The sequence below is a fragment of the Saimiri boliviensis genome, chromosome 13 (assembly GCF_048565385.1).
Source record: "Saimiri boliviensis isolate mSaiBol1 chromosome 13, mSaiBol1.pri, whole genome shotgun sequence".
In the NCBI taxonomy this organism is placed as follows: domain Eukaryota; kingdom Metazoa; phylum Chordata; class Mammalia; order Primates; family Cebidae; genus Saimiri; species Saimiri boliviensis.
Genome location: NC_133461.1, coordinates 85,328,562 through 85,613,801, shown reverse-complemented (window position 1 = coordinate 85,613,801; position 285,240 = coordinate 85,328,562). Strand labels below are relative to the sequence as shown.

General features: G+C 42.3%; 1 protein-coding gene, 1 long non-coding RNA gene, 1 other non-coding gene and 1 pseudogene across 8 annotated transcripts; 1 reads left to right on the top strand and 3 right to left on the bottom strand.

Moving 5' to 3' along the window:
* Positions 1-81,233: 81,233 nt before the first annotated feature.
* Positions 81,234-83,479, bottom strand: LOC141580907 (large ribosomal subunit protein eL38 pseudogene; annotated as a pseudogene).
* Positions 83,480-94,265: 10,786 nt separating this feature from the next.
* Positions 94,266-283,808, top strand: RBPMS (RNA binding protein, mRNA processing factor). Of its 6 annotated transcripts, none has more exons than XM_074383903.1 (8): positions 94,272-95,027; positions 189,637-189,714; positions 192,521-192,559; positions 193,791-193,853; positions 220,410-220,560; positions 263,167-263,297; positions 276,383-276,452; positions 283,725-283,808. In XM_074383903.1, the coding sequence occupies exons 1-7, from the start codon at positions 94,962-94,964 to the stop codon at positions 276,443-276,445; spliced, it is 591 nt and encodes a 196-aa protein (XP_074240004.1). In that variant the 5' UTR covers positions 94,272-94,961; the 3' UTR covers positions 276,446-276,452; positions 283,725-283,808. The 6 variants fall into 6 exon arrangements, with proteins under 6 accessions (XP_010346976.1, XP_003938139.1, XP_074240004.1 ...); XM_074383905.1 differs by having other exon boundaries at positions 281,888-283,740; XM_074383904.1 differs by having other exon boundaries at positions 278,690-283,740.
* Positions 196,062-196,168, bottom strand: LOC120361557 (U6 spliceosomal RNA). Its single transcript, XR_005577734.1, has one exon. It is a non-coding gene; the product is annotated as a U6 spliceosomal RNA (small nuclear RNA).
* On the bottom strand, positions 254,961-278,722 carry LOC104652893 (uncharacterized). Its single transcript, XR_012513215.1, has 2 exons — positions 274,267-278,722; positions 254,961-273,089 (listed from the first exon to the last, which is right to left on the bottom strand). It is a non-coding gene; the product is annotated as an uncharacterized LOC104652893 (long non-coding RNA).
* Positions 283,809-285,240: the final 1,432 nt, after the last annotated feature.

Here is a 285,240-nt window from a genome sequence, read left to right as displayed (position 1 = left end):
TGCAGTGAGCCGAGATTGCACCACTACACGCCAGCCTGGGTAATAGAGGGAGACTGTGTCTCAAAAAAAAACCTAAGTCTATGAAAGTTGCTGGCAGTTTTCTTGTGACCACAAAGAGGCCAACCTTACAATACAGTAGGCAGCATGGAAAGCAGAGAAAGAGACGAAAGTAAACTGTATCATTGTCGAAATTATTGAGAAACGTTTATCTGGACTTCTCAGTTTTAGGAACCAGTAACCCCTTTATTGTGTGAGGTAGTTGGGTTGCACTCTTGTTACTTTCAACCAGAAGAATCCTAACTAATTTAACTGAGGTATAGACAGTATGATCAATAATGACTCCTTTCAAGTTTTTTTTTTTTTTTTCCTCGAGAGAGTTTTGCTCTCACCCAGGCTAGAGTACAATGGTGTGATCTTGGATCACTGCAACCTCTGCCTCCCAGACTCAAGCGCTTCTCCTGCCTTACCTCCAGAATAGCTGGGACGACAGGTGCATACCACCATATCCGGCTAATTTGTATATTTTTAGTAGAGATAGGGGTTTCACCGTGTTGGCCAGGCTGGTCTCGATTTTGTACCCTAAGGTGATCTGCCCCCGCTTGGCATCGTGAAGTACTGGGATTACAGGGTGAAACACCACGCTGGCCCATTTCAGCTTTTAACATTCAACGATTCTATTAAGAACTCCAGTTCAAGACCAGCCTGGGCAACACAGGAGACCATCTCTCTACAAAAAAAAAAATTAAGAATTAGCTAGGCATGGTGGCACATGCCCGTAGACCCAGCTAATCAGGAGACTGAGGTGGGAGAATCACTTAAGACCAGGAGATCAAGTCTGCAGTGAGCTGTGATCATGTCTCTGCACTCCAGCCTGGGAAACAGAGAGAGACCCTGTCAAAAAAGAAAAAAAAAAAAAAAAAAACTCCAACAAAAAGTATAATACTTCTAATATGAAACGTGAGAAGTCAGTATTAACCATGTTGCAACAATACCTACATCAAGAGAGCTGATCATATACTCAACCTTGAGACCCCAGAGAAATTCTCCAGAGCCACAGGATACATCCCTTCCTTCTCTCCAGCTACAAATGTCCCTCAAAGTTGCCCATTTTCCACAGGAGTCCAGGTCCATGTTTTCCCCATTGCCCTATGAGGGTCCTTAAACTCAGAAGTTCCCCTAACCAGGGAGTCTTTACAGAAAGAAAATGTATCTTGTTGCTCTTTGTATATTCAGCACTTTGAACAGTGCCTGTCACAGAGAGGCACCTAATAAGTATGAATAAACGTTGGAGTTATGCAGCAAGTACTAAACACCTGTTGTGTGCCAGGTTCTGAAGAAGGTGCTGGAATACAGCAATGCACAAAGTAAAGTCACTGCTGGGGGTGGGTGGCACAAAGAGGCTTCTGGGTGCTGGTAATATCTCACTCCATATTGCCAGGTGCTGATTCTGTGGGTGTGTTTACATTGCAAACATGCCTCAAGCCATTCTCTCATGATTTGTGCAGTCACTGCGTCTTTGCTTTACTTTGGTAAAAATGTTTCTAGAAACAAAACAAGTGCTTACTCTCAGGATGTTTATAACTCCAGTCAGAGGAGGCAGACAATACAAATATATACTATGTTGGGAGGTAGCAAGTGCTGTTAAAATATGGATGTAAGAAGAAAGAATGAATTCAGTGAACACCAAGATGAGACAGAATGAGTATCCTTTGCTACATTGCCCTAAGTACAGGGTACCCACACTCCGGATCATCTATCCCAGAGGGCTCGGATCCCAGCCCACTTTCTGAAGCCAGGCTCACACCCTCCTCCATGCTGCTACTGAACTCAACTAGGAGGTCGTTCCAGGGACGGATGTGGGAGTGCGTAGGGATGGCTGAACTTAGATTTACAACCTGACTCACGGAATAGCCCCAGGAAATCTGTCTTCGGCTCTGATTTTTCCACCCACTGGAAACACTGGATCAGAACTTAAGCAACCATTCTTTTTACTTGAGGATATTGAATGAGAAAGGTTTCGATTACAAAGATGGAAAAGACTATTTTCCCCAAGCCCAGCAGGTAGTTTTGGAGACTCTGTTGGGTGCTCAAGCACAGTGGAGATCCAATTCTAATTAAAAGGAGCTTAGCATTTTGATAAGTAACAAGACCCATGTAAAACAATTACGGAATATTGTAAGAATTCTTAAAACTAAACTTGATGGGCTTACATGCTACCATTCGTCTCTCCTTTACAGCATTTTCATATTCCTCATTTTATTATTTTTATGTATGTACGCATGTATATATGTATGTATTTTAGTGATAGAGTCTTACCATGTTGCCCAGGCTGGTTACAAACTCCGGCCTCAAGTAATCCTCCTGCCTCAGTCTCCCTAGTAGCTGGATTACAAGTGCGAGTCACAGCATCCAGCTTGCAGTTTATTTATTTATTTAATTTATTTGAGATAGGGTCTTCTTACTTTGTCTCAAATAAATTAGTTTGGAGTGCAGTGGTGCAATCACGGCTCACTGCAGCCTCAACCTCCTGGACTCAGGGAATCCTCCCACCTCAGCCTCCTGAGTAGCTGGTACTGCAGGCATGTGTCACCATGCCTGGCTAGTTTTTCGATATTTTGTAGAGCTGGGGTCTCCCTTTGTTGCCCAGACTGGTCTGAAACTTCTGGGCTCAAGCAATCCACCTGCCTTGACCTCCCAAAGTGCTGGGATTATAGGCATGCCACAGTGCCCTGCCTCAGCTTGCATTGTATGTTTACACGTGTGAGAGTTTGATTCAATGTCTGTGTCATTCACCGTGTGCCAGGCATCATACGAGTCAGGCCCACCCATAATCTCCTAGTTTTTGTGGTCATGGGGCAAGAGGACAAATGGAGACTCTGGCCTGTGGCCCATTTTCCTTCACATCTCCCACAACCCTGCCCTCTGCTTTATCCTATACCAGGAGGGGCCCTGTGCAAACTGTGTGGACCTCCCCAGCTCACCCTAAGCTCTGTCCATACTCCTTGGCTAAAGGCTAAGAGGTGGGTGGACCTGAGGAAGTGGCCTATGAGACCCTGAGGTTGGCTTGGGGCCATTTGTGCAAGTAAGTGCAAGGACTGGGTTCCCGGGGGATCGTCCGGAGTGGGGAGTAGGGGCTCCTGTGGCACAGCCACTTGGCCACATAAAGTTCTCAGCTGGAGAGATGGGGCAGTGGCAGGTGAGGGCCAGAAGGGGCCCCTAAAGCTTGACTGGATGCAAAGGCAGTACTAAGTCTAGCTGCTGAGAATACAGGAAGGAAATGTACAAACTTCTCCACTTTCATGGTGCTTACTTTCCAGGGCATGGAGCCAGACTACAAATAAGTACATGGGGCGCTATATAAATAATCTAATATACAGTGTGTTTAGCAGTAATAAGTACTCTGGAGAAGCAGTGGGAAACAGAGGATATGATTTCAATAGTACCAGTCAAGGAAGGTGTCTTGGTTGCCTGGGGCTGCTGTGACCAAGTACCACAAACCAAGTGGCTTAAACAACAGAAATGTATTGTGTTCACAGCAGTACCTAATCAGGCTTTTGGCAGGTTTGCTCCTTCTGAGGGTGTGAGGGAGAATCGGTCCCCTGTCTCACCTAGCTCCTGGCAGCCTCAGGCTCTCTTTGGCTTGTAGAGGAGAGGTGTCCTTCTGTGTCTTCACGTGGTCTTCCCTCTGTCCATGTCTGTCTCTGTGTCGAAATCTTCCCTTCTCCTTCCCCTTCCCTGACAGTCTCCCTCTGTTGCCCAGGCTGGAGTGCAGTGGCACCATCTAGGCTCGCTGCAAACTCTGCCACCCCCCAGGTTCAAGCAGTTCCCGTGCCTCAGCCTCCCAAGTAGTTGGGACTACAGGCATGTGCACCACATCTAGCTTTTTTTTTTTTTTTTTTTTTTTCCCAGAGACGGGGTTTCATCATGTTGCCCAGGCTGGTCTTGAACTCCAAAACTGAGGCAATATGCCCACCTTGGCCTCCTAAAGTGCTGGGATTACAGGTGTGAGTCACCGTACCTGGCCCAAATTTCCCACCCTATAACTGGTTCTATAAAGATACAAGTCATATTGGATTAGAGTTTACCCTAATAACTTCATCTTAGCATTATGACCTGCAAAGGTCATCAAATAAGGTCATTTTCACAGGTACTGGGAGTGAGATGGTTTGGCTTTGTGTCTCTGCCCAAATCTCATGTCCAGTTGGAGGAGGGGCTTAGTGGGAGGTGATTGGATCATGGGGGTGATTTCCCTTACACCGTTCTCCTGATAGTGAGTTCTTATGAGACCTGATGATTTAAAAGTGTGTGGCACTTTCCCCTTTGCTCTTTCTGTCTCGTTGCTGTGAAAAGACATGCTCGCTTCCCCTTTGCCTTCCGCCATGACGGAAAGTTTCCTGAGGTCTCCTAGTCATGCTTCCTATACAGCCCGCGGAAGTGTGAGTCAATGAAATCTGTTTTCTTCATAAACTATCCAGTCTCAGGTAGTTCTTTACAGCAGTGTGAGAATAGACGTACACAGTAAGTTAGAAACTGAAAGTATCTTTCGAGTGGACATAATGCAACCCATCATGGAAGGCGTCACTGTGAAGATGACATTTGAGCAAAAGCCTTAGGCGTGGGAATGGAGCTGAGCCGTGCCAGGATCTGCAGAAGGGCACTGCAGCGGAGCAAACGGCAAGCACAGAGACCCTGCCGGCTCCATCCAGAACGTTTCAGTGAGTTAGGAGAGTGGCGTAGCTAAGTGTGGTGGTGCACATCTGCAGCCTCAGCTATTTGGGAGGCTGAGGATCGAGGGGATTGCCTGAGCCCAGGAGTTCAAGACCAGCCTGGGCAACATAATAAGACCTTGTCTCTTAAAAAAAAAAAAAAAAAAAAAGTGGCCTGAAGGTGCACTAAGCTCAGAAACCACTTCCCTCTCAAGCATTTTATTTTATTTTACTTTTTATTATTATTATGTTTCTAGACATAGTCTTGCTCTGTCGCCCAGGCTGGAGTGCAATGGCACAATCTCAGCTCACTGCAACCTCCACCTCCTGGACTCAAGCAATTCTCCTGCCTCAGCCTCCTAAGTAGCTGCGATTACAGGTGTCCACTACCACGCCTGGCTAATTTTTGTACGTTTAGTAGAGATGTGGTTTCACCATGTTCACCAGGCTGGTCTCCAACTCCTGACCTCAGGTGACCCACCCGCTTTGGCCTCCCAAAGTGCTGGGTTTACAGGTGTGAGCTACCACGCCCGGCCTCAAGCATTTTAAATTGTGTTTATTCTTCGTGTCCTCTATAACATCAAGATCTATCCATGTAAAATACCAATCCCCGAGAATACCACAGAACAAGGTCATGAAAAGCAGGAGCTGAGTTTCCTACCTCTTTCTGTCTTCATGGTGGACAGTTGTCATTTTAAGACGGGGTCCTGCCCTGTCGCCCAGGCTGCAGTGCAGTAGCACAAATGCAGTTCACTGCAGCTTGAACTCCCTGATTCAAGCAATCCTCCCACCTCAGCCTCTCGAGTAGCTGGGACTACAGGTATGTACCACCAAGCCCAGCTAATTTTTTTTTGTTTGTTTTTTGTTTTTTGTTTTTTGTTTTTTTTGAGACGGAGTTTCACTCTTGTTGCCCAGGCTGGAGTGCAATGGTGCGATCTCGGCTCACTGCAACCTCCGCCTCCTGGGTTCAGGCAATTCTCCTGCCTCAACCTCCTGAGTAGCTGGGATTACAGGCATGCGCCACCATGCCCAGCTAATGTTTTGTATTTTTAGTAGAGACAGAGTTTCACCATGTTGACCAGGATGGTCTCGATCTCTTGACCTTGTGATCCACCCGCCTCAGCCTCCCAAAGTGCTGGGATTACAGGCTTGAGCCACCGCACCCGGTCCAGCTAATTTTTTAACTTTTTTGTAGAGATAGGGTCTTGCCTTGTTGCCCAAGCTGGTCTTGAAATCCTGGCATCAAGTGATCCTCCAACTCAAAAGACCTCACAAAGTGCTGAGATTACAGGCATGAGCCACCGGGCTCAGCCCACCAGTAATGTTTGTGGCTGATGCTAAAGGTATATTTGCCACCATCCTGCATCTCCACTTTAAGAAATGGCTTGTACCTACAAGCTCAAAAAAAACTCATGGAACAAAAAGGAATTTGGCTGGAGGCAGGTCACGTTACAAAGACAAGGGAGTCGGGTTTATCACTAAGAGGTGCCTGTGGAATTTTGTTTTGTCATCTGCGGCTATGATCCTATCGCGATCAGCCCCAGTAACATAACTGTCAGCTAACCGAAGAAGGTTATTAGTAGTTTCAACAGGATTTTTTTAGTTTTAAAACCTCTATCTGCTCATGAAAATAAGAGAAGTAAAAAAGAATACAGAATGAGGCCAGGTGAAATGGCTCACACCTGTATTCCCAAGCGCTTTGGGAGGCCGAGGCGGGCGGATCACTGGAGGTCAGGAGTTAGTGACCAGCCTGGCCAACAGGGTGAAACCTTGTCTCTACTAAAAATACAAAAATTAGCTAGGCATGGTGGCGGTTCCTGTAATCCCAGCTACTTAGGAGGCTGAGGCAGGAGAATCACTTGAACCTGGGAGGCTGAGGTTGCAGTGAGTCGAGATCACACCACTGTACTCCAGGCTGGGTGACAGAGTGAGACTCCATTTCAAAAGAAAAAAAAAGAATACAGAATGAATTTCTATAATTAAAATTTGCATAAAAGGATCTTCCTTTAATGAAAACCTGGCAGCAACTGATGTACTTCAGCATTACGAAAGGACTTTACGTGGCCTCAAGAGTTCTCTATAATTTCTCATGTTAATTCCCCTCAGGAGACAAATAAGCAGTTCTTTGGAGTTCTGCGAAATCATCCCTGACCTTCTGCCTCCACTTATCTCCATGCTGGAGTGCTCTCTGCGCTGTCAGCCATCACCGCCACCCCAAACACCACCCCCGTCCCTCCATCCTGCTCTGGCCTCCGAGAACAATCATGTTCCAACAGACTTTGTTCCCGCCACATTCAAAATGATTCCGAGTAAAAACTGACCATGTGCATTTATGCAGCCAACAAACATATGAAAAAAAAGCTCATCACTGGTCATTAGAGAAACGCACATCAAAACCACATTGAGATACCATCTCATGCCAGTTAGAATGGCGAGCATTAAGAAATCAGGAGACAACAGATGCTGGAGAGGATGTGGAGAAATAGGAATGCTTTTACACTGTTGGTGGGAGTGTAAATTAGTTCAACCATTGTGGAAGACAGTATGGCAATTCCTCAAGGATCTGGAACTAGAAATACCATTTGACCCAGCAATCCCATTACTGGGTATGTACCCGAAGGATTATAAAACATTAAATTATAAAGACACATGCACACATAAAGACACATGCATACATGTTTATTGTGGCACTGTTTACAATAGCAAAGACTTGGAACCAACCCAAATGCCCATCAGTGATAGACTGGATAAAGAAAATGTGGCCTATATACACCATGGAATATTATGCAGCCATAAAAAAGGATGAGTTCATGTCCTTTGCAGGGACATGGATGAAGCTAGAAACCATCATTCTCAGCAAACTGACCCAAGAACAGAAAACCAAACACCGCATGTTCTCACTTATAAGTGGGTGTTGAACAGTGAGAACACATGGACACAGGAAGGGGAACATCACACACTGGGGCCTGGAGTATGGGGGACTAGGGAGGGATAGCAGAGAGTGGGGGGACTGGGGAGGGCTAACATTAGGAGAAATACCTAATGTAGATGATGGGGGGATGGATGCAGCAAACCACCAAGGCATGTGTATACCTATGTAACAAACCTCCACATTCTGCACATGTACCCCAGAACTTAAAGTATAATAATAAAAAGAAATATGAAGTTTACCAAGTATTACCTGATTTGAATTGTTTCTTACAGTTTTCAATTCCACGTCCAATGATTTGAGAGTCAGTTTGCTTTTTCACTCCAGCTTGTGTTCAATATTGCTCTTCCATTATTTTTAAATTTTCTGTACCTTTTTCATACTTTTCAGGCTTTCTTTTTTCTTCTTGTTGTAAGATAAATCTGTTTTTAAATATACTTATCTTAAAATCCTTTAAAAACACTCATATGCCTGTTTATTATCCTAATAAAGTGCCCATGTTCCTGAAAACAGACAAACAAAAAAACCTGACTGTGTATAAGAAGCAAGGCCATCCTGGGTGCCCTGGAAAACCAGTCCCACCAGTAGGCAATGTTCCCATGAAACGAACAAGCACATGTACCTCCTGAATCTAAAATAAAATTTAACAGAAATTTTGAAAGCAGCAGCAAAACCCCTTCGTTCCATTCCATTCGACTTCCTTTCACCTCCACACCTCACTCTTAGCTGGAGGGACCCGGCTGCTTTCCCTCCTGACTCCTCCAGTTCTGCTTGACTTGGCCAGGCTTGTTGTGAGACTCAGTCCCTTGTTCCCACCCTCCCTGAGGCTCTGGGTATCCCTGCTCGCTGCCCCGATGCCTGCAACAGTCTCTTCCTTGTCTGTCCGAGCCTATTCCGTATCCAAATCCTTGTGTAAGACTCTGGCCCCTGCAGCTATTTTCTGGTGACATGCACCCTTGGCTTCTCCCTTGGGACAGGATGCCCAGAAACAGACTCGAGGAACAGCAAAGAGAGAAAAGCCACAAACGCCAGCCCGCTTCAGAGCCGGGTATCTTCTGGGAGTTTCACTGGAGAAGTGTTTGCTACAGCTTCCTTTCATTCTTTTTTTTTTTTTTTTAGTGAGTCTCACTCCGTCACCCAGACTGGAGGGCAGTGGTGGATCTCGGCTCACTGCAACCTCCGCCTCCTGGGTTCAAGCGATTCTCCTGCCTCAGCTTTCTGAGTAGCTGGAACCGTAGGTATGTGCCACCATGCCTAGCCTGGCTAATTTTGTATTTTTGGTAGAGCCATGGTTTCACCATGTTGACCAGGCTGCTCTGGAACTCCTGACCTCAAATGATCTGCTCACCTCGGCCTCCCAAAGTGCTGGGATTACAGGCCTGAGCCACCATACCCAGCCTTCAGCTTGCTTTCTAGAGCTCCATTCTCTTCTCCGAAATAAAGGATATTGATGGTAAGAAATGGGCCGCCCTAGGCCTGGTTGGTTGTTGCAGCAGGAATCGCTGGATGATAAAGGGAAAAGGATGAACAAAGGGCCTTGTGTGTGCCAGGCAAAGTCTCCTGGGAAGGAGACGCACCCAAACATGCTTAAAGTGCTCAGAAACCAATGCGCGGTGAGCCCTGCACGTTCATATTCCTGTATTGTTTTATTTCTCACCACGAAACCCACTGCGGAGTAGGTTTTATTTTCCTCATTCTATAGATGCAAAAACTGATTTTCCAGGCTAAGACCCTAGCCTGGTGACAGTGTTAGTAAGAGGTAGAGCCTGGACTGAATTCAGTTCTGAGTCCAAAGTCTGTGCACTTTTGTTTCCTTTTACTTAAAAATAAATGTTGTTGTTCCAAACATCTAAGTAATACATGTTCTTTTCAAAAAATGTAGAAATGACAGCATAAAATAGAAAAGCCACCTAGGCTGGGCACAGTGGCTCATGCCTGTAATCCCAGCACTTTGGGAGGCTGCGGCAGGTGGATCACGAGGTCAGGAGATCGAGACATCCTGGCTAACATGGTGAAACCCCGTCTCTACTAAAAAGTACAAAAAATCAGCCAGGCGTGGTAGCACGCACATGTAGTCCTAGCTACTTGGGAGTTTAAGGCAGGAGAATCTCTTGAATCCGGGAGTCGGAGGTTGCAGCGAACTGAGATTGCCCCACTGCACTCCAGCCTGGATGACAGAGTGAGACTCCATCTCAAGAAATAAATTAATTAAAATCCACCTATAATTCCACCATCTAGAAATAGTGACCATTAACATTTTAGTACAGTTGTCCTCATTTTCTGCAGGGGATTAGTTCCCGAACCCCCATGGATACCAAAATCCAGATGCTAAAGTACCTTGTATAAATTGGTGCAGTATTTCCACGTAAACTATATACATCTTTCTGTATCCTTTAAATCATCTCTAGATTATTTCTGTTATATAATGTAAATACCATGTAAATATTGCTATACTGTATTATTTAGGTTATCATGACAGGTAAAAAAAATCTGTCCATGTTCAGTACAAACACAATTATTTTTCTAAATATTTTCAATCTGAGGTTGGTTGAATCCATGAATGCATATGACCTCCTTTTTGTTCTTGCTTTGGTTATTTGTTTTTATTTTATTTTCATTTATTTATTTATTTGTGACAGAGTCTCACTCTGTCACCCAGGCTGTAGTGCAGTGGTGCGATCTCAGCTCACCACAACCTCCACCTCCTGGGCTCAAGTGATCCTCCCACCTCAGCCTCCCAAGTAGCTGGAACTACAGGTGCGTGCCACCACACCCAGCTAATTTTTGTATTTTTTGGTAGAGACAGTTTAGCCATGTTGCCTGCCTGTTCTCAAAGTCCTGGGCTCAAGCAATCAGCCCGCCTTGGGCTCCCTAAGTGCTGGGATTATGGGCATGAGCCACCGTGGCCCAGCCTGTTTGTTGTAAATAGTTTTCTTTTTTAGAGCAGCTTTAGGTTCACAGCAAATTGAGAGGAAGCTGCCGAGGATTCTAATACATCCATTCCCCCTGTACATACATAGCTTCCCCTATTATCAACATTCCCAAACCAGTGTTGAAAAGGAGTGGTGAGATATTCTTTCCTTGTTCCTGATCTTAGTAGGAAAGCTTTTAGTTTCTCATAATTAAATATGATATTAGCTGTAGGGTTGGTTTTTTTTTTTTTTTTTTTTTTTTTTGAGACGGAATTTCGCTCTTGTTACCCAGGCTGGAGTGCAATGATTTCGGCTCACCGCAACCTCCACGCCTCCTGGGTTCAGGCAATTCTCCTGCCTCAGCTTCCTGAGTAGCTGGGATTACAGGCACGTGCCACCATGCCCAGCTAATTTTTTGTATTTTTAGTAGAGACGGGGTTTCACCATGTTGACCAGGATGGTCTCGATCTCTTGACCTCGTGATCCACCCACCTGGGCCTCCCAAAGTGCTGGGATTACAGGCTTGAGCCACCGCACCCGGCTGGCTGTAGGGTTTTTATACATATCCATTATCAAGCTGAGAAAGTTCCCTCCCTATTCTTTGTTTGCTGAAAGTTTTTATCATGAATGGGTATTGGATTTTGTCAATAAACTTACACTGACACATGGTATCACTAAAAGTCCATAGCTGCATTAGGGTTTACTCCTGGTATTGTGCATTTTATAGATTTTCACAAATGTATATTGCCACATATCCACTATCATGGTAACAAACCAAGAAGTTTCCGAAATCCTCTATGCTCCATCTATTCAGCGTTTCCTCCTCCCGGACTCCTGGCAGCCACTGAACTTTTTACTGTCTCTGTAGCTTTGCCTTTTCCAAATGTCATATAGCTGGAATCATATAGTATGCAGCGTTTTCAGACTGGCTTCTGAAATGGATTTCAGTTTCCTCCATGTCTTTTCATAGCTTGATAGCCCATTTGTTTTTAGCACTGAATAATATTCCATTGTCTGGATGCATCACAATTTATTTATCCATTTACCTACTGAAGGACAACTTGGCTGCCTCCAAGGTTTAGCAATTATGAGTAAAGCTGCTATGAACATACATGTACAGGTTTTTGGGTGGACATAAATTTTCAACTCATTTGGGTAAATACCAAGGAGTGCAGTTCCTGAATGGCATGGTAAGAGTATGTCTAGTTTTGTGAGGGACTGCCACAATGTCTTTCAAAGTGGCTGGACCATTTTGCATTCCCTCCAGCAATGAATGACAGTTCCTAGTGTCCCACATCCTCACCAGCATTTAGAGTTGTCAGTGTTCTGGATTTTGGCCATTCTAACAGGTGTGTAGTAGTATCTGATTGCTGTTCTAATTTACTTTTTCCTGGTGACATACGGCGTGGAGCATATTTTCATATGCTTATTTTCCATCTGTATATCTCGGTGAGGTGTCTGTTAAGGTCTTTGGCCCATTTTTTAAATTGGGTTGTTTTCTTATTCAGTTTAAAGAGTTTTTTGTACATTTTCGATAACAGTCCTTTATCATATATGCCTTTTGCAAATCTTTTCTCCCAGTCTGAGGCTTTTCTCCTCGATCTCTTGACAGTGGCTTTCACAGAGCAGAAATTGTTAATTTTAATGATGTTCAACATATAAATTCTTTCTTTTATGGATCATGTGTTTGATGCTTTATCTAAAAAGCCATTGCCAAACCCAAGGTCATATAGATTTTTCCCCTCTTGCCTTCTAGGAGTTTTATAGTTTTGTGTTTTATATCTATGTCTGTGATCCATTTTGAGTTCATTGTTGCAAAGGATGTGCGGTCTATGTTTAGATTCATTTTTTTGCATGTGAATGTTCAGTTGTCCCAGCACCATTTATTGAAAGGGCTATCTTTGCTTCATTGTCAAAGATCAGTTGGACACAGTTACATTAGCAGATTTATGGTCCCTCTCTTCTGCTTCATTGGTCTGTTTGTCTGTTTTTCACCAGTCCTATGCAGCCTTGATTATGAAATTGGGTAGTGTCAGTGTTTAAATTTGTTCTTCTTCATCAATATTATGTTGGCTATTCTGGGTCTTTTCCCTCTCCATATATACTTTAGAATCAGTTTGTCAATATCCACAAAATAACCTGCTAGGGATTTTTACTGGGATTGCATTCAATCTATGGATCAAGTTGGGAAGCACTGACATCTTGGCAATATTGATTCTTTCTATCAGAGTTTTATGGAGATATATATAGAGAGAGAAAGAGAAAGAGGGAGAGAGTCTTGTGTGTGTGTGTGTGTGTGTGTGTGTGTGTATACATATATAGAGTCTATATATATGGCAAATATATATAAATGTATTACATATATCATATTTATGTATAATATATATATTTTGTTAGATTTATACCTGAATATAAATATGGTGCTAATGTAAATGTAGTAATCTTTTTTTCTTTTTATTTATTATTTTTCCTTCTTTCTCTTAATGGCAAAGAACTCAACAGAATGGAGTTATCTTTTTAATTTCAAATTCCACTTGTTCATTGCTGGTATATAGGAAAGTGGTTTATTTTCGTATATTGATGTTGTATCCTTCAACCTTGCTGTAGTTACTAATTCCAGGAGTTTGTCAACTCTTTGGATTTTCTACATCAATGGTCTTATCATCTGCAAACAAAAATGATTTTCTTTCTTTTCAATCAGTATACCTTTTATTTCCCTTTCGTGTCTTACGGCATTACTAGTAATTCCAGTACAGTATTGAAAATGAGTGGTGAGATACTCTTTCCTTGTTCCTGATCTTAGTAGGAAAGCTTTTAGTTTCTCATCATTAAATATGATATTAGCTGTAGATCTTTTATACATATCCATTATCAAGTTGAGAAAGTTCCCTCTCTATTCTTTGTTTGCTGAAAGGTTTTTTTTTTTCTATCGTGAATGAGTGTTGGATTTTGTCAAATACTTTTTAATGTATCTATTGATATGATTATGTGCTTCCCTTCTTTAGCCTGTTGATGCGATGGATTATATTCACTGATTTTCAAATGTTGAACCAGCCTTGCATACCTGGGGTAAATCCCACTTAGTTGTAGTATGTAATTCTTTTTATACATTGTTAGATTCAATTTGCTAATATTTTGCTGAAGATTTTTACATCTACATTCATGAAGGATATTAGTTAATAGTTTTCCTTCTCGTTTTGGTAGGAGGGGAATGCTGACTTCGTATAATGAGTTCAGAAGCATTCCTTAGGGTTTTATCTTCTGGATGAGGTTGTAGAGAATTGGTATAATTTCTCCCTTAAATATTTGGTAGAATTCACTAGTGGACCCATTTGGGCCAGGTAATTTCTGTTTTGGAAGGTTTTTAGTTATAGACTTAATTTATTTAATAAATTTAAACCTGTTCAAATTGTCTATTAATTTTTGTGTAAGTTTTGGCAGATTGTGAATTTCAAGGAATTGGTTCATTTCAACTATGTTATCAAATTTGTGGGCATAGAGTTGATCACTGTATTCCTTTGTTATACTTTTAATGTCTGTAGGATCTCTCCTGATGTCCTCTCTTTCATTGCTGACATTCGTAACTTGTATCTTTTCTCTCTCTTTTTTTTTTTTTTTTTTTGGAGACGGAGTTTCGCTCTTGTTACCCAGGCTGGAGTGCAATGGCACGATCTCGGCTCACCGCAACCTCCGCCTCCTGGGTTCAGGCAATTCTCCTGCCTCAGCCTCCTGAGTAGCTGGGATTACAGGCACGTGCCACCATGTCCAGCTAATTTTTTGTATTTTTAGTAGAGACGGGGTTTCACCATGTTGACCAGGATGGTCTCGATCTCTTGACCTCGTGATCCACCCGCCTCGGCCTCCCAAAGTGCTGGGATTACAGGCTTGAGCCACCACGCCCGGCCTTCTCTCTTTTTTTTAAGCCTAGTTAGAGGAATACCAATTTTACCAACTGTGCCAAAGAATCAGCTTTTGGTTTTGTTGATTTTCTCTATCAATTTCCTGGATTTCTGCTCCAATTTTTCTTTTCCTGCTTACTTTGTATTTAATTTCCACTTTTTTTTTCTAATTTTGTAAGGTGAAAGCTTAGATTATTTTTAACCTTTCTTCTTTTTTAATGTATGCATTTAATGTGATAACAGTTCCTCAGAGAGCTGATTTTCCTGTATCTTACATACTTTAATAAGATGTATTTTCATTTTCACTTAGTTCAAAATATTTTAAAATTTCTCTTGAGATATCCTTTTTGAACTATGTGTTATTTAGAGGAATGCTGCTTAATCTCAAAGTATTATTAGATTTTTAAAGCTATATTTATGTTGTAAGTTTCTGTTTTAATTCCATTGTGGTCTGAGAGCAGTATATTATTTCTATTCTTTTAAATTTTTAAGGTGAGTTTTGTGACTTAGAATGTAATCTGTCTTGCTGAATGGTTTATATCAACTTGAATGTGTATTCTGCTGTCTATCAATGTCAATTATATTCAGTTGATTGATGGTGCTGTTGACTTCAACTGGGCCTTTACTAATTTCATATCTGCTGGGTCTGTTCCTTTCTAATAGAGGGGTTTTGAAGTCTCCAACTATAATAGTGAAGGTATCTATTTCTCGTTGCAGTTCTATCAGTTTTGCTTCATTTTGACACTGTTGTTATGTACATACACATTAAAGACTGTTATTTCTTCTAAGTTACCTCTTAAGTCTAAGCTTATGTTATGTTGTACAATTTTACACTCTCCTTTTTTTCTCACTAAAATATGATTTTTAATAGGCACAGGCTGTTTTTACTCTACAAGTCCAATATTTCTTAACTTGATTCAGACCGATTTGTGATGATTCCAGTTACCACTGCAGGAAGATGCCATTTATGTGCTCCAGGGAGTGGTAGGATGAGCCCCAGGACATCGGGTAGAGAACAGGTTGTGAAGGAGCCCTAGACAGGTGGCAGCCGTCATCACAAAGAAAGATGACAGAAAAACAAGTGGAAGCTTCAGCTGGGATTGGGTGAGAGAACAGGTTGGCACTGGCAGACTGGACCAGCAACGCTTCTTCCGTTGGAACACCTGATTCTATTTCAAAAAATTAGGACCAGGAATCCAAGATGAAAGGAAGTTGAGTGCTTCTTAAGAGATGAGCTAGGCCGGGCATGGTGGTTCACGCCTGTAATCCCAGCACTTTGGGAGGCCGAGGCGGGTGGATCACGAGGTCAAGAGATAGAGACCATCCTGGTCACCATGGTGAAACCCCGTCTCTACTAAAAATACAAAAAATTAGCTGGGCATGGTGGCGCGTGCCTGTAATCCCAGCTACTCAGGAGGCTGAGGCAGGAGAATTGCCTGAACCCAGGAGGCGGAGGTTGCAGTGAGCCGAGATTGTGCCATTGCACTCCAGCCTGGGTAACAAGAGCGAAACTCCGTCTCAAAAAAAAAAAAAAAAAAAAAGAGATGAGCTAAGGACCTGGGCAAAAGGCGATCCCAGGTTCAGAGTCCACTCAGACCAGACATCCAGGCTGAGCATCCAGCATGTCTGACCAGTGGGACCTCCAGCCTCTATTCTGAAACTCAGGGGCTTTATCTCTCTGTGCTTTAACTTCCTCACCTGCCAGCCTGGAGTGTGTATATAACCTCATGTGTCCTGAGCTGCTGAACCACAGTTTGAAAGTGAGTCATGGTAAATGCTTCTGGAAATTGCTTCAGTTACTGCCCGACTCTGTTTGCCTGGCTGTGGGCCAAGGTTTCCCCTCTCTTTGGGAAACCTGGCTCTGATTGGCCTTGTCTCTGCTTAGAATGGAAAAGCAAAAAGGGACTCTGGTATGATTTGGCTCTGTGTCCCCACCCAAACCTCATCTTGAATTGTAATCTCCATGTGTTGAGGGAGGGACTTATGGGCAGGTGATTGGATCATGGGGGTGGTTTCCCCCATGCTGTTCTCCTGATAGTGAGAAAGTTCTCACAAGAGTTGATGGTTTAAAAGTGGCATATTTCCCCCTTTGCACGCTCTCTCCTGTGCCATGTAAGACGTGCCTTGCTTCCCCTTTGCCTTCCACCCTGATAGTAAGTTTCCTGAGGCCTCCCCAGCCATGTGGAACTGTGAGTCAGTTAATCCTCCTGATATGGTTTGGCCGTGTTCTCACCCAAATCTGAACTTGAATTGTAGCTCCCAGAATTCCCAAGTGTTATGGGAGGAACCCATGCGGAGGTAATTGAATCATGGGGCCCAGTGTTTCCCATGCTATTCTCATAGCAGTGAATAAGTCTAACAAGGTCTGATGAGTTTATCAGGGGTTTCTACTTTTGCTTCTTCCTCATTTTTCTCTGGCTGCTGCCACGTAAGAAGTACTTTTTGCCTCCCGCCATGATTCAGACACCTCCCCAGCCATGTGGAACTGTTAGTCCAATTAAATCTCTTTTTGTTCCCAGTTTCATGTATGTTTTCATCAGCAGCATGAAAATGAACTAATACACCCCCTTTCTTTATAAATTACCCAGTCTCACATAATATCTTTATAGCAGTGTGAGAAAGGACTAATAGAGGCTCTAAAGAAAGGATCAATCATCATTAAATAAGCAGATGGATAGGCCAGGGGCAATGGCTCATGCCTGTAATCCCAGCACTTTGGGAGGTTGAGGTGAGCGGATCACCTGAGGCTAGGAGTTTGAGACCAGCCTGACTAACATGGTGAAACCCCAACTCTACTAAAAATACAAAACATTAACTGGGCATGGTGTCAGATACCTCTAATCCCAGCTAGTCGGGAGGCTGAGGCAGGAGAATTGCTTGAACCCAGGAGGTGGAGGTTGTAGTGAGCTGCACTCCAGTCTGGGCAACAGACTGAGACTCTTTCTCAAAAGAAAGAGGTTGGGTGAGGAGTGGAATTAACGGTAATGCTTTTGATACTACTGAATCAGCTGGGTTTCAGACCATTCTTCAGTCCCAAGATCGCCAAGGCCTGCTCACAGTGTGGTCCTGCTTTGGGCTTCAGGACCTCCAGCCTCCTTACACGATAGTATCCCTGAGCATGCTTTCAGCATCAACAAACTCATTGGCTCCAAAGGCAAGGGTGGGCCTTATCTTGTCCTCTGATTGGAGCTGTGGCATCTTTTGTGGACTAAAATTTCTCTTGAGCCATCTTTTGTTTTCACTGGAATACAGTTGCTGCTTTTCCATAATTGGTTAGTAGAGAATGCCCTGTGACTGCAGTAGGATCCTCCAAAAAGCGTGGCCTTGAAGCAAGGAGACATTGGTGTAGTAGAATTCAGAGGAGGACTTTTTCAGCACAAACATATGAAGCATCGAACTTTGAATTAATATGCGACTAAGTGCAGGGAGGGATCAGTGAGAGCATGGAAGGAGCAACAGGAGTACAGTGATTTGGCAGGACGCAGAGGCAGATACCCCTCGGTTCCTCCCTGCTTTGTTACTGTCCAGACTTGTGTTCATTTTTTACTCAGAGCTTCTGTTTCTTCTGCACAGATTCCCAGCGTGGCCTCTCAGGGAGGGGTTGCTTATTCAGCAACTGTTTATTGAGCAGCTACTATGAAGAATGAGCCTCTGTAAAGCAGAGGCATATGTTCATCTTGTACCTAAGATGCCTAGCACTGTATCTGGCATGTCTTAAACATCAAACCAATGCTTATGGAATGAGTAAATAAATGCATGGGTGGGAAAAAAAAATGAGTGAATGAAGAGGACGAATTGAATCAATTTAGAAGCACTAAGATTTGAAAATCTTCTTGGAAGAGTTGAGGTCATGATGAAGTTTTAGGTTTTTGTTTTTTATTTTACTTATTTATTTATCTTGAGATGGAGTCTCTGTTGCCCAGGCTGGAGTGCAGGGCGTGATCTTGGCTCACTGAAACCTCTGGCTCCGAGGTTCGAGCGATCCTCCTTTCTCAGCCTCCCAAGTAGCTGGGACTACGAGGCTGTGCCATCATATTCAGCTAATTTTTATGTTTTTAATAGAGACAGGGTTTCACTATGTTAGCCAGGCTGTTCTTGAACTCCTGACCTCAGGTAATCTGCCCGCCTTGGCCTTTCAAAGTGCTGGGATTACAGGCATGAGCCACCAAGCCTGGCTTGTTTTTTTATTTTTTGAGACAGGGCCTCGTGTTGCCCAGGATCACACCAGAAGTGGTGTGATCATGGCTCACTACTGCACTGGGCTCAACAATCCTCCTGCTTCAGCCTCCTGAGTAGCTAAGACTACAGGCATGTGCCACCACACTCAGATAATTTTTTAATTTTTCGTAGAGACGAGGTCTTGCTTTATTACCCAGACTGGTCTCAAACTCTTGGCTTTAAGCAGCTCTCCCACCTCGGCCTCCTAAAGTGCTAGGATTACAGGCATGAGCCACTATACCCGGGCAGGTTTTGATGTCTCTAGCAGCCACTAGCACATCCATGGAAGTAAATGAGAATAAAATACACAGGAGAGAGACACAAGGTCACTAGGGAAGCAATGAGAGTGCAGACGTTAACCAGCCCCACTGTGTAAGGAGCAGTGTGGCCCAAGGAGACCAATTTTGTTAATGCCCATAATGATTAGTTTCCTAGTTAATAATTGACACATCATAACAAAGAAAGCAGAAAACTGATAAGTCAGTTATTTCATCATTTTGGATTCTTCTATATGTCTGCGTCCTAGTAATAGTCACCGGGTGATACCTGAAAACATTAGCGAGGGAAGGCACATTTTTAACCTTCTGGTATAGTTAACTAAAATTCAAATAAATTTAAATGCAATTTCCTTGCTTACCTGAAGAGTAATAAGGGCTGTCAAGATGTACTAGGCCGGGTGTGGTGGCTCACACCTGTAATCCTAGGACTTTGGGAGGAAGAAGTGGGTGGATCACTTGAGGCCAGGAGTTCAAGACCAGCCTAGCCAACATGGTAAAACCCCATCTCTACAAAACACACACATACACACACAAATTAGCTAAGCATAGTCGCAGGTACCTGTAATCTCAGCTTCTTGGGAGCTGAGGCAGGAGAATAGCTTGAACCTGGAAGGCAGAGGTGGTAGTGAGCTGAGATTGAACCACTGCACTCCAGCCTGGGTGACAGGGCAAGACTCCATCTCAAAAAAAAAAAAAAAAAGGTGTATTAACTGCCCTAAAAATCTGGGTGCTCTAAACAAATCCTCAAAGTTTAGGATGTGAGCCTCTCAGGACAGTGCTGCCACAAAACAGAGCCGCCCCACACATAACTGCAGAGCCCACTTTAACAAGTAAAGCTCTAGGGATTTTTGCATCACCATTTCCTCTTAAAATACGACAGAAAAATCCATTTAGCTAGGATTCTGGAACTCTGCCAGCTCTTCCTGCCCTATCTGACTGTAAAATTCAACAAGGGATCATAAATAATAGACTCTAGTCCAAAAATACATTTGGGGGATCCTGTCCAATAGAATCACTGACGTCAATGACTTCTGCATGGCCTCTGATATTTAGTTCAAACAATAAGAAGAGCGATCACAATTCCCAGTGTTGGTTCCGCTAAGCAGAGCTGAGTGACGGAAAGGGACCCCACTAGAGACTCTGCACGGCCTAGGTAGCCCTGGTGTTTGGTTATCTTTTGCTGTGTAATCAATGGCCCAGAACCTAGTGGGTTAAATCAACAACATTGTAGCTCACGACTTTGTGAGTCAAGAATTCCAGAGTTCAACCGGATAATTTTTCTGCTGTGCCTGGTATCAGCTGAGGTCAGGCAGTGCTGGTCAACAAGCCAATTGCCTCCTCCACAGCATCCAGCCTGGCTCCGCTCACATCTCTATAGCCTCAGTGGGGCTGGTTGGAACCACTGTCCAGAGCATGTTCCCAGGGCCACTATGCCATGGCAGTCCCAGGGGAGTCTAGGTGGCTTAGACTGGTGTCCTGGGGCTCCCAGAAAAGGCATTGTAAGAGACCTGGGTGGAAGCTGCAAAGTTTCTTTATGCCCTCACCTCAGAGGCCCTAGAATGCCACTTCTGTAGCATTTGACTGGTCTAGGAAGTCACTAAGAACAGCCCAGCTCCAACATCAGGAGCATCAGTTACCACTTCTCACTGAGAAGCAGTATGAAACTGTGGCCACCCCGGGCGCGGTGGCTCAAGCCTGTAATCCCAGCACTTTGGGAGGCCGAGGTGGGTGGATCACGAGGTCAAGAGATCGAGACCATCCTGGTCAACATGGTGAAACCCCGTCTCTACTAAAAATACAAAAAATTAGCGGGGCATGGTGGCGCGTGCCTGTAATCCCAGCTACTCAGGAAGCTGAGGCTGGAGAATTGCTTGAACCCAGGAGGCGGAGGTTGCGGTGAGCCGAGATCGCGCCATTGCACTTCAGCCTAGGTAACAAGAGCGAAACTCCGTCTCAAAAAAAAAAAAAAAAAAAAAAGAAAGAAAGAAAGAAACTGTGGCCACCATTAGCCTGAAACGTTGCAGAGCAGGAGTTTTCCTTAGGAGAAGTGGACCACCTGCACACACATCCTTTCTCTTCTCCAGCTCCTCCTTCTGCAGCAGGAAGGAGACAAGAGAGATGCCAGGCAGGTTTTGAACACATCCTCCCAAGCCCTCTTAGAGACTGGGGGACGCTGCAAACATCCCTGGAGATCTGGAGACCCAGGGCCTTCTGGGAACAGCTTTCTCGGTAATGAACCACTTTCTCCCATCTGTCACCCTAAGCTTTTAGTCCATCACTTCTGCAACCTTTTATACCTTTGGAGGTCTTGAAAACTGGAGCTAGAGCTGCTCTTCTATCAGCAACAGATTAGGCTTGGACCTGGCACACTTCGCCAACATTCAACTTTTTTCTTTGCCTTTTTTTTTTTTTTTTTTTTTGAGATGGAGTTTCGTTCTTATTGTCTAAGTTTTGCTCAGGCTGGAGTGCAATGGCACGATCTCGGCTCACCACAACCTCCACCTCCTGGGTTCAAGCAATTCTCCTGCCTCAGCTTCTCAGGTAGCTAGGATTACAGGCATGAGACACCATACGCCCAGCTAATTTTGTATTTTTAGTAGAGATGGGATTTCTCCATGTTGCTCAGGTTGGTCACCTGCCTCGGCCTCCCAAAGTGCTGGAATTACAGGTGTGACCACCATGCCCAGCTTCTTTTTTTTTTTCCCCACAGGCTCTGTCACCCAACTGGAGTGCAGTGGCACCATCATAGCTCACTGCTGCCTCGACGGGCTGGGCTCAAATGATCCTTCTGCCTAAGCCTCTTGGGTAGCTGAGACTACAGGTGTGCCCCACTGTGCCCAGCTAATTTAAAAAAAATTTCGTGGGTGTGGTGATGAGGTTTCGCCATGTTTCCCAGGCTGGTCTCAAATTCCTGGGCTCAAGTAATCCTCCTGCCTTGGCCTCCCAGAGTGCTGGGATTACAGGTGTGAGCCATGCTTCTGGCCCAGAAACTTTTCTGTTTTTCTAATTCCTAAACACTGAAGCAAGATCATCGGTATAGACAATCCATTTAGTCCACAGCAGACATTTATTGCCCCCAAGCATGGGGCAGCACAGAGCTGGATGCTGGCAGTACAAAGGAGAAGGAAGAAACACATAGTCAGCCCCCATACACTGAGTGGCTCACAGGTAACAGTAATAGTGCAATAGGCAACAATAATATCGCAGCACTACCTAACCTCATTTGCAGATAAGGAATCAGGCTCAGAGAGATTAGTTAATTTGCTTAAGGGCACACAGCGAGGAGGTGGCAAATCTGGGCTTAGGACCCAGGTCAGGCCATGTAACTCCCTCTCAGAGATAAAAATCTTCTCATGAGGCCGGGCGCGGTGGCTCAAGCCTGTAATCCCAGCATTTTGGGAGGCCGAGGTGGGTGGATCACGAGGTCAAGAGATCGAGACCATCCTAGTCAACATGGTGAAACCCCGTCTCTACTAAAAATACAAAAAAATTAGCTGGGCATGGTGGCACGTGCCTGTAGTCCCAGCTACTCAGGAGGCTGAGGCAGGAGAATTGCCTGAACCCAGGAGGCGGAGGTTGCGGTGAGCCGAGATTGCGCCATTGCACTCCAGCCTGGGTAACAAGAGCAAAACTCTGTCTCAAAAAATAAAAAAAATAAAAATCCTCTCATGAAAAGGAAGCATTTCTGGGTATTTCTAGAGAGGTTTACTGAGGGTGCTGGTTTTCTCCTACCCATGTGGATCACTGGAGCTAACAATAGAAAACTCAGGATCACTTAGAAGGGACCCAATACCACACACACAGGCCCAGATTTTCCAGTTAAACTACAACTTCTACGGGCCCACATTTTCTTATTTTGTGCTCTCAAAAAGTATCCATCCCCTCAAGATCGGTCTGGCAATATATGAATAGAGCTATAAAATTGTTCCTATCCTTTGACCCAGCCGTCTTGCTTTTGGAGTATACCCCAAGGAAACATGCAGAAGAGAAAAGAAAGCAAACAGCACACAGATGTTTACGGTAACGCTGCTGGTAACAGTGGAAATACGGGACTTGACCCAATGCCCAAAACTGGGAAGAGGTTATGCAAATGATGATACTATAAGACAATGGAATGTTATGCTGCTGCTAAAGGGAAGTAAGTTTACAAATTCTGTGAATAGATTGAAGTGCATACATAAGATAATGTTAAAAGAAGAATGCAAAAAAAGTATGCTTGAACTACAAATATAAATCAGTCGGCATGCTCATTGATAAGGATCAGAAATGAACATGGCACTGCAAATAGCTGCTACTCTAGATTTTTAGCATTCTGTTTTTCTTCTAAAGTTCACAGTACCATGAAAATATTAACTTTTGGTGTGGGGCAAGACAGTGGAAAAAAAAAATCCATCATCCCCATTTGCTCATGGTGACAGGAGAGGGGATTTCCTCATCTGAAAAGTCAGTGTGCATCTGCAACATAATGTGTCTGCAAGAACAGCCCACTCTGTCTTCATCTATGTAATAGAAACGTAGCATTTGGGAGGCCAAGGTGGGAGGATGGCTGGAGCCCAGGAGTTTGAGGCTCCAGTGAGTTATGATCGCATCACTGCACTCCATCCTGGACGACAGAAGTAGACACTGTCTAAAAATAAATACAGGCCGGGCGCAGTGGCTCAAGCCTGTAATCCCAGCACTTTGGGAGGCTGAGGCGGGTGGATCACGAGGTCAAGAGATTGAGACCATCCTGGTCAACATGGTGAAACCCTGTCTCTACTAAAAATACAAAACATTAGCTGGGCATGGTGGCGCGCGCCTGTAGTCCCAGCTATTCAGGAGGTTGAGGCAGGAGAATTGCTTGAACCCAGGAGGCGGAGATTGCGGTGAGCCGAGATTGCACCATTGCACTCCAGCCTGGGTAACAAGAGTGAAACTCCGTCTCAAAAACAAACAAACAAACAAACAAAACAAAAAAAAACATTCAAGACAAGGTTCGAGACACCTGTCCTACACCCACCAGGCCACATCTCGAAAAGTACATCTAGCTGTAGATACCACATTTCAGGGAAGACTGACAAACTAGAGCTCATTTTGAGGAGGATAGTGACTACAGACCATGAAAAAATCTTGAAAACCTTTGAGGATGTCTGGCCTGCAGCAAAAAAATCTCTCAGAGACTCAAGAAGCTTCTCTTTAGCCCTTGGGAAGGATTCATGTGAAACGTTAGGCTTCTTTGGGGGCACCAAGACTTGTGTACAGAAGTTATGGAGAAGCAGAGGTTAAGTCAAGATGAGGATCAGGGTTATTCAGAAGAGGCCATGGGATCCACACTACTAGAAGTGTGTAAGCAAAGCACGTGAGATTCCATCACATGAACAACTAATGATCTCTTTTTCTGTGAACCTCCAATTTGACTTCCACCAACTTAAACAGGTTTATGCTTCTACCAGGGGACAAAGTTTTCCTGATTGATGAGGCTCTGAGGGAAAAGCATATGGTAAGAATGGAATTATCTGCTTATCAGATGCTAAGATAGTTCTACTGACCCACTGTGCATGGGAATTCCATTTTGAGCTGCTTTCCCAGGACTGGTCAGAAGTGTTTACAGAGTGATGTGGTGATGAACTACAGATAATTAAAGGTGCAACCTATTGATTTCTTTTTTTTTTTTTTAATGAAAATTTAACTGTCTGGCATTGAGCAGCATCTTTGATCTTTGACCTCATTAATAAAGCAAACAAACATCAGCTATTTGTGTTTTCCAGTAGTTACGCTACGCCCTCTGAGAAATCTAAAATCTAAGCCATAATCTCAGACTTCAACAAACTTATATGGCACCAGCCACGATGATTCACGCCTGTAATTCGAGTGCTTTGGGAGGCGGAGGTGAGAGGATCCTTTTAGCCGAGGAGTTCAAGACCAGCCTTGGCAAAGTAGTGAGACCTCATCTGTACAAAAAAAGAAACTTACATTAACATGATGTTCTTGATCTAGTAGTTTCCACACTTAAGAAGTCTGATCACTAAAAAAAAAAATTTGAGCATGAACTCCCACCCAATCTATGTTAAATGTACAATTATACATGAATGACTTTCAAAACATATTTATATGTCAACTACTGTCAAAATATTAAATATTCATTCAACTGAATTTATTTCTTTTTGTAGAAAAAAGTATATAAACAGATATTCTGATAGGTTTTCCCCAAACTCCTTGGAGTGTTTCTGGCTGTGAATTCTCACTCTAAAGACCGGAGCTCTTACCAACTGAGAGGCAAGTCCAATAATACTGGACAAGCAGGGGGATGGATGCAGCAAGCCACTGCAGCACGTGTGTATCTACGTGACCTGCACCTTCTGCACATGTACCCAGAACCTAAAGTATAATAATAAAATATTGGACAAGCTGCTGTTGGAGTAGATACATCAGGGTTTAAGGGAATGGATACCTAATAAATACCACCACTTCTGAGAAGTGTCAGGTCTATTGGTAGATATTGAAGTTGAGATGTTAGCAGTTTTTTCCAAGCCAGTTTAAAAGTAAAACCAGTCGGGCATGCGTGGTGGCTCACATCTGTAATCCCAGCACTTTGGGAGGCTGAGGCTGGCAGATCACGATGTCAAGAGATCGAGACCATCCTGGCCAACATAGTGAAATCCCATCTCTACTAAAATACAAAAAATGAGCTGGGTGTGGTGGTGTGCGACTGTAGTCCCCGCTACTTGGGAGGCGGAGGCAGGAGAATTGCTTGAATCTGGGAGGTGGAGGTTGCAGTGGGCCGAGATTACACCACTGCACTCCAGCTTGGTGCCTGGCAACAGAGCAAGACTCTGTCTCAAAAAGAAAGAAAGAAAGAAAGAAAGAAAGAAAACCAGTAAGGGCTGGGCCTGGGGGCTCATGCTTATAGTCCTAGCACTTTGGGAGGCTAAGGCAAGAGGATCACTTGAGGCCAGGAGTTCCAGACAAGCCCGGGCAACATAGTGAGATCCCATCTCTACAAAAAAAAAAAAAAGAAAGAAAGAAAAATTAGCCAGGTGTGGTGGCAGGCACTTGTAGTTACACCTACTCAGGAGGCTGAGGCAGGAGGGTTGCTTGAGCCCAGGAGTTGGAGGCTTTAGTGAGCTATGATCGTACCACTGCACTCCAGACCGGGTGACAGAGTGAGATCTCTGTCTCTAAAAAAATACAAATAAAAGTACCGACCAATAAAATCTTACAATAAAATTAATGCAAACTTATAATGAATAAACAGGGAGCATTAAAAGAAATAAGAGCTCTCACCATTATATTTCAATAGTAGTAGCACTTAATGATTGATTCATTTATTCAATATTGATTGAAAACCTATGTACCAATTAAGCACTATGTGCTAGGCTTTGGAGATACGGTAAAAAAAAAAAAAAGGAGGAGGAGGAAAAGAACAAAAAGACAGAGGATCCCTGAACTTGTGGAGCTAATAAACAAGTGCATGAGACAGCAAATACACATGCAAGCAAACAATTATCTAATTGCAAATTGCAATTCATGCTATGAAGTAAATAACCAAGCCAATGTAATCGAGGGGAAAGGAGGAGGGAGGTGACTTGTTTCAGGTGCTCAGAGCAGGCCTCTCAGGGCAGTGGTATTGATCCCAAAAGCTAAAGATGGAGGAGAGACTGCCACCCAGAAGATGGGAAAGAGAGAAACAGTATACAGCCAGACACAAAGCACAACACCAAAAGTCCTCTAAAGAGCAAACTTTAACTCATCTTTCAGATGCCCTTGGATCCCTGGAGCTTATTGTGTCTATTTGAAATGCTCCCTACAGAGTCTACAGCAGAGCTTTACTCATTTTAGATGCACAGTACACTGAACAGGCAAGTGTCTCCGAGAATAGCTTTCTTACTGTCGGGCAATTGATACCTCATGCAATGCGGCATGTACAAGCTCCTCTCCTTGGTCACGGCTTCCTGGGAACTCTTATGGATGACACAAGAAGCTGGGCACAGTGGCTCACTTTGGGAGTCCGAGGGGGGCAGATCACATGAGGTCAGGAGTTTGAGACCAGCCTGGCCAACATGGCAAAACTGCATCTCTATGAAAAACACAAAAACATTAGCCAGGTGTGGTGGCAGGCACCTGTAATCCCAGCTACTAGGGGGTGCTGAGGCACGAACCTGGGAGCAGAGGTTGCTGTCAGCCCAGTTGGCATCACTGCACTCCAGCCTAGGTGACATCAATGGTGAGCCTTCCTGGTTAAGCAGGGTTACCAAAACCCACAACTGCACGTTACGAAGAAAACTGTACATCTATCTGCTCAAAGTTGTTCAAATTCCCAGCAAGAGCACCTGCTCTATCTCAAAATATAAGACTCTGGAATGTGCACTTTGTAGGTTTCAGGTCCACTGCAGACATTAACATATGGGGGTGGGTTGAATTTATGATCAGCATCATCTGGGAATTACATTCTGTCCATTAGGTCGAGCTAAGCGCTGTCAGGAATCTGAGGAAGAAGTCTGCTGAGTGAGGGAGTGGATAAGTGGTTATGACGTTTTAAGTGACTCCAGATGGCCCCGCAGGTAATGCGGTGGCAGCTCCACACAGGGCACAGAGGCTGAGCAGTCTGCAAACTCACTTAACCCTCAGAAGTTTGGAATCCAAAACACTTGCCGTTTGCTGTTTATTTTCACTTGCTTTTTATATACACTAAGATGACAAGAAAGCTTGAAGAGAAATCACTCGGTACACATTTTAGATTGAACATGAGAACTATAAATCCGCCCTTGAAAGTTAAACTTGCCTCACATTCTAGAGTCTTGCGGAAGACCACGTACCACAAGCACAGCTCCCGGGAGCGTAGTTAACAATCATAACTTTCAGTTCTGAGTATCATTTCTGTTCTGAATATCTCCGATGGAAAAAAAGTGAGGACAAAAGTCCCTTGACTTTGTTTACAGAGCAATAATTCTGAAGCCAGTCAAAATTGGACATTAAAACCATAAACACAAAAAAAATTGAGAAAGATATCTTTCTAATGGGACCAGGAGTAGCAGAGACACTTCCAATAATTTTAAAGTAACATGAAATACATCCTACATTACTATATAAATGTAATTTGAGCCATTTTCATAATTGCTTATGAAATTAAACCAGGTAGCAATCAAATGTGACAACATTCAAGGGAAGAGGAATGAATATATTCCAGAAAATAATTCTTTTGATTTTGTTTGATTCTGATCACCAGCAAGTCACCAAAATTGACAAATAACAGATGGTAAGTGAGCACTAAAAAAAGGAACAAGTGCAAGATACATCCAAACCAACTTCAGTTACATTTTTTAAATGAATAATTAAAATAAAACAGGGGAAGCCTGTGTACCATGGTTTGTGATAGACATCTAACAAAATCTCCTGTGGTCTCCCTTGGTCTGAAAGAGGACTGCAGCCTCCACAGAGGTAATAGTTTCCATAGTTGATAAAACAGCTAAACTGGGCTCTTGGCCCCATACAAGCCTGCAGAGAGATCCCAGAGGCCTGTAAAGTGTCTGTTCTTAGTCCTGTCCATTTTGATCATGTTGTCAACCTTCTAAATGGAAACAAAGACGAGCTTATCAGGTTTATGACTGACCCCATGCTAAACAACTGCTGACATACCGAAAAGTGCCACATAGGGGTCCACTCACCCATTCACCAGCTGCAGGACCTTCTCTGGGCTTCCGTTTCCTTCTCTGAGTCTTGGTCAAATGAGAATACCTGACAGAGGCTTTGTGAGAATTAAACTACACGACGGAAGTAAAATACCAAGAGAGCCTCAATGAATGTTGACTGTCTTCTAGTTCAGAAACTGCTAGGATTCAATTATCATCTCAATAACTGAGACTGATAGATTAAAAATCCAAAGTGAAATATAATAGGACAAATACACATCTTATGTTAAAGTATGCCAAAGGAGGCTGGGCGCAGTGGCTCACGCCTGTAATCCCATCACTTTGGGAGGTCGAGGCAGGTGGATCACTCGAGGTCAGGAATTCAAAACCAGCCTGGCCAACCTGGTGAAACCCCATCTCTACTAAAAATTTAAAAAATTAGCTGAGCGTGGTAGCAGGTGCCTGTAATTTCAGCTACTCAGGAGACTGAGGCAGGAGAATCACTTTAACCCCGGAGATGGTGGTTGCAGTGAGCAGAGATCGCACCATTGCACTGCAGCCTGGGCAACAGAGCGAGACTCCCCCTAACAAAAGTAAATTAATAATTTTTTTAAAAAAATAAAGAATGCAAAGGTAGCCTAGGGGAGAATTAACCTAATATCAACTGTGATTTCAGAAAAACAACTCAGGGAATTTTTCAATGGGCTACAAATTTAGCGTAAAGAGTATTTTTTGTTTTTGTTGTTGTTCTTGTTTTTAAAGACATAGACAATCTGAAAATACAGTGCTAATGATGTGGTATGGAACAGAGCTAATGGCTGAATGTTGTAACCTGGCACAATTTGCTCAAAAAAATGATACCTTAAGCCATGCTGAGTTGATAAGAAGTACACAGTTATCATGGTCTGTGCTTATGATATAGAAGTCCTATATTTGACATCACTGTGCTAGTCATCAGTTCAAGCGTTGTATACTTATTAAAGGGTAAACCTAATTACCTCAGTAATGAAGTGTTCTGTAATTCAGATTTTACAATTTAAATGACTATTTTCTTTTTCTCTGTTAATCAAAAGTATTGTGAAGATTTATAACCTAATCCATCCCACAAATGCATCTCAAAGAAGGACAATTGTCATATATATGACAAACATATATATGACAAATGATACTAAATATGCAAGAATTCTTCCCTTGAATTTTGTCACATTTGGTTGCTACCTGGCTTAAGTTCATAAACAATTACTGAAAATGATGAAAATTACAATTTCTTAGTACAGTGTCTGTAACGTATTTCATGCTACTTCGAAGTTATTTAAAGTGACAACATGTTTATATTGGAAGCGTCTCTGCTATTCCTGATTCCATTAGAAAGACATCTTCTCTATTTTTTCTGTTTGTGGTTTTAATGCCCTTTTTTTTCTTTAAACTGGCTTCAGAGTTGATAAAATATAAGTGGAACCTAGTTTTTTGATATTCATATTGACTCAGATGGCATACTTTTCAAATGTTGTTTACAGAAACAAGGCTTCAGTGAGTCATGTTTACAATGAAGGAGAGGAGAGGAACATTTAAACAAAAATAGCAGACTCTACCGAGTCTATGCAGAAAGACATTATGAAAACTTTCACAAATAGAGAAACTCAAAATCTGCTTTCTTTAAATAAGGCTTTGCTCCTTATCTAGGACCAAATTTAGCGCATACCAAAGTGATTAAAAACAAAGCCATTTTTTAGTTCTGAGTATAAAAGTGTATCTGCTGTTTTTTTCTGACAAAAAAAAAAAAAAAGATTTTCATCATTTTTAACATGGTCAAAAAGAACCAAATGGATTTTTAGGGTGTTTTCCAAAAGTGAAAGAAAAGGGGAAGTGAGCTGATACTAAATATGCAAGTATGTGGATAACTGAATGAATTTAGTCCAAATATTATACATAAAAATTCAGTTTAGCAAAAATCAAAATACAGTATGTCTCATGGGTTCAGAATTGCTGCTGAAACATAGTTATACATACATCAGTTGCTATCCATTTTATATTGTTATAAATGCAATAGTCATGTGAATCTGCTAAGGCATATTAAGAGTATAAGCCTCCTCAGGCCGGGCACGGTGGCTCAAGCCTGTAATCCCAGCACTTTGGGAGGCCGAGGTGGGTGGATCACCTGAGGTCAGGAGTTCAAGACCAGCCTGGCCATCATGGTGAAACCCCATCTTTATTAATTTAAAAAAAAAAAAAAAAAAGAGTATAAGGCTTCTCAGGCTGGGTGCGGTGGCTAAAGCCTGTAATCCCAGCACTTTGGGAGGCTGAGGCGGGTGGATCACGAGGTCAAGAGATCGAGACCATCCTGGTCAACATGGTGAAACCCCGTCTCTACTAAAAATACAAAAAATTAGCTGGGCATGGTGGCGTGTGCCTGTAATCCCAACTACTCAGGAGGTTGAGGCAGGAGAATTGCCTGAACCCAGGAGGCGGAGGTTGCGGTGAGCCGAGATCACGCCATTGCACTCTAGCCTGGGTAATAGGAATGAAACTCTGTCTCAAAAAAAAAAAAAAAAAAAAAAAAAGAGTATAAGCCTTCTCACACCTATAATCCCAGCACTTTGGAGGCCAAGGCAGGTGGATCACCTGAAGTCAGGAGTTCAAGACCAGTTTGGCCAACATGGTGAAACTCCATCTCTACTAAAAATACAAAAATTAGCCAGCCAGGCATGGTGGTACATGCCTGTAATCACAGCTATTCAGGAAGCTGGGGCAGGAGAATTGCTTAAACCCGGGAGATGGAGGTTGCAGTGAGCAGAGATCACGCCAACTGCATTGCAGCCTGGGTGACAAGAGCAAAACTCCATCTCAAATAAAAAAGGAGTATAAGCCTTGCAGGCTGAGTGCAGTGGCTCACACTTATAATCCCAGTACTTTGAGAGGCCGAGGCAGGAGGATCACTTGAGCCCAGGAGTTCAAGACCAGCCTGGGCAAAAGAGTGAGATCCAGTCTCTACTTAAAAGAAAGAAAAAAAGAAAAAATCAGAAAGCACTGGATCTTAAAAAAAAAAAAAAAAAGCCTTGTAAGCCAAGTACAGTATATTGCATTTTTCTATTGTTGGACGTTGTTATCAGTAATTTCATATCTCACTCCTTCTCTTGTCACACTTTACACTAAGCAGAGCTTCCCAGTTAAGAAAACATTCAAAGCACCTTCTTTAGTTGCCTTGAATGTGAGACACCTTGAATGAATTAAACCTGTTTAGTGCTACTGACAGTCATATTTCTACTGGCTGGTAGTACTGACCGCAGGGTTCAGGAAGGTGGAAAGATACCCAAATTCCCTCCAAAAATAACCAACATGTTTGTAGAGGCAGTCACTGTCTTCACCACCTTCCTCTTTTTTCAGTTCAAGTCATTTCCTGTATGGGAAATTATCTGTGAACGAATCTATCTTCTAGCCTACAAGGCTGCCTTTTCCTCGAAATTCTGTTTACTTGGGATTCTTCTCTAATCTCTCCACTAAACAGATTGCCTTTAGTTCATCTCCTTCTCTGGTTAGCGCTGTGGTTAAAAATGTTAATACTGAATTTAACCTGACTTCTCTGTGCTGTTTGGAAGGGTTCTTGGAGCAAAATATCCCCTGACCATAAAGAGGCAGGATAAGGTAATACAAGGAATTAACCTAGCTGTAGATATGTCTATTGCTATGAGTGTAAATAAATACCTGAGAGGTGTGATTTAAGTTGTAAAGGGGTCTACTAAAACACAACTGTATTTTATTTTAAAAATCCAGAAGGGCCAAGTGCAGTGGCTCAACGCCTATAATCCCATCACATTGGGAGATCAAGGTATGAGGATCACTTGAGGCCAGGGGTTCAAGACAAGCCTAGACAACATAGTAAGACCCCCAACTCTATGAAAAAATAAAGACTTAAAATTATCATGGCCGGGTGCGGTGGCTCAAGCCTATAATCCCAGCACTTTGGGAGGCCAAGGCGGGTGGATCATGAGGTCAAGAGATCGAGACCATCCTGGTCAACATGGTGAAACCCCATCTCTACTAAAATACAAAAAAAATTAGCTGGGCATGGTGGCGTGTGCCTGTAATCCCAGCTACTCAGGAGGCTGAGGCAGGAGAATTGCTTGATCCCAGGAGGCGGAGGTTGCGGTGAGCCGAGATCGCACCATTGCACTCCAGCCTGGGTAACAAGAGCGAAACTCCATCTCAAAAAAAAAAAAAAAAAAAAAAAAATTATCTGAGCATGGTGGCATGTGCCTGTAGTCCCAGCTACTTGGGAGGCTGAGGTGGGAGGATCACTTGAGCCCAAGAGTTCAAGGCTGCCATGAGCTATAATTACAGCACTGCACTCCAGCCTAGGCAACAGACTGAGACCTTGTTTCCAAAAAAATGAAACAAGACAAAATCAATAAAGAAGAACAGCTTCAAATTACTCATTTATGTTCCATTGTATTCATAAGCCATGCATTTTACTGGGGTCCAGTTTCAAATTTGCAGTGCTTGCCTACACTCCACGGCAGATATCTCCATTTCCAAAAGCCCTTTGGCTCTCTCTATTTAAATAAATGACACTGGGAATGGTGGTTCACGCCTGTAATCCCAGCACTTTGGGAGACTGAGGCAGGTGGATCACCTGAGGTCAGGAGTTTGAGACCAGCTGGCCAACATGGTGAAACCTCGATTCTACTAAAAATACAAAAATTAGCCGGGTGTGGTGGTGCACACCTGTAATCCCAGCTACTCAGGAGGCTGAGGTATGAGAATTGCTTGAACCCAGGAGGTAGAGGTTGCAGTGAGCCAAGATCAAGCCATTGCACTCCAGCCTGGGTGACAGAGAGAGACTCTGTCTCAATCAATCAATCAATCAGTGGGATAGTTTTTTTTTCCCCTCAAAAAAAAGAAAAGAAAAGAAAATCACACTGTAGATCAAACCGAGGACATACATTAAACATTTGAGAAAAGGGATGAAATAGCAATAGAAATCAATGTGAATGCTCCAGCTTCGAAGCCCCGGCAGTTGGGGAAATTAATGAGTTCAAGTGAGAGGACAGGTTTTATCATCTGCAAAGTGCTACAACCATGTCCGTGATTGGTATAGGTACAGGAACATAGAGAGGAAAAACTAGGAAAGGTGGATGTCCTTATCAACAAGAGCAATGAGTTCAGGTGGGAACCCCCCATCTTGAAGAGTGAGCTGTTTTAGCAGAAGTGTACCAGACACAGTTAAAGATTTCCACTAGGAAATTGAGTAAGATAGCTTACCTGGAGACAGATTTAGGAGTCACCACATAGGTGTGATGTTTGAATCTTTGAGCAAACAAGGGAATGTGGATGGGAAACATCATTAATGACGACAACCCCTTTGAGTTTCACAATATAAATCTTTCCATTGCCTTTTTCTCCAGTACATAGTCAGTTGTTGAGGTCTTGTCTATATCTGCCTTTTCTCTATCTTTAGCTTACTCACTCCCAAGAAGTAAGAATGTGTCTGTTTAACTCACTTTGAACAGTAGAGAACTCGGTATCACTGACACATAGGCTTTACAAGAGCAAAGTTCTTACTTACCCCAACATGAGTTGGTTTGGCCTAGGCTTGGAGATGAAGGGTCTGGCTCCAGGATTCAAAGCATGGAGGGAAGGGTGAGTGCAGAGGCAAGGCTTCAAGAAAAACCCTGCTCAGGCTGGGTGCAGTGGCTCATGCCTGTAATCCCAGCACTTTGGGAGGCTAAGGCGAGCAGATCATGAGGTCAGGAGTTTGAGACCAGCCTAACCCACGTGGTGATACCCCATCTCTACTAAAAACACAAAAATTAGCCAGGCGTGGTAGCACACACCTGTAATCCCAGCTACTCAAGAGAGGCTGAGGCAGGAGAATTGCTTGAACCTGGGGGTGGAGCTTGCAGTGAGCTGAGATTGTGCCACTGCACTCCAGCCTGGGAAACGGAGTGGGACTCTGTCTCAAAAAAAAAAAAAAGAAAGAAAGAAACCCCTGCTCAGAAGGCAACCCCTGTGAAGGTAGGTGGTTGCCTGGTGGACTCCAGGTGGAAAGCACAAGAGAGCAAATGGAATGGGTTAGACAGGGAGGGCAGCAGGTCTAGTGAATAAGGGGAAAGGTATAACACATGATGGCTTCCCTAACCTCTAGCCCTCCTGTTCCACATTCCTGTCTTAGCAAAGTTCTGACACAGTCTCTTTGTAGTTCACTCTGTACTGTAGGCTTTGGAATATGCCTCAGGGCATGTGTGTTCCCATGTGTCTCAGTCCATTTTGTGCTGCTATAACAGGATACCACAGACTTGGTAACTTATAATGAACATACATTTATTGGCTTACGGTTCTGGAGTCTGGGAAGTCCAGTGTCAAGGGGTTGACATCTTGTGAGGACCTTCTTGCTGCATCATAACATGGCAGAAGGTATCACGTGATGGAAGGGCAAAAAGAGAGGGCATGGGAGAGGCAAGCCCACTCCACAATAACAAACCCACTCCCACAATAACAAACCCACTCCCTCAATAACAAACCCACTCCCACAATAACAAACCCACTCCCTCAATAACAAACCCACTCCCACAATAACAAACCCACTCCCACAATAACAAACCCACTCCCTCAATAACAAACCCACTCCCACAATAACAAACCCACTCCCACAATAACAAACCCACTCCCACAATAACAAACCCACTCCCATAATAACAAACCTACTCCCTCGATAACAACATTAGTCCATTCTTGAGGTGGGGCCCTTGTGATCTAAACACCTCTTAGAGGTCCCACCTCCCAATACCATCACAATGCTAATTAAATTTCAACATGAGCTTTGAATGGGGACAAACATTCAAACCACAGCACTATGTGTACTTTAGCATTTTTTTTTTAAGTCAGTTGTGGTTTTGGCTGTCTGTGGATAATCAGACTGTAAGCCTCTCAAAGGCAGGGGTAAAGCAGAAGCCCACTGTTTATGGTCTGTCCTGGAACACTGGGAACTCCAGCTTTTCTGCTACCTGGGTCTGAATTAAGGATGTCCCAAATTTAAGAACTTGGTTTACTACATCACAAGGGCCTTGCCCTTGCTGCACTTTGTTCCTGACACCATTCTCTTCATCCCACCGGGCAACCACCTTGCTCTCCATCCACAGTTACTTGCTTTCCTTATGCCTCACGTCCAGTATCTTCTGGTGTCCTTAGGCAATGTCTGCATCTATCTTCTTTGACTCAGCAATCTCAGAAAACTATACTTTAGAGCACATACTTAACCCAGCCCTAGGATCGCTGAACTTTCACTGCAAACAGGCCCTGCCTAATGTGTCCCAGAAAGAGATCTGGTCATTCTAGTGTTTACCTATACCCTCTTTTCTAGCCTATGAATTCCACATCTTCGACAATCTTACCCTCCTATCTTCCGCTATGAAGATGAGTGAAAAGTTGTGGGTTGAATCAGTTCCAGTTATGATTAGAATGTATGTGGTCATTAGCAAACAAAATATAAAACTCAAACAAATAAAGGAAAAGGGGTTCACGTTCTGTGGTTATTCAGCTTTTTGGTTATAGTTGCCTGTTTTTGCATAAAATCAGAACTAGTTTGCTGTGTTTACAGAAAAGGCTTGGCTTGGCTTTGCCAAGCAAATTGGCAGAGAAAATATTCTTGCAATAAAAGGACACAACATTCTAATATCCTCTCCTAGTTCTACCCCATAAAACGCAGTCTCTGTTGCATTCCCAAGCATCAGGGAATTATAACTTCCCCCCATTACCACCAACACTACTACAAACCAAAAAAGAAAAGCCAACATCTTTATTATTCTTTGAATAAATTGTTATTGTGCGCACATCAAGTGCTGGGAGCTGGGTTAGGCATTGTGAGAGTTATAGTCACGTGGAAACCATGATTCCCGGCCCACAGCTACTCACAGTCTAGCTGGGGAGATAAGACGTGGCTATCAGACGCCATCAGGCAGTTGCCACAAATGCCATGTATGTGAGTGGTGGAATCTCAAGTGCTGTAGGATTTCAGAGGCGCGGGGAAGATGTCTGGGTTAACTGAGAAAGTTCGGGTCAGTTGGCCTTTTGTTTTCTCAATAAATATTTATTGGGCGTCTCTGAGGCCTGGACTGAATTCCGTGCCAATTGCTAAGGAGCGTAAGAGTGGGCAAAACAGACATCGTCTGAGAACCTATCAGGTTCTGACTTATTTTATCTTATTTTATTTTTTTCTCAAGATGGGGAAAAAATGTTGCCCAGGCTGGTCTTAAACTCTTGGACTCAGGCAATCCTCCTGCCTCGGCCTCTCAAAGTGCTGGGATTACAGGCATGAGCCACTACACCCGGCCAAAAATATGCCCTTGTTATTCAAGCTTGCGTTGATGTAATGTGGGGAAGGGCTTTCCGCTGCAGAGCAGACAGAAGCCACCAGGAGCCCAGCAGGGTGTTCCTGCTTCCCCAGTCACAGAAACCCAGATGAATATTTTGATGGAAATGGAAGGAAAGGCCAAGAGTGGTGGCTCATGCCCTTAATCCTAGCACTTTGGGAGGCCAAGGCAGGTGGTTCGACACCAGCCTGGCCAAGATGGTGAAACCCCGTCTCTACTAAAAATACAAAAATAGCTAGGCATGGTGGCAGGTGCCTGTAATTCCAGCTACTCTGGAGGCCACGGCAGGAGAATCATTTGAACCAAGGAGCTGGAGGTTGCACTGAGCCGAGATTGTGCCACTGCACTCTATCCTGGACGACAGAGCAAGACGTCGTCTGAAAAAAAGAAAAAGAAAAAGAAATGGAAGGAAAGACAGTACAGTTGTGGGGACAACATAAGTAAAGAAGCAAGATGGCAGAAAAGCATACAAGTAATGACTGTGGAAAACTGAATGAACCAATCCAACTAGAGCTGAAGATCTGTGTGAGGAAGTTAAAGCAGGGCTGGACAGATGCTTGGATTCAGGTTATGGAAGGTCCAGAGGCCCATGCCAGAGTCTACGGATTTTATCCTATAAGCAAAGGAAAGTTACTGTAAGCTTTTCAAGCAGGCAGCGTGAGCTAAACAATTTGTGGTGTATACAGAAGCCAATTATTACAAGGTCCTGAACTGATGTGACAACGATAATGAAGGAAAAAAATGTAGACATGTGAAGGAAGAATTGACAGGTGTTTCCCAGAAGATCAGAGATAATGAATGAGGGACAAGAAGAATCCAAGACAGCTCCAGGGTTTGTGGTCTTGAGGCCTGGGGCATGGGAGTGGCATACGAACATCAGGAGGAAGATGATGAATTTGGCCTTAGGCACACTAAACTTGGAATGGAAGAGGGCTATCCAGGTGGAAATGTCCAGTAAGTTTTTGGGCATGAAAAAGATGTGGATTTACAATTGTAGGGAAACGGTCCCTTACCCTATGGGGAAGAAGAGGAAAACCCCTCTGTAATGTTCCCTTTCCCATCTGAATTCCCAGTGCTTAATGTGCATCAGGAACTCTATCATGCTTTTGAATTATTAAATGAAGAATGAAGGTCCTGTTCTCCACTTTGGCTTGAGATGAAGTCTTCCCAGGGCAATGGGTGACTGAGATTTCTAAAGAAGACACTGGGCCAGTCGCAGTGGCTCACACCTGTAATCCCAGCACTTTGGGAGGCTGAGGTGGGTGGATCACCTGAGGTCAGGAGTTCAAGACCAGCTTGTCCAACATGGTGAAACTTGGTCTCTAATAAAAACACAAAAATTAGCCTGCTGTGGTGGTGAGCGCCTGTAATCCCAGCTACTTGGGAGGCTAAGGCAGGAGAATCACTTGAATCCGGGCAGCGGAGGTTGCAGTGAGCTTAGATTGCGCCACTGCCCTCCAGCCTGGGAGTCAGAGGGAGAATCGGTCTCAAAAAAATAAAAATTAAAAAATTAAAAGAAGACACTGATATCTGTGACCAGAAAGGGGTCAGTGACGGGGGACAGAAGACAAAGTGAGGGACAGACAAGTGGGTGTCTCAGCATGTGGAGCTGACACCGAATGCCAGTCTGGCAGGACATGGCTCCAACATAACTTTCTCTTACAGCTACAGTGTAACTTCACTGGGTAGGGACTAAAGAGACTCTTGTTAGGCCGGGCGCGGTGGCTCACGCCTGTGATCCCAGCACTTTGGGAGGCTGAGGCGGGTGGATCACGAGGTCAAGAGATCGAGACCATCCTGGTCAACATGGTGAAACCCCGTCTCTACTAAAAATACAAAAAATTAGCTGGGCATGGTGGCACGTGCCTGTAATCCCAGCTACTCAGGAGGCTGAGGCAGGAGAATTGCTTGAACCCAGGAGGCAGAGGTTGAGGTGAGCCGAGATCGCGCCATTGCACTCCAGCCTGGGTAACAAGAGCGAAACTCCGTCTCAAAAAAAAAAAAAAGAGAGACTCTTGTTGTGGGTGGCTTCAGGCATCTAGACGCTTAGTATACCTTCTAAGAGCAGGAGATAAGAAGACCGAAGAAGATGGTTTTCTCATCCAGACACAGGAACACATTTTACTCAATAGGTTAAACCAGGAGTCCCCAGACTTTTTACACAGGGGGCCAGTTCACTGTCCCTCAGACCGTTGGAGGGCCGCCACATACTGTGCTCCTCTCACCACCAATGAAAGAGGTACCCCTTCCTGAAGTGCGACGGGGGGCCGGATAAATGGCCTCAGGGGGCCGCATGCAGCCGTAGTTTGGGGACGCCTGGTAAACACTTTAAAAGTCAAGGATGTAAAAACCATTCAGTAAGGAAAGAACAGTCTTTTAAACAAATGGTGCTGGCAAAATTGGATATCTACATCCAAAAGAATGAAGTTGGATGCTTTACCTTATACCATATACAAAAAAAGAAGTCAAAGACTTAAATTTAAGAGCTAAAAACTCCATAATTCTTAGAAGAAAACATAGAGGCGAGTCTTCATGACCTTGGATTTAGCAAGAGTTTCTTATATGTCATGCCAAAAGCACTGGCAACAACATAAAAACAGATAAATTAGACTTCATTAAAATTAAAAACAAAATTAAATTTAAAACCTGTATGCATCCAAGGACATTATCAAGAGAGTAAAAAGATGACGCACAGAATGGAAAAATATTTGCAAAGCTCATACCTAATAAGTGTTTAATATCCAGAGTATACATAAAAAAATGTCTTATAATGCAACAATAGGAAGATATGCAACCCAATTTAAAAGCGAGGAAAGCAGCCAGGCACAGTGGCTCACACCTGTAATCCCAGGACTTTGGGAGGCTGAAGGGGGTGAATCACCTGAGGTCAGGAGTTAACAATCTGGCCAACATGATGAAACCCCATCTCTATAAAAAAATACAAAACTTAGCTGGGCATGGTGGCACGCACCTGTAATCGCAGCTACTCAAAAGACTGAGGCAGGAGAATCGCTTGAACCCAGGAGACAGAGGTTGCAGTGAGCCGAGATCGTGTCACTGCACTTCAGTCTGTGCAACAGAGCGAGACTCCATCTCAAAAAATAAAAATAAAAAATAAATATGAGGAAAGCACTTGACCAGACACTTCTCCGAAGAAGATCTGCAAATTGCCAAAAAGCACACGAAAACATGGTCATCATCATCAGGCATTAGGAAAATGCAAACTGAAACCACAATGAGATACCATTTCACACCTAGTAGGGTGGCTATAATTTTTTTTTTAATTGAAAATCGCCAAGCATTGGGGATCATTTGGAGAATCTGGAGCCCTTGCAGCATTGGGGGTGGGAATGTAAAATAGCATATCCACTGTGAAACACAGCCTGGCAGTTCCTCCAAAAGTAGAACACAGAATTGCCATATGATATAGTAATTCCATTCTGTTAGTCAGCTCTGGCTGCCATAAACTAGGTGGCTTAAACAACAAACATTCATTTCATTCATTCATTCATTCATTTATTCTTGAGACAGGGTCTCACTCTTGTCGTTCAGGTTGTAGTGCAGTGACATGATCTCGGCTCACTGCAACATTCACCTCCCGGGTTCAAGCAATTCTCCTGCCTCAGCCTCCCGAGTAACTGGACTACAGGTGCCCGCCACCACACCTGGCTAATTTTTTGTATTTTTAGTAGAGACAGGGTTTCACCAGGTTGGCCAGGCTGGTCTTGAACTCCTGACCTTCAGTGGTCCACCAGCCTCAGCCTCCCAAAGTGCTGGGATTACAGACATGAGCCAACACACCTAGCCACAGATATTTATTTCTCCCACTTCTGGAGGCTGGAAGTCTGAGATCAAGGCACTGGCAGTTCAGAGTCTGGTGAAGGCCACTTCCTGATTCATAAAGGGCAGTCTTCTGGCTGTGTCCTCACATGGCAGAGAAGGGGCACAAGCTCTCTTGAGACTCTTGTAAGGACACTAATCCCATTCGTAAAGGCTCCACTGTCCTGAGCGCATCTAATGCTAATTACCCTAATTACTTGCCAAGGACCCCATCTCCTTACAAAATCCATATGCGGAAATCCCACCCCATCACATTATGGAGTGGGTTACAGGCATATGGATTTTGAGAGGACACAAGCATTCAGTTCTGTATTATATTCTTTGGTATATACCCCTAAATAATTGAAAGCAGGGACTCACAGATTTTTGTACACCAATGTTTACAGCAGCGTTTTTCACAATAGGCAAAGGCAGAAGCAGCCCAAGTATCCATCAACAGTCGAATGGATTTTTAAAATGTATTATCGACATACAATGGAATATTACTCAGCCTTAAAAAGGAATGGAGTCTTGAAACATGCTACAACATGGATAAATCTTGACGACATCAATGAAATAAGTCAGATATTAGCCAGGTGTGGTGCCACACACCTGTAGTCCCAGCTACTTAGGAGGCTGAGGCTGGAGGATCCCTTGAGCCCAGGAGTTCATGGCTGCAGTGCGCTGTGACTGTGGCACTCCACTCCAGCCTGCGGAACAAAGTAAGACAGAAGGAAAAAAGAGGTGGATGTGGTGGCTCACACCTTTAATCCCAGCACTTTGGGAAGCTGAGGCAGGTGGATCACATTAGGTCAGAAGTTTGAGACCAGCCTGGCCAACCTGGTGAAACCCCTTCTGTGCTAAAAATACAAAAATTAGCCAGGGATGGTGGTGCATGCCTTAATCTCAGCTACTCAAGAGGCTGAGGCATGAGAAATGCTTGAACCCGGGAGGCAGAGGTTGCAGTGAGCTGAGATCACACCACTGCGCTCCAGCCTGGGTGACAGAGCAAGACTCCTTCTAAACAACAACAACAAAAATTGCAAATATTTTACCACAATAAAATCAATAAGATTCTTTTCACTATTAGGTAATTAAACACAGTAATTATAACTACCATTTATCAAGTGCTTTCTACATGCTAGGAGTTTTACCAGGATTATTTTATTTATCCTCAAGAATGCTATAAGGGATGCGTATTATTAGCCTTATGTTCTATATGAGGAAACTGAGGCTTACTGAAGTTAAATAATTTTCCCAAGGTCACAAAGCTGGTAAACAGTTAGTTCAACATTAAAATGATTTCAAGTGACTTAGTTGGAAGTTAAAGGGATTACTTTTAATTTATTTTTGGTTGAAGTTAGTGTTGTATCCAAAAGTAATATTTTTTTAAGAAAGTAGTAACAGGGGCCGGGCGCGGTGGCTCAAGCCTATAATCCCAGCACTTTGGGAGGCCGAGGCAGGTGGATCAAGAGGTCAAGAGATCGAGACCATCCTGGTCCACATGGTGAAACCCTGTCTCTACTAAAAATACAAAAAATTAGCTGGGCATGGTGGCGCATGCCTGTAATCCCAGCTACTCAGGAGGCTGAGGCAGGAGAATTGCCTGAACCCAGGAGGCGGAGGTTGCGGTGAGCCGAGATCGAGCCATTGCACTCCAGCCTGGTAACAAGAGCAAAACTCTGTCTCAAAAAAAAAAAAAGAAAGTAGTAACAGGACTAATGATCATGTGGTTTTCGAACAACACTGAAATACCAGTTTTTGTCTTCGGAATTATAAAATGTTAAAATTATAAAATTTTAAAAATATATGACAAGCAATGTTTTTCAGGATTAATGAATTAGAAACTTTTGAAGAGCAATTTGACAATTTAAATTGGTACAATCCAGGCTGCTCGTGGTGGCTCACGTCTATAATCCCAGCACTTTGGGAGGCTGAGGTGGGTGCGAAGGGCAGGGGGAGTATCACCTGAAGTCAGGAGTTCAAGACCAGCCTTCCCAACATGGTGAAACCCCGTTTCTACTAATAATACAAAAGGATTAACTTGTCGTGGTGGCACACACCTGTGATCGCAGCTATTCAGGAGGCTGAGGTAGGAGAATCGCTTGAATCTGGGAGATGGAGGTTGCAACAAGCAGAGATCTTGCCACTGCACTCCAGCCTGGAAGACGAGCAAAACTCCATCTCAAATAAATAAATCGATACAGTCCTTTAAGAAAGATGTTTGGCAATATATACCAGATTATTAAACATTCATTTTCAAAGTAGTTCTAATTCTGGAAATGGGGCCTACACTAGATTGATTCTAGGGAAAGGAAGACATTTTTATGCAAAGGTGTTAATTGAAGTATTACTTATAAAATGGCAAAAAAAAATTGTCAATTTTTGAATGCTTATGAAAATTATATATTTATTCAATAAAATATTTAAAATATTTAATTATATAATATGGGAAAGTACTTTTTCCAATGTTAAGTTTTAAAAACTAGATACAAAATTGAGTGTCCAGTATAATTCAGTAAAAATATACAGAAGAAAAAAATCACTTTAAATGGAAAATGTAAATATGACATTATTTTCGTGTAGTGGAATTCTACCTGCTTGTTCTTTCCCCTTTCATCTACTTCTCAAATATCCTAAAATGAGTGTGCATCACTTTATAGTTGTGGAATAAAAAATTGTTTTTTAAAAGAAAGGTATGGTTTGGCTGGGTGCAGTGGCTCACGCCTGTAATCCCAGTACTTTGGGAGGATGAGGCAGGTGGATCACTTGAGTTGGGAGTTTGAGTGAGACTAGCCTGATCAACATGGAAAAACCCTGTCTCTAGTTAAAAAAAGAAAAATACAAAGTTAGCCGGGTTCGGTGGCACATGCCTATAATCCCAGCTACTGATGAAGCTGAGGCAAGAGAATCCCTTGAACCTGGGAGGTGGAGGTTGCCGTGAGCCAAAATCGTGCCATTGCACTCCAGCCTGGGCAACAAGAGTGAAACTCCGTCTGAAAATAAATAAATAATAAATAAAGATATGGTTTAAAAAGACAAAATTTGACCACGTGCAATGACTCACACGTGTAATCCTACCACTTTGAGAGGCTGAGGTGGGAGGATTGCTTGAGGCCAAGAGTTCAAGACCAACCTGGCCAACACAGCAAGACCCCTGTCTCTACTAAAAAAGAATAATAAATAATGAAAATAAAAATGCCAAGTTCATATTCCTCTTTTGAATTAGGGAGTAAAATAAAAGATTTTCTTTTTCCACTTTCAAAGATAGTATGTTCTTTTTATTATGTCTTGAGGATATTGGAGTGATTAAAAAGACTGATAAATGACCAAGAATTCATGAGTCATCCAGTGTAGCTCCCTGACGTATCAGAAGAAAATCTCAGGCCTTGAGATTGATGGCAAAATACCATTTAAAAAGTCACATAAATCTACCCAAACTGAATATTCGGTGCCTCATTTACTGTTTTGTAAAGACACACTCAATACATCAGTGCTGTGAAACTGAAACAAGTTTCAGTTACTGACAGCGAAAGAGGCTTCACTAAGTTCATCAGAGACCCAGCCAGAAAGAATTTGAAATGATTAACATAGCATGAAGGTCCGAGTGCAGTGGCTGACGTGGTAATCCCAGCAGGATGGGAGGATAGCTTGAGGCCAGAAACTGGAGACCAGCTTGGGCAACAGTTCAAACTCCGTCTCTAAAAAAATTGTTTTAGTTAGGCAGGCATGGTGGCACAAGTCTACAGTTCCAGCTACTGGGGAGACTGAGGTGGGAGGATCACTCTAGTTCAGGAGTCTGAGGCTGCAGGGAGGTGTAACGGTGTCATGCACTCCAGCCTGGGCTACAGAATGAGGCTCTGTCGCAAATAAAATAAAGTAAAAATCAGAAAGAGCTGAAGACAAAATTGGTGCAGGAAGCCCATGACTGATTTAAGCGTCTGGATCACTCTGTCTTCAGTTTGGGGCCTGTGACTCACTCAGGTGACCCTGGGAAAAAGCTGGCTGAGTGACAGGGAGCTGTTGACTCAATCAAGCTGAGACTCCGGTATAATTAGGTGAAGCTTTATACCAAATGGACATCACACACATCTGTGATTTGATCTGCAAGAGATTTTATTTCCTTACCTCGGACTCTGCCCTACATCAAAATTTACCGATTGTTTTCACAAATCCCATGACAATTTTACATGGGTCCAAATAATGCCTCTTACTTTTTAATATCCTTATTTAGCCATTAGATTTTGATGGATTGGTTTTAATTTTTAATAATGAATAGATTCTATATTTTAGACCAGGGAACATGAAGCCATTATGCAGTTAATGAGTTTCATTGTTATTTACAATATAATAAACAATGTGTTTATTTAAATTGGGCATACATTAACATAAATACACAGAACCTTTTTTTAAAATCCTCTCTACACTATTTATGGCACATGGCAGAGTTTAATGGTAGATGGGAAGAAAGAAGAGTGAGAAATGAGACCCTTGGGTAGCCAAAAGGATCAAGGTAGGGCTGAGTTGGTTTCATTAGGGGGCAGCGGTTTGAGAAGGGCTCGGTGTACACCCGCAGATTGGCAGATTGCACCGAGGTGCTATAGTCTGAGGCTGTGATAAACAGACTTCCCAGCCCCTACAGATCTTTCCTGTAGATTTATCACAGTGCCTGGGGTTCTGCCATTAAGAATTTTCCCTAGAGTCTTGAAGGCTAATCAAGTTTACAGTTCTACTTTGAAGATTGCAAAGCACCTCTGGGAACAGTTCTAACTAATCCCTTGGGGCAGGGGCTCTAACCGGTTGATCAAGGTGGACTGGAGAATCTTTCCTGAAGAGGCAGCAGTAGTGTTAAGAGGTTGGGCTTTAGAGATTAAATCCTGCCTCTGCGAGAGAGTGACTTGGGGCAAGTTATCTTCCCTAAGCCTGGGTTTCTTCATCTATAAAGTAAGGATAATGATATTTACCTTGAAGGGCAGTTGTAAAGGAAACAAAAAAGTACGTGGAAAATGCTTAACCACAACTGACGGTCCCTATTTAAAGACAATCAGGTGGGTTGAAAGGCAGCTGTTAGCTTCTCACTGAGTATGTGCACCTCCCTCAGCTCAGGTGCATCCCAGCAGGTGGGCTGGTCAGAGTGTTTCCAGCTGCTGGGGATCATACTTCCCTGCCAACTGTGAGCTGCAGGGAAGGGGTGCCTCCTGAGACCAGGTCAGCACCTCCTCTAACATCCAACTTCACCCCCATGAAATCAACACCCTCATGATCTTGGTATCATGGGAGACTGGAGAGGGGTCCTAAATGGGAGGGTTCCCAGAAAAAACATTACTAGCTAGAGAATTCCACTTAGGGAAGAGGGGTTTGTGTGTGTGTAAGAGATGTGTGTGTGTGTTTTGAGATGGAGTCTCATTCTGAGTGCAGTGGAAAAGGGGTGTGTGTGTGTAAGAGATGTGTGTGTGTGTGTGTTTTGAGATGGAGTCTCATTCTGAGTGCAGTGGAAAAGCGGGGTGTGTGTGTTGAGATGGAGTCCCGCTCTGTTGCCCAGGCTGGAGTACAGTGGCACTGTCTCAACTCTCTGTAACCTCCCCCTCTGGGGTTCAAGCAATTCTCATGCCTCAGCCTTCCCTGGCTAACTTTTTGTGTTTTTAGTAGAGATGGTATTTCACTGTGTTGGCTAGGCTGGTCTTGAACTCCTGAGCTCAAGTAATCCTCCCTCCTTGGCCTCTCAAAGTGCTAGAATTACAGGCATGCACCACCACACCTGGCCTGTTTGTTTTTTAGAGAGAGTCTCACTCTGTTGCCCAGACTGGAGTGCAGTGATGCAGTCGTAACTCACTGCAGCCTTAAACTCCTGGGCTCAAGCAATTCTCCCACCTCAGTCTCCCAAGTAGTGGGACTACCGACATACACTACTACACCCTTAACTTTTTTGTAGAAACGAGGTCTCATTATGTGGTTTCAAGCAATCTTCCTGCCTAGGTCTCCCAAAGTGCTGGGATTACAGGTGTGGGCCACTGCGCCCAGCCTTAGGGGAGAGATTTTAATGTTCGTTTTCTAGCTCCAGAAAGGATTGGTGTCCATGAGTCGTCAGGGGTCTTGGCCATTTTTGTCTGCACAGTGGGTCTGAAGTTGCCAGGGACAGCTGAAAGTGCAGCAAATTGGAGAGAGTGGGGACAGCCCGCGGCAACAAGACCCTACCGAGAAAGAGCTGTTTCTTCTAGAAAGCCTGAAGACATTTCCTGGCATATGTAAGTGTCCACCTTAGCCACTTACACTTCTTTTCCTGTCTCTAATACATTATCACTACCTCATTTTCAGAATGGTTTTTAACCTAGAGGTCCAAAACCAGGCAGTCCATCATCTGCGCAGATTTGTTTGTTTTCTAAAATAAGAGATTCTCAGACCCCAACTCCTTAGAGATTCAGATTCAGGAAGTATGAAAGGCTTAGGGGCCGAGAGTATAAATTCTGGAGACGGATTGCCTTGGTTTCAATCCCAGCTCCCCGGCTTGCTACGTGTGCATGTGAGCAAGTTACTTCTCATCTCTATGCTTCAGTTTCTTCATCTATGAGATAAGGATAATAACAGTAACCTACCTGGCAGAGGGGCTAACAGGGTGAAATGAATTATTCTTATTAAGCGAGGCATAGGGCCTAGTGTTTGGTATGTATTTTTTGAAAGGCTGTTGATCATGAGACACAGACCAGCTGAGGAATCACTTTGATACAAAACTATTTCTAATTAGCGTCCAAAAATTGGTCTTTAGTGTAATTTCAGAAGTGGAAACAGGAGATTCAGGGACATCAAAGAATAATTTTTGGCAAGTTCCTGACCACTGACAAGAAAGATGAAAATTAGGAGGCATTACTTTGTGATCACTCCTTATATGGATACATTTGTGAAACACTGGACGATTTTCAAGGTAAATCATTGAACGTCGGGAAGCGCAAAATCAAGGGAGAAGCAAAACCTAAAGTTACAGGATTTCACATGACAAATCAAAAGTAAATTCATCATTTTTCCACCAACCTTCATCACGGGGGAAAAAAATTAATCATTGTCAGAAATGTTTAAAACTGCTTGAGTTCTTCCCGAAAGTTCCAGGGAATGAGATATATACATCATCAGATGAAGAATTCCATCAGATTTGATCCAGTGCATTTAGAGCAGCAAACCTGTATACGACGACTAGACCAGCTTCTCTAACAGTCAGAAATTGAATGCAGACAATATACGAAGGGGAATTTTAGTACTTTTAGCTGCTTAGTATGTCATCCATACTTCCAAACTTCAGCTGCCTTGTCAGGCATTTTTCACAGCTTCTCCCTTCCCTGTTTTGCTTTTTATTCTTTTTTCTTTTTATCTTTGAGATGGGGTCTTGCTCTGTTGCCCAGGCTGGAGTGCAATGGTATAATCATAGCTCACTGCAGCCTCCAACTTCTGGGCACAAGCAATCCTCCTGCCTTAACCTCATAAGTAGCTGGAGCTACAGGCATGTACCACCATGTCTGGCTAAGTTTTTTATTTTTTTGTGGAGATGGTATCTTGCTATGTTGCCCAGTCTGGACTCCAACTCCAGGCCTCAATCGATCCTCCCTCCTCAGCCTCCCAATGTCCTGAGATTACAGGCATGAGCCATGGCACTGGCCACCTTCTTTGTTTTTTTGTTTTGTTTTGTTTTTTGTTTGTTTGTTTTTGAGATGGAATCTTACCCTGTCACTCAGGTTGGAGTGCAGTGGCGTGATCTCAGCTCACTGCAACCTCCACCTCCCGGGTTCAAGCAATTCTCCTGCCTCAGCCTCCTAAGTAGATGGGATTATAGGCATCTGCCACCATACTGGCTAATTTTTTTGTATTTTTAGTAGAGGTGGGGTTTCGCCATGTTGGCCAGGCTGGTCTCGAACTCCTGGCCTCAAGTGATCTACCTCCCTTGCCCTCCCACAGCACTGAGATTACAGGCACCAGCTACTGAGCCCAGTGGGATTTTTCTTAATCACCTTCTCCAAATTCCTTTCTCCTCCTTTTGAATACTGTCATTTACTCTTCTAAGCTATTGCAAAACAATAAGCTATTGCAAAAGCTAAGTTTTTCATTTTTATTTTTGTAGAGATGAGGTTTTGCTATGTTGCCCAGGCTGGTCTCCACCTCTTGGCCTCAAGCAATCCTCCCTCCTCGGCCTCCCAATGTCCTGGGATTATAGGTATGAGCCACTGCACTGGCCACCTTTCTTGTTTTTCTTAATCACCTTCTCCAAATTCCCTTCTCCTCCTTTGAATACTGTCTAAGCTATTGCAAAACCATCTCTGTTACTATTGAGCATGGCATGTAGGTATTTACACTTTTTTTTTTTTTTTTTTTTTGAGATGGAGTCTCGCTCTGTCACCCAGACTGGAGTGCAGTGGTGTGATCTTGGCTCACGGCAACCTCCACCTCCTAGGTTCAAGCAATTCTCCTGCCTCAGCTTCCCAAGTAGTTGGGATTACAGGCACATACTACTATGCCCAGTTATTTTGTATTTTTTGTAGAGATTAGGTTTCACATCTTGGCCAGGATGGTCTCGAACTCCTAACCTCGGGTGATCCACCTGCCTCAGCCTCCCAAATTGCTGGGATTACAGGCATGAGCTACCAGGCCTGGCCAGGGTTACACATTTTTAATTATAATTTTTATTCAGATAATTGTAGATATATATACAGTGGTAAGAGGCCATAGAAAGATCCTTACATTTTTCCCAGTTTCCCCCAAAGGGAATGTTTTGAAAAACTATAGTAATGAGGCCAGGCTCAGTGACTCATCCCTGTAATCCCAGCACTGTGGGAGGCCAAAGCAGGCAGATTCACTTCAACCCAGGAGTTCGAGACCAGCCTCAGCAACATGGCAAAATCCTGTTTCTGCAAAAATAATAATAATAAAGTTAGCTGGGCATGATGGCATGCACCTGTAGTCCCAGCTGCTTGGGAGGCTGAGGTGTGAGGTTCGCTTGAGCCCAGGAGGCAGAGGTTGCAGTGAACCTAGATCACACCACTGCTCTCCATCCTGAACAACAGAGTGAGACAAAAAAGAAAAAAGAAAAGGAAGGAAGGGAGGAAGGGAAAGGGAAAGAAAGGAAGAAAGGAAAGGAGAAAAAAGAAAAAGAAGGAAGGAAGGAAAGAAGAAAAGAAAGAAAAGAAAAAGGAAGGAAGGGAGAGAGAGAGAGAGAGAAAGGTATGATCCATTTAAAATTAATTTTCATTTAAGGTGTAATGTTTAGGTCATGGTTTATGTTTTTGCCTGTGGTTGTCCAATTTGTCTGTGATTGTCCAGTACCATTTGTTGAAAAGATTATCCTTGTCAAAAATCAATTAAGCGTATTTCAATGGGTCTGTTTCTGGAAACTACTCTGTTCCACTGATCTGTGTCTGTCGTTCTGCCAATACCATACTATGTTAATTGTGATAGCCGTATAGTAAACCTTAATATTGGATAGAGTGATTCCTCTCACTTTATTATTTATCAAGATGATTCTAGCTATTCCAGAGCCCATTCCTTTCCACATAAATTTCAGAATAAGTTTGTCCATGTATACAGAAACACTTTCTGGGGTTGTAATAGAAATTGTATTAAATCTGTAGATTAATTTGGAAGAATACCTTTATTATGTTGAATCTTCCAATCTACAACCACAGTAGGTGTCTCTATTAATTTCAGTTTCGTTTGATTTATTTCATCAGGATTTTGTAATTTTCAGCACATATATTAAATAAAGTATATTTAGAAATATATCTAGGCCAAGTGCAGTGGCTCATACATGTAATCCCACCACTTTGGGAGGCCGAGGTGGGTGAGTCACTTGAGCCCAGGGGTTGAAGATGAGCCTGGGCAACATGGCAAAACCCCATCTCTACAAAAAAAAAAATATAGAAAAATTTGCCAGGCCTGATGACCCACATCTGTAGTCCCAGCTCTAAGATGTGAAGACTGCCTGAGCTCAAGAGGTCAAGCCTACAGTGAGCAACGATCTTGCAACTGCACTCCATTTTGGGCAATAGAGCAAGACCCTGTCTCAAAAAAAAAAAAATGCCAAACATGGTGGCTCATATCTGTAATCCCAGCACTTTGGGAGGCCGAGGCAGGCAGATCACAAGGTCAAGAGATTCAGACCATGCTGGCCAACATGGTAAAACCCCATCTCTACTAAAATACAAAAAAAGAAAAAAAAACTTAGCTGGGCGTGGTGGCGTGCACCTGCAATCCCAGCTACTCAGGAGGCTGAAGCAGGAGAATCGCTTGAACCCAGGAGGCAGAGGTTGCAGTGAGCCGAGCCTGCACCACTGCACTCCAGCCTAGGTGACAGAGCAAGATTTCATCTCAAAAAAAAAAAGAAAGAAAAAGAAAAAAGAAATCTATCTAAATATTTCATTTTGACAGTGTCATATGGAAATGCAAAAGGCTTTTTCTGCTTTCATCTTGTATTCTAAATCGTCACTAAACTCATTTATTAGTTCTAAGAGATTCTTTGTAGACTTCTTGGGATTTTCTACATAGGCAATCATACTATCTGCAAACAGAGCTAATTTTATTTTCTCCTTTTTTTTTTTTTTTTAAAGAAGAGGAAGAAAGAGAAAGAGGAAGAGGGAGAGAGGATGGGGGTATTGCTTTATTGCCCGGGCTAGAATGCAGTCTAAATATGGGTATGCCTATAATTGTCCTTAATAATGGAGACATAAAAGAAAATGAGGGAAGAGAATAACAAACAAGGAGCCAACCAAGATTTCTTTTGAACTTCTAAGCTGATATGATGTGGTATTGATAAGAGTGTATATTTTGTATATTTAAAGTGGAGAGTTCTATAAATGTTAATTACATTTACTTGTTCAAGATCTGAGTTCAAGTCCTGAATATCGTTGTTAATTTTCTGTCTCATTGATCTGTCTAATATTAATGTTGAAGTCTCCCACTATTATTGTGTGGGAGTCTAAGTCTCTTTATAAGTCTTGTATGTCTGCGTATTCCTGTATTGGGTGCATATATATTTAGGATCTTTAGCTCTTCTTGTTGTTGCATTGATCCTTTTATCATTATATAATGTCCTTCTTTGCTTCTTTTGATCTTTGTTGCTTAATTGTAACTTCTGCTTTTTATTTATTTATTTTAGCTCTCTGTTTGGTTGGTAAATCTTTCTCCATCCCTTGTTTGGAGTCTTTGTGTATCCTTGAATGTGAGATGGGTCTGGATGCAGCATACTGATGGGTTTTAGTTTTTTATTCAAATTGCCTGTCTTTGGATTGAGGGATTTAGTAAATTTAAATTTAGAATTAATAATAATATATGTGAGTTTAATACTGCCATTAGCTGGCTATTTTGTCCATTAGTTGATGTAAATTCTTCATTATATTGATGCTCTTTTTGATAATTTTTTTAGAAGGGCTGATACTGTTTGTTCCTTTCTATGTGTAGTAGTTCTTTCAGAAGCTCTTGTAAAGCAGGCCTGGTGGTGATGAAATCTCTGAGTGCTTGCTTATTCACAAAAAACTTTATTTTTCCTTCACTTGTGAAGCTTAGTTTGGCTGGATGTGAAATTCTGGGTTGAAAGTTCTTTTCTTTAAGGATGTTGAATATTGGTCCCCACTCTCTTCTGGCTTGTAGGGTTTCTGCTGAGAGATCTGCTGTAAGTCTGATAGGCTTCCCTTTGTGGGTAACCTGACCTTTCTCTCTGGCTGCCCTTAGTATTTTCTCCTTCATTTCAACCCTGGTGAATCTGACGATTATGTGCCTTGGGGTTGCTCTTCTTGAGGAATATCTCTGTGGTGTTCTCTGTATTACCTGGAGTTGAATATTATCCTGCCTTACTAGGCTGGGAAAATTTTCCTGAATAATGTCCTGAAGCATATTTTCCAGCTTGGATTCATTCTCTTCGTCACATTCAGGTACACCTATCAAGCGTAGATTAGGTCTTTTCACATAGTCCCATATTTCTTGGAGACTTTGCTCGTTCCTTTTTATCCTTTTTTCTCTAATCTTGTCTTCTCGTTTTATTTCATTGAGTTGGTCTTCGACCTCTGATATCCTTTCTTCTGCTTGATCAATTCGGCTGTTAAAACTTGTGCATACTTCATGAAGTTCTCCTATTGTGTTTTTCAGCTCCATCAATTCACTTATATTCCTCTCTAAATTGTGTATTCTTGTTAAAATTTCGTCAAATCTTTTTTCAAAGTTCTTACTTTAGATTGGGTTAAAACAAGTTCTTTTAATTCACAGAAGTTTCTCATTATCCACATTTTGAAGCCTGCTTCTGTAATTGGAACACACTCATTCTCCATCAAGCCTTGTTCCGTTGCTGATGAGGAACTATGATCCCCCGCTGAGGGAGAGGCGTTCTGATCTTGGGCATTCTCAGCCTTTTTTGGCCGTTTTCCTCCCTTCGTTATAAATTTATCCATCTGTGGTCTTTGTATTCACCGTCTTTGTAATTAGGTTTCTGAGTGGACGTCCAACTTACTGATTCTCAGCGCCGAAATCTGAGCAACCCACTGCACCAACCAAATCAGTGGCGTTAAGATTGATGGTGCTTTTCTGACTCTGCACCAAGAACCATCGCTCCAAGGCGCTGGCAAAACCGCCTCGCCGGTCACAAGAGTCGCGCTGGCGACCCACCCGTGGGGCTCCTCCGCTGGGAATCTCCTGGTGCCTGAGCAACAAGAATTCATGTGACGGTGTGGCGTCCTCTCATTCTTTGCACTTTCACTGGGAGCTACAATCCCGAGCTGCTAGTGATCAGCCATCTTGGATCTCTCTCCCTTTTTTTTTTTTTAATTATTTTCTCCTTTCTTTTTTTTTTTTTGAGACGGAGTTTCGCTCTTGTTAACCCAGGCTGGAGTGCAATGGCACGATCTCGGCTCACCGCAACCTCCGCCTCCTGGGTTCAGGCAATTCTCCTGCCTCAGCCTCCTGAGTAGCTGGGATTACAGGCACACGCCACCATGCCCAGCTAATGTTTTGTATTTTTAGTAGAGACGGGGTTTCACCATGTTGACCAGGCTGGTCTCGATCTCTTGACTTTGTGATCCACCCGCCTCGGCCTCCCAAAGTGCTGGGATTACAGGCTTGAGCCACCGCACCCGGCCTATTTTCTCCTTTCTAATCTGTATACTTTCATTTCTTTTTCTTGTCTAGTGCAATAACTTCCAGGACCGTGTTGAAGTGGTGAAAGCAGACTTCCTTGCCTTTCTGTCATGATCTTAGTGGAAAAACATTAATTATTTCATCATTAAATATGATGCTAGCTCACGGCCGGGCATGGTGGCTTACGCCTATAATCCCAACACTTTGGGAGACTGAGGCAGGCAGATCATGAGGTCAGGAGTTCAAGACCAGACTGGCCAACATGGTAAAACCCCGTCTCTACTAAAAAATACAAAAATTTGCTGGTCTTGGTGGCTCGTGCCTGTAATCCCAGCTACTTGGGAGGCTGAGGTAGGAGAATTGCTTGAACCGGGACCCAGGAGGTGGAGGTTGCAGTGAGCCAAGATTTCACCACTGCACTCCAGCCTGGGCTACAGACCAAGACTCTGTCTCAAAAACAAAATAAATGATGCTAGCTCTAGATTTTAGTTTTGGTTTTTGCAGATACTATTTATCAAGTTTAGGTATTTCCCTTCTATTCCTAGCTTGCAGAGATTTTTTTAATGAACCGATGTTGGATTTTACCAAACTTTTTTGTTTGTGAGATGAAGTCTCACTCCGTCACCCATGCTGGAGTGCAATGGCACACTCTCAGCTCACTACAACCTTCACTTCTTGGGCTCAATTGATCCTCCCACCTTGGCCTCCCAAATAGCTGGCACTACAGCTACATGCCTGGCTAATATTTTTGTACTTTTTGTAGAGACGAGGTTTCTCCATGTTGCCCAAGCTGATCTTAAATACCTGGACTCATACAATCTGCCTGCCTTGGCCTCTGAAAGTGCTGGGATTATAGGAGTGAGCCACCGTGCCCAGCCAAATATTTTTTCTACATCAAATTGATATGGTTGTATGATTTTTCTTCTTCAGCTTATTAATATGATGAATTACATTGATTGATTTTCCAATATCGAACCACCCTTAAATGCCTGGAAGAACTGTCACATGGTTTTGGTACATAATTCTTTTTTTCTTTTCTTTCCTTTGTTTTTTTTGAGATGGAGTTTCGCTCTTGTTACCCAGGCTGGAGTGCAATGGCGCGATCTCAGCTCACCACAGCCTCCACCTCCTGGGTTCAGGCAATTCTCCTGCCTCAGCCTCCTGATTACAGGCACACACCACCATGCCCAGCTAATTTTTTGTATTTTAGTAGAGACGGGGGTTTTACCATGTTGACCTGGATGGTCTCGATCTCTTGACCTCGTGATCCACCCGCCTCGGCCTCCCAAAGTGCTGGGATTACAGGCTTGAGCCACAGCGCCCGGCCACATAATTCTTTTTATACGTTGGTGGATGCAGTTTGCTAATGTCTAGTTAAGATTTTTGGATTTTAATTCAAAAGAAATATTGGTCTGTAGTCTTTTTTTGCACTGTCTTTGGTTTGTGTATCAGGGTAATACTGGTACCACAAAATGGGCTGGGAAGTGTTTGCTTCTCTTCTATTTCCTGGAGGAGATGGTGTAAAATTTGTGCTGATTATTCTTTAAGTGTTTGGTAGAATTCTCCAATGAAACCATCTAAGCCTGATTTTTTTTTTTTTCTGGTGGGGATTTAGAGGAAGTAATTTTTTGAGATGAAGTAAAAAAAAAAAAAAGAAAAGAAAAAGAAAATAAGGCAATATTATCGTAATTGCCTTATTATCTTTCTTCGGGAGATAAAAAAGCCTCCTTTGGGAGGCTGAGGTTTGTGGATCACCTGAGCTCACAAGTTCAAGGCCTGGGCAACATGGTGAAACCCTATCACTACTAAAAATGTAGAAAATTTGCCAGGCGTGGTGATGCATGCTTGTAGTCCCAGCTACTCGGGAGGCTGAGGCACAAGAATCACTTGAGCCTGGGAGGCAGAGGTTTCGGTGAGCCAAGATCACACCTCGCACTCCAGCCTGCGTGACAAAGCGAGACTCCATCTCAAAAAAAAAAAAAAGATACATACTGTCAACATGATTCATCACTCTTGATTTTGACCTTGATGACCTGGCGAGGTAATGTTTGTCAGGTTTCTCCACTATAAGTTTACTCTCCCTCCTCCCCACTTCCGTACTCTGAAAAGAAGTCACTCTGTGTGGCCCACGCTTCAATTCAATTCAATACCACTTTATTTTGTTGCGCAAAGTGTTCTAGCTTGGACATTGGGAGCTTTTTAAGCTAGTTCTCGTGTCTTTTGACATATCCCTATTAACCTAGGCTTTTGGGTTTTTGAGAGTGCTATGGGAGAGCTTTTAAATTATGAATTAAATTTATGTAATGGTTATATGGCTATTCAGATTATCTATTTCACCTTGGTTGAGTTTTGGTAGTTTATGATCTTCAAGAAAATGGTCCATAGCTTCTAAGTTATCGCATTTATGAGAGTCAAGTTCACAGTATTGCCTTATTATCTTTTAATGGCTGTTGGATCTGTAGTAATATCTTCTTCCACTTAATTCCTGATATTAGTGATTTGTGTTTTCTCTTTTTTTGTTTTTAATCAGTTTGCTAAAGTTTTATTAATCTTTGTTATTTCAGAAAACTAGCTTTTGTTTCATTAATTTTCTCTGTTTTTCTGTTTTTAGTTTTATTGATTTCTGCTCTTTTTTTTTTTACAAAGAACAAGAGATCTTTATTATCTAGTCATTACTTCAGAATTTGATATTTTGCTTTTTTATGAGATGAAGACATATATGTCAATGATTTTGTGTTTTTCTTTTAAACGGTCCATAGTACTTTTTTTTTCTTTTTTATTGCATTTTAGGTTTTGGGGTACTTGTGAAAAACATGCAAGATTGTTGCATAGGTACACACATGGCAGTGTGATGTGCTGCCTTCCACCCCATCACCTATAGCATTTTCCCCCATGCTATCTCTCCCCAACTCACCACCCCCTGCTGTCCCTCCCCTATTTCCCCCCAACAGACCCCAGTGTGTAGTGCTCCCCTCCCTGTGTCCATGTGTTCTCATTGTTCAACACCCGCCTATGAGTGAGAACATATGGTGTTTGATTTTCTGTTCTTGTGTTAGTTTGCTGAGAATGATGGTTTCCAGGTTCATCCATGTCCCTACAAAGGACACAAACTCATCATTTTTGATGGCTGCATACTATTCCATGGTGTATATATGCCACATTTTCCCTGTCCAGTCTATCATCGATGGGCATTTGGGTTGGTTCCAGGTCTTTGCTATTGAAAACAGTGCTTGGCCGGGCGCGGTGGCTCAAGCCTGTAATCCCAGCACTTTGGGAGGCTGAGGCGGGTGGATCACAAGGTCAAGAGATCGAGACCATCCTGGTCCACATGGTGAAACCTCATCTCTACTAAAAATACAAAACATTAGCTGGGCATGGTGGCACGTGCCTGTAATCCCAGCTACACAGGAGGTTGAGGCAGGAGAATTGCCTGAACCCAGGAGGCGGAGGTTGCGGTGAGCCGAGATTGCGCCATTGCACACCAGCCTGGGTAACAAGAGTGAAACTCCATCTCAAAACAAAACAAAACAACAACAATGAAAAAACAAAACAGTGCTACAACGAACATTCATGTGCATGTGTCCTTATAGTAGAACAATTTATACTCCTTTGGATATATACCCAGTAATGGGATTGCTGGGTCAAATGGAATTTCTATTTCTAGGTCCTTGAGGAATCGTCACACTGTCTTCCACAATGGTTGAACTAATTTACATTCCCACCAACAGTGTAAAAGTGTTCTTATTTCTCCACATCCTCTTCAGCATCTGTGGTCTCCAGATTTTTTAATGATCACCATTCTAACTGGCGTGAGATGGTATCTCAATGTAGTTTTGATTTGCATTTCTCTAATGACCAGTGATGATGAGCATTTTTTCATATGTTTGTTGGCCTCATGTATGTCTTCTTTTGTAAAGTGTCTGTTCATAGCCTTCGCCCACTATTGAATGGGATTGTTTGTTTTTTTTTCTTGTAAATCTCTTTTAGTTCTTTGTAATTCTGGGTATCAGCCCTTTGTCAGATGGGTAGACTGCAAAAATTTTTTCCCATTCTGTTGGTTGCTGATTCACTCTAATGACTGTTTCTTTTGCTGTGCAGAAGCTGTGGATGCTCATTTCTTTACATTTCCGATTTGCTTCTTTTTGCTTGCTTTGGGTTTATTTGGCTCTTCTTTATCTAGTTTCTTGAGGTAGAATCTTTGGTTATTGATCTGAAGCCTTTCCTCATTTCTAATAAGAGAATTTAGTGCTACAAATTCACCTCTCAGCACTGCATCAGCTGCATTTACATATTTTGATATATTCTGTTTTCACTTGTGTTCAGTTCTATGTATTTTTTAGTTCCTTTGAATCTTCATCTTTGACCCATGGATTATTTAAAAGTGTATTGTTTAATTTCCATATGTTTAGAGATTTTCCTGTCATCTTTTTTTATTGATTTATAGTTTGATTCCTTTATTGCCAGAGAACACACTCTGTATTATTTCAGTTCTTTTAAATTTATTGACATTTGTTTTATGGCCCAGAATGTGATATAACTTGGTGAATTTTCCATGGGTATTTGAAAAAAAGTGTGTATTCTATTGTTGCTGGGTGAAGCGCTCTAAAGATGTCAATTCAGTCCTCTTGATTGATTGGGCCATTCAGGTCTTCTGTATTCCTGCTGATTTTCTACCAGCCTGATTGCCAGTTGCTGACAGGGCATTACTGAAGTGCCTAACTATAATTGTGCATTTATCTGTTTCTCCTTTCAGCTCTACCAGTTTTTGCTTCATGTATTTTAAGACTCTCTTGTTTGATTCATAAACATTTAGGAGAGTTATGCCTTCCTTGGGGACTGATCCTTTTACCATTATGTAATGTCTCAGGAAATTTCTTTTGTCTGAAGTCTATGTTGTCAGATAATGGAACCACTCCTGCGTATTTTGGCTAATGTTGGTATGATACATCTTTTTCTGTCGTTTTACTTTTGATCTATTTATACTGTTGAATTTGAAGTGAGTTTCTTTTAAGCAGCATATAGTTGTGTCATGCTTGTTAATCTGTTCTGCCAACTTCTGTCTTTTGGGTTTTTGTGTGAGATTTGTTTGTTTGATTTTGGTTTTTGTTTGTTCATTTGTTTGTTTGTTTGAGACAGAGGCTATAATCCCAGCCTCCCAAAGTGCTGGGATTACAGGTGTGAACCACCACGCTCTGTCACCCAGGCTGGAGTGCAGTAGCACAATCTCAGCTCACTGCAACCTGTGCCTCCTGGGTTCAAGTGATTCTTCTGCCTCAGCCTCCTGAGAAGCTGGGATTACAGGCGAGTGCTACCATGCCTGGCTAATTTTTGTATTTTTAGTAGAGACAGGGTTTCACCACGTTGGTCAGGCTGGTCTTGAACTCCTAACCTCAGCTCTGAGAGGCCTTCATATTCTGAAAATAGTCTCCCTGTTGCAAAACCACAGTTAAATTTGGTGCAACTGACTGACTGTGCAACAGGAATCAAACACTATGGTTTGACTTGACAAGCATCAGTGTTCAGAGTTTAGCCTGGCAGGAGATGGCCTTGTGCTCAGCCCTGCTTCACTGTCCTTAGTGATGTTTCTTGGCTATGCCTCTTCCTTTCCATCCCCATCACTACCATTGTTATGAAGTCATTATGTTCTCATGCCTAGACCATCTAAATGATCTCCTTATGGTATCAGAGCTTCCCATCTCTGTCTGAAAAATTCACCATACATCCTGCAGTCAGGGTTATCTGAGAATTGTAGGTTTATTGAAGGTTACATTGAATAAGACCTTACAAAACAGCATCTCCTGGATTTCCCACACCATGTTCTTTAAAAGCTGCTGTACACCGGTTGTGGTGGCTCACACCTGTAATCCCAACACTTTGGGAGGCTAAGGCAAGCAGATCACCTGAGGTCAGGAGTTCAAGACCAGCCCGGCCAACATGGTGATACCCCATCTCTACTAAAAATACAAAATTTGGGAGGCCGGGCGCGGTGGCTCAAGCCTGTAATCCCAGCACTTTGGGAGGCCGAGGCGGGTGGATCACGAGGTCAAAAGATCGAGACCATCCTGGTCAACATGGTGAAACCCCGTCTCTACTAAAAATACAAAAAATTAGCTGGGCATGGTGGTGCGTGCCTGTAATCCCAGCTACTCAGGAGGCTGAGGCAGGAGAATTGCCTGAACCCGGGAGGCGGAGGTTGCGGTGAGCCGAGATCACACCATTGCACTCCAGCCTGGGTAACAAGAGCGAAACTCCATCTCAAAAAAAAAAAAAAATTTGGCTGGGCGTGGTGGAGGGTGCCTGTAATCCCAGCTATTTAGGAGGCTGAGGCACAAGAATTGCTTATATCCCAGAGGCAGAGGTTGTAATGAGCTGAGATCAGGCCACTGCACTCCAGCCTGGGCAACACAGCAAGGCTCTGTGTCAAAAAACAAAACACAAAACACACCCCCAACACACACACACACACACACACACACACACACACACACACACACAGAGAGAGAGAGAGAGAGAAAGAGAAAGAGAGAGAGAGAGAGAGACATGATTCTGTGGTGCAAACTAACTTTTGAAAATTCTATATTTCTCTCTTGGAGATTCACAACTCACAATTGTATATTCAAGGCTCTGAGAAGTCCTGTTATAAGGAAACACTCTTATCATTGCTTAATCTGGAGTTCCTCAGATCACCATACTTTCTTTGATGGCCACAAAGTATCTATTAACATACTTTAGAACTAGGCTTCTGGCCGGGCGCAGTGGCTCAAACTTGTAATCCCAGCACTTTGGGAGGCTGAGGCGGGTGGATCACGAGGTCAAGAGATCGAGACCATCCTGGTCAACATGGTGAAACCCCGTCTCTACTAAAAACACAAAAAATTAGCTGGGCATGGTGGCGCATGCCTGTAGTCTCAGCTACTCAGGAGGCTGAGGCAGGAGAATTGCCTGAACCCAGGAGGCGGAGGTTGCGGTGAGCCGAGATCACACCATTGCACTCCAGCCTGGGTAACAAGAACGAAACTCCGTCTCAAAAAAAAAAAAGAACTAGGCTTCTGAAGAACATAGTTGGAAAATGTGGATTTGCTCATTTTCTAGATGAGGGAACTTGTATCAAGCGAGTTAAGTGATTTGTGCCGTTACAGGACTACTTAGTGCTACAACCGGGTTCAAAACCCAGGTTTCCCAAATTCCTGATGGTCCAGTATTTTTGCATCGTACCACATCGTCACCTATGAACCAGGTACTAAGGCTGCTGGAAAACAATAGAAAATGGCTTTTAAAAGTAATTTTATTGGCTGGGTGTAATGGCTCATCCCTCTTATCCCAGCACTTTGGGAGGCCAAATTGGGAGGATCACTTGAGCTCACGAGTTTGAGACCAGCCTGGGCAACATGGTGAAGCCCTGTCTCTACAAAAAGTACAAAAATTAGCCAGGCGTGGTGGTATGTGCCTGTAGTCCCAGCTACTCAAGAAGCTGAGGTGGCAGGATCACTTGAGCCTGGGAGATTGAGGCTGCAGTAAGCCATGATCATGCCACTGCACTCCAACCTGGGTGACAGAGTGAGACCCTATCTCAAAAACAACAACAACAAAATTTTGTTATAAAATATTTCTGGCCAGCTGCAGCAACTCACGTCTGTAAACCCAGCACTTTGGGGGACCAAGGCAGGTGGATCACCTGAGGTCAGGAGTTCGAGACCAGCCTGACCAACATGGAGAAACCCTGTCTCTACTAAGAATATAAAATTAGCCAGACTAATCCCAGCTACTCAGGAGGCTGAGGCAGGAGAATAGCTTGAACCAGGGAGGCAGAGTTTGTGGTGAGCTGAGATCACACCATTGCCCTTCAGCAATAAGAGCAAAACAGCATCTCAAAAAACAAAAATATATATATATATATATATATATATATATATATATATGTATATATATATGTTGTTTATGACATGTTATATGTTTGGCATAAAGCATATGGCTTAAAACAATATTAAGACAAACATGTGTGTATCATCACCCAGCTTAAGAAGGAAAATATTATCAGAAACTTGGAAGCACTTTGGGGTCCCCTCCCCAGTCACACCACCCTGTGTTGATCATTGTGCTTCTTATACGTTTGCTCTTCTTTATAGTTTAACTACATATACAAATCCCTAAAATGCATTATTCTGTTGTACACATTTTGAACCTTTAATTAATGCTATTACTGTAGTATCTTTCTGCAACTTGCGAAACTTTTGCTCATTAATTTTGTGAGATTCATCCACATTGCTAAGTATAGCTGTATCTCATTCATTGCTACACAGACTATCATTGGGTGAATACATCACAATTTATTTATTCATTCTTCTGTCAATCGATCTTTGAGATGTCAGTCCATGGCTGCAAAAAAATACCTGAGACTGAGTAATTTATAAAGAACAGAAATTTATTTCTCACAGTCTGGAGGCTGTGAAGTCTAGAGCAAGGTTCCAGCAGGATCCTTGTCTGGTGAGAGCTGCCTTCTGCTTCCAAGGTGGTACCTTGATGTTGCATTTTCCAGAAGGAGGAACACTGGGTTCTCACATGGTTGAAGGAAGGAGAGGAGGGTGAAAATGGCTAAACTCCCACCATCAATTCCTTTCTTAATGGCTTCAATCTATTCATGATGGCAGAACCCACATGATCCACATATCTTTCAAAAGATCCCACCTCCCAGCACTGTGGCATTGGGTATTAAGTCTCCAACACGTGAATTTGTGAGGACATATTCAGACTATAGCACCTTCTGTTTTTCTTTTGGTTTATTATAAACCAAGTCTGAAGTGTTTTACCTGTAGACATGTATAAGCACACCTGCTAGTACTCAGGTAGGTTATAACCTCAGAGAAATTGTGGAGTTACAGCATCCATCTTCAGTTTTATTAGAGAATATAAAATCGTCATTCAATTTACAATTGATATTGTCGCCAGCAGTTTATGAGTGTTTCCGTTGTTGTATCCTTAGCAACATTATCTCAACAGACTTTAAAAAAAAAACTTTTATTATGGAAAATTTCCCAAATGTACATGAATTATAAACTATCCCTTGGCTTCAACGTTTGCCAACTCATGGCCAATCTACCATGAGCTATTTTGGAATATTTGAAAGCTAATCTCAGACATCTGAGATTCCTTCATCTGTAAACATTTCATAATGTATCCCTAAAAAATAAAGACTCTGCCTTTTAAAATTTGAGGGAAGATATACAGTAGAGTACACAAATCTTTTTTTTTTTTTTTTTTTTTTGAGACAGGATCTCTGTCACCCAGGCTGGAATGCAGTGGCGCTATCTCAGCTCACTGCAACCCCCACCTCCCAGGCACAAGCAATTCTCCTACCCCAGCCTCCTGAGTAGCTGGGATTACAGGCCTGTGCCACCACCACCCAGCTAATTTTTGTATTTTTAGCAGACAGGGTTTCACCATGTTGGCCAGGCTGGTCTTGAACTCCTGACGTCAAGTGATCCACCCACCTTGGCCTCCCAAAGGGCTTAGATTACAGGCATGGGCCACCAACACCTGACCCTGTACACCAGTCTTAATAGTACAACTTAGTGAATGGTGATTTTTTTTTTTTTTTACATGTACACAGCTGTGAAACCACCACCCCACTCAAGATCTAGACTATTTCCAGCTCCTCCAGAAGGTTCCTTTGTAGCACTCTTTAAAAACATAAGAACAATACCACTATCACAACTAAAATATTGTAATAATTCTCTTAATATCATGAAATATCCATTAAACGATCTATTTCAATTGCCACAATTTTTTTATTTTTTATTTTTTCCTTTTTTTGTATTTGTTTATTAATTGTCACATTTAAAAATATTTGTTTGCTTGTTTTATTGTCACTCAAATCAGGTTTCAAATAGAAACCATCCTTGTCCCCTTTTTTGCAATTTATATGGTGAACAAACCAGGTGGTATGTTCTGCACATTCCCAGTCTGGGTTTTGTTTAATGCAGTCACACGGGGCTGTTTAACATGTTCCTCTGTTCCCTGTATTTCCAGCAGTGTATTTGTTAGATCCAAAGGGTTGATCAAATTTCCAATAAGAACACTTTTTAAGTGGTGGTGTATTCTTCCATTAGGCACATAACATTTTGTTATGTCCATTTTGTGTGTTAAGGCAGCAATTATTGATAATCACTGCTTAGTTCATTATTTCATTTGGAGATTACGAAACTGAGATTCTATCATTCCTTTTTTATAGACTATTTATCTGAAGAGAAATTTTTCATTATCAATTACTTGGTTGCCATGAGGTGTATCTTGTACAGGAAACTCCCAGACTTTAAATTTTCAATCAGTATAAAATATAAAATGATGTGATTTTAATTTTGTTTCCCTGATTTACTAATGAAATCATTATATATTCCATGATCTGTGAATTGCCTATTCTTATCCTTTGTCCATTTCTTCCCTTAGATTGTAGGTCTTCTTACTAGTTTTTAAGAATTGTTCACATATATGGCCGGGCGCGGTGGCTCAAGCCTGTAATCCCAGCACTTTGGGAGGCCGAGGCGGGTGGATCACGAGGTCAAGAGATCGAGACCATCCTGGTCAACATGGTGAAACCCCGTCTCTACTAAAAATACAAAAAATTAGCTGGGCATGGTGGTGCGTTCCTGTAATCCCAGCTACTCAGGAGGCTGAGGCAGGAGAATTGCCTGAACCCAGGAGGCGGAGGTTGCGGTGAGCCGAGATTGTGCCATTGCACTCCAGCCTGGGTAACAAGAGCAAAACTCCGTCTTAAAAAAAAAAAAATTGTTCACATATTCTGGATATGAATTATTTGTTGATTGTAAATATCTTCTCCCAGTTTGTGGTTTTCAACTTTTGGCCTCTGAGTTTGTTACCAGTTTGGACATACGTTTTAAAAGATGAACCAAGAACAGTGGCTCATACCTGTAATCCCAGAACTTTGGGAAGCTGAGGTAGGAGGATCACTTGAGGCCAGGAGTTCAAGACCAGCCTGGGAAAAATAGTGAGAACCCATCTCTACAAAAACATTTTTTAATTAAAAAATTAGCCAGGCATGGTGGTTCACACCTGTAGTCCCAGCTACTTGGGAGGCTGAGGCAAGAGGATTGTTTGAGCCCAGGAATTTGAGGCTGCCATGATCATTCCACTGCACTCCAGCCTAGGTGACAGAGCAAGACCCTGCGTCTAAAAATAAAAAATAAAAATAAAATAAAAACATGTTTATCTTGCCATGCAAAGGACACAGATATGCACACCACTAGCACACCACCATGTGGTGTAAATGTAAGGTGAAATTTATTGGGAAACTTACAGGCAGAACAGCAGAGTACATGGGTCCCACATCAACTTGCCGTCCTGTGGATCGGTGTGCTTGTACTAGGTACCTATAACTGACTTAGAAATTAGGCTATAACAATAGGAGCTTCCTGGTCAATGAAACTAGTTTGTTCTAAAGGAAGAGCCTCTGGAGCTCAGCCACCAGCAAAGCTGTTCTTCTGCTGAGCAAACACAGACCTGCTGAGGCAGCTTCTTGTTAAGTGTGAGAGAGAAAATGACCCTACAGTGCCATCTGGATTTGTGTCTCCTTGTATCTGAGGTGTTCTGTAATGGGATCTTTTTTTCGGGCTATCTAGCCAGCCATTTTACCAGAAATGGAAGTCCTCTAAAGAATGTTTTAAGGTCATCAGAGTGCTTGCCATGCCATTAGACTGTGCATAGAATAACATAAACCAAGCTACACGTTGCTGCTAGATCAATCTTCTTGACATTTTCACCTAGTTCATGTTAGTCTGTGGCTGAAAAGCTTTCAGTCATACCTTAATTCCTATTTATTAATGTCCTCAGCTAAACATTCAAGGCCTTCAGCAATCCTTGTCCCAGTCTAGTTCTCCAATCTCACTTTTATACAAATCTCCATCCGACTAAATTGAACTCATTCGTGTCCTTTAAGAGCACCAAGGAATTCTACCAAGGAGGCCTACCCTCTTCCCTCCAATTATCTAAGCCAAAAATCTCCTCTAAGATATGAGACAAATTATCCCTTCTCTCTGAAGTATCCTCTGACCATTCCTGTCCCTTGGTCCCTTGTGAACAATTTCATTATGGAGCAGCCCTTTTTTTTTTTTTTTTTTTTTTTGAGACAGGATCTTGCTCTGTGGCAGAGGTTGGAGTGCACTGGCCTGGTGCAATCTCAGCTCACTACAACCTCTGCATCCCGGGCTCAGGTGATCCTCCTGCCTTAGCTTCCTGAGTAGCTGAGACTGCAGGCATGCACCACCACACCTGGCTAAATTTTGTATTTTTAGTAGAGACAGGGTTCGCCATGCTGAATGGGCTGGTCTCGAACTCCTGGATTCAAGTGATCCAACAATCTCAGCCTCCCAAAGTGCTGGAATTACAGGCATGAGCCGCTGTAATGATGACTTTTGGCAGTTAGTGCTCACCAAATTCGGATGTGCTCCCCACATCTCCCAGCACCCTTTGCAGTTGGGTTGGGACTGTGAGACTAGTTCTAGTCAGGAGACCACAAAGAAGTGACATGTGGCACTTCTGGGCCCAAGGCACTTACCAGTTAGTTATCTTTCCTCTATTATTTCACTACGGTAGCAACCTCATGTTCTAGATGGCATTACAATATTGAGGAGAACCATCCTGCCCATGTTGAATGTTACGTGAATGAGAAACCATGGAACTTTGAGAATTATGTCTGCAGCACTGACTAACCTGTCCTTCATGCAGATCTCCTTTCATTTGAACAATATAGAAGTATTTTGTCTTGACTCTGACATGGTTTTTCTTTCTCTTACTCATTTTTTTTGCCTGCCAGACATTGCCACCCCATCCTCTGAAAAAAGACTCCTTATTCCAGAGGCATGATCTTTGTGGGATTGGTTATGTTCTTTTCCTTCTTCTTTTTTTTTTTTTGAGATGGAGTCTCGCTGTGCTGCCAGGCTGGAGTGCAGTGGTGTGATCTCGGTTCACTGCAATCTCCGCCTCCCAGGTTCAAGCGATTCTCCTGCCTCAGACTCCTGAGTAGTAGGATTCCAGGCGCCCGCTACCTCACCCAGCTAAATTTTGTATTTTTGGTAGAGACGGGGTTTTACCATGTTAGCCAAGATGGTCTTCATCTTTTGACCTCATGATCCACCCTTGGCCTCCCACAGTGCTGTGATTACAGGTGTGCACCACCACGCCCAGCCGGGATTGGTTATGTTCTTATATGCCAAAATTGACCAGTGCAGGGATCTGACCCAAATCCTCCCCATGATTTTTGACTTGGAAACAAGAGACTCAACTCAGACTTTTTATTTTTCTTTCCTTTTTTTTTTTTTTCAGACAGAGCCTTGCTCTGTTACCCAGGCTGGAGTGCAATGGCACAATCTCAGCTCACTGTAACCTTTGTCCCCTGGGTTCAAGCGATTCTCCTGCTTCAGCCTCCCAAGTAGCTGGGATTACAGGTGCCCACCACTATGCCTGACTAATTTTTGTATTTTTAGTAGAGACGGCATTTCACCATGTTAGTCAGGCTTGTCTCAAACTCCTGACTTCAGGTGATCTACCCACCTTGGCCTCCCAAAATGCTGAGATTACAGGCATGAGCCACCCACCTGGCCCAGCTTAGACTTTTCTAGTGATGGAGCTCTAGGATATAAAGCCAGCAGCTGTCAACAGCCATGCCCTGACCTGTGGAGAAGGCAGGTCTGCAAGGGGATTAAGTTGACACAGGATTCAGAAACACTTAAGACCCTACTTCTGATTCTTTCTGAGGCCTACACATTTCTTAAACCTTTTTCATCTTAATGTACCAAACCTTTCTTGGACTTCTAGAGGCAATAAACCCAGCTGGAGTCGGGTGCCCTGGGCTGTCTGTTACCCAGGGTCTGTCAGCTATAACCTAGCAAGTCCCACTGACTATGGATTACTAACCATGGATTAATAAACTACTTGGACCCAAATTCTGGTCTCAGGAACTGTTTCACAGAAACTCAAATGAACACATGATAATAATGATGATGGTATAATGTAGATGTAGTAACAGTCACCTTTTTTAGAGTATAGTTCCATGAGTTTTGATTAGCGGTTGTGTAAATACTACCACCTATCTATCCCTGGACTGGTCAGTTTTGGCATATAAGAACATAACCAATCCCGGCTGGGCGTGGTGGTGCACACCTGTAATCCCAGCACTGTGGGAGGCCAAGGCGGGTGGATCATGAGGTCAGAAGATGAAGACCATCTTGGCTAACATGGTGAAACCCCGTCTCTACCAAAAATACAAAATTTAGCTGGGTGAGGTAGCGGGCACCTGGAATCCGATTTTTCTTTCTAATTAGAAAAGTAGTGTGTTCTAATTTTTAAAAATCAGCAGCAGATAAAAAGCTAGAGAAAGTGAAAACAAATTAGAGAACTTTACCACCAAGAGACAGAGACCCATCAAAAGCGGATCATTGTACTGACAATGCTAAGAACCTTTCCAACATAACCCACACTGCTTCCATCCCTCTGCTATAGGTGGGGTTTTCTCCTACACATGGGACCTTCAAGCTGGTGTGGCCCACGTGATCTGAGGGGCAGACGCAGACCCCCTGCCACGTTCTGCTAGTATGGCCAAGTCTCTATTTCTAGATGAGGCCGGGTGCGGTGGCTCAAGCCTGTAATCCCAGCACTTTGGGAGGCCGAGGCGGGTGGATCACGAGGTCAAGAGATCGAGACCATCCTGGTCAACATGGTGAAACCCCGTCTCTACTAAAAATACAAAAAATTAGCTGGGCATGGTGGCGTGTGCCTGTAATCCCAGCTACTCAGGAGGCTGAGGCAGGAGAATTGCCTGAACCCAGGAGGCGGAGGTTGCGGTGAGCCGAGATCGTGCCATTGCACTCCAGCCTGGGTAACAAGAGCGAAACTCCGTCTCAAAAAAAAAAAAAAAAAAAAAAAAAAAAAAGATGAGGATGTGGGCCAGGCGTGGTGGCTCACGCCTGTAATCCCAAAACTTTCAGAGGCCGAGGCAGGCAAATCACTTGAGATTAGGAGTTCAAGATCAGCCTGGCCAACATGGTGCAACCCGGTCTCTACTAAAAGTACAAAAATTAGCCAGGCGTAGTGGTGGGTACCTATAATCCCAGCTACTCAGGAGTCTGAGGCAGGAGACTCTCTTGAACCCAGGAGGTGGAGGTTGCAGTGAGCTGGTATCGCACAACTGCAGTCCAGCCTGGGTGACAGAGAGAGACTTGTCTCAATTAAAAAAAAAAAAAAAAGATGAGGATGTGGTCTGTACACTTTTACTACCTTTTCTCAGGTAGAAACTAGCAAACACTATTTTCTTAGCTCATATAAGGCTGTGAAATGGTGAAATCCAATTATAGCTTTGTTATCTAATACAGATACCAAATGGAGAATCATTCTTTGTTCTGTAATAAAACTATTTACTACTAATATCAGGCAACCACTCTTTCTTTATAAAGAACTTGTCACAGAATTCTACAAATGTCACACATTCTTTCCTTGTTATGTGTCTGTGTATTTATATATTCCCTAGCTCTGTCCACTATTAGGGCCCATAGCAATGAGCATACCTAATGCTCAGACTTGGTATCTGAGTATAATTCTCTACCAAAAGGGCTCCTTGTAGATATGGCTAGTTCCAGGTCTGGGGTGTGAAAAATCACAAGACGAGTTTGCAACATCTTGTACCAAATAAGTAGGTGCTCATAGGCCCATATCAAAAGGACCCAAAAATCAGCTTGAATGGAATTTCCTTTGGCCAAATCTGGGACAATTTGAGCATCAAAATAAATAATGATAGCACCATATGACATCCCATTGAATACAATAGAAATCCACAAATCCACACTTATATAAATAGATAAATAAGTAGAAGGAAAGAAGACAAAACCCTTCCTTGGAGTCGAATGCCAGCTAGTAAGTGTAAAGGAGTGATGGAATTAGAAAATTGCCACTTGTTAGTCATTATAGTAATAATTTACACGTGAAACATCAACTGATGCTAAAACTGGAAGGTGAAAGTTGGACAACAAACAGGGTATTTACACAGCCTGAAAGTTCCTCCCCATGAAGTAAATATTCATTATAAAATGCAAAAGAGTAGCTTTGGCTGGGCATAGTGGCTTACTCCTGTATTCCCAACATTTTGGGAGGCCAAGGTGGGAGGATCACTTGAGATCAGGAGTTCAAGACCAGCCTAGCCAACATGGTGAAACCTCATCTTCACTCAAAATACAGAAATTAGCCAGGTGTGGTGGCAGGTGCCTGTAGTCGCAGCTACTTGGGAGGCTGAGGCAGGAGAATCACTTGAGCCTGGGAGGGGGAGGTTGCAGTGAGCCAAGACCATGGCATCACATTCCAGCGTGGTCAACAAGAGCAAAACTCTGTCTCAAAAAAAAAAAGTGGCTTTGCTATCAGACACGATTAATCTCATTTTGGGACAGACTAACATCATGTACTACCTAAGGGGAATGCGGTGAGAAAAACTCTTACCATGACTGTGATATCCTTGCCAAAAATGCATAGCCTTGTCTGGATGTGATGGCTCACACCTATAATCCCAACAGTTTGGGAGGCCAAGGAAGGAGGATTGCTTGAGGCCAGGAGCTCAAGACCAGCCTGGGAAACACAGTGAGACCCCATCTCTACACAAAAGAACTTTTTAAATATTAGCTGGTCATGGTGGTATAGAACCTCTTGTTCCAGTTGCCTAGGAGGCTGAAGCAGGAGAATGCTTGAGCCCAAGAGTTCAAGGCTGCAGTGAGCTATGATCATGCCACTGCACCCCAACCTGACAGAGTTGGTGACAGAGTGAGATCCTGTCTGTGAAGAAAAAAAACCAGAACAGAGGCCGGGCGCGGTGGCTCAAGCTTGTAATCTCAGTACTTTGGGAGGCCGAGGCGGGCGGATCACGAGGTCGAGAGATCTAGACCATCCTGGTCAACATGGTGAAACCCCGTCTCTACTAAAAATACAAAAAATGAGCTGGGCATGGTGGTGCGTGCCTGTAATCCCAGCTACTCAGGAGGCTGAGGCAGGAGAATTGCCTGAACCCAGGAGGCGGAGGTTGCGGTGAGCCGAGATCGCGCCATTGCACTCCAGCCTGGGTAACAAGAGCAAAACTCCGTCTCAAAAAAAAAAAAAAAAAAAAAACCAGAACAGAAAAGATTTAAAAATGCATAGTCTTAATCCAATCATGAGGAAGGAAGCATGAGACAAACCCAACTGAGAGATAGTCTACAAAATAACTGAGCAACTACTCTGGATGGAAGAAAACTATAGAGACGTAACAACTAAGTACAATGTGTGGCCCTGGATTGGATCCTTTTGCTATGAAAGACAGTATCGACTGGGCGCAGTGGCTCACGCCTGTAATCCCTGCACTTTGGGAGGCTGAGACAGGTGGATCATGAGGTCAGAAAGTCGAGACCAACCTGGCCAACATGTGAAACCCTATCTCTACTAAAAATACAAAAAAAAAAAAGAAAAAGACAGTATCAAGATAGCAAAACTTGATGTCTAGACAAACAGGAAATGGGAGTTCCCTGAACTATGCTTGCAATTTTTCTGTAAATTTGAAATTATATCGGGCCGGGCGCGGTGGCTCACACCTATAATCCCAGCACTTTGGGAGGCCGAGGCGGGTAGATCACGAGGTCGAGAGATCGAGACCATCCTGGTCAACATGGTGAAACCCCGTCTCTACTAAAAAAATACAAAAATTAGCTGGGCATGGTGGCATGTGCCTGTAATCCCAGCTACTCAGGAGGCTGAGGCAGGAGAATTGCTTGAACCCAGGAGGCAGAGGTTGCAGTGAGCCAAGATCGTGCCATTGCACTCCAGCCTGGGTAACAAGAGTGAAACTCCATCTCAAAAAAAAAAAAAAAAAAGAATGGGGTTTAGTACCTATATTTAACCATATGGCACTTTTTTTTCTTAAGAATCATCCTACTCAACTTTTTCAAATAAAAGATATGCTTTGTAATAGGAACTGTGTCTCATCATAAAGATAGAAGAAAGCATGCTATGCCCTTAGCTGAGTTACTCTGGAGAGAAACACTCTATTTAATCATTGCACAGTATACTCTGGAGACACTGCTATGGTAAGTTTATTTCATGTGGCCAGTCATGTGCAAACATATCAATCAAGGACAATGTATGGCTTACAAACAGACAATGTATGGCTGGGCATGTTTGCTAATGCTCATAATCCCAGCACTATGGGAGGCTGAGGCAGGCAAATCACCTGAGGTCAGAAGTTCAAGGCCAGCCTGGCCAAAACTCTATCTCTACTAAAAATTTAAAAAATCAAAATTAGCTGGGCATGGTGGCTCAAGCCTGTGATCCCAGCTACTTGGGAGGCTGAGGCAGGACAATTGCTTGAATCCAGGAGGTGGAGATTGCAGTAAACCGAGATTGCACCATTGCACTCCAGCCTGGGTGACAAGAGTGAAACTCTGTCTCAAAAAGAAAAAATTGACGGGCCGGGCAAGGTGGCTCACGCCTGTAATCCCAGCACTTTGGGAGGCCAACGTGAGTGGATCACCTGAGATCAAGAGTTCAAGACGAGCCTGGCCAATGGTGAAACCCCGTCTTTACAAAAAAACACAAAAATTAGCCGGGTTTGGTGGTGCACGCCTGTAATCCTAGTTACTCGGTGGGACTGAGGCAGGAGAATCGCTTGAACCTGGTAGGTGGAGGTTGCAGTGAGCCACGATTGTGCCATTGCACTCCAGCCCAGGCAACAAGAGCAAAACTCCATCTCAAAAAAAAAAAAAAAAAGAAAAAGAAAAAATTGACAATATATGTACTAATTCAAGATTGGACAATAGTATTCCCTTATCAGGGGTGTTGCTACCCGTGGTTTCAGTTACCTGTAGTCAACCACAGTTGTAAAATAGGTAAGTATAATATAATATTTTGAGAACGAGACCACAGTCACATTACTTTTATTACCATATATTATTATAATTGTCCTATTTTATTTTTAGTTATTGTTAACCTCTTGTGCCTAATTTATAAATTAAACTTTATCATAGGTATGTATGTATAAGGAAAAACATACGATATATAGGATTTAGTACTATATCCAAGGTTTCAAGCTACTAGATACTTGGGGTCTTGGCACATATCTCCCACGGATAGGGACGACTTCTGTAACTCTGTTAAAAATAACATGCGTCCTCTCTCATATGGTCTTGATAGCAGCTCAGAGAGGTAAGAGCTATAATCACTAGTACAATTTTACAAATAAGGAAACCACATCTAAGGTGGAATGCCCTTCCCAAAGGCGAAACTTACAAATGGCAGAACGTAGATTCAACACGAATATCCTATCTCTAAATTCCCTCCAATTTCCCTGACTCCAGGCTCACTCGAAAGAACCACTATCAGACATTAATCTGTAACTCCATCATCTCAAACAATTGTTCATATCTTATCATGTATGGCACAAAAACGCATTCATTAAATAATTGCTAGCATAAACTGCTCATAAGTAACTCTTTTCTAAAACATTTAACTTTTATTTGAAATATCAACAAGTGCTTAGGTCAGGCTTGGTGACATGCCTGTAATCCCAGCACTTTGGAAGGCTGAGGTGGGTGGATCACTTGAGTTCAGAAATTCAAGACCAGCCTGATCAACTTAGTGGAACCCCTTCTCTACTAAAAATACAAAAAAAATTAGCCAGGCATGGTGGCAGGTGCCTGTAATCCCAGCTACTCGGGATACTGAGGCAGGAGAATCGCCTGAGCCCAGGAGGCAGAGGTTACAGTGAGCAGAGATCACACCAATGCACTCCAGCCTAGGCAACAAAGCGAGACTCCATCTTAAAAAAAAGAAAAAGAAAAAAAAAAAAAAAGCAAGGCCAGCTGCAGCAGCTCACGCCTATAATCCCAACACTTTGGGAGGTCGAGGTGGGTCTTGAGTGGGCCAGGCTGGCCAGGTTCAAAACCAGCCTGACCAACATGGCGAAACCCTGTCACTACTAAAAAATGTAAAAATTAGCTGGGCATGGTGGTGGGCGCCTATAATCCAGCTACTCAGGAGGCTGAGGCAGGAGAACTGCTTGAACCCAGAAGCCAGAGGTTGCAGTGAGCTGAGATCTTGCCACTGAGCTCCAGTCTGGGCAACAGAGCAAAACTCCATCTCAAAAATTAAGAAAAAATTAAAAAACAAAACAGGTGCTTAAAATGTTTGTTATTGGGCAGATGTGGTGGCTCACACACATCATTCCAGAACTTTCGGAGGCCGAGGTGGGTGGATTGCTTGAGCCCAGGGGTTCAAGACCAGCCTCGGCAACATGGAGAAACCTTGTCTCTACTAAAAATACAAAAATTAGCGGGGCATAGTGGTGTGTACCTGTAGTTTCAATTACTTGGGAGGCTGACATGGGAGGATCAATGCCTGGGAGATCAAGGCTGCAGTGAGCTGAGATCATGTCACTGCCCTCCAGTCTAGGCAACAGAGACTCTGTCTCAAAAAAAAAAAAAAAAGTTTGTTATTGATTATGTTACATGAGCTGAAGCACAAATCTTCTTCCATAATCTCCACATATACACTCACCAACATTTGTTGACTGGCTGCAGTTGAGTTTAGACTGACATTTAGGATGCAAGGAAAAGTGGTGAGATCAGTGCAAGTTATAGCCCAGAATGTGTGACAGCAAGTCTGATTATCTCTGGTCAGCTACAAGTCCAAATCAGCACTCTAAAAATAAGTTCCAGACAGCTTCAGAACAAATAACGTGTTTTCAGAAAACATTTTCTAGGATGCTTAACTGATGTGGCCATCGAACTTGAAAAATTCAGTGGATTTGCATCATGGTTTAAAAAAAAAAAGGATCATTTAGCCAAGTCTGCCTGCCATGGTTTTCACATGTTTTTAATATGGCACAAGTAGACATAATGGGAGTGTCTGATGTGACTGTGACACTTTTTGGTCTTTAAAAGTGAATGATATGAATTGGAGACTTATTTATTTAAAAGCTATTCATTCTACAAAAATTTACCAATAAAGTCTTAGGCAAGGCACACATTTAAGTGACTGTATCATTATTTATGTTAATAATGGAAATTAAGTAAGTCTTGGTTAGCATACCAGTGGCAATACCAAGCATATCTGAGCAACCTTATAACCCAAAATATTATTTGTTTTAGGACATTTTGACATGTTAAAAAATCAAGTCAGGCACTTTCTAAAGTATTTAGGGCAGCCTGGGCGCTGGGTTTCATGCCTGTAATTCCAGCACTTTGGGAGGCCAAGATGGGCGGATCATGAGGTCAGAAGTTCAAGACCAGTCTGGCCAACATAGTGAAACTTTGTCTTTACTAAAAATACCAAAAATTAGCCAGGTATGGTAGTGTATGCCTGTAATCCTAGCTACTCAGGAGGCTGAGGCAGGAGAATGGTGTGAACCTGGGAGGCAGAGGTTGCAGTGAGCCAAGATCATGCCATTGCACTCCAGCCCGGATGACGGTGTGACTCCATCTCAAAAAAAGAAAAAAAAAGAAAAAAAGAAAACACCACAAAAATTAGATGGGAGGCCAAGGTGGGCAGATCACCTGAGGTAAGGAATTCAAGACCAGCCTGGCCAACATGGTGAAACCTCATCTCCATTAAAAATACAAAAATTAGCTGGGTGTAGTGCCGCGTGCCTATGGTCCCAGATGCTCAGGAGGCTGAGGCAGGAGAATTGGTTGAAACCAAGAGGGAGAGGTTGTAGTGAGCTGAGATTGTGCCATTGCACTCCAGCCTGAGTGACAGAGAGAGACTCCATCACACACACACACACACACACACACACACACATACACACACACACACAGAACCAGGCATGGTGGCTCATGCCTGTAATCCCAGCTACTTAGGAGGCTGAAGTATAAAGATTGCTTGAGTCCAGAGTTCAAAACCAACCTAGGTAACATAGCAAGACCTCTTCTCTTTAAAATAATTTTTTTTTCAAAAGGTGGGAGAACTAGGTGGAAAAGTGGTCGTTGAGACTAGAGGAAGGAGGTGATGGAGAGTAATGTGAAAGGAAGAAGACCTGGAAGAATACAGAATTAAATATAAGCTTGATCACATCATTTGTTTGCTCAAAACTTTCTAAATGCAGAGAACAACACTGTTGGTTTCCTACCCTAAGGTTACCCCTCTTCCCTGCAGATGGAAGTGCCTCCCACCACAGAGGATGGAATGCCAGATGCTCACCTTCCCAGCAGTCAGGGCAGCTTCGGCCCCGTGATCAGGTTCTGGCCAATGAGAGATAGAGAATTCTTATAGAAGCTTCTAGAAAAGACTTTCTTCTTTAACAGAGACTGCCTATTTTTTCCAAACCACTGAACATAATTGTGTGAGGGTGTGATGCTTAGAATCGCTGCAGCTATTGTGAGACTGTAAGGGGAGAGATACCACAGAACAAGAAAAAGAGGTATCATACAACTGAGAATGGCAGAATGAAAAGATGAACCAATCCAGGCACCACACTTCTCATTATGTAAAAATTTTCAGAGTTCTGCTTGTTTAAGTTACTATTAGTCAAAAATTGATTTTGTCTTCACTTGCAGCTGAAAGCATTTTTTAAATTTATTTTTTATTTTATTTATTTATTTATTTATTTATTTTAGACAGAGTCTTACTCTGTCACCTAAGCTGGAGTACAGTGGCACAATCTTGGCTCATTACAACCTCTGCCTCCCGGGTTCAAGCGATTCTTGTGCCTCAGCCTCCTGAGTAGGACTGTAAGTGTGCGCCACTGTGCCTGACTAATGTTTTGTATTTTTCGTAGTGACGTGGTTTCACCACATTGGCCAGGCTTGTCTCAAACTCCTGACCTCAAGTGATTCATCCCCCTTGACCTCCCAAAGTGCTAGATTACAGGTGTGAGCCGTCACTCCCAGCTTCATTCTTTTTTTTCCTTTGAGATGAGGTCTTGCTCTGTCACCCAGGCTGGAGCACAGTGGTGCAAGTTCACTGCAGCCTCAAACTCCTGGCTTGAGTGATCCTCCTGCCTTGACCTCCCGAAATGCTGGGATTACAGGTATAAGCCGTATACCTGGCCCCTTAAACTCTTAATAATCTGCCCCTTCTTTACTTATCCAAGCTCATCTCCCACCACTTTTCCATTTTGCACTCCAGTGTTTTCAATTCACCAGTCAAAAGTCCCCTCTAATCCCTTTAGCCCTGTTTCTGACTGCAACCTCTTGGCTCCTACCACTCCTATTTTAACTGGCTACTATGGTCATCCTTTAGGACTCAGTGAAATGTCACTTCCTCCTGGAAGTCTCTACTGACCTCCCAGAGTGTGTATTTGCCACATTTCGGAAATCTCTAGAATTCCGAACATCCATAGGTGTAGCACCTATCCCATGTTGTTGTAACTCCTTACCAATTTGCCTAGCCCATGAAAGTAGGGTCTGTGACTCTATTGCTCATCATTTTATTCTAAAAACCTATCATGGCACCATGTCTGTGACACACATAAACAAGTTGTAGGACATTGGGAGCAAAATAATTTCAAAGATCAATTAGAAAAAGGCAAACAATATATTTCAAAACATGTTGCACATGATAAATATGTACAATGTTTGTCAATTTAAAAATTAAAAAGGCAAATATCCCACTCGAAAAATGCATAAAGACACAATAGGCAATTTCCGAATGGTCATAAACTGAGGAAAAGATGGTCAGTCCTGCTAATAATCAAGAAATACAATTGGGCCGGGCGCGGTGGCTCATGCCTGTAATCCCAGCACTTTGGGAGGCCAAGGCGGGTGGATCACGAGGTCAAGAGATACAGACCATCCTGGTCAACATGGTGAAACCCCGTCTCTACTAAAATTACAAAAAATTAGCTGGGCATGGTGGCACGTGCCTGTAATCCCAGCTACTCAGGAGGCTGAGGCAGGAGAATTGCCTGAACCCAGGAGGCGGAGGTTGCGGTGAGCTGAGATGGCGCCATTGCACTCCAGCCTGGGTAACAAGAGCGAAACTCCGTCTCAAAAAAAAGAAATACCATTAAAAGAATGACATTTTATCATTTTTCACCACTAATTGGTAAAATGAAGATTTTTCCAGTGTTGAGATTGTTGTAATGAAATAGACATTCTCATATAATGTAGGAGCAAATGCAAATTCTATCAACTTTCTAAGCACAAACGTCAATGCATAAAATATGCTTAACATTTAACCTAGTAACTTCTTTAGAATGTATTCCAAAGAAATAAACAGGCAATGTACAAAGATGTTTGCACAAAAATAGTCATCAAACATCAAAGCATTGTTAAATATTAAAAAACTGTAAACAACCTAAATGTCCATCCATACCAGACTTCTACACACACAGTAGGATTTTACAAAGCTTTTAAAAAGGATGTCATTGGAAAAATCCAAGTGACTTCATATGGATACATGTCTATAATACATATTATTTATTTATTATTATTATTTTTGAGAAGGTATCTTGTTCTGTCATCCAGGCTGGAGTACAGTGGTGCCATCTGGACTTACTGCAGCCTTTGCCTGCCAGGCTCAAGTGATCCTCTCACCTCAGACTTCTGAGTGAGGAGCTGGGACCACAGGTTTGCACCACCACACCTGGCTATTTTTTGTATTTTTTTTTGTAGAGATGGGGTTTTACCATGTTGCCTAGGCTGGTCTCAAACTACTGGACTGAAGCAATGTGCCCACCCTGGCCTCCCAAAGTGCTGGGATTATACACCTGGTCCATATATATATATATTTTTTTTAAAGAGACAGAGTCTCATTCTGTCATCCAGGTTGGAGTGCAATGACATGATCTTGGCTCACTGCACCCTCCGCCTTCTGGGTTCTAGCAATTCTCCTGCCTCAGCCTCCTGAGTAACTGGGACTACAGGCACACGCCACCACACCCTGCTAATTTTTTGTATTTTAGTAGAGACAGGATTTCACTGTGTTGCCCAGACTGGTCTTAACTCCAGAGCTCAGGCAATCCATCCGCCTTGGCCTCCCAAAGTGTGAGGATTACAGGCATGAGCCACCGCACCAGCCAATATATTTTTAATAGAAAAGTATGGAGCATACTTCTGGAATCTTTACAGAAATATAAAAATTTTTTTTAAAAAGTGTGGAGTATTAGTATACAATGATGTCATTTAAAAATATGTTAAAGACTGATAGAAACCAAATTTAAAACGATTCAGCAAATTAATAAATTGGTTGAATTAAGCTGTTCAAAGAACATATTAGACTTAGATTAGTATATTATAAAGCCATTAGTTTTGTTTCGTTTTGTAATATAGGGAGTTCATAGATGACCATATTAATTACATTTTACCTGTGTTACATTGAATTATAGAATATTCACTTTTTAAAATTTATTTTTTCTTTTATTATTATGATTTTTTGAGACAGAGTCTCTCTCTGTCACCCAGGTTGGAGTGCAGTGGTGTGATCTCGGCTCACCGCAACCTCCACCTCCCAGGTTCAAGCGACTTTCCTGCCTCAGCCTCCCAAGTAGCTCGGACTACAGGCACGTACCACCATGCCTGGCTAATTTTTTGTATCTTTAGTAGAGACGGGGTTTCACCGTGTTAGCCATGATGGTTTCAATCTCCTGACCTCATAATCTGCCTGCCTTGGCCTCCCAAAGTGCTGGCATTACAGGCATGAGCCACCGCACCTGGCCGAGTTTGATATTTTTAGATTTTACATATAAATGAGATCATATAGTATTCGTCTTTCTGAGCCTGGCATATTTCACTTTGCATAATATCCTCCAGATTCATCAATGTTTTCACAAATGACACGATTTCCTTCTTTTTTAAGGTTGAAGAGTATTTCATGGTGTATCTCTACCACATATTCTTCATCTATTCATCTATTGATGGATAAAGAAAATGTGGCATTGATACGCCATATCTTGGCTATTGTGAATAATGATCAAATGAATGTGGGAGTAAGATATGGTACTGACATACTAACTTGATCTCCTGCCGATATGTACTCAGTAGCAAGCCTGCTAGATCAGTTCTACTGTTAATTTTCTGAGGAACCGCCATACTGTTTGCCATAACATCTGGTCATTAGTTTGTTTGTTTGTTTGTTTGAGACAGAGTCTTGTTCTGGGGCTAGGCGCCAGGCTGGAGTACAGTGGCACAATCTCGGCTCACTGCAATCTCCACCTCCTGGGTTCAAGCAATTCTCCTACCTCAGCCTCCCGAGTAGCTGGGACTACAGATGCATGCCACCACGCCCAGCTATTTTTTGTATTCTTCAGTAGAAACGGGGTTTCACCATGTTGGCCAGGATGGTCTTGATCTCATGACCTCATGTTCCGCCCGCCTCGGCCTCCCAAAGTGCTGGGATTACAGGCATAGCCACTATGCCCAGCTAGTCATTAGTTTTAAACCTTTTCAGTCTGTGAATGTCCAGTTTATATTTACAATGGTTACTCAATAAAGGCACACAGTTTAAAGTGGTTCACTTACAGTGAAAATTACAGTAATACTTACGATTACTGAAAGCCTGAATTTACACACACAAACACACACACACCTGATTTTCCAATTTTCAGCCATTGATGCTTACTTTACCTCATTAGTCATGTTTTTTGCCTTTAAAATTTTTATATATTTATTTTATAGTTAAGCTGACTTGATAAAACAGTTTTCATCTGAAGAGAAATAAACTTCTAAAAAAAATGAAGATATGCCTGTTTTTATTTTTCCATTTAGATATTCCCAAAAAGAAAAGAGATATTTAAAATGTTAATTTCGGCTGGGTGTGGTGGCTCAGGCCTGTAATCCCAGGACTTTGCGAGGCCGAGGTGGATGAATCACTTGCCATCAGGAGTTTGAGACCAGCCTGACCAACATACAGAAACCCTATCTCTGCAAAAAATACAAAAATTCCTGTAATTCCAGCACTTTTGGAGGCCAAGGCAGGCAGATCATGAGGTCAGGAGATCAAGACCATCCTGGCTAACATGATGAAACCCCATCTCTACTAAAAATACAAAAACATTAGCTGGGTGCAGTGGCACATGCCTGTAATCCCAGCTTCTCAGGAGGCTTAGGCATGAGAATGACTTAAGCCAAGTAGATGGAGTTTGCAGTGAGCTGAGATCGTACCACTGCCCTCCAGCCTGAGTGACAGAGCAAGACTCTGTCTCATAAAAAAAAGTTAATTTCACAATAAAATGCGAAACAAAAGAGGAATCTAGGAATGCATTGCTTTCCTTTTGATAATCCTCCTGGTTACAGCCCCATGTTCACTCTCACTTCTGAGGCACCAGCTACTGCCCAGGCTTGAGTCTTTTGGGGATTCTGCCTCTTCTCAATTTTTTGCCATCTAGCTTAGGATTTAGTTTTCTTAATATTAATCTGTCTCACAGCTTCTCAAATTTTATTACTGTTGCTTTCTTTCATCCTGTCTGTTTTTTTCTTTTTTTTTTTTTTTTTTTGAGACAGAGTCTTGCTCTGTCACTCAGGCTGGAGTGCAGGGACACAATCTTGGCTCACTGCAGCCTCCCCCTCTCAGGTTCAAGCGATTCTCCTGCCTCAGCCTCCTGAGTAGCTGGGATTACTGGCATGTGCCACCACGCCCAGCTATTTTCTTTCTTTTTTTAAGAGATGGGGCCTCACTCTGTCACTCAGGCTGGAGTACAGTGGTGCAATCATAGCTCACTGCAGCCTCAAACTCCTAGGCTCAAGTAATCCTTCTGCCACAGCTGCTCAAATAGCTGGGACTACAGGTGTGTGTCACCATACCTAGCTAATTTTTTTTTCTTTTGGTAGAGATATGGTAGTCTCAAACTTCTGGCCTCAAGTGATCCTTGTGCTTTGGCCTCCCAAAGTGCTAGGATTAGAGGTGTAAGGCATGGGGCTAGCTTTCTTTCACTCTCTTTATCCTTGTTAGTTTATGCTTTAAAATAATGTTGATGACAACAAATCTTTTTTTGAATTGTTATTAGAGGTTTGAGGAGAGGGATGGAAATACTTATGTTTAACTTGACGTCTTCAACGATAAAATGGGACAGTCCATGTAAAGGTTGTACATGGCCTCCTGTTCAGTGCTATTGTCCCTCCAAATTCACGTTTTTCTCACATGAAAAATACATTCTTTCCATCTCAACTGCCCCCAAAGTCTTAACTCATTTGAACATCAACTTTAAAGTCTTATCTGATATCATCTAGAGCAGATAAGGTGGGGACTTGAGGTACAATTCATCTTGAGGCAAAATTCATCTCTAGCTGTGAATCTGTAAAACCTGATAAGCTACATGCTTCCAAAATACAACGGTGGGACCGGCAGAGTATACACATTCCCATTCCAACAGGAAGAAACTGGAAGAAAGGGGTGATGGGTCCCAAGTAAGTCCAAAACCTAACAGAGCAAATACCATGAGTTTGTTTTGTTTTGTTTTGTTTTGTTTGATTTTTAGTATTTTAATACAGTTCAGATCAGTGTGTGTGGTTCATTTCAGTTCCTTCACTGCCAAACCAGGGGGGCAGGGACTACTTCCATTTCTCTGGCTTCTCTTTGTCAGTGATGACCAGGGTATAAAGGTATCTGCTGCATCAAACGTTAAACTTCACATTGTCCTTATTTTTCTTGATCTTGACAGACGTGGCATCCTTTCATCACGCTGTGAGCAGAAAATCTTTGATTTCCTCCATTTTCCAAGGTATGGCGATGAGGCGTGCTGTGGGTGGGCACAGACTAGGACCTGCATATCACCCTAGAGACACTCACAGAGCAAGATTTTAAGGCTCAAAAATAACACTCTGTCAGGTGTGGTGGCTCATGCCTGTAATCCCAACACTGGGAAGCTGAGGCAGGAGGATTGCTTGAGGCCAAGAGTCTGAGCCCCGCCAGGGCAATACAGTGAGACCTCATCGCTAAAAATAATTTTAAAATTAGCTAGATGTGGACGCGCACACCTGCAGTCACTGCTACCTGGGGGGCTGAGGCAGGTGGGTCACTTGGGGCCAAGAGCTCAGTGTGTTGCAGTGGACTATGATTATGCCACTGCATTCCAGCCTGGGGTGCATAGTGAGACCTTGTATACCTAAAAAAAGAAAGAAATAATAATTGTCGGCTGGGTGTGATGGCTCACACCTGTAATCCTAGCACTTTGGGAGGCTGAGGCGGGTGGATCACCTGAGGTCAGAAGTTCGAGACTGGCCTGGTCAACATGGTGTAACCCTGTCTCAACTAAAAATACAAACTTAGCCAGGAGTGGTGGCGCATGCCTGTAATTCCATCTACTCGGAAGGCTGAGGTAGGAGACTCACTTGAACCCGGGAGGCGGAGGTCACAGTGAGCCAAGATTGCGCCATTGCACTCCAGGCTGCCCTACAAGAGTGAAACTCTGTCTCAAAAAAAGAAAAAAAAAAAGAATTGTCTTTGGTTCAATGCTGTGCCTGACTGATCCACTGGGGCGCAGCTCTGCAAGCAGTATGCCCCTTCGGGCTTTATGGAGTATTACCCAAGTGGCTCTCTGAAGGGCCTTCCCACCAGCTCTGCTGGACGTCATGCCCACCAGAAGCAGAGACAGCCTTTTTAGCCTGTACACTCTGGGCCTTTGGTGGGAGACGCAGCTCTGCTGATCTCTGAACCACCTTTGGGGTCCTTCTTCCCTTTTCTTGAAGGATAGTGCATGTCTCTAGCCTTCCTTCATTCCGTCCTGTTTTCTGTTTCCTTTAATCCCAGTTGGCAGGGTCTCTGCTGGTACAATCCCGTGGCTTCCGTTGAGATGGCTGATTAGGTCTGTGGTTTGCTCCCACACCAATCTCTTTATCGAATGGTCAGTTAGCCACACCCTTGGTGTTCTTTTCTGAATATCCTTTCTCATTTTTTACAAATGGACAGGCAGATAATGTTCCAATCTTGAAGCTGTGTTTCCTTTTTACTTAATAATTCCTTCTTCAATTTATTTCTCACGTCTCAAATTTTACTTTAAAGTGGTCAGGAGGCATCAAGCCACTGCTTGAATTCTACTTAGAAATATCTACAGCTGCCGGGCGCGGTGGCTCAAGCCTGTAATCCCAGCACTTTGGGAGGCCGAGGCGGGTGGATCACGAAGTCAAGAGATCGAGACCATCCTAGTCAACATGGTGAAACCCCGTCTCTACTAAAAATACAAAAAAATTTAGCTGGACATGGTGGCACGTGCCTGTAATCCCAGCTACTCAGGAGGCTGAGGCAGGAGAATTGCCTGAACCCAGGAGGTGGAGGTTGCGGTGAGCTGAGATCGCACCATTGCACTCTAGCCTGGGTAACAAGAACGAAACTCCATCTCAAAATAAAAAAAAAAGAAAGAAAGAAAAAGAAAAAGAAAAGAAATGTCTACTGCTGAAATTAGCAGGGTGTGGTGGCCCACGCCTGTAATCCCAGCTACTCAGGAGGCTGAGGCGGGAGAATCACTTGAACCCAGGAGGTAGAGGTTGCAGTGAGCCAAGATTGTGCCACTGCACTCCAGCCTGGGTAACAAGAGTGAAACTCTGTCTCAAAAAAATATATATATCTACAGCTAAATATTCCACTTCATTTCTTGCAAGGCCCATCTTCCACAAAACGCTAGAGCATGAATACAATTTAGTAAAGTTCTTTGCCACTTTATAATAAGGATGGCCTTTCCTCCGGTTTCTTTTCTTTCTTTTTTCGTTTTCTGAGACAGAATCTCACTCTGTCACCCAGGCTGGAGACAGTGGTGCAATCTCAGCTCATGGCAACCTCTGCCTACCGGGTTCAAGCGATTCTCCGGTCTCAGCCTCCCGAGTAGCTGGGATTACAGGGACCTGCTATCACACCCCACTGATTTTTATGATTTTAGTAGAGATGGGTTTCACCATGTTGGCCAGGCTGGTCTCAGACTCCTGACCTCAACCAATCCACCCACCTCAGCCTCCCAAAGTACTGGGATTACAGGCGCGAGCCACTGCACCCAGCCACTTTTCCTCCCATTTCTAACAGCATACTCCTCATTTCCACCTGAGACTGTAATGACCGTTACCATCTATATTTCTACCAACATCTCGTACATGATTATGTATTCTCTAGAAGAGGCAAGTTTTCTTTACAGCTCCCCTTTTCTTTCTGAGCCCTCTCCAGCATCACCTTTAATGGTCCCTTGACAGCAATCTAGGCTTTTTCTAGCATGTTCTTCAAAACTCTTCCAGCCGCAGGTGGGGCATGGTGGCTCATGCCTGTAATCCAAGTACTTTGGGAGAATAAGGCAGGAGGATCATTAGAGACCAGGCTGGCCCACAAAGTGAGACCTTATCTTTTTTTTTTTTTTTTTTTTTGAGGCACAGTCTTGCTCTGTCTCCAGGCTGGAGGGCAGTGGCATGATCTTGGCCCACTACAACCTCCATCTCCTGGGTTCAAGTGATTCTCCTGCCTCAGCCTTCTGAGTAGCTGTGACTACAGGTGCTCGCTACCATGCCCAGCTAATTTTTGTATATTTAGTAGAGATGGAGTTTTGCCATGTTGGCCAGGATGGTCTCTATATCTTGACCTCGTGATCTGCCTGCCTTGGCCTCCCAAAGTGCTGGGATTATAGGCATGAGCCACCATGCCCAGCTGAGACCACATCTTTTTTTTTTAAAAAAAAAAAAAAAAAAGCTAAGCATGGTGGTATGCACCTGTAATCCCTGTAATCCCAGCTACTCGGCAGGCTGAGGTAGAAGGATCCCAGGAATTCGAGGCTGCAGTGAGCTCTGATTGCACTACTGCACTCCAGCCTGGGTGACGAGCAAGACCTTGTCTCTAAAAACAAAACTCTTCCAGCTTCTACCCACTACTCAGTTCCAAAGCTGCTTCCACACTTTCAGTTATTGGTTACAGCAGCAAACCACTTCTTGGTATTAATTAGTCAGCTGAGCCTGTCACAACAAAATACCACAGGCTGGGTGGCCAAAACAACAGACATTTATTTCTCACAGTTTTGCAGGCTGGAAAGTCCAGCATCAAGATGCCAGCCAATTCATCTCCTCATGAGAACCCTCTTCCTGGCTTCAGTCAGCCACCTTCTCACTGTGTCCTCATGGCAGGAAGAGAGGGAGCTCTGGTTCTCTTCCTCCTTAAAAAAAAAAAAAAAAATAGCAGACAAGGTTTTGCTCTGTCCCCCAGGCTGGAGTACAGTGGTGCAATTATACTCCACTGTAACCTTGAACTCCTAGGCACAAATGATACTCATTCCTCAGCCTTAAGAGTAGTAGTTGAGACTACAGATTCACGCCAATATGCCTGGCTAATTTTATTGTAGAGACAGGGTCCCTCTATGTTGCTCGGGCTGATCTTGAACTCCTGATCTCAAGGAAATCTCCTGCCTTGGCCTCCCAAAATGTTGGGTTGACAGGTGTGAGCCATTGTGCCTTGCTAATTTATTTATTCATAGAAACAGGGGTCTCACCATGTTGTCCAGGCTGGTCTCAAACTCTTGGCCTCAAGCAATCTTCCTTGCCTTGGCCTCCCAAAGTGTTGGGATTCCAGGCATCATCCACCACACCCACCCTCTTTCTTCTCTTATAAGGGCACCAACCCCATCATGGGGGCTCCACCCTCGTGACCTCATCTAAACCTAATTATCTCGCAAATGCCTTACCTAATACTATCACAATGGAGGTTAGAATTTTATCATGTGAATTTCAGAGGGACACTAACATTCAGTCCATAATAGGTTTCATCTAAAGGCTCCACTTAGGAAAAATCTATTTCCAGGTCTATTCACACAGTAGTTGGCAGGATTCAGCTCCTTGCCGGTTGTTGGACTGAAATCCGGTTACTTGATGACTCTTGGCTAGAGACCTTCATTCCTTGCCCCATGAGCATCTCCATAGGGCACTCAAAGGCAGCAAGTGAGAGAACAAGTGAGGGCATAGTAAGACATGAGCCATCATCTCTTTTTAAATCTAATGTTGGGGATGCTATCCATCACTTTTGCCATGCTGTATTCTTTAAGAGCAAGTTACAAAGTCCAGCCCACACTCAGGAAGGAATTACAGAAGGTTTGAATACCAGGAGGTAGGAATCATCATTGGGGCCCACTGTAGAGGCTGCCTATCCAGTGTCTTCTAGCTACATCCTTGTCATTTTTTTTTTTTTTTTTTTTAAATCAGGTTCTTGCTCTGTTGACCAGGCTGTAGTGTATTGGCATGCTGATAGTTTACTGTAACCTCAAACTCCAGGACTCAAGCGATCTTCCTACCTCTGCCTTCTAAATAGCTGGGATTCCAGGCATGTGCCACTATGTTTGGCTAATTTTTAAATTTTTCTGCAGAGGCTGGGCGTGGCAGCTCATGCCTGTAATCCCAGCACTTTGGGAGGCTGAGGTAGGCAGATTACTTAAGGCCAGGAGTTCAAGACCAGCCTGGCTAACATGGTGAAACCCCGTCTTTACTAAAAATACAAAGATTAGCCTAGCATGGTGGCACACACCTATAATCCCAGCTACCTGGGAGGCTGAGGCATGAGAATCTCTTGAACCCAGGAGACAGAGGTTTTAGTGAGCCATGATCATGCCGCTGCATTCCAGCCTGGTGACAGAACGAGACCCTGTCTCAAATTATTATTATTATTATTATTATTATTATTTTGCAGAGAAGAAGTCTTGCTATGTTGCCCAAATTAATCTCAAACTCTTGGCCTCAAGTGATCCTCCCACCTTGGCCTCCCAAAGCACTGGGATTACAGGTGTCAGCAGCCGCACCTGTCCTTGTCGTGAACTTTACTTATGACTATGTTTTTCTGATAATACCTGGGATTTGACTTTTACCCCAGGCCATTTCTTATTTTGAGAGTTTTGTCCTCTGGAGAACTAGGAATGAAAAGCAGTTTTATTTCAAATCCTGCAAGTCCTGGCTTCTTTATTGCTTCTTCATATCCTGATGAAAAATGGAACAGTTTCTTTTTTAGCTCACTGCACTTCTCTGGTACTGTATCATAAGTGTGCAAAAGAAACCATTCGACCCTTTCACCATTCTATCCAGAAATCTCCATAGCCAGATTCACATGTTCTCTAGGCACCTTCTCTAGCTTTCATGTAACTGCAGATTAGTTTAGCTAATTGTTCTTCCAATACCTAAACCAATCCCTCTTTTCTCCAGCCTGCAGTAACAGTATCCTCGCTGTTCTTTATTTTATTTTATTTATTTATTTTGAGACTCGGTCTCTCTCTGTCATCCAGGCTGGAGTGCAGTGGCACGATCTCGGCTCACTGCAACCTCTGCCTTCTGGGTTCAAGCGATTCTCCTGCCTTAGCCTCCCCAGTAGCTAGGTTACACGTGTGTGTCACCACACCTGGCTAATTTTTGTATTTTTAGTAAAGACAGGGCTTCACGGTGTTGCCCAGGTTGGTCTCGAATTCCTGACCTCAGGTAATCCGTCCACCTTGGACCCCCAAAGTGCCGGGATTACAGACGTGAGCCACTACGCCCAGCCCCCTCACTGTTCTTTAATATTGTTCTTCAGACTCCTCAAGGCTCTTCCAGCTTCCATCCTCCACCTGATCCCAAAGCCCCTGCCACGTGTTTTAGGTTTGTATTACAGTAGGAACCACCCTGTTGATTTCTATTACCCACTTCTAAGTATATAATTACGTTTTAGTTATATATTGCTGTATTACAAACCACACTGAAACGTAGTGACTTAAAACAACAGCATTCTCTTTTTTTACTAACAATTTTGCAATTTGGGCAGGGTTTGCTGCAGAAAGCTCATCTTGCTTTCAGATAGTATCAGCCGTGGTTTCTCAACTAGGGCTGCAGCAACCACTCTCAAGATAGTTCACTAAGAAGCCTGGCAAATTGATACTGGTTGTCTGCAGAGCTCAGCTGGGGCCGTAAGCCAAGCACCTGGATTCTCCTTCATGTGGGCCTCTGGTCGTGATCAGAGGAAGTGAGTGAACCTCCAAATTCTTTAGGAGGTGAAAATCAGGGGGCAGTTGCACAACCATGTGAGTATACTTAACACGACACTTAAAAATGGTTCAAATGGAAGGCTTAGGTGAAATGGTTTATGCCTATAATCTCAGTACTTTGGGAGGCTGAGGCAGGAGGATTGATTGAAGTCAGGAGTTTGACATAAGCCTGGGAAAAATTTTTTTAAAATTAGCTGGGTGTGGTGGCAAGCGTCTGCAGTCCCAGCTACTCAGGAGCCTGAGGCAGGAGAATTGCTTAGGCCCAGGAGTTCGAGGCTGCAGTGAGTTATAGTCATGCCACTGCACTCCAGCCTGGGCAATGGAAGGAAATCTCGAAAAACAAACAAGTAGATTGGGTGCAGTGGCTCATACCTGTAATCTTAGCACTTTGGGAGGCTGAAGTGGGAGGATCACTTGAACCCAGGAGTCTAAGACCAGCCTGGGCAACACAGTGAAATCCCATCTCTAAAAAAAAGCCAGGCACAGTGGTTCATGCCTATAATCCCAGCACTTTGGGAGGCCGAGGTGGCGGATCACGAGGTCAGGAATTCAAGACCAGCTTGGGCAATATGGTGAAACCTCATCTCTACTTAAAAAAAAAAAAAAAGAAAAAAATACAAAAATTAGCTGGGCGTGGTGGTGGGTGCCTGTAGTCCCAGCTAGGCAGGAGAATCACTTGAACTCAGGAGGTGGAGGTTGCAGTGAGCTGAGATTGTGCCGTTGCACTCCAGCCTGGAAGACAGAGTGAGACTCCCACTCAAAAAACAAACGAAAAAAACATACCAAAAAAAAAAAAAAAAAACCAAAGTGGTTATGGTAAATTTTATGTTATATGTTTTTTGCCGTAATGATAAATTAATTTTAAAAATCAGGGGAAGATGGCAATGACCTGGAGGTGAGTAGGCACAAGGTTAAGGAGAGAGTTATCAAGGATGACAAAACCCAATAAAACACAGCCCCTCTGGCCTCGAGAACTTTTTGGCTCAGCCGAAGGGTTAATAGACAATCACAACACACAGGGTAGATACTGTGGCTTTCTGCTGCAAAGCTAACACAGATACAAAGCCCATGTCCTGCAAATCACCTCAAAATAGACCTTTAATGTCTACAGTCCCCAAAGGCAAACATTTAAGACATAATTATAGGTTTGGCAATCCTCGAAATGAGCACTGCCAGAGAAACATCAGTGAGTAATAAAAAACTACAGGTGTATGCAATATGCAATATTCCCCTTTCAAGGCAACCTCGAAAGTCAGGCAATACTGTGGGTTAAGAGTGTTAGGCCAGGGAGAAAGCAGATTTTTCTGGTCTTCAGCACAACGATTCCAGGATATAAAATCCCCTTGTTGTCTTATAATTCTCAGGATGCCTGAGAACTATTGCTCCTGAGATCTTACTTTGGAATCTAAAGTCGTAAACAAGTTGTAATGATCCTTTATACCCCGATTGAAGGTATATTTTCCTCCCTCACACAAACTCAAACTCTTTTCCTTCAATCGCAAAATTTTATAAATTGCAAAAGTCTGTTTATAGATTTTCCTTCAGTCTTGTTGGTAAAACATTACTGCTCTTTCAAATAGCTCGACTATTCTTCATGGAAAGGACAAAAAACGGGAATTGCTCTTTTCCTGACGTATTATCCCAACCCCATGTTTTTCTGAAAACACCCTGAATGTCACCCTCACCACTGCCTATGTAATATAGCCATCCCTGGTTCAGTGTTGATTTTATTGTCTGATATGTCAAATTCAACGGTGTGATTTTATCTTTTACTGTTTGAAACCTTATCAGTTGCTCCATTCTGTACAAGTTCTCTATCTACAGTCCCCCCTGCAAAATCACGAATAAAGACCACTGCCAGGCTGGTGGCTCACGCCTGTAATCCCAGCAATTTGGAAGCCAAGGCAGGTGGATCACTTGAGTTCAGGAGTTCAAGACCAGCCTGGCCAACATGGGGAAACCCCATTTATACTAAAGATACAAAAAAAAAAAAAAAATTAGCTGGGTGTGCTGGCTTGTGCTTGTGGTCCCAGCTACTCAGGAGGCTGAGGCAGGAGAATCACTTGAACCCAGAAGGAGGAGGTTGCAGTGAGTTAACATTGTGCAGTGCACTCTAGCCTGGTGACAGAGCAAGACTCTGCATCAAACAACAACAAACAAAAACATTAGCTGGGTGTGGTTGTGTGCACCTGTAGTCCCACCTACTGGGGAGGCTGAGGTGGAAGAATCGATTGAACCAGAGAGGTGGAGGTTGCAGTGAGCCGAGATGACACCACTGCACTCAAGCCTGGGTGACAGAGCGAGAATCTGTCTCAAAAATCAAAACCAAAATCAAAAACTACTGCCAAGACCTTGCCTAGTGCCATTGCAGTGACTATCTGTTCTAAGACACCTCCATTTATTTAGTCCTTCCTAATGGATCTTGGAAAAATCCGATAATAACATTCAGGCCTGAGAATCAATAACTGATCAAACTTAAAATGAAACTTCATTCATTCAAAAATAACAGTGCCTCTTATGTGTTTGACACTGCCTAAATGTTGGGAATACAACAGTGAATAAGACAGACAAGGATCCTTTCCTGGAACTTTTCATTTCTTTTTTGAGATGGAGTTTAGCTTTTGTTGCCCAGGCTGAAGTGCAATGGCGCTATCTTGGCTCACTGCAACCTCCACCTCCTGGGTTCAAGTGATTCTTTCGCCTCAGCCTCCTGAGTAGCTGGGATTACAGGTGTGCATCAACGAGCCTGGCTAATTTTTTTTTTTTTTTTTTTTTTTTGAGACAGTCTCCCACTGTTGCCCAGGCTATAGTGCAGTGGCGCCACCTTGGCTCACTTCAATCTCTGCCTCCTGGTTCAAGTAATTCTCCTGCCTCAGCCTCCTGAGTAGCTGGGACTACAGGCGTGCGGTACCACGCCCAGCTAATTTTTTTTTTTTTTTGTATTTTTTTAGTAGAGATGGGGTTTCACCATGTTGGCCAGGATGGTCTCGATCTCCTGACCTTTGTCATCTGCCCACTTCGGCCTCTCAAAGTGCTGGGATTACAGGTGTGAGCCACTGTGCCCAGCCAATTTTTTGTATTTTTAGTATAAACAGGGTTTCACCATATTAGCCAGACTGGTCTCGAACTCCTGACCTCAGGTGATCTGCCCACCTCCCAAAGTGTTGGGATTACAGGCGTGAGCCCCCACGCCCAGCCTGAAATTTATTTTTGTTGCTTATCCCAGAGATTTTTGACTTTTAACAATGGACAAAGTCCCGGTTTGGCTTAAAGACAAAGAGAATCAGGTTCTTTGGAATTAAGCCACGCTTCCTTGGGTGGGAACAGGAGAGGTTCTCCGGGCATCCTGAAATCATACAACAGAGTCCACCTGTTCCTAAGTGGGGTCTCAGTGGAACTATGGACTACATTGTCATTTATGTTGGGCAAATGCCAGGCTCCAACAAGACCATGCCCTTCTGTGGAGTATACTCCATGCCAGGCAAGAATGGCCAAGGACACAGTGGGCCACCATGGGGGTCCTAAGACCACCCCTCAGCTGTTGCTCGGGAAGACATTGCCCCCTCGTGGTTCCTCATGTAATTGAGGGAGGAGCAGGCAGTGCAAAGGGCTCCCAGTTAAGGTAATCAATACAACCAAACACCTGCGAAGTTTCCAGATTAACTGTAGCCTTGTCTCTTCTGAATGTCTTGGGTTGCACTTTCAACAGACTGGGTTTATTTTCATCCAGGATACATGTTTGCTCTCCTTAGAGAGGAATCACATTATGACAGCAATTAAAAAACATTTTTTCCCTGTGGAAATCTTCCTGTTTCAAAATCTCCAAACCCCCAGATAAACCCAGTCTGAAAAATCCAAGTATCACTACTGTATTTCTCTTCAAAATAACCTTACAGCAAATATTTTCCTTGCTTTTTATAATTGGAAAGAAGACTCTGAGAGCATCTTGGTTCATACCACTTCTTTTTGTCTTTCTTTTCCCCTCTTTGTGGAGAACAGGGTGTCGCTCGGTTGCTCAGGCAGTTCTTGAACTCCTGGGCTCAAGCAATTCTCTTGCCTCTATCTCCTTAAGTGCTGAGATTGCAAGTGTGAGCCACCATACCACTTTAAACTCCCTTCAGGCAGGGACCTTATCTGCATCTCCCACAGCCTCCCCCACCCCATCCCCAGCAGCACTTAAACGAGTATAAAGAATGTCTGGAGGGGGGTGGGGAGAAACAGTTAAGCAAATACTGTAGTTAGAAACTGTGACTGGTGCAGGACAGGAACAGCAGGCTGGGGCAGAGAATTCCGAGAAGTGGGGCAGAATCCACTGATGCGTGTAGTTCCACATTTATTCATTTACAGCAGTCAAATCTAAGGGTTTAACACGGTGGCTCCAGGCTGTAATCCCACCCGTCTGGGAGGCCAAAAGCGGGAGGATCACTTGAGGCCAGGAGTTCGAGATCAGGCTGGACAACAAAGTGAGACCCTCATTTTTACAAAACAACAACAACAACAACAAAACCCCAGAAGTTTAAATGATGGAGTATTGGAAAAGTTTCCTAAGGCCCGGGAAAAAAATGGAAGTTTCCTTAGTAATAATGTTAGCTTCCATGTATTGTAAACCTAAACGAAGAATGAATGCTGGGTGCTGCATATAGCTCTAAAACCTGCAGTCTCCTCCAAAACTCTGGAGGATATATTCAACTGTTCCCATTTCACGGATGAGGAAACAAGCTATGCAACCCCTCTGAAGCTGGTGCACAGCCCAGGCCCCCCTTTCTTTTTCAAGCATGATTCCAGCCTCTCAAGTTCCTCTATAAGGACCCCCAGCTCCGCTAGCAATGAGGAGTATTCACTTGGCCAACAAATATTTGAGTGCCTACTACCATATACCCGGTAGCCCGTTTAAATAGCCGTGGGATTAAAAAGATAAATAGGGAAGGGTTTAGGTTTTTTTCTTTCTTCCAGGAAGGAGCTCTCCGAAGGGTGTGGGAGAGGCTAGGTAAACAATCCCAGAAGGGTCTGATGAGAGTTGGGAGAGGAGTCGGGGGTCACGGGAAGACCAGGAAGCGAAGCCGGTGCGGGGGAAGGCTCGGTGCGCGTCGCAGGACCCCCGCTGGAGTTGGGTTTGAAACCCCGTCCTGAAAAAGCCGGCCCGGAGTGGGCTGCCCTGGTGTCCTTCGAGTTCTCATCCTGTCATTAAAGCAGCAGAGGAAGAACCAGGTCTGCCCCGGGAAGGGTGGGCTTAGGGCTAGGGGTGCAAATCCCTCGGTAAAAGCCGGCAAACAAAAGTCGCACATCCCAGCTCCGGGTCCCGGCCCCGGTGGGGCAGGGTTCCCGAAGTCCCGGGGCGCGCAGACGCCGGGGCCCCCGGGAGCGGAGGGAACCGCGGCCCCCGACCTCCCTGCCCTCGGCCTCCCGGGCCCTCGCCCTCCGACCCGCCGCCGAGTCGGGGGCTGGGGTCGCCTCTTCCGCCCGCGGCCCGCGGCCCCTCCCCGGCGCGCGCCATCCGGCCGCCGGCCCCTCCTCCCGCTGGGGGCTCAGTCCCGCGCCCCGTCCCTCCCGGTTGCAGCCGGCAGCCCACGTCCAGGGAGAGGGAGGGCGGAGGGAGGAGAAGAGGCGCGGAGAGGAGGGGGGAGGGAGGAAGGCGAGAGAAAGGGAGCTGCTTCCATCCCGGACTTTCCAGAGCCTGCCTGGAGCGCGCACTCAGCGGCTCTCGGGTCCCAGCGTCCCAGCGCGGCCCGCGCCCCTCAGCCGGACTCCTCCTCCTCCTCCTCTTCCTCCTTCTCCTCTCTGGGTACCCCCGTCCCCTCCTTCCAGCAGCTGCAGCCCCCTGTCCCAACTCGGCCTCATCCCCAACTCTCCGCACTCACTCCTGGGACGCGCGTCCGCGCCCCATCCTTCGCTTCCTTCCTTCCTTCTTCCTTCCTCCCCAGGCGCCCGCCCTCCCTCTCCAGGTCGCCCTCCCGGGGCCCAATTGTCTCGGTGCCCCGCTCCCGGCCCGCTCCCTGCCCCGTCTCTCCCTCGCATTTCCTGAGTCGCCCGCCGCCGCCGCCGCAGTCTCGCCGCGGGATCCCCAGCCCAAGCCCGACAGCCACTGCCCCGGCTTCAGCCCCGCAGTCCGCGGCGCCCGCCCGAGGGAGCCCCGGCGCCCGGGGAAGGCAACAGTGGGCGAGCGCGCCCTCGCCCAGCCCGGCGCCCCAGCCCTGCCCGGCCCGGCGAGGAAGGACCGGGAAGATGAACAACGGCGGCAAAGCCGAGAAGGAGAACACCCCGAGCGAGGCCAACCTTCAGGAGGAGGAGGTACGGGGTGGCTCTGTGCGGTGGCGGGGGCGACCCGGGACCCAGTGCGGGCGGCCGAAGGGGCGCGGGCCCGGAGCGCGGCGGTGGAAGGTTAGGGCAGGGCTCGTGCCCCGGACGCAGCCCCGAAGTGTGGCCCCGGGAGGGTGGATCTCGGGAGCGTGCGTTTTTGTGTCCACGCGCGTCTGCGTGCCCCAAATTGCGTAACTCCAAGGACTTTTCGGAGACTTTTGTAAGTATAATGCTTAGCTTTGTTTGCCCGGGATTTAAAAAGTGGAACCGAGAGCTGACTCCTGGGTGAACTTGGATGATTGGGACTCGGAGGGTCAGGACTTCGGGCTGGGGCTGGAAATTGTGTGTGGATTGCGGGGGCGGTGGGGGGCGGGGTGCAGTTTAAGGAAGAAACTCGGGAAAAAGTTCTCCTTAAAAGATACCTCTGTTCCTGTCCCCTCCCTTTCCGTGTTAAAAGTTCTTGGTGAAATATCTTTCTAGCCAAGGTTTTTTGGATTAATAGATAACTCATCAGCCACATTCTTCTCCGCTGAGTCAAAGACCTCGAACCTTGTGAATTTAGGGGCCGTGGAGATGGGGGGAGCAGAATAAGAGGGTTAAAAATGCAACAATTCACCAAAATGCTCGAAGGTGTTTTCATAGGACTTTGACTTCTGAGCACGCATTGTAGGTGGTACGTCCGTAATCACGGTGAAAGTTTTGCGGCTGCGGAGCGTTCCTTCGGTGGAAACAAAATTCAGTAGATTGGGCAGAAGGGGACTCGGACTCAGGAACAAGCGTTTCAGAATTCTGTAATAGGATATTTGTGGTCTCCTACCAAATGACTCCCTTTCTGCAGGTACATTATCTGAAGTCCAGGAACTTATTTTTGGTGTAGTTTTTAAACATCCCACACAGTTGAGTTCTTAAGAGTTTAGAGGAACTTGAGAGTGTGTGTGCAGATGCAGCAAAGTGCACGTCTTAATATAACCCGAAAAGATTCACAGGTATTGCATCCTGATATAGGTGAACACAGAGGGTAAACCGATTCTAAAGCATTAGGATGTTGAGATCATTGTTAAAACACTGTGTTGTGTGCAAACTTCAACTCTGATAGTGAAACCAAAATTGCAGAGGAATTCATTAATACATGCAAGTTCTCTGCACATTGTCCACTTGGAAAATGGAAACTTTTACGTGGAGAAGGTAGAGGAGCGACACTGTGCCAAACAATGCAAAATAAACAAGAGATTTTACTCTTCACCCACCTGTACGGTAGTGAAAACCTAAGCGACTTGCAGTCAGCCAAAATTGCTTTCTCATCCGAGGATATTTTCTATTTTATTATAAAATGCTATTTGAAGAGTTGTTTACTTGCACGTTTTCTAATTACAAGTATAGGAATGCTACTGACATTTCTTTTTTCAAATAGATGGAGAGTTGAATGGCATGTTCTGCCTTTTTCTTGAACCTTACTGGCTGCTTTACTATTTATTTCCCTACCACTTAAAAAATTTTAAAAATAATGACAAGTTTGCTTTTTAAGGAATTAACTATATTGTACTAATTCACTTACCATATCAAGATAATCATTGCTTCAGAAATCTTTCTTATTTCAGCTAGATGTGCAATCTGGTTGCTTCTCGGGGTTAGAATATTATAGGAAACCATCTTTCTTCATTCACCCAGTTGAGAAAACTTTTGTTTTTTCCTTTTAGTAGGTAGCAAAAGAGGTTCAATGTCCTAAAAATCATACCCACTTAAAGTTAAGTATAGAAAAGTCACATTTTTCCACCTGACCCATATCTTAACTGCTGCCAGGACTGAGGGATTGCCTGCCTGGTTCTTGGGCTGTCCTCAGTCCTTGTGAGGTTGTGTATGATAATTGCTATATAATCACCGGCCATTGCTGTCCAGTTGCTGCCTCTAATTTATCCTGTTACCCTGACAGTATTCCTTTTCAGGTAGGAATGGCATGTGGCTCTAGAAAGTATCGATATTTTTTAGCAAAACATTTGTTATTTAAAAAATAAGGGGACAGGCAGGAAGATTTCAGAATCCAAGTTGTCCAAGAGATGTCATGTACCAAACAGATAAGACCATGAAGAGAGGGGGTTTATAATGTCAGAAATTCAGGAAAAGAAACTAAAGTGGCCTGAATGATCCAGGTAATTTTGCCTAATTTCCTATTTTTGGTTTATATTTTGTTCTTGAAAAACTCTTAACCCCTCTTTTTTTTTTTTTTTTCTTTCTAACCCTGAAAGCCACAAGTAAAATAAATAGGGCATTTGGCGAATGCCATTAATGTGCCCAGCATTACACAAAACCACCACACTAACCCTTTCCCTGTCCACCCATCGTATCAGCAGCTTGCTCTTAAGCACGTTTAAAAACCTTGGCAGTGGACTCTGGTAAACAGAACACACACATACAACATACATATACACATAATGACAAGAGAGGAAAAATGTGTTTTGTTGTAATTTCTGGTGGCCGTAGAACTGACATGGAAAAATGAGTCCAATCATCATTAAGGGAAAATAGTTTATTTCATAGATCATGAGGGTGGTTTGGGCTTTCTTCCACATTGCAGAATCCAAGTTTTTTGTTTTTTTGTTTTGAAATGAATTCCTTTTATCAACCAGTGTATTTTAGCTGCTTTTGAGAGTTTAGAATGCTTACCCCTGAAATAATTGTGCTGAGATGCTTCTTTGGTTCTAATTGTACAGAATGAACAATTCAGGATCTAGGAGATTTTTTGCAGCTTTTTAGGGTTGGAAGTTTTTGAGAACTTGAGCAGAACATGTATTAATTTTTCTACTTTGGATGGCATTGAAAACTTTGAGGAAAAATAATTTTAGGAGTTGGCTAGCCAGTTGTGTAAGAGAGATGGTGCATTTAGCTTTCTGATTTTTAATGTGTTAAGCGTTTGCGTTCCCTAAGCAAGTTGTCCTATAAAGACTAACCAATTGTCAAAATCTTACCGAGATTTACAAGATTTGTTTGTATATATTTAGAGTATCATATCATTTCCTGTATTTTACAATTGAGAAAATAATTCCTAAAATTTCTCTAATTTTACAGAGTTTATAAAAATTAATATATGCCCAATAGACCTGTAATTATTTGTCTCATCAGTTATAATTTATGAGTTTAAAGTATTTTTAAATATATCAAGACCATTTTTGTCTTACAGGTAGAAATAACTTGTTGGTCACTGAATTTTCAAAATAGATAATTTAGATTAAATATGTGATTTAGTTTTATTTCCACTTTTATCCATGTCATTGAGTACTTTTCAGGCTTATTATAAAACATCTTTAGAGGACTTTTTATTATATGGAAGTACTGTTGTTAATTTCTCCCTAAATTGCTTTGAATCAACTTGTACTTACAGTAAAACTAAAAAAGCAAAAAACTTGGAAGTGTTGGAATATTAATCAAAAAGACATGCAGAAATCCTATCAAGTCAGTTCTTCAGAGGTTAATACACATCTTTATTTTGCATTCCTTCTTTTAAAGTGCTTACTAGTTTTGCCAAAATACTGGGGTTGTAAAGAAAATTATTTCTTATAGTTGGCACAGAGAGGGTAATGTCAGTTTGATGTGGCAACCTCAGATTTTCATTGAGCATTTAAAATCAGTCTACATTATGACTTCAGGAAGGTACACCATGGTTTTATACAATTTAACCAAGATTGGAGGTCTCTGTTATTCCAAGTCCAATCCATTGCAGTAAATGTATATTTCAATCATAGAACAGGATTTGGTGATAACTGATACTTCAAGACCCCTGCCAATACGGCGTGCACTTGTGAGTTATTTTTCCAATGCAGTTTCAACATTTCTCTGATAAACCATTGTGTGCATCTGCAGTCTTCTTTTTTTCCAGTGGCATTTAGTTTTAAGATGGGCAGTTTGGAAGGGGTGCAAGTTGTTTTCTGGAGATACTTTCATATAATTTTCGTAGGTTCATACTACTTTCTGCTTTGAGGATAAAAGTGTTCAGTGCTGGTGATAAGGCAATAATGTGGGTACTTTGTGCATGGCAGTGGTGATGTAAATTAGTGTAGCTTTTCAGAACGGACTGACACCGTCAAAATGTGTTCAGGCCCTTTGATTTAGTACCTTTATTTTTAGAAATTTGCCCTAAGGAAATGGTATAATAAAGAGTTATATATAGGAATGATTATTGCAGAGTGTGACAATGTTATTGTCATGACAGTGACAATTCAGAGACATTCTGTATCTAACATGGGAAATTGCTAACTAAATCATTGCGTAAGTCTGGAAGGGGAATATTATGCAGCCACTAAAGGCTCCATTTTTAAAGAGAAAAATACATGTATTGTAAAATAGGTATTATATGTAAATACATATTTATTATTATACATATGTAGTTATATACTATTCTCTGTGTCCTGGAGGTCAGACACCTGAAATCAAGGTGTTGGCAGGGCTACCATGCTCTCTAAAGGCTGTAGAGGAGAATCTGTCTCCACCTCTTGCAGCGTCCGTGGCACCAGACATTCTGAAGATTATATTTTTATTCTCATGTTGTGATATTAAGTGAAAAGAACTGATTTTAAAGTTGTATACAATGTGATGCCTGTAGTCAAATACATGTTTATAAAACTAAACATCAATAAACTGTATCTGATTGGTGGATTACAGATCATTGCTATTGACTTTGTGGTGCTTTTTGGTGTTTTAAGTTTTCTAAAACGACCATGTCAACAAAGAATTAAATGTCTTTTTGCTTTGAAGCTTTCCTTGAATTGTGATATTCACAAAACTGGGGTTGGTCATATTTGATTTTGCTCACAAGCCTAGCGGCAAGAACTCATAATAGTCTTTTCTTAGTACTATTAATATTTCTCTTACTTTGGGAGGCCTAGGTGGGCGGGTCATGAGGTCAAGAGATCGAGACCATCCTGGTCAACATGGTGAAACCCCATCTCTACTAAAAATACAAAAAATGAGCTGGGCGTGGTGGCGCGTGCCTGTAATCCCAGCTACTCAGGAGGCTGAGGCAGGAGAATCGCCTGAACCCGGGAGGCGGAGGTTGCGGTGAGCCGAGATTGCGCCATTGCACTCCAGCCTGGGTAACAAGAGCGAAACTCCATCTCAAAAAAAAAAAAAAAAAAAAAAAAATTCTCTCTCTAATTTCCTTATCTCCCTTATCCTGATTGTATTAGTGATCTTCAGTTGCTCTCCTGTTCTGATGCCCTTCTGTAGTCCATCCTTACAACATACTGCTGGGCCCTCCGATGCCCCAAATCCTTCAGTGCTGTCGGTACTCCACAAAGTCAGGTGCAGACATGGTGTTCAGGATTGCCCTCACCTACCTGTATACTTCCATCCATTTGCTTCAGCCATGGTCTTCCTCTTCTCTTGATCTAGTCTGAGCTGCTTTCAAGGCAGGATTCAAGTTTTTCGGCTTCCATTTTTGCAAGATCCCGTCCCCTAACGTTCCATCCCATAGAGATGATTTTTCTTTAGAATTCCAGTAAAAGTTACTTTCTGCCATGTCCGTTTTGACTCCTGGATGATCACCTTTTTTCAAGGGTTTATTTTGTACAGATCTACGCCATTCAGTGTTCCCAGTGTTGACCTGCCCCAGCGCCAGGTAAATCCCCTCTGTGCACACCGGCATTTACATATATACACATGTATGATTCTTTGTAGAGACATATGAAATAGCGAGGTTGGCGATTATGAGTTTGCATAAGCAGTCTGTTAAGCAGCAGCCACTTGTTTAATATTGAGGATTCCTTCCACACTCTTCACTGGGGAATTAGAGAAGGCATGGTTGGATCGGCCAGAAAATTACTTCTTCCCTTAGTCATCAGGAACCTTCATTTGTGAGCACAGATGCGCCTGCCTGGTCCATCAGATAGCCACTGTCGGTGTTGGACTGCTTGTCCTAAGGTGCAATTGGGTTTTCACCATTAGAATTTGGTTTCTGCTGTGGAATTCCATTTGACCTTTTGGACGAGGGCTTCCAGAAGCCTTGGTTAGGTGGAAGAGCACGGAGCTCCCTGTGTTCCCAAACAAGCCTGCTCTGTGTGACAGCCACTTTGGAATGTTTGTGTTCAGTTTCATTTGGCACCTTAGTGTCTGCCTGGGGGTAGGGGAAAGGGAATGCAAATGTTCCTCTTGAACAGTGCTTGCTTTGGTCAAAGAAAAAAACTTATGAAGGAATGAGGAGAATGAACCTTAATAGCTGGTGCAGAAGTGGCCGCACAGCTCAGTGGGCCTGAGGCCATCTGGGACCAGGTATTTAAATGGATGCTATGTTGCTATGAAGCTGTCAGTTCCATGCCCCTGGTGGGGATGAGCTTCCAGGGGGTGAGCTTATTTGACATACAGGGATAACTCCTCACACTCACATCACTATCTTTAAAGTGTACCAGAAGAATATATATGTATTTTTCATTTTTTCTCATTTGCCCGGGCTGGAGTGCAGTGGTGCCATCCTGGCTCACTGCAACCCGCCTCCCCGGTTCAAGCGATTCTTCTGCCTCAGCCTCTCGAGTAGCTGGGATTACAGGCATGCACCACTACACCCAGCTAATTTTTGTATTTTTAGTAGAGACAGGGTTTCACCACATTGGTCGGGTGCCTCTCAAATTCCTGACCATGTGATCCACCTGCCTCGGGCTCCCAAAGTGCTGGGATTACAGGTGTGAGCCACCGTGCCCAGCACCAGGAGAATATTTTAAACAATTTTAGTGCACTGTGTTGTGTAGGTTTGGGGGTGGAGGTGGGAGGTCCTTGATATTACCTGAAACATGAAGCAGAGTAAAGGGGATATGTTTGTGGTTATCAGAAGAAAGCTGACAACACTAGGTTGTCAGTGTTGCTGATAGCAGGAAAAATGAAATACCAAAATCTTTAGTCTACAGAATTTTCAGAAATCTTTTTATCTATTCACCAAATAGAAAATTATCTAACTTGTATTGAGTATTTACTATATGCTGAGCACTCTTCTTATGTTACCTTATTTCAGCCTTACAACAAGCTGATGAAAGGTTTATGATGTTTGTGCTCCTTTGGGGAAGTGGCTGAAGCACTGAGAAGCAATGGAGCTGGGATCTTCATGTGCAGATTCTAGGGATGCCAAGAGCGGAGAGAGGCAGTTTCTGCCTGAAAGTGCTCACAGGTTAATGGTGATGGCCCTGTGTAAACAAACAGGTATAATCAAGCCCGGGGTTAAAGTAGTAGTAGTTGTTTGAGTTGAGCACAGCCAACCCTGCAAGGAAGGGATGGAGCTGTGTCATAGAAAGCAAAAATCTCTTCTTTAAAGAAGACATACGAGCTAAATCTGAGTTAAGATTTTGGCTCCTGAGAAAAGGATTCAGACAGTGGGGAAAAGATGCGCTAGGCAAGGAATTCGCTCTGTGAATGAACACATAGAGGCTTCAAAAGACCCTTTTGGGGAAGAGCAAGCAAGGCTTGGCTGGAGAGAAGGGGGAGGAAGAATGAAACTGGGAAGGGGGCATTGGTCCAGAGCGGGTGGAGGAGCCGCTTTCTGCGCTAGGGAATTGGACTCTGTCTTCTGATGGGGCACCGCAGTGAATGCGCCCCAGCAGGTAGCATTCTAGAACACCCCAGTGGGCAGGGGGATGTGGCCAATTTTGGAAAAGTTCTTGAACCATTCTTGCAGTGAGGTTTTTGCTGGAAGAGTCGTAGTCTCAAAGTAAGGCCGCAGCCTGGCCGAGGCAGCTAAGGCAGAGATGCCAGGTGTTCAGGGCCTTTGTACCTGTCAGATGTGTGGGAGAGAAGGTGAGGAGACAGCCTAGCAGCCTCTTGGGTTCTCCTTTGGATGACTAGCTAAGTGGTGGTTGTATTTGTAGGAATTGAAAACAGATGTAGAAAGGGTAAGAACAAAAGGTACCTAGGAGATGAAGATGTTACTGAGTCTGGGGTGCAGAGGAGAGGTCTGATCTTGAAATGAGATTTTCAGAACAATTCAAGAACATGGAGCTGGTAATTGAAAATATGGATGATGGGAGTGAGTACCCAGAAAATGGAATTCCTGCTTCCTAGGAGACCTTCTGAGGGTGAGTGAGGAAAGAGGTACAAAATTTAGTGACAATTTAGAGTCATGTTAAAAAGTGTTTGGGAAAGGGAGAGAACTGAAAATAATCAGGACAAATGGAAACTTAAAAAAGAATTAATTTAGGAACATAAAAATGTATTACATAGAAATTACTTATTTCTAAAGGATTTGGTGTACTTAGCCATTGGAAAGCCTGAGAGCGGGAGCTTCGAAAAATCTGGTCTATGGTATTTCTCATATGCTTTTTTTTTCTTTGATCAAAACTCAGGAACTTGTTTATCTCTAAAATTTGCCATTAACTCCCAGCCTTTTTTACTTCTCCAGCTTTTAATTTGCCAACCCTGAACCTGAAAGGAAAGATCAAGCTGCCATAAAATCTAGAGAGGCATGAGTTTTTTCTCAGGACAAAATGTTGCTTTTATCTTTTTTTATTTTATTGGGAGGAAAAAGAAGAGCAGGATGAGCCTTTGGCCAGCAGCACAAAGACATCTAATCTGTGGGTCATATTTTTATTTTTTTTTATTTTTGAGATGGAGTCTTTGTCTGTTACCCAAGCTAGAGTGCAGTGGTGCGATCTTGGCTAACTGCAACCTCTGCCGCCTGGGTTCAAGCAATTCTCCTGTCTCAACCTCCCAAGTTACTGGGACTGTAGGCGCCCACCACCATGCCTGGCTAATTTTTGTATTTTTAGTAGAGATGGAATTTCAGCATATTGGTCAGGCTGGTCTCGAACTCCTGATCCACCTGCCTTGGCCTCTGAAAGTGTTGGGATTACAGGTATGAGCAACTGCGCCGGACCATATTTTCATTTTATTCAATTTATACTTTAAAAGTGTGCTGCCTTTTTTAGCCCAGCTAAGTGTCAGCTGTAAGTAGTCTAGAAACTTAAAAAGAAAGCAACTTGCATTTGTATTTCTCTTAGGTTTTAACTCTACTGCACCTATTATGGTGCATATTGTGTAAATACTAAAGAGAAAAAGGAAATGGCAGTAATAAATGCTAATCGCACCAGGAAGATGGATTCAAATTCCAGGTTGTAATACAGTATTGTCACACAAATTTAAATTGCAAAGGGAACGTTTAGGCAGCCGAGTTCCATTCTGTCAGCCTTTAGAATTTTGCAGAGGTATGAGACATCTGAGAATCTTCCAGATTGAGGCCTGGCTCACCAACCTCTGCAAGTAAGTAATAGGAAAACTTTACTTTTAATTAACCTTTATTGGTCATGAGTTGTTTTTTTTGTGATGTTCCTCTGATTTTCCCAGATCCTTATGTCACCAGGGTAGATAGGCCCGTAGTGGCCAACAGTATTGGAAGAGAAATCCTAAAGATTACCCAATTTTTTTTTTTTTCTTGAATCCGCGGGAACCTGTTTTGTGAAAATTCCTCTTACGCCCACCTATAGGATAGACAGTGGAGGCCCCCTGGGAAAAAGTGTACACAGAAAGTGCTATCTAATTACAGAAGGAGCAGAATTTCCTTTGTGCTCAGAGGGGAAGTGCTACAAAAGTGTAATTACTTTACCCAGCATGTGTGATTTACGGGACTTAAAATGTGTGAGTTTCCAAAGAGGCATCTGTTTTTAAATACAGTATCCCTCGCAGCCAGGCAGGATGTGTTTGAGGAGGTGGGACTGAGGACATGCACTTCCGTCCTGTGCCTGCTGCAGGATGCCTGGTGACAGCGGACTGGAACCGCTAGCACTTGCTGCCCCTCAGGGTCTTGCTTATATCGGAGTAGAAGGAAGAAAATAAGCAAAGGGCTGGAATCTAGTCAGCTGCTCTGCTCTTACCTGCCCAAGCTGAATTCTTTTTCCAGGACCTCTAGGACTTTTCCGAGTAATGAACAAAAGAATTGTTAGAGTGAACCCTGAGACCATTTAAAAAAAAAATCTTTTTATTTATTTTTTCTTTTCTTTTTTATTTTTTAACCTGTTTTTATTTGAAAAGGAGTCTTGTGGTGTTGCCCAGGCTGGTCTTAAGCTCCTAGGTTCAAACGATCCTCCCACCTTCCACCTCCCAAAGTGCTAGGATTATAGACAAGACCATTTTTGTTGCACAGATTTTCTTTTGAATCTTACTTTTCCTAATATGCGTAAGAAAATCAGTGAGGGAACTGAAGATCACGTGTAGTAGCTGGGCAGGGTGGTTCACACTGAGCACTCCATGAGGCTAGCACTTCAGGAGGCTGAGGCAGGCCGATCAGTTGAGCTCAGGAGATCGAGACCGGCCTGGGCACCATGGCAAAACCCCTTCTCTACAAAAAATACAAAAAGTTAGCCAGGCATGGTGGCATGTGTCTGTAGTCCCAGCTACTTAGGAGCTGAGGTGGGAGGATTGCCTGAGCTTAGGGAGTCGAGGCTGCGGTGAGCCATGATCGCATCACTGCACTCCAGCCCTGGACAGTGAGACCCTGTCTCCAAAAAAACAAACAAAAAACAACAGGTACATACCCAGATGTAATCAAACCTGTAAAATGTAAAAGCACTTAATTGATTTTGCATATTAATGGATTCATTCAACATTTATGGACTTGGTGTCTACTCTGCTTTTAACATTGCTCTTTAACAAACCCGTATGAAGTTTTACCTTTCCATGTTTTGGGATAAGAAAGCTGAGGCTCTAAGAGATTAAGTAATTGGTCTGAGGTTTTACAGCTGGTGGATAGCAGCTTAAAATTCTCCAGTGGCATATGAGGTTCATGTGATCTGGGCCCTGCTGGTTTCTCTGACCTCATCTGCCAAGAATCACAGCCTCATTCATTATGCTGCAGCTGCCTGGGTTTTCGCTAGGTATCTCCAACTTACCAAACTTCTTCGTGCCTCAGGGCCTTTGTGCAAGCCGTTCTGTATGCCTGGAAAGCCCTACGCTCAGATGTTATCAGACAGCCTCATCCTTGCCTTTCATTCAGATCTCAGTTCAGATGTCACCCCAGAGAGAACTTTGACCTCCAGGTTTAAAGTAGCCCTGTATTCCCAACCCTTTTATTTTCCAAAGAAAACTTCTTACGTCCTGACATGGCCTTAAATGCGTATTATACTTATCTGGTACCCTTGGAATGTAACTCCCTGGCAGCAGAGACTGGCTGCCTTGTTTAACGCTGTACAAACCTCATATGCCTACCCCAGACAATGCCCAGAACTGTCCAATAAGTCTTTTTTTTTTTCTTTTTTCTTTTTATTTTTTTTTGGTGAATTGACTGGAATGCAAATCTCCTTGACAAACGCCAAAGCCTGTCTGATGCACTGTATCATCATAAACCTTTTCCAGCAGTTTTCAGCTTAAACTTTATATTTCTGCCTTGAAGATGATCATTTCTGGTCCCCATCCCCACTTTTTTACACGCAAAACCGCAGTTGTCACCTCACACCCTTTTAAGCAAGAAATGTTGTTCAGACGGTTAAGTGATAGAGCCATTGTGCGGGTATGTGGCAGTGTTTCACACATCAAGGAGTCCTTCTCTTTTGTCCACTTAGAATGGGAAACCTACTACAAATTCCCCAGAACCAGGAGAGGAATGTGGGCCTGGCCTGTAGGGAATGTGTAAGTACAAGTTGGGCAAGGTAATTTGATTACTGTTTTGCAGATGTGACTATTAGGTGGTTAGGGTTAAAGTTAATAACCCAGGTGGAATTGATTTGGAGATAGACTTACCACTTCTGATCCTTTGATTGGGTCTAGCCTCCAGCTCCATATACGTTCCTCAGTTTGCCTACAAGAGGAAAAAGGTCTGTAACTCAGCATAATGCTGGCTTTAGCCAGAAGAATCCAGCCTTTAAGCCACCTGTATTTGCAGCCGTGAAGGACCTTCTAATCTGTGCCTTGTGAGCCACCTCGTAGCCACAATTTATGCCCACATGTCAGCCTCACAGACTCAGGAACGGTTTCTGTTCATTGTAAAGCAGACCAGATGATATTTCAGGATAAAAGAAATGTAAGTCATCATCACGTAGGGTATCAGGCTAACAAGCCACCTGTTAGTTGAGCGGACTAGTTAGTGCACTCATGAAAATGCAGACCATTGGATTATCCTTATTTACAGCATTTGTCAGACCTGACCTTCAACAAACTTTACCATTATCTGATAGTCTTAGAACCAATGGTATATAAATCCTTATAGAGGTCAGTCTTTGACCGATCAATTCATAAGTATTCTTTTCTCTCTCTCATTATCTCATTATCTCTTTGTTTCTGAGCGACCTGGGACAAGCCACTGAAGCTGCTTCTTTGACAAGTCATTTTAACCTGTTTCCTTAACTAAAAGGTGGGGACTGTACAGACAACGCCTGTTGTGCATTGAAACAGCCATAAATCTCATTTTTTCCACTTTCATTCCACTTTCCATTTCCCCATTGTGATGCAGAAAGCTGCCCTGGCGTGCCAAGACACATCCAGGGTGGGCTGTGTGGGGGGAATGGTTTTAATTTTAAGCCTTTTAAGTGAAAACCCTTAGACCTTGCCTCTGTTTTGTTAAATTACAATTCTAACAAAATAAGGAAAAATTAGTGAAGCACTAGACTTTGGAAACTCTTTGCTGTACATTTGAAAAGATTTTTTAAGACGGCTTTTCTTACCTGAAATTGTTTTGCTTTTTTTCCTAAGCAAATGAGTGCCTCTCCTTGAGAACTGGGTGGGAGTCTCTGGGTGTGAGAGAACGGCAGGAAATGACCCTTTCTAAACAAAAGGACTCTTTAAGGCCTATCCTGAGTCTTTGTGTTTCGAGGAGGGGTTATGCAGAAAACCAGAGCTAGGAAATGAATCTCTGCATTAGCCATTCTAATGGGGGAAGGGAGAATGGAGAACATTCTGTCCCTGCACGCGCCCCCACCCCACCCCACCCCACCCCCAGCGTCTAATGCCTGGAGACGCTTACTGTGATGGCCAAAGAAGTGCTAGAAAGGCCCGGGCGCGGTGGCTCACGCCGGTAACTCCAGCACTTTGAGAGGCCGATGGGGTTGGATCACCTGAGGTCAGGAGTTCGAGACCAGCCTGACTAAAATGGAGAAACCCCCGTCTCTACTGAAAATACAAAATAAGCCGGGCATGGTGGCACATGCCTGTCATCCCAGCTACTCGGGAGGCTGAGGCAGGAGAATCGCTTGTACCTGGGAGGTAGAGGTTGTGGTGAGCTGAGATTGCACCATTGCACTGCAGCCTGGGCAACAAGAGTGAAACTCCGTCTTAAAAAAAAAAAAAAGGAAAAAAGAAAAAAAGAGAAGTACAAGAAGGACCCTGGGAGCTAAGTTGGTTCTTCAGGAGCGTGGCTTCAAGTCGCATAGAGAGGAAAGAAGGAACCAGGTTGAGCAGAATGATACCCAATGTGATGTTCAGCTTTAACCTGGGCTTTCAGAATTTTCTTAAAAAACTCATGAATGCAGAACTAAATACAAAATGAGGAAAGTATGGGAGGGGTTTTATAGGATCTATTTGTCATATCTATCTTTTTTTTTTTTCCTCTTGAGAATGAGTCTCGCTCTGTCATCCAGGCTCATGAATGCAGAACTAAATACAAAATGAGGAAAGTATGGGAGGGGTTTTATAGGATCTATTTGTCATATCTATCTTTTTTTTTTTTCCTCTTGAGAATGAGTCTCGCTCTGTCATCCAGGCTGGAGTGCAGTGGTGTGGTGTGAGTTCCCCGCAACTTCTGCCTCCCTTGTTCAAGCAGTTCTCCTGACTCAGCCTCCCAAGCAGCTGGAATTACAGGCACCTGCCACCACATCTGGCTAATTTTTGTATTTTTAGTTGAGACGGGGTTTCATTGTGTTGGCTAGGCTGGTCCCAGACTCTTCTCATCTCAAGTGACCCACCCACCTCAGGATTACAGGCATGAGCCACTGCGCCCAGGCCCATCCGTTATATATCTTTATGTTATATATCTTTATGATCGATTTATCAGATGATCTGTTTATCTATAAGTAGAAGTTAGAGTGTTATGGTTTGCTAATAAATACCCAGTAAATACATCAAAGATTTAAATTACTATGTTAATGAGAAAATAAAAGAACTTTTATCTAAGGAATGCAAGTGCTTTTAAATGATCAGGTCCAGAAGGACTTTAAAGTGAGACCAGGGTCACATCCTGCTCCATCCTTGAGCTATGTATTCCGCTGGTCTGTATTCACTGCTTGCTGTTGCGACAAATAGCTATAAATTAACCTAATAATGCTGCACTGGACACTGTAACTCACACCCTATTGTTTAACAATGTATACCCAATCACTAATCAGTACAATTTGTGTAAACCAATGAGAATTCCTGGTAAACAACTTAGTATCAGCCCACTCCCTTGTTCCTCCCTCCACTTTTTTTTTTTTTTTTTTTTTTGCCTTTAAAAAGCCACTTGTAAGTGCTTTTTAATGGGAGTGTATATTCAGGGCACCCATGCTCCTGCATTGCAATCCTCAAGCTTGGCTGAAATAAACTCTACTTACATTAATTTTGCCTCACCTTTTATGTTGCTGTCAACTGCTGTGTTTTTCTAAATCTCCGCTGAAGAGGGAATTAGTAATCATTACTGTGCAGGGTAGTGGGCCTGTGATGAAGGAAAGTCAGGCCTTGCCCTGCTGTGGAATGTTCCCTCCTCTCCTCACTTCAAAGTGACCATTCGATTGTATCAGTATTTGCGGAATGAGATCCCGAAATTTAAATCACTAGCAAAGGGGTTAGGTCTTACCAAAATTATTGCTGTCTTGGAGCAGTGAATTTCTCTGCTCTTCCAGAGACACTGCTTTTTTTTTTCTTCAAGAAGTATAAATCTCACTAATAATTAGAAACACACGTCTTGTTGAAAATGGTTTTATGGTTTACTTCATTTTCAGAACACTTGAAAACGACAAACATCTTTTCTAAGAAAAGGCATTGGTTGTTACACTGTAGGCTTTTCATTGTAACTATATTTTTAGAAAGGTTGGTGCTTGTGTTTGGTGAGGACCCTGTGTTGAGGGTAGGGGGCTGGTTTATTTACTTCACTGCACTAGATGCTTTACGGAGTTGGAGATAAGATTAAAGTTGCCACTCAGATCTCATAATGAAAGGGTTTTGTTTATATATTAAAGGCTAAAAGACTCTTTATCTTAAATATTAAGCTACCAGTGCAGTCCTTTAAGTTCCACAGTTGATAGGGAAAAATTATTTTCACTGAAAATCCCAGTGTCTGAAGTATTGGTAGGTTTTCTTCATTTTCTTTCCTTTTTTTTGAAATGGAGTCTTGGCAGTATTGCCCAGGCTGGAGTACAGTGATGCAATCTCCGCTTACTGCACCCTCCGCCTCCAGGGTTCAAGCATTCTCCTGCTGCAGCCTCCCAAGTAGTTGTGATTACAGGCACACACCACACCTGGCTAATCTTTTTTTGTATTTTTAGTAGGAACGGGGTTTCACCATGTTGGCCAAGCTTGTCTTGAACTCTTAAGCTCAAGTGATATGCCCACCTCAGCGTCTGAAAGTGCTGGGATTACAGGCATGAGGCACAGTGCCCGGCCCTCATTTTTTTTTTAAAGGTGAGGTTTCAGCATGATGGCCAGGCTGGTCTTGAACTCCTGACCTCAGGTGATCCACCCACCTCGGCCTCCTGAAGTGCGAGGATTACTGGCCCCTTATTTTTTTAATACATTGTTTAAACTCCTAATTTGAGAAAGGTTAATTTATAACAGTGAGATACGAACTTACAAATATGGAAATATATATATATTAACTTAGATTCATTTAGATGAGCTTGCATATGGCATACAAGTGGCACAGATTTTTCATCTTTTTTTTTTTTTTTTTGAGACGGAGTCTTGCTCCGTTGCCCAGGCACATGGCGCAATCTCGGCTCACTGCAACCTCTGCCTCCGAGGTTCAAGCGATTCTCCTGACTCAGCCTTCTGAGTAGCTGGGATTACAGGTGTGCCCCACCACGCCGGCTAATTTTTTATATTTTTAGTAGAGACGGGTTTCACCATGTTGGTCAGGCTGGTCTCGAATGCCTGACCTTTTGATCCATCCACCTCAGCCTCCTACATTGCTGGGATTACAGGTGTGAGCCACGGTGCCTGGCCATGTTTTTCATTCTTACAGTATCTGTTATTTTCCTATTATTAGTTACAGTAATATTGCTTGTATTTAAAAAAATGTAATCCATTCTGTAAGCTGTTTGTCACCATGCAATCTTGAGAGTTAGAAGAATGGCTCTCGGATCCTTTGCATTAAGAACGTTTGTGTATCACCCTTCTAAGCTTGCCGAATAAGAAAACATACACAGCAGAGACACGTTTCCCGGGATCAATTGTGGTTGAGATGGATTCAGGAATGTAGTGTGTCTGATTTTATTGGGTGCAGGAACTGCTTTTTTCTATAGCTCTTCATATTCATGTAATTGATGGTTAACCTTAAAGTGAAAATGTCCTGAGCAGGCATGTTTGTCCATTCTCTCCATGTTCTTAGATCATCACAGGGAAGTGTCTTGCCCTCTGCAAGACCAGCATCTGTTGCCATTTGGTCATAGTGCACCCATCTGCTGACTCTGTATCTTGAAAACAAAAACAAAAGCTAGTAGGGGGAGAAAGATTCAAAAGTGCTTTGAAATACTGTGAGTTTCTGATTTTGGTAAATGTACATCCAAGATGTTTTAACCATTAACTGTCCCCTCTTCTACAGTCTGTTAAATCCCACTGGCCTTTAATCAACATGAAGAATTTCTCTCATAGTATCATGGATCATGATTACACCGACAGGAGTCCTGTTGGTATGAGTTTACCTTGAAGTCAGTGGAAAGTGTTGCTTTTCCATCTACTGGTACCAAAGTCAGCCCAGGCAAAGCCTGGGTGCTGCTCAGTGCAGGAGACCCAGGCATGGAAATGCAGCAGATTGACCTGGGTCCCTCCTCCTTTAATCCAGTACTGTGAAATCTCACCATGTTACTAACAAGCCCTGTACTTTGCAATCTGACATTGCAATCATAGTCTTTAGAACTCTTGCTGTAAATGCCTTTCCTCCCTCCCCATACCTAATGGATCAATTTTTAGTCTTACACATAGACAATTTTTTATATGGGGCTGAGATGAAGAATAAGCACTATTGTTCATGTAAAGCCCTGAGATAGTTTGCCTCAATTCTTTTGTTGTATTAGAAATGTGCAGACCTACTCTTTCTTTCTACCCCAGGTGGTCTGCAGCAAAGCTTCTGTGTGGAGCAGAAAGTTTTCTCCTGGGATATTTTTGCCTATTTTAAGCCCTGTCTTATGCTTGTTTCTCTTGGTTATTTCTCTCAGCATTTCTCAAAGGAAAGATAGTAATCTATTGCTTCTATTTCAGGGATTAAAATAATGATAGCTGTATTGGATTTTTAATTCATTTTATATTTTAAATTGAAACTACCAAGATTCATAAGCTATTTGTTCATCTAATTGGATTACGTGGTGTTTAACTTTCTTTTCACTGTTTTTGTTTTTTAAAATACAGTTTAATTACTCTTTCTCCTCACCCTCCGTTAGAAAACACAAGCAAAAAAAAAAAAAAAAGATTAAAAAAGGAAACAATTCTATAACTCCACCACAACCGCTGTTAATACCTCACTATATATCTTTTACATGTTCTTTTCTCTGTGTACACATGTGCGTCTATCATCTATTTTAATAAAAATGAGATTATAATAGGTTTACTACTTATTTCTCTTAACATTATGTTATGAACATGTTTACATGTCATTGGACACATTTCTCTCTCTCTATCTCTCTCTCTCTGTTTTTTGACTCCTGGTCTTGCTCTGTCCTCCAGGCTGGAGAGCAGTGGCACAGGGCGATCATAGCTCACTGCACTGAACTTCTAGCCTTAGGCGATCCTCACACCTCACCCTCCCAAGTGACTGGGCCTATTTTTTCTGTAGAGATGGGGTCTCTTTATGTTGCCTTGGCTGGTCTCGAACTCTTTGCCTCAGGTGATCCTCCACCTCAGCCTTCCAAAGTGTTGAGATTACAGGTGTGAATCATTGCATCTGGCCAATTGGATACATTTCTGCAGCCAAATTTTAAAGTCTTCCTATTGTGCTATAGTATGGATGTGCCTTGATGCATTTGACCCAACCCAATTATTGGGCTTATTATTGAACTTATTTCCAACTTAAGTTATATAAGCGGTGCTGTACATCCTCCTAGCTAAATCTTTGTATACACCCTTAGTGATTTCCTTAGCTTAAACTCTTAGAAGTAGAATTTCTGGGTCAAAGGGCATATATTTTTTTTCAAAGATATTTGATGTTTGTTGCCAAATTTTCTCTAGAACACTACCACTCCCTTTAAGAGAAAGAGCAGGCCCATACCCTGCATCCCCTGCCCCTGCCATTTAAAAATGTCCAAAGATTGTTTCCTCGCTATGGAGTTTTTCATATTTGTATCCCATCCATGATTCAGAATTAATATTCCAGCCTCATCTGTATAACACCTGGACGTTACATAGTGACTGCTTTTTTTAACCCCATTTGAAGACATACTCCAGTCGTGTTTCTTGTATTTCAGTGGGTACTCAAATGCTTAGCAGATAATTGCTGGGGGTATCATTCTTGCGTTTATTGGACACCATGAAAGTGTTGATTTTTGTGATCACGTGTGTTAGGCGCTTGCTGTATTTTTCTGGCTATTAATGTCTGCCGCTGAGGCCAGTATTTTCGTGTTTTGAGTGTATATACAGAATTTGAGTTAGCTCTAATATTTGTCAGGTAGAGTAATAACACTGCCAACAAAAACTTTATTGTAAGATGCATCCTCATTTCATAGATGTTACAGCATAAAAACATGTCTCAGAATCGGTGGATATATTATTCTCTTACCCACTTTTCTGGTCATGTGGTTGGTTTGCTCTTGAGGTGAGAACAAAGACACTTTGGTCAGTTTGACATAAGTTTTGGTGGACAGTGAGTCAAGTACATCCTTGGAAGGAATTTTATAATTACAGGTAAATTCAACAATGCCCCCCCCCCCCCCGCCTTTTTTTGTTTGAGACAGGGTCTCTCTGTCACCCAGGGTGGAGTGCAGTAACATGATGATAGGTCACTATAACTTCAACCTCCTGGGCTCAAGTGATCCTCCCACCTCAACTTCCTGAGTAGCTGGGACCACAGGGCTGTGTCACCACACCCTGTTAATTTTTTTTTTTTTTAAAGACAGTTTCGCTGTTGTCATCCAGGCTGAATCTTGGCTCACTGCAACCGCCACTTCCTGGGTTGAAATGATTCTCCTGCCTCAAGCCTCCTGAGTAGCTGGGATTACAGGGGACTGCCACCATGCCTGGCTAATTTGTCTATTTTTAGGTGAGATGAGATTTCACCATGTTGGCCAGGCTAATCTCGAACTGCTAACCTCAGGTGATCCATCTGCCTCAGCCTCCCAAAGTGCTGGGATTACAGACATGAGCCACCACACTTGGCTCACCATGCTAATTTTTGATTTTTTTTGTAGAGATGGGATCACACTGCATTTCCCAGACTTTTTTTCTAACTCCTGGCCTCAAGCAGTCCTCCTGCCTTGGCGTCCCAAAGTGTTGAGTCTTAAAGGCATGCGCTACCACGCTTTTCCCAACAATGCCTTTTATCAGGCACAGACGGTGGCATATATCTTCTTGTGAAAATGATCCTTTTCCTCCCTTTTCAAATTGAGGATGCTGCCTTGGAGCTCCAGAATGTTGCAGCTGCTTTTTCTCAGGATAAAGGAGGGACTATTCAGGGCAATTTCATCTTCCCCGGAGGGGCCGTTTTCACTGTGGATACCCATAACATACCAAGAGCCAAATCCTGTCTGAGGAGTGCAGCTCGGGTCTCCCTATGTGGGCATGGCAGTCACCATTAACCCCAGCCCACAGGCCTCCTTAATTGTTAACAGACATTCTGAGAAGTGCACGCCCTCCACAAAGCCTACACACATGTGTTCGAGTGTGACTCTAGGAAATAAGCAGATGTAATGGAAACCTCAGTATTGACTCATCTCGATTGTTATATATGAGTGGAATTCGCATCTCATTTAGTGTTTATTTCAGTAGATTCCAACTGAGGTCATGGAGTGCTAAATTTATATGCATCCTAGCACCTTTCTCAAAGGAATTGGGAGCTCTTTTGCAAAATAAAAGATGCCTTCTTTTTCTTTAGCCCTGGGTTTTGTTTGGCAGATGGTGTAGGTGAAGAGAACATTAATTAGTTGTGGAAGAGGTATGTATGACTCCCTAGGGTACAGTCATTGGTATTTGTTAAAGACAGGCTGAGAATCTGTTGTCTTGGCCTTTCTGGAGGATGAAGAAATCAGGGGATGGAGAAATCCTTACTGAGAAGCAGTTTTCCTGCCTCCTTGGAAAGGCTTCAGTCAACACGGGAAACAATGGGAGAATAACATTTGATCCTACCTAAATGGACAACTTTGTGGAATACGGGCAGAGAGGGCTTAGAAATTCAGAAAGAGATCAGTGTGGACCAGAATAAAAGGCTTTGAGAAAGAAAGATGGACCTCGAGAAACTGGTAATATTTAAATAGGAATGGGTACTGGGTTAGGAGAGTTTCACTGTCATAAAAGTTTGGGGCCTGGCGTGGTGGCCCATGTCTGCAATTCCAGCACTTTGGGAGGTGGGGGCTAGGAGGCAAAGGTGGGAGGATTGCTTGAGACTAGGAGTTCGGGACCAGCCTGGGCAACATAATGAGACTCTGCCTCTACAAAAAGTAGGGAAGAAAAAAAACAAAACAGGTATGGTGATGTTTGCCTGTAGTCCCATCTACTTGGGAGGCTGAGGTAGGAAGATCGCTTGAGCCCAGATGGTCGAAGCTGCAGTGAGCTGTGGTCTTGTCATTGCACTCCAGCCTAGACAACAGAGCGGGACCCTATCTCTATCTCTTAAAAAAAAAAAAAAAAAAAGGTGGGGTGGGGGGTGGCTCAGAAGTAGGAATTAATGTAGCACATTTACAAGAGCAGGGAGAAGTGCATCTATTACTTTTTAATGAATGAATTGTATCTATTTCGGAGTATTTTAAAGAATTTTTAGGCTGGGCACAGCCCTCATGCTTATAATTTCAGCACTTTGGGAGACCAGGTGGAAGGATTGCTTGAGCCCAGGAGTTCGAGACCAGCCTGGGCAACATGGTAAAACCCTGTCTCTACAAAAAATATAAAAATTAACCAGGTGTGGTGGCGTGCATCTGTAGTCCCAGCTATCAGGAGGCGTAGGTGGGAGGATCAGGATCACTTGAGCCCAGGAGGTCAAAGCTGCAGCGAGCCACGATTGTGCCACCACACTCAGTCTGAGCTGCAGAACAGGACCCTGGCTCAAAAAAGTTATTTTTGTCACTGGTTTTCCAATCAGGCTTGTTCCACAGGTGATTAATATACAACCTGGTAAGAAGTCAGACACTTGCAGAACCCAATGCCAGTTGACTAAGCTTTTTTTTTTTTAAAGACCTCGGAGTTTCACTCTTGTTACCCAGGCTGGAGTGCAATGGCGCAATCTCGGCTACCCACAACCTCCGCCTCCTGGGTTCAGGCAATTCTCCTGCCTCAGCCTCCTGAGTAGCTGGGATTATAGGCTTGAGCCACCACACCCGGCCGTTTTTTTTTTTTTTTTTTTTTTAAGTCATTTTGGGTCCTAGGGGTATGCAAGACCATGCAAGCTGTTCAGATTACCATACTGGAAAAATAAGGAATTTTTTTCTTTGGTTATTCTTCCTTAACTTTCTTTTTTATTTAAGCAGGGTCAGGCTCTGTCACCCAGGCTGGAGTTGCAGTGGCTTACTGCAACCTCTGCCTCCTAGGCTTAAGCAATTTTTCCACCTCAGCCTCCCGAATAGCTGGGACTACAGGCATGCACCACCATACCCAGCTAATTTTTGCGTTTTTGTTGCAATGGGGTTTCATTATGTTGCTCAGGGCTGGTCTTGAACTCCTGAGCTCAAGTGATCCTCCCCCCCCTCAGCCTCCCAAAGTACTGAGATTACGAGTGTCAGCCACCTCACCTGGCTGTAACTTTCTGGATGAACCCATTTACTCCATAATTTTGCTTTTTTTTCCTTTTTTTTTTTTTTGTTTTGGTTTCTTCATTCTGCCTCTTCAGAACAGCATGGCTGTTTGCTGAATGTGTAATTCCTAGATGATCTAGTTATTTCAAAGGTATTAAACTCCTACTTGAATTGGGCCCTGTTGGTGCAATGAGCAGCAAGCAGACATTGTCCTTGACCATCCTGGAATTTACAGTGTAGTTGGAAATTTGTGTTAAACAGTTAAGCACAGGTGTGAACTCAGTCGTCTTCACTGTGCTGTGGGGTAGTGATCCACCACCCCTCTTCCCCAAAGAGGAGGAACTGAGGCTCAGTGAGTTGAATAACTTGCTCTGGGTCACAGCTAATAAATAACAGAGCCTGGATTTGAATCTGGGCAGTTAGTTCAAAATCCGTCACCTTTCACTAGACCTCACTGCCAGTTTAGAGTACTAGAGAAGTTTACTTCAAGGGAACAAGAGATCTCTTCCTTAGGCCCTTTTCTCTCAGGATCCTGCCTCCCCAGAGAGAAGAGAATGCAACACAGGACTTGGGTAAGCTCTCAGTGATGAGTAATGTGGAAACTAATCTCTTCAAGGAGATGACCAATTACAGGATTCCTAGTTTAAGAAAATCTAGGGCCTGGAGGAGTGGCTCCCAGCACTTTGGGAAGCAAAGGTGGGTGGATCACGAGGTCAGGAGTTTGAGAACAGCCTGGCCAACACACTGAAACCCACCTCTATTAAAAATACAAAAATTAGCTGGGTGTCATGGCAGGTGCCTGTAATCCCAGTTACTCAGGAGGCTGAGGCAGGAGAATTGCTTGAACCCAGGAGGTGGAGGTTGCAGTATACTGAGATTGCGCCACTACACTTCAGCCTGGGTGACAGAGCTAGACTCCGTCTCAAAAAAAAAAAAAAAGAAAAATCCAAATGGCCTTGGGCTTCCTCTTGCCAAAATCTAGTCTTTCCTACTTCTTCCATCCTACCTGCCTAGACCCTTAAGTTAGACCCCCAGAACCTCATTTGACTCTCCCATCCTTAGTCCATCTAACAGAAATGGCAGATTCCTTTTCCAAGGGTGCTACTCTGACTAGGCACAATAGCTCACACCTGTAGTGCAGCACTGTGGGAGACTGAGGCGAGTGGATCACCTGAGGTCAGGAGTTCAAGACCAGCCTGGCCAACATGGTGAAACCCTGTCTCTACTAAAAATACAAAAATTAGCCAGGCATGGTGGCAGGCACCCGAGGCAGCAGAATCGCTTGAATCCAGGAGGCTGGGGTTGCAGTGAGCCGAGATTGTAACACTGCACTCCATCCCGGGCGACAGAGCAAGACTGTCTCAAAAACAAAACGAACAAAAAACGAAGGCGCTATTCCATAAATCAGTTGCACCAGAAAACATTTGGAGGCGCCTTGATCAAAGATGTGATGTATGTGAAAATGTTCTGAAGACAGTAGAGTGCTGTACAATTGCACACCACCATGCTTTAGTGATGATAAGATCCAGTTTTGAGAAGTAATTCTCTCATCTCTTAAAAATTTAAATTAAATGTATAATTGACTAGTTCTTAGAATATTCAGAGCAGTGGAACCATCACAACTGTCTAATTTTAGAACATTTTGTTAACCCTGAAAAAAATCCCAAATCCATCGACCAGTAAGTTAGCATTTCCTCCTCTCCCTAACCAAAGCAGCTGCTAATCTGCTTTTTTTCCTCTATGGATTTGCCTGTTTTGGACATGTCATGCAAATGGAATGATACACAAGATAGGGCTTTTGGTTTTTGTCACTTAATACCATGTTTTCAAGGTTCATCCATCTTACAGGATGAATTGGTACCTTTCCCATTATTTGAGTGATATTCCCATTGTATGGACATGCCACGTCTTGTTTGTCTGTTTGTCTGTTGATGAATATTTGGGTTATTGACACCCTTCAGGTGTCAACCTGTTCTTACAAAGGCTTTTCACCTCCAGGTTCCTCATTTTCTAGTGCCTAGAGTGTTTTCTCCGATCTCTCCTGCTACTTCCATTTTTCCTGTCCAAGCTTACCCTTTGGGGCTTTCCTGCACTAGGGACTGTTGAGTCCCTTACTGACTTAGCACAGTGAATATGCTTCTTGGTATTTTTACTTACCTTTTTTTTTTTTTTTTTTTTTTTAAGACGGGGTTTCACCATGTTGGTCAGGCTGATCTTGAACTCCCGACCTAAGGTGATCCGCCCGCCTTGGCCTCCAAAGTGCTTGGATTAAAGGTGTGAGCCACCATGCCCAGCCTTTACTTACATTCTTTTATGTGTCTACATGTATTCATTTGAATGTTGAGCTCAGTTTTTTAAAAAGACAAGTCATCCAACAAGTATATATTAAATAACTACTATGTGCCTGGCAACTAGTTGGCAGTTGGAATAAATCTGTGAACAAAGCTAACAGCCCTGCCCTTGTGGGACTGAAACATTTTAACAAAGCTTACATTCTGGGTCACATACACACACACACACACCCCCACCCACCCACCCATATTTAACTGCTACTCATATTTTTGGGTGACTTTAAAATGTGTGTGTGTAATTAACTGCTACTCTTTTGTATTTCCAGCACCTGACCACAAAATGTCATATGGTATAGAAGGCCAATAAACATTATTTGGTAACTCACATTGAAATTTTTGAAATTTTCTTTACCTTTTTTCCTTCTCCCCCGCACCCTCCCTGCTTTTTTTTGAGACAAGGTCTTGCTCTGTCAGCCAGGCTGGAGTGCAGTGGTTCGACTGATCATAGATCATTGCAAGCCTCTAATGCCTAAGCTCAAGCCATCTTCCCACCTTAACCTTCTGGAAAGCTAGGACTACAGGTGCATACAGCCATGCCAGGCGAATTTAAAGAAAATTTATTAAGAGATGGGGGCTTGCTATGTTGCTCAGGCTGGTATTGAGCTCCTGGGCTCAAACCATCATTCTGCCCTGGCTTTGCAAGACACTGGGATTACAGGTGAGAGCCACTGTGCCTGGCCATGAAATTTTCTTAATAATTTTTGTTGAAGCCATTTAATCCTCTCCAGACTGTAAAGTTCTCTGTCTTATTGCATACTGGCACTGTAATCATAGTTGCCGTGTCCTCTTGGTGAATAGAAGCAAACTTGGGAGAAGCACATCTCCGCTTCCTCCTGTATGTGTCTTTACTCCAGATCCTGGCCTGTGTTTTGCTGCTCCTGGAGGTTGTTAGGTAGGAGTCTTAATTATTCTTGTGTGTTTTCTTTCTTTCTTTCTTTTTTTTTTTTGTTTTTTTTGAGAAAGAGTCTCACTCTGTCACCAGGCTGGAGTGCAGTGGCACCATTTCATCTCACTGCAACCTCTGTCTCCCGGGTTAAAGCAATTCTCCTGCATCAGCCTCCTGCGTAGCTGGCGCACGCCCAGCTAATTTTTTGTATTTTTAGTAGAGATCAGCTTTTACCATGTTGGCTAGGATGGTCTCTTGATTCTGTGATCCCCCCGCTTCGGCCTCCCAAAGTGCTGGAATTAAAGATGTGAGCCACTGCACCCGGCCTTTAGTCTTAACTACTTTGAGGATTGGAATCTTCTGGAGATCCTGTGGGAGACGGAGGAGGGAGGGTGGAATGTGTTTCTTACCTACGGTCAAAATTGAGAAATTTTCCTCCTGCCGGGGAGTGGTGGCTCATGCCTATAATCCCAGCACATTGGGGGGTGGAAGGGGGCAGATCACTTGAGCTCAGGAGTTCGAGACCAGCCTGGGCAACATCTTGAAAATCCATCTCTACAAAAAATTTAAAAATCAGCTGGGAGTGGTGGCGAGCCTATAATCTCAGCTACTTGGGAGGCTGAGGTGAGAGGATTGAGCCTGGGAGGCGGAGGCTGCAGTGAGCCGTGATTGTGCCATTGCATTCCAGCCTGCGTGAAAGAGCAAGACCCTGTCTTAAAAAAAAAAAAAGAGGGAGGGAGGAAGGGAGGGAGGAAGGAAGGGAGGGAGAAAGTGAGAGGGGGAGAGAGAGAAAAGAAAAAAATGTTTCTCTGGAGGAAGGGAGGGAGGAAGGAAGGGAGAAAAAAAGAGAAAAGAAATGTTTCTCCTTCCTGTCCTATAGTAGGCAAGTGTTTATTCAGTTACTGACAAAATCGAGGCTTATCTGGTGGTGAACCTGGTGCCTACCAGGAAGGGTTGCCAGCTCCTTACACACCCTGCTATAATTAGTTGTAATTAGTCAGGCATCTTTCTTCCCCAGGGTCTTTTGGAAGTGGTAGTAGCATGGCTTTCGCAGAACACTGAGAATTAATGAGTTAATGTTTGCAGAGGCCTCTGGAAATGTTAAGTGCTTGGTGTTCTTATCTTCTTTCTGAGCTCGGTTGCCTTATAAGGCTGTCCACCGAGGCTGAGGGACCTCTGTGGGGAATGGGGCCAGCCCTGAGCCCAGATGACTGGCAGTCCATGATGGTGTTCCCAGAATGGGCTCAGATTTCTTATTTTAATAGGAATGACACTACTTTTTTTTTTTTTTTTTGTAATTATTAGTGTCAGTCTTGCACATACATGCCCCCCAGCTTTACTACATCTATTTTTAGTACCCCATTACCATGGTTCTTGCCCTCTCAAAACCAATTATAGTAAAATCCATTTGAACAGAGATACTCCAGTCCAAATTAGGTTCTTAAACTTTTTTTCCTGAAAAGATAGGCTGCATATCCCAAGAATTATTTGAAGTTAGTTCATTCATTCTTAAGTGCTATATTGAGGAGGAGAAAAAAATGGTAGATATAATATTCCAATAGTACTTCATTTCTTTAAATCAATGAATTAAAATGCACAAATAATCAATAGAGAGGTCTATAAAAGTTTAACTTCTCATGTAACAGACATTTCTTTTCCAACAATGGTATGTAAACATGGACATTTACATATTTAAAAGCCACTTTCAAAGATTTTTTCCTCCTACCCTGGTTGTCAGTGTGACATCAATGTAGGCTATTATAGGCTTTTTGAGCTAGAAGGTCACCTAAGAATAAGAATCGTGGTTGGCCAGCACCCTCATGTAAAGAACATATTCTAGTTTTTAAAGCAGGCCGGGCTGTTCTAATTGCCATTGTTTTTTCCGACAGAGCCTCGCTCTGTTGCCCAGACTGGAGTGCAGTGGCACTGTCTCGGCTCACTGCAGCCTCTGCCTCGCAGGTTCAGGCTGTTCTCCTGCCTCAGCCTCCCAAATAACTGAGACTACAGGCGTGTACCACTATGCCCAGCTCATTTTTGTATTTTTTAGTAGAAATGGGTTTTCACCATGTTGGCCAGGCTGGTTTCAAACTCCTGGCCTCAAGTGATCCTTCCACCTCGGCCTCCCAAAGTGCTGGGATTATATGCATGAGCCACCGTGCCTGGCCAGCATTGTTCTAATTGATCCCTATTTCTCTCTCTGCAAGAAGCGTTGGTATCTCTTTCCAGATCCCTTGACGTCAAGTAAAATAACTCCTATACTTTTTAAATTTTAAAGTAGAGAGAATGGTAGCTACGCTCAGCCTACTCCAAGAAGAGTGCTGTCACGGGTGAATGCTGTAAGAGAAATATTTAGTGCAGTGGGGAGCACCAAGAAAGTGGCACGAAGTTAGAATGTCAGAATGTTATTTCTTTTTTTTGAGACAGAATCTCACTCTGTCGCTGGGCTCACTGCAACCTCCGCCTCCCAGATTCAAGCAATTCTCCTGCCTCAGCCTCCTGAGTAGCTGGGACTACAGGCATGCTCCACCACACCCAGCTAATTTTGTATTTTAGTGGAGATGTGGTTTTGCCACATTGGCCAGACTGGTCTCGAACTCCTGACCTCAGGTGATCTGCCCACCTCAGCCTCCCAAAGTGCTAGGATTACAGGTGTGAGCCACTGAGCCCGGCCAGAATGTTACTTCTTTTCTTTTTTTGAGATAGGGTTTCTCTCTATTCTCCCAGGCTGGAGTGCAGTGGCGCTATCTTGGCTCCAACCTCTGCCTCCCAGGTTCAAGTGATTCTCCTGCCTCAGCCTCCCAAGTAGCTGGGACTACGGGTGCATACTACCACACATGGCTAATTTTTTTTTTTTTTTTTTTTTTTGTATTTTAGTAGAGATGAGGTTTCACCATGTTGGCCAGGATGGTTTCTGTCTCCTGACCTTGTGATCCACCTGTCTCAGCCTCCAAAGTGTTGGGATTACAAGTGTGAGCCATTGTGCCTGGCCCAGAATGTTTTTTCTTAAATTCTTGTTGACCTTAGAAATATTTATTTTGGTCGTGCCCCCTCCCCACCCCCTCTCCCGTTTTTCATGTCATCAGAACAACAGGCATTGGGTCATTGATTGCTATCTCTGCTGGCTCAGTGGCTACTGTCGTTTTTATTAATGATACACTTCTGTTCGCCAGGGCAGATAGCTTGTAAGTAAACATAAATCCTATTTAGAAACAACGAACAAATATTTTTGGTCAGCCTTGGACCTCCTGTATCTGTGGATGTTTATAGGCAATCTGTTGTTTATAGGAAATGGTACAGAGTTGAGGAACTTTGGCCCCAGTAGTGGTGGGAAGTGGGACAAAGTAGGCTGGGTCTGTTGCTGGTTAGCTCACTTGATGAGAACAGTACGCTAATGAACCCAAGGTCACTGGGCCATCTGTGTATGGGTCAGCCAGCTCTGCTCTGCTGGGATCGCAGACCTTGGCCAGGAGGCTGGGCAATGTGTATCATTGGTCATGAGGCTGGAGCAGAGAGAAAGATCAGCACTAATCCATCCCCAGACCCAGAAAACAAACTCAAAACACATGCCCTGTGGCTAGTTTGCTATCTGTGTCTCTTTAATTTATGAGGGTATCATAACAGATTTTTGTAATTTTCTTAAACAGATATTTTTTTTCTGATTGATAACAAAATGCATGTTACTGAGGATACTGGGAAAATAAAATATGAGGAAAGAAACAAAATTCACTATTTTATCCAAGGACTGACGGAGGTTACATTTTGGATTTTTCCATCCTTCATGGCCCCTTCCCTTGGCTTCCATGACACCACACTTGGTTGACTTTCCTCTTCCTCCCGACCCCACCCCTACATTCTCCTCTTTCCCTTTCCCCCTGGATTTGGTTTGTAAATGATAAGTGTTCCTTGGCACTGTGTCCTGCCTCTTTATTTCTCATTGTCTTGCATTTCCATGGATAGTGTCCTTTGTCCCAACTTCTGTCCTGAACCCCCCAGATTCAGATATCCAAGTGTCTACACCACTTCGAGCTGGTTGTTAACGTGTCCGGTAAATGATTCCATCATCCCCACCATCTAACCTACACCTCTGTGTTCCCCCTCTCTAGGAGTCACAGCCTTCACCTAGGTTCCCAACTGTCGGGGACCGTCCGGGATGGGTAGGCACGTCTGCCGGGGGTCTCTCAACCTGCAGGAGGGTCCCAATACCTGGAAGAGAGTGCGCTTGAGCGGGGATCTGGAGGGCTGATAGGCTGTGCATAAACAGCAAATTTTATTTTTCAAAGGCCAGGAATAAATAACACTTTCTTGGCTCTGGTTTACGTCATTGCAAGAGGAAGTGCAAATCTATACCTTACATGGCCTATACAGTAGAGAAGTCAGATACACAATGGTTGCAAGAGGAAATGCAAATGTATACCTTACATGGCCTATACAATTGAAAAGTCAGATACACAATCAGTGGTTGTAAAAAGTAACAGAATTGCCCAGCGCGGTGGCTCAAGCCTGTAATCCCAGCACTTTGGGAGGCCGAGGTGGGTGGATCACGAGGTCAAGAGATCGAGACCATCCTGGTCAACATGGTGAAACCCCGTCTCTACTAAAAATAGAAAAAAAATTAGCTGGGCATGGCGGCATGTGCCTGTAATCCCAGTTACTTGGGAGGCTTTGGCAGGAGAATTGCCTGAACCCAGGAGGCAGAGGTTGCGGTGAGCCGAGATCGCGCCATTGCACTCCAGCCTGGGTAACAAGAGTGAAACTCCGTCTCAAAAAGAAAAAAAAAAAAAAAGTAACAGAATTTCCTGTGATCACAAAGCTTGTTTACATCCAGACATTATTCCTCCTGGCTGCAGGTATCTCTGGTTTGATCTTGTTTTAGAACTGAGATGTGAAAAGGTTTTCTGGTTTTGCTCATCAGAATATCTTTTAACTGGATTCTCCTTTGTCTGCTCCTGACTCAGCTTATCTCAACTTCCCCATTCAGGAGTCTTTGAGTCAGGAATCAAAGCCATCCCTTATGGTGACATTTGCTTTGCAAATATCTCGACAGTTAAACCATTATGTAGGGTACAAGGCAGTCAGGTAAGTAAAGAAAAGGTTAAAACTTATTCTTAAAGAGTCATAAAAAAGTTAAAAGCAGAAACCGGTTGCTGGCAGGGGGTCACTCGGTCTAGCAGCACTGCATAGTTTTAGGCCCAAACGATATTGTGGTTGATATTAGAAACTGATCATTCATCTTTAAGTTCCTTTTTCCGGATGGCTTGACTGCCTCCAGTAGGAAACTGTGTTTGGGATCAAACTCAACGTGTAGTGAGACTCACGCCTTTTGGGGGTCTCACACGGGAATGTTCCCCACACCCAACCCTTCCTCTCCTTTCCCTAACTAATCTGTCACCAAATTCAACAATTCTACCTTCCAAATATCTCTGATATCTGTTGACTTACCTGTACCCTGCTGCTGTCCTTTTTCAGGCCACTGGCAAAGCTTCTGCGCAGCCATTTCAGCCTTAAGCCACTTTCCTGTCTCCAGCCTTGCCTGCCTTTCAGTCCTTGCTCTCTTCTGGAGAGCCTAGTAACCTTTTACGGAATGGACGTAAACTCTGCCATTCTGCTTAAAACCTTTAACTGTGTCCCCTTGCTCAGATGGTCTCATCTACAACTTTTCTCCTGCAGACCCTGTGCTTTAGTCATACTGAGATTCATTCAATTTTGATAATGCCTCCTCTCTTTCATCTCTCCTGTTAGCATTTTTATGGATAATCAATTGTCAGACACCAGGTTCTGGGAGGGTGCTTCAAGAACTCAAGAGTCTTGGATGGGGAGTTGCCAAGACAGACCTGGAAAGGCTGTCTTGACTCTGGCTTTGGGAAAACCTAGAATAAGACTGCTTGGTGTACTAGAAGGCAGTGTGCAGACATACTCTGCCTTGTGCAGTGTTTGGCAGCTTTTCCTCTGGTCTTTGAAAAGGATCACTCCTTGGGAGGATTATTCCAGGACCGAGTTGCATAGAAGGAAAGACATCCGGATGTCTTCGTCTAAGAGAAGTGCTGCTGAAGTTGGTCGGTTGGTTTTTGTGTTAGCCTTGTACTTAAAATTACTGTGTATGGGGCTGCATTTTAACGTAACACAATGAATCCCTTTTGTAACATTCCAAGTGATATGTCCCGTTGCAATATGGGATTTTCAGAATTGGGAAATCCCTGAGATCCAGGATGTAGAACGTTGTTTCCCGATACAGTAGTGGTTTATGAGTGGGGAGAATTGTGTATATCCTAGCCATGACCCTTGTTTCTTCTTGGGTTCGTTTTGCATCCCCCTTGCCAGATAAACTAAACAAAATGATAAAGAGTAGAAAAGGCTGTCCATTAGTGGAGTTAATGTTTATATAGATGTTAATCCATAGGAAATACAGCGTTGCTTTCCAGTCTAACAGAATCTTTGGCCCCTTATCCTACCCTCTTGGTTCTGTTTTGTTTTGTTTTGTTTTGCTTGAGACAGAGTCTCCCTCTGTTGCCAAGGCTAGAATGCAGTGGTGTGATCTTTGCCCACTGCAACCTCTGCATACCAGGTTCAAGTGATTATTGTGCCTCAGCCTCCCTAATAGTTGGGATTACAGGCGCCCGCCACCATGCATGGCTAATTTTTCTTTTTTCTTTTTTTTAGACAGAGTATCCCTGAGTCACCCAGGCTGGAGTACACTGGTGCAGTCTCAACTCACTGCAACTTCCACCTCTTGGGTTCAAGCAAGTCTCCTGCCTCAGGCTCCCAAGTAGCTGGGTTTATAGGCATGTGCCACTACGCCTAGCTGATTTTTGTATTTTTAGTAGAGACGGGGTTTTGCCTTGTTGGCCAGGCTGGTCTCGAACTCCTCAACTCCTGACCTCAAGTGATTAGCCCACCTTGGCTTCCCAAAGTGCTGGGATTATAGATGTGAATCACCGATCCTGGCCTTGTTTTGTTTTTTGGTTGAGGGAGTTTGTTCTTCCAAGAGGCAGACCTTTCTTTTTCTTTTTTTGGTTGTTTTTTAGCTAGTTTAATAATACAGTAAAATCTTTTGATTGTGTTTGTGAACACTGGAAAGTTTGTTACAATGTTCAACTATTTTACTTATGTCGAAACAAAACCAAGTATGTCACAATGACTGGGTATTTACACTTTTGCCAGAATGTTTGGAATTGTCAGATGTCCTCTGGTTTTTCTTACTGCCTTCACGGTACTGATTCACAGTGAACCTTCACTACTTAGTGCCAGATAACTGATTATCAGTGGCTGAAATCAACATATATTTCAGAAAACATTTTTCAGAAATTTCTAGAAAGTTGCAAAAAAAAAAATGGATGTCATGTCACCTCATTTTTTTTATTTGAAAAATTATAAAGTTTTAAGTAATTGTGGCTTTAAAACATGTAAAAGCATAGTACCTCCAGTAAACAGTATAAATTCCACCTCAGTTTCCTAACACCATCCTTACCTTGCTGTTCCAGAAGTGTGACCACAGTTAACAGTTTAACGTGCATCTTTTTATGTACTTAACGTGTCTGTAAAAATGTCTGTTTTCTCTTTTTTGCTCCCTTTTAAAGTTTTAACTTGACAATAAAGTTTAGATCTTCCATCTTAGTTTTTACAGCTGTAACACATTCTTTTTTTAGTAGCCACATACAGTGTTTCTACATATGGATGTTCCAGAATACATTAACCATTTCCTGTTGCAACATTTTAACTTTTTAGAATTCAACTAGGTGTACTTATGTAATTAAAAATGTAAGTATCATTTTGCCTGTGTGTTCTTCATGATATATGTACACTAGTAAATTATGGTTTATATTGATATGTGTCACCATATGTATTTGAATAAACTACATACACATTTGAACAACTTATGTGCTATTTAAAGATTTATTTTTATTTTTATTTTTTTTAAGGCTGAGTTTTGCTCTTGTTGCCCAGGCTGGAGTGCAATGGTGCAATCTCAGCTTATAACAACATCTGCCTTCCGGGTTCAAGTGATTCTCCTGCCTCAGCCTCCTGAGTAGCTGGGATTACAGGCATGCACCACCACGCCTGGCTAATTTTTGTATTTTTAGTAGACACAGGGTTTCTCCATGTTGGCCAGGCTGGTCTTGAACTCCTGACCACGTGATCCACCCACCTCAGCCTCCCAAAGTGCTGGGATTACAGGCGTGAGCCACTGCACCCGGCCTTAAAGATGTTTTTTAACCATATGCCATTTTATAATATAATTTACTCTTTAATTCCAGAACTTGTTTAATATTGAGATTCCTAGAAATGGAATTTCTGGATGAGAGTGATGTGCATTTAACTTTTAAGTAGATAATGCCGAATTGCCCTCTGCAATGACATCAATTTGTTGTCCCATCTAGCTTGTCCATTTCTCAATACCCCTTCTAATGTTTGAGATTATCTTTCTTTTTCTTTTTTTAAGAGATGGGATCTTGCTATGTTGCTCAGGCTAGCTTCAGACTCCTGGGCTCAAGGGGTCCTCCCGCCTCAGCCTCCCCAGTAGCTGCGACTCAGGTACATACTGCCTTGCCTGGCTTAGAGGTTGTCTTTCTTTCTTTGTACTCATTGGCTAGAAGAGGGCATTTCATTGTTTTATTTTGTATTTTTATTGTTAATGAAGTGTATCATTTTCAAGTGTTCACTGGTTCAGTTTTTCCACAACTTGGTTATTTATGTTTTGTCTATTTTTCTGTTAGATTGTCTTTTTGATTTTGTAGGCACTCTTTATTACTATCATTATTTTTTTTTTTTTTCTGAGATGGAGTCTCGCTCCGTCGCCCAGGCTGGAATGCAGTGGCGTGATCTTGGCTCACTGCAACGTCCATCTCCTGGGTTCAAGTGATTCTCTTGCCCCAGCCTCCTGAGTAGCTGGGGCTACAGTCTTGTGCCACCACATCTGGCTAATTTTTTATTTTTAGTTGAGATAGGATTTCACCATGTTGGCTAGGCTGGTCTCAAATTCCTGACCTCAAGTGATTCACCCACTTCGGGCTCCCAGTCGCTGGGATTACAGGCGTGAGCTACCTCCCTGGGGCTTGGCCCTTTTTATATGTTGCAAACCTTGATTGTTTTTGTCTTTAATATATCTTAGAAATATTTTCTCTAGTCTTTTTGCTTGTCCTTTTAAAGATGGACGCCATCATCATTTGCTGCAAATGTCATCGTCTCCTTGAAAATCCAAGATTATCAGTTGAAAAAGAAAAAGAACAGAACAAATAAACTTCGGTAAGACAGCCAGACAAGATAAACAGAAGAATCACAGGGTTTCAATTTTATTGAAAAAACTATGGCTGGGTGCAGTGGCTCATGCTTGTAATCCCAGCACTTTGGGAGACAGTGGCGGGTGGATCACCTTAGGTCAGGAGTTTGAGTCCAGCCAGGTCAACATGGTGAAAACCCATTTCTACCAAAAATACAAAAATTAGCCAGGCATAGTGGCACCTGCCTGTAGTTCCAGCTGCTCAGGAGGCTGAGGCAGGAGAATCGCTTGAAACTGGGAGGTGGAGGTAGCAGTGAGCCAAGATTGTGCCCTACACTCCAGTCTGGGGGACAGAGTGAGACTCTATCTCAAAAAAACAAAACAACAAATATATATATATATATATATATATATATATATATATATATATATATATATATATATCAGCACAGGAAAGTAGTACATATTGAGCGCATTTCTAATCTCTAATCTCTAAATTCAAAACCCAAAATGCCCTACAGTCTGACGCTTTTTGAGCACTGACGTACCATAAGTAGAAAATTCCACACCTGACTTCATGTGACAGGTTGCAGTCAAAACTTGGTTTTCATGCACACAATTATTTAAAACATTTTATAAAACTACCTTCAGGCTATATGTATATGAAACAAATGAATTTTGTGTTTAGACTTAGGTCCCATCCCCAGCATATCTCGTTACTTACAAAATATGCAAGTATTCCAAAATCTGAAACACTTTGGGTCCCAAGCATTTCAGATAAGGAATTCTCAACCCATACTGATCAATTAGAAAACAAATTTAAAAAGATACGTTCTTGATGGCAATGAAAAACAATACGTTTGCAAGAACAACTGGAAGTATACTGCATTCTGAAGAACAGAATAGATCTGGTGCAGTGGCTCACGACTGTGATCCCAGCACTTTGGGAGGCCAACATGCGTGGATTGCTTGAGGCCAGGAGTTCGAGACCAGCCTGGGCAACATGGTGAGACCCTGGCTCAACATAAAATACCCAGAGAATTAACTGGGCATGGTGATATGTGCCTGAAGTTCCAGTTTTTCTAGAGGCTGAGGTGGGAGGATCACTTGAGCCTGGGAGGTCAAGGCTGCAGTGGGCTGTGATCACACCACTATACTTCAGTCTGGGCAATAGAGCAAGAACCTGTTTAAAAAAAGAAAGAAAGAAAAGACCTGAGTAAATGGAGATACTGACTGTATTCCTGTGGATGGATATTGTAAGGTTGTCTCTTTTTTTCAGATTTGTTTAAACATTAAATGAAATTCTGATAAAAATTCCCAAATACTTTAAACAGAATTTGACAAGTTATTCTCTAAGTTATAATTCAGCTGGACTTATACATAAAGCCAATAAAAATCGGAAAAGAACTATGTGGGGGACTTTCCATGACGGATATCAAAACCCATTTTGAAATGTTGTGGTTAAAAGAGACAAATCACCAGTTAAACTGATGTCCACAGAGGTGAAGTTACTGGTTTAAGGCCACAGAGCTAGAGTGGGCATTTTTCATGCAGGTCAGTGGAAGTGTTTCTCAGTGTCTGGACTGATTGCATGTGATTCTAACTTTTAGCAATGTTGTAGATTTCTACAGGCTTCTTGAGGCTTCTTGATTTCCCAATTAGAAAGATAATATCTTTTGGGAAAATCACTTATGCAAGGAATCAACCTACTAGACATTTGCAGAACTTGAGAAGAGTGAGAAAAGGAAAATGTGAATGCAAATCTGACAAGCCTTGGTGTTTCATGTTGTAGCGTTTTTCCTGTAAATGCTTCCTCTGTTGTAGCAGGGTAGTTCAGAGGTGAAGGGTCAGTCGGGGCGGAAGATGAAGACAGTCCCGGTCTAGCTAGGAACAGTAGTTAGGAATGGTTTAGAAACTTGGAATCAATTGACAGGCCTAGTTAGTATTTTAGTGACATTATCAGCTAAAATTTTAAAATACTTATCTAGTTGAAGTCCCCAAAATAGCTAATTTTGATTTATTTTCCTCTCATGCTTTAAATTTATTTGTGCTAGGCCGGACGCAGTGGCTCAAGCCTGTAATCCCAGCACTTTGGGAGGCCGAGGCGGGTGGATCACGAGGTCGAGAGATCGAGACCATCCTGGTCAACATGGTGAAACCCTGTCTCTACTAAAAATACAAAAAAAAATTAGCTGGGCATGGTGGCACGTGCCTGTAATCCCAGCTACTCAGGAGGCTGAGACAGGAGAATTGCTTGAACCCAGGAGGCAGAGGTTGCGGTGGAGAGATGAGATTGCGCCATTGCACTCCAGCCTGGGTAACAAGAGCGAAACTCCGTCTCAGGGAAAAAAAAAAATGTGTTTGTGCTGAATTGCAATGATGAGTTTAAAGGAACAGGGATTAGAGATTGAGAATGTGTGTGTAATTACTCTTGTGAAAATTTGTTTTCTTAGGGAGGTGTGTGTGTGTGTGTGAGAGAGAGAGAGAGAGAACGCGTGCGCGCGCGCGAGAGAGCTTGAGCACTGGTCAGCTGGAGAATCTTCTGGTTAGCAAACCTGATAGCATCTAGGGTGTAGCTAAGGGGGAAACATGTTTAATCACATACTCACCAGCTTCCTGGCACTAAGAAAATTATCACCAGACAGCAGCCACCAGGCTAATTTAACTTTTGTTTTGGACAGGCAAATGTGCAACAATAATTTTAAAGTAAATTTCTTAAAGAATATGTAGGAATTACTTGATTTATTTGTAGTGATGTTTCCATAAATCTTCTGTAGTGTTTCCGTCGTGTTTGTGTTTCTTATTAAAAATTTTTAAAGTACAAACATTATTTTCAAGTGTCATATTTAGTATTCCTACATCTGAAAGCTAAATATCACATCAATGATTTTTTACAAATTTGCTAGGTACCTACTATGTGCCAAGTATAATGTCATATCCTCACATGCTTATGGGTTAGGTGGGAAGTATTACAGACAAGGTTTAAAAGGCTGATGGCTATGATGGAGATAAGGTAATGAACAGGTGGGAAATTGAGGAAAAGTTCTTAAAAGCAGCAGGGGATTGGGATGGGTAGGATTATCTACCGTTGTCTTTCTTTCTCTTTTAAAATTTTCTTTTCTTTCTTTCTTTCTTTTCTTTTTTTTTTTTTTTTTGAGACGGAGTTTCACTTTTGTTACCCAGGCTGGAGTGCAATGGCGCGATCTCGGCTCACCGCAACCTCCGCCTCCTGGGTTCAGGCAATTCTCCTGCCTCAGCCTCCTGAGTAGCTGAGATTACAAGCACGCGCCACCATGCCCAGCTAATTTTTTGTGGTTTTAGTAGAGACGGGGTTTCACCATGTTGACCAGGATGGTCTCGATCTCTTGACCTCATGATGTTCCACCCGCCTCGGCCTCCCAAAGTGCTGGGATTACAGGCTTGAGCCACCGCGCTCGGCCTCTTTCTTTTTTTTTAAACAGAGTCTCATTGTATCACCCAGGCTGGAGTGCAGTGGCACGATCTTGGCTCACTGCAACCTCTGCATCCTGTCTCAGCCTCCTGAGTAACTGGAATGACAGGCACCGTCCACCACACCTGGCTAATTATTGTATTTTTAGTAGAGACAGCATTTTGCCATGTTGGCTAGGCTAGTCTTGAACTCTTGACCTCAGGTGGTCTGCCTGCCTCAGCCTCTCAAAGTGCTGGGATTACACGCTCAGCCGAAATTTTCTTAATAATAGAGAGGAGGTTTTGCTATTACCCAGGCTTGTCTTGAACTCTTGGGCTTAAGCGGTCTTCCCGCCTCAGCCTCCCAGTGTGCTGAGATTACAGGTGTGAGCCACCTCACCTGGCCTACTGTTATTTTACATAGAAATCTGTGCTTCATTTAGGCATGAGAGTGTTCCATAGCACCTCCTTTGTAGGAACCTAATGTACATCTGAAACCCAAATGCAGGTAACACACCCAAGAAAAGTCATAGGAAAAATACATAACAAATGCACCTTTAAAAAAGAAAAGAAAAGAAAAGAAAATATCCCAAGTTTATAATTTATGAAGATGAATCGATGTGTTTTACTGAGACATAGTTGCCTTTTCAATAAACATTTCTTTTTTTTTGAGACGGAGTTTCGCTCGCAATGGCGCGATCTCGGCTCACCGCAACCTCCGCCTCCTGGGTTCAGGCAATTCTCCTGCCTCAGCCTCCTGAGTAGCTGGGATTACAGGCACGCGCCACCACGCCCAGCTAGTTTTTTGTATTTTTAGTGGAGACGGGGTTTCACCATGTTGACCAGGATGGTCTCGATCTCTTGACCTCGTGATCCACCCGCCTCGGCCTCCCAAAGTGCTGGGATTACAGGCTTGAGCCACCGCGCCCGGCCTCTTTTTTTTTTTTTTTGAGACCGAGTTTCACTCTTGTTGCTCAGGCTAGAGTGCAATGGCATGATCTTGGCTCACCACAACCTACGCCTCCCGGGTTCAAGTGATTCTCCTGCCTCAGCCTCCCAAGTAGCTGAGATTACTGGTGCCCCCTACCACCACGCCCTGTTAATTTTTGTATTTTTAGTAGAGATGGGGCTTCATTATGTTGGCCAGGCTGGTATCGAACTCTTGACCCTGTGATCCACCTGACCAATATTTCTGTCTGTCTGCTACATGTGCTGGGCAAATCGGTGAAGCAAGGAATTCTATGATTGCAGTAAGTCCCTTTCTGATGTAGGTTTGTTTTGTAGCCATCATTCATGTTCATTGCAGCTATCCCAAGTAGAGTTGAGACCCAGGACCTGGCCCCAGGTCTCCAAAAGCAATTGAAATGTACTCTGCAAAGTCTATGCCTTATGTAGGAGAGCTGCTAAGCCTGGCTTCCAGCCTGTTTACTCTGGGTTCTGAATCGCCATGGGCTTGGTTATCTGGTTTTCCAGCCTCGCCTCCCAGTTCTCTGTCTACCAGTGTCTCACCAGGGCTCTTTTAACTCTTATTCCGACTGGAGATACAGACTCTCAAACATCTGTAATATCTGTCCCTTATCTCTTTGTCCATGTGTTCCGGCACCTTGTGGATATTTATAGGTCACCAGCTCTGCTTTCATTTGAAGACCTGTCTGGCAGGGCTTGGCACCTCTTTCCTCTTTGTGTATGCAAGGCCTGGTTGCCTAGCTACCTCTGAGGGGACAGTGAGGGCTGGGCTGGGAAGGGAAAGGCCTGGCAAAGCCTGAGTTAGGACTGCACTTGCTCTCTCTTGGGGCGTGGTGGGGGGGGTACTTCCGGGGCTTCAGGGGCAATCTCTTAACAGCCACTTCCCATCCATTTCTTCTTTCCTCTCTTTTAGTTCTTTATTCCTGCTTGTGTCTCAGGACTGAACAATCTGCAGGATGAATTGGTAGGGAGGAAGTTGAGGGCTGGGGGTGGAAAGGGGAGGATCTCATGGAAATAGGAAATCTTAGTTTAGTTTTTAAGAGACAGGTAGTCCCGTGAGTCCCTTGTGAAAAGAGAAGGACTCTGAGGAAGAAAGGAAGGGTTGTGCAGAGGTTTAAACTGGCTTTGTATTCCAAAATTTTAGACAGTCTTTTTTTTTTTCTTTTTCTTTTTGAGACAGTATTTCCCTCTGCCGCCCAAGGTGAAATGCAGTGGCGTGATCTCGGCTCACTGCAACCTTCACCTCCTGGGTTCAAGGGATTCTTGTGCCTCAACCTCCTAAGTAGCTGGGACTACATATGTGTGCCACCACACCTGGCTAATTTTTTGTAGAGATGGGGTTTCACCATGTTGGCCAGGCTGGTCTGTAACTCCTGACCTCAAGCAGTCTGCCCACCTTGGTCTTCCAAAGTGCTGGGAACAACTGCGCCCAGCCTTGGATGGGCTTTATGTCTAGTGCATGGGCTTTGGGTCAGCCAGTGTTAAGTTTGACATCCTGGTCTCCTAAGCTGGCTCTTATTAGCTGTGCTGTCTTGGGCAAGTTATTTACTTTCTTTGAAGCTAGTTCTTCTTGAGTAAATTGGGAATAACAAAATCTACAACACAGAGTTGCATATGGATGGTAGTGATAATTAGAGATCATGCCTCAATAGAATGTAAGTAGGTGCTCAACAGTTAGAAAGTTGCTGTCAGTATTATTACTAGTTGAAAGGGGGTATCATTGAGACATGAAATGAGGATAGGTTATGGAGCAATTGGTCAATAGGCCCAGCTTCTGTGACATTGGAGATTTAATTATAAATCAGTTACTAAGGGTGTGTGGTTATATTGGATTCAAAACTAGGTTTGTACTCTGTTCCATTTGTCTGGCAGGGTGACCTTTAACCTCTCTAGACCTTAGTTTTTTCATCTGTTTGTAAGAAGAGAATGAGGATAATAATGCCTTCTTCGTGGAGTTGCGAGAATTAAAGGAGATAGGATATATAAAATGTGACATGGTGTCTGGTACAGAATTTGATCTGGAAAGAAGGCTCTTATTATTACACCTAGTAACCTTTAAAGCACGGTAAAAGCAGTGCTCAGTGACAATTACGTTTTTGTGCTCCAGTCCTTCGAAACATGGCTGTTATATTTCCAAGGTTTTTGACACCCCTGTATTTTATTTTCTTGGATACACACACACACACACACACACACACACACACACACACACACACAATTAGTATTAGCCCATTATTAAATAATCACTTTTTATTCCATTTATTTATTTAGAGACAGGGTTTCACTCTGCCATCCACCCAGGCTGGAGTGCAATGGCACTGTTTCAGCTCACCACAGCCTCAGCCTCCCAGACTCAAGCAGTCTTCTCACCTCAGCCTGTCAAGTAGCTGGGTCTACAGGTGTGCACCACCACACCTGGCTAATTTTCTATATTTTTTGTAGAGACAAAGTCTCACTATATTGCCCAGGCTGGTCTTAAACTCCTAGACTAAAGTGACCCACCTGCCCTTGGCCTCTGAAAGTGCTGAGATTATAGTCATTTATTCTATTATTGCTACTTTTATAGAACGCTAAGGCTAGGTTCCTTAATATATTGAAATGTATACAGCATGAGTACTCTCTGCCTATTCTCTGTATCTATGACTTAAGTATGTATTTTATATGTGTGTATTTGAAATGTAGAATAATTTTAATTTCTTTTCTTTTTTCTTTTCTTTTTTTTTTTTGAGATGGAGTTTTGCTTTTGTTGCCCAGGCTGGAGTGCAGAGGCATGATCTTGGCTCACCGTAACCTCCGCCTCCCGGGTTCAAGTGATTCTCCTGCCTCAGCCTCAGGCATGTGCTACCACGCCTGGCTAATTTTTGTATTTTTAGTAGAGATGGGATTTCTCCATGTTGGTCAGGCTGGTCTCAAACTCCCAATTAGGTGATCTGCTTGCCTTGGGACTACAGGCGTGAGCCACTGTGCCTGGCCGATGGTGGTGTTCTTTTTTTATTTTTTTTAATTGCATTTTAGGTTTTGGGGTACATGTGAAGAACATGCAAGATTGTTGCATAGGTACACACATGGCAGTGTGGTTTGCTGCCTTCCTTCCCCTCACCTGTATCTGTCATTTCTCCCCATGCTATCTCTTCCCACCCCCCCGTCCTTCCCCCATTTCCCCCCAACGGACCCCAGTGTGTAGTGCTCCCCTCCCTGTGTCCATGTGTTCTCACTGTTCAACACCCGCCTATGAGTGAGAACATGCGGTGTTTGATTTTCTGCTCTTGTGTCAGTTTGCTGAGAATGATGGTTTCCAGGTTCATCCATGTCCCTACAAAGGACACAAACTCATCGTTTTTGATGGCTGCGTAATATTCCATGGTGTATATGTAGGTGGTGTTCTTTTTTTTTTTTTTTTTTTTTTTTTTGGGGAGATGGAGTTTCAGTTTTGTTACCCAGACTGGAGTGCAATGGCGCGATCTCGGCTCACCGCAACCTCCGCCTCCTGGGTTCAGGCAATTCTCCTGCCTCAGCCTCCTGAGTAGCTGGGATTACAGGCACGCGCCAACATGCCCAGCTAATGTTTTGTATTTTTAGTAGAGACAGGGTTTCACCATGTTGACCAGGTTGGTCTCGATCTCTTGACCTCATGATCCACCCGCCTCGGCCTCCCAAAGTGCTGGGATTACAGGCTTGAGCCACCGCGCCCGGCTTAGGTGGTGTTCTTAATCACCAGTCTGTGCTGCTTCCCACTGTGCCTAGAGAGGGCCTGAAGGCTTCTCTATTTCCTGAAAAGTTACTTACAGTCCCTTGATTTGTTCTCTGCTTTAAAGGCGCAGTGTGGAGTTCACTGCCGGTGCGGAAAGATGTGAGGATGTTGACAGATGCTGGTCCAATGTTCATGTCCCACCAGGGGGCCAAATTGCCCGTCTGTAAATAAGGTTTCTTGTCTTCAGACTCCGTGGTGATTATTTTCTTCCTCAGGGGCCAGTCATCCTTTTAATCTTGTGGTAGAAAATTAAAGTGAGTTTCACTGAAGTGTGGTTGCATTTTTAAGGTTTCTTTTAAATATTAGTTTAGAGAAGTTAATTAAGTACCTGACCTGTGGATCCAGGTTCCTGCATTTTCCTACTGTTTTTACTATTTAGACAGGGGGCTTTTCTAAGGAGAGTTAGATTACAAATTGAAGGGTGAATGAATACCTTATCGGCAGATCATGAATATTTGGGGTCCTGAATAGGTAGTAGGCTTGCGTAATAGCACCTGAATAAAGTTAGGAAAACATGATTATCTCTGATCTTAAAGGCTTTGAACAGTCTGAGGTTAAAGTGTTTGTCATAGTTTCTGAAAGTCAAGGGAGCAAGCGAGGGAGGGAGTTTACTTTCTCGGTTTTCTTGCAGTGATTTTTTTTTTTTTTTTCTTACTGTGTGATAGGGTTTCTCCAGGTGTTAGAGGTTGCTTGGAGGTCTGGCTCCCAGCTTGCTTGAAAGCAGTGATTGTTAATGTTTTGGGAGACCGTTGATCCCTTTGAGAGTCTGCTAAAGCCTATATGGGTACCCCCCCACCCCCAGAAAACAAACACACTCTCTCTCTCTCTCTCTCTCTCTCTCTCTCTCTCTCTCTCTCTCTCTCTCTCGTTTTTGAGATGGCTCTGTAGCCCAGGCTAGAAGTGCAGTGTCTCTATCAGCTCACTGCAACCTCTGCCTCCCAGGACCCAGTTCAAGCAATTCTCCTGCCTCAGCCTCCTGAGTAGCTGGGATTACAGGCACATACCACCATGCCCAGCTAATTTTTGGTTTTTTTTTTAGTAGAGATGGGGTTTCACCATGTTAGCCAGGCTGATCTTGAACTCCTGACCTTGTGATCCGCCCACCTTGGCCTCCTAAAGTGCTGGGATTACAGGCATGTGCCACTGCACCCGGCCACAATGTTTTGTTAATGGTTCTTTAAGAGCCACTCACCTAGCGTTAGAGTATATGGCAATTCAACATCAGAACTTGTTTACTGCCCCTCCCCTTCTTTTTTTATATTTTGAGAATCGGTCTTGCTTTGTTGCCCAGGCTGGTCTCAAACTCCCAGGGCTCAAGTGATCCTCCTGTTTTGACCTCCCAAAGTGCTGGGATTATAGGCATGAGCCACCACACCTGATTGACCTCCCCTTCTGTGTGCTGTCCTCAGCCTGGGGTCCTGGCTTGAAAATTCAGCTAATAGGTGAATTCAGCTATTGTTCTTAGGGTCTTGTTTGTAGCCCAGAATCATTTGCATCGGAAAGACTTTAGATCTCCGTACCCGCTGCAGCTCCATCAGATGCGATCACTTCAGGAGCTAAGTGTAAAGGCCTGCGTTCCTGGCCACACTTAGCTAATGGGTATTGGTGTAGAAAGGGGTCCAGGTAGCTAGCCTGTCACATCTTCGCAGTGCTGTCCCTTCCCCGTCTCTCCTGTTGCCATGCTGAATTCCCCGAGTTCATTCACTTTTAGGTACCTCGGCACATCTTGTTCTTTACCTGGAATGGCCTTCCATTCTTCCTCCACCCCAGGAATGCCTGCTAGTCTTTCAGTACCCAGATCAAGTGGAAGCCTCGCTGAACTCCCCTGGCAAACTCTTGTTCTTCCTGTTTCTATGGTAATTTTTCAAGGTCTCTGTTACAGCATACATTATCATGTTGTAATTATTTTTTATGTGTTTGGCACCTGTAAATCAAGTGCTTGTCATAATCATCTTTGATCACCCAGCATGGTGTCATGGGCTAGATAGGTTTGCCATCCAGAGTTGATACAAATGAGTTGTGGGGTTAGAACACAGGCTTTGTGACTTCATCTCTTTGTGCCTGTGTTTCTTCAGGTGTGGCTTGTGGTGATGGTGGGGGTCTAAGTAAAGTGGAATAGTACCTAGCAACTGGGTCAGGTGCCATGGCTTATGTATGTGATCCCAGCAGTTTGGGAGACTGAGGCAGGAGGATCACATGAAGTCAGAAGTTTGAGACCAGCCTTGGCAACAAGGTGAGACCCCATCTTTTTTTTTTTTTTTTTTTTAAGACAGAGGCTTGTTGTGCCGCCAGGCTGGAGTGCAGTGGCACTTTGTCGGCTCACTGTGACCTCTGCCTCCCAGGTTCAAGCAATTCTCCTGCCTCAGCCTCCCGAGTAGCTGGGACTACAGGCATGCGTCACCATGCCCAGCTTATTTTTGTGTTTTTACTAGAGATGGGATTTCACCATGTTGGCCAGGATGAGCTCGATCTCTTGAACTTGTGGACTGCCCACCTCGGCCTCCCAAAGTGCTGGAATTACAGGTGTGAGCCACTGCACCCGGCCATGGTTCCATCTTTACAAAAAAATTTTTTTAATTAGTTGGGCGTGGTGGTGTGTGCCTGTAGTCTCAGATACTCCGGAGACAGAGGTGAGGATCGCTTGAGCCAAGGAGTTGGAGGCTGCAGTAAGTTGTGATCATGCCACTGCACTCCAGCCTGGGCAATAGATCAGGACCTTGTCTTCAAAAAAAGTCAGCAATTGTTAACCGTTGTGATATTTGATCCTAACATTAAGCATGTTATTGAGTGAATGAGAAACTCTTAAAAATAACCCAGCATAATTGGAGAAAACATTATTTAGATATACAGAAATTGAGTTAATTCTGCATTCTCCAAGTTTAATCTCAGCATAGATCAAATACAGAAATCTAAATGTATAGGGCTCCCAGAGAGGCTTGGTTAGGACCCTCTGTAATCTACTATTCATTTATTTATATTAAAGTTAACTGTCATCTGTGTGAGGACCTTAAGTCATTTACAAGTAGATACTGTGGAAATACAAGGCTTTTCTTGGTAAATGGTAGAAAAACTAATGTACACTATTTTCTTTTTTTTAAGACAGAGTCTTGCTGTGTCGCCAGGTGCCAGGCTGGAGTGCAGTGTCGAAATCTCGGCTCACTTCAACCCCTGCCTGCTGGGTTCAAACAATTCTCCTGCCTCAGCCTTCCAAGAAGCTGGGAGTACAGGCACGTGCCACCACACCCAGCTAATTTTTGTATTTTAGTAGAGACGGGGTTTCACTATGTTGGCCAGGATGGTCTTGATCTCTTGACCTCATCATCTGCCCACTTTGGCCTCCTAAAGTGCTGAGATTACAGGCATGATCCATGGCGCCCAGCCCATGTACACTATTTTAATATTAGGATTTAAATATGTTCAGAAACCTTGTGTTTTTCAAATCCCTTTTCAGAGTAGCCCCAGTAAGCTTTGGGAGTATGTGTGTAGTGGTGTCGCCATTTGTAGTTCCACTGCAGCGTGCAAAGCCCATGGGAATCCATGAGAAAGAATCATAGAAGAATCTGCTTCTGCTTCTAAGACACATCAAAGGTGGTGAGCAAAAAAGGTGTCACTGAAGGAGCTCTTTCCTTAGTGTATTTTATTTGTGGGCAAGATAGAAATATCCTGCTAAAGTCATAGAATAGAATAGTATTTTAAAATTGGAAAGAACTTGGCTAGTCCAGCTCCTCTCGCTTTACAGATGAGGAAACTGAGGTTCAAAAATGTGGAGTGATGTCACGTTGTGCTGGGATGTGGAGAGGGTTGTGTGCTGTGAGTCATCCCGTGGATGACTGTGTGGCTGGCTGGGGGCCCTCAGAGGGGACCTTGTATTCCCTCTCTATACAGGAGCCCCTGTCTGTCTTCAAGCACTTGGCTTGCTTCTAGAAAACTTTCCTGGACTCCCCAGGCAGTATTTCCTTTGTGCATTTTTAACTAAATTTTCCTAAATTAAAAGCAGTGAAATCCAGGCCTCCTGGAAGGGTATTTAGTTTTCCTTTTTAGCAGAACAATTAAGTTAATGACAGTGTTGGAAGCCTCAACCACCCCATCCAGTGATTGATATACATGCCCCCAAAGTTTTGTAGTGAAATATAAAACAGTAATCTTGATTTTGTAATCAAGGTTTAACCAATTATAGTAAGTCTCAAAAAGTCCTTAGCAATTGAGTTGTTAAGTCACCCACCAAAATCCCTGCCATTGACTTCCTTGGAGCCATTTCCTTTCATGTTTTGGCTTCTTGGTGTCTACATAGTTTCTAAGATCAGCAGCCCAATAAATTGTGCTATTATCTCCAGGTTTCCATGTCTTACATATGATATACATTTGCTGTTGTCTCCTTTTTCAAAATGTAGTTCAATTTGTGACTCTTTAATTTTTCAAGTGAAAGAGGGAGAATGTTTTAGAAGTTAAATAATTTGAAAATTAGATGCCCATTGATTTATGGAAAAATACTTGTGGTTATAGCCATACAGTTATCGAATTTATGCAGAAACTAGGCAAATTTTAAAAATCTGAGATCTGGCCTGGCACAGTGGCTTATACCTGTAATCCCAGCACTTTGGGAAGCTAAAGCAGGCAGATTGCTTGAATCCAGGAGTTTGGGACCAGCCTGAGAACATGGTGAAACCCCATCTCTACAAAAATACAGAAATTAGCGAGGCGTGATGGCACGCACCTGTAGTCCCAGCTACTTGCGATCATGCCACTGCGCTCCATCCTGAGTGAGACCCTGTCTTAAATGGATGGGTGGACAGACAGACACAGACAGTAGGCAGGCAGGTAGGTAGGTAGGAAGGAAGGTAGGCGGGCAGGCAGGTAAGTAGGTAGATGAATAAATTAAAAATCTGAAATCGTATAAGTCCCGATAGATAGATAAAAAAATCTGTAAGTCCCCCTGTTGTCAACAGAGAAGAGAATCACACTACTCTTATACCCGTAGCATCTCTGGAGGAGAACCAAGTTGTATGTCTTGGTTCTAGTCTGTAATATGGAACCAAGGCATTTGCTAGCAGACAGCAAAGAAGAGGCTTCGTTGTGCACATTCCTACACTGTATTTTTTGGTACATTTTTCAGATCTTATAAATAAAACAAATCTTGTACTGAGTTGTTTAATAACTTTTGATCCATTTCCCAATGTACAGTACAAATAACGAAGAACAAAAATGCAATAATTAAAAAAGCACTACAATTTAAATTCTGTATGAAGAGAGTAGTGTTTAAGTTCCCAGTAGCTATCTCACTTACTTGTTGGCTGTGATACAGTAATCATTGCAGCAATCCTTTTATATATGTTTGAGTTACACATATAGCTTTGAGGTAAAGGTACTAACACCATATTTAGTAGTTTCTCCTAAAGGCCAAAATTATAGCCTCATGTTCATTTACTTAGAAATGCTATTTTAAAAATACCTATGTCTTACAGTGCATTTATTTGAAAAAGATATATTAAATGCCTATGCATGTGGTAGGCAGTATACAAGTTACTAAAATTTAAAGACAAATAAAACAAGAGCTTCTTATTTGATGAGGTTGATGAAAAGTGAAGCAGTTAATTAAAATGCAGTAGCATAATTATTTGTGAGTGTAATTTATTTTTAATGTATAAAGTGGTTTTCAGATGTATACTTATTAGTCTCAATCACTTGCATTTCCTTGAATGGGAGAGGAGGAAGATGGGGGATTGCAGCGGGTTCACTGGGATTCATGTGTTATTCGGCATATATCAGGGAACACATAGTATATCTGGCAGAGTGTATCCAGGGGGAGAAATAGCATGTTGGTTCTTGATTTTATTGTTTGGCGTAGGGTTGTCACATAGGAAGTGGACAACTCAAATTTCATAGGAAAGATTGCCTGACTTGGCTTTCCCCTGCATCTTTTTTTTTTCCCTTCCTTCCCTCCCTCTCTCCGTCCCTCCCTTCCTTCCTTCCTTCCTTTTTCAGATTTTAAAAATTTGTCTAGTTTCTTTTTTTTTTTTGAGACGGAGTTTCACTCTTGTTACCCAGGCTGGAGTACAATGGCGCGATCTCGGCTCACCGCAACCTCCGCCTCCTGGGTTCAGGCAATTCTCCTGCCTCAGCCTCCTGAGTAGCTGGGATTACAGGCACACGCCACCATGCCCAGCTAATTTTTTTTGTATTTTTAGTAGAGACGGGGTTTCACCATGTTGACCAGGATGGTCTCGATCTCTTGACCTTGTGATCCACCCGCCTCGGCCTCCCAAAGTGCTGGGATTACAGGCTTGAGCCACCGCGCCCGGCAAATTTGTCTAGTTTCTACATAGATGCTTGCTTGCTTGCTTGCTTGCTTGAGATGGAGTCTCACTCTGTTGCCCAGGCTGGAGTACAGTGGCACGTTCTGGCTCTGCCTCCCAAGGTTCAAAGGATTGTCCTGCCTCAGCCTCCTGAGTAGCTGGGGCTATAGGCGCGCACTACAACACCCAACTAATTTTTTGCATTTTTAGGTAGAGACCAGATTTTGCTATGCTAGAAAGGTTGGTCTCAAACTCCTGAGCCCAGGCAATCCATCCACCTAGCCAGGTTGGTCTCAAACTCCTGAGCTCAGGCAATCCACCCACCTCAGCCTCCCAACATGCTGGGATTACAGGCATGAGCCACCGCGCCCAGCCTCTTTTTTTTTTTTTTTTTTTTTTTTTTTTTTTTTTAATATGATAGGAGTCTCACTCTGTCACCCAGGCGGGAGTACAGTGGTGCAATCTCAGCTCATTGCAACCTCTGCCTCCTAGGTTCAAGCAATTCTCCTGAACTTCTAGAGTTGCTGGGACTACAGGTATGCACTACCACACTGGGCTAATTGTTGTATTTTTAGTAGAGATGGGGTTTCTCCATGTTGGCCAGGCTGGTCTCAAACTCCAGACGTCAGGTGATCCACCCGTTGCGTCCTACCAAAGTGTTGGGATGACAGGCATGAGCCACTGCGCCTGGCCGTTACTTTCAATAATAGTACTTATCAATATATTTATTACTGATTATACAAGTCTGGTATATCAAGTACAAGTTTAAAATATGTGGACCTGGCATTGTGTCTCACACCTGTAATACCAGAACTTTGGGAGGCCAAGGTGGGAGGATTGCTTGAGCCTAAGAGTTGGAGACCAGTCTGGGCAACCTAGGGAGAACCTGTCTCTACAAAAAGGAACAAACAAAAATGTTAGCTAGGCATGATGGCATGTGTCTGAGATCCCAGCTACTTGGGAAGCTGAGATGGGAGGATCTCTTGAGCCCAGGAGATCAAGGCTGCAGTAAGCCATGATCACACTGCTGCACTCCAGCCTGAGCCACAGAAAGTGAGACTCTGTCTCAAAAAAGAATCAAAACCAAATTTTAATTTGACATTCAAAAGACTTTTTTCTTTTGAACCAGTCTCCTGTTAACAAAGTTTGAAGTGATCCCACAGTTGTTTAAATAAACTGAGTCTCCCACTATAAAGTAACTATTTTCCATCCTATTGTCTGATGAGGTGGTCTGAGTCTTTGATCAGATGGAAGACTGCAGACAAGTTAAAGTTAGCCCTGTATCTCAGTTACATAATATTTTTGACTCTTTTTTTTCTTTTTTTTTTCTTTTGAGAGGGAGTCCCACTCTCCAGGCAGTAGTACAGTGGCGCCATCTTGACTCACTGCAGCCTTTACCTCCCGGGTTCAAGCGATTCTCCTGCCTCAGCCTCCTAAGTAGCTGGGACTACAGGCACACGCCACCACGTCCAGCTCATTTTTGTATATTTAGTAGAGATGGGATTTCACTATGTTGGCCAGGATGGTCTTGATGTCTTGACCTCAGGATCCTTCTGCTTTGGCCTTCCAAAAACGCTGGGATTACAGACATTTGCTACTGTGCCCGGCCCCATATTTTTTACTCTTAAGCAAGAAATCTTCACCAGGTCCTCTTATAATCTGGCACTGACCCAGAACCATGACCACAGAGGTGCCCATGAGTTCTTTCAATGTCCCTTGAGGATGTTAGTGCCAAAGCTACTTAAATCCTTCCTGAGGGGAATGATTTCCTCTTTGGGGAATTATTGTTTTAATTTGTGTCATTTACCTGTTTTGCTTTCCTATCACAACTAACTCCATGAAAGTAGTTATATTGAAAAAAGATGCTTATATTAAAATCAGATAGGCTTCATTAATAAAATGTAGTGTGCAGGTTTCTATGACTAATAAACAGTTTAAAGCCAGGGTTATAGCTAGTGTAATGAAATCAAATAAAGTTTCTGGCTCGTTCGTAACTTTGCAATAGTTTAAATTTATTCTTTGTTATTATTCACCACTCTGTTCTTGTTAGAACAAGGCAGGGAATAATAAATAAAAAATGGAAAAAATGATTCCACATTATTTTCTGTTTGCCTAAATTGCAACATAAGGAAGCAACAAAAGAAAGATCCCTTTTGCTTCAACATTCCGTTGACCCAAGAAAAATCACACAAGGTCTGGAAGCAACTTTTATTTGGAGAACTAGACTTGAATACGTTCAACTGAAAGCCTGTGCAAGCTTCTGCTCCTCTAAAATGATGTCTTTTGCCTAAGAATAGACCCTTTTTTCAGTCTAAAATCCAGATAAGCTGTCTTACACTGATCCAAATAGCCAGCGGCCTCATTCCCCCCAAACTTGACTAACAACACAGCAATATAATTTTACCGTTTAAAACTTGGCTGACCCAAACATGAACTTTCAAAGAAAACAAGAGCCATTACTAAAAGAGATTCCATTTCTTTCTGGGCCCTAAGTTAAGATGACTTTCCAGAACTTTGAGAAAACTTACTCTTCCAATGGCCACTTAATTGTGTAACAAAATAAACATTCACAAGGAAGGCAACCTATAACGTTCCCTATGTTTTAGATTTTTCAAATGTCTTTTTTTTCAGGGGTGGATTTTCTTTCTAGGATTTTCATAGGCAGTTTAATTTACAGGGTTCTACCTAAAGTTGTATCATGATCAAGGATCGCTTGAGCCCATGAGTTTGAGACCAGGTTGGGTACCATGGCGAATCCCCGTCTCTACTAACACTGCAAAAAGTTAGCTGGGTGTGGTGGTGCATGCCTGTGGTCCCAGCTACTCTGAAGGTTGTGGTGGGAGGTTCTCTTGAGCCCATGAGACAGAGGTTGCAGTAAGCTGTTTTCACAGCCATAGCACTTTAGCCTGGATGACAGAGCGAGATCCTGCCTAAAAAAAGAGAGTGAATTCTACCTACCTGTCAGGGGCATTGGGATAATTGCATGAACATGGGATCTGATTTACCACCCAGTACATTGTAGGAATTCATGAAATTGTAGTTGCTCTTCTTATAATTATTAATTTGACCTGGAACTTCCGTGTCCTGATTCTTAGTTCTCACATGGTTATACACGTTATCTAATTGATGATTTTCAAATATGAGCTATTTCAACAATTAAATGGCTGAACAGTCATTAATTTCAGGTGGTCCTAAACCCAAAGCAGCGAATTTTATGAGGTGGATAAGCCTACATTTCATTTGTAGTTTAAAAAGAAAAAGTGAAAAGTTAGAGTCCTGGGTCAATAAGTGACTTTATCCTTCTAAGCTATAAAATGAAGGAGCTGCACTAGATAGTCTCTAAGGAAACTTCAGACTCTGAAATTCTGTGATTGATATTAGGCCTGATATCAATCTGTGCATCTTTTAATTTCTACAACTTCTAAGAAATGAGGAGTATCAAAGATTGTGACGCTAGAGTGGGTGTAGGGAAGTTATTATCAGTGGTCTTTTGTGAACAAGACCAAAACAAGAACAAAAGAAAAAAGAACAGCAGGCCCGGCACAGTGGCCCACACCTCACACCTTTAATCCCAGCACTTCGGGAGGCCAGGGCAGGCCCATCACTTGAGGTCAGGAGTTTGAGACCAGCTTGGCCAAAGTGGGGAAACCTCATCTCCACTCAAAATAACAAAAATTAGCTGGGTATGGTGGCGGGCTCTTGTAATCTCAGCTACACGGGAGGCTGAGGCAGGAGAGTCACTTGAACTGGGGAGGCTGCAGGGAGCGGAGATGGCACCCCACTGCACTCCAGCCTGGGAGACAGAGTGAGACTCTGCCTCAAAAAAAAAAGGTGGGGGGCAACAAAAAGCAGTCAGTCCAGATTTGCAGAAATAACAGGAGTTACTCCCACATAACATACATACATATTTAGTTCTCAATTATAGTTTTCCCTATCAACAAAGATTTTATGGAATTCCATTCAACCAGCAACTAAGGGTTTTGTGGGACAAAGAAAGGAAGACATCAGTGTCCTCAAGGAATTTATGATCTGTGCTCAACAGAAAGAGACAAAACAGAAGGGTTCTAAACCATGTGTCTGAAGGATGGACTTCCAAAGAAGACATCCATCCATCCATCCGATCCAAATGCTTACAGATGAAGCATCCCTCATCTGAAAGTCTGAAATTGTCCAAAACCGGAAACTGAGCACTGACTTGATGCTTCACATCTCACCCTATGTGTCAGTCAAACACAGTCAAACCTTCACAGGCAAAACACAGTCAAAAGTTTGTTTCATGAACACAATTATTTAAAATATTGTATAAAATTACCTTCAGGCTACATGTATGAGGTGTATGTATAACATAAGTGAGTTTGATGTTTAGACTTGGGTCCCATCTGCAAGGTATCTCATTATGTATATGCAAATCTTCCAAAATCTGAAATTGAAAACACTTCTGGTTCCAAGCGTTTAGATAAGGGATGCTCAGCCTACACTAACTACTTGTGGAGGTGCTAAGCTATAACAGGTACTCTCTGGAGGCTTCTTGGGACATGTTGCCCTTTGATTTGGTTAATTCTCTTTCATAAATCACAGATCTATATAATCTAATGGTAGCAGTATTTTATGATACATGACATAGGTTCAAAACCTTTTGCTACAATTTTTGTGTTTTTTTTTTTTTTTTTTTTTTTTTTGAGATGGAGTCTCGCTCTGTTGTCCAGGCTGGAGTGCATTGGTGGATCTAGGCTCACTACAACCTCTGCCTCCTGCGTTTTAAGTGATTCTCCTGCCTCAGCCTCCTGAGTATCCGGGACTACAGGCTCCTGCCACCACGCCTGGCTAATTTTTATATTTTTAGTAGAGACAGGGTCTCACCATGTTGGCTAGGCTGGTCTCGAACTCCTTACCTTGTGATCTGCCCACCTTGGCGTCCCAAAATGCTGGGATTACAGGTGTCAGCCACTGCACCTGGCCGCCTTTTGCTACAACTTTAAGATTCCATTCATATCAATAATCCTGTAGGTCAGAGGACACAGTGTTGGTAATCTACACAGGTAACGAACTTGTGGGAGCTTAGAAAATAGAGACAGCAGCTGATGGGAATGTGCACACAAGCCTTTGTGAGGGTGGATGGGTCAAAGGAATGATGAGTTAGGGAAGACTCCACATCAAGAATACTCTTGAAGAGTCTTCAAAGATAAATCAGTGACTGGAAGGAAAAGAAACAACATTTGGTTAGATTATTATTATTTTTTAAGAGGTGGGTTCTTGGCTTTGTCACCCAGCCTAGAGTGCAGTGGTGTGATCATAGCTCACTACAGCCTCCAGACTCGTGGCCTCAGGTGATCCTCCTGATTTGGCCTCCCAAAGCACTGGAATTACAGTTGTGAGCCACTGTGCCTGGCCTGGTTAGATTATTTAAATCAGCAGTATATTGATCTGAAATACAAAGAATTGGGGAGGATATGGGTAAGTACAGGGAGAAAACAACAATTTTTGACTCTTTTTAGTCCTCATGTGGAATTCAGTTATTTCCAATAATTAGCTCCTTTTTCTTTTGAAGAAAACAGTGGTCTTTTCTCAGAGTAACTATATCAGTCTCCTTCTCTAATCAGGCCTTTTCACTTTCCCCAACCTCTAAACATTTCCTGATACCAGGAGACTTTCATTGCGCCAAGTTGGCCCATTTTACTATGGACAGTTCCGATGGTTGCATTCTCCTAGGAACTTCTGTGACTTCATGCTTGGTACGAGTTCTACCTTTAGATGACTACCATAATTAACTTACTTCTCTAAAAATATTTGAAAGCTGCTGTCCAATTTCTTTTGAGCCTTGCTTTTTTCTCCTTTAGGCTAACCATCTCTCCTTCCCTCAACCACTTTCATATGTCATAGTTTCCTGTTCCTTTACTAGCCTGATTGCTTTTCTCTGAAGATCTCCAACTTTACCCTGCCAGTCATGAGATGGGATCTTGTGCTCTGAGCATAGCTGTTGTATGCAAGAACTATCACCTTCTTGTATCTAACACTAATATCACTTAGGACTGCAATAGTTTTCTCAACCCATATCACCTTGTTTCCCTGCCATTGCATTCATTCTTCCATGTAGTTGTGGTTTGCTTGTGTGTTTTTTTGTTTGTTTGTTTTTTTGAGACGGAGTTTTGCTCTTGTTACCCAGGCTGGAGTACAATGGTGCGGTCTCGGCTCACTGCAACCTTCGCCTCCTGGGTTCAGGCAATTCTGCTGCCTTAGCCTCCTGAGTAGCTGGGGTTACAGGCACGTGCCACCATGCCCAGCTTGTGTTTTTGTTTTGAAAAGAATTGTGTCGAATTTATAGAGTTGGATTTTGTTCTAAAAGGGGTCCTTGCTCATGGGCATGTAATAAATACTTCATGACTGTAACTGAGTAAGTATTGAACCTTTACATGTTTACACTCCCTTGTCATGATATATGTAGCATTTTGACCTAGATTTGTCGGGATTATAAATCAGAACGTTAACTCTGATCTTATCAGAGTCTTATCTAAAGTTATTTGGAAAGATTACTTCAGAATAGTTTTGTATTGAACTCTTTGAAGGTTTGAGCGTGGAGGCTCATGCCTGTATTCCCAGCACTTTAGGAGGTCAAGATGAGAGGATCATTTGAGGTCAGGAGTTCAAGACCAACCTAGCCAATATGGTGATACCCCATCTCTACTAAAAATGCAAAACTTAGCCGGGCTTGGTGGCACATGCCTGTAGTCTCAGCTATTCAGGAGACTGAGGCAGGAGAATTGCTTGAACCCGGGAGGTAGAGGTTGCAGAGGGCCAAGACTTCACTACTGCACTCCAGCCTGGGTGACAGAATGAGACTCCATCTCAAAAAGAAAAAAAAAAAAAGTTATTTTCACTTAGGAAATAATTTATCTGTTTGGCAAGTTAATCTTAGAGCACAATTATAGCTATTTATTACTTATTATTTATTCCTATCTTCCTTTTTCCTCTGATAAGTAAATTAAGCTAATCAGCAGGGTTCTCTAAATAATATAGTCTCATGCCTGTAATCCCAACACTTTGGGAGGTGAAGGCATGAGGATCACTTGTAGCCAGGAGGTCGAGACCAGCCTGGGCAACAGAGTGAGCCAGTTGCTTGTCTTGGCCTTTTTCTTTCTATGTTTTAGGATGTTCATAACTTTTATCAGGTACAGAGTATAACCAAGTGAAATTTTCCCTTCTGTCCTTCCTGTACAATGAAGGAGACTGATAGTAAGTATAACCAGAAAGTGTTGATGTGGTCATTACTGCAAGGAGGGAGGAAAAATAGCAGCCGAAAATGCCATTTATGTGAAACTTCTAAGTGACTTGATTGAGGAAACACTTGCTCAAGAAAAAGCTTAACTGACTACCTCTATACTGAGGAATATGAGAATTACCACATGTACTTCTGTACTGGAATTAAATTATGTATGTGATCACTATCTTTAGCTCTTATTCTAACACACTGGGGCAGAATGAGAGAGGCATTAGAAATGCAGATGCTATATTATTCTACCTTAATGTTTTTCTTTTTCTTTGCAGTAATGATATTATTAGATAGGCTTGATGTCCCACGATTGTTGTCATCAAGTTTGTGTGGTATCGATAGAGAGATAGGAAGATGCGATCTTATTTTTATTTATGTATTTATTTATTTATTTGAGGCAGTCTTTCTGTGTCACCCCAGGCTGGAATGCAGTGGTGCAATCTCAGCTCACTAACAGCTACCTCTCAAGTTCAAGTTACTCTCATTTCTCAGCCTCCTGAGTAGTTGGGGACTACAGGCATGTGCCACCACACCTGCGTGATTTTTGTGGCTGGCACGGCTGGTCTCGAACTCCTGACCTCATGTGATCCACCTGCTTCGGCCTCCCAAAATACTGGGATTACAAGAAGATATAATCTTATTTGAAATGTTTGTTTGCTGAGGGGGAGTATCTGAATTTACCTTTAAGTGTCAAAAATTCTCTGATACTGTAGAACCTAGTTGTTATTTTGTTCTTATTTCAAACTAAGTTAACAGCTGTAGTCAGTCATGTGCTCAGGAAATAATGTTTGGAGATAAACTGTGTGTGTGTGTGTGCTCTTAGTTCATTTCATAGTATCATTTAAAAGCAAACCTCTTTAATCAAAGCCAAAAGGAGAGGATGTGTTTTCTTTCTTCCATGTTTCTTGGCAGATCTTACAGGTGAGTGGGAAGTCATGAATGGGCAATTTCCAAGAATTATAAAAGTAATTTTGTTAGTTCATAAAACAAAATCTTTTCCTTTGATTCATGATTTACAAGGAAACCCATAGCATAGCACCTACGAGAAGCTTAAATAGGCTGACTTTGCAATGAGGGTCTCAAAAAAGGAATGTCAAGAAAATATTTTGACATTGTGATGATATATTCTTTTAAAAGTTAGGAGGAAAAAGTTCTTTCTTAGAGTTTGGTCCTCCACTCCACCCCCCCCCCCTTGCTTCCCTCTTGTTAATTTCATTTTTTTTTTTTAATTTTTAAATTTTTTGTTTTTCTCTGTTGGTTTTGTTTTTGTTTTGAAAAAGGGTCTCCCTCCGTTGCCCAGGCTGGAGTGCAGTAGCACTGTCACCTCTCTCTGCAGCCTTGACCTCTTGGGCCCAGGCAGTCCTCCTACCTCATTTTGTCGAGTAGGTGTGACTACAGATATGTAGCACTTTGTTCAGCTAATTTTTGTATTTTTTGTAGAGGGGGTTTCACCATGTTGCCCAGGCTACGCTTCATTTTTATACTTAAAAAAAATTAAAGCCAGGTGCAGTGGCTTAAGCCTGTAATCCCAGCACTTTGGGAGGCTAAGGCAGGATTATTTGAGGCCAGGAGTTGAAGACCAGCCTGAAGAACACAGTGAGACCTTGTTTCTACAGTCAGTCAGTCAGTCACTCAGTCAGTCATTTGATCAGTCAATTGTAGTAAAGAACATAGAACAAAAGTTAACCATCCTAACCATTTGTTTATTTTTTGGAGATGAGACCTCACTCTGTCACTGAGGTGGGTCTCAAGCAGTCCTCTTCCCCAAAGTGCTAGGATTACAGGTGTGAGCCACTGTGCTGAACCCTAGCCTTTTTTAAGTGTACAGTTCAGTAGTGTTGAGTGTATTCACGTTGTTGTGCAACAGCTTTCCACAACTTTGACATCTTGCAAAACAGAAACTCTACAGCCATTAAACAATAGTTCACTGTCCCCACATCCACCCCACCTCTTTGCCCCTTGGCAACCAGGATTCTACTCCCTTTTTCTATGGATTTGACTGTTTAGATACATCATATAAGTAGAATCATTCAGTATTTGTCTGTTACTGGCTTTAAGTCAACCTAATGTCCTCAGAATTCATCCATGCTGTAGCATGTGCCAGAATTTCCTTCTTTTTTAAGGCTTCCATCGTTATTTTTCCATCCATATGTCAAATGGACTTTTGGGTTGCTTCCACCACCTGGCTATTGTGAATAATGCTGCAGTGAGCGTGGGTGTGCAAATATCTCTTTGAGATAATTCTCTCGTTCTCACTGGGTCTGCTACTACTGGGTAATTGTTTTTTATTTTTTGAGGTTCCCCATAGCAGCTTGCATTCCCACCAACAGTGCATTAAGGTTCCAATTTTTTCCACATCTTTACCAACACTTATCTTTTTTTTAACCCTTTTTTTTTTAAGAGATAGGTTCTCACTCTCTCACCCTGGGTGGAGTGCAGTGCCATGATCATAGGTCATTGTAGCCTCAAACTCTTGGGCTCAGAGATCCTCCTGCTTCAGCCTCCCAAAGTAGCTGACTAGCTAGGACAACAGTCACACATCACCACCCCTGGCTAGTTTATATTTTTGTTTGGCTTTTACTTTTTGTAGAGATAGGGCCTTGCTATGATGCTCAGGCTACTCAAGCAATCTTCCCGCCTCAACCTCTCAAAGGGCTAGAACTACAGGAGTGAGCTACCCTGCCTGGCCTGTTTTGTTTCTGGATAGTGGCCATAATTGTTAATTTTTAACATTAACCATAATGATCAAATTAACTTTGAGTGCCAGGGATGCACAAATGTGAGATTTTTATGTACGGTCTACAAAGCTGGAGTTAAATTTTTTTTCTCTCACTTGCTCCTAAACACTGTTTTGGGGTTTTTAAACTTGGGTCTAGTGCAGTGTATCATTGTTTCTTCTTGATTTTCAGCACAGTCTGTATGGGAATTTTTAACCTTCGTAAAAAAGCAATGGAACATCATGGTAGCTAAAATTGCAAATCTCAAACTTGGCAGAATTATTAGAAAAAAGTAAAGTTCAGTAGAACAGATTGTGAGGAAAGTATCATTCATGTCACAAGAGTTTACAAATAACAGGTGTATAATGCACTGGGATGTTTCTTGCCCATTAATGGAAACGCTCCGGAGACTGTACAGTCAAGAAGATGGATAAGGTGGTAGATCCCTTCCGCTGTCTCCAGTGATTCATTTTTTTTGCTCTCATACTGCCTAACTTCCTCTGTTACAGACACTGGGTAGTATCAACATGTTTCCGTACTGTTCAGTCTGAAAGATAAACCCTCCAAAAAATTAAAAAGAGAAAAAGTAATGTTTTGATTTATCTGCCATCAATATTTTTTATTTGTGGATTCTTTTAATACCATATCAGAAATAACTTTATAATTTATTTATTTATTTATTTATTTATTTATTTATTTTGAGACGGAGTTTCGCTCTTATTACCCAGGCTGGAGTGCAATGGCGCGATCTCGGCTCACCGCAACCTCCGCCTCCTGGGCTCAGGCAATTCTCCTGCCTCAGCCTCCTGTGTAGCTGGGATTACAGGCACGCGCCGCCATGCCCAGCTAATTTTTTGTATTTTTTTTTAGTAGAGACAGGGTTTCACCATGTTGACCAGGATGGTCTCGATATCTTGACCTCGTGATCCACCCACCTCGGCCTCCCAAAGTGCTGGGATTACAGGCTTGAGCCACCGTGCCCGGCCTATAATTTATTTTTTTGAGATGGAGTCTCGCCCTGTTTCCCATGCTGGAGTGCAGTTGCGTGATCTCAGCTCACTGCAAACCCCGCCTCCCCGGTTCAAGCGATTCTCCTGCCTCAGCCTCCTGAGTAGCTGGGACTACAGTCGCGTGCCACCACGCCTTGCTAATTTTTTGTATTTTTTTTTTTTTTTTGAGACGGAGTTTTGCTCTTGTTACACAGGCTGGAGTGCAATGGCGCGATCTCGGCTCACCGCAACCTCCGCCTCCCGGGTTCAGGCAAGTCTCCTGCCTCAGCCTCCTGAGTAGCTGGGATTACAGGCACGCGCCACCATGCGCAGCTAATTTTTTGTGTTTTTAGTAGAGACAGGGTTTCACCATGTTGACCAGGATGGTCTCTATCTCCTGATCTCGTGATACCCCGCCTCGGCCTCCCAAAGTGCTGGGATTACAGGCTTGAGCCACCGCGCCCGGCTATTTTTTGTATTTCTAATAGAGACTGGGTTCCACCGTGTTAGCCAGTATGGTCTCGATCTCCTAACCTTGCAATCAGCCCACCTCGGCCTCCCCAAGTGCTGGGATTACAGGCCTGAGGGCGTGAGCCACCGCGCCCAGCCTATTTTTTATTTTGTTTTTGTTTCCTTTTGTATAGAGGGTCTTGCTAGCTTGCCCAGGTTGGTCTGGAACTCCTGGGCTCAAGCGATCCTCCAGCCTCTGCCTCCCTAAATGTTGGGATTATAGCTGCGAGCCACTGCGTCCGGCAGGAGTAATTTTATAATCTGCCGCCTCTATACTACATTTATTAGAGAATCCGGTAAACTTCGATAGAAGGACATGGGAAATGTCTGACGTAAGAGAGCGTGGCTACTGAGTAAACGATTCTAAACAGTATTTCTTGGTCCTTGCCTATGCTAGATGTTCCCTTTGGTGATACAGGCAAAATTAAGCCAAAGTATGAAATAAAACATTTAGACGTCTTCACACGCCGTTTTCTCCTTCCCTGCCTCTCCAGGTTTCCATCGCTTTTCACTTTGGCCCTTAGTTTTGTTGCACTGGTAGCATCCTGGAGCCTCGCAGGTTTTTCTCAGCTCATTCCCACTCTTTTCACCCTCACTGTGGCAGCTCCAGAATGCGAGTTTCTGGTGTGTTATCTTCTGTTTCTGTGAACCTTCGCTGCCAGTCACTGCCTTTCCATTTTAATTGCATTCTCCCACCCCCGCAGTCTTCCCGGAATGCTTCCTGTTTTGCTCACGGTGGGTCACATCCTCCGGGGTCCGCATCTCCTCTTTCACCTTGGTCTCGCTGAGCCCGGTTGCAGCTGGGTCCGAGGCGTGGGAAAAGGGGGTGGGGGAAGCTGAGTCAGGTGCGTAGAGGTACTTCCGGTCGCGCGGCTGCACTTCCGGTCACGCGGCCCACGCCGGCCGCCATTATAATGCAGGGCCAGGCGAGTAGTCTGGGCCCAAACCTGCTGTCGGAAGTGCGAGGGCACCGAGGACCACCCTACGTGTAAGAGATCTGTTAAACTTCCTCAGATGGGATGGGGAAAGGTGAGAGGATGACATTTCAGATGACCAATTCCTGAACTGGGGCTTCCAGGGAGAGGCTAGAGAAAGACGTGGCGAAAAACTCTCCCTCCCGGGGCTGTGACTCCTTCCATTGCTTATATTTACTCATCGTAACTTTTTAAAAATAACTGTGGAGTTAATAGTAATTCCCCTGAAATACCCACCCTGTGTTGATGGAGCAATGCCAAAAAGCATGTGCTTAAGTATTCTTGTCCACAGCATTGCCAGTGGCTCCTCGGTAGGGAAAGCAGGTGTGACAGAGTCACCTCAAGCCCCGCAGCTTTTCCCAAACCCGAATCTGGAATATGCTGCGTGAATATTGCCTTTTTATAAAATACTGGAATCCGTTTGCTCAAGGTCTATATTCTCCTAAACTGTAATACTTAATATTTTTTTCTCTGAAGTCTTATTAAATAGTTTTTTAAATGGTTCCCTGCACTAATGTTTTTGGTAATTATGGCTAAAAAAAATTTAAAATCTTTAATCGGCATGATGTAAAAAGGACCTGAATCTGGAATATGCTGCATGGATATTGCCTTTGTAAAAAAATATGGAATCCGTTTGCCCAAAGTCTGTATTCTCCTAAACTGTAATACTTAATATTTTTTCTCTGCAATCTATTTTAAATAGTTTTTTAAATGCTGCCCTGCACTAATGTTTTTAGTAATTATGGCTAAAAAAATTAAAAATCTTTAATCTGCATGATGTAGGAAAAAAAGCTGTGTAGAATAGTGGTTAAGAGCCCAGGCTTTCAACTGCCTGAGTTCAAATCAAGCTCTAACACCAGGTGTTTTGATTTTGGACGTGTTCCTTAACCCTCAGTTTCCTTATTTGCAAAATAGTTCCTATCTTACAGGGTTGTGGTAAGGGTAGTTGGGTAAATACAGGTTTACAGTTGCTTATCTGAAATCCTTGGGGCCGGATGTGCTTAAAAATCTTTCAGATTTTGTATTGATTGATAATTGACTGAGGCAGTCTGTTTTGGTGGCTCAGGCTGGAATGCAGTTAGCTTACGGCAACCTCCACCTCCCAGGTTCAAGCAATTCTCTGGCCTCGGCCTCCTTAGTAGCTGGGACTACAGGGGCAAACCACTATGCCCGGCTAATTTTGGGGTTTTTAGCAGAGATAGGTTTCGCCATGTTGGCCAAGCTGGTCTGAACTCCTGGCCTCAAGTGATTCTCCCACCTTGGCCTCCCAAAGTGCTGGGATTACAGGTGTGAGCTGCCACCCCGCCTGGCCTCTTTCAGATCATAAAAGATAACATAGTACATAACCCATCCGTAACATAATACAGTGAGGTCTAAGGTAGCACATAGTAATTAAGCACATTAATATTTTTGCAATGAAACATGAATAATTAAGTGGGATAAATTAAAACTATAAATAGTTTAACATCACTTCATAACAGGTTTTGCCACCCAGTGAGTTTGCACTGCCCTCCTCCCTCTGTAGGCTTTTAGAGCATTTAAATTTTGGAATTGTGGATTTTTATTTTTTTATAAGAAAAAGAATAAAGAAGAGGAAAGAGGAAGAGGGAGAGAGGATGGGGGTATTGCTTTATTGCCCAGGCTAGAATGCAATCTAAATATGGGTATGCCTATAATTGTCCTTAATAATGGAGATATAAAAGAAAATGAGGGAAGAGAATAACAAACAAGGAGCCAACCAACATTTCGTTTAAACTTCTAAGTTGATATGATGTGTTACTGATAAGAGTGTATATTTTGTATATTTAAAGTGGAGAGTTCTATAAATGTTAATTACATTTACTTGTTCAAGATCTGAGTTCAAGTCCTGGATATCGTTGTTAATTTTCTGTCTCATTGATCTGTCTAATACTAATGTTGAAGTCTCCCACTATTATTATATGGGAGTCTAAGTCTCTTTATAAGTCTTGTATGTCTGCGTATTCCTGTATTGGGTGCGTATATATTTAGGATCTTTAGCTCTTCTTGTTGTTGCATTGATCCTTTTATCATTATATAATGTCCTCCTTTGCTTCTTTTGATCTTTGTTGCTTAATTGTAACTTCCGCTTTTTATTTATTTATTTTAACTCTCTGTTTGGTTGGTGAATCCTTCTCCATCCCTTGTTTTGAGTCTTTGTGTATCTTTGAATGTGAGATGGGTCTGGATGCAGCATACTGATGGGTTTTAGTTTTTTATTCAAATTGCCTGCCTGTCTTTGGATTGGGGGATTTAGTCAATTTAAATTTAGAATTAATAATAATATATGTGAGTTTAATACTGCCATTTAATATTAGCTGGCTATTTTGTCCATTAGTTGATGTAAATTCTTCATTATATTGATGTTCTTTTTGGTATTTCTTTTTAGAAAGGCTGATACTGTTTGTTCCTTTCTATGTGTAGTGGTTCTTTCAGAAGCTCTTGTAAAGCAGGCCTGGTGGTGATGAAATCTCTTGAGTGCTTGCTTATTCACAAAAAACTTTATTTTTCCTTCACTTGTGAAGCTTAGTTTTGCTGGATGTGAAATTCTGGGTTGAAAGTTCTTTTCTTTAAGGATGTTGAATATTGGTCCCCACTCTCTTCTGGCTTGTAGGGTTTCTGCTGAGAGATCTGCTGTGAGTCTGATAGGCTTCCCTTTGTGGGTATCCTGACCTTTCTCTCTGGCTGCCCTTAGTATTTTCTCCTTCATTTCAACCCTGGTGAATCTGACGATTATGTGCCTTGGAGTTGCTCTTCTTGAGGAATATCTCTGTGGTGTTCTCTGTATTACCTGGAGTTGAATATTATCCTGCCTTACTAGGTTGGGAAAATTTTCCTGAATAATGTCCTGAAGCGTATTTTCCAGCATGGATTCATTCTGTTCGTCACATTCAGGTACACCTATCAAGCGTAGATTAGGTCTTTTCACATAGTCCCATATTTCTTGGAGACTTTGCTCGTTCCTTTTTATCCTTTTTTCTCTAATCTTGTCTTCTCGTTTTATTTCATTGAGTTGGTCTTCGACCTCTGATATCCTTTCTTCTGCTTGATCAATTCGGCTGTTAAAACTTGTGCATACTTCACGAAGTTCTCGTGTTGTGTTTTTCAGCTCCCTCGATTCACTTATATTCCTCTCTAAATTGTGTATTCTTGTTAACATTTCGCCAAATCTTTTTTCAAAGTTCTTAGTTTCTTTGGATTGGGTTAGAACAAGTTCTTTTAATTCACAGAAGTTTCTCATTATCCACATTTTGAAGCCTGCTTCTGTAATTGGAACACACTCGTTCTCCGTCAAGCCTTGTTCCGTTGCTGATGAGGAACTATGATCCCCCGCTGAGGGAGAGGCGTTCTGATCTTGGGCATTCTCAGCCTTTTTTGGCTGTTTTCTTCCCTTCGTTATAAATTTATCCATCTGTGGTCTTTGTATTTACCGTCTTTGTAATTGGGTTTCTGAGTGGACATCCAACCTATTGATTCTCAGCGCCGAAATCTGAGCAACCCACTGCACCAACTAAATCAGCGGCATTAAGATTGATGGTGCTTTTCTGACTCTGCACCAAGAACCGACGCTCCGAGGCGCCAGCAAAACCACCTGGCCGGTCACAAGAGTCGCGCTGGCGACCTGTGGGGCTCCTCCGCTGGGAATCTCCTGGTGTGTGAGCGACAAGAATTCATGTGAAGGTGTGGCGTCCTCTCGTTCTTTGCGCTTTCACTGGGAGCTACAATCCCGAGCTGCTAGTGTTCAGCCATCTTGGATCTCTCTCCGGAATTGTGGATTAGAGGTTGTGGAGTCATATGTAAACCATTTGAACAGGGCCTGGCATATAGTAAGCACCCTGTAAATGTTACGTGCAAAACCGAATTCTTCCTATACTTTATGACTAGTTTGTCATTATTTAAAAGAGTAGTTTAAATCAAGTGCTTTAAAGTGGATGTAGTATAGGCCTACGTAACTATTTGTGTGTATTTTTTTTGCATATTACTTCCTCATTTGGGTTTCAGGTCTGTTTTTCCCATGGTAAAAGAATAAGAAAAAACAAGACAGAGCAGAAAAGTTCCATGTTCCTTCTCACTCCTGCTTGTCTAGCCAAAACAGTTTAAGATATCTATTTCAAAGATTTCAAATAAATTCTGAAATGTTTTCTTTTGTTGTGACTTGTGACTTCAGCCTTGATTTGCCACTTTGTGCATCTAAATCTTTTGATCTGCTTTGTTGCTAATGGATTATTTCCAGAACATGATGGTGTAGACATTCTTATATTTTAGGTAATTTAAATGCTTCTAAGATTTTTTTCTTATCCAAAAGAGGTGACTTCTGAATTTAGGACTGTGGGATTGATGTTTTATGTGAGTTCATGGCTGTATTATAACATTTGGCCTGAACGTCTAAATGATCTGGTACATTTTATCCTGTGAGCCATTAATATGTATTGAAAATATACTGCCATTCTTACAGTGAAAAATAATTAGACCCATTTCTTCCTGTTTCTACTTAATATACATATTTACCCAATCTAAGCCTGATCAAGAAGGGCAATGTGGGAATGCCTGATAGAATGATATACGCTTTTCAAAAGATAAACCAGAACTGGAAGCAGAAACTTTGAAGGACAAAGTTAAAATCTAAAGGGAAATCTTAACTATCCTTGTGTAAGATAGATTGACAAACGTAACTGTAATACAGAGCTACTTAGATAATTCAGAAGAATAACATCTTCAGATTATTTTATGGGCTGATACCTGAAGAACTATAAAATCCACTTTTAGATATAAATTAGTAGCCTATTAGTTTCTTTAAAAAATTTTCTGCAGAATGAAAGCCGACAATGGAGTTTTAATCTTTTCCTTCTCCTTGCCATTTCTTCAACAGTTATCTTTATTATATATATATATACACACACACACATATAGATAGATATACACAGAGATATATGTATTTTCCTGAAACAAGGTCTTGTACTGTGGCCCAGGCTGGAGTGCAGTGGTGCAATCATAGCTCACTGCAGCCTCCACCACCCATGCTCCAGTGAGCCTACCACCTTAGCCTCCCAAGTAGCATGAAAAGTAGTTACATTTATCAGACTTTTTTTTTTCTTTTTTCTTTTTGAGACAGGATCTTGCTTCGTAGCCTAGGCTGGAGTGCAGTGGCATGATCCTAGCTCTAGCCTCAAGCTCCTGGGCTCAAGTGATTTACCGACCTGTCTCCCAAGTAAGCTGGGACTACAGGCATATGCCACCACACCTGGCTGGTTTTTATTTTTATTTTTATTTTTTGGTTTTTTTTGCATGAGGGCAGCTAGTGGGATAGAGATGGGGCTGCAATATATTGTCCAAGCTGACTTTCTGTTTTGATTCTCTGCCATCTTCAAAGGTAGCTGTCATCTTATGATCTAAGATGAATGAGATCTAAGATGAGGGTACTCCAGTTCTCACAGTCATCTTCTAGGCAATGAGAAAGCAGGAAGAAAAGCCCTCTTCATTTTATTTTTGATCTTGTTGCATACCAAAAAATGCTTTCTTTTAAAGGCACAACCTAGAAGTTGCAGGCATCACTTCTATCCACACCATAGGCCAGAATTTACTAATATGGTTTGAGTATCCAAAGTAATTCTCCAGAATCTGAAACTTTTTGACTACTGATATGATGCCCAAAGGGAATGCTCAACTGAAAGCGTAATTGCAAATATCCCCCAATATGGAAAAACTTGAAAGCTGAACACTTCTGGTCCCAAGCATTTCAGATAAAGGGTACTAACCTTGCTAGTATTAACTAGCAAGAGAATTTAGGGAATTGTTTGCACAATAGAAGTTTATTACTATGAAAAATGGAGAGAGAGGATATTGGAGGAAGTTAGCAGTTACAGGGGTAAAGTGTGCAATAGTGCAGTGTTTTGTCAATTTTGGATACTTATCATTATAAATAACATCTGACAAAATAAAGACTGAACTCCGTTAGACAGCTGCTGGGATCTGTAAATCACCAGTCTTGGTTGAGCATCCCTGAGAAGTATTTGTTTCCAGTCTGTCACCCAGGGAGAAAAAGATCTCCTAATTCTTAATTTAGGAAAGACTTCGTAAGGAGACATTATTATATTAAAAAGTGAAACCTATGATAAAAAGTGAAATGAATTCCATAACAAAGGGGAGAAAGTAAACGTCTATTCAACTTTCATTGAAATATTTTCAGAACTTTACTGTGTCTATGCAAAATTGTATCTACATCTTTTTTTTTTAACTTAGCAATGAATCTTAGACTTTCTATATCAGCTGTGTAGATTTAAATCATTTTAAAAATGATGTGTAGTAATTTAGGGAATTTTGAAACAATGTTAATACGTAACTCACATATTATTTGTGATTACATTTTTTGCTAGATGATGGATTATAGACAGCTCTCTGATATAAACAGGAGAATTCTAAAAGCCTCTTAGTCTTCTTGCCTCAGCAATCTATAGCTCGTCATCTCCGTGTTCCTAAGTATTCTCTCTGAGAGTACATGTGCTGTTAAAAGTTAAGAGGACTCTGACACGGAAAGCAAATCAACAAAAATTATGGAGATGGTTTACAATTGTACTGGCCACTGTTTAATTCAGAGTGGAACACAGAAAAATAGATTTCTTGTTCTAAATAATGTTCACAGAATTCTTTTAGAATTTTAGAATATTAGAATTTAACATACTAGCCGTATGTTGGTTAAGCATTAGAAGAGTTAACCTGTATTTGACATTTTTCACATGCCCTTAACATGAAGCATGTGTGAGGTCTTCCTGTGTGCATATTTTGATGTGCAGCCTTGGTGTTTTCCTGAGGTGGAAAACACAAAGATGTTTGCAGGGTAGATGCATGCCTAGCATGTGTTCTTTTTGCTCTTCCTGCTGTTGGCTTCAGGATCAGCTCTCCCAACTTGTTTTCAGTACTAGTCTTAAAACCAGGTCCTTTTCCATTCCCTTCAGTCTTGACTATGTTGCCTTTCAAATTCAAGTCAAGGCATGTTTTCTGTCAAGATAGATTTTCAAGATCAAAGCAGCAGTGCATGAAAAAGAGAAAATGGCCAGTAGAAATGTGTAAACATTTAAAAAAGTATACAGAGAGCTGTGGGTAGAAATAGGTGGAATGGTTGACAGCTCTTTGACTTAGGAGTCGTATCTTGTTCAGGATTCAAATCCTGGCTCTTGTCACTTTCTAGTTAGGTTGAACCAAGTTATTTTGAACTTCAGTTTCCTTACCTATTAAATGGAGAACGTAGCATATGTTGGATTTAGGATTAAACGTTCATGTAATAAAATTCTTGGTAGTATGTTTGGGAAGTATTATACAACTCCATATATTCTTATCTCTATATCCAGTTTATTAAAATGTTATGAGACCATACCCATGTGGGAAACGTTTCTGTCTTTCATTTCTTTTAATTGCTGTCCTGGCTAGCTTGCTAACTCAGCTCCTGGGGTTGAAGTCAGGCCTAGAACTTTGGGAGTTTGGCATGTTATATTTTATAGCTAGGAATACTGGAAAATGACAGGTAACTGGTGCAAGAGTAAACAGTGATGACAGCCATGCTAACTGCACATTCTCAGGCTTTTGAACGGTTCCCACTGTGGCATGTATTCCTTCAATACTTGTGTGCCTAATTTAGAATGAAAGAAAAGAAACTAAAAGGAAAACTACAGTGTTTTTAATCTTGGATTTTGTTGTTGTTAAAATTCTAGGAAACTCTAACATGATCTTTTCTGATTTAGTCTTATATTCAGATATCCTGAAGCAACTTGAATAATGTCCTGTTTCTTGCTGCCTCCCAGCTCTTGGTTGGATCCTCCTCCTTACACCTCCTCTTTTTTTGAGACAGATGTCAACCTCGGCTCACTGCAACCTCCGCCTCCCGGGTTCAAGTGAATCTCCCTGCCTCAGCCTCACGAGAAGCTGGGATTTCAGGTGCCTACCACCATGCCTGGCTAATTTTAGTATTTTTAGTAGAGACGGGATTTTCCCATGTTGGCCGGGCTGGTCCCGAGCTCCTGACCTCAGGTCATCCCTCCACCTCAGCCTCCCAAAGTGCTGGGATTACAGGAGCAAGCCACCGCGTTGGCCCACACCTCCTCTTAAATGGAGACAGAAGCAAGCACTGTCACCTGTACCTCTCACAAGGAGAAACTGGGCCTCAGGTGATTCACTGGAGGTGCATTGCTGCTCCTATGAGCCTTGAGGCCAGGTTTTCTGCTTTTCCAATGGCCTCTTAGGTATTTTGCCTTTCACAGAGTACTTTTCTGTTTTATAAGACCTCTTTTAGGCCCAGATTCTACAGTTTTATGGTTAGAATTTGGTTTCAACAGAAAATCTTGAAAAATTACAATTTACTTTTAGTTACACTTCAAGTCAACTAGGATGTCCTGTTTAGAAGCAGGACTCCAAGCCTTTTTAAAGAAACGTTTGTCTTTCTTTTAAACAAATGAAGGTGTTACAGTACACACAGATGGAAGGCAGGTTGCCACATTAAAATAAATTAGTGCATGGTTTCCTTTTCCCAAATAACTTTCCTCTTAAAATGAGGGGATGGGAGAATGGATTAAAATTATAGATCACCACAAATAGACACTAAAAATCAAAGAGCACAGTTAACTAGTCAGTGTTATAGTATTCATTTAAAAGTAAATTGCTTAAAAAATCTGGAGGTTGACTATTTAATCACTTGCTTGCTAGTTTCTGAGAATTCATAACTAAGCAATGCAGCATGAAGTGGATTTATAGATGGACTATCTTAGATTTGGTATTCTCTAGCAGGCAGGCTTAGTTTCAGTCTGGTGGAAACACTGGATGGTTTCAACCTGGTATCTGTTTTGCTTTTACTCCCTAAAGCCACAACTGGACTTTGAGGAGGAGGGTGGGAAAGACGTCATGGGAGGTCACTCCATGTAGAGTCAGTGCCTGTGATACTGACTGGCAGCTCCTAGGTCATGAGCAAGTGGCAACTGGTAGTATGCTTCCACTGCCATCCAGCCTTTCAGTCCCACTTCCTGCCTTGAAATTCATGACACTTGAATGAGAAGTCAACTCATAAAGTGCTGCATGGTATTTCCAGAGCTGCATGACTATGAAAAAATAACTGGAGTTCTAAAAGCTGGCACACTCTTTTATAAGAACAGGTAAATGCAGTTACCTTTTTATTTGTGGCTTTTGGTTTCCCATTGCCCAAAAGCAAAGAAAAAAAAGGTATGTGTGTTTTTTAAAACTAAGGGAAGGGCTTTGATTTAAAAATAAAGAAGCTTCAGAATAAAATTACCACTCCTTTGCCTTTTGTGGTACTGACTGATGAAAGGCAGAGACATATCTGATAAAAATCCTACAATGTATATTAAAATGAGTAAAAAAAAAGTCAACAAATGTGGTGACTAGGCAGTATCTTAATTCTTTTGAAAAAATAAACTCCTTGAAAAGCCCTTGATGTAGAATATTTAATTACTTTGCAGAGCAAAAGAAATGTTTCCATCCTGGGGTCTTGTACAGGCTGTGGGTGCTGGATTGTAGCAGTTTTTTTCTTTTTCCTTAACTGGCTCTGTAGCCGAAGTGGGTGGACCACAACACATTTCAGTGTCCTGGTCTCCTGAGGTATTTAGATTCACACCTGCCATTTCAGTGCCCTAAGACTTGGAAGATTTCTTTCTCTTATCTCTCCATGCTAAAATCTTTGAGTGATATCCTGTCATTGACTGTTCTGTTTATAATAAACTTTGTGTGTAAAATGATATATTATCAAGAATTGCTGCAGCCATAGACAAAGGGTCTGTACTCAAGGGGTTTTGTTTTTGAGGCAAGACTGAGATGTCTTTCATTATTTAGTGGGTGTTTCAGTATAGGTCATGTGAACATTGTCTGTCAAGCAAAGCAACAGTGCTTTGCACGGGAACTGAGTTGAGCTTCCAATAGATATGGATTTTTATCTCCACTGCCTCCTGCTCCCCAAACAGTTTTCTCTTTGGAATAGCATACATTATTTCAGGCACTCTAGAAGTGTGAATGGGGCTAGTGTCTTTCTCAGGGAAAACTGCCGTTTTACTAACTTTTTCCCAGCAGGAAACGGTCTGTTGGTGATGGATATATTGCTAAGAATAGAGAAAAGTGAGAAACTGGGGAAACCTGCACAGGCTTCAGGGGCAGATTTCACTCATGGAGACATAGACCCCGTTTTTTTTTTTTTTTTTTTTTTTTTTTTTTTTTTTTTTTAAATATCAAATTGTTAACAAATCTCACAAATCTCTCCCATCTTTTAGGGACTGGAGGGCAATAGGCAACTAGAACAGTGTCATTCCAGGAATTATTACTAGCCTGAGACCACTATATAATGATTATGTTTCTTTTATATTTCAGTCACAGTATCATTATGTCACATCCATAGATGGCACCTTTTAGGGAGGAAGCAGCAGTCAAAGGTCATTAGTACTGGAACACAGGACTTTCATGTCAACTGCTTTGTTCTCCATATCACTATACCTTTCTTTGTGAGATGCCTTAACAAAGCTGCATTTGTATGTCTGAGATCATCAGTACAGGTTCTAAGGCTGAACAGGTTGTAAGGGGAAGGTGGTGATCAAATATGATACTTTACATCATCAGTCCTTAGTTACCATGAAAAATATGGGTGTTCCTGAGGGCTGTCATAGGTGGCCAGAAATCGAGGTCTGTGAAGTCCAAGGTACGGGAGAACTGGAAGCAATGAATAACTTATGTTTGATGTACAGAGATGATGGTACCTGGTGTTACCATTTACAGAGAAGGCATCCAAACCATAATAAATTAAAATGCTAGATGAGATCTCACTGGGCAGGGCCAGAGTTGAGGGGTGTTGGGAGGTAGAATATCACTAGGTGGCAGATACTCATTGCTGGCATTTTATCCAGACACCAAAAGGACATGATCATTGCAAGTATATTTGTTATCTCTCCGACCTCTGCCGCCTACAATAATTTTTAAAAATACTGCTAGTGAGTTCATAGGGATGAACTCTCATTTTTTGGTGTAGTTCATGTAATTCTGTCATCTTTGACTTCTATAATGATGCCTAGGTAGGAAGAGTGCCTTAGCCCTCAAATTCCTGCCAATCACTGACTTTATAGTGTTCTCTACTACAGGGGATATACCGGGACAGTTAGCTTTGATTCAGAACCATTTATTCTATTAGAGAATGTGGGGAGGCTAACTCTTGGCATTTATTTGTGTCATATGAGATATGCTATGTCTAAAAACTGTCCTTTTCACATTTAATAGTTACTGTTTGCTAGTTAGAACTTCCAAAATCTTTTCCTTGGAGATTTCCTTCCGAAAATGTCAGTATCTCCTGACTTTCAGAGCAAATCGAGAGTGACCATTCTTAACAGGTATCTCATACTGCTGTGAAGTATGGTTACCTGGTTGTTACCTTGTTAAAGAGGCAAATTCCAGGAACCCAACCTTAGAGTATCCAGGATTCTTCACTTTAAATAGCCATCATACTCTCCCTCTGGTCCTTACGTATGTTAAAGTTTGAGTAACAATTTATGTAGAATCTTGTAATATGGTCTGTGTATCTGACAGCTAGTTTGAAATGAAGAAATCTAAGCACCTACATTAGATCTGTTAAATCAGAATCTACATTGCCTTCCTTTCCTTCCGCCCTCCCTCCTTCCTTCTCTCCCTCCCTCTTTTCCTTCCTTTCTTCCATCCCTCCCTCCCTCCCTTCCTTTATTCCTTCCCATGGAGTTTCCCTCTTGGTGCCCAGGCTGGACTGCAATGGCACAATCTCGGCTCACCTCAACCTCTGCCTCCTGGGTTCAAAGGATTCTCCTACCTCAGCCTCTCAAGTAGCTGGGATTACAGGCATGCGCCACCGTGCCTGGCTAATTTTGCATTTTTAGTAGAGAAGGGTTTGTCACATTGGTCATGCTGGTCTTAAACTCCCAACCTCAGGTGATCTGCCTGCCTGGGCCTCCCAAAGTGCTGGAATTATAGGCCTGAGCCACTGCACCTGGCCCAGAATCTACATTTCAATAAAATGCAACACGAAAATACAGATGCGAATTGCTTTGCTTTACAACTCTTTATAGGTAGGAAACATTAATTAATCACTGATGGTTTGCGGATCTGCTTTTCATATATTCTACTTTTCTAAAGCAAAACAAAATGGCAAAAATCTGGCTTTTAGCTGCTCAGAAATTTCGGGGTGTTATTACATTATTTGCAGTAAATAATAGTGAAAGTTCATGCTATCATTAGTATAGCACGCACAGATTTAGTTATTTCCTCCTAAATAACTGCAGAAGTACCTTATAAAATCTAATTGCAAATCTGTTTCTTATACAAAAGGATCTAATTCTTCTCTGCCTGTGTGAGATTCACTCAGGGCTTCACTCAAACGCCTCTGCTCCAAGGCAAGAAAATCTTCCCAACAATCTTCAGTGGCACTTGGCAATAGGAGCTTTCAAGGGCCATAATCTCATCTCAGTGGGAGTAGGTACAAGTAAATGTTATTTGTATGTTCTTTTAAAACTATAAAACCTGTGGATTTAGTCCTGTGATTATATCAGTGTTTCCCAAATGTGCTTGATCAGGAAATTCGTCTATGTTGCTTATTAAAAATTCAGACTCCTAAGCCTCATCCCCAGATTAACTGAATCAGAATTTCTGGGAGGGAGCCCTAGCAGTCTCTTAACAGACTTCCTGGGCATTCTTGTGATCACACATATTTAAGAAGTACTGAATTATGTGATCCTTCCCCTAGCAGATTACCTTTCTTGATAATATTTTTTTGGAGCTCATGTCATCTCTTTTGTTTTTGTTAAACATACATACATTACCCCAAGAACAGTAAAGAGGCAGCTCCGGATTGCCAGTTTAGTATTGAAAACCAGAAAGTTTGTGTAACTAAATATTGCATAATATCATTTATCCAGGCCTTAAAAATACTTGAAACTTAGTATTAATTTATTATTCATTAACTTAATTTATACTATTGTCTGTTTCATGGATAATGTCCTGAAGATGGCAAGTGTTACATTTATTCTGCATGTAGAGGAACAAGATCTAAAATAGTGAAATGATGAACTGTTAACGGAATACATTAGGGGTGTATGTGTAGGGGCCATGCCTGGCCTCAAATTCTTGTATTTTATAAATCATTTCATAGGTTTAAATTCTTGTTTCTGATAGATAGGTGAGAAGGAAGTCTTTTCCTCTTACAACTAAATTCTCAACCGTTTCTGTTAAATAATTTAAATACTATCCAATTAGGGCTTTCTCTGAGTGAGTGTGTCATTCCAGTGCATTAAGGAAATGTAGATCCCCAGTCTGAGGAAATTTAGATCTCTGATTCAAAGTTATAATGACAGGTGAATGACATACTTTCCTTAAAGGTGAATGAGATACCGTCCTTAAATTGGAAAGGACTTACCTAAGCCTGTGAAACAATTAAAAAACAGTAATTCCTGACTATGCTATGAACAATGACGTAGGAGTACAGGAGAGAAAAAGAATTGGGGCAGTGGGGAAAGCTGCTTTGTGGAAGGAGAGTTTAATTTAGGCTTCTAAAAGTAGAAGAAAGCCTTCTCTGGAGGTAAAGAATAATTATAAAAGACAAGGCTTTTATTTGAGAATGAACAGTATGTGATATTAAGACTGACCCAGTAGAACCCAGCTAATGTATGGAACATTCGAAGGCCAGAGGCTTGGGGATTTTGTTTTGATACGTTGAAAGAAACTGATGCATGCTAGCAGTGTTGAGTGTGAGGTCAAAAGAGTAAAAATTTTGTTGTGGGTGTGTTTTTTAAAATGCATTTTAAAAACCAGATGTGTGTCTTTCTGTGTGTGTTATATATGTACCTGATATTTGTTGCTTGACATCTACTGCAAATAAAATTGAAAATTTCTGTGAGTGCTGTACCCTCCAGCTAAGATGAAGATATTTGGGCAAAAAAAGGATCCTTGTGCTAGTCTTAAAGGGTCATCTAAGGACTAGGAGCTGGTTGTCTAAGCACTGCTTACACTTGAACGGTGTTGAGGGATGAGGTGTAAGGTTAAGGGTCCATTTTCTTATTCCTAGGCTCTATAGTACTTTTGACACAGTTTGAATTAGCAGAAAAGTATTGCATGTAGTGTGTGATATTAACTGCACTAAAAAGATTTTTTTTAAAAAAATCATGGTTATATTGTAGTTTGATATACACATATATAGTCTTTAAAGATTTCTGATGAGATTTTATATTTTATTAGATTTAGAATATTTGGAAATTCTTTCACTGGGATCTGAACAAATGACCTATAATTAACAATAGCTTAGATGTGGCCTTGCAAGAGTGATTGAGAACCTTTGGGCCGGGTACGGCGGCTCCCGCCTGTAATGCTAACACTTTGGGAGGCTGAGGCAGGTGGTTAATGAGGTCAGAAGTTCAAGACCAGCATGGCCAACACAGTGAAACCCTGTCTCTACTAAAAATAGAAAAATTAGCTGGACGTGATGGCTGATACCTGTAATCCCAGTTACTTGAGAGGCCGAGGAAGAGAATTGCTTGAACCCGGGAGGCAGAGGCTGCAGTGAGCTGAGATTGCACCACTGCAGTCCAGCTTAGGAGACAGATTGAGACTCCGTCTCAAAAAAAAAAAAAAAAAAAAAAAAAAAAAAAAAGCACAACAGAACTGCATATCTGGGATGTTTGTTATATCTTTATTTGGTTGTACTAAAACACAGACTCTCTGGCACTGTGAGAACTGTTTGGCCCACACAGATCTTTGCCTGTGTTCTGGCCAGTGCTGGCCTGTCATACCAGGTTCCAAAGATCACTGACAGGCTGGGTAGTGTCTACTCTGAAAGATCCTTCATATGCCCCCAGGTTCTGACAGTTTTGAGAGAATTCCTTCTCCATTGAGAATAGTTTTAGAAACGGCTTGAGCTGTATGAAATTCACAAAATGGAAAATATTGAGCTGGTTTCTGTAAAATATGCTATGCTCTTTACAGATATATTATAAATCTATGTTCTCATTCACATGCTAAACTTTGTAAAGCAATTTCAAGTTCCTGAAGGGTGGTGGTGGCAGTCAAGTAAGCATTTCACACTGGAAATTCAGTATTAATAATTATTTGTGTTTAATTTTTTTAGTGATAACGGAGTTTGTTCAGTGGTCATGTTCTTTTTCTTTAATAGCGATTGAAGCACTATTTTATGGGTAACTTCTCAAAATATCTTCAGCTAAATGAAATCCTGTGTTTTAGTGTTTGATTTACATTCGTTAAGTATTTTTTTCTGTCCCTGCTAGCAGAAAGTGTTACAAGGTAGCACTTGAGGAGTTTATATATTAGTCTTTCAGTATTTGTGAGGGATTGGTTGAGGATACCAAAACCTGGATGCCCAAGTCTCTGATATAAAATAGGCATGGTATTTGCATATAACCTATGCACATCCTCCTGTATATTTGAATCATCTCTAGATTAATTATAATATCTAATATGATATAAATGCTCTGTAAATAGGTATACTATAATGTTTAGGGAATCACGATCCAAAAAAGTCTGTACATGTTCAGTACAGATCCATTTTTTTTTCTCAGAATATTTTTGATCTGTGGTTGGTTTATTCTGTAATGTGGAATCCACACGTATGGAGTGCCTACTGAGTTTGTTTAACAAAACCTTGGGTCATACTTAGTCTGTCAGGTAGTTTTCTGAATGTTCTACAAATATTCACTGATTTATTCCTCTTAGCAACCCTATGAGGTAAGTTTTATTATACTTCCTGTTTTACAGATGACACTAAGCACTCATTTAATTTATAGTTGGTCTAAGATTGCTCAGCTAATTGGTGTTGGAGCTGGTATTCAGATCCAGGCAGTCTGGCTCCAGAGTTTATATGCTTTAACACTATGCTCTGCTGAGTAATTCTTTCACAAGAAAAAAAAAAAAAGCAAATAGATTTAATCATGGCTGTTAGGTCAGTGTCTGTAATGAACTAGTTACAACATCAGTAATTCTGCAGTCAATTTATCTTGTTTTACACTGGCAATTCTGTACTAAATTCTTTAAATTTGTGGCCTAAGACATTCTTTTTTGTTGTTGTTGCAGTTTTGAGACAGGATCTCACAGTCATTCAGGCTGGAGTACAGTGATACAAACATGGCTCACTGTAGACTCAACCTTCTGGGCTTAGATGATCCTCCTGCCTCAGTCTCCTGTGTAGCTGAGATTAAAGGCACAGACCACCACGTCCAGCTAGCTTTTATAAAGATGGGGTCTCAGTTTGTTGCCTAGGCTTGTCTTAAACTCCTGGGCTTAAGCGATCCTCCCACCTTGGCCTCCCAAAGTGGTGGGATTATAGGCAGGAGCCACCACACCCAGCATGTTGACTTTTTTTTTTTTCTTTTTTTGAAATGGAGTCTTGCTCTGTCACCCAAGCCGGACTACAGTGGCGTGATCTCAGCTCACTGCATCCGCTGCCTCCCAGGTTCAAGTTATTCTCCTGCCTCACCTTCCCGAGTATGTGGGATTACAGGCATGTGCCACTATACCTGGCTAATTTTTGTATTTTTAGTAGAGATGGAGTTTTACCATATTGGCCAAGGCTGGTTGTGAACTACTGACCTCAAGTAATCCTCCCACCTTGACCTCCCAAAGTGCTGGGATTACAGGCGTGAGCCACAGTGCCTAGTTGTTTTTGTTTTGTTTTGTTTTTAAATAATGGGGTCTCTGTAGCTCAGGCTTTCCTTGAACTCGTGTGCTCAAGTGATACCCCCCACCTCAGCCTCCCAAGTAGCTGGGACTACAGGCATGAACATTGTGCCCAGCTTCATTCTAATTATTACATGAACCATAAATACATTGTACAGTTTAAGTAAATATAAATATATGGTGAAAAGTGGCTTGATTGACAGGTTCTCAATGGCAAGAACTAGGTCTTCCCAACTGCTGTTCTGTGACCCCTATTTGCTTTTAACAAAAGCCTTTCATTATACCTTTGGAGTTGGAATAGAACTTGGAGATCAACTCTTACCCACTTTGATTTCATAAATAAGGAAACTGAGGCTCAGCAAGGTCAGTTCCTAAGCCCTCAACAGCTTGTTTTAAAACAGAAACATGACTTAAACCACCATCCTCAATTTAATGGTCTTTTCCTCCCATTATATATGTAGTCATTTAAAATTTATACATTGCTAGGTTAAGTATCTCAGTAAACTTTTAAAAATATTTTTGATCCATTTAAAAGCACATATGATCATGTTAACCGTGGCTGTTTCTCAACCGCAAACCTCACCCCTTTTTTCCTCTCATATTGATTGTCTTCTGTTGTTTCCAGCAGGCACATAACATTGTTAATTGTACATCATAGCACGTCTTACAAGAGCTGTGTTTCTTTACATAATTACACATGCATATAAGCAACACACAAATTTAATATTGACTTGATTCATACAATCACATAAATGGTTAAGACATAATTAGGTGGTTATCAGATTAAACAAATATGTCTTTGGTGAGAGTACTAAGTAGGCTGGGGCATATTAATTGTAGTCTAAATGCATTGAATGTATTCTGAGATTTGAAATGCCTGCAATTGGAAAAGCCAATCTAAACTAACAATCCGAACTTAAAAATATCTAAACTTAAAAATGGAAGTTTGCTCTTTTACTGGAAGTACTCATTATTAGCACTGGGCTTTGCAGTGTTAAGTAAACTAATTTGTGAATTAGAGAAAGGAACTAATGTAAAATGGGTTGTGTTTTAAAATTTTGAATTTCAGCCATGTGGTGTTTTAAATAGTGGCTGGATGGATTTTTTTGTACAAATAGTTTTTTGTAGAAATAAGTAGGTGATTCTTAGTTGTAAGCTCACCAAAGCCCTGCTAGCCTACATGTACATCTGTGCTCTGTGAACTTCCCTAGGCTTGACCCTCTTAGTCTTTTTCCTGTCATTAGCTTCAAAATATTTTAAATTTATATTCTTGCTATTCATTTTCTATATTATGTCAGACATATGTGGAATTAAGTATAGACATTAAAGCAGAATATAGCTAAGATTTCTTATACTACCATGAAAAGCAGTGATTAAACATATCAGGAAAATTATAAATTGAGATATATCTTTTTTTTTTTTTTAAAGAGTCATGGTTATTTTATTCTGGTGCCTTTTAGATTATTGAATCTAGTCAATTAAAAATTAATGGAGCTGGATGTGGTGGCTCACACCTGTAATCCTGGTACTTTGGGAGGCTGAGGTGGGCAGAGTTCTAAGAATACAGAGAGATCACTTGTGCCCTTTGCCTCGTTTTCGCCTGTAGTAACATCTTAGAAAACTGTAGCACAGTGTCACAATCAAGAAGTTGATATAACCCAATAATTTTGTTTCCCCAGTTTTGTGTGCGTGTGTGTGTGTGTGTGTGTGTGTGTGTGTGTGTGTGTATGTTGTGAAGTTTGGTTACATGTGTAGGCTCATGGATCCACCACCACAGTCCAGTTACAGAACAAGGCCCAACGCAGTGGCTCACGCCTGTAATCCCAGCACTTTGGTAGGCCGAGGCAGGCAGATCATGAGGTCAAGAGATCGAAACCATCCTGACCAATATGGTGAAACCCCATCTCTACTAAAAAAAAGAATACAAAAATTAGCTGGGCGTGATGACATGTGCCTGTAGTCGCAGCTACTCAGGAGGCTGAGGCAGGAGAATTACTTGAACCAGGAGTCAGAGATTGCAGTAAGCCAAGGTGGCGCCACTGAACTGGGCTACAGTGGGAGACACTGTCTCAAAAAAAAAAAAAAAAAAAAAAAAAAGCCAGGTGCCTTCATGCACACCTGTAATCCCAGCTACTCAGGAGGCTGAGGCAGGAGAATTGCTTGAACCTGGGAGTCGGAGGTTACAGTGAGCCGAGATTCTGCCACTGTACTCCAGCCTGGTACCTGACAACAGAACGAGACTCAGTCTCAAAAAAAAAAAAAAGAGTTACAGAACAAGTCCCCACTACAGAGATTCCTGAGGTTGCTTTTGAGAATGTTAGATAAGTGGGATGATGCATTATGTAACCTTGAGAGATTTGCTTTTTTTTTACTTAGTATAATTCCCTTGAGATTCATTCAAGTTATTGCTTAGTTTATTTCTTCTCATTGCTGACTAGTATTCCATGTTATGTATATATCTAGTTTGTTTAACCATTCAGGTTTTTGTGTGAACATGAGTTTTTATTTCTCTGGAATAGGTGCCCAAGAGTACAATTGCTGGATTGTTTGGAAATTGCATACTTGGTTAACCTGTTTTCTAGTGTGGTTGTACCTTTTTGCATTTCTACTAGCAATAGATATAAGAGATTCTGTTTCTCTGCATCTTTGCCAGCACCAGTATTATCATTGTTTTTGTATCATGAGATACAATCAGGTATGGATTTTAATGAAAATATAAAGTGGTTAAAAGATCTTATACTACAATGAAAAGTGGTGATTAAACAAATCAGGAATATTATGAAATTAAGTAACATTATACTTTTAATTTACCTTGAATGCTGAAACTTATTCAGGAAGATAATTCAGACTTTTTATTTTATCTTAAGAGTAGGTAAAATAAGCCAGGCGCAGTGGCTCACGCCTATAATCCTAGCACTTTGGGATGCTGAGGTAGGTGGATCACCTGAGGTTGGGAGTTAGAGACCTGCCTGATCAGCATGGAGAAACCCCATCTCTACTAAAAATACAAAATTAGCTGGGCAAGGTGGCGCATGCCTGTAATCCCAGTTACTCAGGTGGCTGAGGCAGGAGAATCACTTGAACCCAGGAGGCAGAGGTTGTGGCGAGCTGAGATCGAGCTGAGGTTGCACCACTGTACTCCAGCCTAGGCAACAAGAGTGAAACTTTGTCTTAAAAAAAGTAGATAAAATAAAAAGATCGGAGTCCTTAAACCTGTAAGTCTTGGTATTTTTAACTTAACCTCTTTCTTTTTAAATTTGCCCTTTTTTTTTTTTTTGGACACACGGTCTTGCTCTGTTGCCCAGGCTGGAGTGTAACAGCATGATCTCGACACTGCAATCTCCTCTACCTCCTGGGTTCAGGTGGTTCTCCTGTGTCAACCTTCCGAATAGCTGGGATTATAGGCGCCTGCCACCACACCTGGCTAAGTTTTGTATTTTTAGTAGAGAGAAGGTTTCACCAAGTCCGCCAGGCTGATCTTAAACTCCTGACCTCAAGTGATGCATCGTCTCTGTGTCCCAAAGTGCTGGGGTTGCAAATGTGAGCCACTGTGCTCAAACTGATTTTTTTAAAAAATCTCAAATATGGAATGAAAAGAGAGATTTTTCTGATGTGTCAAAAGTTGACTGAGAAACAGATTTTTGAAGGATACATGAGCAGGATGGTGGGGAGCTGGCCAGAGCGGGGTTTGCCCAGGGCCTTCTGCAAAGGTAGACAGAGTGATGGTAATGAAGAGATTTTGAGTTATACTATTGGGGTCCATAATATGAAAAATGCTTCTACTTTATGCATTAGTTCCTTTTAGGGTGCAAACTTATTTTCTATCTTAACCACCTCAAGCCTGTGTGTAACAGTCACATGCACCTTCACTTAGGGTTGCCTTTCGTACAAGAAAATGTATCTTCTTTGTGAACATTGTAAGCCACCTTGATGGAGATGACATTTTTCTGAGCCTTTACTGTGAACCAAGCATTGAAATCTATACATTTTACATGTAGTAACTCATTTAATCCTTGCAAAAACTATGTAACAAATTACCCCAAATTTACTAGTCTAAAACAATGAACAGTTATTTAGGAGCAACTTGGCTAGGTGGGTCTATCTCAGGGTCTCATAAGGTTGGAATCACAACATTTTAGCTGGGGCTGCAGTCATCTGAAGACTTGACTAGGGCTGGGAGAACTGCTTCCAAGATAGGTCACTCACGTGGCTTTTGGCCAGAGACCTCAGTTCCTTATTGTGTGGACCACGCTGTAGGATTTAAAAAATATCACAACATAACAACTGGCTTCACTCAGAGTGAGTAATTGAGGAGCTGCTTCTACTGAGGAAGCCAGAATGCCTTTTTTGTCGCAGTCTTAGAAGTCATAAGCTGTGACTTTTGCCATATTCTGTTCGTTAGAAGGGAATCACTTAAGTGAAGCCTGCTAATATTGAAGGGGATTAAGCCCCACCTCTTTAAAAGAGGGATATCAAAGACATTGTGGACATAGTTTAATTTGAGGAAGCTTAGGAATGGAAAGGTTAAGTGATTTGTACAAGTACAGAACCTGGATTTGAATTCTAGCAGACTCCATGCATTTTTGGTTGTTCTGTGAACCATATGCTTTGAGCACTTAACCTCTTAAATGCATATTCAAAGTCATGAGGTTTGGTGGCCCATGCCTGTAATCCCAGGACTTGGGGAGGTGGAGACGGGAGGATCACTTGATCCCAAGAGTTAGAGACCAGTCTAGGCAACATAGTGAGACCTTGTTTCTATAAATCCAAAAAACAAAAAAATTAGCCAGGCCTGCTGTGAATGTCTATTGTCTCAGCTACTTGGCAGGCTTAGGCAGAAGAATCTTTTTGAGCCAGGGTGGTTGAGGCTGCAGTGACCTGTGATTGCACCAGTGCATTCCATCCTGAGTGACAGAGAAAGACCCCTGTTTTTTTTTTTAAAAAAAAAGCTCTAATGATTTTATTTCTTCCTATTTACCCATTCATATCTGGATATTCATGAATGACATGGCCCTCTACTTTATATCTGGTTTAGTGCTTTGACTCAATTTTTACATTCACTCATTTAGTAGTTTATAGATACTGATCACCTCTTGCCAAGTACTGGGATGCTCACCATCATATGGGGAAGAACTTTCAGTTTAAAGGTGAACTAACTGATCTGGCCCCAAAGAATTTTAAATATATGTTTGGTAGTTTCTGATAACTAAATATTGGGAAATAAACCTCCCCCGGCCCCCGCTTTCTAGTTTTGCAGTTCTCACACTTTCTGTAGTTGTTAGAAGCATGGTGCATAGTTTTAAGAATGCATTATAAACTGAAGTTGGCAATGGGATGAAGTTCCTCAGATGCGGTTTGTCCACTGCTAATATCAAAAGCAATAAATACTTGAGCGTCCTGGGCAGTGTTGGAACTGTAAGCCTCTAATGTGTAATTTTCTTTTCCTGGCACTTTAAGTAACCATGAAAAACTCTGTGTTGTCTGGGTTAGTTTTAACTAGGTAGTTTGAGAGATGTGAATAACTGTTTGAACAAATCTGCTTTGTAAAATGAGTCAACAAAATTATGCAAAAGGAGAAAGTAAGAGGCCTTAGAATTTTAATCTTTTTCATATTTTGTGTTTATATTGCATTTTGTCTGTGGAAAAGCCTGTATCGTGGTGATCATTTTGACATTGAACTTAAGGATACTTAGAATTAAAATCATAAGGGCAAGTGCACCGTAGTACATTAAAATGCAACTTCATGGCCGGCGCAGTGGCTCACGCCTGTAATCCCAACACTTTGGGAGGCCGAAGTGGGTGGATCAGGAGGTCAAGAGATTGAGACCATCCTGGGTAACATGGTGAAAACCCGTCTCTACTGAAAAAACACAAAAATTAGCTGGGTGTGGTGGTGCACACCTATAGTCCCAGCTACTTGGGAGGCTGAGGCAGGAGAATCACTTGAACATGGGAGCTGGAGGTTACAGTGAGCCAAAATTGCACCACTGCACTACAGCCTAGTGCCTGGCGACAGAGCAAGACTCTGTCTCAAAAAAAAGGGGCAACTTTATGTTAATAATACACTGGACTAAAGTATGCGGTTTAAAACTTCATGTTTTAGCAGTGTATGCCGTGTAATTGTATGAAAAGTAACATTTCATAGGCTGACCAGGGTTGAAATAGAGCAAATCACCTGAAAATTAGTTAGAAGAACTAAAGGACAGAGTAAGAACAGGACCAGAATTAAGGGATAAAGCATCCTGCCTTTGTAAGGAACTTCTTGTTGAACACTGAGGATTTGACAACCATGTTTCATGTTTGACAGCAGTCAGTGAAATTTCCTAATCTTGACGTTCTCTCATGTATATAAACATATATCTAGTTTCCTGACTAGTCTAATTCAAACCTTACATTCTTGATTTACATCAGGTATACCTCCCTCCCTCTGTGTCTGACAGCACTGAGGGAATTTCTTAATAATGAGATTAAGTATTCACATGTACAGGGACTTCTCTTGCCTATACTTTGGCAGCTTAAAACCCTAGACCAGACATCCCCAAACTTTTTACACAGGGGGCCAGTTCACTGTCCCTCAGACCGTTGGAGGACCACCACATACTGTGCTGCTTTCCCTGACCACCAGTGAAAGAGGTGCCCCTTCCTGAAGTGTGGCGGGGGACCGGATAAATGGCCTCAGGGGGCCGCAGTCTGGGGACACCTGCCCTAGACATTCTCAAATTTTCTATTTTCCTTTTAGATATATGGCAGACATGGGGAATTGCCTGGGTTGGAGTTTGCTTCTTAAGAAGTCTTATCAGGCTGGGTACAGTGGCTCATGCCTGTAATCCCAGCATTTTGGGAGGCTGAGGCAGGTGCATCACCTGAGGTCAGGAGTTTGAGACCAGCCTGGCCAATGTAGTGAAACCCGCTCTCTACTAAAAATTTTAAAATTAACCAGGCGTGCTGGTGGGCACCTGTAATCCCAGCTACTCAGGAGGCAGAGGTAGGGGAATTGCTTGAACCCAGGAGGGAGAGGTTGCAATAACCCAAGATTACGCCACTGCACTTCAGCCTGGGTGACAGAGTGAGACTCTGTCTCAAAAAAAAGAAAAAAAAGAAGTCCAGTCAAAGTCAGAGCTTATGAAACTTTCTGATTAGAAGTTAGCATTGGATTGGGGCTGGGATAGGCTCCTCAAAGATTGAACATAGTGGTGTGGTGTACCCAGTGCTAACTTGCTGTCCTTATTCCCGGATCATGTCTGAGCAGTCCTCAGGTCCTGACTTTATGAATTATGGAACATCATTCTTCCTCCCTCTCCCACCTATGCTCCCATCAGTCTTTCTTCTTCCCATCATCCTACAGAAAACTTTGTGATCACCTTGGCAAAGGGACCCTGGTTTCCATAGGCCCTAAATCAGGGTATGAATTTGGTTATTCTAAGATTGTGTCAGTCAATTAACTGTGACTTACAGGAAACACTAGTGAATCCCTCAAAATTAGAGAGTCATGCACTGTGGGTAATTGTTAATACATGAATGGCTTTTTCTTTTCTTTCTTTCTTTCTTTTTTTTTTTTTTGAGATGGAGTTTCACTCTGGTCACCCAGGCTAGAGTGCAGTGATGCAATCTTGGTTCACTGCAACCTGTGCCTCCCGGGTTCAAGCATTTCTCCTGCCTCAGCCTCCCGTAGCTGGGATCACAGGTGCCTGCCACCATGCCCAGCTAATTTTTTTATATTTTTAGTAGAGATGGGGTTTCATCATGTTGGCCAAGCTGATCTGGAACTCCTGACCTCAGGTGATCAGCCCACCTTGGTCTCCCAAAGTGCTGGGATTACAGGCGTGAGCCAGTGAGCCCAGCCAGCTTTTTCTTTTAGAAAGGAAAGAGTAATGATTAATACTAAAATAGGCTAGGTATGGTGGCTTATGGGCATGAGCCACTGTGCCCGGCCAGTGGCTCTTTTTAAAATCCTGTGGTTAGTCAATACTTGATGTCTGTAGCAACGTGACTTCCTGAACCAAAACATGCCTTTCCAGGGCATAGAAAAGGAACAAGTCTTTAAGTCCAATAGGTGACCATTGTCAGGACAAAAGAACTTGACCACCTGCTTTTCTTGAAGTCAGTGCCAACTAGAAACTGGAGCTTGACCAAAGCCAGTTCATTTCTCCTGAGCTGTGATCAGAATTAAATGCCTGGCAGACCATTTTAATGGTCGCAGTAATCCATTTTCATGGGGGCAAGACCTGAATGGGAACTCATACCAAGCCAACAAAGCCTTCTTTGGAAATGAGATGACCAGCAGTCCTCAGCAGGGTTCAGTCTTGCAACTTGGTGCTTTAGCCTGTGGTTACAATGTAAACGAAGAGCTTACAGATTATTTAAAAAGAGTAAAAGAATTTAACCAGTGTGTACAGTTTACAAGCTGGTCTCTGACGCCCCTCTTCTGTCTCAGAACAGCCCAGCTCTATGCTATTTATGCTGCATGGATATGTGGAGACTTTAACCCTTCAGTTTCTGAAACCCAAGTTTATATTCCACGGTCTGTCAGAAGAAGGATGGCACTGCCATAGATCTTGGTATGGGAGTGATCCCTCTGTTATTGTCTTAGTAGGGCAGTCACAAAGCAAGAATACCCCTTTGACTGAAACTAGGATGGTTCTGTTCCTAGGGCAACCTTAGTCACTGGTTCCCTGTTTTTGTTATCGTTAGGTATTTTTTCAGAAGTAAGGAAGCACTGACTTTTGGTTAGAATTGAAATGTGAAGCAAGTTACATTTGCTACATTTTGCTTGATCTGGCAAAAATATGAATGTATTTTTGAAAATGAGAAAGAACATTTCTAAGGACAAGGACTGAAGTGGACAGGCTGGGTTTGTATTTTCAAACGAAGGAAATACATTTGGGCTTGGATATGTTCTCATTTTTAAAGTAGTGGTTTATGCTTGTCATTTAAATCCCAGAATGTGTTTAATTACAAATTTGCATTTGTTGAAATTGGACATACGTATATGTAAATATGTTTTAATTATCATAAGTTAAAATGTGAATAATTTTCCTAGTAACCGTATATTGATCCCTCTTCTGGTCTGTATAGTCCTGAATTTTTTTTTTTTTTCTCTTTTCTCTTTCTCTTTATAGGTCTGTCTCCATTTCAGCGTATGTCTTTGATTTTCCTCCCTTGATTCAGATTGGTTTTTATCCTACTCTGCTTTTCCCTCTTACAACTTTTTTTCTCTTATAATACTAATCTGTCCTGCCTTTTTGCCACATATGGGTGTTTGTCAGTTGATGTTGTGGTAGCTCTCGATAACAACTGTGATTGGAAAATTTCATCTCATTTTGTTTGCCATGTCGTCAGCTGAACTGTTTACAAGCAAATACTTATATCTCCATGGATACATGATTGTAAATCCTTGATTTACATAGGTTTCCAAATCAGTCAAGAGATATTTATAGAACGTACACTCTGTGCCTAGGACTGTGTTATACACTACAAAAAAACAGCCTTCAAACTCTAAAACGCCCATAGAAAGGTTTCATATTCGAATCCACTGTGTGTTTCAAAGCATAGTTTCTCCAAAAGAATGATTCAAACATGGAGCACATTTAAAAGCTGCTTTGAGTGGCGGGGGTGGAGGTGGGGGTCTTCATTTGTATCTATAAGGATATGGGTAGATTAAGAGAAAGCTAGCAGAGAGAGAGAGAGAGATGAATATAGCCATTAACACCATGGGTTTACTCAGAATGTTTCAAATAATTAACTATACCCAGTCATTCCTGAGTCGTTAGAAGATAAACATCCTTCCCAGTTCCATGAATTTCAGAGGAACCTCAAGAGGCCAGCCCAGAGCTGCTAGATAGATGACCTTAAAACTTTTGTCAACAACTACAACATGCACAGAAAATGCCCATAGTCTTTGCCTATAGTGTTTACCAGATGTGGCTGCTAGTTGAAAAGTGTGTGTGATAATTCTCTGTTGTATACTGAAGTCGAGCATTTTTCCATTGCTTTTTATTTTTATGCCTAGATTACCAACAAGATTAGATATGTTATTTATTAAAGAGAGGGCCATTTCAAGGCTTGCTTTTGGCCTTTCTATTGAGAGAAGCTCAAGACTGACACACGTTACTTACTGAGTCGGAGGAGTTTATTAAATGAGAAGCCAGTCAATAAAATGTGTCTTGCCTTTCCTAGTGGGAGCTGGCAGTGCCATTTAAGAACACGTGTCCAGTTTATCCAAAATCTAACTGGAGCCTCTTCAGGAATACTGGATAATGGCTAAGGCAAGAACACTCTTGTACTTCTGCCCAGCACAGGATGATTTTCACTAGCATTTATTGTTTCAGTTCTGCTGGGGTTAAAAGGAAGTTGAAGGTACATCTACAAATCTTTCTGAGTCCCTTTGAGACAAAGCTGTCAGCAGCTTCATCTCTTGAACTTCTATGAGGCATATTGTGTACTTATCTAAGAAATATGTTTCCCCATGTTGTGTACTTGTCTAAGAAATGTGTTTCCATAAAGTAAACATGTGGTTGCTAAAGGCACAGTGCCGGGCACATCTGTGTCCATAGACATTGCTGGTAAACTAAGGGCTGCCCTGGATAATGCTTTGAGGTACTGCAAAGTTCATTGGCTCAGTAATTCGTTTGTTGTTTTGGGGGAACCGTTTTTTTAAAATGAGTATTTCATCATAGATTTATATACTGCTTGTGCTCGTATTTCACTCCTTGGGGTTTTTAAGTTATTTTGTGAGTGAGCGACGCTTTCTGTTATCACAGGCAGCCATTACATATTCAGTGTATTTCATTGACAGTAAGCTCGCTGCAGGCAGGAATCATGTCTTTATGAATTCAGGAGGCTTAGCAAAGCCAAAGCTCTGAAGTGCCATTTAGTGGCTCAGATGAAAAATATAATGGTAATAAGGGCAGGGAAACTAAAATGTTTTAAAATATTTCTGTGATGCTAGGCTGGGTGCGGTGGCTCACACCTGTAATCCCAGCACTTTGAGAGGCTGAGGCAGTCAGATCACCTGCAGTCAGAAGGTCAAGACGTGCCTGGCCAACATGGTGAAACCACGTCTCTACTGAAAATACAAAAATTAGCTGAGCATGGTGGTGGATGCCTGTAATCCCAGCTATTCTGGAGGTTGAGGCAGGAGAATGGCTTGAACCCGGGAGACAGAGGTCACAGTAAGCCAAGATTGTGCCATTGTACTCCAGCCTGGGCGACAGAGCGAGATTCCATCTCAAAATAAAATTCTGTGACTCTAGATCCCAGTCACCATAGAAAAGCATGAATTTGATATTTAGGAAGCCATTTTTCCATTCATTATTCATGATTTTTTTTTTTTAACTTGCTTGATAACTTTCCTAGTCTGAGGAGGTCTCTAAAGGATTCCAAGCGCATTATGCTCTTGGATTTAAGTGACCTCTAGTTGAAATCAAATACATAATGTAAGTATTCAAAAATTATTTTCCCCTTGTCAGTCTGTCTGTTCTATTAGAGGAAAGAATATCTCAGTGAGTGAGATGAGATATTCTGATAGATTTCTGAGACAATAGTGGTCTTCATGAGATTCTAAGAAACCTAAGTCTTGTCCATCTTTAAATAAAATGCCAAGCATCTGATCTGCCTCCAGTTGGATGAACAAAACAGAGTTGTTTTGAGCCTCTTGGCATCTATGAGTGAGTGGCAAACTTAGGCTGACAGGAACTCGAGTATTTTTTTCCCCATGTATAACAATTTTCTTTGAAACACCAAGAATCTCTTTACATTATGGGATATTTACATAAGAAAGAATTTCCTCCATAAACTTTATAATATATATTGATACAAATATTGACTTTGTTTCTAGTCCCTTAAAGAAAGGGAAGTAATAAATTGAGGTAATTCTCAACCAAATAAACTTACAGTATTTAATGGATATTTATTTTAGAAAGATGAAAAACGCAATAAGCTAAGAAAAACCATTAAAATCAGTTAGTATACCATTGATGGCTAAACGATATAAACATTTGAATACACATACTATAAGATGAATTTTTTCCCTCTGTAAATATGTTGGCTACTTCATAGAACAAAGTGGAAGTCTGTATACTTTCTCCTTGAACATCATTTTTATTGACTGTGTAATATTTCATTGTATAACCTTAGTTCATATTAAATAACCCTTTCTTGATAATTCCTAGATTTCAAATAACCTTTGTTGGTAAATTGACATTTATGAAGCCTTTTTCTCTATAACAGTATTATAAATAGTAGTTTACTTTCTAGGTTAGCTCCTCAAATTCTAATTCATATTTATCACATGGTAAGATGCACCGCTAGATACTTAAAACATACGTTCTGCTTATTGTATCATATTTGTGGAAATCTCTGTAATCCAGTTAGCACCTGGCACAGTGTCAGAGGTAAAACAGGCACTCACCAAAATCTGAATGAATGGGAGATGGAATAGATGGTGTTCACTTTCTGGCCTATGAGAGGAGAGTTGCGAGTGACAGGAAGGACACACTGGATTAGCAGGATTTCCTCACGATTTGTGTCTTTGGCAGTTGTCAGCAGTTCTGCCTCAGACAACCTTGTAAAGACTCCCAGGAGGTCTGTTTATTTGGTACAAACTTGGGGGTAGTGGGAGTGGGGATGTAAAAGATACAGAAAACTTGAACAACAAACTTGACCTAATTTTGTTATTTATTTATTTATTTATTTATTTATTTATTTGAGACTGAGTCTCGCTCTGTCTCCAGGCTAGAATGCAATGGTGCAATCTCAGCTCACTGCAACCTTCACCTCTCTCCTGAGTTCAAGTGATTCTCCTGCCTCAGCCTCCCGAGTAGCTGGGACTATAGGCATGCACTGCCATGCCCGGCTAATTTTTTTTTTTTTGTATTTTTAGTAGAGGCGGGATTTCACTATGGTCTCAAACTCTTCACCTCAGGTGATCTCCCGCCTCGGCCTCCCAAAGTGCTGGGATTACAAGCGTGAGCCATGGCTCCAGGCCCTAATTGATATTTATAGATCATTCCACATAGCGCAAGCAGAATACACATTGTTTTAAGTGCACACAGAATATTTATCATGTTCTGAACCATAAGACAAGGAATTAATGGACTTTAAAAAAAAATAAAAGTTAGGCATATACCTTTCATATGTAGGCATTCCACTTACAAGTATTTATCCAAAAAGAAAGTATACGTTCATTCAAATATTTCTACATGAATGTTCATAGGCATTTTATCTTTAAAAGCCAAAAACTAGAATAACCCAAAATGTCCATCAGCATGTGAATGAATAAACTGTGGTGTATCCACACTACAGAATACTTCTCAGTAATAACAAGGCATAAACTGTTGATACATTCAACAACATGGATGAATCTCAAAGTAAATTTCACTTCATGCTAAGGTAAAGAAGCCAGATGAAAAGGTTACATACTCTGTGGTTCCCTTTGTATAAATGTTTAAATCATACGTACGCATATAAAGAGAGTGATCAGAGCAGTGATTGCCTGGAGGTGGAGAATGGTGGGACAGGGTGGGAGGAAGGATTAAAGGGGCATGAATCTACTTTTAGAGGTAATAGATTGTCTTGGATGCGATGTTTCTTAGGTTACACATATGTCAAAACATCAAATCTTACACTTTCAAGATGTGTAGTTTATTATATATAAATAACCTCAATAAAGCTGTTTATAAATAGATCATAAAATAAGGCATTTAGAATTCTGGGGCTGTTTACATCATTATAGTGTTTATCAAACACACTTAAATGCAAATGGCACAATATTTTACTGTGTACTGTGTTGGGTCAATAAAAGGGACTTGCTTGGTGATTTGTAATTCTGTATAACAAGAAACAAGGAAAAATGTTAGGAATCTAAAAAATAAGGCCAAGTGAGGTGGCTCATGCACATCATCCCAGCACTGTGGGAGGCCTAGATGGGAGGATCTCTTGAGCTCAGGAGTTTGAGATCAGCTTGGGCAACATGTCGAAACGCCATCTTTACAAAAAATTAGCTGGACATGGTAGCACGCCTGTCTGTCTGTCTGTGTGTCTATCTATATCAGTTTGTCTGTCTATCATCTATCTATATTAGTTTGTCTGTGTCTACCTACCTATCTATCTATCTGTCTGTCTGATGTTCTGTTCATTTTTCACTGAGGAATAGTCATGTGTATACATGGTTAACAATTGAGAATTTTCTTTTCTTTTCTTTTCTTTTTTTTTTTGAGACGGAGTTTCGCTCTTGTTACCCAGGCTGGAGTGCAATGGCGCAATCTCGGCTCACCGCAACCTCCACCTCCTGGGTTCAGGCAATTCTCCTGCCTCAGCCTCCTGAGTAGCTGGGATTACAGGCATGCGCCACTATGCCCAGCTAATTTTTTGTATTTTTAGTGGAGACGGGGTTTCACCATGTTGACCAGGATGGTTTCGATCTCTTGACCTCATGATCCATCCGCCTCGGCCTCCCAAAGTGCTGGGATTACAGGCTTGAGCCACCGCGCCCGGCTGAGAATTGAATTTTCGATGGTGTTGCATTCCTATGAGTAGAGAAAGAGAGAGATCGAAAATGTGATAATTCAGTAGCTACTCCTTGCCTATTGAATCAAGATCAAATTCCTGAGCCACTGGCTTTTGATGTTTTGTGTGGTGTGATCCTAAGCTTCTTTTTTAGTTTTGGCTTGTCCTTCCCAGAGAATGTACTGATTTTTCCCCTAGTTCACTGCCTTGGTTACTGCTTTCCTCTGCCTGTGATTGTTATGTATCCCACCTCATCTTTTGGCTCTGTTTGGTAAAATGCTGCATATCCTTTAGATTCTTTTTTGGATGCTTTATCTGGTGTTTCCGCTGTGTTCTGTATTTTAGTAGACACTAAGCCCATAGTGTGTACCCTACACTCTGCACTATATGTATTTACATATGTGTCTTGAATGATTTTTATTAGTGGCACCTAGCCAGGCACCTTGTACATGGTAGGCCTGTTTGTTGATGGTGCCTTAGACACAGTGGGTGGAAGATAGTTTGGCAATTTCTCAATGATCTGGAAGCAGAAGTACCATTTGACCCACCATTCTCATTACTGGGTATATACTCAAAGGAATATTAATTATTCTGTTATAAAGATACATGCATGTGTATGTTCATTGCAGCACTGTTCACGATAGTAGAGAATCAACCCAAATGCCCATCAGTGATGGACTGGATAAAGAAAATGTGGTGCATATATCCCGTGGAATACTATGCAGCCACAAAAAGGAATGAGATCATGTCTTTTGCAGGGACATGGATGGAGCTGCAAGTCCTGTCCTCAGCAAACTTAATACAGGAACAGAAACCCAAACACCGCATGTTCTCACTTACAAGTAGGAGCTGAAGGTTGAGAACACAGGGACACATGATGGAGAAAAACACACATGGGCCTGTGTGGGGCTTGAGGGGAGGAAGAGCATCAGGAAGAATAGCTAACGGATGCTGGGCTTAATACGATAGGTAGATCTGTGCAGCACACCACCATGGCATGCGTTTATCTATGTAACAAACCTGCACATCCTGCACAGGTACCCCGGAACTTAAAAGACCACAGTGAAAGCAATAGTCAGTGAGGTCCTACTGTTACGGAACTGAACAGATGCAGAGTTAATGCATTTTGGTTATTATTTAGGTGCATTGGGCTTAACTTGTACCTTGGTTTCTTTTTTCTTTTTTCTTTTTTTTTTTTGACATGGAATCTCGTTCTATTGCCCAGGCTGAAGTGCAGTGGTGCCATCTTGGCTCACTGCAACCTCCCCCTCCTGGTTCAAGCAATTCTCCTGAATCAGCCTCCCGAATAGCAGGACTACAAGCGCATGCCACCATGCCCGGTCAATTTCTCGTATTTTTTGTAGAGATGGGGTTTCACCATGTTAGGTAGGATGATCTCTATCTGCTGACCTTGTGTGATCCGCCTGTCTTGGCCTCCTAAAGTGCTGGGATTACAGGCGTGAGCTACCATGCTTGGCGTGTACTTGCACATTTATTAAAGTTATCGTAATTAATGCCAGTGAGGAAAGCAGCAACAAGACAAGCAAGAGGAAGTAAATTGTTTTTATATTATTTTTGAAGCACATTATATTGGCCATATATTTAGGGCAGAGGAGTGGCAGATTTACTGTGCTCCTGTCACTTTTTTTCTTAAAGTAATATTTAAATTGTATGGCGCCTCCTCATCCTCCACGTTTTTAGAACTGTGCAGTGGCTAGTTGGGACAAGTTAGTTTGTAAATTTAAATCAACCAGATGTAATTCATTCTGAATAATTCATAATAGAAATATTCAAGAGTTGGCTTAGGGAATGCACCTTAAGATTACACAGAAGGCTGCATCTCTCCTAAAATTTGAAAAGGGGAAAAAAAAAGAGTTGGCTTAGTGGTATCTTAACAGTAAAGTATTCATTGTATCATGGAAAGAGCATGAATTTAGTATGAGTTGTGGAATATTTGGAGTAATAAGTTTTTGAGATTTCAGGTGAAAGTTAACTCTCTGGAGTGTCCACACCCTTGATCACTTCTTAAATTTATTTTTCCAGGTCCGGACCCTATTTGTCAGTGGTCTTCCTCTGGATATCAAACCTCGGGAGCTCTATCTGCTTTTCAGACCATTTAAGGTACCTTTTTTATCTTTCAGAAATCATAAAATGAGACAAAATTCTGTGTGCTTCCTGGGGGCTTGTTGGAGCAAGAAATGAAATAGTTGAGAAAGCACTTCGTATAGTGATGTTTTTAAAAGGTTAATGAGTAAAGGAGATTTAACAACTGAGTTCTAATGTATAGCCTCACTTAGGATAATAGACTGAAAGTACCTCTGGACCTCCAACAGGCAGTCTAGAAAAGTCTGTGCTCTTGCTGATGTGCACATGCATCTGGCTGTCTATCTGTATTTCATGTAGAGCAGCCTTAGGGTCCTTCCTGTTTGTCCTCTAATTGGGAGTGCCCTTCTTAGAATAGATCACCAAAAAATTATAAATTACATTTTTACATTTCAGATGGCAATGATGTAAGTGAAGATTTATTCCAAAGTTCCTACCTTATTAGTTGAAATACTACCGTTGATACTGTTCTTTGGAAATGTAAATAGGTTTTTATGAACTGGGTTAAGAACCTAACCACCATTACTTTTTTCCATGGCAAAAGTGTCCCTAAGTTTCAAAGCAAAACAAAATTTTAAAGGATACCTAGTTATGAGTTGAGGGTAATATTTCCTGATGTTTATTGAAATAGTTAATGCAGTTACCTGTCATTCCTTTGGAAATAAGATCACTTGATAGATACTTAGTGTTGCTAGGATTGAAAACTTAATAGGAAATTAGACACCAAGGACATAGTAGAAACTAAACTGAAATAATCATGCTGGCAAGAGGAAACCTTTTGAAGGTTGGCCTTTGGAGGATAGAAGAAAACTGGAAGTGACTGAATTGAGGCCCTGGAAAGGATAATAAGTTCAGGGCCTATGTTCAGGAAGTCTGAGTTGGTTAGCGTGGATGTGTTAGCGGCAGTGCCTGGCAGGGACTGCACTTATGATTAGATGATAGGCTATCTTGCTTTCTGGCTAAAGATATCCTCATTGAAGCAGGTCCCCAGCAATAGAGGCGTGACAGGTTGAGGGAGAGGATTCAGCTTCTTGGTGGAAAGCGAACAGGATATGACAACTAAAAACTCTTGTGTTGAAGAAGAGGAAGGAGGGTTGTAGGGGCAGCCAATTAAAACCAAGATAAAATAGTATAGCTTATGTGCCAAGAGGGCACCATGTCATAAGGAACATAACTCCAAAGACCTGACAGCCATCCCTTTAATGCAACAATAATGACGATGGCACAGGGAAACAGAGGTCAGGTGCCAGGTCTGGTGGGAGGAAGTAGGAAAGGAAGAGAAGGTGTTGCGGAGAGTGTGCCACCTTTTATAGAATTCCTGGGTTTCTTCTTCAGGGTTGTACTTTTATAAAAGGGACAACTTTTCTATCCTTTTTTATAGAATGCAGACTTTTAAAGTTAATTGATATTCTTAGTGTATAAAATACTGTTATGTTTTGGGGTGTATAGAGAGAAACACATTCAGCCAGCAAGCCCCTTATGTGAATTATCTCATTAAAGTATTGTCACAATTCTTTCAAGTGGGTGGGTCTCATTTTTTCAAATGAGGAAAATGAAATTTGGAGCAATTGAATAAATTGTGCTCAAGTTTATACACATAAAAAATGATAGAGTCAAGATTCAAGACCAGGTTGTCTGACTCTGCCGTCCCTGTTCTGAACTATTATGTTACACTGCATCTCTGTTTGTGACTTGAGAACACAGTATATCCCTACCAGTGGTGTTTTGCTTGAGTGAAATATCCATTTGTCCTTTGAGACCTTCATGGTGCTTAAACCTCCAGTTTTTTTCAGAAGAGAGCACCTTGAAGAAACAAAGAGGCAGAGCTGTGAATCATGACCTCTCTGGCCATAAGAGCCCAAGGCCATTGAGGTGAAATGTTTATAGTAGCTAATTGGTAACATAGTTCTGTGCTGGGAAGATGTAAGGATGAATCAATCTCAACATCCTGCCCAGAAACTGTGACGATAAAGTCAGGACCCTAGTACATTCCTGACAGCCCTCTTTTAATTAAAGTCCCTGGAAGCTGACTCTAGTCTGCAGATCTGTCTCCGCACTGATATATTTAGTGGTCAATCATGTCAAGTGATGTGTTTTTCCCCTGTGTCATCCATTAATGCAAGCCACCAGCTATTGATTATTTTCAGAAATAAACACATTTTGTTATCCTGAGGAGCTGGGAGGGGTGAAGAGAAGGAGTGAAAGGGAGGGAGTGTTTCTGTCTTCCTAGAGCAGAGCTGGAATAAAAACCCAAAAGTTATTTTTGCATGTCCCAATCAGAATAGCAACATGAAAACTGTTTCCTTCAGTAAGTAAGCAAAATAACTCAACAAAATTCAACACCATTGTCTGCTTAACCTTTTCTGACATTTTTGAAAATTTGGTCAGGGAGTTTTACCAACTATATTTTTAATGTTTTATTGTTGTTACCTTACAGCAGATATGACCAAATCAACACATGCTTTGACCTGTTTTACCTTCTTTCCTTGCCTAGTTCTGTAAAACCCCTATTCTTATCTAGACCAAGAAAACAAAAAGATTATTGTTAACACAGACACTAATTTTTCTACCATTGTATAATTTGATGAAAAAAAGAAGAGAAACACACATATATAAATCCATAGACTGATTTTTTTTTAAAGGCCCCAAGAATGTAAACAGGTGGGTGTGCATGCGCACATGCATGTGTGTAATTTGCTTTCCCAGATAACTTAGGAGACATTTGTAAGAGGAGTTAGGTAATCAATAAAGAATTTATTTTTACATGAACAAGATGGTATTACAATTACTTTTTTGGCTAAACTTGGTTTTTCTTTATTTTCAGGGCTATGAGGGTTCTCTTATAAAGCTCACATCTAAACAGGTAAGAATTTCAAACTGGCATATAAAGATCACTTTTTTTACTTTCTTCAGGAATGTTGTTGGGGCTTGACATTCTTTTTTTATTCCCATTAGAATTTGAGGTTTTTTTTTTTTTGGTTTTGCTTTTTGTTTTTTGCCTTTAAAATTAAGAATGAGATGTATTAGGAATTAGCACAGGAAAATGTTTCGTAATTCTATAGTCTTCAGCCGGAATTTCAGGGACTGTCCCAGAGCAAGATAAACACAGTGGTTTATTGAGATTGATTTGCTGAATCATTGAAAATAATGGCTTATTATTTAAATTACTTTTATTCCCACGTCTTTTTCATTTCTTTTTATGAGGTTAAACAAACTTTTACAATCAATGTGAATATCAGATAGTGAAGGATCATGCTGTCTGTCAAACCCCTGAAGTAAGTCAAACCCCAGGTCTAGAATGGAACAGAGAAGGTACAAAATGGAGGTGGTAGTCAGTGATTCTGATAGTTCCTACAAGTTTCTTAGAGATTGTAGCTATATTCTTTTTTACTTTTTTCTTTCTTTTTTTTTTTTAAGCTAAACACTTGGCATACACACCTCTCCTCCAGTCACTGTTCATCTCTCTCGTTCATCAGAAGAATGATCTTGGAGGCGCACCCTTCTAGATTGATAGATGTATGGAGTCCAAAGGGGTTATGGCCTTCCTATATTTACTCGGAACAGCCTAATTAAGCACAGAATTTTTAAGGCATCCCCTGGGATTTGAGATAGGAATGTTCACTTTGTAATTTTGGTCATGCAGTGAGAGTCCAGGGGTTTTATCATTGTATCATTGTATTCCTTGCACTTACAGTGTACCAAAAGGTGATTCGGTTCTCTTTCCATTTTAAAAGATGAAGAAACTGAGGTACAGTGAATTTGATTTAGGAAAGTAGAGCCTCTCCGACCCAAGTTTTCCTCTATTCCCTTTTTCACTGCTGTTCACCTTTCAACCACTTCTAGATTTTTTTATGATTCTCTAAATCCCCAGCTGTGCCCTTGAAGAACCACCCTCACCATCCCTTTGATTCATGTTAGAAATTTGGCTAAGCCACTGAGTTCTGATTTTTCGGTATTTCGCTTTCTTATTTCTACCCATTGCCTGTGATCATTTCTTTGTCTTAGCTTTTCAGTTTGATAGCACCCTTAACCCAGAAAAATAGATACCATCTGATTTTTTTTTTTCTTCTTCATATTTCTCTTTTTTTCCTCAGCCCGTAGGTTTTGTCAGTTTTGACAGTCGCTCAGAAGCAGAAGCTGCAAAGAATGCTTTGAATGTAAGTATTAATGATGTAATTGTAGGCGGTTTCCATGTGAGGTGGTGGGAAGTAGTGGAATCTCTTTGGACGGGAAGTCAAGTGGAAAGAACATGACTGCTCAATCTAAGAGAGAGGGATTCATCAATTTATTTAGCCCTCTAAAGAGCTTTTTCCAAGAATTGTGATCAGATGTGCTCAAAGTACCTGACATCTGATGATGTGGATCTTATTTTAATCCAGCCCCATCCCATCCCATCCCATCCCATCCCATGGTGGTGTGTAGCGCTGCTTTGTTTTTTCCAGAGGAGATCATTCAGAGATTGGCTTGGTAATCATTATACTCGAAATGGCCACGCCCAGAACAGATAGAAATCCTGGCCTTTTTTTTTTTTTTTTTTTTGGAGACAGAGTCTCGCTCCATCACCAGGTGCCAGGCTGGAGTGCAGCGGCACCACCTTGGCTCACTGCTACTTGCGCCTCCCGGGTTCAAGCAGTTCTCCTGCCTCAGCCTCCCGAGTAGCTGGGACTACAGGCATGCACCACCACGCCCAGCTAATTTTTTTGTATTTTTAGTAGAGACGGGGTTTCACCATGTTGGCCAGGATGGTCTCGATCTCTTGACCTCGTGATCCACCCACCTCGGCCTCCCAAAGTGCTGGGATTACAGGCGTGAGCCACCACGCCTGGCCGAAATCCTGGCTTTTCTTATTTCATGAGGCTTTCCTTTTCGATATACAGCTTAAAACAAACAAAAAAACTAGTCATAGCCTTTATTCTGGAAGGCTTTCCTGAAAGGCATGTGTGTTAGAATAAATTACAGTCATTTGTAATTAAGTAGGTACACCTGTATTTGGTTTGTAGGTATGTTTGCCGTGTGTTTTGAGACTTTTGCCAGTATTGTTTTGGTAAACAGGTTTCTTCTTTCGTATGTTGGAAAATTAAACAACTTAAGGGAATTAAGCTTAGAGAAGGTGAAAGGAAGCAGAATGTAGTTTCAGATGCTGAGAATGAATCCTCAGGTTTGGAGTCTCAGTGAAGTCTGGCTCCATCGTGCTCTAGGCAGTTGGCCTAAGTGGCTGTGAACAAGGACTGATTAAAGCACTGAGAGTGTTTAGGATGCTTCCTAAAAGGCAAGCAGCCACTTGACTGGTTGCAATACAGGTACCATTTTGGAGCCTTCTGGGAACTTGTGTTTGGTCTTTGTGTTGATGTATTATCTTAGGGTACCCTACTGGCTAGCTGCTCCTTTGAGCAGACCATGTAGAGGGGTGTTGGAAATACATGATATAGGTAATGACTTGGAGGTCCAAGGAAAAGTCTTTATATGAGTCTGTTTACTTCGTATAATAGTGTCATTGATAGACAACATTAAAAGATTTTAGACTTTGGAACAAAAATGTGTATACTCTGGGAAGAAACTCCTTACTTGTTGTTTTCTTCATATAAAGCACATAGGAACACCTTAGAATTCCAGGAATTCCAAAGTCCAGAATTTTTCTGGATTTGACTGGTCAGAATAACTGCCTACTCACACTGTTCCTCTCCTCTAGAACAAAGTAGAAACCAGTTATTTATTGAACACCAATGGTATACACTGAACCACGGTATATAATGGAATGTTTTGATTTAAAAAAAAGTTTTATGGTTCTGCATTAAATACATAAAACCTGAATTTTCTCAGTATAATGACATTTTAAACTTGAAAATAGAACCACAGTTTCAATTTAGCAGGGTTTTATTTTAACCAGGTGGACACCTTCTAAATGCAGAAATATTCTGAGTCCTTTAAAGTTACGTTAGATGAAGTTTCCACCATGTTCTTTTCATTGTTCTTAAAAAGGAAGTAACAAGCAGTTGAAGCTTCACAGTCTTGGCTCTCATTGCTTTACTGTATTTCTCCTGTGTGTACAGAGATGTCACTGACTCATTTTCCGAACAATAGGCTTTTATCGTGACCTCTCATCTGACAAGGCAGCATTCCCTTAGGTGGTAGGTTGCATTTTTGTTTTTTAAAGATAACTTAAGGGTTTTGTTTGTTTGCTTAATTAAAAAAAAAAAACAAAAAAAAAAGGCAGGGTTCCGCTATGTTGCCCAGGCTGGTCTCAAGCTCCTGGACTAAAGTGATTCTCCTGCCTTGGCCTTCCAGAGTGTTTAGATTACAACGTTAGCCACCACACCCAGCCTGCAGGTTGTTTGTTTTTTCTTTTTTCTTCTTTTTTTTTTTTTTTAAATTTGGAACGCTTCATGAATTTGCTTGTCATCCTTGCTCAGGGGCCATGCTAATCTTCTCTGTATCGTTCCAATTTTAGTATACGTGCTGCCGAAGCAAGCATGGTTGTTTGTTTTTTAATGTTTAAATGGTAATAGTCAAAAAACTGTTTCCTTGCCATACTAACTAGAGTACAGTGAACATAATCAGTTTTTCTTGATGCCCAAAGGTTACTACAAGTAGCAGGTAATGAACCTACTATAATATAATGGTAGAGGTGTTTAACCCTGTTTTCCCCTGTGCCAGCTGGCCACAGATCACTTGTTTGGCCCTGAGGTCTGATTTTAGGTTATTCTTCTTGCACTCAGCTCTCCATTCTAATTTTTCACTGGCAGTGAGCCTTTCTTTAGCAGTATCCTCTCCTGTTTGCTACATTAATACTGTTTGCTGCTCATGAGTTACTAACTTGGGAAGGATCCCAAATGAAACAGGTCTAATTCTGTCCTGTTCTATGGGCCTCACCTAAAGAAAACTTCATATTTACCTGTGGAGTAATGAGCCTGGGCTTTCTACTGTCCAGGGCTGACTTACATAAGAATATAGGGTGTTTACTGATCTCATAGCTGATCCCTTTCTTGACATTTTAAACTTTTCTGTGTAAAGTAGTAGAGGTATTAGAAATCTTCCTAATGTTGAGTACTGATAGAGGTTGATCCTTAATAAACATGTTACAGTACAGTAAGGAAGAAAGAAAAAATCTTCCTAATGTTATGGTTAGGGAAAGAGACCTAGAGAGGATGGGTAATTGAGTCAGCATGTGTAGGTTTAGAGCTCCAACGAGGAGGCAACTAAAAGTAAGCTTCCTGCGTCTCATCCCTGTCCATTTTATACAACATCTTTTTGCTTGCTTTGTACATGGGATGTTGCTGCATTTTTCCTTGTGGCAGTGACAGACTGTTCAATTCACATTGTCCGTGATAAATTGCCACCATAAAGTTTGGTATGTGACCGTGGAGCAGACTCATTCAAGGTAATGTATTTAATCATGAAGCTCATAGGTGTATTCTTTGTGGCCCAACATATTAGGCTCTTTTCAGGGTTATCTTTTCGAGTTGATGAGTTAAAAACATACGATGCTTGTATGTCATCTGTCCAGGGTTCGCTTAACATTTTCTTAAATTCCTTTGGAGAGAGTCAGTGTTGTAATGTTTTGTTTTATTCCACTATTGAGAAACATACACCTGAATCCCATACGTTTCTCTGTGTAGAATAGTTCAGTATTATGAACCACTTCTCCATGTTTGGAGCTTCTGTTTTTGTTGTTTCTGTCTTGATTGCTATCTGGTTCAGTTGTTAGTATTAATGATTAGCCTTTTCTCAAAATGACTGATTTTTAGAATATTTTCTTCCATTTTTGGACTGGGCTTCAGTCATTTTGATAACTTTATGGAAAAACATGCTCAAATTGAATTAAGTGGTAACACTGAATTTTAATCGGGGAATTACTCAAACCTTCTAAAGTTAAATGCAGTATGTTTTGTTTCTATAGCAAAAAGTCCGAAGTTAGGCAAAAAATAACCCAAACCCAGACTTCTTTTCAGGTTATCTTTGGTCCCATTAATCCACATCATTAGAAACCCCATCCATTCTTTAACCTGACAGCAAAATATCTGACCTATTCTTTGTCTTTCACTCACTCTGTAAATTTCTGTACCTATTTTGAATTTCTGAGCTAAAGGAAAGGGGCACTGACAATCTTAAGTATCAAATTATTTTTAGGACTTGTTTATGATTTGGGAAAGTAAATTAAATACACTAATATAGGGAATTAGTTAGGTTTAGGAAAAATTCTGATTTGTGGAAATTTTTTTTTTTTTTTTTTTTGAGACGGAGTTTCGCTCTTGCTACCCAGGCTGGAGTGCAATGGCGCGATCTCGGCTCACCGCAACCTCCACCTCCTGGGTTCAGGCAATTCTCCTGCCTCAGCCTCCTGAGTAGCGGGGATTACAGGCACGCGCCACCATGCCCAGCTAATTTTTTGTATTTTTAGTAGAGACGGGGTTTCAGCATGTTGACCAGGATGGTCTCGATCTCTCGACCTCGTGATCCATCCGCCTCGGCCTCCCAAAGTGCTGGGATTACAGGCTTGAGCCACCGCACCCGGCCTGTGGAAATTTTTAAAAGGAATACAGGAAGCAGATCATGTTGAAAGGTAAAGATCCCTAACAAATGTGGGAGTAAACCATCTCTAGCTATTCCCAGCAACTGAGAGGACCTCAAATTGTCATTGTTGTCTAGTAGGAATCTTGTCTTCATAAAGGAGAATGATTTGTAGTTAACCTTCAATTCATCAGGCTTATGCATTATCTCTGCTAATCTATGCATGACCTCTGTAATGACCAATTTCCAAACACCAGTAAGACAAGACAATGGTGAAACAAGACAATGCCTGTTACGGCATCCTCTTGTCTTACTGGGTGTTTGGAAATTGGTCATTACTTTAAAGAGTTGTGGACTCTTTAGTATATGTGTCATTCATTTGCTGTCCTTCCTTCCCTGATTTTGTATAGTTGTTATTGGGCTAGGTTTTATCTTAGACTGTATTATAATTTATTATGTGAGAACTAGAGAATTCTTTGTATATCACTGCAAAATGCCTTCCTAACTAAACATTGCTTAGGCTAGTGTAGTAATTTGCTTTACTCTCAAACTATACTCAGATTTCTAAGTGATCTTCAATTAACAGTGAACCTCCAAGTTCAGTGTTGTTTTTTCCAGATAGTTTTTGAGATATAATTTGCATATGAATCGCTTATTTAAAATACTCAATTCAGTGGCTTTTGGTATTTTACATTATTATTATTATTATTTTTGATTAAAAATAGAGACGGGGTTTCACCGTGTTGGTCAGGATGGTCTCAATCTCTTGACCTCGTGATCCGCCTGCCTTGGCCTCCCAAAGTGCTAGGATTACAGGCGTGAGCCACTGCACCTGGCCAATTTTTTAAAATTATGGTAAAATACATTTAAAATCTTACCATTTTAATGACTTTTAAACGTACGCTTTCTTGGTATTTATATTCAGCATTTTGTGCAGTCATTACCACTATTTCTAAACTTTTTAATCAACCCAAAGCAGAAACTCTCTAGCCAATATGCAGGAAATACCTCCCCATTCTCCCTTTCCCCAGCCCCTGATAATCTCTAAGCTGCTTGCTTACTCTGTTAATTTGTCTATTTTAAATAATGAAATACTTGTCCTTTTGCTTCTGGCTTCTCTTTCTCAGCATAATGTTTTTGAGGTTCATCCACACTGTGGCATTTACCAGAATCGAATTCCTTTTTATATCTCAATAAAATTTATTGTATGGATATGTGCATTTTGTTAATTCATTTGTTGATAGACAAATTGTTTCCACCTTTTGGCTGTTGTGCATATGGCTGCAGTGAACATTGATGATAAGTATCTGAATCTGTTAAATTCCTTTTGGTGTATACCTAGGAGTAGAATTTCTGGGTCATATGGTGATCGTGTGTTAGCTTTTTGTTTAGTTTTGTTTGTGACTGTTTTCCATGGTGGTTGCACCATTTTGCGTTCTCACCAGCAGTGTATACTTTCTCCATATGATCTCTAAAACTTGTTCCTGTTTTTAAAATTATAACCATTCTAGTAGATATGAAGAGATCATGGATTCTTGCTAAATGCTTTTTGACTGATTTTAATGGTAGTTATGATTTCTTTAGGAATCCCTGCTAAAATGTTTCTTTTAGCAGGGACAAGTAACATTTCTTTTCTCTGGTGACAGTTCTAATTAATGGAACTGCGTTACCCTTAAACAGTTTGTTTGACCTGTTAATAAATAGCAGAACAGGGAAAAACTGAACTGTACTCACTTAGTAAGAGAAAACTTGAAGAAAAGGTATTTTTTCAAGGTCTAAGTAGATTTTGGAATAAAGAGTTGAAAAGCAGTTTTAAGGCCGGGCGTGGTGGCTCAAGCCTGTAATCCCAGCACTTTGGGAGGCCAAGGCAGGTGGATCACGAGGTCAAGAGATCGAGACCATCCTGGTCAACATGGTGAAACCCTGTCTCTACTAAAAATACAAAAAATGAGCTGGGCATGGTGGTGCGTGCCTGTAATCCCAGCTACTCAGGAGGCTGAGGCAGGAGAATTGCCTGAACCCAGGAGGCGGAGGCTGCGGTGAGCCGAGATCGTGCCATTGCACTCCAGCCTGGGTAACAAGAGCGAAACTCCGTCTCAAAAAAAAAAAAGAAAAGAAAAGCAGTTTTGTTTAGAAGAGGTAAAATGGCTGCCACTCACACGTCCATTGCAAAGAAGCCTTAATAATAAATGGAAAAACTAAGTGTATGTAAAGTAAAAATTCATAAATGATTAAATTATTTCTTGACATTGAAAAAATTTAATAGTATTTGCAGTTAAGAGAATTTTTAGAAAACTTTAATAATTTGTAAGACGATAGGCTGAGAAAGGACTTGATAGTGTCAGATGTTGAAAAAACAGCTGCTAAGATCAGAAAAACTTAGCTCTCTTCATTTCCATAAATTGCTGGCATTCAAAGAAACACTATATTTATTTATAAATATCACAGTGATTACAGTCTTATAGGTAATTTGCTATATTAAATGGAGCTTTCCAACTACCAAGATTCTTTACAATTAGGTATCATTAATTCATTAGTCCTATACCAGGTTTCTCACGTGTGAGATGGTATTATTTACTTCCAAAATGTTAAAGGGAAATCAAGCAAAACATTTGCAAATACTCTGTAGGCAAGCTTGTACCACGAATGTATTTTCTTAGCCAGAAGTACTGGTACAAACCGTTGAGTATGGAAGAATACCAAGGTAATCAAGACCTGCACTGGCTACACGAAAACATTTTGGCTTGGTTAGACAGTCTCTGTTTCCTGTATCACAGGTTTTCCTGACAGCCTGTGCAAGTTAAGACTTTTGATCTTAATATTTGTACAGCTTGTGAGCTAGGTGAATTATTTCCACCAAATCAAACTTTTTACAAATACAAGCATCCAGATGGCCTATCTCAACTCCCCTGGCCCCCACCAGACATTATATCAATATGTTTCTTAATGAGTTTTGAAATTTTCTCTGTTTCATTTAGCGTATTGCTGAGAGTGGTTAAAGAGGACCAATTAGTCTGATCCCAGCTGGGACTTTTAGATGGGAAATATGCAGGGTTGCCAGATGAGATCATGAGCCTGATCTAGTGTTTTATCTGTTAAATCTGTTTATAACTGCGTCACTTTTGATTTGCAGACTTTTAGGGCAGCCATTTGACGTCACTGGGTTGGGAAGTAGGCTTGTGCCAGTATAAAGCTGCTGTGATGTGGGGCCGTTGGGCCCTCCTGTTTTTCTCAACTACGTGGGTGCACTTTGCAGCTTGACAAACAGCCATGTCCAGTGAGCTCCCCCCAGAGAAATTTGAGATCAACTCACCATGAAAGACATACCCGCAAAAGTGACTCCTAACCCATATACAATTAAAAAAAGAAGGCACTAGTTAATAAGTGACCAATGTGTGATTATTTAGTTCTAGAATCTATGCAGATTTTCCTTGTTCTGTCTCTTTTCTCTTCGTGGTGACCTTGCATTTTTTGTTACAAAACCTTCCTACGATGATAATAGCACGTAAGTTAAAAGTTTTGAAAAAAGCAAATGAAGATGCATTTTTTAAGTGTGAAGAATTAAGTTCCCAGTCTTCAGTCTTTGCCTGAAGAAGAGTAGGTGGGTTATTTGAATTTATGAAGCATTTAAAGATAGGAAACTAGAAAATAAAACACTAGTAAAAGAACCTCACTGGATGCGGTGGCTCACATCTATAATCCTAGCACTTTAGGAGGCTGAAATGGGTGGATCACCAGAGGTCAGGAGTTCAAGACCAGCCTGGTCCAACATGGTAAAACCCTGTCTCTACTAAAAATACAAAAATTAGCCAGGAATGGTCGCAGGTGCCTGTAATCCCAGCTAATTGGGAGGCTGAGGCACGAGAATTGCTTGAACCTGGGAGGTGGAGGTTGCAGTGAGTTGAGATCACTCCACTGCACTCCAGCCTGGGCAATGGAGTGAGACTCCATCTCAATAAATAAATAAATATAAATAAACAGGATTCATCCTGGCTCTGTTTCTAACCAGTGCTCCTACTCTTTATCATACTGGCCAACATGGCAAAACCCCGTCTCTACTAAAAATACCAAAAAAAAAAAAAAAAAAAAGAAAGAAAAAGGCTGGGGCATGGTGGTGGGCACTTGTAATCCCAGCTACTTGAGAGGCTGAGGCAGGAGGATCGCTTAAACCTGGGAAGACGGAAGTTGCAGTGAGCCAAGATCGAATCCTTGCACTACAGCCTGGGTGACAGAGGGAGACTGCCTCAAATAAAACAAATAATCTCAAGGAAGTTTAAATAAAGAAAAGTCGATGGAAATGTTAGAAGTATCCTTTCCCTGGGGAAATAAGAAGAGCCACAGGTTCTCACACATAAACTAGTGTATATTCCAATAACAAGTACATGTAGAAATCTCAAGTTCATCTGTCTCTTCTCTAGGTGTAAAACACTTCATCAAATAATTATAAGACTGTGTGAAAGGGCCCTCAGAATTTTCCTTGTGGCCTTTTTTTTCAGGATCTGTGTGTTTAAATTTACATCATTTTAGAATTCATGCCATTTAAAAAATACTCATTTGACCTTGCCCTTTCTCCATGGTTTTTCAGACATTTCAGAAAATACTTCAAATCTAATTTGCCTCTATTGTAAATGTAAATAGAAAATATAGTTAGTGTTTGTGGAACATGAAGTGCAAAGTGAGTTTTTTGTCAGATCTTGTTTTGCTGCTAAGATGCCAAGCCAGTTTTAGAACCAAAAACTCTTAATGTCTTGACTATCTTGACTGATTTTTCTCTAGTGCGTATTTTGGCACCTTAAATCACTGTCTTCTTTATTCTCTTTTACTTGTAGTGAATGATCACATCATCGTGATGACTAGGGTCTGCAGAGTTCCCTTTCACACACTGGGTTAATGTTGTTGATAATCCATAAGGATTTGAACTTTTGCTCCACAAAGCTAGAACCTTTGGTTTTACTCTGTAACTGGAATGCGTTAAAACATTTTAAAACCTTGGGGAATTGGGTGGGACTTAACCATCTCAAGGATTGAATAAGGTGTTTTGATATTATTAATTATTTTACTCTTTAAAGTATATACAATATGAAGTATTTTCTTTCTTTATAATTAAATGCAGGCTTTTTTGCTTTTTACAGACATTAATAATTACATGGATGTGTTAAAAATTTTAATGAGAAAATTACAAAGTCAAGTTTTTGTATGTAAAATGAAGAAATAAAGTCAATGTTTATAGAATATGAAAAATTATATATGTAATATATAATAAATATGACACTAGAGGAATAAAACCAAATTCTAGTGAACATGATTAGACAATCTAGAATCTGAAAGATAATAAAATCTGTTAACAAAGCTAATATTTATAGAAAAATATACCATGAAGTATATTTTTAAGACTAAAGCTTCTCCTCTGAAAATCTAGTGCTAAGTTTCAGTAGAGAACGTTTTGAAAAACTAAGTGATGACTTGAGTAACCTGGTCATTGCATAAAAGGATATAAGATATTTTTCCTGGCCATTATGCAGCAAGGTAATTTTTAGGATTATTGTTTTTAAATTAAAAGTTCAAAATAATTTCCCCAGAAAAGCAGTTGGGTAGAAAATTTCTACTATAAACTTATGACCAGTGGTTCTCTTGTATTTTGAATTTTTAAAAATATATTTCCTTCTTTATTTGCCCTGCACAAGACTCAGTCATGTGTAAATGAATGAATAAATACACAGAGTACTTAAAGAGTTAAATTTGTAAACACAGACATCAAAATAAGTTTAGGTGGAAAGGAATTCACATCAAGTTACTTTGTAACAAAGGAGCAAAAACAGGTGAAGTATAAAAGCATTATTTCTATATGTACTTTGAAAAATATGAATAAAAATACAATCCACATAAAGTAATTTCTGTATAATGTCTCACAGAATTTAGGTATTCACTTAGAAGTCAGATGTAATGATAGCCAAATAAAAGAACATTGAATAGAAGGCAGAAAAGGTTATTTAAGATTACAGATCATAGATACACCTCTGTGGAAAAGCCAAACAACCAGGTGTGAAACAATTTGGCTGTTGACACATTTTAGAATGCTAAATAAATGAATGACAAAATGAATGGAAGAAAGGCTTTTAGGCTTAGGGATTACCCTAAGTTACTGTAGCAGGAAGATGTTGATTTTAACAAAACTTCACCCTTTCCTCTTGGTTTATCTGTAGAGATGTTTACCAAATTCTGAACACATACTTAAAACTATTCTTAAACATTTTAATACACTGACTTTAAAAACATACTCTGTACTTGATGTTATGTCTTTCTACGTAACATCAAGTGTTAGTGAGTTTGTACCTGTAAATAGGTACTAAATTTGTAAATTGAGGCTATGGGGAGAACAATGGAAGTTTGTTTTGATAACAGTATCATGAGTGTGCCCCAATCCAGCCGTCCTGATTTATATTTTCTTCACTGATTTGGGGGCTCTTCCTCAAGCCTTGATTTTCCTTCGTATGCTGTTGATCATAGCCACCTCAAATGGTAAAAGGTTCAAATTAAATGAGATGGTGGGTGTTTTTGTTGGTTTTTGATTTTTTGTTGTTAAGACAGGGTCTTGTTCTGTTGCCCAGGCTGGAGTGCAGTGGTACGATCATGGCTCACCACAGCCTTGACTTCCTGGCCTCAAGTGCTCCTCCCACTTCAGCCTCCTAAATAACTGGGACCACAGACACATGCCACCAGGCCTGGCTAATTTTTTTTATGTTTTGTAGAAGTGGTGTCTCTCTGTGTTGCCCAGGCTGGTATCAAACTCCTGGCCTCAAGTGATCTCTCACCTCAGCTTCTCAAAGTGTTGGGATTACAGCTGTGAACCACTGCACCTGATCGAGATAGGTTATTTTTAAAGTCACTGGCAATCAGTAATGGTAAAAATGCTGATAATTAATGATAATTATTGAGTCTTCACAAAGGACTGAACATTGACTTATAGTTAATGGTAAAATTATCCTTCCTTTCTTGGAGCTCATCAGGGAAACACAGTGGCAGTGTTATCCTTAATATTGTCAAGCCTATAAAATATTGTAAACCAAATAAACATATCCTCATCTCCCTTTTATTTTACTTTAATTGTGCACATCTTTCTCCACTTCAGATTCTAATTGAATCTGTTTCAAAGACCCAGCATCCATTGATTATGTTTGTTTAGCAGCCAGTGAGATTCCTGACTTAGAGTTTATTGTATAGATAAGCCTTTTTGCAGAAAGGGAGAAATTCGGCCTCAGTTTGGTTAAATCACTAGTAGTCTAATTGCAGGGATTCATTAGAGTAGAGGAAGAGCACAGCTTTCAGTTCTTAGAGGGGAGCGTTTTGCCTCACTTTGTTTTGGCTCCCTGTGCAGCACAGGAAGTACTTTGCAGTGAACTTCCTAAGTTTGGACTTGACTGTTTACATTCTTTTCAACTAACTTGTGCCTAAGCCCCAAGTTACCGGTTGGAAGGAGCTTGCAAGTCATTTGATGGTATGTGTTAGAGGTGTTTTAAAAATAGGACTAAGGAGCAACTGTTACCCTCTTTCCTTATTTCTGTATTTTTATGAAATTCATCAGTGACATCTCCCCCCCATCCCCACTGATTAATTTAGTAAATGGTATTAGTAAATGACATTGAGGACCAATAAATAATTTATTGGTATACATGGCTCATTTTTATCCTTAGTGAAGTTAAAGGATATAGAACTATTGAGTTATAAAATTATTTGTATTTTTTAAATGTAATACAACTTTTTCTTTCTAAAAATTTGTTAAGTTGTTCAGTTTGGAAATTAGTAACCAGATCAAGATGGTGATGATCTGTCAGGGAGGGGAAGGAAAACAAGAAAATGCACGTTTTCTACTTGCTCTTGGTATTCCACTTCATTAGCATTACCTAAACTTGGTTGGGCGTACTCGGCAGGAAGGCTTCACTGGATCTTTTTGGGGGCTGGGGGGCTCATTGCTAAGATACTAGAGAGCAGAAACAGGATTGTGAAAGTATACTTGGAGGCCTATTGTGGTCTATGTCTGAACTTTAAATAGAAATTTTCTCAAAATGGTTTTGGAAAGTTTAGGCAACTGTCTTTTTTCAGTTGTAGAATTTGTTTATGTTAGTAGTGCTTTTCTCTCCTCCTCCTACTGCTTTTTTTCTTCTGTACCAGCCACTAATAAAAGCTCAAAGTAAACTTTGTAGAATGATCCTTAAAACATATACAGAAAGTTAAGATAGATCCTCAAATGACCTAGAAGCACTTAACGGTGAAGCTAAAAGAAGAGCATGTTAAATGCATCTCTTAGCCTGCCTACCTTACAAATAGGACTGACTTCTTATTCTTCTTCATGTGCTTTTCCATGTAGACACAGACACACTTGTTTTTTAAAATAATTCTGAGACTTTTAAATTACATAGTAATCATTCAACTTATATTTGAATGTATAAAGCGCTTTCGTACGTGCATGCATCTGTTGTCTCATTTTGCCTGATATGTGCATAATATATATTGGATGCAAAAGTAGGTTGCTTTCTCTTTTCAATAATTAGAAGATTAATGTGTAATTATGTATAATCAGTCCTTTCTTAAAGAACTGACACCATGCTTGAAACAGTCATCTTGACACCAGTAACGCTTTGACTTTAAAAAATAAAAATAAACCCTTTTATCTTTAAAGAATTGATATCATCATCTACCAATTGGATATGATATTAGTAAGTATTTCAAAACCCTTCCCTTCCCAGTTTAATCCTGGGATTTGTACTTGGCAGAAGCTGTGTGGGTACTACATATGTGGCTGTTAAGAATGAAAGTGATTTTCTCAATTTGCCATCTCTAGGAAAAGAGATGCAAGCTATTTTTAAAGTTGTAATTGATAATGAGTTTGCACAAAATCGTTGATAATGAATTTGCCCCTGCTCTTTCATTGAATATGGTATGTAACTAAGTATTTTCTAGACTGGCCCATTTCAGTAATATAGACTGGCTTCTTCAAGACTAAGGTTGTGATCTCTTTTGTCAGTTTTATTGTTTTCCTTTTTTTTTTTTTTTTTTTTTTTTTTTTGTGCCAAACTCACTGGTTTAAGCTTATAATCTGAGTTTTACAGCGATGAATCACACAATCCAGAAATCATTTACATGGTCACACTGACAGGGCATGTTTTCTATGCCAACATTTCTGAAATTTTTGATGTGACTTTGGTCAAATACAGGTTAATTACTTCGTTGAGGCAGACCCCCTGTTGATTTCCCAAGTCAGTGAAATTCGCCATCAAAATTCAGAGGTTTCTTTGGGGTCGCTTGACAGTGACAGACATCAGACTGGAATGTCTTGGGCCAACATTAAGCAGATATGGACCATTAGAAGTTTGTTTGTAGTTTTTCCCCAAAACACCCCAAGATCCTCTATCAGAGTTGAAGATCTAACTAAATTGAGAGCTGTTGTCTAGTATCTGCTTCCTTAAAGCTTTTATTTTGAGTACCTTCATTTAGCAGGTAGCAGCAGTTGCAAAGGGGAGAGAAGTATGCCTATGGGTTTATTGATTGTCCTAACAGTGAGACAGGAGAGGAGGAGACAGTAAGGACTCTGCAGTGCCAGACTGCTGGCAGCACCCGCCACATTTGGTATTTGTGCATTAAAGAGTCCAACGGATGTTTCTGTTCCTACCAGAGCAGTTGACCTGCTGCTGTACCTTCTGCTAGTCCTCAGTGTAAAAATGTTAGCATCCGGATTCCTGAGTAAGAGAGTACCATCTGCATTCTGGCCTGTGTTTCTTTCCATGTAATATTATCTGTTTCAAAGTGTCACTGTAAAATTGTAAAATATTGCTTTAATGGGTAACTGACTGTGTTTGGAAACAGCCCCTTCCTATCATTGTCAGGGCCCAGGTCTTTCAATCATCCTTTTCAGAATGGTTTGAGAACATAGTGGCAAAGTTCAAACAATCATGCCCTTTCAACCCTTTAGAAAATAAACTCTGCTTGAATCTGATTCCCTTGACATGTTAAAGATTGAGTTTATAGCTTCTTCAAAGGCCCTGTCATGATTTTATAGTCATCCTATACAAAGCAGATTCTCCTAGGGCCTGGTTATGTACATAGGGGTGGTTGGCTAACACAAAAAATAAGTGTGTGTTAGTGGAAAAGAAATTAATTTAGCTGGGGTGGATGGTCAAGTCACATGGAGATTCTGGATACCTTCGAAGTGTATCTGCCTAATTCCTCCTACAAAGGGAATCCAGTCTCTGCAATTATTACCCAGGCCCCCAAAACTACTCAGACTGTGTGAACCAGCAGACGTCAGTCAGGAGAAGGAGGAACACACATCAGCTCCCTGTGGGGGAAACATGGGGAATAAAGGAAACTACACAGCATCAGACTGGATCACAGCTCAGGTGTCCTGCTGCTTCCTCCCAGTTGGGGCAGTTTCAGAGCAGAGTATGAATCTCATCTTTCTCTAAGTAACAGAAGAACGTCTCTAAAAAGGGCACAGGAGAAGAATCCCTATTGGTTCAGATTTGGAAGAAGAGCTCCATAGCTGATAAGCACTAGGTGGTAGGGATTAGTGTTTATCAAATGCCAGGCATTCATCTAGACATTTACAAGATTTTATTTAATCTTCACAATGAATGCTGTGAAATATGGATTATATTCATACCCAGTTTACAGCAGAGGAAACTGAATCACAGAAAGGTTGAACAGTATATCCAAGGTCAATAGTGGAGTAGTGTTTGAATCTAGGAAGTCAGACTCCAAAGTCTACATTCCTGATTGTTACAACGTAAGCCTCTTGTTCATGGGGAGGTTCTACAAAATTGAGTGTGACCTTGAGTTGGGATGTCTCTTTTAAAATTGTGACTATAATTAACTACAGCTAGCGGTACTCCTGGACAAATAGTTTTCTCAATATGTCTGCCAGTTTAGGAGGGGATTGATTAACCAAGACTATCTTCTCCTGGTTGCTTTTGTTGATACTTCTAGGTTCGGGAGCAGACATGAGGTTTTCCCCAGTTTGTTATGGAGCAGGTACATCCTACCTTAAACAATGTGTTGTTTTCACCATAGAAGTCTGGCTTAGTGGTAGGAGGGTGTGTGAGTTTGAATGCCACAGTTTATTCACAGGAATAAAAGTGAAGCCAAATACACATTGTATTTTAAAAAGCCTAGTTACTAGGAAATATTAAAATTTTTTTATGCCTCTGGTTAATGAGGATGAGATTAGGCTTCTCTGTCATGGCCAAGATGATTATTTTATAACTTAGCTGGTTACAGATATTATCAGAGGAGAAATTACACGGGCTTGAAATCAAAGATAAACCTGTGGAAACATTCTAGACTAGACATGGAAACATACTCTTTCTGTTACTAAAACCTTCAAAAGAGAATAAAATTTTGATGCATTTTATGGAACATCTGGTTTAGAAACAATTATGATTTTTTTTTTTTTTTAATTCAAGAGTTTAAAAATAAAAAAACTGGCTACAAGATAATGCAGTAGCTGGAAGTGTTAGGTTGAATTAGGTAATCAAGCAAGGAACCGTATTTGGACTCATGGCCCAGCATCACATGGAATGGCTCCATGGCCACATATACCACAGAAAGCCGTGGGAAAGGGGTCTCTTTCTCCAAAGTGCAGTATAGCTGTTTGGCCAATGGAAAGGGACACATACTTTAAAATGACTGATTTAGGCAAGGAAAAAAGAAGTACTAAATCAGAGTATTCTAAGGTAAAGCCAGGTCAAGCACTAGGAGTTAATTGGATTAAGAAAAGGAATGAGGCATAATTGGTGTGATACAGTTTCTCATCGGGCAATAACCTAGCAAGCACAGGCTTTTGTATTAACAGTCCTGATGTCTTTGCAAGCAATGCCCTTATTTAGGAAAAGTATGAAATATGGTTTACATCTGGCAGATTCTTTCCTTCACTTGTTCATTCTCTGTTGGAACCCGTATCTACCTAAGTTTCATCACAATGCAAACTGAACAACAGCCTCAGTTATTATCTGAAAACAATGTAGTCTTTATAAAATAAAAAACCTAGCAGAACTGTAATGTCCTCTCTCACACACACACATACTCTATTGGGAATCAAAAAATTGGATTGTGATGTGGATTTTGTACGTAGTTAGCTGGGAACTTAGGCAAATTATTTTTCTGGATCTTTTTTCATCAGTGTTGGGAAGCCTGTTGGCAGTTTGGATGAGAATTCTTACATTATATGGGACAATCCTGCTCCTTGTAGGACTTTATCATCTTGCTGCCTCCTGCCTAATGAATGCCTGTATGGTCTTCAGTTATGTAACAGCCCTCAAATACCTCATTGTGATTTCGATGTGCATTTCTGTATACTGTTTATATGTTAAAACATTTTATAATGAAAGCTGAGAATAAAACATATAACAGCCCTCAGGTGTAATAAAACATATATAACAGCCCTTAGATATCTCCTTGTGATTTCAATGTGGATTTCTGTATACTGTTGATATTTTAAAACATTTTATAGAGAGAGCTAAGAATAAAAGTCTTCTGATGTTTTCTTTTTTTGAGACAGAGTCTCACTGTGTCACCTGGGCTGTAGTGCAGTGGCATGATTTTGGATCACTGCAACCTCTAAGCAGTAGGGGAAAAGGACAAAGAGGAGTACTACTGATGGCTGAGAACTAGGTTAGATGACCCCAAAAGTTCAGTACTAAAAATTCATGAATTTCATTATTTATGTAGACAAATCAGTATTACTTAGCATCAGAGAACCTGACCCAGTTCTCTGTCAGCTTCCCTTTCCTGTGATCGTTACTTATAGATAGTTTTGTATTTTAAAAACGTTTGAGGCTGGGCATGGTGGCTCACACTTGAAATCCCAGCACTTTGTGAGGCCAAGGTGGGCAGATCCCGAGGTCAGGAGTTCAATACCAGCTTGGCCAATATGGTGAAACTCCCTCTCTACTAAAAATAGAAAAATTAGCTGGGCATGGTGGCATGCATCTTTAGTCCCAGCTACTTGGGAGGCTGAGGCAAAAGAATCACTTGAGCCTGGGAGGTGGAGGTTGCAGTGAGGCAAGATCATGCCACTGTACTCCAGCCTGGGCTATAGAGGGAGACTCCATCTCAAAAAAAAAAAAAGAGTGTCACAAGTTTTCACTTACAGTGCAATGATATGTTGTTAATAAATGGTGGAAAACTTCTACTCGTTCATTTTTAACCCACCTGCACACTGTTGTCTCAGCAAGTCTTATGCTCTCCACTGTAATAGATTACCCAAATGCGGGTTTGTCTGTGACCTATCATGGAGTCATTTAAGGCTCCAAGTGAATGTAATGATTGTTTTCACAGACTCCTGGGTGAACTTGTGGGTATACCTTTCCTTGTTTCTGTTTCTAATATGCTTAAATATTTTATGATGCCTATGGCAGAGAAAGCTGACAATATTCAAAAAACTGTAAATACATTTTAATTATGGACCAATATTTGAGAGCTTAGAATCTCTCTCAAGTATGTATTTACTTCCTAGTTTCTGATGGAAATAACAAATAGTTATCAATTTTAAGAAATGGTTTATATTCCTAACTTATGTTTTTAACTTTTATAAAGGCAAAAAAGTCAGTTTTTACTTCATTTCCTTTTCTCCTATTGAAAGATTTGTGGTCCCCAGGATATTTCCTTTTCTTGTGACCAAAATGCTCTTTGAAAATAGTAGATGGCTTTTATTGTGGCTCACGCCTGTAATCCCAGCACTTTGAGAGGCTGAAGCAGACAGATCACTTGAGGTCAGGAGTTTAAGACCAGCTTGACCAACATGGCAAAATCCCATTGCTACTAGAAATTTTTAAAAATCAGGTGGGTGTGGTGACACACACCTACCTGTAGAAGTGCTTGAACCCAGGAGGCAGAGGTTGCAGTGACCCAAAATTATGCCACTGCACTCCAGCCCAGGTGACAGAGTGAAACTGTCTCAAAAAAAGAAGACAGTAGAAGACTTTTATTCTTAGCTCTCTCTATAAAATGTTTTAAAATATAAATAGTAAAAAGAAATGCACATCGAAATCACAATGAGATATCACTTCACTCCTATTAGGGTGGCTAAAATAAAAAAGGTAACAACAACTGTCTGGTACTTGGATGCATATATGGGTAGATGGATTGAAATGATATAGCTACTTTGTTTATTTTTGAGACAGTTTCTAGTTCTTTCTCCTTAGACTGGAATAAAGTGGCAACATAGCTCACTACAAGCTCGAACTCCTGGGCTCAAGTGATCCTCCTGTCTCAGCCTCTCAAGTAGTTGAGACTACAGGCACATTCCTACATGCCTAAGTTTTAATTTTTATTTTTAGTAGAACCAGGTTTCACTGTGTCGACCAAATTGGTCTCAAACTTCTGGCCTCAAGAAATCCTCCTACCTCAGCCTCCCAAAGCAGTAAGATGACAGTCCTGTGAGCTACCACACCTGGCCTTAGCTGCTTTAGAAAACAGTTTGGCAGTTCTTCAAAAAAGTTAACATAGATTTCATGTATGACAGCAGTTTCACTCCTAGAGAATTGAAAACATACGCTCACACAAAAATTTGTACATAGGTATCATAGCAGCTTTACTCATAGCAGCCAAAAAGTTCAAACAACCCAGTGCCCATCAGTTGATGAAAGGATAACCAAATTGTGATAGGTCCATAAAATGGAATACTATTCAACAATAAAGTAAACAGTGTAGTCACTGCATGGCTAATTGTTTTGTATTTTTGGTAGAGACGAGGTTTTACTGTGTTAGCCAGGATGGTCTTGATCTTCTGACCTTGTGATCCGCCCACCTCGACCTCCCAAAGTGCTGGGATTACAGGAGTAAGTTACAGCACCTGGCCTCTTTTTTTTTTTTTTTTTTTTTTTTGAGATGGAGTCTTGCTGTGCTGCCCAGCCTAGAGTGCAGTAGTGCCATCTTAGCTCATTGCAACCCCTGCCTACTGGGTTCAAGTGATTCTCCCACCTCAGCCTCTTGAGTAGCTGGGATTACAGGCATAAGCCACCATGCCTGGCTTTTTTTTTTTTTTTTTTTTTTTTTTTTTTGTAGTAGCAGTAGTAATGGATTTCACTATGTTGGGCAGGTTGGTCTTGAGCTCCTGACCTCAAGTGATCTGCCTCCCCATGCCTGGCTGGGTGTCAAATTTCTTATTAATGAAGAGCTTCTAAACCTATAAAGTGGTGATAGTCACACAGTTCTGTGACTATACTAGAAGTCATTGAAATGTACTCTTTAATAATAGGCTGAATGTTAGGTTGTAAGAACGACTTTTCAGTTAAATCAACATTAAATAGGTTAAGTAGAAACTTAAGTCATAAATAGACTTTAACGTTTGATCACTTAGCAACAAAGGACTCAGAGACATTTTAGTGGTTGAATGAAAGAAATCTTTTGAATATAGTATGATGTAATGAAGCCACATCCAACCTCTGAATATCTTGCTCATATCTGTCACATGTACGGTTATGACTTGAAATCTTTTGAGTATAACGTGCAAGAATAGGTAATAGCAGTCTTCGTCTCAACTGATTTAGTTATCACTTTTTCTAGTCAGCTGTAGAGGAGGATACTCGTTATGTAAGCACTAAGTTTCTTACGGAAGAGGCCAAGTGGTGACTGAGAAATCCAGATAGTTGTTTACTAAAAGCCCAACCAAGTCATATTCCCAATGAGTTTGAATATACTAATAAATGGCTAAAAAATAACCCACACTATCAGCAGCATATGCCATTCTCTTTAGTTACTCCTGAGAATTGAGTTCCTCCTTCCTCTTGGACATGGTTTTATGTGCCATTTTTTCCCCCCAGTAATCAACAGTGGTTAAACTCTTGTTCAATGCTTGGTAATTCCTGATAATTTGGAAGGGAATCACTTCACTGTTCCCACACCTCAGCCCCACTACACTGTCTGATGTCTTATGCCTGGCAGGATGGAAATCACCACTTTGACAAGGAGAAAGAAATTTGTAAACAGTTCAGTCAATTGGTAAGAAAGGCCAGCAGTGGTTACCAGGTAGATCAGCTACCACCTGACAGAGCTCTGAGTCTTAAAGGATTTAACAGCAGGTTCTGAAGCAGCTCTGGATGTTAACTGGGGAACCCTGAAAAGGCATTTTGGAGCTCTAACCCTCAGAGTATCTGGGGTGGTGTGGAGGAGGGGAGATAAAACAAGATCCAGGTAGTGAAATCAATTAGATTACAAGGTCAGAGAGGGATCAGTAGCAAATTTGATCTTGATTTAAGAGTTTCATTGGCTGTGGGTTTTCATTGGGAGTTGGTGTGGAGAAAAGGGAAGTGTAAAGATTGTTAGAATCCATTGAAGAAGCCGTTAACTTATCAGGTGGGATCTTACTACCTTACTGTTTTTATCCTGTAATAAAAGGCAGTTTCATCTAGTTCAGTACATTTGCCTCAGATCTGCTGGATCAAAGATCAGGAGTGTAGGAAGCTCTAGCAGAATCTGATAGGAAGCTCTTAAAGGAGTGACCTATGACTATCCCAGAGGAGGTAGAACCTTTGATTACTTAGAAGCTTCCTTGGAGAGGTTCAGCATCTCAGGAAGGCACGACAGGTGGGGAGGAGAGTTAGAATCCTAGGTCCTCAGCTTTTAGTCAACATTTATAATACTTACTCGTTAAGTGGGTTAGCAGAAAGATAAATCAGCTTTCACTTTGGAAATGGTAGAATAGTTTTACTTGCTGTGAATACATAGGCAAAGAGGAGACAACAAGGATGGGGAAAGACTACAAATTGAAGACAAACAAATGAATCTAACTGTATTACAAATGAATTAACACAACCACACTAAAGGTGGGGGGAATGGGGAAACTAACCCACAGATAATCCAAATAATACTCATGTTGGCAACATTTAAAGACAAAAAACTGTAAACAAAAAGTTATAGTTAATAGATATTTATAGTGGCATTGGTTAGCAATTTTGAAACTAATGTGTGTTTTTGTATTGAGCAAATAAATGTGTAGTAGATAATGAGGGCTAGGATTCTCGATATTAGAGGAGTTAAAAATATGCAAATGATAGGGACAGAATAAACCAAATGGTGTTTAATTGGAATTGGAGCTATCAGTATGAACTTTAATACATCGGAATACATTTTAAATATCTCTATATGATGCAGACAAGTAGATCTGCATGTGAGAGCATGCGTGTGTACACAACTCGGGGACACTTGGACACCAAAATAATGATAGTAATGAATTACAAAGCATAGAGGAAAATAGAACTCTGTAAGTCATTACTGATTTAAATAATTTATTAACAAATTGGGCAGAAGGGAGAGCTTTTCCATGGAGTCGAAAACTGATACATGGTATGTAAAAGGAGCAATGAGGCCAGATGTGGTGGGTGTCTGTAATCCCAGCTACTCGGGAGGCTGAGGCAGGAGAATTGCCTGAACCCGGGAGGTGGAGTTAGTGTGTCAAGATCATGCTGTCGCACTGTAGTCTGGGTGACAGAGCAAGACTATGTCTTGGGGGGTTGCTGAGGGGTGAGGGGGAAGGAGCAAAGAGACTATCAAAGCACCATTTGGCAACTACAATAGTAACAGTTGCTTCTAGTAAGAATTATTAATAGATGTTAAAAGTAGTAATTTTTAAAAAAACAAGGTATTTATATAGTCTGGAAATATCTGTCTATAAGAAACTTACTAGTTAAAAAGGGAAAATAGTATCTTTACAGTAGAGAAACTTGGCACATGGTCAAAGCTAATATCATTTGTAATGGGACAAAAGTGACACCATGTGCCTCTTGATATTATGCATTATGCAGGACACACATCTCTGATCTTCCTGCCAAAAACCACATAACCTGAATCTAAACGCCCCCATCAAAAAAAAAAAAAACCCAAATTGAGGGCCATTCTACAAAATAAATAGCTTACAGTTTTCAAAAATATCAAGCTCATGAAAGGTATGGACTAAAGAACTCTTCCAGGAGACTAAAGTGATGACAACTAAGTGCTATGTGTGATATTGAACTAGATCTTAGATCAGGAAGGCAAAGAGATGTCCTTGTTTTTAGGAAGTCAGAGGGTAAGTAAAGGGGAGAAGAATATCATGTTTGCTACTTACTTTTAATCAGTTCAGGGAAAACACTGTGTGCGTGTGTGTGTGTGTGTGTGTGTGTGTGTTAAATGTGGTAAAATGCTAACATCTTAGAAATCTGGGCAAAGGGTATGTCTGCAGTGTTTCTGTAAGTCTGAAATTATTTCAGAATAAAGTTCTTTTTAAAAAGTAACTAGTTTTTTAAAACATAGTTGGTTGAGTGTTGTGTCCCAGTAGGAAATCCCTTATTCTCCCTCTCTCCTTTTATTTTTAAATTCTGTGTTGGATTTTATAAATTACACATATTTGTAAAAATTTCAAATGATGCAAAATTGTGCAAAAGTCTATGCTCTCTCCCACTCCTGCACCACTCCTGTTAAGTTGACTGCTATTAACAGATTGGGTGTCTCATTCTCAACCTTTCTAGACTTAAACAGGGAAGTATAGATGCACATGTATATACAGTCTCCTCTACCCCCATACTACTAAACATTGTTGAGTACCTTTTTTTGACTTAATCTAGCCATAGGCATTTTTCTCAATATGTATTTATAGCTCTGCGTTGTTTTTAACTTTTTTCTCTAAATGAATCATTCCATTGTCCCTAAAACTCATTGTCAAGGACTGATGGACTGACCTCAGTGTAGAACCATTTGTAAGGACACTGGGAGCCTGAAGTTCACAGAATTGAAGCACTGTTTATTGTACCAACTAACCAAGACTCTTTCAGGCATGAGGGTGCTCTGAAGACGTCAGTGACAGGAATTTGGAGAATTTTTCTCTAGTGAGAGGCTGTTAAGGTGACTCCACCTTGGTCAACACCATTTTCTGTGTCTCTATATAGGCTCAAGGTTGAAATCTTTTAAAGAGAAAACAGTTTTTGTCATTTTGGGCTGCAGCTGCCCCTTAAGTAGGCAACTGTGGTCAGAGGAATGAAGGCATAGAACACAGACATTGGACCCTGAGTACCCTTCCCAAAGAAGAAGGCTTAAAGGGCAGTAGCCATCTCACCCAGCTTCTCTTCATGGGCTGCTGTAATGGTGTGATGTCTGATCTGTTCCAGTCTCTCACTGAGTCTGTCTTTTTTACACCACTAGAGTTACCGCCAACCACTGTGATTCTCAAATGTGCTCCCTGCACAAGCAGCATCAGCATTACCCTGAACTTGTTACAAATACAAATTCTTAGGTTCCATCTCAGAGCTACTGAATCAGAAACTCTAGCAAGTCCTCCCAAGTTGATTCTGCTAACATTTGAGGATCACAGATCTGCTATATAAAGGTGATCATATTATCCTCCCATTTTAAAACCCTAATGGCTTAGCCACGCACACACTCCAAAGTCCTCACTAACAGTAATAAGAGGTCTTTTGTGATCTTACCCTAGCCTGCTTGTTCAGCCACCCAACCCCGGACCCCTCCCACCCCACCCCACTCCAGTTTCTGCATCCTGTTACTGAGAAATTTGCTGAGCTCTTGCCTGAACTGCACCTGGTGAACTTTTGCTCTTCCATCACTTCCTCTGGTGCCTTCCCTGGCTCCCTGACATGAAACTGCCCTGGTACACTCTTAAGTATACTGGACTAACAAGAATACATTGTTTCTCAGCAGTGTCCTTTATCTCCCAGAGTTTGTCCTGGGTGGGGAATTCAGTCCATGTAAATTATATGGAACCTGGATCAGTTGAGACTTTTGGCTGTCCCTGTAGCCAGTCAGATTGGGGTGCTTGTAAGTAACTGTTTATTTGGAAATTAATATACTGATGCTCAGAAACTGTCCTTATGTTCCATATAATAAATAGGACACCATTTACATTTGGAAAAGAAAGGTTCTCTGTTCATTATGAGAAGAGTGGTGGATTATGAGCAAGAAAGGAAAAGGTTGATTTTGAAAGACACAGGTTCACCCTTTCACTTGGCGGTAATCTTATCCTGACAGCATTTAATGTTAAGTAATTGTAGCCAGAAAAGAATCTTAGTAGGCTTTAATTAAAAACACAAGGAAAGTTTTTTCTCTTGTCTTCTTCCTATCTGCCTCTCTTTCGTCTTTTCTTTCTTCTCTTATTCATGTCTGTGTTCTCCCTTCTCCTGCCCCTCTCTTTCTCCTCTTCATCAACCCTTAACGCTTAAAATGTTTTTTGGCTTGGCTAATCCCTATGGATGGAAACTTAGTTGAGCAGGATATTGATTACCAAATATGGTATTGCTGCTAAAGATGTTAGAGGAATGTGGCTTGTATTCTAAGCCTCTGGCCTCTGAATAAGCTGCCAAACAAATTAGGTCATTTTAACTTCTGAGCTTTTTTCTTTTTTTTTTTTTTTTTAAATAAGGATGCTGGAACTTTGATTTGGAACATGATGTTGATGTTATTTTAGCTCAGATGGGAGGAAGGGGATATAAAGAAGGGGGCAGGGAGTGAGGGAAACTTAGTTCAGCATGTTTTAGGACTTGAGCCACCAGCCCAGGTTGTGTAAGAGGCAAGTACATTATATGGAGCTTCAGTTGATTCTGGAACACCAGTGGAAGAGCTGAGGCATGGAATTCACATATGCAACCTCGTTTTCTGAGGCTAGACGCTCTAGAGGACCACGACCAGGTCCCAGGATACTCTTCATGTTATCCCCAGTGGCCTGGGCCACATGACTCACGATAATGTGAGCTCAGATTTAGGAAGTGTCTCCTTCACAGGAAGGTTGGTCAAGTTTAGTGCCAGGGAGTATGCCCTGAAGTTGATGGCAAGTTGCTACTATGTGTATCTGATGGAGTGTGGTGCAAATGAGCATATCCTTTCACAGCATGCCTGTACATGACATCCAAGGAGTGTGCTTGTCTCCCAGCAAAGACCACAATTCTGCAGGTCCATTCTTGGAAAGATTTATTCTGTTGTGACACTAGCTTTGTTAGGGTGGAAATTGGTCCATCTCAGTGAGGGCCTTTGTGACGTCACCCCAGCCTGCTTCAGAATGTAGCTTTGTTTTTTGGTTTTGTTTTTCCTTGTATACTTTTTCGGCAAAATAATATTGAGGTTTCCCAAATTTAAAAAGAAAAAAACGCATACAACCAACACCAATTTAAGAAAATTTGTTTTTATGTTTCACAAAACGGGCACTGTCTTCGCTTTTCTGTGTTGATTAGGTATGCACAAGGGTATTCTCCCCAACCCTTTTGCTACGGCCCTCAGTTGGTTTCTTCTCAGAATGAATGAGTCATGCTCATGAAGAAATTCCACCCACTCCAGGACTTCTGGATCAGGGTCCTGTAGCTTTTGTTAGGCCTTTCTAGGGACCTCTTTTTCCTTCCCTTTGCCCGTTTATTTCCTCTTGATGCCATTACCATCCAGCCACAGGCTCTTCCTTGTATCCTTGAAGCTGAGCCTGTGAAGTTCAGAGTTGTTCATCTTGGTCTCTGGAGTAAGAGACTCTTATTTTTGTGGATATTGCTCTTTCTTTTCTTGAAGCTCATTAAGAAGCATGGTGGGGGGCAGGGGATGCTTTGGAGCCCACAAGCCTTTGTGTGTACATTCAGAACACTAAATGGCAACTGTGTTCTTAGGAGACTCATTTTCAGGACTCCCTTTATAGACCACACCATATAATCATGGGACCTGAGTGGGTCCCATGGGTGAACATTTAAAATGCAGTGTATTTGGGATATCTTTCTGATGCGTAGGGTCCAGAATTCATGATGTTGGATGCTTAATAATGAAGGCATTCTTGAATGGTGGAAGGGTTCCAGTTAGACTTGTCTTGCCCTAACTTGTCTTTCATAGTGTCTGTGATTTATTTTACTAAATATGATCTGTTTTAGATAAACTTTCAGGAATAGGGTCAAAGGTTACTGAAATTACTGTACATTAAAGTGTGTAACTGTGCTAGGAATTTGCTGGTTCAAATTTTAAACTGGAAAGTTTTTGTCTAAAAGGGGAGTATTAAAAATCTGTGTAACTAAATTTTTTAAGTAAAGTAAATCTCACTGACTTTTGGGATTCTTTGTGGTGTTATTTTTCATGTGACCTGTGTAAGTAGTAAGAATGACCTTTTTTCCTGATAGACCAGGTTTTACTGGTGTTTATTTTGTCACCGTTCTGGTTCGAATAAAGAAATGAAAACATCTTCCATTTGTTCTTTATTTCCAAAGGGCATCCGCTTTGATCCTGAAATCCCGCAAACACTGCGACTAGAGTTTGCTAAGGCAAACACGAAGATGGCCAAGAGTAAACTCGTAGGGACTCCAAACCCCAGTACTCCTCTGCCCAACACTGTACCTCAGTTCATTGCCAGAGAGCCATGTAAGTCAATCTACTTTTCATTTAGAAATAATAATAACTAAGAACTGTTCATGTGCTCCATGTGAGGTTACACCACGGGACGTGGAGCTGGCTGAGTGTTATTTTCCATTTCTGTGAAGAAGTTGCCTAGGCGATCTGGTGTCAGAATTCCAAATACAGCAATCCTGTTTGGGATTGGCTGTCCCAAAAGATGGTTCAGCTTCAGTAGAACCATAACTTCAGAATTGCATTTGATGTACTACAAATTTCCTTTGTGAGTATGCCCCTAGTTGCCTTGGGTATAAACCCTTCATTCCTCCATGTTTGGGCGTGATAGCTGGTTCTCAGTATTTACTTTAATTTGCTAAATTAAATTTTACTGAAAGAGCAAGTCACTATTTCCATTTGTTGAAGGACATCAGCTCAGTGGCTTTGGAAAAATAGGATATTAAAAATGAAGCAGATCTTACGAAGTTGGTTCCATTCAGCCATAACTCTAGGGGGAAAAGTAAACACATGCAAAGAATTTATTTATTGGAACAGTCAGTCTAGCAAACTGTAATACCATAAAACATTAAAGAAATTTGGGGCTTCCTGTTTTAACTTAATTGGATAAGGACACTGGCTAATTGCTCAACACGTCTTTTACCCAGCATTAATGAGCTTATTTCATTATATGTCTATACTACTATTTCTGTCTTTCATTGAATAACTTTAAAAGATTGTCTGAAGTTTTTTTCTTAAGCTCTGTCAGTGGTAGAAGTGGGTCGTGAGACAGGCCTTAAGTCTTCTTTTCATTGCAGAGCCATATGTGATTTAATATGGCAGAGTGTTCAAGGAAACCCAAGTGACTTGGATTCCTAGTTATTTGGAATATTTCTGTCCCATCTTTTTTTTTCTGCTTTCTAAACCACAGAATGGTGGTCTTCTTTCTTTGATGATAAATTTTAACTTTTCATACTGAATTTGAAGGACACAGGGATTTTTTGCTTTCCCCACGTCGTGCATGTCAGATTTAATCACATTATCTTTGGAAGTCACAGCCACTGTGTAGCTCAGTCACTCTTGAGAAACCTGCTACTCATCAGTGGAAACTAACAGATAACTCTGCCAGCATGTTCTAAAATAAATGTTTCTATGAAGCCAGAAAAATCATAATAGAGAAAAAGATTATTTTGTTCTTCCACCTTCTTTGTTCAGGGAAACCAGAAATCTTTACTTATTTAGGAAGGAAATCTAAACAAGTCACATCTTACAGTGTACTTGTAGTACAGAAGGATGTAGAATGTTCTTTACATCATTCTTTATAGTATCTAGCTTAATACTTTGTATATGGTGTATATTCAATATTATAGTGAGTAATCTGATAATGAAATTGGGCTATTTGTAGAACTACAGACTCACTTGTGTGCCTCCTCTCTCTGAAATTTCTTGGTATCAAAAAAGAATATTTTTAGGATACTTGATTTAGCAAAGATAACCTAAAGCTATTCTTTGCCTTTTTAGTGAATTTGCCAGCCTCAGATCTCAGAGTTCTTTGTAAAGATTAATTCAGACAGGAAATGTAATGCTGGTGATACTTAACTTTACATTTCCATTTATCTGCTGAATACTCTTTTTATCAGGACCACAAAACTTTTTCTGAATCTCCTACAACAGCCCTGTGAAATAGGTAGCCAGGAAGGTGGTAGTAGCCAAGGCACAAGATGGTATACAAAGCAACAGTTATGAGCAAACTGGACATTCACTAGTCCCTGAAGTTACAGGAGAGCATACAGAGCTTAGAACTCTGTTCTGGCAAGCTCTGCTCACCTCCCTTTCTGGCATACCAGAACAGTGCAAAAATGGCCAGATAGTTTCCATGACAGGGTAAAAACTTGACCAACTGTTCACAGCAACACAAATTTGAAGTTAAAAAAAAAAATCCAAGCAGCCAGCAGTGTATTCTCAAGAAAATAAAAGTTAGCATGATTTCTCTTAATATAGCACCTTTTTACAACACAGTGTCTTGATGAGGGCAAGTTCACTATGGCTCAGGTCAACTTGATTATCCATTGCCCTTCCCCCTGGGAACTGGGGACTTGCCTGTCACATACAACTGTTGCTTTCCTGGAAGCACACTGCAAGACTAAAAACATTACATTGGGTCTACATGGACAAATCCAGTTGCATTGTACTCAGAATTGGTACTCAAGTTGGTCATTTTCACTACTTCTCAGGTGTAGACTATGATGGAATTGCAGGATTTGGGATGTGGAAAGGCCCTGAAGGCTAGTCTTTGTTGGAGGCCTTAAGAGAGAGATTTTTTTTTTTATAAACATTTCTTTTTGTTAATGTTTTTATATGGTAGTGACTGAAAAGTACTCGTTGCCATCACTAAAGGAAGAGTGTTCTGTGTTTTGATTTTACAACAAACATTCACTTGAACTCTCAATTTCTCCATGAATATCTGAACCTAATGAACTTAAACGAGCACCCAGTGTGCTAGACTCTGGAGAAGAAGGAAATTGGTTTTTGCTGTAAAAGAGCTGTCATTCCAGGGAGTTGATGGTGGTCAGAGTTGTCCGAAAGACGTGGCCCCATATGGAGGACATAAAAGAGATTCTGCAGCTTAGTTAAGATTGCCCCTGAATCAGAGTGCTGTATTTGCTGAGTATTTGCGCCAGGCATGAAGAGTGAGAAAACCAGGTGTTGCAACTTGCCTGAGTAGATAGTGGCCTGCTGTGGAGAACCTTGGCTTCAGGGTAGAAGGTGTCAGTGAGAATCCTGTCAGTAATTCTGCCACTTATTGACAAGCTTTGTGACCTTTAAGGAAGAAAAAAAAAAAAACTTACTTGTGTTCCTGTTCTCTCAGCTATAAAATAGGAATAATACTTTCTGCACCTGATTGTTAGGAGAGCCGCATGAAACAATATCCCAGAATTGGGCTGAGGATTAAATAGATACAGTGTATGTAAAAGTATACGTAATTGTAAAGTACACTCATAATTTGTTAATTAAAAAAAAAATGTATGGAGTTGCCTTTCCTAATAGTTACAGCAGGTATTGATCTTCCAAGGCAGGTGTCCCCAAACTTTTTACACAGGGGGCCAGTTCACTGTCCCTCAGACCGTTGGAGGGCCGCCACATACTGTGCTCCTCTCACTGACCACCAGTGAAAGAGGTGCCCCTTCCTGAAGTGCGGCGGGGACCGGTTAAATGGTCTCAGGGGGCCGCATGCCGCAGTTTGGGGACATTTGTTCCAAGGTGTCATCACAGTGTGATTGCAGCCAACTGCCTTTGCAAGTTAGGAGAAAGGATGAGTCACGTTGACATATGATTTCGAGAAAGTAGTACATCTACCTGCCTGAGATTTTATTAATAGAATTGATCATTAATTTGAGCTTTTCTTTTTCTTCCTTGTATGTAATAAAGTTTGAAAAGACCTGAGAAATCAGGTTAAGAAATGAGGAAGAATTATAAATTACATTAAATTCTCCTAGATTGTGCATTAGATTTTACAAGAAGGTAGTATTATATATTGAGAACTCTACTTTGGAGATGAAGAAAGAGTAAGTCACTATTTCTGATTTTTGTTTTTCTCGTCTGTAAAGTGATGATGCTGTGTGCCAGGTGCTCTGCTAAGCACTTTATGTGAATTATCTCATTTGATTCTCAAAAGCACTTGTTTTCCAGTTGAAGAAACTGAGGCCTCAGAAAGTCTAATAACTTTCCTGAGGTTACACCATCAAATAAGTGTGATGGCTGAATAGTGTTCCCCAGAATTCATACGATGACGTCTCTGCTCCTAGTACCTCAAAACATAACCATATTTGGAGATAAGATTTTTAAAGAGATGATTAAGTTCAAGTGAGGCCCTTAGGGGTGGAGCCCTAATCCAATATGACTGCTGTCCTTATAAGAAGAAAAAGAGACACCGGGTATGTATACACACAGAGGAAGGGCCGTTTGAGGACTGAGGAGAAGGCAGCCATCTGCAAGGCAAGGATAGAGACTTAAAGAGAAACAACCCTATGGACACCTAGATCTTGGGCTTCTGGCCTCTAGAACTGTGAGAAAATAAATAAATGTTTAAGCCCTCACTCTGGTATTTCACTATGGCAGCCCTAGCAATACAATACATCAAGTGATAGAACAGAGACTTGAATTCTAGGCTACTTATTTTGTCATTTACTAGCTTTGTAAGTTTGGTTTAGTTACCTATAACCTGTCTGTGTCTCAGTTTTCTCAGCTACACAACGCAGTAATAAGGGCCATAGAGTCAGTCCACAGTGACTGTTAGTGTGTATGTGTAAAAATATGTACATTCATGTGTCTTTTGTCCCTCATAATTATGAGACCTATAGTTTTTCTGTGTTTTCTGTACTCAGCATCTAACATCCAGAAATACATAATGAAATTTTTTTTGGTAACAGACCATAGTTTTATTTTATTTATATTTATTTTTGAGACACAGTCTCGTTCTTATTGCCCAGTCTAGAGTGCGATGGTGCCACCTTGGCTCACTGCAGCCTCCGCTTCCCGGATTCAAGCAATTCTCCTGCCTCAGCCTCCCAAGTAGCTGGGATTATAGGCAGTGCCTCCACGCCCAGCTAATTTTGTATTTTTAGTAGAGATGGGGTTTCTCCATGTTGGTCAGGCTGGTCTCGAACTCCCTTATTATAATAGTGCCCTTAAAGGTGGAGGCATTCAACACTTGAGTATTTACTCAATTTAGACAGAGCCTGTCCTTTCAATTCAGTTTTTATGAAGCAAGTATCAAAAGGCTTCAGAACTCTGGAGTAGTGAAGATGCCTATACTCCAGCCCCAAGGAGTCTGGTTCTGTAGATCTGGGCTGGGACTTAGGCTCTGTATTTTTAAAAAATAATTATTATTCTTATTATTTTCATCCACTCTAGGCTTTTAAAAGCTCTTTGGGTAGTTTTGATGCACAGTTAAGTTTAAGATAAATCGAGGAATTTTTAAAGTTAAATTTGTCTTCCTACTCTAATATTCTACCTTAACCCTCTACATTTCTTCCCTTCTCCCTTCCCTCTCTCAGACAAAAGCTTGCTCTGTTAGATTGGTACTCTTAGATACCTGATGAGCACATAACCTTTTGGTGAATAATCAGATTACTTCCTTGTTTACCTGCCATGTCCCTGGAATTTCCCATTTATCCAGTACCAACCTAAGCTAACTAGAACTGAGTTCTCTGTCTCAAGTCTGAAGAAACCCTGTGAAGGTTCAGAGAGCCTATAGAGTATCTCACAAATATAAAATCTCTTAACATTAATCTCTGTGGGGTGAGGTCATCTAGTGCTTTTTCTGAAGCTCGTTATGTCCATGAAACAGAGGCCCAGTACCTGCATTTTCCAAGGCAGCAGTGCTTGGTGTGCACAGTTACAAAGACTGCAGATGTTTGTCAGTTTCACACCTGCTCTATTCCAGCGGCATTGTTTATGAAGACTGACTGGGCATGAGGAATACCTAATCGATCTGGGCAGAAGGAACAGGACACAAGGGAATGACTAAAAATTCCAGGTTAGTTATGAGGGCAAAACTTTCTATTTAATTTTTCTCTGATAATCAAAATCCTACATGCTTCTCAGAAGAAAAAACATTTTCAGGCAATCCTGCAAAAAATAAAAGTCGTTAAATTCTAGGACCCAGAGACAATCATTAACACTTAGGTGCTTATCCTTACATATCTTTTAATATGCGCATAATAAAATGTATCTGTTACTGAATTTTGAATTTTGAAATAATGTAACTTACCCCTTTATCTTTAGGACAGAGTTTTGCTGCCAGTGAGATTAAGTGGCTCAGTAGGGCCGGAAATAATATCTGGGCTCCCACAAAGCATCACCTCAGTCTCTGCTGCCATTGCTGTAGAGCACTCTGTATTCATATGGCACAGATAGGCTTGCTAGAATCAGAGCAAGAGGAATAGTAGCAGATAGATGTCTCTCTTAACTGTCTGATGTCTCAAGCCAAACCAGCTCTTGAGCTGCTTGAATTCTGGCATTTGATTGAATGATTCGTAGGCTTTTATTTAATGGATGGGAAGAAAGAAAACATTAATTGAGCATCTACTCTTAAGAACTGTATATAAAATGTCTATTTTATAACTAAGGAGACTGAAACTCTGAGAGTTCAAGTAACTTTCCCAAAGTCACATAGTTCATTTTAAGGCCTAAAATGCATTGCTAGTCTCACATCACCACACTGCCCCCTTTTTTTTAAGTTATATTTTTATTATTTATATCCAAACCCACTCCCCCTCCTGCCCTTCAGTATTGCCTACCTTATGGTCCATTGATTAACTGATTGATTGACCAGGTTTGACTCTGTCACCCAGGCAGGAGTGCAGCGGCACAGTCATGGCTCTCTGCAGCCTTGACTTCCTCAAGTGATCCTTCCACCTCACCCTCCCAAATAGATGGGACTACAGTTGCATCCCATCACATCCAGCAAAATCTTTATTTTTTGTAGAGATAGGGTTTCACCACATTGCCCAGGCTGGTCTCTTAACTCCTGGGCTCAAGCAGTCCGCCTCCCTTGGCCTCTCAAAGTGCTGGGATTACAGGTATGAACCATAGCTTAATTCTTTTCAAAGTAGTCCATGGATGTTTGGCAGCTATAGTTCTTTCTAAGATACTCCTTAGAAGATGCTTTATACTCACTCAGACCTTTGAAAATGCACTTACTAAAGACACCGGAGGCCTACATCATATTATAAAGTCAGGATTTTAGGGCTGATCAACTACATATTGAATAAATCAAGGTTGGGCACAGTGGTTCATACCTGTAATCCCAGCACTTTGGGGGAGGCCAAGGTGGATCACTTGAAATCAGAAGTTTGTGACCACCCTGGCCAACATCATGAAACCCCGTCTCTACTAAAAATGCAAAAATTAGAATGGCATGGCCGAGGGAGGTGGCTCATCCCTATAATCCCACCACTTTGGGAGGCCGAGGTGGGTGGATCACTTGAAGTCAGAAGTTAGAGACCACCCTGGCCAACATGGTAAAACCCCATCTCTATTAAAAATACAAAAATTAGCCAGGTGTGGTGGTGCTTGCCTGTAATCCCAGCTACTCTGGAGGCTGAGGCAGGAGAATCACTTGAACCTGGGAGGCAGAGGTTGCATTGAGCCAAGATAGCACCACTGCACTCCAGGCTGGGTGACAGAGTGAGACTCTGTCTCTAAATTAAATTAAATTAAAGTAGAAAAGATGAAGCTTCAGGCTGGGCACATTGGATCGTGCCTGTAATCCTAGCACTTTGGGAGGCTGAGGCAGGTGGATTTCCGGAGCTCAGGAGTTCAAGACCAGCCTGGGCAACATGGCAAAACCTGTCTCTTAAAAAAAAAAAAAAAAAAAAAAAAAAAAGCCAGGCATGGTGGTGTCGGCCTGTAATCCCAGTTGCTTGGGAGGCTGAGGAACAAGAATTGCATGAACCCTAGAGGCAGAGGTTGCAGTGAGCCGGGATCACATCATTGCACTCCAGCCTGAACAGCACAGCGAGACTTAGTCTTAAGGAAGAAAACAAGAAGTGGGGAATTAAGCTTCAGTATAATTCAGTAGCATCAAATTTGATGGCTGAGGTGCATTAACTGTAAAATGTTTCCTGAAGTTAAACCACCAGATGGTTTGTTATCTCTGGGAAAACAAAACTTAACATAGAAACGTGAGAATTGTCTTACATGATATTGGGTTGGTTATTCATGCAGATAAAATTTTCAGTTCATTTTAAGAGAACATGCCTCAAGTTAGTCAGTTAGTCTCTCTCTCTGTGTGTTTTTGGAGATTGAGCTTGCTGTGTTGTCCTTAAAAGTCCTGGGTTCAAGCAGTCCTTCTGCCTCAGCCTCCAGAGTAGCTGGGACTACAAGCACATACCACTTTGCCTGGCGTTCCTCATATATTTCCTTTTTTTATTTTTTACTTAGTTATTTGTGTTTATGTGGTTTTATTTTGGTTTTTATTTTATGCATATATTTCTATGCTTTTATACATACTGTATAAACATACAGCGTATGGTAGGTTTTTTGTTTTGGTTTACTTTTGATAAAATACATGACCATCCTATACTTAAACATGATTTCTCACCTCATGAACACCTTTCCATCCAGGATTGTATATCCAGCGCATTGTTTGTTGTTGTTAATGTTTGGATGTTTTTGTTTTGTTTTGTTTTTGAGGTGAAGTCTTGCTCTTTGACCCAGGCCGGAGTATAATCATAGCCCATCACTTCAGCCTTGAACTCCTGGGCTGAAGCCCAAATGATCCTCTTCCCTCAGCCTCCTGGCTAGTTTAAAAAAATTAGAGAGACAGGATCTCACTATGTCTCCAACTTCTGGGCCTTCTCCTCACTAGGCCTCCCAAAGTGCTGGAATTACAGCCAAGAGCCACTGTACCTGGCCACTGACCATACTATACTTAACACAGATTCTCACTTCATGAACACCTTTGTATCCAAGTAGATTTAATCAAGACTGCCTCCTTAAGCTCTAGGAAACTGTGTTGAGGAGATGGGCATAAGAGCAGAACTCCATACAACTCTTTCATGTAGAGGGAGTGTATAGTGGTGGTAAAAGGGGAAGGGACCTACCCTGAAGTTTCTTCCTGATCTCATCTGGAATGCCACTGGGTGGGCACATTCGGAGGTACATTTAGAAAGGTGGCCCTCCCACCCACCCCACACTAAGATTTTGGGAATAGGTGGTGGTGAGGGTACATATCATTGTTTCACCTTTTTCTCTTACTTCAAGTCTCTACTGGTGAGGGTGTTGTTGGATAGGAGCCTCAGTGTGAAGAAACAGGTTCTGGGGAGAAAGTAACACAGATCTTGGGGCAGTCAGAGCCATCAGGGATAGTAAAAGAAAGAGGCCAGGAGGTGAGACACAGTGGAGAAAGACATCATATTATGGCAGCCAGGGCTGCAGGGGTTTGCTTACTTGGCTCATGTGCCCATGCCCTTTAAGGCAGCTCTACAGTGGGGACTCCGTCCTAGGGATTCTCTCCTTGCTGTGGACCAGTTTGAAGCTACTATAAGCAGTGTTCGCAGAAACATGCAGATGATTTCAGTTTGTATTTAGACTTTGTAACTCTGAACACCCTTAACACCCCAGGCATCTGTGGGCCAGATTGTCCCTTCAGATAAGAGAGACTCTTCTCAACAGTCTGGATGCATATTTGGCATTCTGGATATGTGTAAGAGTACCTGGGGCTGGGCACAGTGGCTCACATCTGTAATCCCAGCACTTTGGGAGGCTGAGGCCTGCGGATCACCTGAGGCCAGGAGTTCAAGACCAGCCTGGCCAACATGGTGAAACTCTGTCTCTACAAAAATACAAAAATTAGCCAGGCATGATGGCAGGTGCCTGTAATCCGAGCTACTTGGGAGGCTGAGATGGGAGAATTGCTTGAACCCGGGAGGCAGAGGCAGCAGTGAGCTGAGATTGTGCCATTGTACCCTGGCCTGGGCAGTAGAGAGAGGCGCCATCTCAAAACAAACAAACAAACAAAAAAACACCAGGTGCCTTGCCCTTGGATATTTTAAGAAATAAAAATATGATTCAAAACCACAGAAGAGGAGGACAGCAAAATATTCTTATACACCAGAGATCTAATGTTCATGTCTACCTGTATCCCACCCTGGCAAATATAAGAATGAAGCAAAACCCTGTTTTTCTAAGAAAAAAGATCAAACATCTGATTTGATCAACACCTCTCTCCTTGGTATTACTTAGCATGGATAATTTTAATTTTTAATAATTTAATAATGTTAGGTAATGGATTTGGTAGGAATGTTTCAAATATAGATATATCTTATTTTATGTAGGAGATAGTAATTGCAGCACATTGTAGATCAGCTGGTTCAATTAATGTACATTATGATTTAATGGATAGTCTGTCTTTGATTATCAAGGCTATTAACATTTGCCTTGAATTTCTTTATCTTTTCTTTGTTAGACAGGGTCTTCCTCTTTTGCCCCCAGGTACAGTGCAGTGGTGCAATCTCAGCTCACTGTAGCCTTCGCCTCCCGGGTTCAAGTGATTGTCCTGCCTCAGCCTCCCAAGGAGCTATGTACAGGGGCAAGCCACTACACCTGGCAGATTTTTACATTTTTAGTAGAGACAGCCTTTCACCACGTTAGCCAGGCTGATTTTGAACTCTTTACCTCAGGCGATCCACTGACCTCAGCCTCCCAAAATGCTGGGATTACAGGCCTGGGTCAGAACACCCAGCTGAATTCCTGTTTATCAAATCATTGAGCAGTTAAAAACAAATAAGAAGGGGTCAGGGACTCAAACCTCCTTGGATATCATAGAATTCTATTGTATTGCAAATACCCGTCACAACTTTCATTTTATAAACTAAAATTATTCATTATATTGAGATGAAAGAGTAAAAGGAGTTGACTTAGTGAGACAGTCCAGATAAAACAGGTAGCATAAACTTATTTGAAGACCATGTGCACACCTCACTTGCTGATTGTAAAGGAAGGTGTTTCTTCTTACCTTGTTGATGCAGGCTTTCTTTTACTTCCCATCTGTAATCCTCAAAGAGCTGTCTTTTCTTCTACAGTATGGCAGTTCTTAAAAGCATGGTCCACATACCCCTTAATTGGTCTCGGAGATTCTTTCAGCGAGTACATGAGGCCTGTATTATTTTCACAGGAATTTGCCTTTCTTATGTGTAGTAGTGGACATCTCTACTGGCACCTTAATACATGAAAGACAGTGGCACCAAAATATATGAATAATCATTTACCAGTGTGAGCATTTGTTAAAAGGTGCAGCAGTAAAGTATGCATCCTCACTCCCACACACTTTTTTTTTAAAAAAGCCTATTTTTACCTAAAAATGTTTTTGATAAACGGGTAAAAAATACTAATTTTTTAAATGTCAGCTCTTCAGTACAAATCATTTTATGATTAAGTGTGACAGAATGGGGAGTGTACATAATGTTCTTCTATAGTTGTTTAAGGTGTAGGGTAAATAGCTGCTTTCTTCAGTCCATTTTTACTTGACACTCATAAACCATGGTTATTCAGACTTGAATTTTGGCTTTTTATTTTTTTGTGTGAGATGGAGTCTCTCTCTGCTGCCCAGGCTGGAATGCAGTGGCGTCATCTCGGCTCACTGTAACCTCCACCTCCTGGTTCCAGCAATTCTCCTGCCTCAGCTTCCTTAGTAGCTGGGACTAAGATGTGTGCCATCACATCCCGCTAATTGTTTTTTTGTTTTTAATAGAGATGGGGTTTCACCATGTTAACCATGATGGTCATGATCTCCTGACCTTTTGAGCCACCACACCCGGTCGATGTTTTCTTGAAAAATTGCGATGTGCCTGTCACTTCAAGAAAAACGACAAGTTTTTGTTCCAAATAATAAAATTTTAGCTTTAAGGCAAAAATTTGAATTTTTGAAAACTTAAAGGTAAAGCTTCCAAACAGATTAGTGGTGATGTTAATGAAATTTCTTTCTTTTTTTTTTTTTAAACTGAGATGGAGTCTCACTCTGTCACCCAGGCTAGAGTGCAGTGGCTTGATTGGCTCACTGCAATCTCCACCTCAGTGTTGTCAGTAGCTGAGACAAACCACCATGTCTGGCACTTTTATTTTTATTTTTATTTTTTTATTTTTTAAGTAGAAGTAGGGTTTCACCGTGTTGGCCACGCTGGCCACAAACTCCTGACCTCCCCACCTTAGCCTCCCAAAGTGCTGGGATTACAGGTATGAGCCACCCACTCCCAGCCATATTAATGAATTTTTAAATTGCACCATGAAATGGGTCAAGATTTGGAAGATCCACTTAACTCATTAAACCATTATTATCTAAATGATGCATGCGTTAAGATCTGTATAAAATGGGGAGATGGATTTTGAAATTTTTTTTTTAGTTTTTACATTTTTATTAGAGAGTGTGTCTCACTCTGTTGCCCAGTGGCTTGATCATAGCCTCAGACTCCTCCTGGGCTAAAACGATCGTCTCTCCTCAGCCTCCAGAGTAGCTGAGACTACAGGTGTGGGCCTCTAGACCCAGCTAATTTTTTTGTTTTGTACAGATGGGGTCTTTGCTTTGTTGCCCCGGCTGATATCAAACTTCTGGCGGCAAGCCATCCTCCTGCCTCAGCCTCTCCAACTGCTGGGATAGCAGGTGTGAACCACCACACCAGGCCAGGACAATGGATTTTAATGGAACATAAAATAGGAAAGCCCCTGGATAAGGTTTCAGATTGCATAATCCAATACATCTTTAATAACCACTCCTTATTAAGTGTTGGTGTAATAGCAGAGAATAGTATCCAGTTACCTGTAAAAAGGATATTGAAATACTGTTTTGGTCAGCTAGCTACATATCTCTGTGTGATCATACTTTTTTCATATATTAGAGCCAATAAATATGTTGCAGTAGATTTAATTAGAAGCAGATATGAGAAACAATTTCTCTTCTATTAAACTGGATAGATGCTAAAGAGATTTGCAAAAATGTAGAACTAAAGTTTTAACTTTTTTTCTCTAAATATGTAGATTTCATTAAAACATCTTATTTACAGTAATAGGCAATGGGTTTGTTTTTTAAAAACATGAATTAATAAACTTTTTTTTTTTTTTTTTTTTTAAAGAGATGGGGTCTCACTTTGTTGCCCAGGCTGGAGTGCAGTGATGCCATCACAGCTCACAGCAGCATCCAACTCCTGGGCTTCAGTAGTCCTCCTGCCTCAGCCTCCAGAGTAGCTGTTACCATAGACACACACAACCTCACCCATCTAATTTTCTAATTTTTTGTTGAGACAGGGCCTTGCTTGGTTGCCCAGGCTGGTCTTGAGCTCAAGCAATCCTCCCATGTGGGCCTTCCAAAGTATTGGCATTACAGGCATTAGGCATTGTACCTGGCCAGTAACTTTTTTCAACTTCAAAAGTGTATAATATGGTAAAAACCCACACAAATAAAAGTTCTTTCAGGTTTGATTGTTTTTATATGTGTAAAGGTGTCCTAAAACCAAAGTTTAAAAACCTCTGGTCTTAATCATTTAAAATTAACATTTTTTGGCCGGGCACAGTGGCTCACACCTGTAATTGCAGCACTTTGGGAGGTGGGCGGATCACTTGAGGTCAGTAGTTCAAGACCTGCCTGGGTAACATGGTAAAATCCTTTCATTACTAAGAATACAAACATGAGCTGGGTGTGGTGGTGGAGGGGGGCACCTGTAATTCCAGCTACTCAGGAGGCTATGGCAGGAGAATTGCCCGAACCCAGGAGGCAGAGGTTGCTGTCAGCTGAGATGGCACCACTGTACTACAACCTGGGTGACAGAGTGAGACTGTATCTCAAAAAAGAAAAAAATACCTGCAAGCTTTTATGTCTGCCTCTCCTTTAAAAGGGGGCTTTTATTGCTGCTGTGTATTCTCTGGTGACTAACCCACGAGTAACTGGTTGTATGAGGAGCTGGATAACATAATACCCATTCATTCTCAGAGCACCTCCTTGGTGACTCTACCCACACCAAGTATCTTTCACAAATGCCCAGTTCTCTCCCACCAGACTACCAGTTCCAATAGCAAATGTGGTACAAGTTTATTTCAAGAAATGTGGAAGTTAAACAAAAAAAAATTTTTAATACAAGGATTTAAGGCATTGTAAAAACATAGTTTTTATAATACATGCATATAAAACCAGGTACAGTGGCATGCGCCACCAGGTATAGTGGCGTGCTCCTATAGTCCCAGCTACTTAGAAGGCTGAAGCAAGAGAATCGCTTGAGCCTGGGAATTCAAGGCTTTAGTGTGTCTTGCTTATAAATAGTCACTGTACTCCAGCCTGGGCACCATACACACACAGATACACACACACACACACACACACACACACACACACGAGCTTTTCCTCATGTGAATTGATTTTTTAATAATATAACTTATTTAAATCTGTATGTTTTAAAAATTGAATGATGGCAAGGTGCGGTGGCTCACGTCTGTAATCCCAGCATTTTAGGAGACTGAGGCGGGCAGATCATGAGGTCAAGAGATAGAGACCATCCTGGCCAACAGGGTGAAACCCCGTCTCTACTAAAAATACAAAAATTAGCTGGGTGTGGTGGTGCCCATCTTTAGTCCCAGCTACTCTGGAGGGTGAGGCAGGAGAGTCGCTTTAATCCGAGAGAAGGAGGTTGCAGTGAGCCAAGATTGCGCCACTGCACTCCAGCCTGGCAACAGAGCAAGACTTCATCTCAAAAAAGAAATTGAATGCTGAAAATTATATTACTCACCAAAGATAAGTATTTTAACATTTTGGATGAATAGCTATGCAAATACACACATAGATATTTGTATGAATAGGATTTGACATTACATCGTGCTCTGATAATCTGCTTTTATTCTCAGCTCTAGACCTTATTATTTTTTTTCTGTTTACCAATAAATATTTAGGCCAAGCTCAGTGATTCATACCTGTAATCTCAACATTTTGGGAGGCTGAGGCAGTATGACCACTTGAGCTTAGGAGATTCAAGACCACTGGGCAACATAGCAAGGCCCCATCTCTACAAATAGTACAAAAATTAGCCTGGTGAGGTGGTATGCACCTGTGGTCCAAGATGCTCAGGAAGCTGACTTGGGAGAATCACTTGAGCCCGTGTTGTCAAGACTGCTGGGAGCCATGATTGTACCATTGCACTCTAGCCCCAACAACACAGCAAGACCCCATCTCAAATATGGGAGGTGTAGGGGGTGGGTGGGTGTGGGTGTGTTGGTGTGGGGGTGTGTGTGTGTGAAACATTGGCAGAAGTGATGGTTGCTTGGAGTTAAATGTCTGGGATAAGTATAATGTAATCCGTGCAAATACAGGTCCCTTATTCTCCTTTTCATTCTGCACTTGGTGTAGCCACTAGGATCCTAGCTATGCTGAGATATAACGGAGGAGCAGCAGTATCTCTGCTTAAACAAAATAGTTAAATTAATTAGTGGCTGAAGCTGGAGGGGTGTCCTTCTATCTTTTAATTAAGTAGCCCTGAGAAGGTCAGGGAGATCAAACTGGTTAAACATTAACAGTTCTGTACAGGAAATTATGGTGAGTTCCTGTTCTAATTTTCTCACTTGAGTTTAGCAAACATTTGAGGGGAGGTGAGAGATAAAAAAGCTGAATAAGGTACAGTTCTGCTCTTGGAGTGTTTACACAATAGTGGAGGAAACAGGCCTGTAAGGAACTGCAATGTAAGGCAGAGCTAGCGTTCAGTTGAAGTTATAGGCCAGGCGTCCCCAAACCACGGCCTTCGGGCAGCATGTGGTCGCCTGAGGCCATTTATCTGGCCTCCCGCCACACTTCAGGAAGGGGCACCTCTTTCATTGGTGGTCAGTGAGAGGAGCACAGTATATGGCGGCCCTCCAACGGTCTGAGGGACAGTGAACTGGCCCCCTGTGTAAAAAGTTTGGGGACGCCTGTTACAGGCAATGCTTGTGCAACTGATGACTGATAATTATTCAGTGAATGGGAAAGACCTTCTGATAGTCTTTTCCTTTTTTAGTTTAACATGAGAAAGATTTCAGTTAAGTAGAAATTGTGGAAACAGATGCACAGACTAAAGGAGTGGCCAGTGTGACGATCAAAACTGAAAATATTGGGAGGAAGAAATCACAAAAGAACTGGAGCTCATGATCCAGTGTAGCTGAAGAGATGCCCAGAAGGAAAAAAACAGAAAGCAGCAGCACTGGGCAGGGATATTGTGCCACATTTAGGAAATCTAGATAGCATTTGTTCTGTGAATAGGAGGAATCTTTTCAGGATTTTTAACTCTTCACAGAATGCATCTCACCAGCATGCTGCTTTAGTCATCTCAGAAGTAGCATGTATGGAATAAGCAAACTCTCATAAAAGAGTATGAAGAAGTTTCTTGTGTGTGTGTATGTTTTTTGTTGTTGTTGTTGTTGTTGTTGTTGTTTTGTTTGTTTAAAATTACTTACAATAGTTACGTTACACATTTTTAGGGCAGAAATCCAGGTACAGGTTAACTGGATCCTCTGCTTATGGTCCCATGCGGCTGAAATAAGTGTGTTGGCTGACTTGCGATTTCACCTGATGTTTTTCCATACCCACGTGGTATAGTAGAATCCAGGACCTTGCAGTTGTACGCAGTTAGCTAGGAGTATGACTTTTTTTCTGAAAAGGAGTATGATTTTTAACTGTCATTTAATTGAACCCCCACCATGTGCGGAATACAGGCACATACATAGGTGATTAGCCCCTCCTGACCCCAGACTCAGCCAGTGTTATCTACACTTGATAGATGGAGCAGTGAATAAGTGGAATGCTGATTACACCCCACACCCTGGGCAGAGAATGATGTTTTTCAGCTGATACTGCTTACCTATTGTCCCTCACCCAGAAGCCTGAATTTATTTGGAAAGGAAAAATTTTATCAAAAAGTCTCTCTACCTTGTGACTTTGGGGAAGAAGGAGGGGCATGTTTGCAAAACAAACACTGCTTATGAACATTTCCCTGAATAACTTAAATCACATACATCTTAGGAGTCCTGTATCATGGGATCAGTATCTTCTTGGCAGGTTTACAAAGAAACCTGTTTTTAAAGCCCTCTATGTCTTCCATGGCTTGGGTTTTTTGTTTGTTTGTTTGTTTGTTTGTTTTTGAGACGGAGTTTCGCTCTTCTTACCGAGGCTGGAGTGCAATGGCGCGATCTCGGCTCACCACAACCTCCACCTCCTGGGTTCAGGCAATTCTTCTGCCTCAGCCTCCTAAGTAGATGGGATTACAGGCACGTGCCACCATGCCCAGCTAATGTTTTGTAATTTTGTTGAGACGGGGTTTCATCATGTTGAGCAGGATGGTCTCGATCTCTTGACCTCATGATCCACCCACCTTGGCCTCCCAAAGTGCTGGGATTACAGGCTTGAGCCACTGTGCCCGGCATGGCTTGGGTTTTATCTCCTTGGAGGGTATGTGTCTAATTCTCTTCTTTCCCTCTCATACTGGTAAATACACCAAAATATAGTGAATAATACGGCCAATCCCAGAAACCAATAATTCATGTTTAACAGTTATCAAGATTTAGCCACAACTTTTTGATTGCCTCTTTCTCCTCCTCAGTTGTCTTTTTACAATTAAATTGGTCAGTCAATATATTGCATTAGTTAAATCTTTTAAGTGCGTTTTAATCTAGAGCAATTTCTCTCACCCTACTTGGGAGGCTGGAGTAGGAAGATTTATTTATTTATTTATTTATTTATTTATTTATTTATTTATTTATTTATTGTGCCATTGAATTGCTCAAAGAAGTGACAGCCTATCTGGGAAAAGGTTCTCCTCTGGATTTGTCTTTTTCTTCTTTTAGGTGTCCTTTTGCTTGTTCTTGTGTCCCCTCTATTTATTGTAAATGTAAAAGCTTAATTAGATTTGGAAGGTTTGGTTAAATTCAGCCTTGCCATTTTTGGGCATAAATACATGATAGGCCATACTGTGTAATTTATATTGCATCCCTTTATAAAGTAACAAATTTGGGGGCTATTCCATGCTTGGTGTAAACTAAGATGGGTTTTTGGATTCAGACCTCCATTGTAAGGTCCCTATCATCTTCATTTGAACAACTTCATATATTGATCTTTGCCTCATTACTTCATTAGTGACTGAAAAATACTGATTTTTCTAATTGGTTGTTTACCCTGAAATATAGGTCATCCAAAAAAAGCAAGAAAAATGCTTAAATCTTTCCCTTTTAGTGCACAATTTCAGCATCAGACATTGGTGCCTGGTCATCTCCACTGGTGATCACTCTTTTGTGGGGGGTTTGTTTATTGCGTCATTGTTGTTACTGTTTCCTCTTTCTCTATTTGTGAGTAACATCATGAACTCATGTTTTAAAATATATTTTCAAGGATTTTAGTATACTACAGTCATTATTCTTTCCGATGCCCAGGGCCAGGGAGGGGACAGTATCTTTTCCATAGAAGGAAATAACAGGACTGCCTCAGTGAACCAAGTTTTGGAATGTCCATCATTTGTGAGAGTGATGGGATCTCACTTCCTAATGGTTCAGAACCATTAGAGATCCTAATGGTTCTGGATGCCTAATATGACCAATATGGGCAATATGACCAATCACTGTTAAAAGTATAAAGCATTTCTTTGGCTGTTTATATGGTTAAAGCAATTCCTTTATCCACAGGAAAGCCCGCTTTTACAGCTTTGTGAGGATAAAATTTTTAGAAAGGAAACAGAGTTTTTTTAAATTACGAAGATTCTTTAGGAACTGCAGTAGAACCCTGGGATTACTAGTGGCTATATGTTGTTATTTTCTTCCCAATTTTAAGGCTGTGTCAGCAGAACATGAAATTAAGCTAAAAGTGGAAAGGTGGGACTTATAATACCCAGAATGTTCATCAGCAACAATAGAAATTAATCTTGTAAAAAGTACGTCTTTGCATGTAAAATAAACATAAAACAGACTGAGCACTGATACGGACTGGATGCTTTAAAATAAGCAGAAGGGGCAGAAAGTTAAATATTTAGATAAGTTCAGAATGTTAGCTTTGTAGTAGTGTGCCATTGATGGAGTATTCCTGGAACATGTCTTCTCTGCTTGTTTTAACACCTGACCTTGGTCCCTGAAATGGAATGTATAGACAGGAAGACAGTGATACGGTTGGGTTTGTTTGACATTTTCTCTTTGTTTGGAATAAGCCCTTTAGTTGTTTCTTAATACTATTGAATATTTAGTGGCTTTCTGGAACCAAGACAGTATGGATCTGTCATTTTGTCATGATTTATTTGGGTTCATTGACTTTTTCCCCAAAAGGAATAGATAGACTTGAATCTGAGATGAATTTACTTGACTTTTTCAAAGTAAAAAGACAAATTTTGTCAACAAAGATGGTGCCTGGCCAGAAGATTGAAACTTAGTAGGCTCTTGGTATATGAATGCTTATTTCCCTGCTTCTCTCCCTCAGTTACGGTTATTATCATATAATCATGTTATATTATAAAATTATTTTAGATTATTCAATATAATTGTGAGTAATCTAAATTACATGAGTATAATGTAAGCATAACGTCCTCCATATTCATCCATGTTGTTGCAAATGGTAGGATCCTCTCCCCTCCCCCCACTTTTAAGGCTGAATCCTATTCTAGTTTATGTATATACCACATTTTCTTTGTCATTTGACATTTAGATTGCTTCCATGTGTTGTCTTTTGTAAATAATGTCACAGTAAACATAGGAGTGCAGATATTTGTTAAGAGGATAAATCTTAGGTGTGTTCTTAACACATTCTCCAAAATAATAAATAAGATAGAATGTGGAGGGGGGATTGGGGAAATACTGGTCAAAAGAAACAAAATTGCAGTTAGGAGAAAAAAGCTCAAGAGATCTATTGTACCTCATGGTGACTACAGTTAATAAAAATGCGTACTTGAAAATTGCCAAGAGTAGATTTTAAGTGTTCTTTTCAAAAAAACATAAGTATGTGAAGTAATGCATGTTAATTAACTTGATTTAGCCATTCTACATTGTATACATATTTCCAAATAACACATTGAGCCAGGGCCAGTGGCTAGGCCTACTTGGAAGGTTGAGGTACGACGATTCCTGGAGCCTAGGAGTTTTATTCCAGCCTGGGCAATATAGTGAGACCCCATCTCTATTTAAAAAAAATACAACTCCAGCCTGGGCAACAATAATGAAACTCCATCTCAAAACAAAACAAAAACGTGGCTGGGTAGAGGGGATCATGCCAGCGATCTAAACATTTGGAGAGTCCAAGATGGGCAAATTGCTTGAGTCCAGGAGGTCAAGACTGCAGTAAGCCATGATGGAGCCACTGCACTCCAGCCTGGGCAACAGACCAAGCCTGTTTTTCAAAACACACGTAATATTGTACACCATAAATATATACAATTTTTAATTTTCCAAGTAAAACAATATATGTTATTAAAAAAAAAAAATAGGTAGCTGGGCACGGTGTATCACACCTGTAATCCCAGCACTTTGGAAGGCTGAGGCAGGCAGATCACAAGGTCAGGAGATTGAGACCATCCTGGCCAACATTGTGAAACCCCGTCTCAATTAAAAATACAAAAATTAGCTGGGCAGGTGGCATGCACCTGTAGTCCCAGCTACTCGGGAGGCTGAATCAGGAGAATCACTTGAATCCAGGAGGCAGAAGATACAATGAGCCAAGATCAAGCCACTGCACTCCAGCCTGGTGACAGAGCGAGACTCTGTCTCACAAAAAAAAAAAAAAGAAAAAAAAGATAGGAAACTTTGGGAGATGATTGATATGTTTATGATACTGATTGTGGTAAGAGATTCATGGGTATATACTTACCTCCAAATTCATTAAGTTGTAGAAATTAACTATGTACAGCTCTTTGTATATCAGTCATTTCTCAATGAGGTGATTTTTTAAAAATAAATGGTTATATGACAAGCAAAAATGGCATGACATTTTCATAATTTATTAAAGTTTTTTGTCATATACTTATTAACCATTTAATTTGAGAATATTTTCCAGTTATTTGTCCATTTCTTGTTTTCCTTGTTAATAGGCCTATAAGAAGAATAGTGCATTCTTGACTAGTATGGTTTGCTTTCAGTGGATACTTTCTTCATTGTTGGGTTGAAGGAGAAGCTGGTGATTCTGGTTTTTTTTTTTCCTCTGCCTCAAAATTAATAATATGAGCACCTCCACAGCAGATGGTTTCTCTTTAAAATAATGATGAATTAGTCTGGGTACAATGCTTCACGCTGTAATCCCAGCGATTTGGGAGGCTAAGGCAGGTAGATCATTTGAAGTCAAGAGTTTGAGACCAGCCTTGCCAACATGGCAAAACCCCACGTCTACTAAAAATACAAAAATTCGCTGGGTGTGGTGATGTACATCTCTAATCCCAACTGCTTGGGAAACCGAGTTATGAGAATTGCTTGGACCCAGGAGACAGAGGTTGCAGTGAGCTGAGATTGCACCACTGCACTCTTGCCCAGGCGGGTGAGTGAAACTGTGTCTCAAATAAAAGTAATGGTGATGAATTTCCTGTTTTGTTTTACCTCACTGAGCTATAGTAAGAATAAAATTATGTCTTAAAATCTATTGAGTACTACATAAGGGTGTTACAAATGTTACTGCTGCACCAGGAGGACTTGAAGTCCAAGGCTTAAGCAGCTTCACTTGGAGTATCTTTTGAGTAAGGTTCCTCTAGAAATGTAATGTGAGTAGGCCAGGGCTGTAGGGTGAGCACATTTCAGGGGAAGATGTCCTCAAAATTGTAACTGTAAAGATAAATCAAACCTTGATGCTTTTTCTTTTCTTTTTTTTTTTTTTTGAGATGGAGTTTCGCTCTTGTTACCCAGGCTGGAGTGCAATGGCGCAATCTCAGCTCACTGCAACCTCCGCCTCCTGGGTTCAGGCAATTCTCCTGCCTCAGCCTCCTGAGTAGCTGGGATTACAGGCACGTGCCACCATGCCCAGCTAATTTTTTTATATTTTTAGTAGAGACGGGGTTTCACCATGTTGACCAGGATGGTCTCGATCTCTCGACCTTGTGATCCACCCGCCTCGGCCTCCCAAAGTGCTGGGATTATTACAGGCTTGAGCCACAGCGCCCAGCCGTTGCTTTTTCTTTTCTTGATTTCTGGGCTCTTGAAAAGTCCATTAACTGCGTTATACTTAATATAAACACATTTTGTGATCTTGTAACTGCATTAGCATGTTAATTTCTGCTGAGTGGGTTAGTAATCAAATAACCAGGTAGATAGACAAGAAAAGAGACAAGCGGATTATCTTGCTTTCAACTGTTACAATTTTTAACGATGGTCTACTTATTTTTTACTTTAATTTTTTGTTATGAATAATTTCAAACATATATAAAAGTAGAGGGATTTTTAGCATAACGTTTTATTGTTATTAAGTTTGTTTGTATCTGCATTCAACATGTTCCTTCTCATTTTCTCTCCTTATTTTGTGTGCAGTTTATTTGTTGTGGAACCCAGATTGTTTGCCCTGTAATTTCCTATAGTATGGAGGTTGGCATCTCTGTGGTTTTTTTTTAGCATGGTTCTGTTTCTAAATTATCTACAGATTAGCAGTTAGTTATCTTTTATATATATTCTTTTATCTTGGAAGAATATCTGGTATTGTGTACTCAGTCAGGAGGCACATCAGGATTAGTAGTCTCTCATTTTGTGATGTTTACAGCCATTGATTATCTCTATCAGGATCTACCAATTGCCCATTTCTCTTTATGCTTGTTTATTTACTTGTCTTTATATATTTGCCAAATAGCATATTCAAATTTTTATTTTCTTATTTTATAGTACCCAAAGCTTATGGAAATAAGTAGTTTTCCACAAGATTACACAGCTATTCAGTACAATACTCAGCTCAATATATATAAATCTTGCCTTAATCTCAGACATAACACCAATTTTCTTCTCTCACCACAGTCCCAAGTTATTGCCTATCTTCATTTTTGAAAAATTACAGAAAGGCAGATATAAGTAAGGCAAGGTGAGATTAAAAGAAGGAAACTAAACAGTTAACATAGAGTTAAAGACCCAAATGTGATTTCTAGAACATTCTGCAGTTTCTCCTCTCATACTGATTCTTTAGTGCTTAAAATTATCCAGCCATCGATAATCATTACTTAGTTCTACTAATTCATTGCCTAATCTTTTACACTTTTGAAAATAAACATTTGATCACATCAGTAACTTTAGAATCTTAATTTTAGACTTTACCAGTAAAACTACTTTTTTGTAGCGGCTTCTCCCATGTCCTTTAAAGACCATTATTAGCACTGTTTATAAAAAGTACTAAAGCTGGGATCCTATTGGAATATTCCAAGTTTAGGCTATCATGCCATTTTTGCTAGCACTTTATCAGTGGATATATTTCTGAAAAATTTAATCTAGATGTGTTTGATAAACTGTCATTAAAAAGTATTTCAAAAATCACTATTATATTGTAAATGTTTCTCAAACAAGCTCTAAAATAGCAGTTTAACTTGATTTTTGGTAAGTAGTTACTCAAAGATTAGCAAAGTTTTTAACATCATAATTTTGAGTAGAAGTTAAATTTAGGAATTAGCAGTCTCCTACTTCAAGTTCAAATCAAAGTGAACTTTTTATAGTCTAAAATATACTGGCCTCTCTCAAGACCTAGACTCAGATATCAACAAATGCCAAAAGAGATATGCAAACAGGAAACTGATTATTTTAAAAAATATTTTAAATCACATAATCATTTTTCCACTTGACCCCTCCTCCTTCCTCCTCCTGTTCCACAATAAAAAGAATCTACAGTAATCCTTTGGTAACTTTAGAAATGTTTCTGTTTTTCTTCCTCACATCTTCCTATTTATATATGTTAAGTGCTACCTGATACGGCAAACACATGTAAATGATGTCCTTTCAAAGTTCACTGACTTCCTCTCTGAAGTCATCTAAAATTCTGAAGCCATTAAACAAACCATTAGATAAAAGTGTGAGACTTTATACTGAAATAGAACCACAAGAACATTTTTTGCAGTTTCTGCAAGGAATTGTGTTACTTACTCCTTTAAGTGAATCAGTAATGAGGTTTTAGTTCAGAAGAATAGAAACTGCTTGCAGGGTACCATCTGTAGGTAACTTCCAGTACAGAGAAAGGCATTTTGATGTGGCATAGACCTAAGGCCAGGTAGGTTGCTGGGTCAGGACCCACTCTGTAGAGCCCCCTGCAGGTTGCAGCTCCTCTAGTTGGCCTTCCTAGCCCTGACCAGTTACTCCGAGGCTTCCCTGCCCTACGCTGCTTCTCTTTAATTCTCCTCTGAATACCTACACAGTGTGTGAAATAATTCCTCACCACTCAGGAGAAATGTACTGATTTATTTAAAAGTATTTGATGTACTTAGATCCCAGATTAGTAGCAGTTATGGTAACAGATGTCCTTTTGATGAAAAGCCTTTCTTTTTTGAGAGACAGAATTTTGCTCTTGTTGCCCAGGCTGGAGTACAGTGGTGTGATGTTGGCTCACCACCACCTCTGCCTCCTGGGTTCAAGCAATTCTCCTGCCTCGGCCTTCCAAGTAGCTAGGATTACAGGCATGCACCACACCCAGCTAATTTTGTATTTTTAATAGAGACGGGGTTTCTCCATGTTGGTCAGGCTGGTCTTGAACTGCTGACCTTAGGGGATCCACCCGCTTCGGCCTCCCAAAATGCTGGGAGTACAGGTGTGAGCCACCATGCCCAGCAGAAAAGCCATTTTTCATAGATGGAGATCCCCACTTCCCCTTTCATAGAGTTCACCTCCTTAGCACAGTTTGCAGGCCCTTCATGATCCGTGCCCCCACTCCTCATCCCCAGATGCCCAGCCACTAGGTGTCCTCGAAAGCCATGCCCCAACAATACTCAATTCTGGGAGTCCAAAGAGGGTTCATCATGTATTCTTTTTGCCTTCAGGCTTTTTGCTTAGAGTGCCCATTCTCTGGCCATAAATTTATTCCCTTTACAAATTAGCTGCCTGTCCTACAGAAGTCACCTTAACCATCTCTTCCTTCATAAAGCTTGTGGGGCTCTCCAAATGTAGGTTAATTGCTCTACTGTGTTGGTCGCTGCTGTAGAGCTGTTGTTTATTCAGGCAGCAGCATAGATAATGACTACATTTGTGTAGGACCATTGGTGGAAAGCAAGTTCCCCAAAGTGAAAACAATCCACTGAGATAAAATTTCTAAGCACAGTTTTATTTTACTGAAGGCTGGGAAGCCCTGAAGTTGGTTCTTGAAGCACACACGGCCTGGAGAAAAGTGATTCTGCATGTATGTGGCTACCCCTTGATTTAGGTGAATTACATTCCAGTCAAAAGGAAGAACAGATTTGAAAATTTAATGGCAAGCCTGACTTCGGGAAATCATAACTAATTTTATCAAGCTAGGGGTGAGTTGATCGTGTGCAACAAATTTGGGAAGAAGGAAGAAGGAAATGGGAATCCTGGATTACAATTAGTTTTCTTTAATTCAGAAGGTATTGGGAGCTATTGCAGATTTGGAAGAAAGAGAATTACATTATCAGAAAGAACTCAGAAATAGATTTTATAGGAGTCGTGGCTTTGTTTTAGGTATTTTCTTATCTTAAAAAAAAAAAAAAATAGTTAAAAATGCATCACCAAAAGTGCCAGGGTGATGATTCAGATAGTGCTTTGTAGCTCCATCCTAAAAAGGGCATGCTAGCCTGTTCTTCTGATATGTACTTACGAAACCTTCCCAGTGCTCTCTGCACCTCTGTTTATTTCCAGCACCATTTGCCCCTTTGGACCTGATTCTCATCTAAAGATACTCTGTTGTGGGAAGTAAATATACCCTCTGAAAAATAACTTTCTGACAAAACCTTGAAATGAGTTACCGTAAACCCTCAGAGAGGCTACCCATTTTATATTTGTAGCAGGATCAGAAGAATTACCAGAGGAAAAAGCCCTGGAAGCTGATATGAGCATCCACACCCTGTGCCTTCCCCCGAGCCCTAATCATACAGCTACCCCGGGAAGCCTTTTCTGGGGCCTCCCAGCCTCACTCTGGGTGGAGTGAGTTCTTCTTTCCCGCAACTACCAGTTCCCCAGGTCTCTGAATTAAATTTTCCATTCTCATCTCTTTTCATCAATTCTCTTTAAAGATGGAGAGACAACTCTCCAAACAGTTTCTGTTCCCTCAGAGACATTTGTAAACTGTCTCGTCACCCACTAGCTGGCCCAGAGCCATTGGTTACATACACAGCCCAATCTTTTCATAATTTACCATTCAAGCCCCACACTGTGTGTGCTGTGGGCTTCATGATCTGTTCACCAGACTGTTCCCAGCCCCAGCATCCTGTGCTGGGCCTCAGCACTGTGGGAGAAAAGGAAAACTTGGAGGGGATCCAGCATGAAAAAAGTGAAAGATTGGAAGGAGGAGTGTCTACGTGAAAAGGACGGAGGAGCTGGGTAGGTTTAGCTCTGAGAAGAGATGGAGAATGAGACATATGTTGAGAGATTGCAGTCAGCAGTCCCGTTTCTTGTTTCATTTTAACCATGGTTATGATATGCATAAAGATGTTTTTAAAAGGGTAATCCTTGTTTAGTGGTGGACTCTGTGTGTGTGGAATGTCACATTGCTTTTGGAGAGGTACTAAGGTACTCAAACAGCCTCTGCAGTAGGATTTGGCTCCTTGTATTTTCTGTCCCTTGTCTGATCGGCCCTGAGATTTTACTAGGGAGAGAGGGGTGTGTGGATGTTGCACGGGACATGTCGGATGGGGGAAACTTCTGCAGGTTTGTTTGCCTGATGGGCTCCAGATGGGGAGCCAAGACGTACCTGTGACCATGGTGGATCATTAGGTCTTACATAGTTCTGAGAATTGGTAAAACCTGGGGTCAGTAGATAGTGCATGTTTGACCTTTGGGCATCTTCAGGAATGAGAAGTTCAGTAATGAAGATAATAGCAGCTGTTACTCATTCAAGACATTTCTGTTAAAATATTTTATATTCATTATCTTATTTAATCTTCATAACACCCTGTTACGTAAATACAATTATTACCCTCATTTTACAAAGAACGAATTAAGCTCAGAGACTTTTAAATGTGCCTGTGGTCACATTTGGTAAACTGTTCATGTGAGGTTTAAAGCCAAATTTGTCAGGTCACAGAGCCCAAGGTGGGTTTTTTTGGTTTGTTTTAGCAGCATTATTGAGATATAATTCACATACCATGTAATTCATCATTTAAAGTTACAATTTATTTTTTACTTTTTGTATGTTATTTTTAAAAATTGTGGTAAGGGCCCAGCATAGTGGTTCATGCCTATAATCCCAGCACTTTGGGAGGCCAAGGTGAGTGGCTCACCTGAGGTCAGGAGTTCAAAACCAGCCTGGCCAACATGGTGAAGCCCTCTCTCTACTTAAAAAAAAAGAAAAAAAATTAAAGATTACCCAAATTTGGTGGCATGCCCCTGTAGTCCCAGCTACTCAGACAGCTGAGCAGGAGAATCACTTGAACCTAGAAGGCGGAGGTTGCAATGAGCCAAGATTGTGCCATTGCACTTCAGCCTGGGTGACAGAGCATGATTCCATCTCAAGAAAAAAAAATTGTGGTAAAATATATATGACATAAACCTGCCGTTTTTTTTAGTGTACAATGCAGTTACATCAATTACATTCACAGTGTTTTGCATCCATTACCCCTTTCCAAAACTTTATTTCATCACCTCAAAAACTAACCATTAAGCTGTAACTCCCCATTCCCTCCTTTCCTAGTCCCCCGGTAGCTGAAAATCTACTTTCTGTCTCTGTGAATTTGCCTGTTCTAGATACCTTATATAAGTGGAATCATACAGTATTTGTCCTTTTGTGTCTGGCTTCTTTCCCTTAGCATAGTGTCATCAAAGTTCATCTATGTTGTAGCATATGTTAAAACTTCATCCCTTTTTATGGCTGAATGATGACCTATTGTGTGGATATATACCACATTTTGTTTATTCATTCATCTATTGATGGACACTTGAGTTGTTTCTACCATTTACCTGTTGTACAGAGCCCAAGTTCTAAGTAGCATGTATATTACAGCATAAGTGGAGGACCACCCCAGACCGGGATCTCCTAATTTCAAGCTTGAGCATCAACCATGTTGCAGAGAACCAGTAGCCTCAGTATTGAGAGTCAGGCTGACTTGAGTTTTGAAATACAAGTCACATTAATTGTGGGACCTGGGTCAAGTTATTTAACTTCTCTGACTCTGGGTTTCTCGGTCTCCACTATCCAGAGGTTAGTGGAGTTAATGTTAAAATAATACGTTTGAATATGTGTTCTTTCATGGGAAGTTTTCCAAATCCTTTATCTTCTCAGTTATCATGACAGCCTATGAGAATAGATACTACTATTAACTTTCTTTCTTCCTCCTCCTCATTCGATGAGGAAATTTGGCCAAGGTCACAAAGCTGGTAAGTGGCAGACCAGGGACTTCAAATCTAGATCTGCCTACCAATTATACCAATCCTTCATGCAAACCATGTGTATATGTATGGGCTTGATTATATATATATTTTTTCACTTGTTTGTGCACCTTCTTTCATCTTTATAGACAGGTCTTTTACATGGCTATTTTCAGTGGCTATAATGGACCATTTTATAGTTATTTAGTCCTTAGATTTGAACAGAGTCTCTGTTACCCAGGCTGGAGTGCATTGGTGCGATCTTGGCTCATTGCAACTCTCTCCTCTTGGGTTCAAGCAATTCTTCTGCCTCAGCCTCCTGAGTAGCTGGGACTACAGGCATATACCACCATGCCCAGCTAATGTTTGTATTTTTAGTAGAGACAGGGTTTCACCATGTTGGTCAGGCTAGTCTCGAACTCCTGACCTCATGATCCACCCACCTTGGCTTCCCAAAGTGCTGGGATTACAGGTGTGAGCCACCGTGCCCGGCCTTCCCTCTGCTAGTTAAAGAAACCTTTATCATCCTTATAATACTTAACCAGCAGTAGATTCTAGATTTGTTAGTGTACCTTGCCTGCACTGGGATGGCTTGGACACCTTCATTCTAAAATTTTCTGAAGCTTTAGGGAGGAAGGGAACCCCAGAAACTCCTTGGTTCCTGTGTTGGATCACCCACTAAAGATCTGAAGTCATGCCAGAGTCAACCAGCCTTCCTCCTGACCCTCATGCCCAGATTTCCCTGGTTTTGCATCAGTGCAATTGAAAAAAAGATTCAGACTGACAGGCAACTTTTTAGTGTTTGAAGGTAATCTGCTCATCCCAGACCACTGATCCTCATGAAATATAATTAATTACTATTCCTCAGAACGAAGAAGCTCAGTTAGTCTAAACTCTTGCAGTTCTCTTTCTTTCTTTCTTTCTTTCTTTCTTTCTTAAGACAGGGTTTCACGATGCTGGCCAGGCTGGTCTTGAACTCCTGGCCTCAGGTGATCTGCCTGCCTCTGCCTCCCAAAGTGCTGAGATTACAGGCGTGAGCCACCACGCCCAGCCTCTTGCAGTTTTCTGTTGGTATTTCAGTACTTGTAACCAGGTTGGGATGCACTGTTCTCCTAAATAAACTCTGCCTGTCATTCACTTCCCAAGAATGAGTACAATTTTTAGGAATGAGAGGGCAGGAGCGTGGAGTTGTTTACATTAGCATTTGCCAAGTTTTCACTGTTTATCTTACTGGAAAGTCAACAGTGACTGTTAACCTCCTGCATAATTAAAATCTGGTCTTTGTTATGGTTGTTCTTAAACTTGTGGTTAAATCTTTCTGATTTTTAGAAGGCAAAGAGATGGAGAGTAAAAGGAAGATAAAGTATGGCCATTCAGGTGACTGAGGTACATGGACACCTGGAGCTGCTTGTTGTAAATTGGCAGGTTTATTGCAGCTGGTGGAATGGATGCTAAGGGAAGTATGTAGATCAGAGTCTCCTAAGGTACTTAGTTTTGTTTAATAAAGTTAAGTAGACCTTTTGAGCTGATCACATTCCCTTGGTGAAGCTGGAGGGCTGTAAGATTTCTTTTTAAGAAAGCCTTCTGCTCTTCAATGAAGAGCATTGTTCTTATTTTAAAAATAAGTACGTGAACACCAATATAATTAACAAAGCTCTATCTTGTATGATCATTAATTTACTCTTAGTAAAAAAAAAAAAAACTGAAGAGTGTGTCTGAGGCACAAAGAATGAGGAAGAAACAGTTAAACATGAGAAGTGGCTGAGGGCATACATTCCAAAGCACCACTCCCTGCCACAGTCCCTCTGGTAGGTATGACCCAGATCATCTGATGACTCAAGGGATTGTTTTTGTACTGAGGATAGATTTCCTGTAGCAGAGAAAACATTGTTTATACCCCCCAATTGTATTCCTTACCTTTTTTCCTATATTGATGTCAGTTATTAATGTTCTTGTTGTTTGAGACTATGCACTTACTATATGCATGTCAAATTCACATTCAGTTTTTATGATGAACTAGGTGATAGTTTTTATTTTTATCTGAGGAATCTGAGGCTGGCAGAGATTAGGCAAGTTATCCAGTGTTGCACAGCTAGTAACATTTTCAGCTGTAGGACATAAAGGAGAGAAACCAGCGATTTGACTTTCAGGTGAAACTTACTGAGTCACCTTTCACCACCATACACATACATTCTGGAATTACCTCATCTGTAATACTGATAGAAGAAGGTCATTTGTTCTTTTTATGTCCATACCCTTTTCAGTTACCATCTCTTCACTTTTTAGTTCCCAGGTCTTTGGGCACTAGGAATTACCTGTAGATACTCAGGTCCTTCTGTAACTCACCATTACTACCCCAAATCCTGGGCTGGAAAAATAAATGATTATGATAATCAACCAGCATTTGCCTCACAGCAGGTGCTTAGTAAGTGTTTGTTGAAGACAAACACTTGTTAACCAAGGTGAGTTAAAGTGAGAGACAGTAGCCCTGATAAAATTGACATTTTTTTGATCTTGTGGGCTTTATTTATTCATGCTGGTCATAACTTCACTTTAGAGTTAGCCTCATTTTGTTATTTGTAACTGGAAACTGCCCAATTATTTCATCCATCTTGTAGCCTCGTGGCTTAACACTCTCAGAAAACATTTTTTATTCACTGCGATCATAGAGTATGCAGGGGTATTATCCTTCAGTGGCAACGTGGAACCTAGGTTGCCTCTGAAAGCGAGGGAGGTGAAGGAAAGCACCTCTCAGACACCACCAGATGTTTCTGGAAGTTGGGTTTTGATTTGCACTCGATTTAATCCAAGGCCACCAGATTTATAAAACATGAGTGAATCAAAGTAGGAGAGTTTGGAAAAGGAGGGCACATTTGAGATTTCCATACTTTATTGCTAGCATCTTTGTTACCCATGGAGAGTTCTGGGTCCATGGGTGGCTTTGCTTCTGTAGGTTTTTCTTGTTTCACAGTAATTGGCAGTAAAAGACTTTTCATAATTAAGTGATTGATCTAGCCTTCCTTAAAGAGATGATCAAATTCCTTGGCACGGAGAAGCGTTTAGCAGCCTTCTTCATATCCTTTGCCATTGTGGTGCATGACACATCTAGTACTAGTGAATAAGTACTGATTACTCAAAGAAGTGTAGAACAAATGCTATGGAATTTCTCTTCAGGACTGATAGTAGTATAATTTCTGCCTATGCAAATCGGGGTTTTTTCCCCCGACTAGAACACCAGGTTAAATTATTTCAAGTTTATAAAAATTGTTTTGGCCAGGCACAGTGGCTCATGCCTGTAATCCCAGCACTTTGGGAAGCCAGGGCGGGTGAATCACAAGGTCAGGAGTTCGAGACTAGTCTGTCCAACATGGTAAAATCCCATCTCTACTAAAAATAGAAAAAAATAGCTGGGCGTGGTGGTGGGCGCCTGTAATCCCAGCTACTCGGGAGACTGAGGCAGGAGAATCACTTGAACCCAGGAGGCGGAGGTTGCAATAAGCCGAGATCACGCCACGGCACTCCAGCCCAGGGGATAGTGTGAGACTCCAACTCAAAAAAAAAAAAGTTTGTTTTTAGCCTAAAATTAAAATTTTCATTCTGTCTTCTGAAAAACATAGTCAGTTTGGAGGCAGTAGAGCCTTGTCAAGAATGTAGACTCTGGAAAGAGATTCTTTAGATTTGTATCCCTCTACCTGTAAAGTGTATGACCTTGGACAAGTCACTAAAACTCTCCAAGCATCAATTTCTTCATCTTCATCTGAGCAAGGTGGAAGTATTAGTATCTTGCTCAAAGGGACTAAGGGGAGATTGAGACATTATGCATGTGAAGGATACTGTACTCATTTGATCTGGTTTCCAGGGATATATTAACATAATTTTAAAACAAAAGAAAGGGGGTAAAGTTGCTGAGTTCAGACATACAACTTCATTCTGGAAATCCTCACATGGCTCATAGACCAATTTGCTTATGTGTGTGTAGATTTGTGTTATTTGTGCTAGGAAGTATATTTTGGGGTTCTGATTCATCAGTTTCCTAGGTCAATGTCAATCTCTTTAAAACTGATAACTATGACAAATTGTTAGTTTCTGCCTGTTTTCTTTTTCAAGGACTGGAACCTTTGCAGATTTAAGAAAATTGACATGTTTGGGCCAGCTACAGTGGCTCGTGCCTGGAATCTCAGCACTTTGGGAGACTGAGGCTGGCGGATCACGAGGTCAGGAGATCAAGACCAGCCTGGCCAACATGATGAAACCCCGTCTCTACTAAAAATACAAAAAAAATTAGCTGGATGTGGTGGCACACACCTGTAATCCCAACTACTCGGGAGGTTGAGGCAGGAGAATTGCTTGAACCCAGGAGGCGGAGATTACAGTGAGCCGAGATTGCGCCACTGCACTACAGTCTGGGTGACAGTGTGAGACTGTCTTTAAAAAAAAAAAAAAAAAGAAAGAAAGAAAGAAAATTGACATTTTCTTGAAAGTCAAGGAAATGTGTTAAACTGTCAATCATTGGGTGGATTATATAATTCTCAAGTTTATATCCTCTTGCTAGTTGTAAGTTACTTGGAGGCACTTTGTAATATCAGTTAATTTTAAGGAACTTTTCTCTCTCTCTCTTTTTTTTTTTTTTAAAGATGGAATTTCACTCTTTTTGCCCAGGCTGGAGTGCAATGGCGCGATCTCGGCTTACCACAACCTCTGTCTCCCAGGTTCAAGCGATTATCCTGCCTCAGTTTCTCGAGTAGCTGGCATGTGCCATGTTGCCCAGCTAATTTTTTATTTTTAGTAGAGACAGGGTTTCCCCATCGTGGTCTGGCTGGTCTCGAAGTGCCGACCTCAGGTGATCCACCACACCTGGCCAGGAACTTTTCTTGAATATTTTCTGTGTGCCAGACATAGGTGCTAAGGATAGGTGATTACAGCTTTGTGAATGACTTTGACACAGTAAAAGGTTATTTTTCATATAAGCAGTAGTTGCAGTATTCAGGGTACACCTAGGCTGTCTTGGGAGGTATAAGAAAGGATATCTGGTCTATACTAGATTTTCAAGAGAGCTGTGTGTCTTCATGAAGACTCTTTAAGACAGCACCTGTCCCAATAAGAGTCCCAACCAAGAAATTCAAAGTTCATTAAATCAGCTTTATTAACTATCAAAGAAATCTACATTAAAATTATAGACCTTAATAACATTTTATTTTTTAGATAGAGGGTGTCACTATGTTTGTCTAGGCTGGCCTTGAACTCCTGGCCTCAAGTGGTGATCCTCAGTCTCTGGGGTAGCTGGGATTACAAGCATGTGCCCTGTTTTGTTTTTGAGGATGATTCCTAGTATTGTTATATTAAAAATTGGTGCAAATATTACTTACTACTTTGGGGATTATACATTCAAACAGCACAGTTAGGTGTATTGAGGTCCTTAAAAATGTTTATTTCTGAAAGCTTGGCAAGGTCCTAGAAGGCTGAGGAGAGGATCACATGAACCCAGGAGTTGAGGCTATAGAGTACGCACTGATGATCACACCTGTGAACAGCTGCTATACTGCAGCCTGGGCAACATAGTGAGGCCTTGTCTCTAAAATAAATTAATAACTAATGAATGAATGTCTCCTATATAACATGCACTATGCTAGGTACTGGAGATAGAGCAGTAAGCACAACAGACACGGGCCCTGCACTATCTCAAAAAGATCATCTCTTTTTGTGGATAGCGATGTGCCCAAGCAGCAATTTCATTAAAAAGACACCTATGCCTCCCCTTACTATCATAACCATCTTTCTCCCTTGCTGCCCTCCCTCTCTCACCAAATAACAGATGTGTGCCAGAAGAGGTGTGTGAGTGACAAAAGTTTTACTGAAACACTATTTTTGTTTATAATTTTTTATTTAAAAAGAAGTTAATTTTCAGCTGAATCATAGATTCAAGTTGCCCTGAAGATGTAGTTCCTAAAATAGTTTTTTATTTTAGAAGAAATTTATTTTTTTTCCTTTTCTACTCTTTGTAGTATTGTCAGTGAAGCACAAGTTGATATTTTTCATATATCATCTCCATCTTCTAAACTTGCACTTTTTCAAGTCTTCTTTCACCCTTACTCAGTGCTCTTACACATACAGCTTGTGTCAAAACTATCTTAGGGGCATGCTTTTCTTTTTATTACAGATTTTAAAAATAAATTTAAATATTTATTATAGGAATGGTGGTACATACCGGGAGTCCCAGCTACTTAGGAGATTGAAGGAGAAACACTTGAGCTCAGGAGTTTGAGGACAACCTGGGCAATATAGCAAGATCCAGCTCTTAAAAGTGTGTGTGTGTGTGTGTGTGTGACCATGACGTAGAGAAGCAGATCAGAATTTTTATGTTTTTGAAGTAACCCCTGTGCTGTTCACTTACCCTGAAGGTAGTGTTTCTTTTTTGTTTGTACAGATACCTGAACCTGTCTTTTCTAGCTTGTATAGAAGTAAAGCATTATAGTTTTGGGGGAAGGTGTTTGTTAGCTGGACAAAACCATCACGGTAGATTCACGGATAATGTAGTGGTTAAAAGCATGGGCTCTCTAGAGCCATATTGCTTATATGTGCATCATGGCTTTACCCCTCTTAGCTGCACAGCCTGAGGCTTGTCTCAGTCTCTCCAAGCCCTTAGCATCTTCCATTTTTGAGGTGGAAATGATAATAGCTGTACATACCTCATAAGGATATTCTGGAAATTAAAGAAGTTAAAGTCTGTGAAGTATTTTTCACAAAGCATATACTGTATAAACATCCTTATTAACATTGGACATGGGCTAGTGCCAGAGATGAGCCACACGGTCATTCTCATGTATAATACCGAAGCCCTGTGTAATCTAAATTATCTACCACAGAAAAGATGGTCTGGGACAACAAAAGAGGACAGACAGCATGTTTCCCCACTAGAAAAAGTGGGGCATGTGGTGTGTGAAAGGAAGGGCACGGTCATTCAGGAAGCTTACCCAGGTCTCTAGTAGAGTGGGACTGAGCAGATTTTCTTGTGTTTATATGGCATAAAACCATTAGTTTCTGAAAATGTAGCTCCTGTTAAACTTCCAGACTTGATTGCAATTGTCAGGAAATCCAGGCTCACAGTGAGGCTGGCGGACACTTTGAATCTTCAATCTGTGAATGTCTAGGAATTGGCTTGCCTGGGGAAACTCTGGGTAACCCTCATCCCAGCAGCTGCAGCGCATGGGAAGGAAGAGGAATGAAAATGTTCCATGTGATGGGTAAGAGTAGGTAACAGTAGTGGCTTAAGTTCCCAGAGGAACAGTTTTCTTCCTGCTCATGCTCAGGGTTCCCTTCACCTCTCAGATTAGAGAGCAGATCCTAGATTGCATCACACGGTTGCTTTGCCTTGGAGACCTGGTTAGTAAAGGAAGAAAACAACAATCAGAGCAGTGACTGGTCAGAAGAACAGTGGAAAATCATTAAATGGAGAGAAGGTGACTCTGGTTCAGTTGAATCAAGACCAGCTTACTTTTTTGGGATCTGTTTTGGATCTTGCTGCTTCTGCAGTATGTATTAGAGAAATAGTGGAGTGGGGAGACAGCGGAAGTTAAAGTCAGTCCAGCTGAGAACCTGCATTTGGGTAGTAGAAGTAGGGATGGGAATGAGAAAGACAGAGACGATGTCTTTATCATCAGTGAATGGAGATCCTGAACATGGAGAGGCAGTGAAGTGCGGAAGTAAAGGGTCTGGGCTCATGACCTTGATTGATTTACATTCTGGCTCTATGACATGCTGTGAGTCATTGGGTATTTAACCTTGCTGTGTCTCAGCTTTCTCTTAAGGTAAAAGGAGCTCCTGCTAATGCCTCCCATGAAGATCACTGGTGCACAGAATGTGCCCAGTAGACACGAGCTCCTACTGTCGTTATTGCTGCTATCATCACTATTGTTATCTTTGTCGTCTTTATTGTTATAGGACTTAGCAATTGTTTGGACATGGGAAGTGATGGGAGCTTTAGCCTGAGTAAAAGGGATAAATAAAAATGTCGGAGGTAAAAAGAGGAATTGGTTTATGAATGACAGTAAGTGCGCTTCTCAATGAGTTGAGTTTGATGAGTTTATGGTGTTTATGTTGGAGCAGAAATCAAAGCTATATGCTTATGAATTATCCTAAATAGAATTAATAGTTGAAACAATGGAAATGACCAAGGTCCATGATAGAAGACACAAGTAGTGGAGAGCCAAGCCAAGACTTGATTGCTCCTCATGTCTGCAGCCCGTCGTACAGTTGGTTCCCTGTACAAAACACAAAAGTTGCCGTGGTAACTAGTGCTGGGTGGTGAAAAACACTTCCTTTGAGCTTTTTACTGCCTTTTTTTTTTTGAGACAGTCTTCCTTTATCACCAGGCACCAGGCTGGAGTTCATTGGCGTGATACCGGCTCACTGCAACCTCCGCCTCCCGGATTCAAGCAATTCTTCTGCCTCAGCCTCCCAAGTAGCTGGGACTACAGGTGCTTGCCACCACTCCCAGCTAATTTTTGTATTTTCTAAAAATAGAGACAGGGTTTTACCATGTTGGCCAGGATGGTTTCGATCTCTTAACCTTGTGATCTACCCACCTCGGCCTCCCAAAGTGGTGGGATTACAGGCGTGAGCCACTGTACCTGGCTTTTTTTTTTTTTTTTTTTTTTTTTGAGATGGAGTCATACTCTGTCACCCAGGCTAGAGTGCAGTGCAATCTTGGTTTACTGCAGCCTTCACCTCCCAAGTTCAAGTGTTTCTTCTTCCTCAGCCTCCTGAGTAACCAGATTACAGACCCCTACCACTATGCCTGGCTAATTTTTTTATCTTTAGTAGAGATGGGGTCTTGCCATGTTGGTCAGGCTGTTCTTGAACTCCTGACCTCAAGTGATCTACCCACCATGGCCTCCCAAAGTGCTGGGATTATAGGCATGAGCTACCATGCCTGGCAACACTCAATCTTTTCATTAGCTTCTTTCATAAAAATCTTCATTTACATTTGTCTTCTTGGTGAGCCAGTGAATGTGTCTGATATTCTATGGGAACTATATTATATTAGTTCCCTAGGGCTGCCACAAGAAATTACCAGAAACTGGGTGTCTTCAACGGACAGAAATCTGTTCTCTCACAGTTTAGGAGACCAGAAATTGGAACTCATGGTGTCAGCCATGTTGGATCCTCTGAGGCATTCCTTGGCTGGTAGACATAACCATTTCAGTCACTGCCTTTGTCTCAAGATCCCTAAGTACATCTGCAAGACCCTGTTTCCAAAAACAGTTACATACTGGGGTTCCAGGTGGATGTGAATTTAGGGTAACACCATTTACCCCATCACAGGCGCTAGTGTGCACTGCCCTGTGCCATGGGAGCTGGCATGGGCAACATTCTCAGTCCTGACATCAGATGAGTGTGTCTGAATAGGCTAGTCCTTAAAAAAGTGGGCCTTGTATGGCTGATTTTTGAAGGGCTTACTTAACAGGCATGGATCAACTACTTGCTGAGGTATGTGAGTGGGAGTTGATTGCTAACAGAATCCTTGATTTATTTTTCTTGTTTCAAAATTAATATTATTCCTATTAAAAATGGAATTTTTCATCATGTATGGATTTTCTGTGTCATGGCTGCTGTTTTTCCTGGCCAAATTCTTCATCTACAAGGCAAGCTCTACTAGAAGACTCTGTCCCTGAGCTTATTTTAGCAAATTGAGTATGCTAAAAGCCAGACCTAAAGACCACCTGCATTCCAGGGCCCTGTCCTCACCAGCAGCAGTCGAGCATCACCCATCCCAGGGAGGAAAGGGTGGTGTATAGAAAGGACCCTGAACTGTGAGACGAGACCTCTCCCACCCAGAATTGAATTAACCCTCAGTCTGGCTATTTCTTCACCTGAAGGCAGGATGGAAGTATTTTTCTTCATTCATTTTCTCAAATATAAAGCAAGTGGTGTATGTATGTATGTATGTGTGTGTGTGTGTGTGTGTGTGTGTGTGTGTGTGTATATATATATATATATTTTTTTTTTTTTTAACAGAGTCTCGGTTCATTGCACAGGCTGGAGTGCAGTGGTGCGGTCTCAGCTCACTGAAATGTCCTGGTTCAAGGTTCATTTCGCTTGAATCTCCCAGGTTCAAGTGATTCTCATGCCCAAATGGTTGATTTCTTGATACTGTCTTATTATATGGTGGTAGGCACTGGTGAGCAAGAATAAGAGCTTGCCGTCCAGGAGGTAACTGCTGTGTCTGGGGAGGTGCAGGATGTGGTAGAGCACAGAGAAAGCAATCTTCTAGACTAGAAGTGGCATCTAAGTGGAATACACTCAAGAGTTAAGATGGGTGGAAGGAGTAAGTAACTGAGGAGAAAGGTAAGCCAGGCAAAAGGAGGGGAGAAGAGTGCCCCTGGTGGAGAGAGCAGTGTATAGGAGAGAAGCAGGCATAGTCATGCCTTGGAAGTGACTGATCCCAGGCCATGAGGGAGAATCGGGGCTGGAGAGTGGATGAGGGCCAGATCATTTGCGGTCTTACAGGCCATTACATGGAGTTCAGACAGTATCCACAGAACAAGAGGAAATCATAGAGAAGGGTTTTAAGTGGGAGTGACATGACTGAATTAGAGATAGGGTCTTACTCTGCTGTCCTGGCTGGAGTGCAGTGGCATAATCACAGCTCACTGCAACCTCAAGTAAGTCCTAGGTTCAAGTGAGCCTCCCACTTTAGCCTCCCTAGTAGTTGGGAGTAAAGGCATGCACCACCAGGCCTGGCTAATATTTTTTTATTAGGGTCTCGCTGTGTTGCCCAGGCTGGTCTCAAATCCTGGCCTCAAGTGATCTTTCTCCTCTTGCCTCTGCCTCCCAAAGCACACTGGTATTACAGGTGTAAGCCACTGCACGTGGCCAAACTGTGTATTTTTAAAGTTGTCTTGACTTCAGTGTGGAAGGCTTTTAAGGAGGCCTTTTCAGTAATCCAGTAGTGGTGTTGAAGATCAAACTGGATCATGGGGATAGATTCAGCAGGACCTTGATGAAAGATTAAATGAGAGGGAGAATGGGGTGACCACCAGGTTTGTGGCTTTAGCAGCTGAGTGGAAGGTAGCATCTTAATGAAATCCAGAGCCAACGAGGAGAGGTCATTGGAAGGAGAGTATTTAGTTTTCGGTATGTTGAGCATGAGGTTGCTGTGCAATATTTCCAAATAGACATTTTCAGGAGGCAAAAAAAACCTTGTGTTACCAACTAAACTCAGAGATATATGGCCATATTTAACCATTAAAGGTTCTCCCCGTTCTTCCATCTCTCAGTTGTCTCTAAGAGTCATTCTTGTTTCTCTCTCTCTCAGTGTGACTGCAGACTGGAAGCTTCACCTTTCTGCATCTGTTTCCTCGTCTAAAGCAAAAGGGCTGACTAGGTGATCTTCCCAAGCTCTGTAGGCTTAAACCTTCATCAGAAGCTCACAGTTTTTTCTTTTCAAAGGGATTACAGGTTGGGGTTGGAAGTTTCTAGTCCTTGTTTTTCAGAATCCAATTTGAGCTCTTCTGGTTGCATATTCTCATGCTAAGAAAAAAAGCCTATTCAGATGTATATTGTGAGCCCTCAACATTATCCTCAGAAGGTGCAAGAAAGAAAAGATGTAGCCAGATTGGTGCAATGGGAAAGGATTTGCCCAGCCTCTCAGGAGGGACGGATTAGACCCAGACAAAAAAAGCCCTGGCCTCTTGATCTGCCCTCTTTCTGCTCAGTGGGGCCTGGCTCACTCTGGGTGGTCAAGAGCCTCTTTTGTCAAGAGGACTCTCACCCCCTCCCTAAACTCCAAATCATCCAAGTGGGCCTTGAGCAGCAATCTTTGTCTTCTTTTTTCAGCTTTCCATCCTACAAAGTTTGAGCAGGATGGCCAGTGACTCAGGAAGGTGAAACCCATCAGGGCCTTGCCTGCTCCTTCAGTGGGAGTCCTTGTGAAGGGATCACGCTGTGGAAACCTGTCTCTCTAGCTTTTGTAATTTTCGCAAGCAATGAAAAAGCAAACAAACGAAAAAAGCTTATTCTGCTTTAATACCCCTTTCCGTCAAAGGAGGGGCATGTGTGCGTGTTAGGCGAGTGCTCAGGCTCATACTGAAAAGGTAGGTGTCTGTGAGGACTGCTTTAGGTGTGATCCTGACCTGGTCAGACCACATATCTTTTGACATTTATGGTAACTCCACATTCCTTCATGAGGGGAGAAGGGAGAGAGAGAGATAAGATGTATCAAGGGATTTATCAAGTGTAAGTTCACCTTAATCTCTTCTAGGCCTCTGCCTTACTACCTACTTTACTATTACTAAGAAATTTTGAGTTTAGGGAATTTCAGAGCAAATCCTCTTTTCTGTTGGGCTAGGTTTTATGCAAATGTTAATGGTGAATTGTCTCAAAGCATCAGTAAAGAACCAAGGGAAAGTAATGCTTCAGGATAAAAATAGAGAACGGTCTGGAAATCATAAATTCTGTCAGTCAGGCTAACATTGAAATCTGATTCCAGCTTATCTCTGTTGCTTATCTCTTCAGGATGATATCTTAAAGGACATACTCATTTTATTTTTAAAAGTTTCTAAAGGAAGCAACCACTGGTCAGGTAACCATCTCTACCCACCCTGCCCCAGTTAACCAGTTCCTGTGAGGCAGGAAGATGAGGAAGGACCACTGACAGGCTGCAGGCCAAGCGTGTTCCCTCTGAGGGTTCTGTCAGTTGGAATCAGTTGTATGGATCAGTTTTACAGTCTTCTGCTATCACAGTGGGAACAGACAAGCATGGGCTGCAGATGAGTGTACTGAGGCTTGACTTTTTTAAAAGGCTCAGAATGTCTTAAAATAGCCTGGAAGCTAAAATAACAGCAACCATAATAGCTTGCCATTCCTGAGAATGGTTGTTTGTTTAAAATTCAAGGCATCGGTTCTGGCAGCAGTTAGTTTCCACTAGCTGGTCTCCCAGATGAGTTACTCTGGGAATCACACGGTCTCATCACAACAGGAAGCACAGGGATCTATTAAGCTCCTCCCAGCCCCTCTGAGAGGGGTCCCTAAGCCTTGGGCTACAGGCACCTGCGCACCCCAGAACTTGAAGTAGATGTTGTGAACCTGATCATTTTAAGGACTCTGGTGATACTGTTGTTACCCTGACTAAATAATAATGATCAGTCTACTCTTAGGGGCTCATCTCTCCCAGTTAGATACACAGGCAGTCTGTTTTTCCATTACCAAGGCCTGAGGAGGTACCTTTTACTGTCTCAGAGAAGGAGGGAATCAGGAAGGTCAACCAGTTGCAGTATGTTACACCACATTTTTGCGTCCCATCATATCTGGGAATGGGTACAAGCTGCTCTCTGAACAGATCATCTTCAGTCAGCTCTTGACTCCCTACCGTCCTGAGAGAAGCTCATACCTTGCACGCCGGCTGTGGGGAAGCCTCACCTACCTCCAGCCGACCAGATCCACATTTACCCACAGTCTCTACTACTTTCTGGTTTCTCCATAGAGCAGTCCCACAGCATACCGAGCAAAGCAGTTTTCTGTTGCTAGCCCACTTTCTGTATTGAAGACTTTGGGGGAATGGGAGGGATGCTGAGACACTGGGCCTGGACAATGACTGCTGAGATGGTGGGAAGGAATAAAGTGACTCTGTTGACCTTGGGTCACATGCACTGTAGACTTAAGGAAAGTCCTCAAAGGCAGAGTTACTAATGACTTTATCCAATCACCTTTTGCTGACTCCCACAGCAGTCCTGGATAACGTCCTTGGCAAACTTGATTTCAGATTTTGACAGGTGATAAAAGCACATATTGAGATTGCTGCTTCACAGGGCCCAGATTCCTTGCTTATTGACTGATGTTATTTTGCCTTTCCTGAGAAGCTCGCTCATGGTGTTTGCTGTTACTTCTAATGGATTGCTTCCTGATACATCGGAGGCCCAGGCACTTGCCCTTCCATCTGGCCAACTGCAGCCTGACCTGAGTGGAATTGGAGCTGCCTGAGCAACACTTAGACCAGGCGCTTGGCAATATGACTCACTTTTTTCCCATGAAAGTTAGTCTGAAGAGCAACTGGAAATGTTCCAGTTTACATCTTTGTGGAGTTTAGTTTTAATCAGGATTCTCAGATCTTTCACTTCTCTGAATTTTTAGAATCTTAAATGCCCCATGGTCACAGTATTTGTCCCTGTTCTTCTGAGGGCTAAATGGAAAACGCTTGATGATCATGACTGACTTGTCAATAGTAATTATGCCAATAAACAGAAAAGACTTCCAGTTCTGGTCTGTTGAGGCCCTGCCGTTAAAGCCATTGTTTTCCCAGTGGCCCTGCAGTGGGTTCTTAGGGGATATCCTTTATTAGTTCTTTCTCTCCCTTTTCCTCAGAGGGCCACATTTTCTGTTTTGTGCAGGAAATTCCCACTGTTCTTGGGTTCCCCAGCTCCAGTTGGAAAGACATCAGAGTGTCCAAGGCAGAGGCCAAGCCTGAGATCTCAGCAGGCCAGACAGGCAGCAGATGCTTGTTGCTTTTCTTATGTTATATTTTTCGTTCCTTTGCTTAGCATTTGTGGGACCAAAGCCAACAACAGGTTATTAAAAGAATGAGAGTAATTTGACTTCTGACATTGATTGGGGCTTGGGGTTATTGGGTGTTGTGTTTTCTGATTTGAAACTAGCTGTTTGGTAACCACTAACTCTTGCCTTATTCTTTTCTTGCAGATGAGCTCACAGTGCCTGCACTTTACCCCAGTAGCCCTGAAGTGTGGGCCCCGTACCCTCTGTACCCAGCGGAGTTAGCGCCTGCTCTACCTCCTCCTGCTTTCACCTATCCCGCTTCACTGCATGCCCAGGTAATTTATACCCATCGGCCACGACTTCACTCACTCCACCACCAGTCCTTTCAAACCTGGTTCCCCAGAGCACACCATACAACTAACACCTATCCAGCTAACAGATCCACCTTCAAGAGATTAATGATTCCCTCTAAATCAAGCTGACACTCCTTCAGGACTTATGAGGATCGTCTGACAGCAATGATATCACCCACTGCCTGATGTTTGCCCCAAGTGACACCTCTCTTCCTTAATGATCTCACCTCATATTGCACATGAGGGACTGGGGCAAGTTTATCCACCTGGCTCCCAGCTAGCTAGAGGGCATCACCAGAGTGTATATGTGTGTACCTTGTGTGGAAGGGCTACAGAGGAAGGTGTGTGCTAGGAGCAGGAGTTATGTGCGTCTGTGCGTGTTTCTGTGTGTTGAGAGGTTTCCACTCTGGTGTACTGTAAGAAGAATCTATGACCAAAGGGAAAGCTTCTGGGGCAAGATTGTACTTTCTTAAATATGTTACAGGAAAGATTAAGGGTTCCTTCTCTCCATTTTGAGGAAACCCTGTAGAAAAGGCGGCATAATGCAGTGTCTAAGATGGAATTATAGGTCAAGGTAGAGCTCTCTTTTCTGACTAGCTTTCTTTCTTAGTTAAAAATAGCGTGATTTTTATAAACAAACTTCCTGTTTCTCCACAAAGACTACTGTCTATGTACTAACACTTTCTCTCCCCTTGGAGAAAATATTTCTCTTAGCTTCGCTTTGAGTGCAAGTAGTAGTAATCAACGTAAAGATTCACCTTTGGAGATAATCACTCGTTCTTTGGTCTGCAAAGATTGATGACCAGTAACAAATAAATAGAAAGTACCTATGTAGGTTTCATTTGTCTTTCTGCATGTGTAATTCGGCCCTTAAATTTTAAATTTTTAAAGATGATTAGGCTGGACAGGTGGAGTTTTTGTTTGTTTTGCTCAGTGTTTGTTTACAAGGCTGGATGAAATAAACAGCTTCCCAGAAAACTTCCTTCTGACTTAAAACTCTTTTATGTTGTACAGAACTCACTGTCGATAAAGACCACCTAGAAGCAGCCCCCAGCAAGGGTTCTTGAAAGCCATGGGGTCAAGATTGTTGTTGGCTGAACATCTTTTAATTCTTTTCGCTGAGTTACCAACGTGTTGGGTGTGCATTGACGACCCGGCTTCCTGGGGCTGCCCTTGGCGCCTGGGCCCCAGTAATGATTGCCCTTTGTGTCGGGAGAAGGGAGAAAGTACTACAAATAGTGAAGAAAAAAGTGTAGGTGGTGGTGGTAAGAGTACATGGTACCAAACATAAAGGAGCAGGATTACCTGTGCCTTTGGTCTCTCCTTCCCCTGCTGCTTTTTCTTCCTTTTTCCGTGTCAGTGCTTGGGAACCCTTACAACTGGCAGGTAATGGGGAGAGGGGATAACATGTAAACCTGTAGGAGTCTTCTGCTGAGTCATTAGGATCTTTGTTAGCGGGCTGTGGATAAATACGTGGATGACATGGGGCAACTAGAGCCCCTTTTACTTGCCACCTCCCACCCCTGCCCTGGACGGTGTCTCTCCTCTTGCTAGACTGCTAGGTACAGATCATGTGGCAATCAAGGCAAATGTTAGTAAGTATCATGAAACAATGCATGTTTACATAGTCTTCTGAATAGCCATGGCTTTGGTTGGTCACCAACAAAGCCTTTCACCATTACCCTGGATAATCAAGAGTTGACAACAGCCGGAAAGTACTGGGAATGGTGGCTTTGGCCTTGACATCTGCCCATTCTTCATTCATGTAATGGGTAAAATCAGAAGTAATTCTGGAGATAGGATATGCTAAGAGAAGGGCCTAAAGCGTCTCAAGAGATTAGAAAGCATATGCAATTGTGAGGAAGGATGGGGAGAGACAGTGCCGAGATTAGATGGACTCAGTCACTTGACTTAATGGGATGCCTTGCCCGTGGTGGCACTCTCCCCTGAGACTTCTTCCTTGGTCTTGAGATTTTTCCAAACTGGAATCCACTTAGCTCTGCCACACTGGTCCCAGATTTGTTGGGACTCTCATCTGATACCAGTGTTCGACGCCACTTCTTGTTTGGAGTCATTCCCAGGGCAGTCATGGACTCTATGAACAAATATGGTCATTTAAATTTATTTGTCCAGTATGAGAATCAGAATGAACTAGTAGAGGCTTTACAGATCAGCTGGTCTGGCCCATTCTGCAGATGAGGAATCAGGCCTAAGAAGATGGAGGGAGTTACCCACAATCTGAAGTGGCTCTACCATGACTAGACCCAGGTCACCTGACTCCCAGGCCTGGCTCTTTCCACTCCGAGGTGCTGGCTCACCACAGACTTACTTTTTAATGGAATTTTGGGAAGGCTTCACTCCAGTGACTCCTTGGATCTTTCTTCTCTAAGTAGATGGGAAGCCTATAAGAAGAGACTTGGAGGCAAAGACAAGGGAATCAGCATTTAACCTTCACCCAAAGGGCCCAAGAGAATCTTTATTAACTGGAGGTAGAGCAGACTGGAGCTTTTACAGGGCATCTCCCCATATTGGATAATTCAGTTTTTGTTTTGGAAATCTTATAATATCTTTGGAGAGTCTTTAAATAATTTTGTTTTTCTTAGCAATGTTATGCTCTATTTTGAGACATGGATTTTTTTTTTCTTCTAGTGTTTCTCTCCTGAGGCAAAGCCCAACACACCTGTCTTTTGTCCACTTCTCCAGCAAATTAGATTTGTCTCTGGGAATGTGTTTGTAACATACCAACCTACTGCAGACCAGCAGAGGGAGCTCCCATGTTGAATTTGTTTGTTAGCTATTTTTCCCCCCTTTTGCAAAAACTATTTCTTGACGACCTTTGAGAGATTTCAATAAAAATTTTAATCAGAGCAAAAATGATCTCAAGTAGACTGCAGCGTTTTGTTTTCATGGTGATGCAGTTTTGGAGCAAAGGTGTTACTCTTTGACTGAGGTGGTGGGAGAATTGGGCCCGTGACACCAAGTCTATTTTACATGGAAGGACTCAGAACGAGCTTCCTTGGGAGACCAGATCCTGGAGTTGAGGCCACACCGCTGCTGCTTTTCTCTGCCTGGGCTGCTGGAAGAGCCACCAAGAGCTCCATGTTGGAAGCGTCTCATCCATCAGGAGACCTCACTTCAGCAGAGATGGCGGGTATAGCTAGGGGAGCCCATGTGAAACGAATGGACGCGTTGTCCACTCTTCCCACTGTGATCCACCGGAAGGAAGACCAGGAGACAAAGTATCGTTGAAAGAAGTTGAGTCACTTTTCTAGCCCTGCCCCGGCTTCAGTTGTGGTCTGGTACCCCTTCAGATTTCCCAGCTGTAAAGTAAAGATGCTTATTTGCCATCAGATCCCATTTTTTAGAAATTATTGGTTAAGGTGATAGGACTGAAAGCCTCAGTACTAACAATGTTTAGAGATGAAAGAGCAACCCTTTGCAGCAAACGTCTGATTGCTAAGAAGATCATTAACATTTTAAAAAGTGACCAGTTTATTTTCAAGGTCATTGGTATTTGAAATTTATTAGGGGAGGAAGCTTTCATCCATTGTTTTCAAAAAAGTTATACGCTGAAGAGAGTATACAGCTGTTGCTGTCACCTCACATTCACACACTTCCGCTTCTTAGATTGGAGTTCGCGTTTTGCTTTTAGTCTTGTTGTGATGGAGCAGAGAGGAAAGTCAGTAAAGTATACTGTCCTTACCACATTCTCGAAACACACCACCATGCACCCTCTACTTCACGCAGAGTCACAATGTGGGCCAGAAGCTTCTGCAGGTAAGTAGGACTGAGAGAGAAAACCCTGGTTACCTTACGGCTTTTCAGAGGCCTCATTTGTCCAGATTAACAGCAGTTCTCTCGGATTTCTAATAGGCTGCTTGTGCGGCTTACCTGTACATGAACCAAAGGTTTTAAATTATAACATAGACTGCCTGAGGACGAGGCATACATGCCCCTTGGGAGGGCCCTGTGACACACCGGAAAAATTTTAAAGGTTAAATCCAAAATGAATATAGAAGTGGACCGTGGGAAGAGAGGCATAGGTTAACCGCGAAGGGAGCTCACAGACTAGATGGGCCTGGGAATAGTGGTGGACCACCTGAACTGCAGGGCTGTCCCCACCGCCCCTGTATCTGAACATTTGCTTGTCAGCAGCAGGATACTTAGGAAAACCAGATTTTTTTTTTTTTTGAGATGGAGTCTCGCTCTGTCGCCCAGACTGGAATGCAGTGGCGCGATCTTGGCTCACTGCAACCGCCACCTCCCAGGTTCCAGTGATTCTCCTTCCTCAGCCTCCCAAGTAGATAGGATTACAGTCATGCGCCACCATGCCCAGCCTGAAAACTAGATTTTAAAAAAAGCAGATTGTGTTAAGCATCTGCGTCACTATGTCCTGTAGAAAATACTTAGTCAAAAAACACAAGGGCTTCTGCACTGGTGTTGGGTATGTTTGAAATACGTAGAGTATTGGGGAGGTTGTATTGAGGGCAGCGCTGCGTGTGGGCTTCAGTGCACACACGGCTCCTTGGAAGTCTCCCCGCAGCGAGACAGCTGTGGATCCCTCCAGGCACATGTGAGGCTCACGTGGCAAGGACTCTGGTTTTGGCTTCCAGCTCCTGTACAGAAGGCAGTGGTCAGTGCTATAAGGGTGGTTGGTCCTCCAGGGAATCCTGTGAACAGAGCCATGTCTGGGGCCCCCAGAAGGTGGCCTCAACACTTTACCTAGCAGTGAGGTAGGAGTCCAGAGATTCTGGGTACTTGCTTCTGTGACTCTCGGGTCACTTTAGCACTTGACCCTTGATCCCTGACCTACTTGTCTTTGAGGCCTGGGCTTCCAGAAGGTATGTACTGTGTGCTCCCGAGCTGTGGCTATGGCTGTGATTGTCCGGAAAACCATGGTTTAGAGGACTACAGAGTTTACCTTTGGGGCTCTTCTGCCCAAGGCCTTCCATTGTTTTCAGACATAAATGAAACTATTAATCCTCTGACATTTACCTTTCCAACTACAGCTCTGTGAAGGTCAGATTATGAAGAGAAGCCACCCCTTGAGCGCTCATCTCCTGATAGTGCTGGCCTTGCCTGGTTTCCTGTTTGGTGAGGCTTTCTAGGAGCCCCTGGCTTAGCTCCCACAGGAAGGGAGGGCAGGGAGGCCCGGGATCATGCTCACAGCTGGCACCCAGCTCCTGTGAGAGTGGGCCGGGTCTCCTTTCCTTTCCCAGGCCCTTCCTAGGGGTGATTTCTGTGTCTGCCTCCTGAGGCAGGGCCTGTGCTCTGAGCTGCACCTTTCAGGAGAGCTCTGCAGTGCCGCGTTTTCCTTTCTAAGCCCGTGGCAGGAATGTAGGTGGAAGGAACAGGCTCTGGAACTCCCTGGCCAGAAATGAGCTCAGCCATTTACATGCTGTGCGACCTCGATTGAGCAAGTTCCTTAACCTCTCTGGGCTTCAGGAAAAGGGACATAATCCTTCACGTAAACACTTAAGAGAGTACCCAACATATCAGAGAGGCTTCATAAATGTTTGCTTTAAAGGTAACCCTTCTCTGGGATCTTCTTAGGGACATTTGAATTTTCAATAAGGAGAAGGAAGCCCAGGACTATGCCTGAGCTACCCACAAGGCAGTGACAGTTAAGACACAGGACAGCCAGCACATGTGGATGACACTATTGGGGCTGCAGAGACCTCATGGCTGGAGCCAAATGGAAGACTGGAAAGCATGAATGAATCACGGAAGTAAGATGAGGCATTTACGTGAGAATGCCACCGACAGCACCAATTGACAGCATCTGCCCTTACAGCTTGTGCCAGCACTGGGAGAGCTTATCCCCAAGAGGAGACTCCCCAAGCCAGGCTGGGACTCGGCCACCAGAACACCCTTCTGACAGGAAACACATCCAGGGGAGGAGGGGACTGGGCAGCTGGAATCCCAGAAACGGAATGGCCCTTGTGAGTTACTTTACACAAACCCACTGTCCCTGACCTTTCCAGCTGTGGCTTTATCTTGCTTTCCTGTCGGAGAAACTGGAGAAAGGACCACAGGTCACCCAGCTCATTCCTCCCTGTATTTTCTGGCTCTTTCTTCCAACAGTCCTTCTGCTAGGATTCTCCTCAGCCTCATTTCCAGGCAATGGAGTTACATCTTGTACTTGGGGAGATTCTTCTCTTCACAGTCCTGTGATGAAACCCAGGAATCTGCCCCCGGCCAGGAGGATGCTCTCTCCCTGGCGACCCTCTCCACCTCTTCCTCATTCACAGTGAGACGTCAGCATGGTCTCCTGCCTCCTAACTGGCCTCTTCAGAAGCCGTCCTCTAAAACCATCTGTCCAGGGTGTTAGGGAGAGATGTTCTTTTGTTCAGAGCTGCTGCTACTGAAGCCCAAATTTCTCCATGTTGGGCAGTTTTAGGAGGAAATGCTGTTCAGAAACCAGAATCAGTCCCTTACTATGTGGCTGTGTGGCTTTGGCCCTAGAAATCACAATATTATTGCCAGGATTGGCAGAACATCTCTACGTGGGCTTCCTCCTGACTGGGGTCAGCATTGCTCTCCATTCGGTGCACTGTTCTCCAGGTTTCTAAGTGTGTTCCATTTTGTCCTTTGCAAAGGTTAAACTCAGATCCCGCGCACCTTCTCCCCTGACCTTACTAGCAGTAAGAGCCCAACCCTGAATCCTAGCAAGTTGCACCTGGAAGTGCCGTCTGTGCCTTTGGCTTTTAACAACCTTGTGTCCCAACTGTCACAGTCGGGTGCTGCCGAGCGCCTGGCACCTAACTGGGACTTGGTGCTTTTAAATCAAACACATGATTGTAAAGACATTTCTACCCGCTCTGCTAAATTTGGAATCTTAGGCAAGTTTGTTTTTAACAGCCCTGAGCCTTAGTTTCCTCGTCTATAAATGGGAAGAATGAACATCTACTCCATGGCGTTATTTTGCAAGAAAGAGTAACATGTTTGGCTTACAGTCATAGTTATGATTAAAATAGCTCTTCCAGTGCCTTCCCTTTGTCAGCATTTGATCTGGCATGGCCCAGAGGCCCCTGAGCCCTCCCTGTAAGCTTGAGAAGCACTGAGGACACAGGGACTCCTGACCAGGACCCCAGTGAGAGAAACCTAAGGGCCCAGGCATTTTGCTTTGATAAAGAAGAGAAGCACCGGAACCAGGGCAAGAATGGTCTGCGGCTGTGGTGTGTCTGTCCCGAGACAAGGCTCTCTGGTTGGGTCTGCTGGCTGTGTACCCAGGGTTTTTGGCTTCCTTCCATAGGAATGGGCACCCAGATGCCATTCAGAAAGTATGAACTCTTAACTGCTTTGGAAACAAAACTGAGGCTGCACAGAAACTTTGGAATTATAAAATGTAGCCTTCATAAAAGGGGCAAGTTAACTTTTCCATGAAGAAAACCCATTGTGACAGTGAGGGAAAAGGAAAATCAACTCCAAATGGAATCATGTTTTATTCAGGATTTGTGCTGCCAGTGGGGAAGGCCAGATCCAGCAACAGGATGGGAAAGTGGGACGCCCCAACTTCAAGCTTCGTGCATTCTGCCACAAAGTTCTATGCGCTTCACTGAGCTCAGCTCCTGGGGACCTCTAATGGCCCTTGATAGCAAACATAGTTAAAAATTAACAGACTGACAGAATTAAATATGGATGATAAGCAACCACTGTGGACTTAATCTGACACAGGGTGTTACACGCTTGGGTGCCTTTAACCTAAGTGGCATCTCGAGTGAACTTCTGAGATGTCTGGGCACATTTCACATGCCTGTTTGGAAGCAGAGCCTAGCTTTTGCTTAGGACAGACAGGAAAAAAGTATTAAAATCCCAGGAGATAAAATTCTCCCTAGAGGTTTCTGTTTAATTAAACTCAGCTCTGATCGGGCTTATCAGGATATATTCCCAGTCCTAGGACCTTGTCCTTGTGGTCTAGACCTTGTCCCTGCCTGAGCTCGGACCTCAGCACCTGCCATTGTGACTGGAAGATCTTGCAAGAGCACAAGGCCAGGGTGGAGCGTGGCCTCTTTCCAGCCAGGAGTTTATGGCTCACCTCTTTTCCAGCTGTTCGGGAGGTGAGATGGCAGCCTTAACCAAGGACCAAGTCACATCAGTCTTGACATTTTCCCTAGTTATAGTGACTTGTTTAATTGCCCTAGGCAAGGAGTATTAGGTGCCAGACAGGTAGTAGAGAATGCTGATGACATTTTCATGCCTCTGAGTCTGCTGAGAAAGAGCATAGGCGGCCAATTCTGGGGGGGTGGGGAGAAGAGGACAGGTCCCTTTACAAGGGGGACTCACTTCATGCAGCATCGAAATTCCTAAAAAGTGTTCTTCCAGTTTTGGTGAGTGCTTTATTAGAAACGGAGGTGAGGGCTGCTATTTAAAAGAACCTTGCAGTCAGCGCCATAAGGGAGACAATCTTTTTGTATTGTGCATCATCCCTCCAGCCTATTCAGTGAGTTTGGAGTTGCTTGGATCAGATTATGCTGGGCCTGGCAGCTTCTGACAGAGCTTGCTGTAATGGCCTGACATGCTTTATTTGGTGATGCTACGCAAAAGTGGATCCTGAGGTCTGGAGCGAGTGGGGCAGAGTTGATGGTAGGTTGTCACTGTGTGAGTGGTTCCCTGCAGTTGGCTCAGTGCTGGGAACGAACCCCACAGGGGACTTCAGGGTTTCATTTTGGGGAGAGTCATAGAAACCTGCCTAAGAATATCCATGCCTTCAAAACATTAACCCATTAGTTTGAGATAACATTCCCATTGTTTGTGTAAAACAACTTGTTCAAGCTACTGTTTTTAACTGTTTTGTTCAAAGAGGGAGAGCTGACTTCGGAATGGTGCAGGGGAAACCTGCATTCAGATACAGCATCTGTATTAGGCAATGTGAGAAAATCTGTAGCTGCTCCATGTAGGGAAGACATCAGAGCACTAGTTGGTTTGCTGGTCTGTCTTCCAGCTTGAAGGATACAAATGGTACAGCCCAGCCTCTTAGATCCACCAAATGCTACACTGGAAGGGGGCCTTCCAGACCAACATTTCCCAACACCCACAGGTATTCACAGTTGTTATATAATACAGAGATTCCGCAGTCAGATAAACTTGGGCAGCACAGGTCTAGATCAAGTCAGACAGGTTTATTTTGGAACTTCTCAGAGGCTTTACTGTGCTGATGTGTATCAAGAATCTGCCAAAGGGACCAGACTGTGCATTTCTCTCTAATGTCCTTGACATTAGAGCGTTTCTAGACCACTGTTCTTCCAGCCATACTTTTTGAAACCTTAATTAAGAGCAGCATCTCTCAGACTTGAGCATGTACCTGGTGATCACCTGGAGGGCTGCTTTCAGTGCAGTTTACTGGACTCCCCTCCCAGAGTTTCGGCATTTCTCACAAGTTCCCAGGTGATGCTGATGGTCCAGGAACCTGAGAACCACTGGTCTAGGCTTACCCCTTCATTCCCCAGAGAAGAAAACAGTCAAACCATCGGATATTTACTTTCAATAGTGACCATTAATTGAGCCAGTCACCTGCTAAGCACTTCTCATGACTGTTTATAAGCACAAGTATGATAGTGGGATTTAGCCCCTAGAAAGACGATGGTACCGTGCACATACATCATTGCTGTCAGGTTAGAGTTCACCCTGTGCTACTCACTCACCACCATAGAAGGGCTGGCGCTTCAGGCAGGGTGTCCACCCGAGACTAGTCAAGGTCTTCCTGTCCTTGGCATCAGTACTGGGAACATAAATTCTGTCTGTATTTAATCCTCTGGCCCTTCATTTTCTCATCTATAAATGGAAGAGGATGGAAATTATTTTTATCGGTGGTTACCATTTTCTCTAGCATTCCATTTGATTTTTACCCTTCAGTTACTACTTTTTCTGGGTGTCTGGTGCTCTCCTGTTCAGTCTGTTACCATGCTAAGTGTTGGAGATGAGTGTTAGCCGTGCAGGGGCGCACGCATTTTAAAAGAGCACTCCTGAAGAAGAGCGATGGCAGAATCCCAAACAGTGTGGCCGTAGGTAGTGAATTGTAATAGTCATAACTATTGTTAAGTTCCGTTGGAGAAGATTCCCAGGGTTGCCCATGTTGCCTTAGATGTCACAGGCCATGTGAAGTGCTTAGCGCGGTCTCTGGCACAGACTACCAGGGTCAGTTTGGTTAAGTATATTGTGTTAAATTTTCTTACAGGGTCTTGAGAAGACCCTGGGATTGTGTGTAAGACTGAGTGTGCACGTTTGAGAGAGAGAAGTAGGGGGGAAGGGAGACAACAGGGGGTGTGTGTGTACACTTTCTGTACATGGCATGAGGAGATGTCAGGGGCCATTGTCTTGCATGGGAGGCCAGCCCTTGTTACATGATGAGGAGTCCTCAACTCCTGCTGAACTGTGTGAGAGGACCCTGACCCAGGCAGTCTAGAGGGAACTGTAGGTTCCCCCCTTTAAAAATTGTAAAGCAGCCCTTAGGGGATGGGCAGGAGTGACACAGGGCCAAAAGCCACAGCAGAACAAGCAGCCTGAATGGGGCTAAGAGGGAACCCTCTCCTCGTTACCCCCACACAGTGATTAGCACAGAGCAGCTTTTTCCCTGGGCCAGCTCCCGAACTCTGCTGTGCGCCACGATCCCTGCCGCTCTGCCTGGCTGCAGTGTGGGAACCTGAAGGAGCCGCTCAGACTTGGCCTGGGGGGCACTGCCCTCTGCTGGAAGGTGGGCGCAGCGGAGCCTCTCAGGGCTGGAAGAGAAGGCGGCCGTGGGTGTCTGTGGATGCGGTGAGAAGAGCCCCCACTTGGCAAGTACATAGTGTCCTAGCCTGAGACACAAGAGCGATGAATTCAGGGGTCTGTGTGTCCGCCACCCGCCACCCGCCACCCGATCCACTCTGAGGAGCAGCCACCTATTGCATAGCTGGCGTCCTCACTCCTCAGCTGAGCACAGTCTCCCTGGACCCCACAGCTCGGAACCCACCTTCGTGTCACCCTGGAGTGCACCTCGACCAGGTTGACGAAAGCCTGAGGACAGGCTGCACGATCATCCCCCACCCTGCAGGCACCTGTGCAAGTGAGAACGTGGGGGCTGTGTGCGAGAGCTGGTCAGAGAGGCTGGGGCAGGGCTTCCTTCTCGCAGTCACCTGCACAGAAAGCAGAACCATGCCATCCACTGTGCGGCTCTCCCCTGGGCAGCCCTCCCCTTCCTGTGACTCCTGTGAAGCACCGTCACGTCTTGGCCTCGTCGGGGCCTGGCGCCCCAACCCACACCCAGGCCACACCAGTCGCACCACTGCGCTCCACACTGACCCAGTGCACACAGACCCATCCCCTCTACTGTGTGTTTAGGTGTCCAGCCCCCTACCTGCCATGGGGGCTCTGTGTCCCTGCCCTGTCCTTTCCCACCTGTCTCAGGAAGGCGGCTCCAACTCTGCTCTTTGCTTAGTGAGCCAGTGGATTCAGATGCACCAGGCCGTGAGCCGTGGGTAGGTATGAGTTCTTTCTTCTCCCCACCTCTGCCCTCCCTCCTCCCCTGGACTCTTCTGTCCCACTTCCTGCCTGCTCCTACCTCACCCCCATCTGGCCCTCTATTGCCCTCTTTCTTTTGTTCTGCACTGACTTCCCAGAGGAGTGTATTTTCCAGCCTCCATGCTCTACCTGGTCATCTGGTCTCTGATCATATCTGGCATGGTTGCCAGAGAAGACCTGACACACAGGAAGCCTAACGGGAGTGGTATTGTAGGCAGAAGCTCCAGTGTGTCCTAAGCCCGCATTTGCTCACTCTGAGGCTGGTGAGGAAAGAACCGCTCATGAGGAAGCCCGTGGGGAGGTGCTTGGACCATGAGCCAGGTCGGGGTGCTGTGTCAGATTTCTTTAGGACCTAATTTCCAGACATCCCTGCTTTTAGAGTCAGGTTAGGGGATCTCATGGAGCCTCATCCTGGATTCTGACCCCGCTGGGCCCTGTGATCATGGTCATTCAGAATACCCAGACCTAGTTGGCATCCCCACCTGTAAAACAAGGAGATGAGGCAGGAAGTTTCCATCAGTCCCTTCCGAGCCCTGCGGCCTGCCAGACCCCCTGCATCTCCATTTGAGCTAGAATGGCTCTTGCTTTGTCGTTACCCTTTGGAGATCCGAGTAAGTCCTCCTCTGCCGCCCCACAGGAGGGCTTCACCTGACGTGGCCCCACAGGCCTTACCTTCTCCACTCTCAGCAGTGCTTCTGAGCTGCTAACGGCGGTCATGGGGAGACCATGCCTCTTCCATGTGAAGAGAAGAGCAGTGGGAGGCAGGCATCTCTTGCCTCTGTCCAGAACTGACACGGCCAGTGAGGAATGCTGTTAAAGACAAAGTGCACTTGCCCTTTTGGTTTTTTTTCCTTTTCATGTTTTCCTTGGCATAAGACCTGGAATATATGGCCAGGTGGACAGTGTTGCTCAGTCCACCTGTGTTTGGGGCTGGCCTTCCACTTTGGAAAGCTAATGGAAGAGACAGGGCTGCTGGTCCTACCTGGGAAGCTCCTTGCTAAAAGCTGCAGGCCCATCTCCTCAGCAGAGTGAGCAGAGGGCCTGGGGTACAGGCACCCGCAGTGCCAAGAAGCCAGACCCTTTTTCTAGAACAAGAACAAAATCGCAGTGAAGTCCTAGCCAGGCCACTGGCATGGGTGGGCTCTTGAACTGCTCCTTCCTTATCACAGCAGATGTGTTTCTATACTATGCTTAGAAAGCCATTAGACAGCCTTTCACCAGCCTAGTCCTGGGAAAAGGAAATCGCTGGGCCAGATCTTAGCCTCAAAATAGCTGCTAACCTTTAAAAGGAGGATGAGAGCAGAGGACTGGGTGGACCCTCGGGTGCGTCTCGAGGTGGGTGCTTTCCTCAGAGAGCTTGCCCATGTGTTCATAAGGGTGTGTGGGACATCTCTCAAGACACTGCTCTGATGCTTTTCAGCCCCGTGAAGAAGAGGTCCTCACAGGCTAGTGGGAGTGGGTACCATGTTGGAACAGTGGGGAAGTGGTAGGCAAGCGGGACCCTCCGTCAGAATGGGGATGTGTTGGGGAGCCCTGGCTTACAGGCTTCTCCCTCCATGTCTTTTCAGATGCGCTGGCTCCCTCCCTCTGAGGCTACTTCTCAGGGCTGGAAGTCCCGTCAGTTCTGCTGAATACTATGTAAGTACTCGGTTTTCTATGAATATGCAAAGCCCCTACTACAGTTGTGTACATGGTGGCTGCGCCATGAACACGGCTCTCATCCTTCCTCTACACCCACACCTCAGGCACCTCCTTTGGTTGTCCAACTTTGTTAAACTCATTTGAAGAACTACATGGAACTGCGTCTTTCTGAGAGGAAATCACCTAGGCATGGGTCACTCTGTTTGAGTCTAACTTACAAAACCAGTACCTGGCCTCCCACTGTAAGCAGTCAGTGCTACTTTCTGTAGAACAGCTGTCAGAAAATTTTATTACATGATTGTAGTTCACCTGCTGCCAGCATTAAACCAAAACCTTAAGTTACAGGACTAGTGATCCACTAATTTACACAGTAGTTTATTATGGGAGTCTTATGGAAATTTACTAGAATGAGTTTCCCTGCATACATCATATGCAAAGTTCTAATCTTTATAAAAGACCTCATTTTTCTGCTGAAGACAGAGTGCACAGTTCCAGCAGGCTTTCCTTTAAGGTTTTCATCATGAAGGAAGCAATATTGTAAATTGGCATTTTAGCAAATCTCTTAACTTTGCTTCAGAGAGCTACCAAATGAAGCTTTTCCTGTAAACACAGAATTTCTGCCAGATTCTAAAGGTCTTCTGTAATTCAGAAATACTGAATTTCTGTTCGGTACAAGGCACTGTTCTTCTAAACTCTAATTTGGTATGTAAATTTGGAGAGTCTACTTAACGTTTTTAGACTGTTCCACCATCAGCCAAGAGAAGGCTTTCTCTTGGTTTACATGGTTCCTTCTCAAAATCAGAAGAAAAATAAGAAGAGGGAGTGGGCTGACCCTCATCCTGTTAGAAATGCTAAAGAGATCATGGCAAACCTATGCACCTAATTCCACCATAGTGTTATGGGCCTTTCCCTGGAGACTTGTTAAGATAAAAATACTTACAAACAAAATTAATGTTCCTTTTCCTTTTCTACCATTAATAATGAGTCCATCTGCTTTTGTTAGATCATTTGAGGCCATTTAGACAGACTTCTCTGGAGAGGCATTCTGTAGAAAGAATAGGCCCCTGGTCGACTTAGATTCCACTTACATGGAGAAATATTTCAGACCTCTCACAAGAAAACGATTGAAGAAATAGTAGGCACTAGAGCTGGCCTCTTGCAGGTCAGTGCCCTGTCAGTGAGGAAGAAAGAGAGCATTGAATATGATTTGTAAACAGTGCTAGGGTTTATTTAACACAGGTAAGTTGCCCTGTTGACCTGAAGTCTCGGGTGGGTCAGGTCACTTTCAAGATCTGGGAGGACTTCTGCATGTGGACTTCACTTGTGAAGTTCTCATCACACAGGAGGCCGGCCCTTTTGGATGATCTCCGGTCTGAGGTCAGAAGACCCCCCTTCTGTGTTTGCAAAGGAGAGGCCTCAGCAGACAGGAGAGTAATGAGCATGAGCATGTCGGAAGCCCGTGGACTAGTGTCTGAGCAGCCAGTCATAGCCCAGCCACATTCACGGCTCTTCCTCTGACAGTAGGGATAGGAATGTTGAGAGAATGCTCTGCACTTTAGGACATCAGCATCAGTAAGCTAAAATTGTATCTACTCTTCCTCTAACCCAACATATTTCATGTTTTAACCCAATTATTTCATATTTGAGTGTGGCCAAATAATAGTCTTCTGGGGTGATCACAGGTGACGTACACAAATCCTTCCAGGGTCAGACAGTGAAACAAATTTCTTGACCCAAAGATTCTCAGAGCCTTTATTACCATATGAACATCAGGAATATTTACGAGGAGGGAGTACTTCTCAAGCTTATTTGAGACCAGGTCATCCTTTTTTCACAGACTCTTAAGTGAGTAATGCTTCATGCTTGGGGAAACCATATCCTAACCTCTTAGCCAGAAACGAAACCAGAAGCTCCCATATGTAGAGATCCGTGGATGAGTATTCATCTGTGATGCTGCTCATTAATCTGTGATGGTATCTAAAAACCCAGACAGTGTAGCTTCTTGTAGCTGCTTTTGTTTGTGCTTCATTCCGTCTGACCTGCGTGCACGTGTGTGTGTAAATACCCTTTTTAAATGGTAGTGTTAGAAAATGGCAATTGTATTTTAAATGTCTTTTCATAGTTAACAATTCATAATACAGAGTAATGTTCTTTTAAAATACTTAACTATTTTGTGAATTCTAAAAGTTTGCTTTTTAAGAGAGTTTTTTTTATTTTGTTTTGTTTTGCTCCAGGGAATACCAACTGTTAAGCTATATAAGACTTATGTTTGACACATAGTGTAGGGTCTATTAAGTGTAGAATTTCGTTAAGTCATGTTCCGTCTTCATGTGCCCATAATGAACTTTTAAGCACAGATCCCAAAGCCATACTCACATGGTTGCATAGGATCCTCTCTCCGTTACCACGGTGCCGCCGGCCCAGTACTGCCTTACAACTTCAGACGGCACTATTCACACGGACCCTGCTGTGAGCACCTCCCTCTTCCATGAGTGTGTTTAGCTCTCCACTCTCACAGGCTGGTAGGGTGTTCAGCTGGAGGTATCTAGGATGAGGAAACTGGAAATTCCAAAACCCACGAGAGAGGGCATGGCTTAAAACGACCTGGCCCTCAGCGTAAACTGACAGTTGAAGAATTTCATGAAACTAGAAGAGAAGCCACACACCGAGCACATCTGAGACCCAGGAGTCAGCAGAGAAAGAGCAGCCTCCAAATAGTGGAGAGGGAGCTGAAGGAGCAGGGGTGTCAGGCCACTTCCGTCAGAGCCAGATGCTCTAGGAAAGTCAGTCGCAGTGAGAGAAGACCTGCAGCTTGGCAGTTTCATTTGGTAAAGAAGCTGGCAAAGGATGTTGGCCTAGGACCTAAGGAAGGGCTTCCCCCGCCCCCCTTACAAATTTATGTAGGCTTCAGAGAAGACATCCACTGTGAAGCAGTTACATGGGTTTCAGTAACAGAGATCCTGAGTTTTGTTTTTATCTGCTCACCTAATATTTTTCCAAATCATTTCTCTCAGACCCTTCAGCGGGAGCTTTGAAGGCAGCATTGGCTACCAAGAAGGATCAGCAATTGCTGTCCTTTGGAAGTATGGCTTATAAAAAACCCTTTTAAGATCTGAATAAGAATATGTAATGGGCCAGGCACAGTGGCTCATGCCTGTAATCCCAGCACTTTGGGAAGCTGAGACCGGTGGATCACTTGAGGCCAGAAGTTCGAAACCAGCCCAGTCAACATGATGAAACACCATTGCTACTAAAAATACAAAAATTAGCTGGGCGTGGTGGCAGGTGCCTATAATCTCTACTTAACTAGGGAGGCTGAGGTAGGAGAATCGCTTGAATCTGGGAGGCGGAGGTTGCAGTGAGCCAAGATCGTTCCACTAAACCCTGGTCCAGGCAACAGAGCAATACTGTGTCTCCAGGAAGAAAAAAATATATATGTAATGTCTCCTGTGGATGAATCATTTATGGTGAGCTAAGCTTGGGCCATGGGCCAGACTCCAGCCTCGGAGCCTGTGGGGATCAGGTAAGGAAGGAGTATGGATAATGGCACCCATTATTCCTGCATGTGGGAAGCCTAGTCTCCCAGCCCATCTAAAGTTAGACCAGCTCAGTGCGGCTCTATTACTTCTGCTCCTTCTAGTCTCTTGTATCAAGTCCTTTCCAAGACAGCCTGTAATCCAAGCTGTGTAATCTTAGGCAAATGCAAATTAGAATTGGAAACAGTGGTGCTGATGAGCTAATACAAACATTTTAAACCAGAACAACTCTGTCAAAAAGGCCAAATGAAAACCACGTACCACTCGTTGGCAGAGGCTCACATGGCTCTCTCCCATTTGGTGGAGAGGGCTTTCTTCCTCAACTCACTTTCCCAGCATGGAAAGAACAGATCGAAGATGAGCAGGAGTGACGCTGTCCTTCCAAATCCTGAATAGGGCCTCCAAGGCATTTTCATTTATCTTCTTGGACTTCTTAGTGCTCAAGAGAAATCAGTGACTAGACTAGAAATATAAATAAGTACTTTATTCTCTAGACAAACATTTGTTGTATCCGCTATGTACAAGATATATGAACATGACAGACAGGCCTGTGCCCCTCAGGTGCTTAAGTTCTAATGGCAGAGAACTGTGGACACACAGAGGGGAGTTACTGCTCACGAGCCTGCAGGATCAGCCTGCTGTGAGAGCCACAGCTGAGGGCATTTACAGGGTGTGTGCACGCTGTTGCCGGGGCATTAGTGAGACCATCAGGAGAGGGGTAGTCACAGGAACAGGGTGTTCCTGGCGTTTTAATTTGCTCAGCCTCTTGCTGACGGATGGTGTCGAGTCTGGCCACAGGCTGTGTCTACATCACTAGAGTTTTGCTGATGGTCCAGCCATGTGCCAGAGCACCCAGAATATAGAATCAAGATTGAAAATTGTCAGTTTCCCAGATACACTAAGAACAGGAGAAAGTGAGCAACGTTGCTGTCAGTCCTTGCACGCAGTGAGAGTTAGGCAGCTTTCCTTGATGGATGTTAAAGAAGAGTTAACTGTGAAAGGGAAGAACCAGTATTTGGAAGCCAGGTGGAGTGTAGGGGGAGGTTGTCTTCTTTTCAGGACTCATGAAATTTTCCTGGCCATGGACTGGGACCAGAGCCCAGAAATTAGAAGCACATATAGTTACAGCTCCCCCCCCACCCCCCCAAAATTGGAGAAGGAAATGGCAAGAGAAAACAATGCAGAATTTGGAGCAATTTGTCCCTTCTCTTCTGTTTTGGGTGGAACGGCCTCACCTGTCTTTGGCTAGAGCTTGGAGTCATCTTCAGGGGAGCCCCAGGTCCTGGTGCCCAAGCAGAGCTTCAAGCTTAACAAGGAGGAACGGCCCAGACAGCCGCAGTGGCTCCTGCTGTCACCCTGACCTTAGACGAGAGCCACGTGTTTGTGTCACACTATCACACTGCAATGCACCCAGCAACCAGTATGAGGCTGAGGTCTGTACATCGCACCTAAGGCTACACAAATGCCCTAACTGTCCATCATATCTAAGGCTAATACAGTGAGCAGCCACAGCATCTCTGGGAGGAGATGGGTAGTATGTAATCAAATAGACATAATAGTTTAGGTGGCGATAGTGTTGAGGAAATAAATTAAGGCCAGGTAAGCAGCTCAGTGCTGTGGCAGGGCAGCGCTTCTGGGGCCTTCTGCTTCAAGGTAGCAGAGCAGTCAGGGTCCACTTGAGAAGGTAACCCTCAGCAAAGACCTAGAAAGAACCAGCTTCATTCAGGGTTTCTGTTTCAGAACACGCTCCACTGTAGTGAGGGTTAGAAAATATTTGACTCTGTAATCTTAATTAAATGGACAGGAAGTGCAGCAGGCTTGGCTCTTGGGCAGTGCAAAGGAATTGCTGGGAGAGCACACAGGACCCTCCTCAGAGACCTTTCTCCATTTTCCCAGTGAGGAGACGTGAGCCTGGTTCTGCGATTCCTTCCAGTTTTGGGGTCTGTTATGGTTACCGTCTGAGCTGTAAAGGTAGGGGTGGGCCTGAAGACCCTCCATCCTGCCAGTCCTGTGGACGAGGTGGGTGCCCCCTCCAGTCACCAGTGTTTCCGCCACATCACAAGCACTTACGAGCTCCTCTGCAAACCACGTGGCAACCAAATGCTGTGAAGGCTGCAGCCCACCCCCCACCTGCTCCTGTCCATTGTCTGTTTTCTGTGGATCTGGCTGGAGTCCTTGGAGACTCCTGAGCATGTACACCGACAGAGCTGCCTGACTGCTCCCTGGAAGAAGTTCAGAGAGGGAGTCACGTGTTCAGACCAGGCCATGGGATCCCACGACTCCTGAGAGCAATTCCTGACTGGACTCTGGCTCATGTCACTGCCCCCAGGTAACCCGCAGGTGCAGACAACTGTTGTTGAGGTCTCAGGAGCAGCTTAGTGATAAAACCCTGTGCTCCTGGGGACATAGATGAGAGGGAGGGTCCCAGGATCCCAGTATTCATATCAGTGCTGAGTCGCACTGGTTAGCTTAAGCCCAGATGTTTCTTATCCTAAAAATGCAGCCTCCCGGGAAGTGCAGCTGGCTCTGCAGCCCTGGCTGGCTTGCGCTCTCCCTCCTGTGTGGAGGGGGCCTGGAAAGGTTGGGTGAGCTGATAGGTTTTGTGTGCAGAGATTATTTTTCTGTTCTCAAATAACCCAACTTTTGCTAAAAAAAAAAAAAAAAACAAAAAACAAAAAACTAGAATCACATCTAATGTTGTATAGGGAAATTCTGGGGGAAATATTTTCTTCCTTAAATTTGAGAAAACAGATGTCCTAGGAAGGTAGTCCTTCCTTAAAGCTCAACCTTGATTCTGGAGTTGGGTTTCAGCACAGCAGTCCCACTCCCTGTGGAGTCCTGGTGGGGCCACTCAAAGGTGCCAGCTGAGCCAGTGCCATCCTTCTGGGGAACTTGGACAGTCCGCAGCAGTACGTTATGCACTCTGGTTCTCAAAGCCTTGCATACTGGACATGGCCTGTTTGCAGGAAGGGAGATCTGAGAAACGCTAGTAGGAAGTAGGACCGCTGGTGTCCACATGCACGGAATTGGGCTTCCTTCCCTGGCACTGGAATCTTTGCTGTAACCAGCTGCGTTGGGGGCAGCCATACCCGCAGGAGGAATATTAGGAACAAATTATTTGCTGGGTCTTTGTACCTTCGTATTTCAAAATTCTCAGACCCTAGGGAGTAGCCAGATACATTCACACGTGGGCATCCTTTTGGTTTTTGTTTTCCAGGAGGTGCCTGGGGGAAAGTTTAGTCCTTAGTGCCTGTGACAGACAGCGTTTTCCTATGGCCTTGGGCTGACCAAAGCTGCTGCTTCGAAGCAACTCCTGGAGGAGGTTGTTTCTGGATCTTGCTCTGCGGGGCTTTTTGGTGGTCCTCGAGGACTAGGCCACAGCCTTCGGGATGTGGTACAGAGTTGTCCTTGCGGGCCCACAGCCTCCTAGCACCCGCATCAAGAGTTCATATGCTTTTATTCGAATGCCCATTCTCCCTGGCCCTCAGGAGCCTCCTCTGACTTGCTCCACCAAGTCCTCAGTGTGTTTTCCTGGCTGAGAGCTTTTCGTGCAACATATGTAAGGCCATTCTGCAGTGGCATCTCGTCCTCCACTCAGCAGCAGAGGCCTTTGGTCTCTCCCGTCATTGCGTGTTTCGGCTCTCTGCCCTTAGGACAGGCCAGTCTTCAAGACCCAGGCAACCCCACAGGAGGTCACTGTGCACTATTAATGGGTGATCTCTCTGCATCCCAGGTCCCAGGTGTGTGATGGCGGCTGCAATCTGTCTTGTGGGTATTAACGCAATCTTCAGTGGTGGCTACTGTTCTCTAGCTGTTCTGCAAAACTGGAGCATGCTGGTAAGTAACCGGGTTGAAAAAGCGCTCAGGCAGCATGGCCTGGGCAGGGCACTGTGTTGTTGGCTAGTGTGGTCACGTGGGAACTGCAGGCCTCTGGGGGTGGGGCCAGATTCCAGGTGCTGGTGCCCTCCCTTCCCCTGGAGTTCTTGAACATCTGCACGGCCTGCCTAGGGAAGGTCATCCCAGGACAGCAACTGATAGGTTTTTAAAATGTATCACTCTAGTATTTGGTGCTCACATGTCCTCCTTAGGTAAGGCTGGCGCCATGAACTTCTGGCTCCAGCAGCACCTGGAGGGAGGGACTCCACCTGAGGAAATGTTTTGGAAATGAAGCTTTTTCCTTGAAGCATCTTAGCCTTTTTTTTTTTGGGGGGTGGGGGCACGGAATTAATCATTTTGTTGGAATGTATATATTCCCCATCTTATTAATCCAGTTATGCTGAGTATAATCAGTCATTTCTTGGTTACTTGGGGACCTAGGAGAATTACCCTTGGGCATGACTGAATCATAGGATTCTCAGTGCATTTCTCCAGACTGCGGGCCATTTAGTAGGTAATGGTTTTAGTGATCTGTCTTTTCAGTCAGTATCACCTGTCACTCCTCAGTTTAGCTTCTAGCAGGAAGTGAAGTCTTAAAAAAAAAATTCTCATGTAGCATCCCCAGAGGTGACCTTCCTGCCAGGTACCACATGTCAGGGGCTGCCGGGTCTCTAGGAAACCTGTTTAGAACAGCAGGAACACCAGGGGTGAGCTGACGGCAGTTTATGTCTCAGCCTAAATAAAGCAGCAGACGGCAGCTCTCTGAGGGGCCCATAAAAAAAATTGAGCCCGAGAGGAACAAGATTCCTGCTATGGACAGAGAACCAAGCAGTTCTGGCCAAGGAGGTGGGACAGCATTTGAGGGGCTTAAGTCACTCCATGCTCCGATGGTCCTCAGTGCCGTCCCAGGTGCGCGCATTAGGTGTGTGTCATGTGTAGCAGCCCCTCCCACCACCCCAGGCAGCCTTCCCACAGGACCCTGCACTTTGGGCATTTTTCCCTTGGTGCCGGTTTCTCCGGGCAGCCGGGTCTATCCCACCAGGCCCACAGCCGTCTACTGTGTGAGCTTTTCCTTCTGTCACAGCTCTTCATGGTCATCATCGCTCAAACTTTTTAAAAAGACATGATTTTGTTCTTCCTCCTGGGGATATTTCAAAACCAATTAAGCCGCTTAGACTTTTTTTTTCCCACTTATGCAATTTTTGAATGCTAGTTAAGACATCATGATTTTTAAATGCATCAAGTCAACCAAAGCGTCAGCAGTGCACGGAGAGGGGAGCTTCCCTGGCCGGCGACAGAAGGGCCTAGTGACGGGGGATAGAAAAGAGGAGGGCATGTCTGGGTCTTTGTCCTGGGGTCAGGTTGCAGATGCC

Excerpts from the sequence above, each read along its gene's own strand:
- RBPMS (XM_010348674.3), top strand. The coding sequence starts at position 94,962 with ATGAACAACGGCGGCAAAGCCGAGAAGGAGAACACCCCGAGCGAGGCC. Across the intron at positions 95,028-189,636 it reads CCAACCTTCAGGAGGAGGAG|GTCCGGACCCTATTTGTCAG; the intron begins GTACGGGGTGGC and ends TTATTTTTCCAG. Across the intron at positions 192,560-193,790 it reads TAAAGCTCACATCTAAACAG|CCCGTAGGTTTTGTCAGTTT; the intron begins GTAAGAATTTCA and ends TTTTTTCCTCAG.